This window comes from Caloenas nicobarica, chromosome 2, assembly GCF_036013445.1.
Source record: "Caloenas nicobarica isolate bCalNic1 chromosome 2, bCalNic1.hap1, whole genome shotgun sequence".
Lineage (NCBI taxonomy): Eukaryota > Metazoa > Chordata > Aves > Columbiformes > Columbidae > Caloenas > Caloenas nicobarica.
In genome coordinates this window covers 77,714,586-78,002,539 of record NC_088246.1, presented here as the reverse complement: position 1 = coordinate 78,002,539, position 287,954 = coordinate 77,714,586, and the positions used below count along the sequence as shown (strand labels likewise).

The 287,954-nt window shown below is 43.0% G+C and overlaps 7 protein-coding genes across 9 annotated transcripts; 3 read left to right on the top strand and 4 right to left on the bottom strand.

Moving 5' to 3' along the window:
- Positions 1 to 12,195: 12,195 nt before the first annotated feature.
- LOC135986003 (MARVEL domain-containing protein 3-like) lies at positions 12,196 to 32,113 on the bottom strand. 2 transcript variants are annotated; one of them, XM_065629738.1, is made up of 4 exons: positions 32,049 to 32,113; positions 30,763 to 30,923; positions 27,119 to 27,306; positions 12,196 to 13,274 (listed from the first exon to the last, which is right to left on the bottom strand). In XM_065629738.1, the coding sequence occupies exons 2-4, from the start codon at positions 30,876 to 30,878 to the stop codon at positions 12,568 to 12,570; spliced, it is 1,011 nt and encodes a 336-aa protein (XP_065485810.1). In that variant the 5' UTR covers positions 30,879 to 30,923; positions 32,049 to 32,113; the 3' UTR covers positions 12,196 to 12,567. The 2 variants fall into 2 exon arrangements, with proteins under 2 accessions (XP_065485810.1, XP_065485812.1); XM_065629740.1 differs by having other exon boundaries at positions 27,119 to 27,288.
- Positions 32,114 to 53,189: 21,076 nt separating this feature from the next.
- BCL2 (BCL2 apoptosis regulator) lies at positions 53,190 to 149,136 on the bottom strand. Its single transcript, XM_065629945.1, has 2 exons — positions 147,329 to 149,136; positions 53,190 to 57,931 (listed from the first exon to the last, which is right to left on the bottom strand). Exons 1-2 carry the CDS (start codon positions 147,908 to 147,910, stop codon positions 57,797 to 57,799), a joined length of 717 nt encoding a protein of 238 aa, XP_065486017.1. The 5' UTR covers positions 147,911 to 149,136; the 3' UTR covers positions 53,190 to 57,796.
- A 7,855-nt stretch (positions 149,137 to 156,991) lies between these two features.
- On the bottom strand, positions 156,992 to 183,291 carry KDSR (3-ketodihydrosphingosine reductase). Of its 2 annotated transcripts, XM_065628384.1 has the most exons (10): positions 182,999 to 183,291; positions 175,459 to 175,548; positions 174,296 to 174,352; positions 168,643 to 168,708; positions 168,390 to 168,485; positions 167,135 to 167,326; positions 165,288 to 165,371; positions 162,543 to 162,626; positions 160,713 to 160,814; positions 156,992 to 160,355 (listed from the first exon to the last, which is right to left on the bottom strand). In XM_065628384.1, exons 1-10 carry the CDS (start codon positions 183,104 to 183,106, stop codon positions 160,236 to 160,238), a joined length of 999 nt encoding a protein of 332 aa, XP_065484456.1. In that variant the 5' UTR covers positions 183,107 to 183,291; the 3' UTR covers positions 156,992 to 160,235. The 2 variants fall into 2 exon arrangements, with proteins under 2 accessions (XP_065484456.1, XP_065484457.1); XM_065628385.1 differs by lacking the exons at positions 174,296 to 174,352; positions 175,459 to 175,548.
- A 10,500-nt stretch (positions 183,292 to 193,791) lies between these two features.
- Positions 193,792 to 213,660, bottom strand: VPS4B (vacuolar protein sorting 4 homolog B). The gene is made up of 11 exons (XM_065628280.1): positions 213,448 to 213,660; positions 211,543 to 211,654; positions 210,100 to 210,250; positions 208,755 to 208,822; positions 205,702 to 205,821; positions 205,303 to 205,459; positions 203,941 to 204,089; positions 203,688 to 203,769; positions 201,438 to 201,657; positions 198,339 to 198,476; positions 193,792 to 196,627 (listed from the first exon to the last, which is right to left on the bottom strand). Exons 1-11 carry the CDS (start codon positions 213,472 to 213,474, stop codon positions 196,526 to 196,528), a joined length of 1,326 nt encoding a protein of 441 aa, XP_065484352.1. The 5' UTR covers positions 213,475 to 213,660; the 3' UTR covers positions 193,792 to 196,525.
- Positions 213,661 to 235,014: 21,354 nt separating this feature from the next.
- On the top strand, positions 235,015 to 250,904 carry SERPINB5 (serpin family B member 5). The gene is made up of 7 exons (XM_065629128.1): positions 235,015 to 235,109; positions 240,839 to 241,013; positions 243,575 to 243,712; positions 244,754 to 244,871; positions 246,249 to 246,391; positions 247,910 to 248,077; positions 249,411 to 250,904. The coding sequence occupies exons 2-7, from the start codon at positions 240,840 to 240,842 to the stop codon at positions 249,801 to 249,803; spliced, it is 1,134 nt and encodes a 377-aa protein (XP_065485200.1). The 5' UTR covers positions 235,015 to 235,109; position 240,839; the 3' UTR covers positions 249,804 to 250,904.
- A 4,747-nt stretch (positions 250,905 to 255,651) lies between these two features.
- Positions 255,652 to 269,090, top strand: LOC135985915 (serpin B12-like). Its single transcript, XM_065629615.1, has 8 exons — positions 255,652 to 255,672; positions 260,526 to 260,710; positions 262,334 to 262,447; positions 263,702 to 263,833; positions 264,681 to 264,798; positions 265,920 to 266,062; positions 267,768 to 267,938; positions 268,064 to 269,090. Exons 2-8 carry the CDS (start codon positions 260,540 to 260,542, stop codon positions 268,466 to 268,468), a joined length of 1,254 nt encoding a protein of 417 aa, XP_065485687.1. The 5' UTR covers positions 255,652 to 255,672; positions 260,526 to 260,539; the 3' UTR covers positions 268,469 to 269,090.
- Positions 269,091 to 276,662: 7,572 nt separating this feature from the next.
- Positions 276,663 to 281,962, top strand: LOC135985916 (leukocyte elastase inhibitor-like). The gene is made up of 8 exons (XM_065629616.1): positions 276,663 to 276,754; positions 277,566 to 277,750; positions 278,011 to 278,073; positions 278,505 to 278,633; positions 279,626 to 279,743; positions 280,039 to 280,181; positions 280,788 to 280,955; positions 281,498 to 281,962. Exons 2-8 carry the CDS (start codon positions 277,580 to 277,582, stop codon positions 281,903 to 281,905), a joined length of 1,200 nt encoding a protein of 399 aa, XP_065485688.1. The 5' UTR covers positions 276,663 to 276,754; positions 277,566 to 277,579; the 3' UTR covers positions 281,906 to 281,962.
- Positions 281,963 to 287,954: the final 5,992 nt, after the last annotated feature.

The window sequence follows — 287,954 nt, the reverse complement described above, 5'->3', positions numbered from 1 at the left end:
GTTTGCAGAATTTGACTACTGTATCAGGGGTAAAGGTTGGGGGATAAAAAGAAAGGAAGGCTGTTAGCTGGGGAAAATGTAGACCCGTATTACCTTTGTAATCAAACCTTCCGTGCCCTTTGAAACTCGCTGATGGCCACACCTGAGACAAGCAGTCATGTGTGAACAGGAGGAGATAGATGACTGTTGGCAGAAAAATGACCATATTCACATTACTTCCTGAAACACAACTTTAAATAGGAAGCTATGATGGTATTGAGAAGTAATTCAGTTGCTTATGTGCTTGTATATGCGAGCTTTTTTTGCTGCATAAAACATTTTTTCTTGCTTTCTCCCGTAGTGCTCTAACACACTGTGTCTTGTTGTGCACGAACAACCCACTGGCGTTCTGCTTGTGCATTCAGCACACGGCACCATCTTCCTTGGGGTAACCAGTGCTGTGGTGGTGGTGCCTTTCTCTGGCTGTACTGCTCTTGGAGTTGCCCAACTACGTCCATGTAGGTTGTCTCCCTCACTATTACAGAATATGCTGCTGCTGCAGCACCACGTATGTTCCCTTTTAATCAGTGTCTTTGTAACAAGCTCAGCCTGATCACTAGCCATCGTGCTTCCAATTCATGCGCATAATTTTCTAATAAATGGTATGTATTTGTTTTCTTAAGTGACTTCACTACTTCGGAAGCACATGCAGTTAATGAAGTGTCACACATACCTTTGGAGGTCGTTTCTAAGAATTCCCTGACAATCAGCTGTCCTATAGTGATTTTTAAGTAGCTGGGCTCTGTTTTGTGTTCAGAGGAATGGTCCTTCAATCACTTCAGCCAGCCCCACCAAAGCATGTGGGATAAGTGGAGTTTATACGGAAGACTGAGTCCTCCATTTCTTCTCCTGTTTTCTTGGTAAACAATTCTGTTTTCTTCTGCCAATGCAGGTAAAACCTCATTCATAGGAACAGTTGACTTCTCAGACTCATCATGCAGATGAAGATGCTTATTTACTCATATAGTGTAAATCCTAAACAGGTGAAAGTAACAGGGAAGTGTGTGGCCACATCTGACCATCATCTTTTCAGATGGAAGGCAACACTTGTTTAGCCCAGATGAAGTAAAATCTGGGTTCTGACATTAACAAAATGATGTGAGCGAACAGTGGCTGCCACCCATCTCTGTTCTGGCCAGCGTTTGCTTTGCCAGGTGACAGTTCAGTATGTAATGTCCCTTAGTGATCCAGCACCTCTCTACCACATCTCTGCACTCGTCATGGATGATGTCCTTCAAGTTCAGCCTTGCAGGTCTAGGCTTGCAAATACGCACTTGAGTGGGTTGGCTGGGATGACCTAGTGAGCAGGTTACTGGTCTGGGCTGCAAGAGGGCTGGAACCGATTCAAGCAGAGCAGTAGGATTCAGAGGAGGAAACAGAACAGTGACTTCAGCCTGGTCAGCCTGATTTCCCTGGGCGCTGCCTGCCATTGGTGGAAGATGAGCTTTTTGAGAGAAAGCACTTGAGTCTAAGGATCAGGTCCCTCAGAGCTTTGGCTGCAGGTGCAGCTGCGTGGTCAGAATTTGGTGAAAAGAAAAAATAAAAAAATCTTTCAAGCTCAGCTGGAACCAGGGCATCTTGGTGTCTGTTAAATGACTCTACACTTTATTTTTTTTTTTTTTCTGCTAACCTGCTTTATTGTCCTGCTTTGTTAATTCAATTGACTTGCTTCAGGGCCAACTTATCACGCTATTGTTGGATTAATGGATTTGTTTCTTACCGATTTAATTGTTGCCTGCATGCCTGCACTGCTTGTGGTGAGGATTTCATGGAGTGCTGCATGAACCAATGTGTTCCTCCGGGTTGCCTGCGTTCTGGTGAGGGGTACGCTGCGTCCTATGCTGACGATGTAAATGTTCAAATGCTCAATATAACAAGACTGCTGCTTCTATGGAAATATGAAAGATAAATTCATCTGCTGCCTGAGAACTTGTAAAACCCTTCACAACCTTTTCAATCAAAAGGTGGGGGTGGAAAAACCTTAAAAATTTCGCAGAATAAGAGCAGCCCCAGGTCAGAATCAGTGTACCATTTATCTAGGACATCAGTGGTGGAAAAAGTTCTTTGTTAGCTTCAAGTCCCTGGTTTAAATTATTGGTCTCTATTTCCCCCACACACACACTTTTTTATTTATATTTCCATTCCTGTTGAGTTTAACAGTTCATCCTTTAGATCATCCTTTTCTCAGACTGACAAGTTGGGATTCACCTGTGGTTGACTTGGATACCTTGTCTTAACTTTTATCTCCCGTGATGAGCTAAGCTTGCCCTCTAGGTTATGACTGAGGCAGGATCTGAACGGGGCAGACACTATCTCATCTTTTTCCATATTTTCTTAATATTGCAAGCTGAAGGGAGACGCTTAGTCCGCAAGAGCTCGTCAGGAGCATGACAGCGCTGCAGCGGTGAGGAAGCCATCATATAAACACTGTGGAGGTGTTTAAAAGATACATAGATGTGGTTCTTAGGGACATGGTTTAGTGACAGTGTTGGGTTAACCGTTGGACACGATGATCTTGAAGGTCTCTTCCAACCAAAATGATTCTGTGATTCTGTTCTATGGTTCTATGATAACAACTGCAACATGACCGAGACCTGGGACAGGCAGGGCTGGTCTGCTCCCCGGCAGGAACACCCGAGAGTAGATGAGCTCCTGAGGCTTCCTGCTGTAGGAGAACCAGAGAGCCTGGGTTCCTGCACCTTGGGCTGAGGAGAGAGGACGCAGTCAGCAGAACCAAGGCTGGGAGGTGGTGTCTGCCGGTGGGTGAGGTTTAGCTGGCTCTTGCTTCCCCATCCCCCATGAGGGTCTCAGTTCCAGTGTCCTGGTGCTTGTCACAGCCCCTGGCACCTGTTTCACGTTTTCATCTGAGCTTGTTCTTCTGTGTCACTTGTCAAAACTTAAGCAAACAACAAAAAACGGATCTTTTATTGGCAGTTCTGTGGAAGTGCTTTTAGAGGCCTGTGTTTAGGGTATGTGGGTGACTTAAGGGTGCCGGGGATGAGACTGTGGAGGCCTTTGGGAGCCCCTGGTGTCAGCCGGGCTGCAGCCCTGCCATGGGAGCCTGAATCCTAGAGACGATGCTCTGAGCACAGCAGTCTCCTCTCCTGTCAGATTAAGCACAGCTGCACCGAGAGAAATACGGGTATTTTAACAGTAACGTTGTCAGTATTGACTCACAGAACAGATGGAGTTGTTTTGCTAATTAAATGTATGCTGTTGAATGCTTTAAAGAAAACTAGGATGCAGAACTATGAAGGAAGGCTGGTATAGCTGAAGGATGTGAGTTGGTGACTTGTGAATAATATGCTTTTTCATTGTAATCCCTCCTAAGGAGAGAGACACCAGCACTCTGTAAAAATTAAAAAAAAAAAAAAAAGAAAGAGAAAATCTTGCAGTAGGTGCACTTGCAGTTAGTGCTTATCTTGGTCCTGAAAAACAGAGTATATAAGTAGAGTTATAGCATGCATATATATATATATATATATATAGTGAAGTACTCTGCTCAAATGTGTTTAAAATTGGGTGGCAATGGAGAGCAAAACCTGCTGTGGCTTTTTGAAGATGCAAACTGATTGATGAGTGTGCCCCAGTGGCCAGAGCTGTCCTCTTGAAAGCGGCAAAGCTCCCCAAAGAGCAAGCATGGTGAGCCCTGTTGACATGGCCCCTGTGGTAGGGTCATAGAAGATTATCTTGTTCTCTCGCTTCTCTTAGGCAAAATTTCACTGCAGGGCTATCCAGAGTCAACTCAGGTACCAGCAAAGCCTTTCCTCAGTATTCCTGGAGTGCCTTGAAATGACAAATTAGATGAGAACATGGGAAAATGAGTTCGCAGTCCATCCTGGCCCCGCTTCAGAAATGGGGACACATGGGGAGGGTATCTGTAGCAAGTGACCTTGCCCTCTCTTAGTGATCTGTGGCTTGTGCTTGTTTGGACCAGAAGCGCTCTCCTTGTGAAGAAGATATGAAATGGCATCCAGGCCTCGTGTTTTTCTTCTGATTAGGAACTGAGCCTTTGTATTTGGGGTAGAAAAAGGCATATGGCTGCTGCTGTCTCTGTTGGAAACTGCAAGGGCTCCCCCTCGTGTTGCCGCAGGACAGGACCAGAATTGCTGCATCTTCATCCTTGGATGGTGCCAGTGAAACCTGTGTTGGACATGAGGAAGAAATTTTCTACAATAAGGGTGGTAAAACACTGGCCCAGGTTGCCCAGAGAGGTGGTAGATGCCCCATCCTTGGAAACGTTCAAGGCCAGGCTGGACGGGGCTCTGAGCAACCTGATCTAGTTGCAGATGTCCCTGCTCATTGCAGGGGAGTTGGACTAGATGACCTTTGAAGGTCCCTTCCAACCCAAACCATTCTATCATTCTGTGAAACGAGTGTGTCTTACATCCTTGTGTACACCATCGTTTGCAATCATGCAGGAGCACCAGTGGCTCGGAGCCCACCTTCGGCTGGACCGACAGCAGCAACGCCGACAGCAGCCGGTAGCTGCTTCGCATAGACCCAGGACTCTCGTGCACGCTGAAGCCTCCCGAGTCTTAGAAGCAATTGCTGCAAATCTCAACAAGGATGCCAGGGCTGAGGGAGCCAGGGAAGCCAGACCTGCTACTGCTCAGTAGAGCAACTGCAATGCTGCCAGGTAAGAAGATGGTCTTAGAGAGCTCTCTGGTAGTCTTAGTGAACAGGCAATGAGATTTTGGTCAGAGCATTTGTTATTTATTTGGACCAATAAATTTCCTAATCTTAGCCATCAGCGCTGATCCATGACAGCATAAAAATCTGAATCTCATTTAGGTTGCCCAAGGACATAGAGCCGTCTTAGTGAGTTATTTCTGCAATCCAGTGGAAGGAAAACACCCTTTGAACTGTTTGTGCCCCCTGTGGTGACTAGGAATGCCTGCTAATCTCCACTTAAAAAGTCTTAAACTCACTAATTTTCTGTCCCCAGCTCTTTCAGTGACCCATTGCCTTCCTTCATTTTGTTCTGAGAATCCTGCCCTAAAATATTCAGTATTTGGAAGTCACTGTGGTGGGTCCTTCAGGCTTGCAGATTTGGGATGCTGTGGTGTGGGTGAGAAGTGGTGTGGGTGTGCAGATGATAGTACAAAGCTATGCTTAAAATCTATAAATCTGAGGTATGGTAGGAAGCCTGTGAGTAATGTATATGCAGTGCACACAGTGCCTTCACGGCTGATGAAATGACAGTTTTCACTAAACAGATGGGCAAGTTCAAGCTCTTAACTATTTCCTCCTGCACTTCAATTATCCATATTTATCTGGGAAGTCAGTACAGGATAGCAAAAATTCGAGGTTTTCATATAAATGCCTAAACACCTCTTTTATACAGTTTCTCTTGTAGTATTGGAAGTAACATACCCAAACCACAACTGAGTTTTCTTAAAGCCTGTTTAAAACATACGGTCCTTACCTGTGCATGTCTGTCTCATGAGCCTTAGAAAAACTAATTACCTGTAAAGCATGTGTGAGTGTTTCCCTCACTTGAGCTCTTCAACACATCCTGAGAGTTTTGGAAAGTCCAGTAGCAGGTGCGGGTCTGTGTGCAAATGGCATTGCTGGAAATCAATAGACCATTTGTACTAACGAAGGGCATCCTGTGACTTGCCCATTCTGCACTGTCACACGCCAAAACCAATTACATCAAATGCCCCGACAACCCGCAGACCTTGCAAGGAGTCTTATGTTTTATTGATGGTGGGTGATGGTGAGCAGCTGTGACAGCTTTTATGCTGTGCTGGCATCAAGCTGCTGCAGTAAACCGAGCGCCACCTTTTCTTGGAGGTGGATGTCATGAAAGAGATGAGTAACGGCGAATGTCACAGCTGTCATAAACAACGTGGTCATAGTCCCCTTCAATAACGTACCTGAGCTGTGAAAAAAGAAAAGGAGACACGCAAGTTCTGCAAATGTAATTGAGAGATCAGAGTTGCCAAAGGTCTGTTGTTATCTATAGCTTTACTTAACTTAGGGTAATTGTAAGCTGTGGTGGAAAATTACCAGAAGAGTAACTTTAATGAAGATAAATCTGCGCTGGGAGTAAAATACACGGACTACTAAAGAACAATTTCCATTCAGACTGTTCTTTGGTGCTCTAATCCCTGTACGTATTCTCACCACTTTAAAGCAGTTTCTCATGTAAAATGAGATCCCAGCTTTTCTTAACACTAAGCCTTAAATTCAGTTTCAGCTGTTGCACAAACGGTTTGTGTCACTAGTTGTTTCTCCACATTGGATATGCTCACACTGTTCCGAAGCACTAATGGGAAAAAGCTCGAATCACAATAAAATTCAATATATTCTGGGAATGTTGTCTTAAACACATGAAGAAATAAGAAAGCTTGTTGTTTATGCTTACTTGAACATTTCCTTCTTGCAGATGGGTACAAAGGTCCCTCCTCCTTACAGCTGGTCAGCAGCAGGAGAGCAGTGCCCCAACACATGCAGATCTTCCAGCAGTGCTGGATGTACAGTTCCAGATAACCTTTACCTCTACCAAATAATTCAGTTATGTTAAGCTTATTTGGAGGAATAAATATCCCCTCTCCTCTCTGGCCTAACCCTCCCAATTTTGCTTTTTACAAACAAGACACCTGTATCTTTGAATGCTGGTTTGCTCTGTTCTGGACAAGATTTCCCCCAGACCAAACGACTTTTATGAACTATTGTTTGAATAAAGGAGACATTCAGGACAAGGGGTGCTCAAAAGTACACAGTCCACCACAACGAAAATGTCATGGAAGTTTGCTCAGTGGTGGGATGTAGAATCAGTGTGTATGGGGATGTGTGTTGAGTTTGGGGGGGGGTTGTTTGTTTGTTTGGATTTTTTTGTTTGTTGGTTTTTCCTGTTTGTTTTTTTTTTTTTAATATAGTCATCCTAAGTACCTTCTGCCCTTTGTTTCCCTCTCAGAATTAGGGCACAAAGAGACACTTTGTCAAAGAGAGATTGTTTTTCTCCAAGGCTCTTCTGTGAGGAGGGGGATGGATCCCTTTGTGGACAGTTAATGGCTGGTGAGCTCAGCTGGAGGTTTTGCTCTCAGACTGGCTAAAGCTGTTTGCTCCTGTGTTGAAGGAGACAGGTGTAAATTGATGGTTTAAATCCAAAGGAGCTTGCTGAGAGTCTCGTGGGGTAACTCTGAGATAAAAGAGCTACTCAGTTCACCCCAGCACCTTGCACTGGTGACCCATCATCTGCGGTGGGGCTTTTCTCCAGTCAGGCAGCTCCAGTTCACCCTGCGACCTGCATCCATTCCTTCGCATCCCCGAGAAATGGGATGGCGGCCATTTTATTCCTCTTTTTGAAGGTTCCGAATAAGCCTGGCATGCCAAAAGGCTTCCTACTGCACTATTGGTGGGGCCCCCAAGGCTTTTAGGTGGAGAGAGGCCATGCTGTCTACCCACAAGACAATCTCGGGGAAGCACAGATTTGATGTTTGTTATTGCTGTTTTCCTCACAGCTGTTGATAAGCTGATGGTGGTCACAGCAGGCAAGCTGGATGCACCGTGCAGCTCCCTCTCACCAAAGAGAAGAATAGAATAGGATAGGATAGATTAGGATAGGACAGGATAGGATAGATTAGGATAGGACAGGATAGGATAGATTAGGATAGGACAGGATAGGATAGATTAGGATAGGACAGGATAGAATAGATTAGGACAGGACAGGACAGAATAGAATAGGACAGGACAGGACAGAATAGAATAGGACAGGACAGGACAGGATAGAATAGGACAGGACAGGATAGGATAGAATAGGACAGGATAGGATAGGATAGAATAGGATAGGATAGGATAGAATAGGATAGGATAGAAGGACAGGATAAGATAGAATAGAATAGAAGGACAGGATAGAATAGGATAGGATAGAATAGGATAGGATAGAATAGGATAGGATAGAATAGGATAGGATAGAATAGGATAGGATAGAATAGGATAGAATAGAATAGGATAGGATAGAATAGAATAGGATAGGATAGACTAGAATAGGATAGAATAGAATAGGATAGGATAGAATAGAATAGGATAGGATAGAATAGAATAGAAGGACAGGATAGAATAGAATAGGATAGGATAGAATAGAATAGAAGGATAGGATAGGATAGAATAGGATAGAATAGGATAGGATAGAATAGGATAGAATAGGATAGGATAGAATAGGATAGGATAGAATAGAATAGAAGGACAGGACAGGATAGAATAGGATAGAACAGGACAGGATAGAATAGGATAGAACAGGACAGGATAGAATAGGATAGAACAGGACAGGATAGGATAGAACAGGACAGGATAGGATAGGATAGAACAGGATAGGATAGAACAGGATAGGATAGGATAGAACAGGATAGGATAGGATAGAACAGGATAGGATAGAACAGAGCAGGGTAGGATAGAACAGAGCAGGACAGGACAGGATAGAACAGAGCAGGACAGGACAGGATAGAACAGGACAGGACAGGACAGGGTAAGATAGAACAGGACAGGACAGGGTAGGATAGAACAGGACAGGATAGGATAGGACAGGATAAAATAGAACAGGACAGGACAGGATAGGATAGAATAATTTTGGTTGGAAGAGACCCTTAAGATCATAAAGTCCAACCATAACCTCAATCTGGCACTAAACTATGTCCCTAATTGCCTCATCTCTCTGTCTTTTAAAGCCCTCCAGGGATCGTGACTACACTGCTTCCCTGGGTAGACTGTTCCAGTACTTTACAACTCTTTCTGAGAAGAATTGTTTCCTAATATCCAATCTGAACTTCCCCTGGTGCAACTTGAGGCCATTTCCTCTCATCCTATCACTTGCTTCTCAGGAGAAGAGGGACTGAGGGTGATGGCTGTGTGTAGTCCTTTGGTTGCAGGTGACACTGGGCTGCAAGGGGCTGCTTCAAAGCAGTGAAGAGAAACAAGTGAATTTACCTTCACTGCTGGCCCTGAAGGTTGCACGCAGGCAGGGCACACATGCATGCACAGTGCGGGCAGCAGGGAAAGGCTAAAAGAAATTATAGGGCTGACAGGAGCCATTTTCCCTCCCTTTGTTTACTGGTCTAAATGTGGATTATTGTCCTGTACTAACTGGCAGTCACTGCACAGAGGTGACAGTGGGGCACAGCCATCTGCAGCAGAAGGTGGGCAGGCTAATCTGCCCTGGAGGGTAGGACCACCTGCAGTGGCAGCTGGGGACGACAGCCTGTTGCAGCCTCAGTCATCTGTGCGTGCCAGAAAAATCTTTGTATTATACCTTGCCAGCTTGCACAGTAAAGGTTTTCAAGTCAGCTACAGGCTACCAAGCATGGTCTCGTTACAGGCAGGGGGTTGGTTGTTTGGATTGCTCTGATGAGATATGGCTCACCCATCGCCCCCAGGGAAAGGAAAGCTTCCTCTTCCCTCCCCTAGTCCTCTGAGAAGTATTTCTGGGATTCTCCCCTCTCCCAAGCTTCCCTCTGTGAAGGTGAGGTGAACAGCACTGATGTTTGCTTCCTCTTCACGATTATTTCCTAGTGATCTTTCTTTGTGGTGCCAGGGAAGGAGACAAATTTGAGGCACAAAGCATTCAGGAAGCTGGCAACCCCTGAGCCCTCAAAGGGCTTGGGCTTTCTTTGCGGTCCCTCTGCTTGCAGTGCTTCAGGACCTCAGCAAGTCTGTGGATGATGCCAAGCTGAGTGGTGCAGTTGGTATGCTTGAGGGATGCCATCCAGAGGGACCTGTGGGGGTCTCAGGGCTTGAGAAGTGGGCCCATGCAAACCTCATGAGGTTCAACAAGGCCAAGTGCAAGGTCCTGCACCCGGGATGGGGTAACCGCTGGTATCAGTACAGGGTGGGGGATGAAGGGATTGAGAGCAGCCCTGTAGAGAAGGACTTGTGGGTACTGATGGATGAAAAATTGGACATGGCCTGGCAATGTGCACTTGCAGCCCAGAAGGCCAGTTGTATCTTGGGCTGCATCACAAGGAGTGTGTCCAACAGGTGGAGGTGATTCTGGCCCTCTGCTCTGGTGAGACCCCATCTGGAGTCCTGTGTCCGGCTCTGGAGCCCTCAGTACAGGAAAGACATGGACCTGTTGGAGAGAAGACAGGAGGCCACAGAAATGATCAGAGGGCTGGAACAGCTCTGCTGTGAGGACAGGCTGAGAGAGTTGGGGTGGTTCAGCCTGGAGAAGAGAAGGCTCAGAGGAGACTTTATAGCAGCCTTAGGGTACCTAAAGGGGTCTTATACGAAAGATAAAGACTTTTTTACCAGAGCCTGTAGTGGTATGAAGAGGCCTAACAGTTTTAAACTAAAAGAAGGCAGATTTAGATTAGCTATAAGGAGCAAGCTGGAGGTTGCAGAGGTTGGAAATACGGGGGCCTGGTGTGTGCAGGGAGGCAGCCGGGTGAGGAGCTGGGAGAACGTGACTGGGACCGACTGGATGCTCGGGGCAGTGAGAGGGTCCCAGAAGTCTCCAACCGAGCACCTGTAACTGGCAGCTACTTTTTGACTCTTCCGGTGAAACACATAAAATTGCTCCTGTTAACAGGAAAGGGACCCAAAATGGATTGACTGTGGGGAACCCAAGTGTCCAAGGGAGGAACGCTACAGCAACAGTCCACAGCGAAACTCTGTGCACCTTTTTCTAAGGATTGAATTACCTTGCAAGAAATGAAGCCTTTACCACACACACGAGGGAGAAAGAGACAGAATCGATGCTCACAGAGGACTGTTGCTATTGCACAGTGACAGCAGGCAAGCACTCAGAAATGAATGGGGCAGAGTAAGAAGGCCTGTGAACAAAATTCGTATTGAACAAGTGTTTACATTTTTGTCTGCAGCCTTTTCTAATCTTTCAAATGTGTCACTTCAAGGTGCTGCTCTTTGTTGTTCAAGTTAATAACAGTGTGTCATCACGTAACCAGACGTGCATTCGAAATGAGCAAGACGTAGAGGCAGCGCAGGAACAGGCGTGCAGGCAGAAATGCCGAGCAAGTGGTTAACCGCGGATTTAGCCGCGTTACAGACTTTCCAGCCGGTCACAGCAGACCCATGAAGGTCTGGTTTGGGGCAAAGAGCTAGAAATCGAAGTCTTGGTTTCATGATTCTATCACTAGAGTAATGGCAAGTTTGAAGAAAACTCTTCACTCATGTCTCCTCATAAGCATAATAATGCTATGAAGACTGTTGATGCTCAAAGTGTTAGAGGGATGGTTAAGGTATTATATAAACAATACTTATTGTAAAGGCTTGTGTAATCACATCTAATCAGAACCATACCATTTTCTTGTCTGGCTTATATTACCTCAGACATAACCCTTTGATATCTATGTGTGTTTATGTGAAGTATATAGTAAATAAGCCCTACAATGGTTCAAAAGAGCCTCATCTGGGCAATGACTGTGAGCCAGACAAAACTGAAAAGAAAGAGCACAGCCAGAATCAAAATTGCCTCTTCCCTCCTCTCAAGCTGACAAATCTTATATACTTCAATAAGAGCCCTTTTTTCTCACTCTCTCATCTATGAAGACCAGTGATCTATTTCATCTGCCTCAAACAAAAGACTATTGAAAGATGTTCTCTTAAATTTATTTTCTCAGCCCTGGGGGCATACAATTACTGCTGTTCACTCATGCTTTGTGTGTTTAGATATTGGAAAGACACATGTAGTTTCTGTCATTGTTACAGCATTCCCATGGAAAACTCCAGGGCAGCCAGCATGTTCCCGGCTCAGGCTCTGCCCACCGCCGGCTGCGGAGTCAGCAAGCCAAAACTTGTTTAGGTGGTTACAGAAACAAGCGGTACCTTCACTAAGCTGATAGCTGACCAGTGTGCTGCCTCTCAGGTTCTGACCTGTGCTCAGCGAGATGGGGAGAATGCGGCAGGGAACTGCAGGAGGACCCAGACGCTGCCTTTGAAATTGCAGCTCATTCCTCCCAGCAGCATTCCTCGGGGAGCACATGATCGGCATGTGTCAGCCCCCGTGACTCAAAAAGATAAAACGCTCCACTAGCCCAAGCGAAAACGGGTCACAAGCGTAGCTTTGGTTGTGATTCAGAAAAACGCTCGAGCGCCTTTCGCTTTGTGAGCGGTGTGGCGAAAGGCAATGGGACGCACCCAGAGGCGCGGGGTCTGTGGAAGGCTGCTGGGCAGGGCTGGCTGCCCGTCCCAGCTGTGTGTTCAATTCCTTCTGCCGCGGGAGAGGAAAGCAACGGGTCATTCGGCAGCACTCTGGTTGCAACCTGTTAACGGCCCATGGATGTCTGGATTTGCTCTGTGCAGGACGAAAATATTACAATCAAACACGTTATAAATGCAGGAGTCCAGCTTAAGAGCCCGATGCAAAAAAAACCTTGTTAAATCTTCCTCTCCGTGTCAATTTTATTACTTCATGGTATAGCAGTATTGTTACATTTGGCGATTCCATACACACTTCAGCACCTTGTGGGACAACACATTGTGGACCGGTGGCTCGTTTAGCCTGTGAAGTCCAGTGTCTGTCCCTTGCTGAAGCTCCATCTCTCTGGCACAGCCCCAGAGCCGACTTCACACCAACGTGGCAAGAGCCTGGACATTGCGGGAGCTTTCAGAGGTCCCGTGGGCAGCGTGGTGGTTTCGCACGCTTTTGTCTCCAACGTTGCTTTGGGGGCTGTGCAGAGCCGTGGCCGCGTGGCTCTGGCGGGCCCGGACGGTTCGAATAGCGAGGATGCAGACCACAAAGCTGGCGAAGTACAGACAGGCGGCGGCCACGCCAAAAAGGCCGACGGCCGCGTCGCCGCCCTGGACCACGCAGTTCATGGAGGTGTAGCCGCGGCGCGCGTACAGCCTCTCCCGCCGCTTGCAGACGTCCGTGGAGTTCACCTGGCTGACCACGTGGAGGTACAGCCCCACCGCCGCGACGTACGCCGCGCCGGCCAGCAGGTTGAAGGCGCATTCGCCCGCCAGCAGCCCCGTCCTGAGCTGCTGGATGGGCTTTGCCCCCACCACGAGGAAGACGAGGGTGAGCGCCGCCGCCGTCAGGCTGAAGGCTACGCCGCCGTACACGCAAGGGGCTCTCATCTGGGTGAACTGCATGTCCAGCTCCCTCACCTCCTGCAGCTCCGTGCCCTCGAAGGGGCTGTAAGCCGAATTCAGGCTGAAGGACCCGGTGCCGAAGCCGCCGAGGGAGGTGAAGCCTGCGACAGAGGCTTGGGCGGCGCCCACGCAGATCAGCACCAGCAGGTTAACCGTGATCTCCACAAACTTCAAAATGCCTGTAAGGAGCGGAAAGACGGGAACAGGTGTCAAAAATCACGTCCTGTGCAAGCTGGGGGTGACAGAAGGGCACCGAAACCATAGGCAGAGAGCCCTGTTCTGAGGTAGGCCTCGTGGCTGCAGCTACAAAACAGCCCTGCTATTTTAAAAAAAAAAAAGTGAGCTGTCGTGGGTACACTTTGGAAGTTGGGCGAATAACTTTTTTTTTTTTTAAATTTGTCAGCGTGCTTGATAAATGGATCTTCATGCGGGGAAAGAAATCCATAAAAAATTTTACTGTGCTTGTGTTACTGCCAAGGCAAAGCGCACAGCGATTGTGTTCTGGCCTGTAACTACTTGGCATAAACACACTGAGCAAGAAATATCCAGTATGAACAGAATGCTGAGGTTAAAGCTGACAAAACCTAGAATCTTCTAATGGTTTAAAAAATGGTGCAAGTTATTTAGGTCCTTTAAAATGTGTTTACTGCTTTAACTTACATCTTTTTTTTGTCTTTTTAAATGTCTGTTAATTTAAATGTATTCTCTAACCAGATGCACCTTTCACTTCATCTCCTTCAGAGACAAAACCTCTTCACAAGTCTGAAGCAGCAGTTCCCAATTGCACAAAAAAAAGGAGGGAGAGAAGGAGGCAAAACCACCTTATATGTGGATTTGGTACCATTTAATGCATTCTCTTCCACACCTCCATCTTCAGAAGAAAGTCTTATGACTTCTGAGCTGACTTCTCTTCTTTTTCTTATGTCATGCCTGACAAAGGTAACCAAGGGTTTTTAAGGAGAAAAAAAAAAAGTGGATAAATTACTTCTTTTTGTAGTAGCTGCCTGTCAGGAAGGAGTAGCATCTGTTAGATAAATCTGATCATTCTGTGACAGCTCACTAGGGGTCAGACTAAGATTAGTAAACATGACGGATGTTGAAGCATAGCACAGCTAGAGTTGCCTATTCGGGAAATGAAAACCCCTTGAGTATCACGCGTGTTGCTCCTCAAGTTCTGAAGCTAATTACAGAACTGAGAATCTTATTATTCCATTGCAGTCTGACAGCCAAGAACGTAAGATGCTCGACACAGTGGTCCTATATTTGTCTTTAAAGTGGGGCAGGATCTGCGGTTTGCATACAGACTTCTATTTTATGCTCCTGACATTGATCAGCATGGCAGTTTCCTCTTGAGCGATGGCTCAGCTGCTGTCAAGACTGTACGGGCTTGAAAAGAAAAGGGCTGAAGCAGCACACAAGAGAATTAGACAAATTCCTCTCTTGTGCTGCCAGATGCTTCTAACCGAAGCAAGCCAGTGACAGCCACCATGAAGGATTATTGGATATTCCCATTCTCCACAGAGGGCAGAGGTAATGAGTACCTTCCTGCTGCTGCTGCTGCTCTTTGCTGGAAGGTGCTTGCGATGCTCTGACAAGGGCCTTTGGCCACTCCAGGAGTTCCTGCTTCCCCTGTACCCAGACTGGTCCCCTCACTTCTGGTAAGGCAGCTGTAGGTAGGTGCTGAGCCCATTCACATCATGGCCCTGCAAACCATCCCAGAAGCACAAAGGGGAGCAGTGATAAAGCTGGTAATACCTGGGAACAGAGTATCTAAGGTTCAGCGTGCTCCCGTGTGCGTGTGCATCGTGTGCGTGTGTATTTGCACGTGCGTGTGTGTGCCTATACACACATAGACAAGCACATATATAGATAAATTTCATATCCTAAAAAGAATTAGGTAGAGCAGCCTGAGAAGATGAAGTATTCTTGTTGAGAAGGAGCTAAGCATGCAGTTCTGTGTATGTTTTCTTCAGAGGTGATGCTGGTTTCTGCATGACAACTTGCCTTTTCCTTGACCATTTCTGTGAAACAGAGCAATAACCATGCTGGTTAGCAAATGTGTTCAGGAGGGTTTTCCATCAAAGGAAGTATTTCTGAAGCTAAATGTGAGGAGAAATTTAAATTTTGTTCTGTGAGACAGTATTTGGGACTGCTTGTACGAAATTCAAATAATGCAGCCAAAAGACTCAAATATTTTAATGGATGCAGAGTCATCACTTTACCAGGACTCTTCAAAATATTTTGAAAGATAATAGCTGTACAGGACATTCATTGGAACTGGATCAGATATTTTTTGTCTGCTCAGCTGAGCTGTACAATGTGCCTTCCAAATACAGAGAGTCAGCTTGGGTCCTCAGGGCCCTTGGACAGTGTTGGAAGCAGAAGGCCACTTCCCTTTTTATGGGCTGACTGCTGATTTCATAGATGTTCCATCAGGAAGCAGTTTTTACATGTCTACAGGGAGGAAAGACCATTTGATTAAGGGAAACATAAATTTTAGATATGTTTGGGGAACTTGGAAGATGGGAATACATGACCAGTCAGCTTTCTCCTACCGCTGTCTTCAGAATTTACCTTTTGCTTATGACTGGCAAGGTACTCTGACCCACTGAGCATCAACTTTTCCTGTACATCACCTCACTGAGCTTTAGAAAAGGCAGTTTTCTGTCGTCCAAGTAGTCAGCACCTGCTGCTAACCTCTCCACATTTATAACTGACACCAGTCCTCAATGATGCTGCTCCAAATCTTATGTATTCACACAAATTCTGTATGCAACCCCTTAACTTCACTGAGCTGGTTGTTGCTATCACAGTACTCTTTTGTTGATGGGATGGCAAATACAATCAGTGCACGTCAACTATATTTTTAACTGTGGCAGTAGACGCTTTAATGGCATCCTTGAAATATTTCCTTAGACATGGCATTCAGGTTGGACAGGTTTTGTATGGACCTGTACTGTTTTCACACACACCTGCTGTACAATTGATTAGAGTAACTAAACAATGGAGAGAGGTTCATTAGCAGTTACTCCACCAGTTATTGGCAACACGTGGATTAACTTTTTTTTAAAAAAAACCCTGCAATAATAAAGCCTCTCGTATTAAAAGAAAATCCTAAAATGATGAGCAGTATGTAGTATGGAGCTGTGAATTACAGGTCTACAATGAGAGCCAGCAGGGTTTGTGAAAGTAGCAGACAATTAGTGGAAATCCCCAAGGCCTTGTACAATCATCAGGGCTTTGGTGGAAATATGAAGCCCTACAGTATGTTCAGATCTTGAGCCAAGCGCCTCAAAAGCCTCATGCAACCTTCATCTGTGATAGTTACAAGCTGACACCAAATCTACTGTACTTGTACAAATAAGATAGACAGACTTGAGAAATAAGGAATAAAAGGATAGGTTTTTAATCTTAGCTCTGTCAGGGTATGCTAACACACACGCTAGCAGTAATCTATGTCAAGCAGTTTACTGCAGGCAGAAAGGGCTGAGCTCAAAGCCACGCTTCTGAGTCTGTGCTGCCATTCCTGCTTTCACAGGCTGGTTAGCTACCTCATCTTGGAGTTTTAGCTTTAGAAACTAGACTGCCAAAAGGTCTTCCTTAGGGGAAGTTACTTATCTCTTAAAACTATTCCTTAATCCCGTGCAACAACAAATGCATTGCAAGACCTGAGTGTAAAATGACAGGAGGTCTGACAATCTCATAACTGCACTGGTTTGGTTATTTTTTTCCTTTCTCAAGTTCAAAATCTTGGGATCTACCTAAAACACTACTGATTTGTATTAAAAATATCACAGTGAACAGCTGGCTTTGGGAACCAGCCCGCTCTGTACTGAGCAAGCAGTGAGAATCAAGCCTGGGCTCCTGGGTTTCCATTGCCTTTCCCACACTTCTTTCCTGCATGGTTTTTCAACACAGAAAGCGAGAAGAATGGCTGCAATCTAAAAGACAGTGGATGTTGCCAGAGCTTTCCAGAGAATTTTTTCATTCATTCCATAAAATTTAAATCTGCAATGGATAGTAACTTCAATGCATCGTACTTGTTAACTTTGTTTGAATCCAATCTTTTTTTGCTGTGAGTAAGCTCCTGCTGTGACAAACAGCAGCCTTACAATTTATACTATTAATCTACTATGCACTTTTTCTTGCCCTTCTACACCAGGTGCGCATTGAGCTATCGCCATGGTATTAACCCACTGATCAATGGTTTTCTCTGTCAAATAGCGGGTTCAAACGTGCAGCAAAGCAACCAGGCAGGTACAGATCCACAGGCAGCTGACTTTACCCATGACTGGGCAGTCATCGCTTTCCTCCCCTGCCCAGTAACAACTTCAGCCTAGTACTACGTCCTTCCAAGAGCTGTTTTAATGAATTTAAATAGCAGGAAACGATTCAACTCTTTTCTTGTGTGCTACTGTTTTTTCCTGCAACTTTAGCAACACAAAGTGACTCACAGAGTATCTGATGAGCAATCATGCTGGCATGAGTTTAGCAGGGGAAATAACGCAGCAGGACCGGAGAGGGCCCAGAAACTCTCCTTTTCAGGTGGGGTGAGCTGTTAAATCTGCATGCTCTGCCTCATAAAACTATACTGTGGCTGAGCGTGTGGTACCCAGTAACTCAACTGTGTGCTCAAGTCTCGTGCGTTGGAAGCTGCGAGGAGGCTTTTCCATCCATGCACCGTGGCAAGACGGCCTGAACATTCAGGTGTCAGAATCACAGCATGTGTATGTATGTGTCTACCCGAAGTAAAATGGTCAGTTAACGCGTGTTCCTATGTTTCTGCAGCTGACATAAATGAGTCTGCAGGACAGTCAGTTCTGTCTGAGTCTGTTGAGCTCCCCTGACCCCATGAGGGTCTGACTAAGAGACGAGGCCTTCAAAGCGTCTCCCTCCGCGGCGCCTTGGCACGGGAGTCACTTTTTTGCTCAGACTGCACATGGACTCTTTCTCCTGTCTCTTTGGGTATCATTCCCTCATCTTGAGTCAACTTCCCTGTGTGCTTTTAAGACACTTCGTGTTTGCCTTTCTCCGTTCTGGCTCGCTTTCTCCCTCTGCTTCATCGGCAAGCCATGTACCACTGAGACCCAGCCGGCAGCCCCGGAGGTGCCAGGCTGCCCCTTGGGGACACCCCGACACCGGCCACAGGGCAGCCACACAGGTCGGTGGTGCTGGTGTCACATCCCCTGAGGTATCGGTCCAGGAGAAGGGAAGAGAGGAGTTAGAGGCTACAACACACACATTAAAAATCATTCTCCCTGTCTTTCTCACTGAAAGTTGTCTTTTGGGTTGGTTGGTTGGTTTGTTTTCCCCAGTTTGGGTAGCTTTCCACTTTTCAGATGTAATTTTTTTTTCTTTTCCCCAAAGGAGCAGACAAGTATTTTGACCATATATAGTGACTTACAAAAGCAGCAGTCAGTCCTGAAAAGGATCTCAGATGCTGAACTTCTCTCGTCAGTGCAGGTTTGGCAATCCCCAGAGAGTAAAGGCACAGCTCAACGCGTGGCTTTGGTCACCTCTCTGCTAAACTGAGTCAGTGGTGGGAGGAATAGATAAGGGAGAAAGGGGAGAAAATGTCAAAGGAAAGAGGGGGTTTGTTCTGCTTTTGGAAGGGCATAAAAATGTGACAGAGATGGGGAGGAACCAAAACCATGGAGGAGAACTGAACAATGCAAATGAAATGGAGACACCAGTCACAACAGATTAAAAATATTAAATCTACATGCCAAGTATTAAAAAAGCTTGCTAATGGTATTATTCCCCTTATGTATGAAAGTACAAAGCAAGATCTCACTGAAACCATTGCAGCATCAGGTCAATACACAGCTTTGTCGCAAACAAACAAATCCCCCCCAAGCCCCCACCCCACCACTGTTTTTGTAGGTCTCTGTGTTATTCAGCCAGTGGTGGGATTTAGCTTTCACTGAGTAATGCTAAAATCTCCCTAAAAGAGTAATATCCAAAGACAGAAAAAACCCACAACCCAACCCTAAAACACAAGAGTTAGGCAATGTAACACCAAGAGTTATTCACTGAATCTTGGCTTTTCAAAGTACCCAAGGGACCTACATACTCGGAGACAACTGCATTTAAAGGGCACGTAAGTGCCCATCACACTTATGGTCATTTGAGATATCTGTCTTACTGGAAATCAATGGAAAAAATAGCTAAAAACTGGGAAAATTAAATGATTTATGTGTTCTGGGAAGAAGCGTTATTATTATCTTTTAATAACTTGTCCTTCTTTAGTCAAGATAATCACTCCATTAGGAAATCTCAAAGGATGACCAGCCTTGTTTTTAATGATTCAGAGAAGCCTTATGTTCACAATCAGAGTACGCAGATCCAAGTGCATTGTCCTGGGGCTTTTTTGTGTATTGTCTTCCCTTAAAGAACTACTGTCCCACCTGCTCTATTCCTTCTACTTAATACCCTCCCATCCTCTCGACAGTGCTGTCCAATTTTCACAGGAAAGGGTGGACTTAATTTGGAGAACTAGTGCGTCAGCCTCTATCCCCACACAGCTTCCCACCACTGTATGACACTGAGATTTACTTGCCATCAAGACACAGTTTCAGTACAACCCAGCCCCTGCGTGGGAACAACAGCTCTGGTTTACTTGGTCCCAGTAGTTCCTTAAAGTATCCCTTCTAGCAAGTGCTTGATTTCTCTCCTGTCAACCAAGCATGAGTCATCTTCCACAACTTTGGAGAGGGCGGGAAGCAAAAGGTCTTACATTAAACTGTAGCACTTGGCAATACTGATTTAAATACAATGGCTGTAAAAGGCTGTACATGTCGCTGTAGCACTGGCAGATCTCTGCATGGTCACCTCATGTTTCACACTTCAGAAAATGGCCTTTTTTCTTCTTGATGAACCCACAGTTCTTTCAAGTAGTAAACAAATATCCTGGTATCAAAGCAAACTTGCAGGAGTTGTTTGTTTTTTTTTTTTTTTAAAGAGTTCAGAAAACAATGAAATACTCCTGCTCCTTATGCCAACTTTCCATAGCCACTCCCTCCATTTGAAGTGAAACTGAGCCGCCCTTAGAAAGTTCAAAGACTGGGATGCCATTGCTCTTTAAATAATCACAGTCTGGCACAGAAGGTAGGGCAGCTTGGAGAAACCTGTGAACCTGAACTTCTCATTCACTTTACCAATCGTGGGTTGTCACACCTGGTGAGCAACATTCCGGACTGGGCGGATTTTTCTCCTTTAAGTGAGCTGAGATCACCTGCTCAAGAAATACAGCTACATTCAATATACAGTCAGTCTGCTGTATCGATTAGCTTTGAGAACCACCTTTTAAAGAGAAAAGTGGTTTTTTTTTTTTTTTCTTGGTTCCCAGAATTTGGGTCAAATGTGGGGAAAACAAACCCAGCGGTCTTATGAGAAAGATGATGCAACTCCTGTTCTATAGTGGTAGAGAGCAGACTTAACTAAGATTCCCCAGGAAGGAAGCAAGGACTAGAGTCCAACACACACCTAACAGCTACTATAACATCAACTTTGCCAGTATCTTCCCCTGTCCCCTTAAGTGACTCTTCCCAGTTGCAGTTCTCCCCTCTCTAAAAACAATAGTGTTCATGGTAGCATGATGCCAACAGATGGACAAAAAAAAATTTGACATAAAGAGGTGGGCAGAGTGAAGTCCCATATGTTGGCAGGGCAACAGTTTACTAAAGGTAACATTTGGCATCTGCAGCTCGTTTAGCTCCCCTCCATGTTTCTATAGGTAGGTAACTGCTCACGGCTGCTTGTATTTCACAGCAAACAGGACTTACCTCCAGGTGAATTCTGTGAAATACTCTAACTTCAGAATGGGAAGGTTACCTGCAGCTCTGCCATTGTATCTTGTTACTGTGCAATTTTAATTAAGCATTTTGAATAATTGGGATTATTTTAATCTGTACAGCTCTGCCCAATTCCCACTGCTGATATCCCTGTCTTCACAATTACAAGATTAAAAAACTTGATGGTAAATTCACTCTGTTAGTCACACTGTATTTAAAACACATTTTGTAACAGATAGAAGGAAGAAGCCATCTAATTATAAATGAGACTATAGGGGACACCTTAGTGCTCCCTTCTTACAGCAGAAATATGTTGAAATTAACTGCCACAGAAACAGTGTATGACAGCTTTGAGCACAAGTTAAAGCAGCCAAGTATGGCAGACTGTAGGGATAAACCCTGAAGATAGAGACTACAAAACACAGCAGTTCTAACCCTATTGGGTGAATTCACAGAAAGGTGGGTATCGTGCTGACCACACCGCTGAAAAGATCTGAAGTGCTGCTGAATGTGCTTGTCAAATGCTTGTTTTCATCCACAAAGTTACCTGCATTATGCAGATTTAACGACCCTTTTTGAACATACATAACTGACGTTATAGAAGGTCTTTTGCTTTAGTCCAATGCCTCCTGCAGACCACTGTCCTCCCCCACCATCTCCACAGCATTGGAAGTGATACAAACGCTCTGCAAAATACTTGGCCCTCCTACTCCTGTGTCTGACTCCAAGAAGAATGGTATCAGGACATCACAGCAGCAGCATATTGGTTGGGAACAATGGGGTAATTCAAACCGAGTGTCTATTATTGTGAACCCTGTGTTTAGGGTGACTTTTCATCTCAGTATTTTTTCCACTCTATGAGTGTCTGCCAGCATCCATAGCTACAGGAAAAAAAACATTGGACTCTGTTTTGTAAAAACAAAAGCTTATAGAAGTTTACGTTTGAATTAATGCTAGCTTGTTAATGCATGAAGGTATCCTGGAGAAAGTCATTGTTACTCCCTAATTCTATTTCCTCCTCCAGATAAATTCAGTTTGATACTTCCTCCTGACTGTCCTTGAAATCGGAAACTTTTCTTGTTGTTCCAAACCATAATGCTGTCTTTTTCTGAGAGGAAATTGGTCTGAAGGTTTTAACAAATGTGGATGTTAGAATGTAGGCTAAAGACATGATTGTTTGGAAGTGCCTACAATATGCTTAAGAAATCTGACACTATTCATTGCGCCTCTTTAAACTGTATTAATGGCAGCAAAGAACAGGGATTCAATTATACTTGCTCCCCCACAAACTGTTTTGTAATCTTTTTAGTGCTGTCTCCCTTAAATGCCAAGTGGGTTGAAGAATTTAAAAAAAAAAAAAAGTTATTTAGCTCAGAAATTATGACCAGCACAGTTCAATTCTATACAAGGCAAAAGTGCAGGCATTTCCCAAGTCGCATACTGACCAAAGATGGGAAAAACAGTCTACCTTCAGTGTTTAAGCAAAACTAAGGAAATTGTTACCCTGCAATTGCATTGCTCCACCTCTTTCACACCAATATATATGTGATAATAAGAAAATGAAAAGTTTTCAAGGTCAAGTGACCAAATATCTATGACCAGTTTAACATTAGCAATTCACTCAGGTTTGAGTCAGATTTTGCTCTCTAAGGTGAAGGAAGCAGCACGGCAGCCAGACTTTAACACTTCTCTCATTCCCTCCGCTAACCAAAAGCACTGAATCTAGTTATATTTTTAAAGGACTTGAGGGAGGTCCTTTGAAAAGCAAATATGATTACTAATTTAGTTTTTCTACACAGAAGAGAGAACTACAGAAATTTTACCTGTGCTGTGACAAGCAAGTTGAATGTTTTCATCTGAAAGAATTTCAGTTCTAAGTATCTCCAGGCCAAAACCTCTTGTCGTTTTCAATGTGTGCTGCTTTAAATGGCACACACCATTGTGAATGAGTTGTAAGAAATGGTTATTGCAAGCAGTAGTTCCTCAGCTGATGAAAAGTTCGTCTTTATCAGGAACAGTTTCTTTCCAATTCTCATTTAATTCTATAGAGCATCTAGACAGCTTGACACTGCTCTATTAGCTGTTCCTTAAGTCTCCTTCACTACTACAGAAACAGAAGGTGGCAGACTTCTCTATTTCTGTTGCTTTTTGAATCTGTAATCTGCAGATATGCAATGCGACATCCCTATGGAAAAAAAAACCAAACAACATACAGAAACTAGACATAAAGATAGCATAGTAGGGAAGCCAAAAGTTTGTTAGAGGGAAGTAATTTGAAAGAATCAGATAATCTATTTCTAAAAAGCTGATGACAAGGCCTCTAGCCAAAAGCTCTTAAATGACGCGAGCTCCTGTGAGGTAAAAGGAAAGACCTCTCACAGATTAGTAGTGGCTAAAAGAAAATAAAGACTAAGAGGAAACAACCGTTTTTTAAATAAGCAGAGATAAGAGAGAAACCTGTGCTGCCTGTCGCTAGTTATGCCCATGTTAGCAGTGCAATGTGAGTGGGTCTGCAGAGTGAAACAGTTGGAGCTGAAGACCCAGGGGATTTTCTGCAGAGAGAGAAGTACTTCATTTTAGCTCTAGTTTGGTCCAAAGGACAGAGTGACTGCTCGTAGTTACAGCTCTCCCTCTCATTCAGTTTTATCTGAAAGAAATATAGTTTGTGCATCTTGAGATTACTTTGCAACGTGACCCAAAGAGCTACAAGTGGGGGCTCCAAAGAGATTCCGCTCAAAAGTACACACCAAAAAATGTAGTAGATGCACAGTCTAATGATTTGAAAAAAAAAAAAAAAGTGAGATTGCGAAGTATGTTTTAATAATAATCACACAAAATTCTTCCATGGTTGCAACTGTAAAACTGGTAGGCTACTGAGAGTTCAAGCTCTTGAGTGAAAAATTAATGAAATCAGTGTCTAATAAGCAACTTTGTATTTCATGCATGTACACAAACACCCCCTCATGTGCAAAAATGCACAGATGGGCTCTAAACAAATGATTTCCACTCAGGAAAGACATCAGGTATCCTTCTCTGAAAACATCAGTTCAGTGTTCACTGACAGTCAAACATCAGACCAAAAGCCAGGAAACATCAGGCGACAACTACAGAACCAGGACCTTTATGCAGATGCCTGACTACTTTGGGAACTTATCTGGAATTCTGAGTGCAATTCTGGTCAGCCCAACTCAAAAGGGTATGACGGATCTGGAAAAGCCATAAGGCTGGCAAGCTAGCCAGAACTGGGAAGACTTCACCCTTGGTAAGAACAGAACTGACTATTCATCAGTCTATGAAGAAGCGATAGGAACACAGTGACAGGGAGAAAGGGAAGACTTCCCTCTAAAATAATACATCTCATGGAGAAGGTGAATATATGAGATTATCATTAGGTATTCTGGTTACCACCAGAAATCAGGCACCTTCTTTAAAACTTTTTAAGGAAGAAGATAGTACTTCTTTGAGTGGCACAGAGAGGTAAACTGTGGAACTCCTTGTCATACAGTAACATGGAGGCCGAACCTGTTCAAGAGGGGATTCAGAAAAGGATTAACCAAATTTGATAGGTCTTTAGAGAGGTATTCCATAACAGAAGTGAACACAATTTTCCAGTTCAGAGAATTCCACCAGTCTGAAGTTTGGAGAGTATTCCAGAGAACAGCTCACCCTCCGCTGGTCCAAACTCTGATGGTCCTCCTACATTTGCACTCCAGCACATTGTTTGAGAGGATGCATAATTAGGTGCCTCATACGTTCCAGTACTGCCAGACGCGTGATCTTACCTGAATAGCTTTGCATAAGTATTGCTCATACAGCATTTTAAGAGATTGGTTTTTTGTTCTGTTTTCAAGATGAAAGGATTAGAAAGGAGCAGAATGTTTGGAAGTTTCTTAGATGGTATCAAATGTTCCTACTGGCAGAAGAGGTCAGTATCAGTTGTTTCTTCCATTATATTTGGGTGGGTTTATTGTCTTAATGCAGTTGTAGGAAAAATATAAAAAAAAAAAGCGGGTGGGCATTAGGGAGGGAAAGTGGGAATAACAAAGACAGGAGAACTATGTCCTTTCTTCTGCTGCCGCTTACAGATAAGGTGTTAGAAGGATCTCTGCAAAAATAACTGCCTATTTCTGAAACTCAACTTTAGCTTTTTCGGGATATTGCTAGTGAAAAGCATGGATGAAGAGGGTGGTATATGGGTGAAGCAAATACTTTTCAGAACTCTGGTTGTTTAGAATTCCTCTTTAGTTTGCTAAACTGGTCAACATGCACAAAGAGCATGAGTATATTTGCAGGGCAAAAGGGAAAAAAAACCCCAAAACCAACAACATAGGGAAGGTAGAGAGATGCACTGTCAGACACTAAGGTCCACATTTCAGTTGTTGCTTGAGTATGTCACTTGATTTCCCAGCTTTGTTTGATACAAGTTTATTTTAGGATTACAGTGATTGGGAAGTGGGAATTTCACCAGTGTGCTGATAAATCACTGGCAAAGGAAAGAGATGGTTAAGAAGTATTTACAGGAATATTTCACACCGTAAGAAGTTGTAGTTCACATGTACTGACTCCTTAGTAAACAATTCATGTAGCTTTTCATTTATAACATTTACTAGGACCGCAGGGAGTATAGAATTCTGCAAAAATATCCTAGGAAATTCTGCTAAATCTTGGTGCTTTGAAAGACTAAATAGGGGAGTAACATTCTCATAATCTTATCCAATATATTTTCATTTTTTGAAGGAAAACTGCTAATAAAAGGGTTTGTTTTCTACGTGATCCCTTTTCCCTCCTCCACTGCAAGCTCAGACATTAAGTTTTTGGAAAATAATGAGCAATACCTGGGGGAGGGGTGGGAGTTAAATCATCATCAACTGATGCATCTAAAACTAGGACATTTTGAAAATGTTAATCCTGTTTAATGCACTGAAATAATGAGAAGCAAATGCAGGGAAGAAAAGCCCAGTAAGTCACATTAAGCTATCCCTAAGTCTAAACAAGCAGTGAAACTGAAAACTAAAAATAACTCACCACTTAATTTTTCTAAAGCTGTGATAAAATAAGGCATGGAGTTTTCTAGAGTTGCTCAGAGTAGTTAAAATAATTTAGTATTGTTGAAGAAGAAACTGCAGATACAGTTTTATTGGGGATAAAATATCAGTATGGCTCTATATCATTAAATATGGTCTACTACCTGTTGGAGTTAAATCTCCTCAAGATGAAAATAAAACTGCATACACAGAACGTGTTTATAAGAGAAAATAGTTCAGCTCACTCTTAAAGTTGTTCACATATTTACGTATAGAGAAATACTAAGAGCAAATTGAGTGTGTTACTTAAGTTTCCTTCATGGAGTGAAGAAATAATCAAACATTATGTATTTTAATTTACTTTCAACAACTAAACTCTTCCTTTGTCTTTCCACCGGAGAACACTGAAAGGCTGTTTGACCTTGGCCAAAGACTTTGCACCTACCTACAAGTTCCAACTCAGACTGCAGTGGGTCGTTCCTACAAACAAGGCGAGAAAGCTCATCGTCCCGGAGGAGGGAAAACTTTAAAGGAGTAATGGATATTTTAGCGCCATTTTTTTCAGTTTAGGGGAATGAGTTTACTAAGTGTTAAGGCTGATTTCCTCCCACATTAATGCTCATTTCTCTGCTTGTTGTAGTCACTGTATAGCTATGAAAAACACAAGATATTTCTCAAAAGCTGTTTTATTGGATTAATGTTGATAAAATAGTTTTGTCTCCAGCAATGTTGCTTTATAAAGATGTATCAGTGATGACTGGATTAAATTCAGACTTGATAAAAAGTCCGAGAAGAATATTTCAGAAATAAACTAGCATCAAAGCTTCAGCAGCCATCTTCAAATTGCTACACACATAAATATCTATTTTATTCCTAAATCCCAAAGGTTAACACTGCATAACCTGGGTGATTACATGTATGACCCACTCTGATGCTCTGGTATGCATATTCTGGAGGTGCCTTTTCAAGTATCTAAATATCTCCATAAATACTGCTTTTAGATGTCTAAAACATGCTAGTAACCCACGGTTATGCCATTCATTAACTTTAATTCTACCAGTTCTGGGTTGCTTTTTGTTTGTTGGTTGGTTTTGTTTGTTTTTTAATATTCCCTGGGCTTTACTTTGCTGTACTTCTAAACACAGAAACCAAGACAAGTCCTTGGAAGGAGAGGGGTGGGCAGCAGGCGGTAAGAATCTCACATACCTCTTGTTGTGCATACCTTTGAACACTTCATTGAGAAGGTTTCCTTGGGAGGATAACGTTCTGGTGGTGGGTCAAAATGTTCCCATGCTGTTCCTGAGGTTTTAGAATAAGGCTCTGAGCGAACAGTGGAAGTCCTGGAGTGCTGCCCACCTCGGATGTCTTCTGTTGGTCTACAATGGAGTAAACAACTAATATATATTAATCAGATCATGCTCTCCCCTGAATATTAGAATATGAAGAACTGGCAGGTGCTCCTGTTAGTGAAACTAACCAGCCTGCTTTGTAAGTATCTGATCTTTTTTGCTTGTGTGTTTTGAAAGCAAATATCCCAAATACGTGCATAAATCCATGTTCACAAGGATATTTGCACTTGGTTGTTTTTATTTTGGAAAACTGTGTACTCACTGAGTAGGCTGGCAGAATTGTTCAGGTTACCTGCAAAAGGTTGCAAGGAGGAGGGTGCAGGGTGAGCTTCTGTTCCCGTAAAAATGAGTAACAGCTTCTTCATGGAAAACAAACATTTTCAGCTAGTCCACAGCAGCCCAGAGAACAAAAATGAGAAATATTTTCACATAATAAATGTGTAAAGTAGCACAACTATTTCATGGGTAAGCGTTTTGTCACGTTTGTACTTCCAATTACCGTGTCTCACAACAATGACTTTTAAAAGAATGAAAGCTATTAAAAGAAACAGATAATGATTTTTAAATGGTGGGAAAAAAGCATATTTAAATATTTCTCTCTCTTTTTTTGAAGTCTTGGATGATATTTGAAGAGGAATCTAAAACTGACCCTCCAAAATCAATTTCCCATGTCTCCAATTAGACTCTTCATTTGTATGCTACAAAGTTGAATTGTCCACTTTGCTGCAATGACATACAGCTCCACGTCTGAAGCCTGATAATGGTTAAGGTTGGTGAGATTTAGATTATTCTATGGTAAAAGCAGAATTTGCCCTTTTTTTGACTCAGATTAAAAGAAACATTGTCCATACATTGTAACAGTAATAGTATCTGGTCTAACCTAAATGTCCTCCCTCATTTGAAGGAGAATCAGAACTTGCCTTTTTCAAGATAGAGCGGGTGATTTTGTTATTAAAGGGTATTTTAAGTCACATTCAGCACTATTATTTTTAGAAGTCTTCTTCCTATTCAGATTTATCTTGAATTTCTTATCCATAGATCAGCATTTTCAACTGTAGTTTTGTTTCCTAGTATCACTTCACTAAGGTTTATCTTCATCCGATTCCAGATTCAACTTACAAATATTATCTCATTCATCCACATTAAATCATGTCTTTGTAGTTTTTACATTTTAATTAAGACATTCAATAACAAGACCGATTCTAACATCTCTGCGTGTAGTTGCCAACAGCTCTATTTGGCCGAAACATTTCTGATTTTTCTGACCTTTGTCCTGTGTCTTGTGCAACCACCAAAGCATCCTGCGCAGCTGTGTCACATAAATTAAATAAGCTGCGTGATTTATAGGACTTCCAGTTAACTTGAAAGCAATCCCTTTGGTACTTCTGATGCAGCTGTGTCTCTCTATTGTATCCTGCTACTTGCCAGAAAACAAAACAAAATAAAACAAAACAAAACCCCAAAGCCTCATATTCACCAACAGAGTACAATTAGGAAAAAAAAAAATCTTTCTTTCAGATGCTTTTTTTCCTCACAATGGCCCATTTCTGGCCACCTTTGTTTTCCTTCAGGACTTTCCAGTTCTGGATAATGCCACTCTTTCTCCTCAGCAATGACAGGAAGCTTGCTATAGGAGTTTAAGACAAATGCTTTTGGACAGAGAAATACTCTGGCTAGAAAGTCTGGCTCACAAGGGATGAAAGCATTAGGTACCCAAATTACAGTTTCCATGAAACTCTTCTCATCTATTTCATTACAGTGTCTGGAGGTCTTTTGGTCCATCAGCCTGCCTTCGCCAAAATACTGAAACTTCCTTACAAAATAAGCTGGTTTTGTCATGAGAGAGCAGCAGAGGAAATGCTGTTACGCTAAGACAACCTCCATCAAAACAACTGATGGAAAAGTTTTTCAATTAGTTGTAGTGAGGGCTGGTGCCCCCCAGATTCTCAGCTTGACTCTAAGAATTATCTCCATGGCTATTACAGATCTGTAGCCGCAGCTCCCCTTCCTCTAATCCCTGATGGATACAGGGATGATCTGCTGGCCTTTAGGGTCCTTCCACCAATTTTCAGCCTACATGTCCAGTCATTTAAAACCAACAGCAAAAACAAGAAGTCCAGAGAAACGCTTTAATAAGAAGTGGTGGTTTAATTTATAGCTGTCCTTTCACAGGTTGCTTTTATTATGCTACAAAAAAACCCAAACAAACCTCCCCCCAAAACACAACAACACACCACAGAAACCAAAACCCAACCCTTTTTTTTTTTTCTCTTTACAGTGCAATTAATACACTCCTGGCATTTGGTGCTCTTACTTCTAACATGTTCAAGATAATTTAACTATATCCCCTCCTGGTCTCTGCTTTCCCTACACTCACTCAGCTTCTGAGGATTATTCTTATGCTGACCTTTGTTCCCATTTCTCCCCATTTTTTTGTTATTTAAGAGAGACAGAAGAAAAATTCATTTGCTATTTTCATAATACTATAGTATTACCACCATCCAAATGTTTCATACTTAGCCATAAGTAGCCCTTCTAGTCCAAACACTGCTCATAACTATTGCTTTTATTGTCATCCTGGTTTTCTTGCTAAAATGTATACTACCATGGAATACTTCAGTATCTCAGCTTTTCAATAATCTTAATTATATTTATTTCCTCTCCCTCATTGCTCTATTCTTAAATTGCCCTACAGTTGTGCCTCTAGAGACTAAATAGGAGTGATGAACACCTTACTGCCATGGCCAATTTGCCAGTGTTGCTTAGAGCTACAGACCTCTCTCTTACAATGCAGTCACTGGCATGCACTCAAAAAAACCATCCTAAGCTCACTTCAAATATTCTGTAAATTAGCCAAGCTGAAAACAGAAGCGTAATATCCCAAGAGTTTATTTCTCATTCCAAACCTTCTATTAGTTGATTTGCTTATTGTGTTGAAAGGGGCTGACCTGCTATCAAGTGCTACAAACAGCCTTAGACTCTTTGACTACTACTCCTTTATTGACTGCGACTCCTGACATTAATTTTGTTTCGGATTAATATGAACTTGTTCACCGCTGAACTAGAGCAACTTAAGAGTTGTGTAAGTCCCTGTGCTGGTCACAGTCATGTAACCACACTCATTTAAGCAATGCATATGTGGCAAGCCTGGGCTTGCTGTCACCTGCTGACCAGTCTCTTCAGGAATGGTACTAAGACACATGGCCATACTTCACTTAGTTATGACCCAGCTTGATCCAGATAACCCCAGGAAATTCACATCTTTGCCTGTGTCACACAGCCTATCTTTCTGTACCCTCTTGAGCCCAATACAACAAAAAAGGTTAAATTTTAAAGTGTAAAATAGTTCCCTGATTCCAAATGTGGTGTGCTCATGCTTCATGATTTCAAGGGTGAGTAAATGCTTTCTCTACTATTGTTATATGAAGGTATTTAAAAGCAAACAAACAAGATGACAGAGTTGTAGAGCTGATACATTTCTTTAAAGTGATAAAGACATACCTTGTCTTGTAGGGGTATGGTTTTCTCGCTCTTCTGTCTTCCACATATCTATCAGATCCATGATCCTCATGATGCCTGTATTGCTTATCTTGGTATCGTCTCCCAGCATGAGGCATCTTGTTTCTTACATGTATTCTTTCTTTCTAAAACAACTTCCTGAGCTAGAGAAATAAAACCGGTTCATTTTATAGCTCTACTTAAAGTTATTAATTGACCAGCACTCGCATCCACTTCATGCTGCTTCAAGACTTAGTACAGACTTCCTTAAGAAGTGAAGGAAGTAACACTCTTTAAACCACATGTAAAATAACTTCATTAAAGATGGAAGTTTTTATTTACATTTTCCTATCCATCGAGTAATCGTAATGTTTCTATATCCAACATTTATTGCGCTCAGCTTATTCACTAAGTCTGCTCTGACTCTCCTACCTTCGCTGCAAGGACAAGACATGGTGCTCACAACAGACACGAATCTTGGCTTCTCTGATGTTGTCTCGTACGTAAAGCATTACACGCAGCAAACAGCAGCGCAGTGCATGCGTGCAGCTGCCACCGAGGGCAGGGCCAACCTGAACGCGTGGGCTGTGACCTTTGTCCCGGACGTGTCTCAAAGGAGGGCACGCACCGCTGCGAACAGGTGCAATACCAAACCTTGCCTGTGATTTGGATTTCAGGCAGGGGCAAAAATAAGTTTGCAGGAAGATATATATCCTTGATAATTTGGTATTAAGTATTAAAGGGATGTTATTTCCAGAAAGTGCCTTTACCCTTTCCAGTGCAGTACACCTAAGCCCAAACCTGTACAATACAGAAACACAGTTTAAACATCCGGCCAACCTTTATTTTCTTTTGCCTTCATCACAGCCCTTCAGCATTAGCACAGAAGTGCCTGCATTAATTTTGACCGATCAAGCTGAACACTTGCTTAAGGACTTTCCTTCCCTGTCCTTAGGGTGTCACCAAAGAGATAAGTTACTTTTTGTTTACGGCCCACAAAGACACGCTGCCATCCTCCAGCTCAGCTCCAGTGCTCTGGGCAGAGGCCATTCAAGCAGCAGCCGCACACCTTTCCCCAGGGGCGGCTTCTGCTGCCGGTCCCGTCTCTCAGCGCCACGACCGCAAACCGAGACCCCCCTTCACCCCGCCCCGGCCCGAAGCCCGGCCGTGGGCAGCGCACACCGGGCATCTCCCCAGGCCCGCCCGGGAAAGGCGCTGTGCCCTTCGCTGCCCACCCGCGGCCCCGCACACCCCGTCCCGCAGCGGCCCCCGCCCCTGCCGCCCCTCACCTGAACGGAGCGCAGAGCTCCGGCCCGCCCCGCAGCAGCTGCCGGGAGCAGCCGCGCCCGCCCTCTCCTCCCCGGCCGCCTCCCTCCCGCGGCGGGCCGGCCCCCGGGCAGGTGCTGCCCTGCCCGTCCTTCCCGGGGACCATCGCCGAGGGGGGAAGGAGGGGCGCGGCCCCCGGCCCTGGGGGCAGCTGGAAAGAGAGGGAGAAATCTGGTGTCTGCGGGGTGTGGGGCAACCTGGGCTCTTGTTTAATAAAATGAGGTCCCTGCGCACCGCGGAAGAATGTGGTAAGGGGGGCCCTGGGAGGATATAAAAACTTGAAGGTTAATAAAGTTAAAATTCAAGTCCCCAGGACCAGTTGCTTTTTTTTATTAAAAGCCAACCTTTTCAACCGCAGTGCTCAAGGGCGGGAAGCCCTGCAGTATGGACGTATGGAGGGTAGAGGGTGAAAGAAAACGGCAGAAACTTGTCCCCAGGAGCGAGTGGGTGGGAACAGGTCGCGTTCACTAGGCAGTGGGTTCAAAAGGCAGGTGAGCAACTCAGCTTTCCCCTGGTGTAAAGCAACGTCTTGGATAACTGACCTCTGGAATGCACGCGGTCTCATTTCTCGGTGCTCTGCTGAACGCCTTCCCAGTGGTGGATCTCCAGGGGCTTTGTCTCCTCACTGCCGGCCTGTGATGTTTCCTTTGCACAGAAACCACGTGCTGGTTCCCTCAGGATGCTTTCTGTTGGGGACTGATCTGCTTTTGTAGAGGACCTGGGGCAGACCCATGAACGGGCACTGCAGTGAACAACTTGTTTGTTGGGCAGGTCTGTGCACAAAACCAATCCACGCTTGAGAAGCAGGATGGTGGTGGTAAGGTGGTGCCATGCCTGGCTAAACTTGAGCCTTAGAAAGCACACTTGGGGTACCAGTGCCTCTTGAATTTGGGCTTAAGATATGCAACTGTTAGTGCAGTCCCACGCAGGGCTAAATCTGAAATACCCTTTAAGTAACATGTGGGTATCAGAGGAACTGCTGTCCCTGGAATGAGGAGACATCTCCAGGAACTGAATACTTAAGACATGCGTTGTGTCAATTGCTGGGGCAGGGTAGGACTGTGATTCCCTGCTCCAGCTGAGCTATGTTAACAGCTTCTTTTGCTGCTTACCACTCTCACCTCGCCTAGACCTCATCTGCTCTTCTGCCTTCAGCTCCACAGTTTGTCTTCTCTCTGTCTTGCACCAAGCTTGCTGCTTGCTCGATCACATAGTAAGCCAATTCAGCTTGCTTTCCAGCCAAAACCGATTTACCTTCTGCTGGTTTAGTGGGTTGGATTGGCTTTGTGCTGCAATCAAATGTGCGCTGGAGCAAGGACTTGGCAGAAGCACGTGTCCCACAGAGAAGAAACTGGGGGAGAGATGGGGAGAGAGGGTTGCTACCTCTCTTGGCAGCAGCGAGTGGTGAATGTAACTGAAGCCTTGACGTGAAGTTGCGATTTGAGACTCTACTGCCCATCAGCAAGTCACTATGCCTTCTCAGTTTGGGGCTGTCATTCTGCTAGCAAAGGCAGTCTAACAGCAGGAGTGTTTTACTGCTTCGTAGTCATGTTTGTTTCTAATTTTAACTGTTTCTAATTAAAGGTCATTTAAGCTAGTTTGGCACATTTTACCCTGAAGAACATTAGGGTGCCTGCATGAATTCTGTTCTCCTGTCTAGATGATAAACATTTGGGAAATACGTTCTTGACTTGTATCCAGCAGAGGGTGTCTGCTCTGAATGCAGGGCATGCAGAAACACATCTCCCTTCAGGTAGGCAGGTTTCATACAAACAGTAGAAAAATGACGAGGAGACATGGATGGAAACAGACTGGGGAGGGGGAGCTGAAATATGAAAGTACCTTGATGGCTGCTTTCTGTGGTATAACTAGTAGTTTTGTTAAAGCATTTCTTTTTCTAGGCTGAAAGGGTCAATGTGTGACCATTTTGATTTGATGGAAGACAGGGTGGAACTGAAAGGATCCAATTATGGACTGGATAAAATTCAGTGAAGTTGATGGGCAAGGTAAATGTTTAAAAAGTGGTTAAAGCCATTATGGTATCTGAAATAACAGGGTCGCAGCCGACCCAGATAATGAGATCTACTTTAAAAACTTAACTATGTGACCGAAGGGATTTTCACTGGGAACTCATAAAGTGAACACAAGGCATTGAGGTAGTGATTGCTGGAGTTGCCTATATATGACATAAGAATCAGTGAAGCAAGACACAGAAAATGGTGCTGATTAGGGAGAAACAGCCAGAGGTAGCCGTAGGAATGTGTCTCTAAGGAGAAAAAAGCAGAAGGAGCTCATGGGGGGATTGGATATGGTACTGGCTGAATTTGGATGAGAACCATCAAGGGAAAAGATCTCATCATTTGTTCTTACCTTGTTGCAGGTAAAAGGATGCTGTGCTGTATGTAAGCAAAAGACTTTGTATCAAAGATAGACCTGATTCTGCTATTGATTTATCTTTTTAATAGGAATAACTTTTGGGACTGAATTTTGTCTGAAGTCCAGAGGGTCTGATTTGCAGAAAATGAAGTGTGAACCTTTTTTTCTTTTTTTCTGGTAATTTACATTAGTAGGTCACATCTGTGTCTTGGATCAACACAGTCCTGGATGCTTATTCCAAAAAAGCAAAACAAAAAGCCTCCTGAAAACCAATCTAGGTATAGGGCACAACGTGCCTTAGATAGACCTCCAGGGACATATTTCTCCAGCCAGGCAGGCAGGCAGGCAGGGCACCACTGGAGTCTGTTCAGGCTGACAGGAACACTGAACTCCTGAGATCAGCAGGACTAAAATTAGCTTTGGAACTTTTTTTTTTTTTAACTCTTTTCGTGTTGCTTTTACATGAAGTCTGTTACTTATTGTTATAACCAATAAGAAAAAAAATGTGTTGAAGGCTTCCTTTTATTTTTTTTCCTTAAAGAGATTTTGAAATCCCTTGTCTTTGGAATGGGAGGTAAATTGAGTTTGGGAACTACGTAATTGGTTATGTGTTGGTCAATTTTTTATGTACTAGTGGATAAAAAACATCACAACACCAAATACTGCTCCAGCAAAAGAAATGAAAACAATCATGAGTGATTTAATATCAGTATTGTATTCTTGGTGTGTGCTATTACAAATACTTATTTCGAAAAGTAATTCAAACCACCCTTAGAGTTCTTTTATTGTTGTCTTTGGTGACGTGTGACTTGTTTGGCTGGTAGCTGTTTCTTTTCCAAGGCCAAGTCCTTCCCAGCATCTTCTGAGCAACTGCCTAGTTTTGATTTGAAGACCTTACAACATGGTTTTCTGAAAAGTGGGATTTTGTCACACTGAGTCTCGACTCTGGCTGGGGAATAGCCGGCTTCTGGGGCACATCCCAAACAGGCTGAAGGCCGTAAGGATGTTTCTATTGAAGCCTGGAATCCCAAAAGACTGTTATCCGTGGGCCCCTTTGTATTTATATCAGCTTGAAGTACGGAGCTGTAACACCAGCCTCGGTAATGCTCTGCGTCACCACAGCTGCCACTTTTGTGCTGACTTCCCTCAAGTTCTGCTGTTGCTGGCCACCCAAGCTGTATCTGAAACCTTATCATTCATCTCCTTTTTCCCTGTTCTTAAGCGGAGTTGTAATAGGCTGAAGCCATTTTTCCCCTTCAAAACTGATGAGTAAAACCAAAACGGCTTTTGAAATCTGAGAAACTGTTAGCATTAAAATTTCTCCCTCAATTCTTAACAGTCTTTTCTCACAAATTCCATCTGTTTTGTGCTGAACTTGGGGGAACCTCTGTCTGAGTAGATTTTGGAGACCATCTGCAATCCCATACTTAGTTTTCTATTATAATTTACAACTTAAATTTAAAAGTATTTCAGGACTGAAATTTGCTTTGTGAGGACATTTAGACCCCATTCAGATCTTTACAGCCTTGACTGCTCTAAAATTCACGCTTGTGAAGGCACCTTTGTGAGGTGCCTATGTCTTGATTGACCTGAAGGTCTCGGCAGTGCTGGGCTTATCATTCTGGGTGCCAGCTTGCAAATTGCATGAAATTGTGGCACGAGGAACTCTGTGGGAGCTCATGGCACTTCCTTGTCTCCTGGCATGAATACGTTACATTCCATTTTATATTAGTAAAATATTCATGGAGTTTTATTAACATGGTAGGAGCTCTTGCCTCTTTTACAAGAGGTAGGAATTATGAGCAGTCTGTCTTATCTCTCATTTAATCTACTATCCCATCTAGTGGGGGGGTTTTTTGGTGTGTTGGTTTTTTGTTTTTTGTTTTTTGGTTTTTTTTCCTCATCTGGACATAGATAAAATCCAACAACAGGGAATATTTGTTTTGCGGTCAAAACTAGCGGAGTTGGAGTCAACACTCCTGGCAGTCATTGGAAAGATTTCTTGTACATAGAAAATTTATGAACGCACGGAGATGCTTGTTTCAGTAATCTAGCCTTAAAAGGTATCCAAACATTTTGCTCCTGATGAAAACACGCAAGCCTGTGCAGCTCTGAGCTATTTACATCTGGTCAGTCTGTCTGGGGCTGTAACGTTGGCACTCGTATGTGTTAAGAAGGGAAAAGAGGCATTAATTTTAGGTGTCCGGTTGTGCTGGTTTGACTGAAAATGAGTTAATTTTCTTCATGCAGTTAGAAACCTTTCTTTTCCATAGCTAGCATGCTCATTATTTGGACTTAGTTTAAGAACAAGAGATAACAGCCCAGCACAGAGTTAATGTTTTGAATTGCCCTGATCTGAGAGCCAAGGACATTTTGAGCGCTCTGCCCACAGGTGTGAGGCATCGAGGAAGGGGGGCATGGATGGGGCAGAGCTTGACTGACATCCAGACTGATCAATGAGAGTATTCCATCACATTAACATCATGCTAATTACTTAAGAAGAGTCAGGACCTTCCGGGTGGGTCTTCTCTCTTCCGCTCTCTCTCTCTGGGGCGCAGCCGAGGGAGTTTTGGTCAGGATGTTTAGTTCGGCCTTTTGCCATTTTGCAGAGGCCTCTGAGCCTTTCTGCCTTTTTCCTCTTTTTTCTTTCTCTGGGATCAGCTTTGAGACCAGGTGTTGTTTTCCTGGGACTCGCTGCTTAGCGTGTTTGTGAGGAATTGCCTTGAGTATCTTTTATTTATATTTTATATATATATTTACTAGTAGTGTATTAGTATTTTGTTATTTTATTAAACTGTGTTTTTCTCAATCCAATTTTCTCCCTTCTCTTTAGACTCTCTCCCCTGTAGTGGGGGGGCGGGTTAGGGGGAGGGAGGGAGTGAGCGGCTATCGTGGTTGTATTGCCAGCTCGGGTTAAAACCACACCACCAGTTCATACAAACGATCTGTGTCGCAGTTTCTTTTGACCTCCTGAAAAAGAAAGGCAACAGTGGCATCCTGTGGCCTGAGCAGCTCATGACAGGTGGGTCTGGTGTAGGGCAGAATCTGCCACGGAGGTCTCCCCACACAGAGCAGGAAACGGCTCATGTTATTTCTAAAAAGTTTGCAAAAGAAGCCCGTGGTACTTCAAGCTGGTGCACGTTTTCAACCTGAAGTACAAACCTGCTATTTTTCAACAAGGGCTTTCCGCCAACTTTCTTATATTCTGCTGCTTATTTTCCTAACAAAGAGTGTTTGGGACAAAGAGGATGACTTCAGTTACCGACCAAGGAGACAGGACTTCTGTGTTGCTGTCTCTGTCCTGCAGAACGTTTCCTCAGAGAAGAGGAATAGAGGAGAGACTGAGAGTGTCCCGTTTTCAACTAACCCCAGGTTTTGGGCAGCATACTTGGTCTAAAAATGAACGTTTTGGGAAAGTCCAGTGAAGAGAAGACTAATAAGAGTTGTTTTCCCTTGCACCTACATCACACCCGAGCGCTCGCTCCCACACGCCATGTGTGTGCATGTGTGTCTCTCTTCAGTTTTTCAAAGTCCTGGTCTTTGCTTGTGTAACTTGGACTGACTGTGATTTGCTTACCTCCTCACCAGCAGATATTGGCAGCCGTGACCACCAGGCTCTCAAAGCTTGCAGGTGTGCCAGAAGGCACGTTAACAAGGAACACAGAGGCTCGCCTGTGGGCAATTGTCAGGGAAGCTGCTGATGGCTTCTTTTTTCCTCTTTCTCCTGGTTTTACAGAGACTTCTCTTCCGTAAAAGAGATGTTAAGGTGGTGTCCCTTCCTACTTCTTACCTTTGTACTTCGAGGTGTAAATGGTATTGAAAACTCAGCATCAGGAAGGAGTGGGAGGGAAATGAAACAACTTTGTTCATTTTAATTCTGCATTTTCTTTTATCCAGAAGGCTCAAGCACTGTATGTTTCGGGTCGGCTACCTTCGAGAATTGGAAAAGCAGAGTATGGGTGAGGATGTCCCCCGCTGCCTGTGCATGGAAGAATTTGTGAGCATTAAGTTTTCTGTTGTGTGAGGAAGTCACCACGATCCCCTTCTTAGGAAGGCTGAAGTGGGAGGCAGGGGAACAAAACCAGCAATGGGCAGGGGCTTAATTGTTGCCTTTAATAACGAGTGAGTACTCTTAAGATTCTTATGAAATTGCTTAACTGAGCTTGTGCCGCGGTTTCTTGCCAGTATTAATCCCTGGGCTGCCTCTTGAAACATGCACATGCATGAAAACAACCAAATGTTAAGGCAGGCTGTGGCTCCAGTGATGTTAACCCCTGCTTCTTTTTGTCAGTTAAACTGACAACCAAGATAAGAAGAGCCGGTGTTGGTATCGTCTCTTGCATAACAAACCACTCTTGACAAAAGAAGCAGCCTCCTGTCAAACGAATTTCCTTTACAACTGCCAAGGGGACTATTTTTAGTTTCATCTGCCATTCTTTACTCCTTAATCATCTGGTTCACTTTTCTCAGTTTTTCTCTCTTTTCCCTCTTCCCCACCAGCTTGGATATCAGGTACTGCTGATAATTTGCAGAGGAAGAGGAGGGCAGCGGGCTCTCGGCTATTCCCTGTTAGCAAGTGTCTGCACTGGGATGCCACCGGCCTTGCCATCTCCAGCTCAGCTCCAGTGTGTGAAGGGAGGAAGCCTTCAGAGAAAGGCAAACGGACCACCTTGAATCTAGACAAGAGAAGTCAAAGACCAACAAGTAAATGAGATCAGTTCTTGTCAGGAAAGATTTTCTGCCAAGGCTGTGTTCAGAAAACATGCTTGAAGTTGCAGAAGAGGAGCTACAACTGTCCAGCGTTGAAGCAGTGTCACAGGCATCAGCCAGTCAGCTCTTCATACACCATTAGCAAAGCAAGGCTGAGCCTGACTTTTCCACTGGAGATAAAATTAAAGTGCCTTAGGAATAATGACAATGTTTATTCCATAGGTCTTGACTCTGTGGTGCTGGCTGCCTTCCCTTTTGGTCTGTTTGACCCACTGCATGTTTTTAGCCCATTGGGCAGCAGAATTATTCTTGTCTTCTGACTGAGATGTAAAACAGAAGTCCTGCCTGTCTGTAATCCATTAGAGATTTTGCGATGCTATTTGCAGGAGTAAGAGTGTCTTAAGGCCTTGGTTGTTCAGGAAATAACACTGCTTTGCTCAGTTACATGTCATAGTTCAGTCAAGTCTTTCATCCTCTGCAGCATCTTTCTAAAGCCTAATTCATGTGGATTATAATATGTTCTATACCTTCTTCCTCCACAGTATATGAGAGCTTCACAATAATGAGTGGTTTTATGCCCATGGTGCTTCTTGTAAGGTACACATTGCTATAACGCCCGTATTATAGCTGGCTTTGAGGAGCACAGAGGCAAAGTGAATAGCCCAAAGTCAAGAGGGAAGACTCTGGCACCAGAAGGAATTATGCCTTTGTCACCTGAGTGAACATAACAGGAAAGGAAGAAAACCTTGTGAGGAAAGCAAAAAGGAGACCTCAAATGGAGTTTCTCAAATGGAATGAGAATACAAATGTATTGTTGATGGAAAAATAAAAACTACATTACGTCTTCAGACTTTCCCCTCTCCAGTCTTAGTCTTCTCTTTTTGTCTTCTGAGTATAACTGACCAGTGCAAGAGTGACCAGTCTCCTTAACCCCCAAAAAATGTGAACCAGCACTTTGAGCAGCACTCCTTAGCCAAGGAAAGTTAGAGAGTTTAGAAGAGGTCTTGTGGCTCATGACCGTGGCTCCTTAGGTCTTTGGCTGCTTTACTGTCTGATAAGATTGGACAGGGGTCTCCTTCGCAGTTTTTGCTGGCTCACCTCCTTCCACTGCTTGGGTTTGGATTGCACAGTAGCCCCCAAATTCATGCACCCATGTGGGGAGTCACATGGTGTAATCCCAGTCTATGTGTAGCAGAATTATTTGTGTGCTTCTCAAGGGTTGGTTACCCCTGCTGTGGCATACACCGCTGGGCAGCCTAAGGTCTGACATTAAACTGTTCCTACTTTTCTTTTCCCATTTATTCCATTGCTTTTGACAGTGTAACTTATTAGTTCAGGCTTTCTTTATCAGGACATTGATGAGCTCTATTTCTGCTTCTGTTCTTTTCAAACTCCTGAATTATATTTTGTTTTAGGAGCTGGGAAGAAAGCCCTAGAAGCAAAGTTGGTTTTGTGTTTTTGAAGATGCTTGGGAGTCTGCCAGAGACATGTCAGGTTAGTGGCTCGTGACATATCAAAGCAGACGGGCAAGGGTTCACAGCAAATCAGGATCTGTTGAAAACCAGATTGAAACATAGCTAGCAGTGAGGGATTTTTAAAGAGAAAATTATTATCGTGGATGATCAGACTTGTATGTGTATTTCAGCCCTTGCTGTGGGAAGAACCTGTCATTTTCTAATAGCTCCACATGCTTCCTTTTTATTTTGCCTCTCCTACTCAAATTTTCAGTGTTTTCATCCCAGTTCATCTGTCACATCCCTTGCCAGGGTGCCTGGAGGGGACGCAGCCCTTATGTGCCTGCACACGTGGGCTTCTGGTTTCCCTGCCACCTGTGCACGTGGAGCCTTTCTTTCAGGCATCAGTAGTCCAGTTCCCTGTCTCTGTAGGCTTTTGTTGTTCTACAGAAAGGAGCAGTTGCATCTTCTCCCAGATCAGCACCATAAGAAGCAGCAAGAAACTTCTTGGCAGAGAGCCTAGAAAAGAAATCGTTTAGGTTCCACAGGCTGACCTTCAAAATTTTTCACAGTGTCTTAAGAGATTTTGGGCAAAGATGCCAGGAAGAAATGAGAACTCTACTTTCAAAATGGCTATGAAATGAGAAAGCCAAAGAAAAAAGCAAATTTTCCTCTTGCACTGTGTAAAGGGCCTCCATGCTGAAGACATCACCAGCCGAATGCGTATAAGTCTCCAGCAATCATTAAGCTCTATTAATCTTATTCTTGAGCCCATGGTAACATCTGTGGTGTATTTAAACAAAGCAGTGGTAAAGAGAAGAGTTTCTGCTGTGAACACTCGTACCACCATCACCCAAGTGACACTGTAATATAGAAACTGGGTCAGAGACACCCTTCCCCCTCCCTGCTGTCAAAGTTACTTGAGTGTCTATTGAAACCCTCACAATAAAAGAGTTTGGCTCAGGCATTCGCTAAGCAAAACTGATTTGTGTTTCTTGGTTCAGAAAAAGCTGGTGGGTAATTTTCCATGTGAGTACAATGTGGCAATTCAGCTGATCCTTGAAAGCTGATTTCTTGGTGATTTGCTTTTCATTTAATAAGGCACTACTGCTTTTATTTAGCATTTCTAAATTGCCACACTGAATCTGTGTTTAGAAGCCTTAAACCTCTCTCTTGCCTGTGTTAGGAGCTGCACTGGTAGTCTTCGTTCAAAGTTCAAAAGATTGCTGTAAGTCTCTTCAGATGTCGCTTGCTCTGTTGTCTTACTGATGATATAAATCTAAGCTAATTCGTTTATTTGCTTCTAGAATAATTGAATTAAAATATATTAGTTTGGAAGTATGACCTGGACAGATTAAAACACAGCTCTTCTGGACTCTTCCCACTGTCCTTTTTAACCCTATATTTGAGTCTTTCTTCCTTGTTTACAGCTGTCCTATTAGCAGTCTCATCCTTCTGCTGTGCTCTGTCTGCTTTGCGGTTTTCTGTCTTGTTTTTCCTGGCTTCTTCCAAGGAGTCCCAGTGGCTCCACCTTGTCCTGAAAAGACAATTTTATACTCATAATGACGGTCTGCACAGGTTGTCAGTGAGCACAGAACCTGGGAGTTAAGCCATCAGGAGCAACACTGGTTGGCAGGGGTTGCAAGTGCTTATTCCAAAGGAGACGCGGGTGAAGCGAAACAGCAGGGTCCGGAGTTTGAACCTGTTTTCTAATATTGCATTAATACATTCTCTAATTTCATTTCCCCTCCCCGCAGTTTCACAGCCCTCTCACACTTTTTTCTCCTTATAAAATGCCATTTGTCTCTTGAAAAATGCCTGTCTTGATGGGCAGTGTTGCCTGGAGGTGTCTGGGGGACCTACTTGGCCACAGAGCCAAGAAGGCTGTTTGGGCCATGGCTGCTGGGAGTTGCACACCCAAAGTACTTGTAGCATAGTGTGCTAAGGAGGCATGCTTGCGAGTGGTGAAGGAGGAGAAGGGACATCGTTCCCTTGCTTCCTCAGTTCTGATCCTTCTTGTTGTATGTTTAAAAAAAAAAAAAAAGGTAAACAAATACCCCAGTTTGTGTGTTAGTTTCAACACTGAACATCTCTTGAGCTACCTTGAACAGGCACGCAACTATCTATGTCAGCTTGTCATCTTTGCATCCTCGCTACCAAGAAGAAATAGAAATTCTTGCCATTCCACCCAGTTGCCCAAGAAGGGAAGCCATTTATACACTGAAGTTTGATGGCAGAATGACTTCTGTTATCAAGGCTAATCACTTTCCAGCCCCTGTCTCTGGCAAATACTCTATCTGTGATAATCAAGTCAGTGCATATGACATAGTTTTTTGACAGGACAATATTTCTCAATAATTTAGTAACATCGTGCACACACAAAAATAGAGTTACAATTAGCTCTCATCCCTAAAGTTGGAAGAGCTTTTCAGTTTGTTGGAGGCTGCTGGCCAATTCTCTTATCTAATCGGATAAAGTTCCTACTTTCTCCCATTTGTATGATGTCTGCTTTTACACAAACTCATTAAGTGCAGCTGTACTCAAAGTTTATAACAACAGCCCCAGTGAAGACTGGGCAGAAGTTTAATAGCCGTTCTGTTCTCCCTTTTTCATCTCAATCCATTTTGGTGGTTGATGTGTGCCCAAACATCTTTCCCTAGCACCTAATTCTCCCCCCTCCAGCTTTTTATTATGAATTATCTTAATATTAACCAGACAAATTGCATAAGATACATCTGTCTGTTTTGAAATTTGAGAGTTTACAGCTTGCTTTCAAGGAAGATGGATTTAGAACAATTACTTGTTTCTGTGAGGCATGCAGAAGTGTTTTTTCCCTTCATTTTAAAGCTGACATTCAGGTGGGAATGCATAATTCCTACACTATTCTTTACATCTTCAGAAGTATTAAGCTGATTATACAGGTAGAATAGCAGCACCATAGTTAACATTATATTAAGCTTTTGCAGCTAGATGGAATTTTCAGCAAAATCAATACATCTGGAAAAAACCCCACACTTTTTCTCAGAATGACTGCTTTTCTCTCATATTCTTCTGTGTAATTTTGAATTTCTACTTAGTACAGTATATAGAGTAATAGAAAGTCTTCATTTACCAGAACTTGAATTTGTCTTGCTGTATTGCCTGCATGTATTCAAATCACATTTATGAAGAAAGATTCACCACATACTTCCTGTGATACAGATATGCCAGTTTTAGAAGTGATTTTATAACTTCCATGGATGTTCTTCTTCCACCATAGAGCTATTCCAAGGTTTCCTGGGGAACTTCCAGCTGTACAATTTCCTTCCCTTACCATGTTCCATTTTCCCATCAAACAAGGTCAGGGAGGCTGGAGGAGAGAGGGAAACTCAAGGAAAAAGTTGTCTCACAACATCAATTGTTTCATGAGGGCACTTACCTGTGACACTAAATGCTCTCTATATAGCCCAGTGGACTATAGCGACAATTATGAGGACAGTTATCAGTGCTGGGGTCTTAATTACAGCTCTGTATGTGCACACATCTGCAGTACAAAAGAGGGGAGACAGCAAAGGAGCAGAGAGAGACACTAGCGGAGGGATTCAAAGGGACTCCCTCCTAAGCCAAATTCCAACATAGAGAGAAGTTTCCTTGTGCTGGTGCCTCACATCCTAGCATTGATATTCCCTTCAGGTTGTGGTCCTCTCCTGGCTCCGAAGGTCACCAAAGGCTTGACCCTTATGAGGTTCGCAACACCCTTAGCTCCATCTAGGATTTAAAGATGCAAATGTCTTGCAAAATCCAAAGCCTGATATGAGTAGGGAGGACTCATGAGTAGGAAGGACCTACTCAATTCTACTCGAACTTGCTCTTCCTTATAGTCCTCCCTCAGTTCAAGTAATCATAAAGAGGTACCAGAGTTGAACATTTTGTTTTTGTTCCCATAAAGATATGAAAACTGAGCAGTGTTGTAACTAAGTCCCTGATTATTGCTGTCAATAGACCTTTATGGCAAAGTTCACATGTGTAGGTTGATTATCAGTCTTCTCAATGATGACACAAACAGGTTGTTCAATTGGTTATTCTAATATAAAACTTCATCTCAGCATGACTCACAAGTAGTTTTGACTGATAAATGTCTTGAAAAGCAAAATCTGCTAACATCTCTTGTTTTCGGATAGTTGCCTCCACCTGTAGACATGTTTTATCGTGTGCTCAGCTCCTGTTCAGACAGGTAGGAAATATGGGCATTCTTCTTGTTTAGAGTCCCGTAGGTTTTTTTTTTTGTTTCCATTTGGGGCTGCCGCCCTGCGTGTGCATAAGATAAGCTTTCCTGATGTTTGTGAGCAAGAACATTTAGGTCTCTTCTACCCAGTAAAGATAATTTTTATAATTGACCTCTACCATGCTGTTGTCTTCTAAGTATGCAAGCTTATTTTTATAGAAAATATTTTACGTATTAAAAAGGCTCATATAACACTGGAGTATTTGTTTTCCCAGCGATAGCCATCATGGGCACATCATTAAAATGACAACGGTAGCTGCTCTGTGCTGTCTAATTTTGTAATGTTTTGACAGAATTTAAGACATGAATGTGTGTTTCTGCTACTAATCGTTGGTGAATCATACCACTTAATTGGATGGGTCAACAAGATAAATAGATGTGCTCTTTGGGAAATGAAAATGGCTTCTTTCATTTGTGACTCCGAGTTTGTTTGTACACTGCTTTTATTGGAAGTAGTGTTAGTTTATGGAGATTATGGAAAAAGCAGTGACCTATTTTCCTAACACTTGAGTGAGCAGTGATAGTTGTTGGGGGATGTGATGACAGAAGAAAAGCGGGTTTTAATTTTGGTTTTGAAGTGGGTGGGAGTGGGCAAATGGATACTCAAGACACATTAATGAAGTTATGTTGACAACAGTTAAGTGTGAAGTCTTGTCATGAATCTCATTGGAATGAATGCGTCTTTATAAGCATGCTGCCTTAGAGACAGCTGTACAACTGTCAGCTGTAATTAAAGAAAAAGATGATTCGGCAGTGGACATCCAGTTGAAAATGAATGACAGGGTTGTTTTTGTGTGTGTGTGTGTGGTTTTATTTTTTGCTTTGTGTTTTCGTGGGGGTTTTTTTGTTTGTTTTGTTTTTACATGGGTATGTACACTTCTGTTTGCCAAAAGTGATATATTTTTTGACTAGCTAATTCTTTCCAAGTAACTGCTACATCGAAAAAATGAATTGAACAGGGATCTTTTTTTTTTTTAACAAATTTTTTCCTGTAGGAGAGAATTTGAGCATTTCAAGGCAAGAGAATGGAGACTTTTTCATCATGACCTTGTTGGTGGCATTCTGGCGATGCATTAAAAAATTACTTCCAGAAAGACTTGGGAAAGCATGCAGTAAAATGTCCCTTGTCAACCACGCAAAATAAGCAAAGAAAACGATGCCACTTAGACGAGGGTACATCTGTGTTTGTGTGTGTTTTCCTCACTTGTGATACATGTCACTGCTGTGTCTCAAGTTCCATTTTCCTAATACCTTTCTGGCTATTTTGGTGTTGCTTTCAAAGGGGCTTGCAAGTATCGTAAAGGGACAGCTGGGGTTTTGTCCTCATAAGGGATGAGCAGTACTTTGGATGGCTCTCTGGTTTTTTTCCAGCCACAGAGCTTCCCACCATAATCAACTTGAACTTAAGGCAAGTAAAGATATTTGAAGAAAGATCCATGCTTTTCTCACGTAGTTGAATAGCCTTGTGTAAGCAGTTAAAGCTGTTCTGCAGCCGTCAATGGCTCCCCTTTCAGTGCAAGCAGTACAATCTCTTTTCCAGCTGATATTGATGAGAGTTTCGCAGTAGATGGTGATGGGAGTAGTTCTTGAGTTGGTAGCACACTTTGAAAAGCATGCGATGTGAGGAGGAGCCCAGACCCATCTGAAACGTGGATGCCGTCTCATCTCTTGTTGGAGGTAGCTGTACAGGGTTTTTTTTTTTCCCTTTTATACTTGTTGAATATCTTTTGTGACCTCTGGACTGGCCTTCTTTTCCCCCTCCATCTTGGCAGAAAACAAGGAAGCAGCCGCAATGTAACAGGGTTGACATCTAATTCCAGAACTGGAAGCTGTGACTTGGATGTAACTGGAAGTAGTGCTATTTGTCCTTGGTTAAAGATTGATTTTACGTCCCTAATGAAAACACTGGGACAATTCATCATGCTGATTTAGGTGGTCAGCGGCTAGAGTGAAGGGTTTATTAGATGCCCTGCCTGTGAGGCCGAGGAGTGAGGAGGAGCTGAAAGGGAGCACCTTTGTTTAAAATACATCTGTTTCTTTTCCATGGCCACATTTTTGAAGTGTAAAACGTACCAGCTTCTTTAGAGCTGTGTGCTGGAGGAATCTGTGCCTGTTGCTAGCAGCAAATGAGTTGCTTAATGGGAAGAATTTTTGCAAAGCCTGGAGAGAAATAACAGCTGCTTTCTTAGTGCAAGAAAACCCTATAACATTTCAAAACTGTAGCAAGATCAGGGATTTTTTTTTTTTTTTTAAAGGCCTGGATGAAAGGAAATTACTGATGTGGAGGGCGTGCTGAGTGGCCCAGGCACCTCACCTGTTTTATTCCGAGGTGCAGAGAGAATTCAAAGTTTCACGCCAGATGGAAAGCAAACCCAGAGCCACACGAACTACTCGCCGGTTTCCTTCAGCAACATTAATTTACAGTCTCATGAGAGAACACCTTGGTTTGCTGCCAGTTTTGGCTTCAAGCGAAAACGATCGGAGGGCAGGGCTGTGCAGACAGCGGTCCCTTCCAGGCCACGCCGTCTGGGCAGTGGACAAGGCGGCACAGGCCTCTGAAAAGAAAAGCAACGTTAACTGTACTGCAGCACTGTGGCTTCTCCTCCGCCTGCCGAGCGTATTGCAGGGGGCTGGCACCTTTACGCTACGCAAGTGGGCTTGCAAAAACTCGCTTTTGAGGTTGTCTAATGTGTTTTGCATTGCTGGGTCCTGCCAGTGGGGTCCTCCACTGTTCGGAGGGAGTATGGCCCAGGTCAGGAAGAGGGGCTGTTTAGCCAAAGTCACTTTGATTTGCCATTTGCAGTGCTGTGGGGTCACGTAGTAACAGGTACCGAGGCGTGATGCCTCTCAGCATTTTGCTGTGACACTTTCTTGAAGGAAGTGCATTTCCAAACTGCCTTGTCGCCTGTTGCAGCATCTCATGTGGCACTTGGGTTCATTTTCCAGTCTCCCGCTGTTTTCTTTCCAAACTATCCAGGAGTCACAGTGTCAATTTATCTATGTTTAATAGTTCTGATGTGCTGTTAAGATTTGAAATGTATAAGTTGTGACAGAACAAGGGGCAATGGTTCAAACTGAAGGAGGGTAGCTTTAGATTGGACGTAAGAATTTTTTTTACGGTGACAGTGCTAAAACACTGGAACAGGTTGCCCAGAGAAGCTGTGGATGCCCCATCCCTGAAAGTGTTCAAGGCCAGGCTGGATGGGGCTTTGTGCAGCCTGATGTAGTGGAAGATGTCTCTGCCCATGGCAGGGGGGTTGGACTAGGTGATCTTCGATGGTCCCTCCCAGCCCAAACCATTCTCTGAATCTATGAAGTGCTGCACAGTTTGAGTGTTGCTAAGCACACTCAGACAACCACGGGTACGTGCTGTCACACAAGTGAGTTGTTTTAATCTTTTTGTGCAAGCTTTCAGTAAATTATTTCCACTGCAGCAATAATGTACAGTGCAGATTTTTGTTTTGTTTTAGTGCTGAATGTACATTTTTTTTTTCTCCTTTCACAATTTCTGATGCAGTTGCCCCAACAAAGATTGAGGGTCTGTCAAAGCTGTTACCATGCCAGTGTGAATGAATACATTTGTGGCCTCAGTCAGTGGTCAGTAACAGACTGCATGCATTGACCTTTTATATGTTTGCATCAGATGTGCTCGTCAGTTCGTGTATATAAGACATGAAGAGATTTCTTATGGTATCTCAGTGGTACAATAAATCAAATTTTGGGGTCCATGATACTTGACAGAAAGAGCAGTTTTTGAAGGAATATGAAGTAGTTGCATGGCATGCATTTACATTAATGCATCACACAAAGTGCTGCTCCAGTGTAACCCCTGCTGGGTCGAATTGACCAAATTATTTTTTTTCCCCTCCTGTAAGTTAACTTTCCACCATAGGGCGTCATGGTGAATGGAATAAAGCCTGTTTGTGCCATTCTAGCCAGATGATGCTGGATTGGGTGTCATTCATTCCCCTACAGCCAGACTAAACACCTTATTGTGGGCTGTGGCTGCTTTGACAGAAATGGCATCAGGTGTCTCTTCTTCATCTGGATAAAACCAGCACACCTCAGTGGTCTAGCAATGCAGACATCACCATGGTGCTTATGATCACAGTAGCATAGCCTGCGATATGCACACTGGACATTATTGTTAATAATCCACTCATAGTATCATCCACATCTATTACACCTTATCTGCCAAAGGGTCTTTAGTGTTCCCAGACAGGTGAGGACAGTGATATTCTGGAAGGCACAGGCAGGAAAGGGAAAAATTTAGTTACTGGTTAGATTGAGGATCAGTAATCTTTTTAGAGTGGGAATGTACAGCTGGGGAGAGATTTAAACCTGCATGAAACTACAGGTGACCTCAAGAAAATGCCTAACTAGGGCACTGGACAGCATCTCTGACCATGTAGACAGGTGTCTGTAGCTTTTCAGGTGGACAAAGGGAAGGAGGTTCCTTTTCCATTTTATCTCCAAATAAATAGATTGGCTGGCCTTTATTTCTGTCACCTGTGGCTTTATAAAGCTTGGCGTCAATACTGTCTGCTCCAGATGCACATTTTTATCTGCATAACCAGGACCTTGTTTGAGTTAGTGCTGATTTCAGAGCTTCTCATTATAATCAAAGCATTGGATTCCCACTGTTGTGGCCATGCTTGTAATGGAAGTTCTGGAGGACACATGCAGAAGAGGGCACACTGATGCATTTATCTGGCATATCCAAGAGGCAACTTTATACATTTTAAATGAGTTGCACACGTCAGTACCAGAACAGATATCCCCGTTGGAAATGAAGAGGCATCTTCTAGCCAAACTCAGCCAGAAGAACTTTTGAGTTTATGGCAGGATAGCAAGGTGTGTGCCTGCACCTTGAGAAGTCTTGAAAAAAATTAGATGCTGACAGTTTTTACTGACTTGTGTTTTTATGCCTTTGAGGTTTTAGAGAACCATTCTGAATGTTTTCAGTACTCATGCTCAATGGTAGTGAGGTGCAGTAAACTATGCTGGGATGCTTCAAGAGCTGCTTTGTTGTTTGCTCGCCTGTACGAGTCAGTTCCTTGCAGTGTACAATTCTTGACTACTTGGTCTTTTGCCCTGAGTAAGACCTCCTCAGAAACAGTTCTTAATACTAAAGAAGTTAGTTATGAGCAGAAAGCTAACTTGTCTTAGGCGCTGGAGTTATGTGAAACTTAAATGGCATGCAGTTCTTATCCGGCCAGTCATACTGGAATAAATTTTGCTTTGTATCAATTTGCAGTCTCCCATTAAATATTTAATAAGCTAGGGGGACAAAAGCAGGAGCTATGGGTACTAGAGGACTGAGAGCCTGCTGCTGCAAGAGGGACTGCAGCACTCTGCCAGCAGTGAAACTTCTATGGAGACTTAAAGAGCTCGAAACCATTTGAGTATATTTTGAGAAGGAAGCTTTCTGGTTTTGGCCCAGCAAAACTTGTTTTAAAGGTGCTCCTACCTAATTTGCAGATAGCCAAATCCCACCTTATTTGTCAGGTCTAATGTTCATTTTGTCTTTACCAAGACCTCTTCTGTTTCCCCCATCTGTTCACTGTGCTTTGTCCCAGTGGTAAGGTAGGCATTTAATCACGGGTGCTAAGCTGTTAGCTTTTTAGAGAAACTGGAGTCATCTGACCAGACAGAAAGAGGCGAATCACTGAAGTAATTTTCCTGGTTTTGCTGAACTCAGTTTGCCTCCCTGGAGAAATTTAATCCCATCTTCTTTTGTTAGGTCTTAGCTAGAAAAAAAGACAGTGCTGAGGCTACTTCCCTCTAAATCCTTTTCTTCTTTTTTCAGTCTCACAGAATAATTGGGGGGCAGGGGGGATGGCAGTACTTGGAGAACTGCAGATCTGCTTACCTTCTGTCTTGCAAGGATTTAATAACCTTGTTCTCTGCTGGACTGTTCAATCCCAGCACAGGAGAGAGTTTGTTAGTCGTGTTCTGCTGCTGTTGTTGCGTCTTTCAGTTTCAGGCTGACTTTCCTCCACCTTGTGACTTCAGGAACACAGACATAGGGGTAGATGTTTTGTACATGTGTCTGAATTGTCCTTGAAAGGCATTAATCTACTAATTTGAGGCACTCACAACGAGTGCGTCCATGATAGTACACGGCACATGCCATCCTGCAAAACCCACTCAAGAAGTTGCATAAATTCTTGGGGCAGTTAAATACTCATTACCTGAGCTAATTTAGCTATGTTCTACATGAACTAAGAGCCGCAGAAAGTATGTGGCAACAACTGTAATTTGAGAGCCACTTTATATGAGTCTTTAAGAAGCAAAATACCTAAATACCTGCTGGAAACCAATCATAACCTTGAGCAGTAACAAAAATATTTTACTTGTTTTTCTCCTGTTGAAACTTGCTAATACGCTTTTCCAGCTCCTTTCTACTAGGACAAAAAGTAGTTTTAGCAAATAAATAGAAGAGCCTCACTGCACTTTCCACAAGACATCAGACGTATGGGACAGCAGAATTGGTGACACTGCCCCTAGGTCCTGAGGTGTACGGGACACCTGTGGCCTGGATTTCACACAGCAGCAGCTTATCAAACCTGGTTTTTTGCATCTCGATGCACAGAGACCTTTGAGGAACACTGGCTCTTTGATTGCAGCCTTTGCTGGAGGTTTCCGCTCTAGGGAATCAGTCCAGAACTTGGGGTTGTGTCCGTAGACATGGTTCTGGCTGCTCTTTTTGGAGGATCCAGAGAAAGAAGAAATGCAGTTAACAGAAAGTGTTTGAATGTAAGTTACATGCTGACCTCTGTCAACTGCCAGCAGCACAGGAACTTCTTATGCATGGCTTTAGTCTGTAATTGACATTGCATTTATAGGTATTTATAGGTCCTCTTCCAAGTACTGGATGTATTAAGTCCTGCTTAGAAGTGATTTTTTCCCATTTGGAGATCACACTACTCAGCGAACCTACCAGAAAAAGTGACATGTGAGTTGACAGACTTACTAAATCTGTGACCCCAGCCATTGAGAACTGTGATAAAAGAGATGCTTAGACTAAACCAAGGTCTTCAAACAACCTCACTTGGCGTGTTGTCCTGCAGACCTACAGCTCTGAATGTTGTAGTGAGCGTGATGGGATGCTGTGAAAGGTAGTTACACTACGAAATGTTAAGCACAGAATCACAGAATCACAGCATGTTAGGGATTGGAAGGGACCTCGAAAGATCATCTAGTCCAATCCCCCTGCCGGAGCAGGAACACCTACATGAGGTTACACAGGAAGGCGTCCAGGCGGGTTTTGAATGTCTCCAGAGAAGGAGACTCCACAACCTCCCTGGGCAGCCTGTTCCAGTGTTCCATCACCCTCACTGAGAAGAAGTTTCTTCTCAAATTTAAGTGGAACCTCTTGTGTTCCAGCTTGAACCCATTACCCCTTGTCTTACCGTTGGTTGTCACCGAGAAGAGCCTGGCTCCATCCTCGTGACACCCACCCTTTATATATTTATAAACATTAATGAGGTCACCCCTCAGTCTCCTCTTCTCCAAGCTAAAGAGACCCAGCTCCCTCAGCCTTTCCTCATAGCACCTGATTAACCAGTCTCCAAACAGTCAAAGCAAGGAGAGAGCTCCTCCATCTTCCGTCATGGTGGTCCAGACAGACCAAGAACCCACCTCAGCTACTCTGAGTATCACCTCTCCACTGACCTGATGGGCAGCCTGTGGAGTCTAGTCAGTTACACCCTCAAAGGTGAATTTTATAAATATGTTCTTGCACAGAGCCCCTTTGGTTTAATACAAAAGTGGTATGAGTGAAAGTCACCACCCACATCTTTTAAGCATGTTGATGTTAGCTTGAAAAATATCACAGCCTTAAAAAAAATCATACATTTAAAACTTTGTGTCTCTGTTGCATAAGCCTCAAAGATGCGAGCGTTATTTTAAAGCATCTCTGCTACCATGAAGTATATAAAAGTTTGGGTAGTTTGTTTTTGTTTTGTTTGGTTGGTTGGTTGGTTTTGGTTTTGGTTTTTGTTTGTTTTGTTTTGTTTTCAGGTAAGTTGCATTCCCATAGTTTCAGGGTCTATGCTTTACAAAAAACTTCAAAGATTTTGGATTCAGAGAAAAAAATCAATCATGTGGCTAAGTAACATTTCCACAGTGTCATTGGGGCTTGCAGGTATTAATATTGAGCAGAACATGTCAACAGAACTATCAGGAAGGAGACATTATGTTTCTTTTATGGAATTACACTCAAAATGTTTGAGTAGTTTTTTAATCAATAAATCCTAAAAAATGCAAATGCAAAACGAGTAACTCACAGTGTGCTTTATTATTTTTTTCACAATATTAACTAGACAGACATGGAAAGTTTAATGGCAGCATGTTCTTATAACATTTTAAAGACAAAGAACAACATAATCATATTAAATGATGATAAACTGACAAACTACATTACCATACATACATCATCCAAAGGTACTGGATAAACAATATCTGTTTATGTACATTTATGCTGGTGATAATTAAAATTCAAATATTCAGAAGAAAAAGAAAAAAATATGCTATTTAAATTATAAAAATATACAGGTTTTGTGTGGAATTCTTAATGCTGTATAACTTCTTGAAAAATGTTTCATTGTGTGATGAAGCTGCATTAACACAGTATAGGAGTGTGATTTACACCAAATACAGATTTAACCGAATCTTTTATCTTCCTTGTATTTAGCCTTGTTTGAAAGAGAGATAGGAATGAAAAACAAAGCTGGGCTTTTGTGGTGAGAATGAATTTTTACATGCATAAATCAAAAGAAGTTTAATTTTTCATATAGTAACGAGCGATTAACTCGTAATACAAATGAACCGTTTTGCTAGCTTGTTTAAAGACAGAGGAAAATAAAAAAAACAGGCTTTAAACATGCTGCTTCACTATACTTTTAATCAATAGGACTTGTAGGTTTTTGGAGCGCAGGTGCACAGCTAAGCACAGTGACATGCTTCAGGGTCAAAGCTGGGGGACCTGTGCACATGCAAGGATTGGGGGGACTGGTTTCCTATTTTTCCAACTGCATCACCTCGGTGTTTCCTTTGCACATCTGGTTTCAAAGAAACATCTTTTTTCACAGTTGTTCCTTATTAGTTCAACCCTGCTCAGGCTGTGTAATCCTCAGTCACAACAACAAACCTATCAACTTTCATACTGATTGGATAATTTTATAATAATTCACAAATAATTTTGTAATTGAGGATTTTTAGTAATTGTAGTCATGTAGTGCTCACATTTGTCGCTGGGTTTAGTTAAAAGTTATTTTCAGACCATCTTGGGTGAACTCCTGCATCATATGAAACTCAAGATTTTCTTGCATACCAATGTCATTCTGTGTATCTTCCAGCCCCCTTCCTTATCTGTTTATTCTCTGTTACCTCAACAGCCCCATTACTCCTTTGATGGATCCAGTGCTTGTTCTATTAAGAAATGTCTTCTGTGTCAGCTCTGATTTCAGAATACTCAACTTGCAGATTTTTTTTCCCTGTTTTTCCATCTATTCCTAAGTTACTGATCTATAACAGATCTTAGGTAACCTTACAGATTTTTTTTTTTTCAGAAGCAAAATATTTGCCTTTGTTATTCTCTTAATAAATGGAGTGAGAAAGAATTAATGACAAATAAACTGAATACAGCAAAATCAAGTATTTCTCTTAAATTCCTACAGATTTCCTGTTTGGCAAAAGACTGCCTTCAGAATTAACAAAGTTTTATAGTGAAGAATAATTGTGGGATCTCTGTAATCTGTTACTCTGCCCTTATATAATCATTATTCAAGGGAAAGGATGACAGACGAACAAACTCCATGTAACAGTCATCTTTAAACAGGGAGATATTTCAGTGGTCTCTGTTTCCCTCTACTTCTTGACCTCTTCCTTTGTTGTCCTCTGATCTTCCACACCTAACTAATTTCAAAAGTGTCTCTCTTTTATTTTCTTGCTTTTACAATTTGGTTATGCTGGGAGTGGTCAGCTGTGTGTGCATACATAGTGACAGAGGACAGATTTTCACTGAAGTGTAGTCTTGGAAGTCTATAAGTCATTTTTGTGGGAAAAAAATTCTTATGTGAAAGTGTAATGAGAAATAGGAAAGACAGGAATTATTGCAAAAGAAATGCAGGAGTGAGAGGATTTTATTAAAGAAGTTCAAGCTTTTATATACATTCAATGTTTCTAATATGTTTCTTAATAAATGTATTATCAACTATCATTATACCTAATGCAGCCACAATACTGTACTATTCTGCAGTCAGGATGGGAAAACTCCATTAGCTCTTTAATAAAATAAAATCATCAACAGTCATCACAACTCTTTGCTTGGCATTAACTAATACACTGGGAAGTCCAGTGAGTAGACACAACAGAACACAACATCCTCAGTATTTATTTAAATGTGTATCATGTGTCTTCTTCATATTATTTCTAAAGCAGCTTTAAAAAACTTTTGCCATTGGAAGGTATTAAAAAATAAAACCCATTCGAATTATCCTGGTAGTATAGCAGCACTGGAATTGATAGTTAACTTTTTACTACTTTTGTCAATGTAAACCTTTAATAAAATAAACAATATTGAAACAATTTGAGGTCTAATAGTTCATGAACTTTAATGGGCATATGGGCACAAATTGAAACGAAGACTAGATTGTGAAATGAAACATTAGCTCAATACCAGCCAATTCCAGTTTTGAAACTGGCTGCAGACAAAATTCAGCTTGGAAGCTGAAAAGAAAGCAAGCCCACACTCAATCCACAATATTCGGTTGCTCCCATTTTGAGTATTTTTCAGATGAATCTGCCCACTTCTGACAGAAGCACTCTAAAAACACTGCAGGTGCTTTTTGTTTGATGGTGAGATTTTTCATTTTTCTTTAATCAAGCATAGTTTAGATCACATTTTTGTGTTTTTAGAAACATTTCCTTTCTATGTTTCCATAAAATTAAAAGTAATTTCAAATTTGAAATGTAAGCTCGCCCCATCTTTGCTCATACAAAGTGTTGGTGCCACAACTAAATAGCAGTAAAAATGCTGAGATGTACAACTCTTAAAAACAAACAAACAAAAAAGCAGCTTTGAAGACACGACATCAACTACAGCCTTAACATTGAACATATTACATTCCCAAGTTTATGGAGATATTTTGCATATAATGCCACAAAGTTATTCAACTGAAATCTTGAGGTTGAATCTACAGTTTATTCACTGTATTTTTGTCACCCTTAGAGCACTTATGTATAGTACGGTATATTTCAACCAGAGCTTTGCAACCTTTTCTTTCTATGTCTGGACACCCAGATTTCAAAATCCCAGATTTCTAAAGTTTCATAGAAAAAATAGTTATGCTTCACTTAAACATTTGACGCTGGACATTTCCACGCCTCGGAGCAGCCTGTGGTTCACGCTTCAGGTTCTTCAGCTTCATTGGGGCTCCTGGCCCCCTCCGAGCGGACGGAAAGCCCAGCTTTAAAATGCATTGACACATCTGGTTTCAGAACACAGGTCCGTTTATAAAACTGTATACTGAGTATTCGGCATTGATTTTACTGGAGTTGCATTTTGTAACGTGAGCAGACGACTTCGCCCCCACCCCTTTTCCTCCACCCTGTTTTTGCTCGAAACGACAACAGGCACCCGCGCGATGGAGGTGTCAAAGAGTCTCTGTCCAGAGAGAGGATTTGGAGTTTCTTCATCATCTTTACTTCTGTAGACAGTCTTAGGAAATTATTAGCGTGAAACAACTTTGAGGGCAAGGGGCAGGAGGATAAAGCTCACTTTCTTTTCCTGTTATGAAAATGAACTTGATTTTGGTGTCCAGTTTGATAAACAAGGATAGTCAGAGCTAATCTGTAACTCAGCTGAGGTCTGCTTCTTGCCAAATAAAATTAAGATCTTTTTCAACTTCCAGGGATTTAGAGACCACATCTAATTGGCTTCAAACCCCTGGAGGAACTCAGTAAGTAAACAGGATTAGTTGCAGATATGAGCCCACTAAAGTGGGACACAGGTCAGGTCTTCAGACTCCAGCTCTGCTCTGTCGAAGCAGGCACTTAAGGTCTCCTGATGTTTCTGTGTCAGTAGCCGCAAAAAAACCAAAACCAAAACCACGACGTTTTACTGCTGAGAAAATCATTGTAACGGCAATTTCCTGCAAGCCCCAAAGATTTAACTTCACAATTCTGTTTTTTTTAAAAAAAAAAAAAGTATTTGAGTTGACATGTATTAGGATATTGTGACTATGACGTGATGGCACAACTGGTAACTTGAAAACGCATGTTTACAAGGCATAAGCAATCGTATTTCCAACTGCCCTCCTGTAGGGATAGACAGGTGTCCTTCAAGAAGTTGCCATCTTGACTCCACGTATGTACCATGTTGAATCGTTTACTCCGTCAGTTCTTGCTAGCAGGACAGGGTGAGAACTTTGTTCACGCTGACCTTGTCTTTCAGATCCCTTCCAGCCATCCAGAAAATACAAGGAAAATCAACACGATTACGCAGCCTTTAGCAGCTCAAGTAACTGCCCTCGGAAGTGTAAGCAGGTAGGTCTTTGTCAGTATGTTTGCTTTTCAGAGATAAAATAATCCAGCCAGCTGTATTAATTAAAAGAAGAACCTAAAATACTTTGGGGCTCATTAAAGTTAAGAATAACAACATGACGTGATGACAGATACAACTTGCAGAGTTTCTGAAACTAGCAGGTTAAAATGTAAATATCTTTTAATAAATAATTTTCCGGCAATGTAAAAATAAATGATATTTCCTTTGGCAGTAATAGCTGATTTAATCTTTAGCTGGGAAGTTGATTTGCTCATAAAATATCATTGTTCTACAGGAAAAAAAATATTATTTTGTTGTTTTGAAAGACTTCTGTAATCCGTGACAATCTGAGTGACTCTACTTATGTCCGAGATAAGCGCCAAGAGTGATGCAAGCTCCAACCAGAACCAGACTCAGGATAGTCTTCAGAGAGATCCAGGAAAAATCGAACAAAGGCCTCATACTGTTGCCATACAACTCCACGAAGGCATCCTAGAAAGGGAAATAATGGAATATCAGACTTGCAGTAACTTTTTCAGTGAGGGAGGGCAGCTTCTTCATGCTCAATGGTCATCCAGCAATCATGCCAGCACAAAAAAACCCTCCACACAAACCTATTAAAATAGTGATTTGGGAGCTATGTTTTTGTGCAGTGCTTAGCACAAAGTTCTCCTGCTTACTTCTTTACACATATTGCCGTAATTACTTACAGTCGTGACTTCTGCTTTAGGCCTGTGCAGCCTAACAGAAAATATAGGAGCAGCATTTTTAAATACGAGTACCACGATTTTGCCTCCTGAATGTTGTATATACAAACATACATGAAAGAGGTAAATGTACCTTCATTCTCCAAACCTTTCATTTCCACTGGACATGGGGGAACTATATTGCTGGTTGGCTTCACTGAAAATAAGACTGTATTTAATTTTGTTCTCTTGGGATGGGTGCAGAAGACCATGTGTAGTAGCCATGGATGTTTCTTACCTATGAACTAAAGCTCTTAGGGTTGTGCTACACCTTTGATGGTCTTTTGCAACTGTCACAGAACGGGTGACACCGTGGTCCTTTGCTCCTGCTAATCATGCCTTGGACGTGGCAGTGGTCTGGCTGTAGGGTTTGTCAGGCCAGCCAGCTGATCTGACAGAAGAGTAACCCAGCCCTGTCTAAAAAAGAGCTGGCTTTCCAGGGGATGGTCTTGTCAGTCTGACTTGCCCTCCAGCCTCCAGCCAAGACATTCGGCTCGAGGAAGAGAGGGGAAGCATAGAGTGATGCCACTTCTCCTGGCCACCCACAAGTCACCAGCGTCTCCCTCAGCCCAGCCCGAAACACCCTGGGTTTCTCCTTCAAGCTGCATTCCTCCATGTACCGAGAGCTGTATTGTAGAGCTGCTCTGGAAAAGTGTGTGTAGGCACCAAATGGAAAGGCTGTGTAAGCAGTAAAGTTTTTGTGACTAAAAATATGATGGGATTTGACTGGACTAGTGATCAGATTGGTGATACTCTCTGCATAACGCCTTTCTTTCAAGCTGCAGTTCCTAACAAACTTGAAGTTTCAGAGCATTCCTGAGAGATAAATCATACCCTATGGCATAAAGCAGTAAATAACAAAGCCGAATGACTTTAAAAATGTGATAAAACTGACAAAAATGTGACAAAACCGTTTAGGACAACTCTTTTACTGTGCAGCCAATGGAGGCCTGCTCCAAAACTACTGAGATAAGCCCACGAAATAGCTATCCAACCTGGGGGTTTCTATCTCTACAGCTCTTATTCTAGGCTTCCCATTTTTTGTAGAAGTAAACATTCTCTATTTATGTTATAGTGCCTTTAGCTGTTTTGTAATGTTACTATGCTAGGAGGTAACCTGCCTTCTAAAAATGCATGTATGTCACGGATTACAGAAGGAATTAAGGAGAGAAAGGTCTCCGCTATTATATAAATCTTCCAGCCAAGCTAATTTTCCATAAATTATGTATTTAAATGAGCCTCCATCATTAGTCATCTGTAGTTGTCAAAATAAGAGCGTTTGTGGTTTTACCACGAGAGGGCGTGTAAGGTTTTATAATATTTTGCCATTTTGACTCCCAATCACTAGACACTGAGTGAGACTCAAATAAATAATAGGTATTTACTTCCAAAATATGTCATTGCATTAAGTAATATTGGTGCATGCTGTAGGTAAGAGCAAATGTGTCAGTAACAGGATGGCTATAGGCTTGGGCCAACAGATTGACCTGAAAGTACATCTTCCTCCTGCTGTTTCTCAATGCTTGTTCCTCCAGGCAATCGTTTTCAAACCTGGGTTTCCAAAGGTTTATTCTTAAGTGAAAGCAGCTTAACCTTTGGGGGGAATGTCTTAATGCAAACTCTTCATTCCAGAGAAAATTTGGCAAGTTTTGCTTAGCTGCCTGGTTTCTGAAATTTGCAAACTCTGGCCTTAATATTCTGCTGTGCTGTTGCAGAGCTAAAAAAGCACACTCAGTTCGCTGTGCAGCAGTTTGGAAAGCTGCTTTTATTTCTCCTTAAGGCTATGAAGTAACACAATATCCTAAAATGTTACAGACTGGGCTAAATCCTGTTGTCGCCAGTGCAGGCTCGCTGACTTCCACAGGAGCTTTGTCTGTGTGCGGAGTTCAAGATCAGGCCTTATAAAAATACAACAAGGGTAAAGTTATTACGGGTGGAAAAGAGAGGAAATAAAAAAAAAACCCCACAAACCAAAACACACATGGAAATGCAGGTCATGTGAAAACATTTTAACATTAATATTTCCATGGTTTCGTTCTGTGGGGAAGGTCTCACTTCTGTATATTCATGACAGCTGATGCATACACAGTATCAATATAAAAATGGTCATATTTTGTGCCTTCCTTCTATCCCAGTTTAGGAACATGCCTCCCAGTTTGTCAGGGAGACTGTTTCTAATGATTCAGTAGAACTCCAGGTATTGGGTATGAAAACGGACGGAGGGTTACAGTAAAACTTGAAAACAAAGCAAAAATATGGCATAACCCATGGCTCAAAAGAGGAATGTTAACAAAAAATGTGCAGCATGCAGTACTTTTTTGTCTGAGATTATTACAACAATAACATGAACCCAACCTAATGGTGTCTGCACTATATATTACAAGTAGCTCTTTATGATCATTCCCCCTCCCCTTCTCAAACATCCTGATTAGGCCTATTTCCGAAGCTTGTTTGAACAGCCTGTCACTATTTGTTTAAGTTTCAAACCTGTTTTAAATAAACACATGTCCATTTTATGTACTAAAACAAGGAAGGGGGGAGGGAAGTATGACCCGTTGCTGAAAACTATTTTAGCACAAAGAGAACCCTAAACAGAATCTCAGCTGTTTCATAAGGTTTGTCTCCATCTGTAAACCCATGTATTTGTCACTGGATTTTTGTCACCTAAACCGGTCTGTTTAAAATAAGAGAATCTCTGTTAAAACAAATAAAATGAGGAAAATTGCTTGAAACACTTGATGTTCTCTGAAAAGCACTCTTTATAATGAAAGCAAGGGTCCTCTTGGCACACAGACTGAGGAAAATTCTGGCTTGGTCAACCTCTCTGGAAGTCCTACACAATTGGAAAGAAAATGGTCGCAGGCCTTGCTTTTAAGACCTACCTATTCAACATTTAATGGAAAGTTATATCCTGCATGTAAAATTATATTAGAGTTAAAAATTATATGCAGAAGAACTCTTCATGCAGCTCTGTACATTTTAAAAAAGTAATTCCTTAAGAAGCTTTTATTAAGTCGAATCGGTCCATTGCTGGTTTGCTATGCATCTTTATGTTCCCTGTTTCTGCGAAGCACGAAAGGTGGCAGTGAGGAAGGGAAAGATGCTCTGCCTAAGCTCCTTTTAGCACCAAAGCACCCGAAGTGCCTGCCTCACCGACCTGGGCTTGATTGGCAGGCCAGGAAAATTGCCCCAGGGGCACTCCTCGCTGCCCTCTTGCATGTTGAACTCTACGCAGGGAAGACACAGCGTGTTCCTGGCCGCAGTCCGTGGGATTTGCAGGGAGCCCAGGGCAAAAGTGGAGCTTGTCACCCTCGGAGGATTAGGAGGGGTAACAGCACAGTGAGTCAGGGCAGTTTCAAAACAAAGCATCCAGATCACACTACCCCGGCTCTTCCGCTGGCCCAAATTCGGCAGCTCTGATCCAAGAAGCAAATGTCATCTCTAATTACACAGGCGTTCTTTGCTTGCGCATTGAGCCGAGTTTGTTCCGTCTCGGTCCTTTTGCAGCTCAGCCTTCGCCCCTGCTTGAGAGGCACGGCGCAGCTTCTTGGCCGCAGAGAAGCACATACTTCCCATAGGCTGAGCCCAGCGAAGCGTTACGGATCTGATGGCTCCTAACTGAAAATACAGAGGGAAAAGGCAGTTTCAGCCTGGCATTTCTGACCGAGGGGGTGGTGGGGAGAGCAAACACGAGGAAGTAAAGACTTCCTTTTTCTACCTGAATCAAACAGCTGGTAAGGAAGTGACTTTATTTCCCTCGTTATCATTGGGTTGGCAGGATATCCTCTTGAGCCACATTGTATTGAATGAAGAGCTGGTGAGACTTCCATTTTACCGAAGGGGAATTGCCTTGCGGCTATTTTACGCTGCCCTCTCTGTGACTCCCAAAACAAACAAACGCACACCAGCTCCTGGCTTTTGAAGAAACTTGTACAGGTCTGGACAAGGCAGCTTTGCCACTCGGTGCAGGGCAAGAGAAGGAATGGCATAAGCTCTGATGCCAAGGTTTAGCAGCTGATTGACTTTTCCCTCACTCCTGCCTCCATACGAATGACATAAATTCTCATAAAAGCTTTCGTTCCCAAATGGTAACTCATTTCGGAAAGAGTTTGAGGAAGGAGGGAGGAGAAAGAGCTGGTTAAATCATCCCATGTTTTCTATGCAGTGAAACCTCATTAAAATGTCATCTTGAAGCTAACGAGAAAAGTCCTTGGAACACAAAAAACAGGCAAATCTGTAGCTGTTCTTTTCTCGAAGAGTTTATGGGTCCTTATGCAAGCCTAAGTCATGAGTACATGCAAATAAGAACAGCTCAGACCTTGACTGTGTTGTGCTGAGGTGTGGTGTTTCATGAGGTCGGTATCTTTAGAGAGGCCGCTATCTTTTTACTCCTGGGAGTGCCAACATGCTGGCAGTCCAGCCAGGTGCACGTTATCGAATTGTACTGGAAAGGAAAAGAAGGTGTCACTACACAAGCCCTGCTGACTATGGGCAGAGAACCTGCCTGGGGAGTGCCTATGGCGTGTGCACCCCTGACCAAATGCACAGCCAGATTTTTCTTCCCCCTCGCCTCACCTTTGCCTGTGATGGAAATGGGTCTGTTTTGAATTCCTTGTTTCCACAATGCTCAGTAGAGTCTTAGGTCTGCAGCTGACGTGGTAGTTGCTGCCTGTATACCCTTTTGTTTGTCCAGTGACGTCCCAGTTTTCCGACTTTGGACAAAACTGGTTGTCATCACAGTGGTCTTGACTAACTTCTTTGTTCCTCGTCCTTCCTATCTATCTGCATAAATTCTTGCATCAGTGAGCCTGTGATCTTGGGGGCATACCTTGCAGGTCCCAGTCTGGCCAGGCTCTCACTGAAGTCTGTGTGAATTGAAATCAGTGGAAATACTATTTGCATAAGGCTGACTAAACATGGCACTCAGATGGAGACATCTAAGGAGCAAGGACTAATCGTGGTTACGTTTGTTCACGAAAACTGATGCATGTGCTTAGAAATTCATAAATGTGCGTGGTTATAATATTGGGGATGACTCTTCCTCCTGTCCACACTTCCCGCGAGTGACCCTGCTGGCAGACAACTTTCCTCTGGACCCCTGCAAGATGAAGGACAAATCCAGGCTTTGGGGAATGGTGAAGCCATCTCTTTAAACACAGGATTTGTAACGCATTGATCGTTCAGCTTGCATGGAAACCCATGCCGTGTTCAGACTAGGCTGCATTCTTGTTAAACCAAGTCAGCATAAGAAATGTTTCAGTAATTTAGTCTTGGCGTCTCTACTTAATTCAGTTAGATGTGGCTCTGCAATATGCAAAAGCCCAGACCTAGTGGAGGCTGCCTTGTTTTCTTATTCCTGGAAAGGCCCACACTAAAATGAGGTATTTCTGGCAACAGCATAACAGCTGTAATGTCACTACAGCAGCTAGCTGGTGGTATTTAATGGGTGCCACTTTTGAGGGAACAATATTAGCAGTAATGAGAGAAAGAAGGCGAGAAGGCCTTCTAGACAAAATCCTCCATGTTCAAACAACATAGTCAAAGCGGCTCTACTCAATCCTTTGCAGTTTTCTTTTCAGATCTTTTGTGGGTTGATAATCCTATTCAATGAATTTGCTGTTTGTTTGCATCAATAGTTAGCAGTCTTAGTTTTATTTTCTGAAGGTACCCTCCTTGGGCAGAATGCAAGAAGCTGTGTAACTTGTACCTAGAAAACAAACGTGTCCTTGCACATATTTTCATGAATCTCAATTGCACTGAGAAATGTTCAGTTTGAGGCCACCTTCTTCTCCATCTACTCAAATTTATCAAACCCATTCTAAAGAGTTTACATTCATATACAACAGTAAACTTAGCAAACACCCATTTATGGAGGTATGGATTGCTTTGGAGGAGAGAATAAGTGTCACAGAGTTGTCAGGGGACTAATCCCGAAACATTGCTCTTACACCTGCACCCTCTGAAAAGAAGCTAGATGCATTAGGACCCCGTAAAATCTTCAGAATGACTTCAGAATGAAAATAATGACAAAATGCATCTGAATGACAACACAGACCTGTTTCTCTCAAAATCTTGTCTAAATTCTCCATCTTGCTCGTAACTTACTTTCAGTATGAGAGCCCTTACACTGGAAATAGCCTACCTAATTTAAAAGCCCCAGTTTGAAGATCTGGCTGCAGAGGGTATGTTGGTAGCAGAAGGAAACGTGAACACATCCCCCGTCATGTTCCCTGCCTGCTCCAGCTGCCCATGCCGCTCTCGGGCCACCACAAAAGAGTTAAATCACGTAACCGCCCGAGAAATGGGAACCGAAAGCAGCTGCTTCTAGAAACGCTCAAAGTGCTGTGGCACAGCGTTTGTCGTCAAGGCCACGGAGGGTTTTATTTAACAAACCCGTCCAGCCGTGCCAGGCTCAAGGCACAGGTATGAGCAGAGGTAGAGAGGGGAAAGCAAGAGAGCAAGGCTGTGAGCCTGGTGAGGGGGGCTTGTCTTGGGGCAGCCTTGGCCAGAAAAGGCAGAGCGTGCATGTGAATGTGAACGGGAAGGGTGAGACTGGACCAGCCTGAGCAGGTTATCCCATCAGCTGAACCACGAGGGACCAGTCATGCATTTTTCTGCTTCTTGTTTTAACATCCCTCAGGGAAACACTCCATCCTGTGTTTGTTGTCTCAACACCCAGTTCTGATCCAAGTCCCTCTGGCTTGACTGACTCGCGCTCGGCACTGAGCGAGAGTAACGCTGAGCTGGAGCGATGGCCTTGGCTCTCCTTGGCAACAGGTCATGCAGAGTCACCGGCACCTTCTGCAGAAGTGCCACCAGCTCCTCACGTGACTTGAAGCAAGCTCTCAGTTTTTCTAAATCTCGTGACAACCAACTGATTTACAAGGCCAATGAGACAACACGGCTAACATCATTATAAAGTAACCTCACGATACATCTGCAATTTAATGAGTAAGCGCAAAAAAAAGCTTATGCTGTAGACTTCAATGGACAGCTACACTTCTACCAGCAGCCACCTGGAAAATATGAATTTGCGCGTGTGTTTTCTTTGGCAGCCTGCACCTCATTAGCAGCCCAAACCATTTCTGCTCACCTGTGAAAGCCTTATTTGAGGCAGAGAAGAGGCGGCATTTTTTGGTCATTACTTTCTCTTGCCCGTTCCTAAGTTGGCCCTTGGGTGCTGTACTCCACTGGGTTCTGTGTGTCAGTATTAGCTGTAGGGGAGGCAGACGTGTCCTGGCAGTCAGGCAGCCCTGCAGAGCAAGTTGCAGGTCCTCCCTTCCAACACAGCGCACACAAAAGTGGAGGCCTCTCCACGGCTTGCTCCATGTTTTCCTCATTTCACAGCTAACTGATAATGGGAAATTAAATGAAGGGGAGGTTCCTGGCCTGCATCCGCTCAGAAGAGGTTGGTTTTGGTTTGGGTGCCTCCCCTTCACTCTTCCTTCTTGTCCCTTCTGTCCTGTTCACTGCTTGTGGAAAAGCACAAGACTTGGAAGACAAATGGAGGGTGAAGGTGCAGGGAAAGGAATGAAGAGAGTCTGCATAGACTGAAGCAAGTGGGAATTTAGATAAAATTAACTGTCTGAAGAGGACAGGTGAAAACTGCCTGTTGCCACAATGAGCTGAATCCTACTTTTAAGCCAAAATAGCTTTACGAGTTGCCTTACTTTATGAGGTGCTCATGGGTTAGGGTTTGGTGCTAAATCCTGAATGTTTGGGTTCATCCAGAAAATCCTTTGGCAAATGTTATCAGGTAAGAACTAACAGGGACCATAGGAAAAAAACGCAAACAAACAGGAAGTGTCAGAGTGTAAGAATACAATTCACAGACTAAAGGACTTTGTTTTGTTATTCAAAACAGCTCAAATTAATTTGCATACACAGTTGTAATCCATTAACTATGACCATTATATTTGCCACCAAGCAAACCCAAAATATGAAGACTTAAAGAAATGCAAACCACCTTTGCCCCTCCACCTCCAAAACCAATACCAAAACAGACAACGGGCATCCCACAGGACAAGTAGGATCTTCCATCAAGAAGCAAGTACCACTGGGATGTTTGAAAGCAACACATCTCCTACCCGTATGTATACCTTAATTCCTCCGAAAAACAAATAATGTCTTGCTGATACAAGAGAAGGCACAAATTCTGCGTGTTTCCTTTTAGCAGGAAGCTTTAAAAATGAAAAATGTTAGAGAGGGGTAACAGGAGAAAAAGGGTTATTCTGTACTTCAGCGGCTTCGCTGGTGTCACTGTTCTGGCCAAATCCCTCAGAGGAGACATGGCTTATACCAGCTGCAGGAGTTTGCCAGCATGGTTGAAGTACCTCCCAAACAATGTGAGTAGCACTGGTAAAAGAACTTCTCTGTTTGGTGTACGTCTATGTAAGTCTACATAGTGGGGAAAGGAATCATGCCAAAATAGTTATCTTTGTAGGCTAGGGATGTGATTTTTTCCCCATGAGATAGTTGTGCTGGCCAGACTTTGTCATGTAGATCCTAGGAACTTTTATTTGCAAAATAAGACTGTAATTTATTTTAACCAGATGTTCAGCACTGATCTGTGTCTGTGCATTCACAGTGCACTCCAAGTAATTTTTACTGTGAAAGACATATACCTTGGACGCCGGTAAGATTTTAAAAACATAACGCTGAAACTTTAAGGCTGCGATGGGCTTTTCTTTCCTTTTGGTGGTAATGGGTAGTTCCCAATGAAGTAAGCTGGTGTTCTGTGTATTGAGTTTTGCTTCTATCAATCAGATCCCCCACAGGTCCTGTAAGGCAGAGGTCCCAGCTCTCCTGGGTATCAGACATTCGCAGCAATTTCTGGAGCAAGGCATGCAGTTCCTTATAACCTAATGGTTGCTGGGAGCATAGGGTGGGAGCTGAAGGGACCTAGGCTCTCTATTTTCGGCAAAGAGCAGGAGGTACGAGTGTCAGTCCTCTGAAAAAACAGATCCCTCTTTGTTTTCTGTTATGCCTGGTGTTCTTGAGAGGAGACAGGGGCTGCTTCTGCTACAGGACAATGATCATCAGAGTGGTCACATAGCTGTCACTGGAGCCTGAAGTACCTACCACTATCAACAAGTTACACATACACATCCTTGGGAACAGCTGAAATACAGCTTAGCCTGCATTCCTATGGCCAGTCATTCAAAACAGAAACTAAAGGATTTGGTTAACTGCTGCCTTTTTTTTTTTTTTTAAAATAAGCTTGCATGTCCTTGCACATCATTCACAAAGGGCTGAGCATTTTTATTTCCTGTTGACATCCTTTGAAAGGGAGAATGCCAATAGAAATTGGATTGTTTAATGAACAATTTATGTGGACAGCAAGTCAGATGAAAACTCATGAAGGATTTAAATTTATCATTGTGACCTTGAACTAACAGCACGAGGAAGGAGAAGGCCATTAACTTAGGCAGGAAAGATTGGTAATTACTTCATGTGTTGGTGTTTCCAAGTGAGTAGAAATTTCATGTAAAATTTGGATACTCAAAGGAAAGAATAAAAAACAAAACCAGGAATATCAGCCAAGAAAAAAATAAATGCATTGCCTATGAAATCAGTGCTTGAAAGCTTTTGCACTTTCTGAAATAAATAAGACCCCACAGATCGGAAACTGCAGATCAAAACTGATATAAGGTCCTAAACTTTATAATTCACTTTCAAACATACTTCTAAGTGCAAGTGGGTCCACACGGCAGAGTGTAGATCGATGGAGAGGAAGAGAGATCTGACCTTGCACTGGACAAGCCAACTCGGCAGCAAGCACGGGGGTGCAAGTCCTATAGGCGTATCAGGGTAGTGCTCCAGGTGTGCCATCCCTGCTGTGAACCCAGTGCAACCGCCGTGCAGCGCCGTGCTGTGTCGTGTAGACGTGCCCTGAGGCACTACCGGAGAAAAAATGATGGATCCTGCTGCTCACAGAGAGTCTCACGGCAACGCCTTCCCTGTACAGCAACACGGCAGCAGCTGCTGCTGAAAGGCCAGTCTCTCTTGCCCAGCCACTTCAAAGTAGCCTCAAGAACTTGATTGAAGCATTAACCTGCAATTAAAGAGCTGTCCTTGCTTAAGAGCCAGAGGAAGTGATTACAGGGGCTGAGGGATTCACACGTGGTAGAAGGAGAGGGACTAGATCTGGAAGTCAGTACAGCAATCATCTAGAGGACGACCACAAATAATTTCTGTGTGCAACCACCTCCTGTGTCTGTCTCTCTTTAGGTGATGACCTGTGCCCATCTTGATGCTCTTTTCATTGGAGTTCTGCCATTACTGTCAAACTGCTTCTTCACCCCCTGATCTTCCATCACTAATGTCTGCTGCTCCTACCCCTGAGCTTTGCATCAATAGGGGCTTCCTGCCACAGGGGTAGCTCTCGGCTGGCAATTTATGGCTGAAATCTAATGTATAAGTGACATAACCCACCCAGGAGCTGCCTGCAGAACCTCCTATAATTAACTGTTGCTGCTATAAGTTTAGACAAACCCAGGAAGTCACATGCAAAATTCTGTCTGATTTGCTATCTAATCTTCTTCTATCTAGGTTCTTATACCACACACATTGCTATGGTATCTCAGCATCTCAGTGCCTCGATGCAAATCAGTTAAACCCTTTTCAAGCCAGCAGTCTAAACTGCAGTCCTGACACTTCTCCTACACACAGCCAACTGTTTTGCTATGAGAAAACTGTGAAGAAGCTTCTTCAAAGACTCCTTGCACATACCAGCTTCTCTTGTCATCTTTTCCCAGATAATGTAAGGTTGGGAACCTTGCCAAACATCACGCTAAACCAAAAGAGATGTTCAAACTGCAGTGAGTACAGGAGCCAAGGGTGCATAGCCTGCCAGAATGTTATTGTAGCGTTCTCAAGAAGCTCACAGCACTAAGACTTCATTTTGTTGTGTGCCTGTCTGTCTGTCTGTCTGTCTAAGAGATGCTCCACTGGAGGCCAGAAAGTCATTGCTTCCTCAGTATTAAACACAAGGGTCTCAGCCAACTACAAATCATTTGTTAGCTTCGAACTTTCAAGTCAGTTTTCTTTCTCTTTTAAGATTGGAGATGTTTGATCCTGTGGTTGCTGTTGGTTGAAACGGAACTTCTGCTTTCGAGAGGATTTTAGATATACTCTTTTCTGATGATCGAAGCAAGAACACAGAAAGGGACCAGCAGTCAAAAATGTGATGAAAAGAAGCTGTATTATTTCTGGATGAGAAATACTAGATATGGGTTTGATTTATTAAAGCCCCGGTAAGGGAAGAGAAAAGTTCAGAACTTATCTACACTTTAACAGTAAAGAAGCAATCCTCCCCCCAGGAGGAACCATTTGCACTGATATCAAAGTGTATTCTGACTCATTAACTGAAATACGTTGTACTGGTAGAAGACAGTTATATCAGCAAGATTTTGGCTACACAAGGGTTTACACCAGCATAATTTATAGCCATGAAAAAAGCCAGATGCGTAACTAACATGGGCATACAATAGAGTGCAAACCAGGTATGAAACATGGGGGGAAATTTGTAGGCCAATGTTTCGGGTTATGTGTTTGATTTTTACAAATTTGTGTTTAAAAGTTCCTGTAAGTCTATAATGAGAGCAGTTAAAATTAAAAAAAACCAAACCAAACCAAACCAAACCCCAAACCAAACCCAAACAATCTAGAGCAACACAAGCAACAAGAAACTGAAAGAAAACCAAAGCCCCAAAGCCTCTTCCTTTTTTTGTTGTTGTTTTTTTTTTTTTGGCTTTTTATTCCCATAGCTTTAGCCATAAGGCTGGGGAGGGGAGGGAAAGGAAGAAGATGAACTGAGCCTGAGATCGCGGCATTAAGTTGATTTTACTATTAGAAAATTTTAATTTAAATGTTCCCCATGGGGTTTCTGGTATTTATTTCCCTATTTACTTCTTGAGCCTATTTAATACTTTGACCTGAAGGAAGAAGACTTTGCACAAGCAAGATTAAAGGTCCAAATTAGTTAAAGATGAAACAAATCTATTGATTCATTAAAGCCCAGTGTTCTCAGTGTCGCCAGCAATACTATCACATATTAAACTGTTAATATGCTTGAAGTGCAGAAAAAGGAAATTTTCAGCATAGGTTACAGATGGCTTTTGGTTGGAAAAAATACACTGCTCCTTTTTATCCTTTTTGCCTAATGTTTTCTGTCCCACCCAAACAGTATCTATCTATGTATGTATGTATGTAACAACCATGGGAAGGTCAGTCAGTCTCTTCTCATGCCTGCCTGACCCTGTACATTGGTTTCAATCTAATTTTGTCATCTTTGTCCACTACCAAATTGTACCTCTTAACTTGCACCCCTTTCACTCCTTGGGCTTTTTTTGCATGCTTTGTTCACGTACTCGCTTTCCTTCTCCTGTGTGTGTTTCTTCAGCTATTCCTTGTGCAATTCCTTCTTTCTATGGCCGTGTAACCTTCCTTCATTCATCACCTCTTTTTTTACGACTCACTTTCATGCATCCAGTACTACCTTGCACACTTGCCGCAAAGCATTTGTACGTACACAAGTTATGCCTTTTCTTGCCAATATATTGCTAGTTCCTGTCTATAGAGTTGAAGTTAGCGGAGACAAGTACATGATTGTCATCATGCCAGCTAATCGTGCTCAAGCTGTGGTCCCGGCAGGTTTTAAAGACAGCTGGCTGCCACAATGCTGAGTGCAGCCTAGATGGATGTCATTGCCAAGTCACCGTGGGCGTCATGCCAAGGGGACTCTGCAAGGTTGTCTTGTGACATGGTGGTGGCTTGCAGTGGAGACCAGCCCTGCCTACTACTCGCTGAGACTCCAATACTCGCTTTGTGTCTCAAATTAAGCTGAGGTGGCGTTCCTCTAGAAGCAAGCAGGGTTGGGTAAGAATGTTTGAAACAAGGCTTGGTACAAAAACCCCTTGTGTCTGGATTGCTGTGAAGCCACCGTGCTTGGAAAGCAAGAGCACCTGGGCACTCTATAGCTGCAGTTCAGCCCCGCTCGGTGAGTCCTGATATGTGGAAGGCGCAGCACGTCTATGCATTTTATCAGGAAGCTGGTAGCCGCTGAGCCATGCGAGAAGCTCTCTGAAGGCTTTCACACTCCTGGGAGGAGGAGCAGCTCGTAAAGCTGTGTTTAGTACTTCTCCTCTGGCCAATTTTTAAGGGAAGATCTAGGAGGATAGAGATGAAGTTGCTCTTTGTTGGATTTCTCAGATACTAAAACATGTACTTATGTCACAGTTTTTAAAGAAAACAAAATAGCATCACCTCGAAGAGATGAAAGGTATGACCCATGAACACAGGAGCTGCTGTCCTGAATTAGCCTCGTAGTCCACTTGAATGTTAAGACTTACTGAGTCAACTACAATCAGTCTGTGATTAATACCCAAGTTAAAACTAGTTTCTCCCTTTTGTGTGTCAATTTTTCAAGATTTTTTTGCTTTGGGTGTCAAGAGATCTCTCTTCTAATCTGTGTGCCTCCTGATCTATTTGGCCAAGCATAGGGGAGTAGCCAAAGTCACTACTAGCACAATTTTCTTAGCAGTTCTTTTGAGTTCAACATTGGTCACTCCATTTCCTTTTCTTAAGCTGGATATTAGCAACAACGACCTGCTAATTTCCAAAAGTTGTTAAAATGCTTTGGAATTTCTAGTTTAGCATTTATTTATTTGTCTTCAGAGATTCAGTTGCATAGTCCTTCCCACTTAAAGTTCAGCTAAATAACATTCAAGTTATCCTTCTATACAGCGGTATCTCCTCTGCCTGAGTGGCCCAGTCTTTCTATCCTGAACAGTTTATAGGTAGATAATGATGTTGTTCCACGACATTTCCCTACCGCCCATTATTATTGAAATCATCCTCCACAGCAAAATACTCTGATTGTTCTTTTGCTTTTAAGCTTGTTAAGTTTGTCTAAATACTTAGGCTTATTAAACTTCTTCTTCTGATGCCTTCCCAGGTTTACTGGATTCCCTTTTATGCATTTACCAAAATTACGACTCTCCGATGGTCGTAATTGGCATCGTGTTCTCTGAATTCACAAGACGCTGCCATATATACAGATGTCTTTAATAGACATATCTGACTAATATGTTCCCCAGGTCCTCATAACTTCTGGCTTATTTGCAAGATCTACTTCTGTTCTGGTCCTCTCCATTTTCTAGGCTCTCTTTTCCCCAGAGGGCTTCCTCATTCTCAAGCAAATGCCTTCTTGCACAGTCTTTTCTGGCCACACTTAGAACTGGCACAGATCTCACTGCCTCATCAGGCTTGCGTATGAAACTGGGAACAACTGAGTCAAAGCCATTAGCCTTTTCTTGGACCCTGAGTTTTCTACCTAGCCAACTGGTGTTAGTTCCCAGACCATCTCTCTCACTTACTGGTAAGAAAAACTCATCCGGTGTCTCATGATATCCATTGTTTTGGCTGAAATTAAGAAGCTTGCCTAGTTAGTGTTCCTCGTGACCGCGCTTCCGGGGTGACCAGGGCCATTTGTCTCGCCAGTCTCATTCTGACCGGTGGCAAAAACCATCTTCAGTTGCAAAGACTCACATCTTCTGCCAGAGAAGGGTTATTTGACCCTCCGCTCTGTAGCCAAGCTTCTCTTCCATCAGGAGACTGGCTTCTTAGAACAAAGCATTAGCTAGCTTGTGCCTAACAGCCACCCTTCCCCTCTCAGATGACCTTTCAGCTTCCGAGGTTCCCCAATTTCTCACAGGCATTTGCGGGATTTCGGGACATTGGAAAGTAAAGAAGCAGAAACTTTGCAAGATCAAGAGTCCTTAAGAGAAGGTAAGATATTTTAACCAGTTCCCGAGTCAAAGAAAGAGTTACTATCTTCTTATCTACTTGCTTAAGTTTTAATGAAATGGTGGGCTTTTGGTTGGGCAAATAACTGCCAGTGCTGTGTTGCCCAAGGGAGTTCTTTCTCATCCTCACTATCATGTATCCCATTTCCCTGAATCTTAAAAAATCCCCCAAACTTTAAAGTTAGATTCCTAAACACGTGAGTAGGTGTGGAGACCTCCTGCCTTGGTTGTATGAAGTTAGGTAGACGCCAAGCATTGAGAGTCATGGGTCAAGTAATACATTACAAAGCTACAGTTTGGATGGGGACAGGGGAAGTTAAATTCCTGATCTAATTTCTAAAATTTTAATATTACGCATTAATAATAATTGCATGGATAATAATTTAATTAAAATTGTTGGGATTTAAAAAATATTTTCTGAAAATTATGTTTGAATTTTATGCACTATTTCTTTGACTGGGATCAGAGTGGAGCAATGAGGGTATAAGCATAGAAAAAACTTTTCAATAGGGAGGACACTGGATAACCATAATAGTAGGCAACCAACCAACTGAATGAGGAACCCATTGAAAAATGAGTGACAGGGAGAGAGAATGTAGGTACGGAGAGTGAGCGCTCCCGGTCCTCATCATGCAAGAAATAGAGAGCTTTCAATTATATGAGGAATGACAGGAAATTCACAGCTGGTAAGGGGATGTACTTTTGCATAGGATCCACAATTAGACCATTTTATTATTTAATTTTTTAAAATTAGATGATTGCTACAGGATGTTGAGAAGTCAGTTTAGCAAGCTTCAAAGAATAACTAAATATTTCTATAGTAAACAAAAGCTCTCAACAGTTATTCCAAACAATAGTAGTAGTAGTAGTAGTAGTAATAGTAATGGTGGTGGAGGTAATTAATAATAATAATAATAATGGAAGTCTTTTGCTTGAAGGATTAAATCAATCTCTGAATTCTTGGGATTAGCATGAGGTCTTCATGGGAACTACGCAGGACAGGGGAAAGGATGGGAGAGAAAAAAGATTATCCTAAATCTGTCTCTTGAGGCATTTCTTCACCTTCATCTGAAGCAAGTGGTGCTGAGCACAGGCACAGTCTGTGCTGCATGATGGTGATTTTAGTGAAGAAGAGCAATTTTTGACACTTGTGTACTAGCTGAGTAGGGGAGTTTTGTGTCCTTCGTTGTTTTACAAAGGTTTTTTCTAAGCTTTTTAGCGTTCATCTAACTAAAAAAGACTTTGATTGAGACAAACCCAAAATAATGAGACAATCCCCAAAATAAGTTTTGTATAGAATTTGTTAAAAAATGACCAACATAATATCTTTAACTTAAGAAAAAAATATAATATGTATTTTTATCTGGAAAATTAATGTGACTATTTAGTATTAAAAAAATGCTGGAGGTTAAATGCCAGTATTAATTAAAGGTTAAGAAAAGAAGTTCAAGATAGATTTTTAAAATGGGCAAGTTCTTTAATCTTATAAGGAACACTTTCATAAAATATATAATGAAAACTAAAAGTAAATGGAATAAAAATCTGGTTTTGCCCACCTGTTTTATTCAAATGGAAGGAATAGTAATTAAACATACAATGACAGCAACATAAAGGGAAGAGGCTGTATTTAAAAAAAAGATAGCCATGTTCCTTATTTAACCAAAAAAAAAAAAGCTGAACAACCTGCTAACGATACTGAATTTAAATCTGTGCTAGGCTATACAATGCTACTGTTCATGTACGGCTTCCTCTGCCCCTTTGTCCAGCTACAGATGACTGTGATGGTTAGTTGTGGTTTTTTAATTTAATTAATTGCAGTTGGGGAGCAGGCTCTCCCACGCTGCTCTGAGGACCATCCTTTGCCACCCAGAGAGGCGTCCCTGCACCACACGAGTCTGGGGTGGATGCTGGAAGAGTCCAAAGAGGTACGGCTGATGGTGCTGGGGCAGATAAAGGCTCCACTGAGCCTTCAGATGGGCAACTGGATCCTGTTGGCTGGACCCAGGGGCAGAGGGGCAGCCTGAGCACAGGTGTCCTCAGGGAGGACCACCTGCAGGAGCAGGGCCCCAGACCACCTCCCTGCACATACGATGGTGCTGCAGAAGACAACGAAGCTGCGTTGGAGTCTGCAAGGCTGTGTCGGTCTTTGCTTCTTCTCTACTCTCCCTAGAGGACTCCTCAGTTTATTTTTATTTTTCAACCTTCCTTGAATCTCTTTCATTTCCTCCTCTCCTTAATTATACATCTCTATATTATCTGTCTTTAGATAGAAGTACATGAATATTTTCAATGACATCAAATCTTTTAAAATTGCATTCACGGGAGAGAATACAGCATTTATGCCTGTAGTGTGCCACGGGTAACGTAGCGGTGTCTTTCTCACGGTCAGCCGTGCTTCCCAAACTCCCCTCCCCCTGACCTGAGTACTTTCACTCACCTCTTTTCAGACCACTAAGCAACCACTGCCAATCACCCTTCGCGCCCCATCCCACCACTTTCACTCTCAGTCATTTGCCCACTGCCATGACTCTGTCAGGATGCACCTCACCAAACCATCGCAGACGCCCACCCCTTCTTACTCACCTCCCGAACCCTTTCATGCGGGCAGAGATATTCAACAGTAGCTCAGCTAGAGCTGTCGGTACTGTGGTAAATGCCGAAAACTCAAAGCAGGAGAGAAAGAGATAGGAGGTAACTGAGTGATACGGGAACTAGGTGGGAAACTCCTTACTCAGAAGATTTAGGAGGTATGAGTGTCTCGGAGGGATCGGGGAGTGCAGGAAACTCATCTGCTTGAAGCACTTCTGCAATGCAACAACTACACCCAGAGGCGGGTGCCCTTAGGTTCAGTAAATACAACGATCAAGAGAGAGCGAGAAAATGTTCCAGAAGGTGATTCAGAGAAGCGGCAGCTACTTGGGCATAGTGACATGGCTATCCCCAAGTTGCCCTCTGGAGAAACTCCTCTTCCCCTCTGTTGAGTGTATAGGGAAAGTCCCTGCCTTCGTACCCGAGCGAGAATGCCTCACTTAATCTCTGTATCTCCGTGCATCATCTGTGGATGGTGGTAACGAAGAGCTTGACTGGGGCATGTGGAGGAGTGATCCTGGAAGGCGAGTGCTACAGCAGCTGTGGAGGATCGCCCGCAGTGGGAAATTATGAGTGGCTCTGCACATGCACAGGGCTGGAAAGTCCCACACAAAGAGGTCATCCATGCTTGCTCAGATCAAGGATAGATACTCTCTCTCGGTTACTCCTGCGGAAAGGGTTATGGTATTTCCCTTTGGGAACTGTGTATCGTGGGAAGTCAATTTTAGCTGTGTTTATCTCAAGTGGTTTTAGATTCCTGCATTAGTTTGCTGCTGTAAAAGAAAGACTGCCATTTGCATATCTCCTCAGGTTTTGAGTGGACAGTGATAACAAGAAGAAATTTCCCAACTGCTCTTCAACCTGAACATTGCTTATCTTTTCTTCCAGCCTTCTGTTGAATGAAATATCATTTCAAGCTAAGGGAGGCACTATTTGACAGAACAACAGGTATCTCTCCACACCTGTCAAGTTAAAGAGTAACTGGAAGGCACTATACTCGGATCTGTTATCTTACGTAAGTATTATGCACAATCCAAACATACTTTTCTCTGGAAATAAGTCTAAAGGCTAAGCATTGGTGACATATGTCTATGTATTAGTATATTATATACATGTATATATGTATAAATATGTATATGGTGAATAGATTGAACAACTAAGGAAGAAAACAAGACCCATCTAAAGAAATTAAATTTAGTATTTCGTTACTGTTTTCCTAGCTAACGACTGTCCTCTAAAATGGTCTCGTTCATTAGCGGTATCCTCCATCAAGTGGTTACAGATGCAATACACCCATTTTAGACATTGCAAAGGCTGAGTGCCAGAGCCTGCACTTCCCTTAAGCACCTGTTTCATCCACAGCTTCCAGGTCAGCAGGAAGTGTTGCCCTGTTTTCATTTGACTTTGGTCAGGTTCTCAACGCGCTAAACCCATTTTTTTTCCACAGTTCAGAGGAGAATCCCCCATCTGCAAAAAGGACCTCAGAGCTAAGCTTGTTGTGTTACCTGGGGTACGAGGGTAGTATCTGCACAGAGACCAGGCAGACCTGGCAAGAGAATGGTCTGGACCACGCTCTGGGGGTTTCAGTTACGAGGTTCACTTAACCTAAAAAGCCTGCTGCTGCAGAAGGCCACAGATGTTTCATTACTCTTCCGTGGTTCTTCCTGTCTCTACAGAGACACCGTGCATCATACGGGTTTATTTGAGCTTTCTGCTCAGGACTGTGACTGGACCCCAGACCACTGAAGAGCCGATCTCATCCCAGATAGCAGGTGCTTGTGTGAGATCTTATAGTTCTTGTCCTTCACAAATACTTCTTAGCCCCGTCAACTGCCAATTGAATCTCCCTGTTGTGATACAAAGAATGATAGAAGCGTTTTCTATGCCCAAACGTTCCCTAGACTGGTAACATGCTCAGTATATATTAAGAATATAAGTGCGCTCAGTCCATTCACAACACACAATAAGTGCACAATTCAATTAACTAATGCAATTCATATTTCATTAGGACAGAAGCTGTTTGTGACCTTAAACGGACAACAATTTCATGACAGCATTGCAGAATTTTAATTAGATAGGAAAATAACAAAGACAAATGAAACAGAGGGAAAATGCTCTGCCTGGCAGAATTGTTCCAAAGAACTTAAAACAAAAGATGCAGTTGTTCTGGCATGTCCTTCTCCTCCCTCCCCCTTCCTAATGATGCAGAGAACAAAACATTATTGCCTTTTTTGCCTCTGATTAACCATTTGTAGAGAAGGCTATGTCAGCATTTGTGGTATGCACCTGCTACGGTACCCAAAGGCACAGGAAAGAGAAACATACGGGCCCGGTTTACCTCTTGCTTATGGGTATCTAAGTGAAGAGCAGCTCCCCTATGAAGAATAATTTTTATATCAGTTTTTCAAATTTGTTTCAAAAGCCCAAATACTGGGCCCTATAATAATTTGTGAAGGAAAGTGGTAAACCAGCAGCAACAACAGATATGATTAATAAAGTTGTTAGTATGATTAGTACAAAATAACACACAAAATCGCAGTACTTAAAGGACTGATTAAAGTAGAGAGGGATTCCAAAGTTAAGCTGCGATTGCTGTAATATTTCTTTTTGTGATACTCTTAAGAAAATGAGAAGAGATTAATAAGGTTAGTTATTAAGGTCCTGTAGTAATTTCATCCTTAATCCGAAGTATTACCATGTATGCTGACCTCTATGTGAGAAAAATGGCTCCCTACGGTCTGTAATTCAGTTTCATTATTTTACTATATATTGCCAAAACTGTGTCTTCTATTACAGAAACATAAAAGGATGAGATCCTCTAGTTTTAAATAGTGCATTTAAAGAGACAACGGAAGGACGAAACTACCAGATCAGAGTTCACAGTCTGCCAAACACGTTCCCTTCCCCCTGCCCCTCTCCCAGACTATGACTTTTGTTTTGAAGATAAAATCAGTAAATACATTTCGTACAAAGCTGGCCAGATTTTGTATTAAAGGCAAGATACTGTATAGGAAGCAATTGGATGTGTAGCAAGATGTGTCTGTTTAATCAGGATATTTGTTGATCTGGGTCAGTAACAGGATGGTTATTTGTCCCTGGCCAGTGGGTGGCAATGGCAGCAAATGGCTTACAGTAGACAAGGATTGATTTTGATAAACATGTCCAGATGGGTATGATTTAAATCAGTAAATATATTGCTTTGTATAAAGAGATATTTTTACATTAATTTTAAACAAATGTTTACATCTACCAGTCACTAGATGCTACATATACACTTAAAATAATATTTGAACGAGTATGATCAGTAAAGAAAAAGGAAAATAGCTTTGCCTTCTTCGATCCTAACGCCTCTGATGTTTTTCCTCTTTATGAGGTATTAGGTCAAAGCCCTGTTGTCTGTGTATTAATATTACTTAGTAGTGCTTTTCTCAAACTTACTACGAACTGAAGTTAATTTTACTGGAACAGATGAAGTTACTTTATTGGCAGTATTGTCAAATAACTTTTTTAATGCAATGAAGGCATCAAAACAGTACAGCTGCTAAACAGAGAGATCATAAAAAGGGAGTTTCCAGAACTCACTGATATTAGCTGCTCACCCATACATTCCCTTCCTCTCAAGTTTCAAGATGAGATTATTATAAAAAAAGGCTGATATGTCAAAAAAAAAAAAAAGAAACTGTCTGAACAAATCTGCAAATAAACCAACTTCGGGGAATTCCCACGTCTGTATTTGACCTCCACGATCAAAATAAGGCATCCTCACCCCAATAAGAGATTCTGCTAATTTTTTAGCACTGAACTCTTCCCCCAATCGGGCATCTGGCTGTCGCAGCTCACACTTCAGGAAAGCTGTGCTTTAACTGTGGTCGGCCCAGCCTGTGCCAGCCCCCCGGCAGGTCAGAGGGGTGACTGCTGGGGGACGGGCAGTGCTGCGGGGACCAGGGTGGTGGCCACCGCTGGTCCCGGTGGCAGCGGCTTGCCTGGCCCCCAAGCACCGCGCTGAGTCCCCGCGCCACGGAGGAGCCGGGCCCAGGCTATTTATTTGTCATGAGGACCGCTGTGCAGCCAAATTGCTCTGTACGGCTTCCTTTTTATTTTTTTTTTTCCTGTTAAGTTTTTGGCTTGGTTGATGGAGGACGGGGAGGAAATGCATCCCAGCAAAACTGCCTCTCTTCGGACTTGCAGGGGCCTCATTCCAGTCTGCTCACTGGCCTTGGCCTTACCATGTTAGAGATAATGTGTTGTGATGTTTTTTTTCTACACTTAAATTTAAAAATTTGATGCCAGATATTTTTCTTTCTCTTACAGTACTGGAAAACTGGAGTCACTCCGCAGCTGTGCTGGGACCTGCTCTGCACGGCCAGTGATGCCACTGACGGCTTTTAGATAGAAGGAAACTGAGGCTAAAGAGCAAAGAATTTCTTGCTCCGCATTGTTCTTGGAGACTATTTCTGGCAGACAGGAAGGACTCGCAAAATCACCATCAAACTTATTTTAGCTAATTCCATACGTGAGTCGAAGTATTCCAGAGGTGTGCATCAAGCCTCAGAGAACTGATGGCAAATTTTGTTGCCTGATTAGATACAGAAATAAAAGTATGACACTCTAGAGGCTGCCTGGAAGTGCTTTCTTACAAACAGTGGGGAAAACAGCCTTCAGATGACACACAAGAATATTAATGGGAGTGGGTCCAAATATTGTATTCTAAAATGAATACTTTGATAATCATAACAATGTGCTTCGAAAAGTATCACTTTAAAAGGTCAGCTATACCACCCTCTGACTGCACATTGAAAGCATAGCGGATACATTGAGTCATACATATTGTTCATTGTCATTTGCATTTGGTAAAATCCCTGCATTTTACCCAATTTAGTAAGCCAGCACCGCCTTGGGCTCCCTTGGCAATACTCACCTCTAAATGCAGTTACTGTTTGTTGTGCTAAAACAGCATCTCATCCCATCCCACACCAGTAAATCACTCTTCGGGCTTTTGATCAATGTTTTCAAGCCTGTGAGTCATTTTGCATTAACGGAAAGAGAGGGAGCGGCACACTACAGCAATGCGGGTATTTTGAGATTCACCTCTGAGATACTTTTGTGCGTGTTGTTCTGAACAAAATGACCATCTGTATCGGTTTGCAGACAGCCACCAGTGCATCGCAAGACCTAACTTCATATTCGCGCGGATAAAGACCAGCTTAATTCAACAAACACCATGTAGCATCATCGTGCTACGTGTCATAAAAAGGCCTTACGAAAGTCAAATACACTTTTTGCATTCCAGCCTTTATTTTTAAAACCATCCTCGGAATTCGACCTCATGGCCTTTTCCTTATTTTTTGCACATCGCCAAGCTAGGGACTGTTCAACTTTCCAATAGTCATGTGAGTGATATTTCCAACCAGAATACGGTGGAAGCTGTCCTCACCCTTCCGGGGGCTACACCTGAAGAGTACGCAAATTTTGTGGGTGTTTAAACCTTCTTTTATTTTCTATGAGCAATGTAAAAATGACTCATTCGTGCTTCAGCTGGGATGTATAGTTTGTAAACACCAGCAGGGAGCAATCATATTTCTAGCTTTGTAAATAAAAACAGCCCGAACTGTGCTGAGCGTTTGCTCCTGTTAGTGATTTGAGTTTCTGGTGGGAAGGGCAGAGGTTCAGCCCACGCAGCCGGGCAGGTCTGGCAGCCACAGCCGCCAGCGGCTGGAAGGGGAACCCAGCGCTGTCCAGCAACTGGGAGATGGCAAGGAGGTGGAGGGAAGGAACAGATGCGCCTTCCCATCATAGTGCTGACAGAGGCCCTTCAAACCATTTTGAACGGGGAAAAAAAAAAAAATTAAAATCCCCCTCACAGAGATGCACAGATAAGGAATGCAATGTGGAGCCTGATTCAAAAACCACTGAAGGCAAAGGAAGACTCTCGTCGTGGATGTTTTGGATTGAGTTCTGCTTGGAGGACAGTCAAAACACGTGCCTCTGCCACACACACACAATTTTAAAACTAGTCGGTTTGCTGCCTGAATAATTTAGACTGAATTGTATAAAAGCACATACATACCTTGCAGAAACTGCTCAGAAGTCACTTCGAAGTGCATTTATAAAACCTAACACTTTATTGTGCTCTGGAAATCATAATTTGTTTGTAAGGATTCAATAAATACTCTCCTCCCCAAAAGGTAGGCACATCATGTGCCTTCTCCCTGATATGGACAGAAAGACCAGCGCTCAGAGGATTTACTGAAGACCCCTAACACAAGCTGCACAAGCGCTTCAGAAGGAAAATTTGGCATGGGAACCTGCTGACTTGCTCCCTCTCTTCATTGTCTACCAGAAGGAGCACATGAGAGTCCCACTAGGGCGAAACGCCGAGTGCCATCTGCAGATCCTCCCTGTTTTCCTACCTGGGCTTCCATGCCCAGCTCTCCTGTCCCCACAGCTGTTTGGCCCTTGATTCCCCAGTCCCCACTGAGGCTGCAGCTCTTGCAGCTCTGCTTTGCTCCCCTGCTGCTGGGCCACGCAAAGTTTCTTTGAGATTCAGCACATCCCTCCAGTGACGCCTGTTCGGAGTTACCCACTGATGAGTAATAGTGTGTAAAAGTCAATTACATTCATATTCATAGTTGCTTGCTACTTTAAATGTTAGCAATGGGGAAACTTGCCCTACGGGAATGAGGAGATGGGGGCAAACTTTTATTAGCCCCACATGAGCTTTTATCTTTTTTAAATGTTACATTGTCCCGGGGAAAGAAGTGCCATTGTTAACAGCATTGGAGGCAGTCAGCTGCACTCAATTTAAAATTAAAAGGGGAAGGAAAAATAAATGAAAAGCAAAAAAAAAAAAAAAAGGGTCTGCCTGATGCACTGCAGTATGGCAGGCTATGATAACTTGCCCCAGAACAGTTTTATTGAATCCAGCCCTTCACTACAAAAGAATTTGTTAACCGCTTCAGGATGTAAAGTCTGCTAAAAACATTACCCTCACTGGCCAGCATGAGGCTGCTCCACATGCTGTAAGCACTGGGTTCACTCATCAGCACTGAGTCCAGGGTTGCATCTACGAGTCAATCTTCTCAAGTCAAGTGCATAAATTGTGTGGCCCTGGTTCTGCCTCGGGCCCACGCTACATCCCTGCCCAAGGTAACGCCGCTGAAGTCGGGACTGGCAGAGCTCAGCAAAGGCACAGGCTGGGAATGTTAAGTGCAAAGCTGGTGTTTAAAACCAGCTGGTGTTGGGGCTCTTGTGGGCTGAGCTTCTCCTGCCTCTGCACAAGGATGACTGGCGGTACAAGAGACTCCTTCTCCTGCCTTGCCCGGCACATCGCCTGTGCCACACACGCGGTGCAGGGATGGCACAGAAACCACTCTGTGACTGACCGCACCAGCCTGATCCCGCACGGCTGGGGACACCTACCCTCGGAGTGGTGCAGGATCCACTCCAATGAAGTTATCCCAGTGTGAAAAATAGCAGAACCAGATGTCTTCTGCAGGAAAAATAAAACTACATGAATGTAATCTCTCTGTTACTGAGGGAACCTCACCCTTGAAAATGTTCTTTTATTAGGCTTAAAAAGGCTGGGGTCAAGAGAGGCCAGTGTGACTCTGGAAACTGCTAGTACGTTCACATCGATTTAAGATTTCCACTCAGTATCATACATTTTCCAGTTTGCGCTTCACTGACGCACACGGTCCCGAAAGAGATGCAGTAGTGCATGTTTATTATATTTATCGACCAGGTGGCCATAACTGCCCGAATTACACTCGCTGCCTTCCTTCATCACGCCGACTTAATGAACAGAGGAGCCGGCGGATGTCAAACAACCAGCCAGGAGAAATAAAAGAGAAGCCAGGCTCGGTGTCACCCAGCTTGAACCAGCCCACGGGTACCTCTCACGTGGCCGTATCCATTCAGCTCCCCTGCAATCCCGGCGCGAATGAACCAGAGTCATTGCCGAGCAAACAGATAAGAGTCTGGAGGAACTGATCAATATACTTAGATAAGGTGTAACAAGAATACGTAGCAACCCGCGCCTTTGTCCGTGCTTGGCAAAGAGGAGAGGAAAATAAAAATCCCTGTATTGGCTGCTTCCGGCTGAATTCTTCTCTTTGACACTATGGTTAATCGACACCACCGTAACCATGGAGTTAGCCTAAGTTCAGGATAACGCAGTGGCTTTATTAAGAAACTTGAGCATAGAAAGACAGTCAGGAAGTCCTAGGTCTCCTCAGCAAATTAATCTTTTGAACTCATTCAAGCCACCTGCACCTTCATGTACACTGCTGTTAGAGAGAAGATGCTGGAAGTTTAAAAATAATTCAAAATATGTTAGTCATGCTTGAAATGGCCAAATGAAGATTAGAAAAAAGCTGCAAAAAAAATCCCACAGCTTAACTGAACATGAGGTGACACTAAAGGGTATGTAAATATTTATATGTCATTTTATAGCAGTATGCTATATACTGTACTTTTTTTGCTCACACACTGATTCCAGTGCTCACTAATTGGAATTTCTTCAACTCTGAAAAGAACCTTTATGGGACTGAGAAAAGAAAAACTAGGACAGCATCGAATACGAACTAGCTTTTGAGACAAGAGCCATTTACGTGACCAAGGCTGTATTCAATTGCGTTTGCTGTTCTCTTGCAGAGAAGCAGCTGAGCAGTTTTAAATAATGGAAGAAAAGAGTCTGTTTATAGAACAAACTGGAAATGAGACTCTACCTGCAGAGGCTGAATACATAGCCAAAGTTTTCCTCTGGCTTCACTTGAGTTTATTACAAAGCTAAGGAAGGCATGTTTCATCTTTTTCTTCTCTAAACTATATATGTGTGTATGTGTATATATATATACATATATATATAAAAATACATATATAGATGCACACAGCACAGACAGAGCAAGTCGGTCTGTATAAAATCCCCTCTATCTTTAGCTGAAAATTTTTCTGCTGTGTCAAATTCAGACTACAGTGCAAAACCAAAGTCTAGAGAAGAGTATTTTGAGACCTGTTTAGTTTTCAGGGGATTTTTTTCCTTACAGATAAAATTAAGACTCTGAGCTTACCTGTGTCTTGTGTAAGAATCTCTTAACCTTCTTTCACTATATGGTTGTAAGACAATATGTTTAGCACAGAAAATTCACCAATGACACATTATGAGAAGGAAGTTGCTAATCGAATTTTACATAAAATCTTATAAAATTACTTATGAGGGAAAAAACCTCATCAGCTTTGTGTAGCATCCTTGTTTGTCCAAATGTATTCTTGTAAGCACACACTGTATTACCCGCCAGAAAAAAAGCTCAACCAAGCCATGTCCCAACACTGAGGTGCGTGTTGACAGGTCTCTCCATCTACTGGGTTCCTTTAAAAACATTTTATCCTCAGTTTACTTAGGTACTTTATTTATAGCCTGGCCCAAACTTTCAGCTGTGGTTTTAGCTTCACTTTTCATCCACCAAATCCAGTAGATTTCAAGTGTTGTTTTGGCCTGGGAGGTGTTGATCACCCAACCCTTAGGAAGGCTCACCACTTGGCAGCTGGCAATGCCAAACCCTTCAACAGTAACAGCAGACACCAGCTACATTTCTTTTCCACCAGTAATATTTTCCTAGGTCTCTAGATGTTGGCTGCCTACCTTGCTTTGCTCTGGCTTCAACTGCTATGTGCCTACACACATCAGGATCAGGCCTTACAAAAAGAGGAGTTGTATTATTCTCATGCTACTGCTCCTCTTTTTGGGAGAATCAAGGTTTGTTCCTTCCCTTGCTCACTGCAAGGACTACAAGATGACCTGCAAGACTGCTCTATAAGAGTGTCCCTTTTTAAGTAGGTCTCTCCCCCATTGAAGCTTTTCTGGTTTTAGTATTTAAAATTAGTCACTGGAAGATGATGAATCCCACATCTTATGCCTGGGCCAACTCTAACACAGTTATTGCAGGCAAAATGAAACAGCATTGAGAGAAGACGACATAGATGAGGGATTGCTAAATAACTCAGGGCCGTGGGAAGATTCCACAGGCATGACCACTGCAGCCCTCAGCAAGTTCTTTGTAAAGACCAACCCAATGCATGTTGAGATTATGCTTCCAGATTGCAGGATGCAATATTCACAGTAATTATAACCCTAGCATTTGGACTCTTATCAAAAACAAGAAGCTCATGGCCAAGCGCAATTGTAAACACCACTTACATTTTAGCAAAACCTAAGCCAACAGATAGATCCCTACAATCCAGAAAATGCTGAGCTACAACGTTCCTGATTTGCCTGCTAGAGCCAGGGATGCTGTAAGAACCACGATCTTAAACTGTGATCATGCATTTTTTCCCCCGAACATTTCCTTTAAAGAATCTTAAATTAACTGCAGATATAATAATGATACAAACTGTCTTGTGATCACCTAGGACAGGCACATTATCACCTATCCGAGCATAACAGTGTGCACTGTGTTTTGTTTTGTTGTTGTGGTGGGTTTTTTTTCCTTTTTTTTCCCCCCAGGTTAAAAAGAAAAAAACATTCTCTAGCAGAAAGTATGCACACTGACCAACAGCTGTGACAGGGCTGGTAGCAACCCAGTCCAGTTAGCAAAGAGCAATGCTCAGCTTTAGAAACACTGTTACCAGTGAGCTGGAGATTTCTGGGGCAATCCCCACACTGACTTGGAGATACTGGCTCCTTAGAAAGGAAAAAGCAGCATCACACTACTGAGATGTCGGAGGCATGCAAGAGCGAAGTTCCTGCAGAAAGGACAAAGTCATCCACCAGTCACCCTACCTCTGAGCCACCTGAAATCCTGATAAAATCCTCCAATACCTGTTTCGCAGGACAAATGCTTGAGAAAATAGAAGAGCAAGAGCCTGGGAGCATCCGTAGCTGCATCTTCAGAGGCAGAAGGGCATATCCTACTCAGAGACCCCGAGAGCAGCCTGCCTTATGCAGATGCAGCCCCTCTCTCCTGCCCACGCTGCAGAGCAATTTCCAGCGCAGCTGCCCGGGTGGTTATGTGTTACTGCCCACAGATAAAGAAACACCACGCTAAAGCGTATTTGAACTGCATATCCAAAATGTTCTACATCGGTTCAGCTTGGATGGGTTCAGTGGTTCAGTAAACCAGGCTAGTCTGAAGCTGTTAAGTGCTCAATTAGGCCCTGATCCACTGCACCTCTTGCTTTACTTTCTGCATAGCAGGATTCTGGTTTTTCCATGACAAAAGCATTTCTCTAGCCCTTTGGAAAAGGCATTTCACTGAAAGGCACGGAGTAGTAGGAAATTGTTTGCTCTCAGTGTGACGGAAATAAAGTCAACATGATAGATTAGTACTGAGTGGAAGTTATTTTTCCCAAGATGTCACACCTGTGCTTCAGAAATGAGTGATCTCAAGCATCAAATAAATTACCAGCAAAAACACCAAAATAAACATCATTTATAGCAAAATAAGTGCCATAAGGAAATGTGTTATAAGCAAGCTCATGCTGAGCCATACAAAGACTAACAAGCATTTGCTTGTCACAGTGCAGAGCAATGGTTACAGCATGCACAGGAAATTATGTCTATACCACAACAGTGTGTGTCTGGACTTAAAACTAGGTGAATGGATCAGATCTTCATCTGGTGTAAGGCAGAAAAGCTACAGAGATTTCAGTCAGGTTTTAGATGATTATTCCTAATGAGCTCTCGTTCCCTGAACTCTCCAGAGACGCTTGGTTTACAAGGCCAAGGCTTTGGAAATTCATAATCTTCCTTTTAGGCTTCTCCATCAGGAATTCCTTATACAGATTTGTTGCGTGATCCTCCACAGGAAGAAAAAAAACCTGAATAACTCTGGTCTCGTTTGGCTACCACCAACAAATTGACAGAGGCACCAAAATTAAAACTCTGCTCAATTCAATTTGGGAATGAAAGAAGAACCTGCTCGGGTGGCAGGGGGTCAAAAATGAAGCCCACACAGCAGATTGCATGCAGAAACTTTCAGAGGTCCTATGAGCTGCTATGACACAGACAAACTGCACCCCCTCAAGCAGGGACAATGGGGGTTTTCCCTCGAGGGCTGTAGCTGTAGTTTATGAATGTGCAACTTCATTAGCAGCCAGTGACCCCATTAGATAAGACTCTTCGTTTCTTGGCTTGGACAAAAGTCTCCAGGGACCATCACAGCTGTATGCCACACACACAGATCTCATTGCTGGGGTGACGGAGATGGCTTTGAAAGTCACCTTGAGGAAAGCATCGCTAATTCAAAGATCATTCTTTGGGCTTGAAGAAAACAAAGCATTTTGTTTCAGGTTTTGCCAAATTTGGCTGCTGTAATTTGTAGAGACACCTATTCTGCAGTACAGAAACCTGCTCATCCTCCCAGGTGAGGAGCTGACACTGAAAATCACATGTAGCCTAAAAAGGCTTCTCTTCTATAATTAGGGGAGAAGTACATGAGACTATTTATTTCTAACATGACTCCATACTGTGGGTTTTTTAAAAGAAAAAAACTGAAAAACAAAAAAAGGAAAACTCATAAGCAGCTGATGACCTGCTCCATGGAGATCAGTTACAGACAAGCAACTGTGCTCTTCACAAAGGACTTTTGATGTAGGCAGCAGGCAAACAGTGATTTAAGATGGGCTGGGCTTGTGGGGTGGTGATGGCAGGGGACATTTGTGGCAGGCCTGAACTCTTTTGCCGATTAGCTCAAACCACGACGGACCTCAGAGTCCTGTTCTCTGGGGACAAGGGTGTTTGGGAAGCCCGTGACAGTGTCTGGCGAGCTGGAGGATGCTGCCGAGACCCAGTGCAGTCTTCTCGTCCTTTTACAAAACAGAGGAGAGGAAATAAATGACCCTGCAACCAGTGGTCCTGGTGGGATGCATGCAGTGAACTAAGCGTAGCAGGCACTGAGACTAGGAAGGTGGTAGAGATTCAAACATCTACTGAGAAGAAAGGAGCTGTGAGAGCAGCGAGGACGGAAAGGTCATGCTGAATGTCACGTTTTTCACTATTCAAATCTGTCAGGTCGCAGACGCTTTTAAACAGCCCGTAATGCCTTAAATTGTTTTGTTCAATTAAGCATTGCTAAAGCTTTGACCTGAGTTTAAATTTTGCCCACAAACATAAGCAACAGCGTTCACCAAAAGTCTGCTGTAACAAAAAGATACGGCGAACACTATTATCTGTACCAGTAGAATTTCAACAGTGGGCTCTTGCTGCTCCTGTGAGGTTCTTATATGTATTTTGGAGAGAAAGGGGATATATGTGTTGTCATATGTAGACACCATATCAGCTGCTGTTCCTAATGCGTTCGTCTGGCATGATTTTCTGTTCCTTTCCTTAAAATTTCCTTTTATGGCTGCCATGCAGTAGAACTGTTATTTTTAAAATACCGCTTTTTTTTTTTCCTCTTAATACTCATCTGATTGTTCAAAGCCCGACCATGGATTCTCAAAATATACATCCGCATTTTTCCACAGCTCGATAGCGAGTTCATTCTAGATTTTTATCAGCATAAGGATTTCAGCCTGGGAAGTTTTCGTGACTTCAGCATCAGTGGCTACAGGTGGGAAGTGTTGATTCATCAGCAAGCAAGTTCGAAGACTGCAAAACAAACTTCTGCCATGTCACCAAGGCTGAGCAATAAGCTATCTTGTGTACCGGAGTTTCCAATGAAAGGCGTTTTTTCAAGAAGTACCAGCAGTTTTGAACTGCTGGTATGAGTGAAGGGTACTTTTTTTAAACTGTCCCGAACTCTCCCTCTTCCCACTTTTGCATTGCCGTTCTACTCTGGAAACTTCTTTTTGTTGTTGATTTCTTAACGCCGACGCTTTCATTTAAGAGAGCTGTTCTTCAAGGCAGGGCCGTGGCTGATGTGAAGCGGTTCGGCTCTGCTGACTTGTCACTGGAGTGGTGCCAGCTTGCACCACCTGAGACAGAGCCCTCCCTGCATTTTCAGAATCAGATCTGCTGTATTTAGAAGCAAAAATCAATTTCGACAGTTTCTTAATCTCGTTAGCTCCATAAAATCACGCAGCAGGGCAGGGAATGGCAGCTGGCAGGCATCTGTTACAGAACGAATTTTACCAGTGAATGGAATATCTCCTCAACCATCTGCTTGTAATGTGTAGAAAGAGGAATTACCATCACTGGTGACTTCAGCCTCGGGGATATTTGCTGGAGAACTCAGTTGGTTATTCAAAAAATACCTTAGACGGTCATGCACCCAGCACACTTGAGATGACCACTGACCTCACTCAAATACACAAAAAAAAAAGAGTTTACAGACTGAAGAATTAGCAGGTGGTTGTGCATAACGATGACCATATTAGGATCAAGTAGAATAAAGAATCAGCCAAGGAAATGTACGACAGAAATTTAAATATGTCAGTATCCCCAGACTTGACGTATTAGCATAACTGACTGGCTACAAAAATTAGCACTAGGAAGAACTGCCAAAAACATGGTTTCATAAAAAGATAACCAGAATTCAAGCCAAAAAAGCGCCTAAAACTATTAGTCTAGATAGAAGGGCATTTCTACTAAAGAAGGAGACACAGATGCAATGATAAAACATGCAGATACATAAATTCAGTTAGTAAAGGATTTAAAAATCAGAATACGAGCCTGGTGTGAAAAGCCTACTGCCTGTTTCCATGGTCCCAACCCAGTGAAAGGAGGGTGAGGCTTATCCAGAGGGGAAGCAGTAATGCTGGGAACCACGTGTGAGACTGTTGTGGGCAACACGGCATGATGCAACATCATGCTGGTGATGGTGCTGTTCTCCACCACCAGAAGCAGTGAAACTGTGGCTCAACTAGTTTGTCCTGATTTGCTCTCATGTTTCTGGACCCATAGCTAGCTGGAGCCTGCACATCATTGCCCCACACAGTAGTGGCACAGCATGGATTTGAAAGGTCCCACAGCTCATAGAGACACAGGAGAACTCAAGGGAAAATCACAAAAATGACCTGGGGTCGAGAGACAAGCCTACTACTGTGATGCATCTATGTGCTCCAGTCATCTGACCTGTTCTTCTGGGCCTACTTGGTGACGCTTCATCTTCTCTTCTCTTTGTGGCCCAAAACACTGCAATATGAAATCTTTCAGGCTTTGCAAATGAACATGTGGGCTAAACTTACGCATGGCACAGGGGCAAGTAGGCTAGACAAGTTAATAGCTGCTATGTCTCTAGCCTCTACAAACCTAAGGAGACTCTTTCCCACAGATTAGAAACGCATTTAACTACCCTCCAGCTGGCTCCGTCTCAGTCAGTTTGAGGTGGCAATACAAGATCTGCTCTTCACCTCAAGGCAAAAGGCACACAAAGGTGCACTGGGGTCCGTCTGGTGGCAGAGGAACTGAACCTAATAAATGAAGGCCAGAAAGTATTTAGACACATCTGTAGGTATCATTTAAGTTTTACTTGGCTGTTTTTCAAAAAGAAAGTCCAGTATTTACAAAGCTCTGTGTGCAGGTACATGAGCGCTCCAACGAGCGCTGCTGACTCACAGAGCCTTTGCAGTGAAAGGAGACCACAAGCTCTTAAGGAGAAGCATATGCGTGGCAGGGGAGCTCTTGGGAGTGCAGATGAGGATGCTTCAAAAATAAGAGCTTTTGTCATTAGACCTGAGCCCCTTTTCACCCACAGAGAAACAAATTCAGAGCAAGAGAGTTTGGCCATTGACTGGCAGGAGTCAGGAGGGAGAGCCTGGTGGATGCTGTAGGAGGAAGGGTACTGCTACTGCGTTGCCAAAATTTTGGGGCCGGGAGTGGTAAAGAGTTGTATATTTTAGAATCTGAAGGCTGAAAGGTTTTGCAATGAACTTGAAGGTTCATCAGCTGTAGAGATGGCATGCGTTCACTGGGCCTGCAGCTAGAAAAATTAAATCCTGTGGCATGGAGATCTTTAGAAAATTTTCTTATAACTAAGGACATCTTCACGTACCCAAGCAGAGGGTGCCAAAGCCACAGGCTTTCTAATCAGCCCCCAGCACTACACATGCCTACACACCTTTCCCTGGGAGAAGCTTGCCCATGACAGCCCCAAGCCTTGCAAGCACCTCACCATTAGGTTTGAGTTCAGCCAACCTCACATATGGTGCCGGGGCTTCCCTGCTCAGAGCAAAGGGAGTTTTAAACATTTAAGAAAGGCCTTAGTGGAAATCAGCTGGCTGAGCAAAGAGCTAGCCCAGAGAAAATGCAGGAGACAAACATGCCCTCACCCCAAGGCCAAAGTGTGGGGTTAACTCGGGATTGCAGAGCGATGCCTCTGTCCTCTGGGAGTTTAGATGCTTACATTTGGAACCACTTACTTTCCTTCAAAGAAAAAAAAAACCAAAAACCCAGAGGGCTGTACATTCCTCTTCCTTCCAAAATCACTTCTCTGGTCTAACCCAGGGGGTCTGGGCTCACCCTACTCTGCAGGGATGCGGGAAGACCTGGGATCATTCCTCTTCCAGCCCGAAGGGACTGCAGCCCACTATTTCACTTCATTTCAAACACAACATTGTGGGTTATCCCACAAGCAGCAATCCCCTCCTGCTGTAGCTTTTCCACAGCTCACAGCTAATTTATTGAGACAGATGGAAGAACAAGCCCTGTGATGGAGCAGCAGATGCCTTCACCCAAGAACAATCATGAGATCCAGCATGTATAGCACCAAAGGAGAATGCGTGCCCAAAAGTGCATCTATTTCCACCACCACCCACTAGACAAGGAACGTTATAAAGATATCACCTCTGCTTACAAACTCTGACTCCTCTAGCATTAGTGTTCACTGGGGTAGGCAGCAAACCACAGATCCCCGCACTCTGCATGTGCTACCGTAGGCTATAGAAATGCCGTATTATCACTGGAGCAGTTCCTTTAGAGGCATGCACACTGTGCTTACCTTCCTTTCTTTGAAAGCCAGCAGGAGTATTTAAAGGAAAATAACTCTGTTATCCTTTGCTTTTGCAAGTAGGATTTACCTTATGTATCTAAAATCTGATTCCTAAAGCTGGGAAGCAAGAGAAAAATGTAAAGGAACTAAGGGGTATGAAAACCTCTTGTAAAAATTAATAATTTTCATGTGTCTTTGAGAAAGATCATTCTATGTATTCGTTTCTTTATGCAACCACAAATATGTTACAAGTCAGTAGAAACAAGCAACAGGGTTTACTTTTTTTTTAACAATTGTTCTGGATTTGTTTGGTCTCGTGCTCTATACCTCCTATCGCTTCACTTGGCTTAAAGTTGGAACTATTGCTCTTTGACCTCGGACAGATTAGTTTTTCTAGACTCTTGCCCTAGATGTTTGTAACATAACAACCCGGATTATCCAATATCTAATTAAACACAGGTGGAGCTTGAATTTCTAATGGGAAGACAGCAGAATCCATTTTGAGCAGCCTTCATTGGCAGAGAAGTGAAGCTAAGATGGTGGGGAAAGCATATCGCCTTTCCATTAAAGTCAATAACAGTGGTTTTAGCCTCTTCCAGAGTGATATCTGGTAGAATAACTTTGTCTTCTACTAGCAAATACATTCCTAAATATTAAAACTGATCTGTATGTGAAATGTTTGGGTATTTTTGCTAGTATCTGTTGCATTGAGAATTTCTTTAGGGGTAAACAGTTTTTTCTATAACCTGGAAGCATCCCTACAGCCCTCACTTAGAAGACAGAGCTAGATAATTCCTACCCATACCTGTCCTTTCTGAACCTTGAATGTATTTTGTATTAGGTTACTGCTCCCTGTAAAAAAACATTACATTTCCCACCTTCTCCTGCCTTCAACTTCACCATCAACAAAGTAAATTTTTAGGCTTGTAGTGCAGAAAATACAGAAGCAATGAGTTGAGTTCCACTTAAATAAGCAGCTACTTCTAAATAAGCAGAGCTGTCTCAACAAGCCTGTTCCAAATGAACAGTTTCATACTCTGATTCCAAACGTGCCATCAACTCCTCCACTGTGACCTTTTCTCAGAAAGCTGTGCTCCAAAAAATATCTCCAACTCTGCTCCAGATTAATAACTCAGGCCTCAGTTCTGTCCCCAGCTCTTGCATTTACTAGGTATGTAATAGCCTTAAAGACAATTGATTAAAGATGTGATGCTTTCCTGCCACTGGAGCACGGAGCTGGACACCAAATGAGTGATTCCAGCACCATGTTGTGGGCCACCCTCCCTGCTTCCTCATCCAAAAGGTATGGATTTCTACAGAGATTACCATCGCGGGTAAGCAAGGCAAGGGAATGCCTATGTCTGTTGGCTGTCAGTGGGCAGTGGGTGCCTAAGGTGCCCCAAGTCCCTCGACAATGTTATCCCAATTACAGGCACACACTTGCCTATGCTACAAAACTGAAACCCCATTGCACCATCTTTACTTGGATTGCCTCCTCAGCACTCTCCTTTTGACACAAGGAAGCAGCAGAAGGACCTTGGAGACAGCTAGGTGAAGGCACTACTGGTGGCCTGTCTTTAGCTGGCTGATGACTGCGAAGGTGACACATGAGATGAGCCGAGGCACGGAGCTCATCACGTCACTGCCAAGTGTCTCCAGCACATCTGGTTTCAGGAGTCAACCCAGCCAATGCCCTTGAGAGAGGGGGAGGCCAGAGTGGCATCAGCCTTCTTACAGTAGCAGGATGCTGGTGTCTGAGCCTATGTACGATCATTGCAATTTGCTGTTGCACTGGGAACGTGGAAAACACTGGTGGTGTGAGGCTGTATTTCTATCAGGAGAGAGTTCAACACCCATGGGCGTGAGTCTGCGCATCCAGTATGGACACAAAGCTTGCCCACATGACCCTGCCAGTGGCCTCAAGCCACGAAGCTCCCATGAACACATGTCACCGCAGCTCCATCTGTCAGCCTTGTGGGACCTTCCCCGCTCTGCGGGCTGGCCAGGGCACAAGGGTGCCCGCCTGGGCCCAAGGGTGGCAGTGCTGCTGCTCGGGGTGCAGAGGCGAGGGTGAACCCCTTCTGCAGTCAGGGGCGAGGTCACCCTTGCTGCAGAGGTTTTTCCTTCCACACTCTCCTCCGTCCGCAGGAAGCCTCTCCGATGCGATGGGGTGATGCGGCACAGCGCCAGCCCGCACCTCCTCCGCTTCTGAGAACCCCGGCTCTCACCACTACCGGCCTTCTGCGAGGCCGGGCGCCGCAGCCAGCACAGCACGGCACCCGCCTGCCCTTTTCACTGGAATCCCCGGCTTTTGGCTATTTACATCCTTTTCTTAGAGAGAGACAGGAAGCCAAATGAATCAGAGCCATCTATGGTTACCTCCGCCACGGCCCTTACCAGGCTCCCAGCAGCACCCCATGCCTTGATGGAGATACCTACGGTTGGGCTCATGCTCTGCCCACCACCAAGATGAGGCAGGAGGGGGCCACAGGCACCCCAGCCTGCACCATCCCTCCTGGGGTGGCAGGCAGGGATCCCCCTGGCCTCATTAGCCACAATGCCATTGCTCGGTGTTTCCCAAAGGAGGCAAAAGCAGGGCTGTCCTCACAGAGGCATCTGCAGAAGGAAGAGAGGACAGGTTCTCGGGCAAGCCTGCAGCATCCCCGCCGCTGCAGCCAGAGCCCTGATCCCGGTTGTGCAGGGGTGTATGCCGGAGGGAGGGAGGATGCAGGTGAAGCATTTCAGAGTAAAGGGACCGGTTCCACAGAAAACTAAAACGCAAGTTGTTCCTCTGAACGAGCACATGGTGTACAAAAACACCCCACCAAAGGAAGTATATCCTTTGCTCTTCTCTCACAATACCTGGCTGACACACAGGGTTAAATTCTAGTGAGCTCTGCTGCGCATCTTCTCTGGAAAGGTTTTCTTCCCTCCGAAACGAAAAGCAAAGGCAAAAAGCAAGGCAGCAGCTTTAACTGATTCTTCTCCAGCAAGGAAGCAAACCCTCCAAGCAAGGATTGGGCTCTGCGTTTGCGTGAGTGAATCCGAGTTACAGTCTCTTCTGCCCATCAGCTGTAGGAGGCTGCCTCTGAACCCAAGTGATGCATCTGTGCGCTCACCACTGCCCTGTTTCGAAGGACACCTCTTGCTTCAGGGAATGATTTCGGCCGCCAGAAGACAACTGCAAGGAGAAAACTAATACAGTATTTGGGCTGCCTTTTTCCTGTCCTCCTCTCCTAGGCCTTGCTAGCTGAGGGTCAGTGCTGTGAGGGAGCTCACCCCCCGCTGCCCAGCTGAGCTCAGCTGCTGGGACTCCCCAGAGCTGCTGGGATTCCTGGCCTCGAGGCACGTTTCCCCCTGGCTCGTGGAGGTAGGTCTCTGCTGGACCAAACTCACTTGTGAAACATGTGTGGAGTATGGGCTACTAAATCAGAGCGAGGCATCTTCCCAACAGCTTTAGGGCCAGACCTTGGAAGCGCCGTGCCTAATGCTGCAGCACGTGAGCTGAATCGGACGGCTTGCCATGGGTACACAGGGTACCGCAGGGAAAGTCAGATCTCTGTGAATGGGTCTTGCAGAGCCTCAAATATTTCCTATAGATGTCTATCCAGTGCCTAACAGGCAGCAGCGTTCACCTCAGTGGGTAAGCGATGCTGGGAAGCTCCCCCACCACCCCGGGAAACGCTCTGTCCCCCAGGCTGCCGGCTCCTGCTTGCTCTGCCGGACACAGCTCCCAGACTGTGTGCTGGCTCACGCTGCAGGCCCCGGCCCTTGCACGGGAAATCAGAAGTGCTCAAGGCTCCTGAGGTCCAAGTCCCTTTCGCCAATATAAAAAATTTACCGGCATGCTGGGAGCGCCAGAACAACGCACCCTTTGTGTCGCAGCTGAATCTGCAAAACAAAGCGTATGTCTTCTTTTCATTAAGGGAAAAAAGTATCCATAACTTATAGAGACGGGACATCCAAAAAAACCCTCTCCAATCAAAAGAACCCTAAATTTGCAACGGCAAGCACTCAAAAGGTCAGAGATGCCAGAACTAAGACTGCCTGCTCAACACCAGAAGCAGCAGGCGACTGAAATAAAGGACAGACGTCCTGCCCCTCTCGCAGAGGGGTGACTGCATTCTCTGGCCACGTCGCACTGCCATAAAGTACCTGGAGAGAACAAATGGAAATATTTTCTTCAGCGGCAGGGGAGTGACAGGGAGAGGCAAAGCCGAGCAGCTCCGAGCCAGGGAGCTCTAGCCTGGCCGCAGTCCCTCCCGCACCCAACCTCTGTCCCAGCGGATAAAAAATGAAGCTTTGAGTTCCAGTTTTATACCAATTCAACTCCCATTATTTGAAAACAAGCAAGCCCTTAGCTATAAAAGTCAGATGTTTATTTTTCTTTTAAAGGAAGGGAAAGAAGAGGAGAGGAGAGGAGAGGAGAGGAGAGGAGAGGAGAGGAGAGGAGAGGAGAGGAGAGGAGAGGAGAGGAGAGGAGAGGAGAGGAGAGGAGAGGAGAGGAGAGGAGAGGAGGACTCTCTAGAATAATCCATTATATGGAGACGTTTCACTTGGAATTGCATTGCATAAAACCCAGCAACAAAGCAATGGTTTGGGTTTTTCCTGAACAGACACAGCAGAAGATGCTTTTTATCAGCATCACAAATATCAAGCTATATTTTTTGGAACTTGCCCTCAGATATATTTCTGCATTGTGAATGTTGTCATAGCAGCTTGGGTTGTCAACTACTCAGCCCCTATACTAATTCTGAAACTAAATATCCGTGCTTACAAACAAACCAAAGTGTTCTGGCAGCCCAAACTCACACAGCTATACAGAGTGCACACTCTTTATTTTCTTAATCTAGGCTGCCTCCCAATAATCAATTACTTCATTAATAAGGCACCTTGTTTGGAAATTCAGGCAAACTCTAGGATCCCTACGTGTGCCAAAGGAAAGGTTTTGTTTTGAAGTTTCAGTTGCTCCGTGGTTTCAGTCATTCGCTTTATCAGAGAATGTGATTTATTAGAAAAACACAAACAGCGAACAGAAATTAAAAATCCAGTGACCTTTCACTGCAAGGAACAGCAGTTTCACAATGCATTCCTGATTAGAAAAGAACATAAAATGACCCACATGCTGGTAGCTGAGCAACTGCAAAGTTGACTCTTTGCAATCTACAAAATCACTAGATTTTTAATTTTTTTTTAAAAAAAAACATAAACAGTCAGCGTTCATGTTCCCAAGTGGAAAAAGTGTCTGAGGACCTTATTCACAGACTTAGAAGGACAGGCTAATCCCTTGTCCTTGTAGCCAGTTTTAGGAACTTTCAGGTTTTTCTTGGCAAATACTCAAATGCAACATTGATGTCTTGCTCAGGGTAGCTTTAGTCAATACGATTTCTGTTAAACTCACCTGTGGTGTGAATTAGGCAATTGTTTGGCCTTATTACTACCAAACAGTTATTTTAAAGAGTAATCCTTACATTTAACGAAATGACAGCAGAGGCCTTGGCTTAGATATGCACCAGGAAGAGAGCATTTTCTTAGAAAAGCATAGTTCTCAGTAAATGATAAACCACAGAGCTACTGCTGTGCACATTAAACCACAAAGCTATATTTATACAGAATTAAGGGTCTTAAATCCCACCTCCACCCCCCGGCTTCTGACATCCAAAAGCAAGGATTTTCAGATACACGTCTTGCATTTTGACTCCCAACACAACCTCCTGACCCACCCTATGAGGTATCCGTGTTACAGCCATGGGGAATACAAACTCTTTTTCCATATGACTGTTTAATTTAAGGCATCTGAAACGTCTCCACCACTTATTATTATTGATCTTCTGGTTTACAGTGATGCCAAGAGGCCCTGCCTTGCCAGCTGCATAGCAAAGCGAGAGTCCTTCCCTCGCAGAGCTGCAGTCCAAAGAGACTACAGAGGCACCAGGAGCCAGAGGAAGCAAGTGCTCTGATCCCAAACACGTACAGGAGGAAATAAATCAGTCTCCAAAACAAGCAAGCATCCCGATTCAGAAACACACTTTAAAAATGCCCACACTTAACCCTTCGCAGAGACATGCGGGACCAGCAAATTCCACCAGCTCCTGCATGCCTGGGCTACGTGCTATGGCCCAGCCTCGGACAGCACTGCCACCAGTGCTGCCACAATGGCAGGACCACCTCAAGCCCTCTCAATTTTTCCAGTGGAGAAGCATGAACATCCTTTACAGCATGCTGGTATCTGAAGTTGGGTCCACATGAGGTGCACAGTTACAAAAAGTATTTGGCAAAGCAGCTTCTGCCCTGGGGTAGAGGAGGGCAAGGTTTGTGGAACGGGACAGCAAAACAACCGATGGAGATGTTTTCCTATTCCTAATGCAACAACTGCCAGTAATATTACTTTTGCAGGCTTTTCTTTCCCTGTTTCAGATAGGCAAGAAAAAAACGAGAATTAATAGCATTGCACCTGCACAGTGCAACCCAAATCTAAGTTTCAGCGACACAGACCATGCACAGGAGAAAGAGACTCATGGGGCACATCCTGCACTCCTCCGGGCTCATGCATGTCTGTCCCCTTCCCAAGGAAACCAGGAGAAGGAGGAAAACGGTGCACAGGTCTTGCTCCAGCACAGCCTTCAGCCATTGCTGAAGCATCCCCTTGAAGGTGGGGACAGAAGGTAGACAGACTCACCTGAGGCTCTGTTAGCATATCATAGCATTTTAAGAGCAACGCAGAGCTTTCTAGGTGACTTGAAAGCCTTCTATTCAGTCTAGGTTTAACCTGGCTGCCGTGTAGGTAAGGTAGCTGAAGGAAAGGAGCATCTTTCAATGAAGCGTTTATTAGCAGGGCTTCCCAGGAATCTAGGGACTGCATGTTAACAAGAACAAACTCCACTCTCAGTCCAAGTTTGCAAGGACTTTGCTCTCCAGCTGACAAGAGGAAGTCTAACAAGCCCTATCTGGCAGAATAGGCTCCAGGTGACCAAAGTCACAGAGTTTCTGGCCTTCACTGTCAGGTGAGTGTCAGGATTCAGCAATAAATCCAGCAGAATTCGAAGCTGTCTTAATACTTCGACTGTAAAAACCAAGATGCTCTTCATGGGGTGTGGTGGCCACTGGTTGTACCAAAGCCTCAGAGCAATTATTGATGTTCTCCCTGAATGTACTTACAATTTTGGGCAGTATTTGCTGTAAAATGACAACTACCTGCATCATATTGGTACAGAGTAATGCAGGACACCCAAATATCAGCGGAGGAGAGCCTGTGAAAAGCAGTGAGTAACAGAAAAATCAGTTTCCCAACTCCTTGAGCCATGATCAGAGAGGACAGAAATTAAAATGCAGTTACAGGCAGGACAGGGGCCATGTAAAAGTGGGATGTGCCAGCTCAGCCTGGCAGCGCCTACCTATGGCCCATGGGCAGAGCTGGCTCAAGGCACAGCCCTGACAATCTCTGCAGTAGTTTGTGCAACAATCTCAACAGGCTCTGGGCACTGTTGAACTGAGTAGTTACTAATTACTACCCTTGCTGGCTCGAGTTGGGCAAAGATTTCATCTACCCCTGCTCTGACCCCATAAGGCTGACAGCTCTGGGAGGAAAGTGGAAAGACTCCAGCGATTCCTAGGAAAAAACCCAAAACCATTGGGTGACTCACTTTTCCATATCAAATCTGATTATTTTGTATCTGTAAAGATATTTAAACCCACAGAGACTCCTACATCAAGTCCGCTCACTTCACAAAGCAAATAATTTCCCTCCTCTTAAGCCAGCTGATTTGGTGGGGCATGTGTTATCAAAGAGAGTCAAAACACGTGGGGCTGGGCCGAAGGTGCAATTGGTTGTTTGACCAAGGTTGACCAAACCAAAACACTATGTACTGCAATTTCTAGGCTACTGAGGAAAGAGGCAAGCGTGGGTTAAAAGTACTCAAATGACCAGTATGGAAATACAAATATAATTTTGGTACCAACAAACTCTGTATTAATAACGTATTCGCTGGCGGGAGGAGAGGAACATTTCCATCACATCTCGAAGGCAAGTGGGAAAGCAGCGTTATGATGGAAATATAAATACCGCTTCAATAACCCTTTCTATATCTAAAGGGGTTTCTGTTTGGGGATAATTAACCTTCTTTCCCTCTAGGCACTACCTTATGTAAGTGCTTTGAATAACAAAGAAAACAATGACTGAAATAGTCATTGTGCTCTGTGAACTCACCATGCCCCACAACCTCCTAACAGGAGACACTTTGCACAAGTTTTATTCTCTGATCCACACATGCAGCTCTCACCGAAGCCAGTGAGAGCCTCTTTTATGCTTCTCCAAGAAGAATTTCACCCATTATGTTTAACTACAACGAGCATGAAACAAATCCTTCTTATTAGATACTGAGTGACTGGAAAAATGCCCTAAGAACTTTTAGACGGCAACCTGGAGGACACTCCAGATCTCTGGGTTTACCATGGCTCAGCTCTAATTTATGAAGCAAGAGTCTGGTGAGAAGAACAAAAGCACGTGGACGCAGCTATTGCACATCTCATGATCAGTTCTTAAGTGGAAAAATGGATGAGATACCTGAGCTTGGAATAAAATTGTTGTAGTCAAGGGAATACACAAAAATGAGTGGGTCTTGAAATGTTTCAAGGCAGTAAGATAACACGAAGGTACCACTCTAACACTGCATCACTATATATTACATAATTGTTATTTTAAGGAGGAAAAAGCGCCTTTTTTTGGTGAGTTTACTGAGCAAGGGAATCCTTGTTTCATTTATTCTAAACAAATTAGAAGGGGGAAAAAAATTACCAAAGAGACCAGCAATTAAGAGGTGGGGAGAGGACGAACAAAATCTCCCACTCATGGACCCAACATTGCGTGTTGGATAGAGCATGGCACAGGAACAGACTCAGCTGAGGGACAAACTGGTTTGTGCTTGCCACTCAGACTATCCAGCACCTGACATGAAAAGTGTAATTGCTGCATAAAATTAAGGGAGGGCGCGAGGCGTGTTCTAGTTTATGTCTCTAGATTAGCTGATGATACACTCTTGGCACTTCTATCACCTCAGAAACTTGCAGATATAAATTTAAAAGAGTGGCTTAGATCTGTAGAAACTTCAAAATGTAAGTGTCTGGGGAGGTGAGGAATCCCTTTTTAAAAAGAAAGGGATTAGGCAGAAGAAACGTGAAGAACTGTAAAAGTGAGAATATCAATGGAAACATAGCAAAAGCTTTCCTGATGAGATCAATTTAGCTACAGGAGGAGTAAAAACACTATCACTGGCTGGACATAAAATTTTACTAGGCTGTTGTAGATATCTTGTATCCTTGCTCACAAACTTTTCTAGGTAGGGCCTTCTTTCAAACAGATGGGTAGGCATAAGGGAGCAAAGAACTGGTTCCCGAACACTTCTGCTACCAAAAAAGTTAAGGCATAAGACAGCAGGAAAACTTTTCACTCTGAAAGAGGTGAGTTGAACAAAATCCACAACACCGCACACCTTTTCAGCAAACCATACCAGTTTTGCACAGAGCAGAGGAGGTAATTTTACCTCTTTGTTCAGGTAATAACAGATGGGAAGGCCGAGAGGAAAAAAGCTACCCAGCCGTATCCAGAAATCTTACTGGCATCAACAAATGTTCAGTTTGATTCCTCCCAGTATCCCCATCCCTGAATAATCCTTCCTTAACCATGCCACTGGATGTTCGAAGAAAGCAACTGTGGCAATCGAAAGGACCTTATTTGGATTCCTCCCCCCGGCTCCAGTTCGCACTGAGAATACAAGGCTTCAAGAGCATTCACGAAGGGATTTTTTTCCTCCTCTGGCTTAAACAGTGAATGGCAGAGCTCCGAGTCTGAATAAACAGTGTGGGTGGTGACTGCTCTGTGAGGCCCATGTAAAGGATGCAATCATTTTCTGACTCTGTTCAGCATTAAATCATGTGAAACTAGCTTGACTACCACACATAACATTGACTCGGTTACAGACTATAACGTACCGTGTATCCTTTCCTAACTTTGCAGGGAAAAAAAAATAACAATTAATTTTCCTAGCTTCAAGTGTTTAATTGTGTATAAAGTTCATTGACCTCACTAGTTGCTGTCAGATGATCTTGCTAAGGCCTGTGAAAAACATCCCAGGAATGCAGTGATGTGGGCAGAAACAAAGTGAGTTCATGCCACAAAATGCTTTAAATGGAACAAAATCAGCAACCATCCAGAGAGCCTGCACTGAAAACAGGACTTCGGAATAATCGCTAGTTTAACCTCACCTAAGCATGGCTAGTCCTTGAAAGGGGGCTATTATAAATCATAGCCTTTAAAAAAATAAATCCTTTAGGGATCCTACATGTGACTACATGAAGTAACTTTGTTTACTGGGAAATCTCTGCAGCTGACTTGGAGTCAATGTTTTGGAATGACTGGAGAAACTGGGACACATAGCAGATAAGATGGGAACAGAGGAACCTGTTTTTGTGCCCTGTCCAGTTCTCATTAAAGGCGACCATAGATAAATCGCTTTGCCACTGTGTGACTCAATTTCTTCCTCTATAAAAATGGAAATAGGTCTGCTTATCTACATGCAGACAAGTGATGCTTTTTTCTAGGCAGGGAAGCCACGGTTAACAGGAGGAATTATCACGTATTTGACACATGCGTGAGTACTCATGCCACATCATTTTTAATGTCTCCTTGAAATGCAGCTTCTGAGCTGTGTTATAGGAAATCTTTCCCTGAACAACTCCAAAGAAGCATGCTGCATTGCCTGTTCCATACACCGCTACCAAATGAATAAAATCAGAGTGAATTCTGCTGGTAGTGCTCATTAAAATAGAAGATTCTCCTGTTAGGTACGTTTCACAATTGACCTATGCAATTTCAGAGGGATGTCACAGCCTAATTTTCTAGGGAAGCAGCGCACAAACCACTGATTAGATGGCAGCTTTCATTAAGCCTTAAATCTTAGCACAAGTTGAAAGCACATCTGCTGAATCTCTGGCAGACTGTGAAGCCTTTGGGACAGAGACCAAGACCACCTATGGCCGTGGACGGCATTTTGACCATCCCCACTGTGGCCTCGGGGCGATGCAGTCGGATGAGCCCCATATCTCACCAGGGCTGCTCTAGAGCTCGTGGGTGACCACATCCATGAGGTGTGACCAGGCAAGTATCACCGCAGGGCACTTCTTCATAAGCATTTATTTCCCATCCTCTCCCGTGCTGCTCTCACTGCTCCTTCCCTGCTCCTCTCCAAAGGCTGATGTACATGAGGAGGGAGCATGTGGCTCATAGACATTAACAAGGTGAAAACTGAAAAGCCGAAGTTATGACCTAGGAAATAGGCTTTCATTGCATCCAGTATGTTGCCTGACAGTTTGCTGGGGGGCACCCTTGTCCAAATTCTTTCCAATATACTTTTGATATTTTGCATTACTTATGGCAGCTACAGCAGATAAGCTCCTGAACAAATAATTCTGGTGAGACCATTTTCCATTTGGTTATTTGGTTCATTTTGGTGATCATAACAGGCTTGGATTATAACTTCTACCATCTGGAATTTAATCTTTTTCACAGACAGATAAAACCAGATAATAGCCATATTAAATTGTGGATTATGATCTCTCTTGGTATTAAGTTCTCAAGTCTTACTCCAGAAGGGTATGGGATTAAGACAACCTATACTATTAAGTGCACTAGAAAGGATGTAGTTCATAATTTCTCATATCTATTTTATCTACTCATTATCAATTATAATAGTGGCCTTAATCTTCAAAGAAAACACTCCAATCAAACTCTGTAACCAAAATAAAATGTTTGTGGGAGAAGGGGGTTTAATTAATTTTTGCTTTCCATTGCCCAGTTGCAAGTGTTTGGGTGGGAGGGGAGGGGGATGGAGGAGGGGGAAAGAACAGAAAATGTGATGCAACTTCATGTTTATGGGAAAAATATTCGCAGGACAAGATATCTATGAAATCAATGGGTTCCAGGCTGCAGCCAGCATTTCATGCTTTTCACAGATGGTGACATTCTGGAATGTTTTCCCAAACAGCAAGAAGCCAAAATGGGGTTTCTGCAGCTGCAAATAGGTAAGAAAACTCTAACCCAGTTCCTCAAAAAGCTACAAAATATGAAGTGATTTTAAGGTACTTTTGAAAGAAAACTGCAATACACAGTGACATACAATCCTTCTGGATTGTATTTTTGCCAATAATAGAGCAAAATACCTAAGCAGTAATAGAGCAAAATACTTAAGCAGTAATAAGAAGAAATAGGTTTCTGAGCAACACCCACACTTTTAAATGTACCATGAAGACCTGGGTTTAGTTCAATCATTTCCAAAGTTCAAGATAAATAACCTGTAACAAAGGACTTAACGTAAGTGCAACCCTGTTTTATTACCCAGAAAACTATGCTCCACCAGAATAAACCAAAACCGAATTCATGGGGTTTGCAGCTTGTGAAAAATGGAGAAGACATTAAACTTGCCTTAGGGGAAATACATGTATATATTATACACTATGCAATACCTGGGCATTAAGATTTCCTCTTACCTGAAAATGCCATTCTTTTTTGTTAGGACCTGAAAATACAACACTAGTAATCCAAGAACAGCTAGTGAAACCCAAATAAACCTAGGAAACTGTCTGCATATTGATTCAGAAATTATTGACCATCACTCCCTTTCTTCAATTTTACTTCAGGAAAACTAACCCATCCTGGAAGCAGGAGTTTTATCTGAAAAAATCATGTACTTCAGTCACGTTTGATACTAAATAGCACCTTGAAACCTATCCTCCCATCTCCTATCTGCTGCTTAACTCCAAAATGATTTTAGCAGCTCACTAGCTAAAATTTCCTCGGACTAGCACGCCCTGCTTTGTACCATCTGAATGCTGCATTTCTGGACTGGATGAAGAAGGAGGTGCTATGTCTAATAGTTCCTGACACAACGGACAGCAAAAGCATGTTGAAATTTGAATTAAGATGACAAGTATTATCTCTATATACATGAATTAAGACTTTTATTTATATAAGGTTAGTATCCTCAGATAGTACAGAGCTAGAACATTGTTTGGATACTGTTGCAACAGTATAATCCTGGCATTCCCGTGGGATACGGCATGTGTTTCTATCCCCCGTGATTTATGAGCTATTAGACCTTAAAACTCTCGCTGCTTCTCTCCTCTAGCAACGTTGTACTGGCACGGCTCCAGCTCTGAATACAGCCACTCGACAGCCCTTGGCTATTAAAAATATTCGGTGCCTGTTCATTTGGAGGTGAGGGTCCCCACAAGCCATGCCACGAGGTCAACTGCTTGGCTTGGGAGGTCTTGATAGAACCCTGCCAGGTTCAGCAGCGCTGTCCTGGTTTACACCCCTTCGGTATCCCATCCACAATCCCACATCGATACGTTAAAAGAAACACCAAAAACTGAAAAACAAACAAACAAATCGCCCCTGCATTCTCATTAAGATAAAAATGTGAAATGAACATAAAATGAAGGGAGATAGTGCTGTCACTTGAAGGAGTGAGGATTAAAGGACTCCAGCCTCATCAGATAAGGCTCTGGATTTTCTTGTCTAGCACTCTCGCTTTAATCCATTTTCCAGTTCTATATGAAATGAATTATAGCTAGATCTGCATAGCGTTTAAGGACATAAATCTATCCTACAGTGTATTTGAATTTAAAATATACACAGCCTAATATCTTTCATGCCTGAAAAAAATGGAAACGAACTCTCAGGGGGAACAGAGCAATTACCTATTTCAGTCAACGTGTGAAGATTAGTCAAATAAATGGGCTAACAGGCCCACCAGCTGGAAAAATTAAACTGAAAGCCTGCTTCTGAATATATGCATTATATCACCCTCAGCCAGAATGGCTTTAATTATTCTTAAATATAGCAGTGGATTGAGAAATAGGAAAATCTTACAGCCCACAATGGAGAAGGGATGAAAAATGCCATCATTATAATTTTTATTGCCTTTAGATAGATGGGCAGTCTTCCGGGTCATGGTAATCCTTCCTGGCTTTTTATATGATCTATTTAGCCTGAGGAGCTCAAGATTTTTTTTTTTTTTTTTTTTTTTTTTTTTTTTTTTACCAAGTGCTTGTGAATTCTGTCACTCATCTGTCATCTGCTGGGTATGGAAATAGCGTTGGGCCCATTTTGCAGGCGGGGATAAGCACGGCTGCGTCAGTGACAAAGCACGACTGCCGGCTGAGCCTTGCCATCAGCTCCCTGCCCGAACTGTCAGGCCACCCAGAGGAGTCAGGAAACATAGGGTGGGATGCTTTTTACCTAGCTTGAGCTGTCTTAAAACTGCAAGGCTAGACTATGCTAATCACATAGATTTCCTCCCTGGATGAATCATCTCACTTCACCCTACCTATTTTAGGATGAGATGAATCACCTTCTGAAAGCATCTGTCGGCTGGATGCTTAATTTTTAGATATCTCAAATGCATCCTATGCAGAAAAACACAATCATCTCTAAATACTAAATAGTTAATAAACTCAATAATTAATCTATCTAAGGCTAGTAACACAAGTGTTTTACCTAGTATTCTTTGATGGTAATTACAAAAATGCCAAATTCTTAACTTTCATAATCCAAACAATTTCTCCTGACAGAAAACAAACTAAAGAACCACTACATTTCAACAGAAAATGCTTGAAGAAACTATTACTTCATTAGGCACATTACACAATTGAAATAAAGTGTCTCAGTTGAGATGGTGAGGAAGAGAACACAAACACCTCATCAAACTTTGCAGTAAATTTGCCTTTTTCTGTAGTTCTAGCTTTTTATATATGTTTCAGGAAGGACTGAATTTACATTTGTGTTTTCTCTCTAGTCACCTGCTAGATGGGCTCCTTCTTGAATAAGTGCTGCTGTGAGACCAAATTTTGCCTAAAACAACAGACAGCTCCTGGGTCAACCCAATTCTGGTGCTACAGCTGGGCATAAATCTCTGCTGCCTGTATAAATCTGTGCCTGTTGCTCACTCTTCTATTGGCGTCCAATCCCAAAGAAGATGGTGGAGCTCAGTACAGCTCTAGACGTACAAATTAATTGCTTTAGGATGACAGAGAGTTTCCCCTCTCGGAAGAACTCCCCAGTGAATTCCCATGTGAGAGCCAAACCCCTTCCAAGCCATCAGCTTAAAAATAACACATTGGGTTTTGGAAAAAATGTAATTTTGGGGGGTTTGTGTAGCGTCCGTTTTTGACTCTTTAAGGCTGTACTGGTGTCGAGTTTTCAGAGGACTTCTTCTCAACCAAGAAACTTCCCTGCAACCAGCTCCAGAAATGGAGACCTTAAGAACATCAGTCAGGGTGAGACTTGGCCCTGTAAGACTTGGCAATGCTGCCAATGTACGTGGCAGCCCTAAAGGCCTCCAAAACTCAAGAGGCCAATCTAAGAAAAACTACAGACAGACAAAAGGCATCTCTGCTCCCACAGTGACAAGTGCCTTAGAGACACCAAAAGGCAGTTAGAACAGCAAGTCAACAGACTGACTGCCTCAAATTCAAACTGATGAGTCTCTAGTTCATGACTGATTTCACTCTTCTGGGTAATACCCAGGGTAAAAATTTCTCCCTGTTTCATGCCAAACTGCTACCAACAGGTTTTAGAGAGGTTCTGCACAGCTTGGGGACTTTTCTTCAAGTGTTTTAAAGCCTACATGATGAAGAACATCGTGACTAAAACTGAAAGCCTGGGCATTCTGCATCATATATTTCTGCTTTGCTATAGAAAACTTCAGGGTTTTAAGGTTAGTAACTGGGAAATGATGACCTCCTGCCCATGAAGTTGCAGGTATTTAGCACACTCCCACTACTGCCATTAGAACCATTAGTTCTTCGATTTCATAGGCAGAAGGAATAGAGGTGGTTTTTTTTCTTAAATCTGTTTCTCTGAACAACATCTTTTAAAACCTCTCAGCAGAAATGGACTTAGTGGAGGCACAGAGATCACAGAAGGACTTTTCCCTTAGTCCCGAAGTGCAGCTTCCCTGCTTTAAGCAGCCAGCTCTTACATTGCCCGGTTGCAAAGCAAAGCTTCTGAATGTGACCTGACATTATGTTAATATTCTCAAGCCTACCAGCATACTGGCAGAAAAAAGATCAAAGCTCTGGGAACTGCTGCCATAGAGCTACATGGACAGCTTAAATTATAATAGCATCAAATCATGCCATTGCTGATAATATTAATGGAGAAACTCCCTCCCCAGGTGTAAGGGCAGAGCCAGTGGTTATGGGTTTGCATGAATATACCTGTACTTCTTTCCACCAACCTCTAACCCAATAATATCTTCTCTATACGAATAGCTGAAAAAAACACAGAGGCTCTTGAATCTTCCTCTACTTAAGCACTGAAATCTAGGAAAGGGATTGTATTACATTTTACCTTACGATGAACTAACTCCTTCTCAGCCTGTCCATTCCAACACCAGGTTTGTGAACTACGCCACAACAGTTAGAAAAACTGGCAGTAAGCATAACTTACTGCTAAAGAAGTTATTTATCTAAAAACCAGGAAGACTCCAAAATATTATAACGCAAGTTCTACTAAAATATGTATGCAAGTAAAAAAGTGAATAAAGGGTGGTAAAACTGAAGGCACTTTCCCTATTCTGGGTGACAAGATTATTTGGGATTAACTTCTGTATTGGATGGATGACTCTGAGTACACTGTGGGTAAGAAGGAAATAATACACATTTTTGTGGCTACAAACACTAAACCAAAAAACTAAACTGTCTGTCTTTATATTGCTAAAACACATAGTTGTGGAAACACTGCTAAAGTTTTGTTGGTACAGACCATGGTACTAATCTTGTCTCTTTCTCAGTTTCTTTATCTCATGCTTTATCTTTCCTTTACTTTCAACTTTTTCCTCTTTTCCTTTTCTCCCCCTCTTTCTCTCCCACTCAGCATTCAATTTCCTTCTGTCAGGTAGAGCAAGGTTGGTTAGCAAGGAAATCCTGATGCTTTCCTGTCACCATTGCTCACTAAGGCCATAAAACCATAATGAATGATATCATTATTAGTAAATAATTTCTGCGCAGATTAGATTTCAATGGGCTAATCTTCCCCTTTTGTTTCATTAAAAAACAACAACAACAACAAAACCCGACAAAAACAAAAACCAAACCACTTCCTTTTTTTGGGTACAGCACATGGAGGGCACAAGAACATCTACAGCTGATCTCTGGACATCCTCTTTTTTTTTTTTTTTGCACTGCTCGGGCTGTGGTGGTAGCACCCTATGAGGCCACCTTGGCAGTGTAGGGTGCTCGTGGGGTACACCAGTGGGGCAGCCCGCCCTCTGATGCCCCATCAGTGCCATCCCCTCTGGTGGGACACTGGCCATTGAAATGGGCGGCTCCTTCCATGAAGGTCCTTGAGTTGATGGACCGTATCCCTCTGCCTCCCTGCACTCACAGAGGGCACGGGAACCACAGCTTTGCTGCCAGCAAAGTGCTGCTGCACCCAACGAGAGGGTGGTGATGTCCCCACCCCGGGATGTAGACAGAGGTAACCCCACCCCACCAGAGGTAACACCACGTTTCCCTGGGGTATTTGGCAAATAACTCAGACCTAAATAAGCCAGACCTTAGGGGGAGCTGTGGGAGGAGAGGATTTTGAAACTCCATCCTAGGCTTGAAAAAGCAAGTCCTAACATTCCCTCTCCATTTGCCCCCTGTTTAAAGCTGTAGCCACACTAAGGTCGGCAAGATAAAAGATGTACATACTGCACCTAATGCTTCACCCTTGGCACTCTCCTGTTCCCTCCATGCTCATTTCCGTCTGTTCAAAGTGCGTGTAAAACAACTTAAACCCTTGCCAGCCAGACACTGGACCGTGGGATTTCAGTTGTTCTTGGTTCCTGTGCCTTCTTAGGTACATAAAAGCCGCGTCCGCTGAATCGCAGCCTCGGTGTGCTGGGCGCAGGCGAAAGAGAGCCCGGCCATGGGCATGTGCCAGCCCCTGCCTGGTAAGAGCCAGCATTGTAAGCCCAACGAAGCGTCGACATTTCTGCCAAGCACACTTGAGTAAGTTTTCAATGGCATAATCAGGCGGTACGCAGTAAAATAAATAACTCCAAATTTCCTAAAAGCAGGAAAGCCTGCAATCAAAACACATGGCAGAAAGATCTGGATTTCCTAGCCTGGGCAAAGAGCAGAGAGGGAAAAACTTTCAGAGCATCCTCGAACACCGAGTTTTAGAGCATCCTCAGCCGCAGCACGCAGTGCCCATGGAGAAGGCACTGCAGCACGGGTGCAAAGGATGCTCAGTGCTGCAAGACATCACCCGGGGTGCTTGAGGGGGATGTGCCAGGCAAGTGGATGTTTTTGAACACAGCAGGTCTATGTAAAAAGGTCTTTGCTGTGTCTTGTTTCTACCAGGCATATGTATCCCCCTGTCACACAGTAGTGAGTAGCACTGATCATACATGACATAGCAAAACAGAAGCAGAGGAGCCTTACGACGCAGCAGTAATTCCATTATATATCTTTGAAAGAAAGGAAGAAAATATTTGCAGTCTGCTGTGTAAAAAGGTCTTTCAGCAAAGTTTTTCCAGCTACATTGAGATGCATATAGCTACATATTTACAGTTAGAACACCAGGGAGATAATCCATGTACATATACTTCCAAAGGACATTTGGACAAGAACTGGAATTTTCCTCTGCAAGTAACACAATGACTAAATATTTAAATGGTTACAAGGGCAAACAATTGCAAACAAGTCAGTAACAACCATATTTCTCTCAGTTCTTGGTATCGTCCACTAAAGGACAGCTGTAAAACAAGCCCTGAGTAAACCCAAAATTATTCCTTAAAACTGAACATAATAATTCATAAACAGCTATATGGAATGGAAGTATGTATAGTTCCCCCCAAAAATCTACAGAATGACAAGGCCAGTGTATTAGAGAGCTCACCATTTTTTCATGTACCAACCACCAAACACTTCTTTGACAAATTGTTACGCAAACTGATGCTTGATGGAATTCTGACTAATTCAACAGTATTATGTCAGAGACCGACTCGTAGAAGAGGCTTATATGGGTACCCAGTGTCCCAGTAAATGCACCAAGTTCTGCCTGCTCGACTGATGCTGTGCCCTGCAGACAATTCATCTTGCGCCTTAACGAGTCCACACTTCGCAAATAATGACTGAACGGGCTGATTAGAAACAGACAGCGATGTTTTGTGGTGAAAGCCTCCTGTCCCCCCCAGTGTGGGGGGTATGGGGAAGGACATGATGTGAAGGAAGAAGTGAAGCACTACAGATGTCCTGCCGGGACAACGCCGCAGTGTTCCCGCTGCATCTCTGCAGAGAGGAACACAAACACAACAGCAAAGAGGGTTTGTGTGCATTCAATGAAATTGTTTTTGTATACAAAGCGGATTCCAGCTGCTGTGAGGCAGACGGAAGGCGCTTTTGGCCACGCTGAAATGTCTGGTACTGCCTGCGTTCGGAAGCATGCGTGGGGCAAGAACAAAATACACTACTGTGCAATGTAAGTTGTCAGATAAAAAATTAATTCAGCACAGAGCTAGCTGAACTACATGAAAACAAGGAGGAGTGGATGGCTTACCCTGCCGCTCCACTCTTTCCTTTCTCCTAGAAGAAAGAGAGCTGCTCACGCTGTTGGTCATGAACCTGGGCAGCCCAAAGGAAGGTGAGGGGACAGCAAGTGTCAAGAGGGCAGCAACAACCACGAGAAACTTCTTTTTCAGAGCAGAGGATGGTGAACGGGGGAGCAGCTACAAGCAGGGAGCCTTCACCTTCAGCAGGGCACCGCTCACCTCCTCTAGTCGCCGTTCTCCAGGCCGGCTGGAGGCGTGAGCAGCTCCAGCCACAGCCCACCCTCCCTTGCTCCCCTCTCCCCCAGGACCTGCTTCTGCAGGGCTTTCAGGGTGGCACTGAAACAGCTGAGCCAAAAGGGAGTCCCACCTTCAGAAAGTTTGAGAAACCCTTTACTAGACCAGCCAGTTCATCCTACTAGGGTAACTGCATCACTTAAATATCTGGTTTGCTAAACTCTTAAAATGGGCAAATGTTTTTCTATTGAAATTTGCGGGTCTCTGTAGATCATTTACCTTCCAGTACTCCACGCCTGTTAAAAATCTTTCTCCCAGCCTGGTTTTGTATGGTGCTAATGTCAATCCACATCAAAGTCCACAGGAATTCTACACATGCGAATCCAAGTTTAAGCAAGAAAAAAAAAAAAGGGCTCAGATTTTTATTACGTGAATTTTATTGGAACATTCCCTTCATGTTCCTACATACAGAAGAGCGTCTGGATTCAGTTACAGCTGCATTTACTCCCACACATCTGCTCCCTTATTGTTATAGTTACCTTTTCTCAGGGGATTTAAGAAACTACCAAAAAAAAAAAATAAAAGCCCTTCACCTTTAAGTCCATGACAACAAAAATCAAAAAGCCTTTGGCATTCCTGCACTGTGATATGAATTATGCTTTGAAGCTGTTTAAAAATTGCTTTTCTAATTTGAATGCTGCCATTTGACCACTGGGTTTCTAACACCGGCGTGCAGCAGGGCCAGTGCTCTTCCTCTCCGTGTAGGTGTCCAGCTCTTGTGTATAACACACAACCTGTCTGTGAGTGGCATTTCACTGGGAGGGATGTAAGGCAAGAAATAGCAAATATCCCTAGCAACAAATGTAGAAACAGAAAAATAAAATTTGGATGCGTGGGGGTCAACTGGTGACACAAGACGCTGGGCTGGCTGCATGACGGAAAGCAGTAGGACAGCCTCAAATGGAGATGAGTTGGTCAATAGCGGATGTCACCAGGATTAAAGGTACACAGAACATTGAAACATAAGGTCCGAATTGTGTCAAAAGTCTTATTTTGATACATAATACAGTATGAGGTGAGATACTTCCCTACTTCCCAATTATGCCCGTGTGCAGAGCCTCCGTAAGGCTGTCAAGACCAGATCTTACCATGGTCTCGCTGCAAAGATGAATCCCGCTCCAGCTGAAGGCAGGAGCAAAGTTCTGGTTTCTTTCAGTGCTAACGAGGGTGGGCACTAAATGTGTATGTTGATGAACCTCAATGCGGGAAGGCAGACGAGGATGCCAGGGCCGTCAGGGATGAAGCACTGCAGCAGCACACCTAAACATACACCCTGGAAGGGGGGGACTTGGGAAAAGCGGGGGGAAAGGAGGAACCACTGAGCTCCTGCAGCGGCTACAACCGACACGGCTATTATTGACACGAACAAAAAAACCATGGCTCATTTTGGATTGTTCTCATTAGCTGGTTAAGGCCAGCTAGTGTGTATTTGGGCCTGGGGCTTGAGCTGATTCAAAGACAGGCACTGGCTGCATTTTCTATGCAGGCAAACATGAGCTAGGTCCCAGAAGCAGTCACTTTCCAGCGAGACAGTCTAAAACTATTTGGTTTAAGGTACGGATGGGCATGATTTAGAAGAACTAAACTGGCGTATCGAGAAACATGTGCATGGCAGGAATGAAGGTTAAGACAAGGGGAGGCATAACTCGAACTATCTGGCAGTAACCCCACTAGTGAGCTAACATTCCTGGGACCCGAAATGACAGGGGCAGACGGGGGTGCAGGCTGCAAGGCCGCCTTTGCCCCGGCCAATGTGCTGACTGCCCTGGGAAGATGCTCGTTAGTCTCGACAGCAACGTGAGCGTTACCCTCACGACCATACAGTAGCAGTCCTATCTGAGACCCGTAAGGAGAACCAGCGTATTCCTCAGCTTGTAAATTAATTTCATTCCTGGAGTGCACTTACGGAGCAATGCCTGAGGCTTACGAAGGCAAAATGGAGCTAGAGACAGCACATTAGTCTCTGGAGAGACACACCAGCTGTTTCACGTCCTGATGGGGGTAGGGTGGAAAACACTTGTATACGGTCTGCACCATCCACTTGAAATAATAATATTTTCCCCTTACTTTGCCATACTATTTAATAATCGAATACATGCATAAATGTAGGAAATACACAACTACACAGAGATGCATTAAGTCCAAATCCTGTGGCACACCCCTGAGGTGCAATGCCGAAATAGAAATGGCAGCCTTCTCCTCCTGCAGAGAATTACCTAGAAATAATGATTTTCTCTGATGAAGAAATAGATTAAAAGGGAAATTAAACTGCAGATTTAATTTCAATAGTAGTGCACCCAAGTCAGTCTGTAAATAAGCCAATCTCACCATCTAAATTAGGCATCAATATAGAACTAATGTTGACCTTAGGAAAATTTTAAGCCTTAAGATAAGAAAATGGTAGATGAGTGTTCGCCTTTCAAATATGGATCTATAATCAACCTTCTCTAAACCAAAGATGGCTAGAGGCTGATGGCAGGCAAATTTGTTTTAATAAGTATGTAAAGGGTTTTCATCTCACTGAGGGTGTAGGGTTGACCCCAAAGCTGTGATCCAATGGTCCTGAACTTTGTTGAGGTCTAAATTTATATCCACACATTGTGATCAGGCCATATCTTTTTAATAAGCTATATTGAAAGCCTGCATTCAGATACCTTACCATGTTGAGACACCTCAGATGCAAAGCTCTTCTCTAGATCTCAAGCTTTGGTTTCCAAAAGAAATCCCCTTCCAAAAGCTTATAGTAAGTGCTAGGGGTTTCTGTTTTGGCATCCTCATTTCTGCCTCCCAATGAGCGGTGGTTTGCACAGTACTGAGCCAGAATATCATGTCTCCAGCTCAGCTTGAATCAGTCAGGTAAGGCACAAAGCAGCTGAACGCTTCGAGCACGTAATTATAGCATCCCTGAGCTGCTCAGAAGATGCTGGCACTGACAAAGTGAGAAAGGCTAAAAGCATCATATTAAAATGTCATAAAACATTCATTTTGCCTGATTAGAGAAACCGGTAATTAGCATTTTTCTTTTAGTGCTTGACTTTTTATTCCAGCTGCTCTAATCCTGCTTCTTTCTACGGCAATTATTGCCAGGAAAGCTGAATTTGGCATTCTTTTCATGTCCACTTTAAACCTGCTCTGTAATCTGTCAGCTAGGCAAGTCTCATATGCAGTATTTGAAGATAAGTGAGAGGTTTTTTTCCCCATAGTCAAATTATGTTCATAGTAAGCTTCAACTGCTAAACACTGAACTGTAGGAATATGTCCATACTCTATTAAACAAATCATATAAATATATTTCTTCTCTGTTAGTCTAGATTTATCTTGCCAAGGCTGAAGCTTTGTGTAAAAGGACTGACCTCAGGAGTGCGTATGTCAAGCTGAATTAACGAAAAGAAAAAAAAAAATAGAGCTGTATCTGAACTTCCTAAGAATAATAGGATATTGATTAAATTGTTAGAAAGTTAAATAAACAAGTGATATTTTTTTAACTGTCCTTTGAACGCCTCAGACTTTCACTCACCCTAGCTGTCTCTGAGGTTAAGAAGGAGAAACAGCCCATTGCCAGAGGGCATGCAGATTTCAGGAGGCAGCGCTCTGCCAAAGCTTTTTGAGTGACATTGGGTAAGTCACTGAAGCCTAGGGCATTTTGACATCTCATTTCCATCAAACTAATTGAGTTGTTGTAGGAGTAAATAGAGAACAGAGCTTTGCAGCAGAAGGGCAAGCTAACGTCTGCTTCAATGGGTAAGGCCAGCAGTCGCATTGCTCTAGTAAAGAGTCGTGCACAGGCGGTGGGCTGACCTCTTGGAAGGCAAATGCCAGCACCATCCTTTTAGGAGCAAGGCTAGAAAACCTGGGTCGGGAAGCACCGAGAAACAAGCCATTGCAGGGCTCTGGCTGTGCACTGTTGATGCTGGCAGTACCAAGAGAAAAAGACAAAAGCTAGCAGGTACCCACAAATCTGGTGGCTGCTTCTGACCATGAGAGGGTCATACGCCACAGGTGGGGAACCACCAACCTGAGGGGTGGAGAGGGTGTTCTTTGGAGGCTAAAGCAGTCATCCATCCCACCCCTCCCCTGAAGGTTTTTCACCTGGTATCGCTTTTGTCTGGCTTTAGGAGAGCTATCCCGGCTCATGTTCTGTAAATGGTTTGCTGCCTCTCACTTCCCTCAGAAGACAAGTGCAAACCCTAAAACCTCTTAACCTACTGGAAAAAGATTCCCTTGGAACTTAATCTACATTTTTGCTTTTTCAGTGGCATTCTGCCCCCGCCAAGCTCTTGCCATCAGTCCTGATTACACCCGTCCTGCTTACCAAGAGTCACTCCCTCTGGCCACCCATGAGCTGAACTGCCTATACGCTGCTGGAAAGCCACACAGCCGCGTTAGCAAGGCACCTTACTCCATTCACCATCTCCATCTTCCCAGCAAGTGCATCACCTCCGGGACAGCCTCACGCTCCCCCACGTGCACAGACTTTGGACTGGAACTGGCTTAACCTTCAACCTGCCTCTGGTGGGCCAGCAAGAGGGGTGAGCGCAGGATTGTCTGCATCCCCCCACTGTGACCCACAGCCACTCAGAAAAACAACAGGCATCTTTCCTCATACAAGTCTTTTCAGCACTCCTCCACTAACATGCTTTTGTTCTTTCTGAAGCCTTGCAGTGCTATCAATCTCTTTCTGACAAAGAGTGTCAATTTTTCCAATTATAGCAAAACCGTACAGAAATGCAATAGCATGTCTTGGCTCATTAAGAATTTCAGAGAGGTAACCTCATTTTACCTCTGTTGTATGATTTACGAGTCTGTTTGTCATCTCTTATTAAATATAATAGGTAGATATTAACTAGCTGAACAGAGATACTCTTATTTCCCTAAAACGATGCTTTAGATATTTCACATTCCAATCTGCTTTCTGGTATCACATAAATTCCTAATTAAATAAGTAACTAATACATGCCCTTCTTCAATATGTTAATAAGAAACCTCAGTATGTCTGCACATTGCCATAGAGGTCTTTAATATCAGAGAAACTTAGAACGGTGCTTGCATTAGTTTTACTTACAAAAGGACCTCACCAGCACTGAGGAAGAAAAACATGGAAATCAATACCAAGACACACAAACACAAACAAGGAAGATATTAAATTAAGCCGCATTTGAAAAGTTCCTACTCCAATGAGTACATGGTGTGCAGCCAAAAACCTATTTTTATACTACAGAAAGTACTTAAGTGAGCACATCTGCAATATGCTTTTGTGGGAACATATACTGGGGATCTTGTTCATGCAACATGCACAGGTGGATTCACGCTTAGACAGTGGACTTTGGAGCATCGCGAGCCTCCTATGCCTTCTGCCCCCGTTCCCTGCTGCACATAGCTTTGGAAAATTGGTTCAGCCTGACTTGCGAGCGTTTTCAATATGTCTATACATATAGCTGTGGATCTTCCTATTGCCTCTCTGGTTTTGCTGAAAGGGACCGTGATTTCCAGCACATCGGCTTCCCTCTGCTATTTCCCTGCAGCACGCAGGGAAAAGCATTTCTCTTTGCCAAGCCGAATCTCGAGCCTGGGGAACATTATCTGAGGAAAGCGCCTGCCCTTCCCTCCTTTGCCACCCCCTCTCCTTTTCGGAGCCCCCGGCCCTCCCATACACGACCCAGCACGCCGGATCAATAGGAAGGGCCCTCACGTTGCAGACGGCTTCCCGGCAGCTGAAATTATTCCAGCAGAGCCGGTCGCAACGCAATACCCGGGGGAAATGGCAATTCCTGACAGATACCATCTCCTGTCTTCAGACAGGACGTCAGCAGTGCTCTTCATTCATCTTAGCAAGCGATAAGACGAAGTGGCAAGGTAATGTTGGACCTCACAGGAGAAACCTGAAGAGCAAAACTTTCACGCTTGAACAAAAGCAGTCCTTTTCAGTCGCCCTTCTCTTTAGCTCACAGAAATGGCAAGCTCTGTAAATGTTTTCAATGGGCTGCAATTCCTTTTTGTGCAATTATAAATATTTTAACATATGACATCAGTACAATATGTTTTCATTGTGTTTAGATCTCTTTAATTAGGATGGGGCCCGAGTTCTCCTTGCTGCCTTTGGTACTTGGACTTGGCAACCAAATTTGTTTTGTCTCAACTTACTGTTCTTTCTTCCAGTGCAGAAGGAGCAACGCGCACTTCTTTTTTATTTATTGTTCTTGATAATTGGCTTCATTTTCAGTTAGAACTGATCTGATCATCATGGAAAAAGAAATAAAACACATAAAAAACCCATTAAGGGATATTTATCTCCAAGTTAGAAGGGTAGTGAAAATAACCAGAAGGATGAGATAAGTGGTATTTCTAATCTAAAGGATAAAATCCCCACTTAAACATCTACAGACGATGATACAGCTTTCAAATGCAACTATTTATGCCCTTTTATTTCTGGACTTTGCACTTAATACAGTGGTTAATTTATAGCAAGCAAAGGCATAATTTACAGGATTGCAATAAGCCAGGAGCACAATCCCAATACGAAAGAAGTCAATGACACACCACCCGTTCCCCCTCGGTCAGACGGGCCATGGCTGCATGCTGGGTCACACCTGGGCAGCATCACCAGCAATAGCCCTGGGTACCGACCGGAATAGGGCCACCCCAGGTACCCACCACCCCCTTCTCCTCGGGTGAGGACCAGAAGAGGGTCCCGTCCCACCCAGCTACTCCAAAAAGCCCCCAGTGCCCTCCCAGTGCCAAGCCCCACCACCCTTCAGCCATGCTGGGAAACTTTGGGACTATTTGCCCCGTGGCTGCAGCCCTTGTGCACCACTTAGTAATGTGAGAAGTGGCAGCGAAGGGTACTTTCCATAGCTTGTTTAATGTTTTTTGGTAATCACTTAGGCGACAAGCGGGCCCAGAGGCTGGGCAGAGGGGGCTGCTTTGCTGGGGTTTAGGTGAACGTTGCGTGGCGGGTGGGAAATTTCTGTTTGGGTACGTCCGACTACCAGAATTAGTGGGCAACTTTTGCTTGCTTATTTGTGGTCATCAAAATTGCACTGCTACACCGCATTATTAGTCAAGGCAGATACTAAGATGACTGAATTGCTAGAAGATGGGAACAAGCTAGTTAGAGCGAAAGATTACAAATTAGCAAAGTACACAGAGTAAGAATGCAACTCCTTTTGTAAGCCAGTATGGCAAGAACAACTGTTTTTCTCCCCCTAAGCAAGCTAATAAGGAATGTTAAGCAGGGCTCTATTTGCTCTCTCTCTCTCTCTCAGCTTTTTAAGTAGATTTAAATGTATTAACTAACATACCAAGATACTTTATGAGAAATCCTGGCAATAGAATTACAGAGGCTGACAGCACATTTGAAGTGAAAAATTAAATCATAAGTGGTGTGCCCCATCTAATCCCATTGATTTTCATCAGTACAAGAGCAAAATTTGTCATAGAAAGAACAAGAACTAAATGAGCAAGATGCTTGGGGACTTTCTGGTTCTTTCCCTGATGTCTCTGAGAGGCATACAGAGGGAGTTTCATCCTGTAATTCAGCCAGCTGGCCAAAGATTGCATGTATGATTCTCCGCTCCCTGCCCAAGCCCAGGCACATCAAGTCATGGCCAGATCCAGAAAAGGCAATTGCAGGCGTTTAAGCAGGACACAGGCTCCAAAGTTTCAAGGCTTTCAAGGTTTCCACCACCATGGAAAGCAGCCTAACCATCTGAACAGGCGTGGGGAAAAGAGCCCAAGCATGGATAGAAGGAGACAGCACACTACAATGACAGATGAACAGCAAGAGCCAAATTCACTGCCCTGTCTGAAGTGCCTGCGAAATCAAAGTTTACAGTGTGTTCTCCTGAAGAAAGAACGACAGCACTGCGGATGTAACAAAAATACATGTTGTGGGTTATTTCATTAAATGCATTAAATGCAAGAATATGGCATGTCAAAGTACTGAAGCAGTAACATGGAAGAGACAGATATCTATGCTTAAAAATCTCCAGTTGTTATGGAACTTAGATTTTTTTCTTTAAGGATAAACATTTCCATACAAAAGAAATAAATGTTTGGGGGATAAAAATAAGGAGGAAGAGCAACGTGATCCTCCCTTCGGATCTTCCCCAAAGTTTTGAAAGAAACTGTGAAGGAAAGCAAAGTCAAAACTTCCACTGATACTGTAAGTTACTCAGTAAAAGTCTTCAGGAGCACATGTCTTTGAAGTACCACGGGGAAGGCTCAATCCTATTACAGCTCTCCTGAGGAAGTGTTAATCTTCTAGACGAAGAAACCAAGGCTCACTTTTTATGAACTCGCATGTATTTTTGATTGCTTCTGGCTTGGTTTATTTGTTTCTTTAAGGCTCATCAAACCTGATTTTTTTCTGAACCACTAAACCTACAGACCAAGTCAAAGGCAAGTGGAAGCTGATAGGAAAGATCAGGCTGCTTTCTTTTAGGAAGGGTGAATTTATGAGCCTGTATTTAACCATTATTGATGAAATGCTGACATTGTGGAAATCAGTAAAATAGCCCATTGCTAAAAATGGCACTAGGATTTTATTCTCGATTTAGAAATGGCTGGCTCTGGTCAAAGGAAAAAAAAAGGACAAAAAGCACGTTTTGCAGGCTCATAAAAACAAAAAAGGTAGAGTGCTAGGAGATAGGCTATATTGATAAAATGTAATCCTTTTATGCTGGAATTAAAAAGGATTCAAGGTTTATATTTCTGGGGCTTTAGACTACATTTACCATAAATAAGCCTGAATTGCTATAACATCGCGGCATTGTCTGTTGGGAAAAATTTACGAATCAGCCCCTTTATTAGGATTACTGTTATCACTTTAGGTAGGGCAATCAAATCGAAACTCTGGGATTTTTTTTTAATCTTCCAGAGACAGATGAACAGCTTTTTTGTGTTTGGTTTTGGTTTGGTTTGGTTTTTGGTTTTTGGTCTGTTTGTTTTGGGTTTGGTTTTTGTTTGGGTGGGGGGGGTGTTTGTTTGTTTTTTTAAAGTATAAAAACCAATTACTGGTCTTGACTGAACCTGAATTCCTTTTTTGATGTTCTGCAGTGCACTTCTGAGCAGCTTTTACAAGCTATGACTAGTGTACAGCATTTGCAGTCCCTTCAACAAAACAGAAAATGTATTTGTAAGCTCGTTACTACTAGAATAACAACATAGACACAACTCACACAATTTGTTCTTGCAGTGATGATGAAGAAAATTCACAGCATGAGCAAGGGGAAAATCACAGTGATCAGCTTCTGATTTATCTAACCATTTTAGGGTTTTTTTCTACGTTTAGGTGTGGATTCATCATATCAGATGTTTTTTGTCACCTCCACCTTCTTGCTGAAAGGTGGGCAGGTCCCAAAGGCGAGCTGTCCCAAAGGGCAGCATGCGTCCTGCACAAATCTGTACTCCTGCTCAGGAGGCCTTCAATCTGGGTTTAAAGGTTTTAAGGAAATTCTGCATTTCTTTTTCCTTCACAAGGACCAGTGATGCATTGTCTGCCATGTTCACCCTTCCTCTTGCTAACCAGGAGATGGGCTGCCTGTGGTTTGGCTGCTCTATCCCCTGGGCCCCAGCCTTGCTCCTGGGCTGTGCATCATCCTCCTGCCGTCAAACAAGAACTGCTGCATGCGGCCAACCCATGGAGGAAGATTTGCGACCTCCACGTGGGCTCCACCTGGTATCCGAGACCAGGATCAAGATTTAAAACGCAGCAAATGCATATGTTGCGGTGCTAAGGCTGTTGTGCTTGCACTCTGCGAGCTGCTCGAGTCAGTTATTAAGTGGGGGGAAATGCGCCATGGAATTTAGTTATTACATTAATTTGATTTTGTTAAACAGCAAAGGGGAGTAAAAAAGATATAAGAGAGCAGCTTCAGACGTAAACAAGGAGCGTATCCCATTTTGGACAGCGTCACGCGCTGTGTATGGCACAACACGTAGTTTTCTTCTTTTTGTTTGTTGTTTTCGGTTTAGGTTTTATCCAATTATATATCTATTGTGTGACAGGCCTGGCATGAGAGATCCCATTTACAGGAAATATTTCTGAGATCACAAGCCCTGCAGGCTAAATGCAAACACTGGAGCAGATGGTAACTGATCCAGTAGAGCCGTACCTAGGGGTGCTGGAAGGGGGAAAAGACTTGGAAAGTAAAGCCGCTAACAAAATAACCTCGCATTATTAAAAACTACAACAAAATCAGCCCAGCGAGCAGCTAGGGACCTCATTAGGGGTGCCTCTGACCACCGCTGTCGACCTGCTCATGGTGAGGGGCTGAGGGTGGGAGGGAGAACGGGCAAAAGAAGGTGTCTGGTCATAAAATGACTTGCTACCTGCCCAAGCGGAGGGCAAAGGGGGTGTTTCGCCCATCGAAGAATCACTGTAGGATAGCAGCAAAACTCTTAGAGGAGAAACATGAGAGCTAAATGTCAACCCACCCTTTAACACGGTCATTCCCAGGCTCTCCCTTTGGCATGGCCGGAGGATGTCGAGACTAGCCTTGCGAGACCAGCTCCCTCCCCGTCCTAATAATGCGGTGTCTGCGCCCAGCCCGCACCCGCTGATGCTCCTGTTCAAGGGGGTGCCCTCCAACCTGCCACACATCTTGTGTTTACAGCAGCCCAGGCTGAGCCCAGGTCGGCACTAGGAATAGCTGCCTGGCCTAACTGCGAGAGCTTAATCACACAGGCGAGCTCGGGAGGTGCAAACGCCGTTTATCCCAGGGGAGGGTGGGGATTAAAAGAAGGAAGCTTGCATCAATACGGTCTCTAGCACTTTCTTGCAGCAAAAAAACACCCTTTTGATGATAAAACTGCATCTATGCCAGGATTATAAAAGTGCCATGATGAGAAATCACAGCCCTAATGAACCGTACTGTAGCAGGAAAACAATTCAACCACAGACCTGCAAAAGCAGGTAACTCTGCCTCCCTGTATATTTAAGTAGCATCTACCACAGTTGATTGCCAACCTCGTTATTATGACAGTGTAATGATTGTAAAGCTGGTTTTAAACGCATGAGGGGAAGCTCAGGGAGACTGGATGATAAAAGTGAGATTCCAGACCAGTAAATGGGAACAGCTGACCAAAGCCCTTGAGAATCACTGACTCATTCATGACCAGTATTTTAAAGGTTGGTAAAAGTTACATCACTTCGTAGGGCAGAGTGCAAAATATCAGCTTACGTTACTTTACCTACTTTATTTGCTGGAGAGGGACTAATTATGTCCACTTACCTATGTCAATTGTACTGTCTCATCTTTACCAAGTGACTGCACAAATTTCATTAAGCTAGAGGTGGTCCCTGAACTATGCCTACCTCATTTTTGACACTTCTGCTCTTGTCCTACCCGCTTCAGGCTCTGTGGCTGCTTTTCCCTCATTTGAAGACTATTCCTGTCATCCCTTAGCCTCCTGCGCTCTTTCACAGACCGAACAAGCAGTGTTTGCTCTGACTTTGCTTGTGGGCAAGGCTCCTCAGGCCACAGGGGAGCCTTCTGGACTCCCTCTCAGCTTGGTCCACTGCTTTTTTATTTGAAGTGAGGCACAGCATCCAGCTCAGACTTTAACAGCGTGGAGCCTCTGTATAAAGGTTTCTTCACGTCTTGCATCGCACTCCCCTCATATGACTTTTTTGCCCTTTGGAGTGCAAAAATAAGCCTTGATTTACACAAGCAGTCCAGTTTACCAGGATCCTCTAACACAAACCCCTCTGCTGCTGTGGAGTCCTGTTTAAATCAAGAGGCCTCCACATGGGTGAAGATGTCTTAATGAAAGATCAGGATGTAACTCTGTCACAATTATTATGATTTGGTAACATTTAGCAGCTGTGGGTTTTTGCTGTAGACATCAGTTTTATAGCTGAAACTATTCCTTTAATTTTTTTTTGCAAGAATGTTTCGCTATTTTTTTTTGTCATTGTTGTTTCCTGGACTCCTAAATATAGCCAAGTGGAATAACGAGCACCTCTGTAAACTGTTGGTTAAATGCCATGCTGAGTTTCATTTCGCAGTCTGAAAGGCCATTTAAAACACATCAGACTTGTAGAGCTCAAAATTTAGGAAATTATTTACATTCTGGGAATAATTTCTAACCATTTCTTCAGGCTTTTCTGCCTTTAATACACATTAATGCTATTCTCACCAAAAAAACCCACCCGTGGCCTGAAAAATACCAGGTGTCAAAATAAATGGCACTTCAAAGTTTAAAAAGCACAATTGAGAAATGAAAAACTGGAAGGGTTGCTCTGCTGTCATGAGGTGTTTTGTCACTGGGATGTTAAACAGCAAGTGGACTGCTTTGGGTTTCACGGGAAATTTCAGCAAAAGCCAAAGAGGCAAATGCACTGGCAGCAAATGAAGCCATTGCTGCACTTAACCCTACAGAGCTGAGTTCATTAGTCTCATTATTTAGTATAAAGGCACACTATTTCAAAACTAAAAACATCATGAAATTGAGTGTCACATTTCTGCCTGAAGGGGAAGTAAGATGTCCACCCATCTAGTGTCTACGTGCCACCAGGTGTAAGATGGCGAATGGCATGGTCATTGGAGACAAGGCATGAGTCCCTCACTCCATTGTAAAACCACCAACAACAAAAAACCCACATATAACAGAAAGCTGAGGTATAGGTGTCAGTTTTGGAAAACACCATAAGTCCTCGGTGATCTAGCAGCCTGTGCTATATCCCTTGACTCCAAAGTAATTTGAAAGAATGGAAGCTCTGACGTCCCTTTGAAAATAAGACTGCCTGACCCACAGAGAGTAAAATTTGCTTATTTATTCAATTTTCTGTCAACATTTCAAAGGAATTATCATCTCCACTTTGAAGCAACTAAGCTGTTTGCCTAAGGTCAAAGAGTGAATTAACGTTAAACTAGATTACAGAGTATCATGGTTCCCATTCCTGTGGTCAACCAGCCAGCATCTGATTAGGTCACACCAGTACATTTAATTTAAAAGGAATGTTGAATCTAACACTCTGCCTAAGAAGTGCTCAGGCCTTCAACAAAAAGTCATGTGAAAGTGAGAGAGGGAAAAATAAACAAGAAGGCTTCCTAAATCTCAGTAACTTGCAAACCCAAATAAAAAAAGAGTAATGCAAAGTACTCTACTGAAATATTGGCATATGCTGGGGGGAAAAAAAGAAAAAATAAAAAAAGTCACATAAATATTCTTGACTTTTTGGGCACAAATGTAGCCTCCAAGGTCTGACCATTGCTGAGGCCCGGGGCTGGAGCGAGCAGCTTTGGGGAGGCTCAGCAGCTGCTCTCCAGTAGCCCCCGCAGTCCTCAGCATCTGCAAAGACATCACAGCCCAGCCAGAAGGAAGGTATAATGAAAATTAGGTAGAATGAATACCGACCGAAATGACTTCTTGTGTTTTTTCGGCTTTAAAACAGAAGATGGGCTACAGAACCTGTCCGAGGACAGAGATGAAGAGAGTCTCTTTCAGAAACACCAACTGGCCTGTGCCAGAAGGGAGACTGAAGAGGTTTTAAGCTTTAAGGCATTCCTCTTCCAGGTGCCGATGAAATCCGTAACACCAAAACAACTGAGATCTTTGCTAATTTTTTTGTATTTGCTGAAAGGGCTGGAGCTTCTCAGAAGAAGAGAAATACATGTTTTTGCAAGGCCCAGCTATTGCTTCTGTTACCACTGGCGAGCCAGCAAATAGCTGCCTGCCCAAACCAAACTGCAGCACCTCACTTGTACCCCTGTGCATTTAATACTTTCAAACCAACTCTGATGTCTGAATTTGTACTTTGAAGCAGTAGGAAACTTACAAAGATTTTGCTGAAAATATATATTCGACATCGTTTGTTGACAATTCCAAACATCAAATAGCCTCCTGTACCTGTTTGGTTCTTCAAACAAAGCTTGTTCAGTTTGCCTGCCAAGCTAAATGTTTCTGAAGTCACCATTCAGACAAACACTGAGTAACATAAACTGTGAAGACTGGTCTCCAGAAGCCCCAAACCAAGCCCTGCAGCACCTCCACACAGCCCACTGAAAGAATAGAGCTCGGCTTTATGTGGGATTACTGAAGAGCAGCTATTTCTGAATTCTTCCATGAGTTGCCAGTCTTGCTCTGCAGTAAGAGCACTTTGTTCCTCTTCAGCAAAAACCAACGCTGCAATACACTAAATACACTAAAGACTGCTCAGAAGCAATGTCGCCTCTTTCCGAAAAAAAAAAAAAAAAGACTACTGGTTCACGGTCTCATTCAGAAATAGCTGCTCCTCCATACCTGTTTCTGAATAACACGTGAGTACAGAAATCCTGGGAAATTTGAGTCATCAAAAATTTCAGGCTACGGACTAGTGAGATATGTTAGTCACCTACATGCAGGTCACTGGGTACCAAATATAAACAGTGGAAGTTAACTAACTGTCCTGGATGAGCTGTGTAAAAAGCTCTTAAGAAATCAGAAGAACGCTCACTACAAAACCTTACAGATCAAAGAGCAGAGTTTTTGCTGGCAGAACCACCATGGGTTTCCCAAAGAGTTTCTGTGGAGCTCTCCCTGTGATACCACCTTCCAGCTTGGATACAACCAAATCACTAGTGATTTCCATGGCCTATCCCTCTGTGTACACATGGCCGCTCATGAACATGCCTTTTCACACACAAAAATGGTATACTCACATGGAAAATAAGCAATTAATATTCCATATAAGTTCAGTCTTCATGTGCGAAAGTTAACATGCAAAAAAGTACATGAAAATTAGTTTTGTGTTTTCTAAATCTAATTCTAAATGTACGTTGCACAAAGAATACCAGGAAGACATACTGAACAGCTAAGTACAATTCATACATTTTAAGAAATACTTTTTTTACTCTTGCCTCCCTGAAGATCTTCCTTAATTCAGCAGAGTTAGCCACATACCCACTTGCCTTCGAAACATCTCACAAAGGTCTGTGAATGTGTAATAAATGCACAAGACATGCCTCCCATAGACGGCATTTGTAAGGGTAGGGTTACATTTCAATCAAAGGAATGATAATTATGTACTTAAAGAAACTTTTCTTAATGGGCAGGTAGCAGTGAAAAAGAACGTATTCATGCATCTGTGCAATGTGGTCTCTGTCCATGAAAATCCAGTGAGGCTTAGTATTAATAAATAGTTGCATGAGGAGGATGTAGGATGCCTTTCCTCCTGTCCACTTCCCCTGGCTCACGCACTTCTAAAGGTCCAACCACCGCAGCTCTACAGCTCTGTTGGTAATTTCACCAACCGGTTTTACCAAGCCTCTCCAAACTCCCACACAGAGGAAGTATCCAGCTTGCACCCACATCTTGTATCCTAGCATGGAAGAAATCTTGAGAGCTACTGCTACACCCACAGCTGTTTTCCACGAATCTGAAGAACACAATCGGCCTAATTGTTTCTTTGAAGATAGACCGTGCTTTTCCTGTGGCCTAATTTAGACTCAACATTAAAAGTATATAAAGCTAAAAATGGAAAATCACTCATAGTTGAACTTGTAAACTACAGAGTCTATTTTTCATGAAACAATCTCAAATTCTACTTTTTTTTTTTTTTTTCTCGTACAGACAGTTTCCTACCTCAAATGGAAAACACTATAGCAATGACCTACTCTGTTACATACTCCAGCACTTCTGACCTGTAGCAACTAGGACAACCTGAGGCGAAAAGAGACGGCTTCGGGTCTGACTCAAAGTGTACCAAGGTCAAGTGAGAGTCTGCTGGGAAGGAGATCATGCCTGCAAGGATTGCAGACCTTCTGAGACAAAAGTGGTGCATGATAGAAGAGCAGAGAGGCAATAGCAGGAAGCCAATAAACACTGGTCTTCCGCTGAAAATGAGCAGCTGTTGGGTGTTATGATAAGCCACTAAAATAATGCTGTTTACTGCCAGTGAGTAAGCAGTTTCAGAGCACGCTTATTTGAGGGAATGTTATACTAGCAACACGCACGATTTTGACTCATGAAACATCTCCAATTTAGCAGGAGAAACTGAAGTTGCGATATACTCAATAACTTGTTTGGCTCAGACCTCAGGGCCCAGGTTGCACCTAGTTGATGATACGACCTCCACACAAAGACCAGCATGCAAGCCAGTAAAATGCCCACAAGAAGAATTCTTAATGGGTCCTCACAAAACCTGGGAACTGTGCTATCCATTCTTCAGCACCATCTACTGGTACCGTACCTAACATCGAACTATTTATTTGCCTATAGGCCGCCGCCAGCTGTCATTTGCCCATTCCGCCAAGAAAGCCATGGAGCCCACAGGGTCCAGGGTCCCTCCATCACTAACGACAGCTTTTTCAACATGGCAGATACACCCTAATTACACTTCTGGGACTTATCAAACTCCTTCCCATGCTGAGATGTCTGGAACTTAGACTTGAACCAGCTCATACGATACCAGGGTCCTAGATTAAGGCTGTTGCAGCTTAAGAAATAAGATTTTATGTATTCCCATGGCCAAGGCATCCCTGACCATACCTGCAATATTGATCTATAAATACCCTTGAATCTGCTGACTACAGAGTGCTATCTGACAAGCGTTACCTTATTCCTCTTCGTGCCTCTATCAGCTTTTGGGCTTCAACCACCATCTAAGTGGCATCATCATACAAGTGACTTGGACGACAACACTCCACTCGTTCAAGAGTGGCTTCAGAAGGACAAAAGACAAAGTGAAAGTCACAGCAGCATCCCCAAGGATGGTCCAACACACTAACCACACACAAACAAACAGCTTTGCATGAGGCAAGTGCAGATGACCCCAGTTGAGCCTCTCCAAAATGGAAAGGTGTTTGTGTCTCACCACACAAGCTCTGAGCAGTGCTTGCAAAAACAGCCCCCAGCAAATACTGGAAACGTGGGTCGCAGCTCGTTAGGCTGCTTCTGGAAAGCAAAGCAGTTGAAGGAAATGTCCTCATTAATACAAAGAGGCCTTCTGAGGCCACGTGGACAGTTCTGGAGACCGGAGTCAGTACAATGCAAAGGCTCTCATCTCTGCTTCAGCATCTTCACGCCCTGTTGTTTCACAGCTTTAGCTGAATGTTGGGAAAGTGTTGACAGGGATTTCAAAGGGAAGTTTCGAGTCTAACATTGTTGAATCCAGGCCCTTGGTAGCTGTTTTGTTGCACAAGAGAAAGGAGGGAAAACATGAAATTAAAAAAAAAAACCACCACCACTGCAAGCACTTTCCCAGGGCGCAGGCACAATCACCCAAAGGGCTGAAGCCCAGCCGGTCCCGTGCCCTGCCCACCCACCGACTTGCTCGCACCATCCCTGCGCCAGCCTCCAAATGTCACACCGCCAAATCGGTCAGCACCGTTTCATTTGTTTGACTGGCGACTGCACAGCAGCTGATCGGCATTGCCGCTCTCCTGGAGCAAACGCCCCGCCGCACCTGGCGCTACTCCCCCGCTCCCCCTTCTTGGTAGAGCATGGCCTAAAGAGAAGATGAAAATCACCGCCAGCAAAAAAAAAAATTCCAAATGGGATTTTTCAGCCTGTTTTGGGAAGACATAGTATATGTAAAGACAAAAAAACCCCACAAACAAAACCACCACCAACAAAACCTATCTTATTGCATAAGAAAGCATCTTTGAAGATTCAGAATAATCAGAATAAACAAAATTTACCCAAATGGAGGAGAAAGGAGGACCCAAACAGAGATGATAATTCCTGACATTCCACTTTAAACCTAATTTTTAGGTCTGAATGTGGAATTTAAATACACACTATATTATGCAGGCAGAAGTGAATTTCACTCTCTGATACCCGTGGGTTTTTTTCCTGTTTGGCTCAGTCATTTAAAGGAACAACTTTCCCCTTGAACTCTAATCATTTCTGAATGAATTATTAAAAAACCTGACTTTACAAGCAGATTTCCTTTTATATAAAACAGCACACAAATACAAGAGGAAACCGATTAAACAGGGAACATGACAGTTTTCACTTGACAGAAAACTTTGTAAAAAACAAATTGGGCATGTGTGGTGCATGTGCACACGTCTGCAGGGAAGGAGGGGTGGTTTCTTTCTTCAGTCTTCATTCTCATTTAGAATAACCATATACTGTTCTGGCACTTTTGAATATTTCCAGATAATTACGATTTTTGTTTTAAGTTGGTAATATCTCTTTAAAGAGATAAAACATTTTAGTTTGTATTTCTTTGTATGCATTTATTTTGAAGTAAAGGAGCTTAAGTTACATTCTTGAAAGGCTTCCACTTCATCTCCAAAAACTCCTAATAACTCTGGAATATATAACTTATTCCTTCTTGTTGCAAAGAGAACCTTGATTGTATCCATAACAAAAATGGACGGATGCTGTCAGGTCTCTTTGGAAAAGTCATGGCAATAAGATGTCTACGTTTTGCAACTTCATGTACTTATTCAAGACCAATAAAAGACTTCTTTTGAAGTAAATTATAAGTGTGCAGTACCTTCAAGTGATTTTTTAAAAAGAGTAAAATAGCTAAATATGCCTATTTTTTGTGTGTGAAAACAACCAGGAAGTAGCATGAGTGGGTTTTTCTGTATCTCCACACGTTAAAGGAAAGCTTCTCTCAGGGCAGATGGGCACAAGGGACCAGCCATGGTTTTCACGTCCAGACATTGCACAGGCTGAGGTTTTTGTCAATGACAAGGGAGCCAGAGCCACCTGCCCCCCTGCACTCCTCATTGAGGCATTTCTCACCTGTGTTACCTTTGCACCAAAGACTTTGCTTCAAAGAACAACTTAATCCAAAGCGTAGCAGGCTCTGTGCTCTGTGCTTCTTCTGCAACACCTTTTTTTCAGAGCCTGTCTGTCCATTTCTGTGGAGGGCATACATGTTCAATAACTTACACCTTTGTCCACACTAAATACTATTAGCTTCCCATATGAATCTCATTAAAAAAAAGATAAATGAGGAACATGGACACACTAGCCAGTTTGCTTTCAGAAAATTACAAATCCATGCAAGAACATGATGACGAGATGATCTTGAATAAAAATAACACCAGTGCAATCCAAGCCTAGGAAATGATTCCTCTGATATTAAGGTCACAAAACACTAAGGCTGGTTTTCTGGGTACAAACTGGACTGTGAATCTCAGTCTACGCGGCTACCCAGAATGATTTATCAGTCGTCATCTCTGTAAAAGCCTCCTGGCTCTCCGCAGGACCAGTGCAAGGCTACACATCCCCAAATGCCAGCTGGGGCTCACTGGGAGAAGCACGGCGATGCCGACGCTTTGCCTGACCCTCGGCACTGGGGTGAGCTCTGCCCCCAGTGAGTAGCTGGAGGGGACACGCTGCCAAGCGATACACCCGATACCAACCAGCCAGATCACGTCCCCAGTCACTGGCGAACGGCACAGAGCAGACGGCACGTATCCGCTCCAGCGCGCGATCCTGCAACCTCGAGTGATGCTGACGTCCAAGGACTGTTTGCCAAGATACTGACTGTTGCACTGGGCCCTGGGGTCATACATCAAATGTTCACATGCACTGACAGATGTTTATGTTGGTCATCCTGATTTAACTCCCATTACATCATTTACCAAGCTACCGATGTTATCACAAACGATTAAACAAGCCGGCAAAGGAGACTCGAATACAAATTTGATTCCCTCGTGGTATGAGGGCATTACACTCCAGACTGTGTCTTGCTCTTAAATTAAATTAAAAACTGTACAGGTTCTTTAATTCATCTGAATTCTGTATGAAGAAGAGCTTTTTTTTTTTTTTTAAAGACTGATTTCATTCATCATTTGACCACCACGGATGAATGAAAGGCATTAAAAGGTAATAGGGGGGTCAGACTTTGAATAACAAACTCTTGGTATAAAACTAAAAACAGTTTTGTACTTTAATTAAGGAGCCATTCAAGCTGGGATTCATTTCAGCTACCTTAATCCCTGAACGCCTACTGCATTATTTAGTGCTTCCAGTCACTTCTGGTTTGTGTCTGGACTATTTTAACATACTGAAAATAACTGAAAGTTTTGAGAGAGCAAAATTAATAAGCAGAGGAAGTCCTCAGTTTAGTTGTGCACATAACATGCTTGCTGCCTGCAACTGAAATACAGTTGTCTTATCAAATATAAAGGGTTAAACTCCAACTCCATGACCGCCTCCCCGCTTGCTTGGTTGTCATTAAGTGTGGGGAGGGAATAGGAAACACTTCACAGATCTTGTTTTCCGCTTCTAATATATTGAGTTTTCTAGTGCAGGTTTTGCTTGGATGTGTAATCACTGTGGAATGGCTACTATACCCTTGCTACACTGCATAATACTTTCCCTTCCTCCTTCTGTAGGATTCCTCATGAAAATAGGCGCTTTGTGTTTTTGGCCCTAAGGACAGAACATAACGTACTGTCTCTAGGAAAAAATTTAAAAAAAATCAGAAAAACATTTTCCGCTACTTAAAAAAAACCCCAACACATTAAGTACTACTGTATTTCTTTTACACACATGACCTCATAGATAGATGTGTGCATCCACACAGACACAAATGCATTCAGTTTTCAATTTAGCTATTTATAGAGCTCCATAATTTTTCCTGGCTCAAGTTTTACTAAGCCTTCTCTGATGGAGTTCAGTTCACACGGTTCTGCAGCCCTTCATTTTACTTCGAGTTCATATCCATGGAACATCCCCTCCCTGGCCCCACCTCCTCATAGAATCCCATTTAATGTTTTGCCGATTAAATTGGCTGGTTGCTTTACTGAACTCATCATAAAAACCAGGGTTTTGTTTTGTTTTTCCAAGCAGCTGTGTGTGTTTTGTCAGTTTTTCTTGCAATCTCCTTGTGTCTGTCTACAACCACCTTTTTTTTTCTGATGTAACATAAAACGCACATCTAGGGGGTCTTCGCAGAGAGTCACATAAAGGTCTTCCAGCCATGCTGTTGCTCCCTTAAGTAGGAGCGATGCAGGTTTCCGGAACATTTGAGAGCCATGGAGCCTTCCAGCCAAGCTGGCAGCAGTTCTGCAAGATGGGCATCCACATGATGCTGTTTGCTTGCTCTGCTTCCAGTGAGATGAGCATCAAGATCGAAGGGCTCAGAGACCTCAAGGCGGGGAAAACTTTTTCTCACTCTGGATTCAGCCTACGCTTTGGTCCCCTCATATTTCAGCAAACTGGCTTGACCCAGGGTGAAGGACACCCTTGGCTGATCTAGGACAGCTGGGTCTCGTGGTACTTCGTGTCTTCGCATCCCCTTTCCAGCTCTCCAGGCTGGGAGACAAGGCTGAACTGCACTGCGACCCGGCAAGCTCCTGTTAGCATGCATGCCCACTGAGAGCTAAACGCCTGCATGTGTGACTTCCAGCTAAGCTCTGCTTTCTTCTGGTAAGAAATCACCCCCCTGCTGTGCCAAGGTGCAGTGCTGGAGCACACAGGCACACAACAACAACAAGAGAGAAATAACTAATTGCCCCCCTCTCTCCACTTTACAGAGCTCAGCCGACTTGGGCCGGAGGCGTACAGCCTGCATAAAGGACAGAGAGGTAGACCTCAGAAAGTAAAAGGCTATTAAAGTGAAAACCCATGAGGCAGATAACAGCTTGCTGCCAGACTTCTCAAAATTTAAGTGTTGATTGTTCAGAATTTATGTCTAGATTTTTCTTAAGAATGCAATTTCCTGGCACATGGTACAAGTCGCTCTAGACCTGCATGTCAGCACAGCAGGCATCCTGTTGCAAAGGTTATTATGGAACTATTGAATGTTTTCATGCCAAATTTGTCCAAATTAAACCAAGGGGAATGGAAATACTTTCCCTGGATACGTGGTGGTTGCATTAGGTGGGTTTGTTTATAAGGAGAATAAAAGTTAAAGCTAAATATAAAAGCAGATATATCATAATATTGTCTGAGAACTTGAATAACATGTCATTCAGCCTGCATGCTGTGGAAAGAACACGAAGGTCAAGTCTAAAATAAGATCAGTGACTGTTTGACAATAGAAACATGTAGGAGGTAGAACAGGAGAATTTTCCACATTTTTTTAAATGAAAGTATTTTTTAAAAAAATATTCTTGCCTACCTTGCTATGTGTCTGATGCAAAACCTTGTTTAACTTTGTGCAAAACATATTGCTGAATTTGGCATGTTTTTGATCAACCCCTTGGCAAACCCGCATTAGTCATTTGTGCCAACTGTTTACTTTTTGCATTGTGCTCAGTTGGGAAAAGGAAAGAAGGCTGCTCTGTTGCATTTTTGTTTTCAGAGTTTCACTTTCTGCTTCAGCCCTCTCATCCTGCTTCCCTTTAAGTCAGGGACTTCAGGGAGGCTATTGCTACCTCTTAAAGGTGAGCACACCTGGGTTCACAGCACTGGGGAGCTAGCGGAGTTCCTGGCAAGGTCAAAAAGAGGAGGAAAAACCAAGAAAAATACCCAAACCACTGCTTGAAATATTCTGTAAAATCCTAGGCATTCCTTTTTCATTTTGTTCATCCACCAAAACCTGGGGTGAAGATGTGACACCAGGGACTTGCCATTTCCAAAAGTGCAAGCAAGGCAGGGATTTCAGCCCCTGCCCTGCAGCAGAGGCAACCGCCCCTCAGCAAGTCTTGCAGGAGAAACAGGGAACTCACAACCCCACTCTTGACAGATTAATCAGCGTATGCAACTTTTACTTCAATCGGTAGTGTCGGAGGTACATTTCTTTTTCGTCTCTGTATTAACTTTTAAATATAGTTTCAGCCACCTCCCTGTAAAATGTGTTACAAAAGGAGCCTTGCAAACACCTTAATCCCCCTCTCCAACAGCACCATTGACAAAATCCCACGATTTTGAAGCAAAGGCAGAGACAGAAACTAGTCCAAGGCCAAGGTCTGAAGGCAACCCCCCCCGTTCCTTGAGCTGTGGCAGCCAGCCCGTGTAGTTTATTGAGCTAACACTAAAACGTTCATTGCCCTCATGTCACTCCGCGGGAGGACTCTCAAGGTTTCCAGGAGGAAGGGTCTGGGGCTGAGGAGGGAGACGTGGCGGGCAGAGCATCCTCTCCACAGCTCCCCCAACCTGTCCCTGTCCTCTGGAGACTCTGCACCAAAGCGCAGGATGGACGCGGGCTGCCAGCTGCCCTTTGGCAAGCCCAGCTCCACGGCCACCCTTTCGCTACCAGGCATCCCCATATTTCAAGGGGGAGCTCACATCGAAACGAGCCACGCGGTGCTTTCTTCTCTCTCAAGCGCAAAGGTGCCTCTCTGGAGCAGCAGGGGAAGGGAGGGAGGGAAGCAGTCTGCAAGGTCACCATCCAGGGGAGGACCCATCTCCTCTGAGGGACCTTTGATGAGGGCACAGGAGAAGTAGAGCAAGGAGCTGGTGCCTTGTAGCACACCAGCCTTGCTGGGGGGGGGTCAGAAGAGCCCCCAGGCACAGCACGGTCAGAGCCCGCTGCAGGGCAGGGGGGCCACAGAGAGAGGTCCTGCTTGGGTCCATGCTCCACAGCTCCCTTCTGTCTGACCTCCAAACCTTGGAGAAGACATGGCCCAAATTAGTACTACGGCAAGGGCTGGCACGCGATAGCTTTGACCCTAATGATCCCACTGGGAATGCAGTATTGTTCTGGCCCTGTTAACGATAATTTGCATGTTGTCTAATGGCCCTGGGAGGAAAAAAATAAAAATAAAAAGGGTGGCAGGCCCTGAGGGAGGAGAAGAGGAAATGGGAGTGCTGCCACATTCTTCTGAGAACTGGCAAAGTGAGAAGGCTGACTTTCTGATGGAGCCAGAGGTAAAACTAGTCATTGCAAAATTATTTAATATCTAACTTAATCATCCAGTCTTTATCACTTCAAGGCAGGGTTCTGAGAACCTGGGCCATTTAGCTATGTCAAAGAGCTGTTGTCAAACCAGCCTGGTAGGGACCTTGATCACGGGAAGCTTATTTTAGTGGGACCCTGAGTCTTTCCCAAGGCGCTGGTGACAGTGACCTTTCACGATGAGGAATTGCTTTCAGCAGAAGGGCTTGAACTACAAAGACCAGGGACATCTGCACACAGTGGTTCTCCATCATACTTTGAGCCTTACCTATAAAGAGCAGTCAGTAACACCAAGCTACCAGTTTCTGTCATTTTTTGTTGTTGTTGAGAGCTGTTTCTTTAGGGAGCAAAGTGTCCTCAAAAGCAAACAAGCTGGCTGTCCATCCCTTCCAAGAAAACAGGTAGTTTACTCCAGCTGTCAGCGACTGCAAACCAAACAGCTCCTCTCCCACTGTCAGTTTTAGCTCTAGGCCAGTTATTAAAATTAAACAGTTTCATCTGTGAGAATGATGTGTTTGTGTTTGCAGGGGGGGAGAGAAGGGAGCAGACAAGGGAAAAAGAGAGCAAGTTTTCTAAAACAAACCCTAAGTCCGTTTACACAGCCTAACAGCGGGTCAGTGCTGCCTCTTCCTTCAGCCCATTAAACTGCCACAGAAGTCCCAGCCTGCAGGATGTGCCACCATGCCCCAAGCATCCTTCTCACTGGGCTGGGGAAAAGAAAATAATAATTAAAAAAAAAAAAAAGGCAAAAAATTCCAATTGCTTGCAAAATAAATACACTATTCCTCTGTGAAATGATCAACTTCAACAGATAAGAAAAATGTATGAAGAGATGCGTTAACGGGTTCCCCTACCACTCGTGCCACCCAGGCTGGAGAGCAGATGGGGGAACCTCCCCTCTCATGGTCCTAAAGCACCAGGGAGACTCATCAGCTCATCCCTGGGGCTGAAACACAGCTTTACTGGCTGAAGCTGAACAGGACCAATTTCTAGGAAGCTGTTGTGGTCCTGATGGGACACCACTGCCCATGGCCCACGCAGGCACTGCCAGAGGGATGCTGGCAGCATCCCAGGCCAGGTTCCCCTTCGAGCGAGGATGCCCAGGGAAGCTGAGGAGCACCCTTGAGGCAAAACCCGTGGCAGCTTCGCTCCAGCTTTCCACCACTGCACAGACATGCCCAACCACCCACTACAACCAAGGCTTTGTACGATGCTTTCTAGATCCTTCTTTGGGTCTGCCCACATGCTCACTGCTGTGTGAGGCTGGATACCACCGGTTTTAGCATCCGTACTGGAAAAAAACAGCTACTGACTCCAACCTGGCAAGAATTTCACACATTCAGTCCAGAGCCAAATATGCGAATTTTCTGCTGCAGGAATTCTTTGCAGACAGCCATGAGCTACTGCAGAAGCCTGAACAGACTCCAGGCCAGCTCATTTGCTTGCAGCCTTGATTGCCACCTGTCATTTCCAGCGACTGGTTTTATCTCCTGCCCTGCTGGTACACCCGACTGCCACACTCCAGCCCCGCACAGAGGAAAGCCTTTCCCTCACCCAGGCTTCACGGCAGCGCTGCTATTTATTGTAGGTTTGGGCAACAGAGAAAGGAACAGGTCAAGCTGGAACCTGAAAATAATATCGGCATTAGGCCTCCTTCTCGGTTATATTCAGGACCTTTTGCATCCAGCAGCAGACTGGGGATTAGATATTTAGACAGCGTGATTTACTGTGATTTGCCAGATGACTTCAGGAGAGGCGCTTTGGATATGTGTAACTGCAACTAAAATTTGCAGATACTTGGAGCACGATGCAGGATTTGCTTCTATTATGAACAAGGGAGTTTTTACTTCAGGTTTTTTAATGTAATTTTTTACTTGAGCTGTGCGTACATTCTTGAGAAGTTCAACAGCTTTTACTAATCTGCAATACTGACCGTCTTGTTCTGCTAAAGGAAATTGCCAACTCATCTACTACTGTGTTTGAATTTGTCGTTGAATTATTGTTAATTTTTTCTTTAGAAAAAAGATCAGAAATAGGGTCCTCTACTACATTTTATAATACACGATCTGAACATGTGATTAATTTTCTTAAGAAAGTAGTTGTTTTCTTTAGAGACAAAGCTGGCAATTGTTATTCCATCGCAAAGACACGCTACCGGACTCTCCTGCACCGCAGAGGGAGGCATTTCACTGGCCTCCTGTCCACGGTCCTATCCTGACTTTCCAGTGACTCAGGCAAGCGTTCCAGAGCACACAACAGGAATTTTGCCTCCTAAGCCTCCGTTCTGAAATATAGTAAAAACTAACTTCAACCTTATGGTCAAATCCCAAGACTTGATTACTACCCTTTTTTTTTTTTTTCTAATGTTTTAAAACTGGAGAGGTTTTGCCTGTATCTCAACACTTAACGAAGCTTGTGAATGGAAGCAAAAGAATATATGTGCATGAATACACTTCTTATAGGTGCATGTAATGCAGCTTATCGCTCCTTCCCCTGAAGTGCCACAGCCAGCTTTTACACACAGTGGGAATAGCAAAGGAAAGACAACTTCCTTCATGAAATGCCCCATTAACTGTTCTGATACATAAAGAAAAACACTAACGTTGTCAGTTGGCATTTCTAACATTGCTCACCCTTTTCCTAAATAAAAACTAGAAATAAAGACCTACAACCAATCTCTTTAATCTGTTTCCATCACAAACATTGCTAAACCCATCCGAACAGTGGAGCTGAAAAAGTTTAAGTCTAATTTCCATTTAGCTTTTTCTTTCTTCTACCTCCCCTCTCCACTCAAATCTCACCCCCAGGTAGTTTCACAGTCTGACTCACTTTGCTCTTTCCCAGGCGAGAGCTCCAGCAATGACAAAATGTAGTGCTACAGATTTGAATTTTATTCTAAGCCCCAAATCACCACGACGGACATTTTGTTCAATATTGTACCTTGCATGACTTTTTTTCCAATTAAAAAACATCAGCCCAATTCACAATAGCATGGTGGGCAATAATACATTTCCCAGAGCTGGAGTGATGTATAGCTAGCAAGAATACCCTTTTCATAGCTGGGTTAACTGAAAAAGAGAGATATTAATGATTTGCCCCATATCCTATCGGGTACAGAGTACCAGAGCCAAGAAGAGGAAGTCAAGTTTTGACTCTCAGTTGCTTTCTCAAACAACTGCACAACAGCCTCCACTACGCGGGAAAAATAGGGCCTTTTCTTTTTAATTGTAGCTGGGCCACATATATAAATTACTCACTGAAGTACCCCAAAACCCACGGAGCTGCCTTCTCAGTGCACAAAATGGAATCATCCTTTTTATGCTCCAATAAAATAAAATAGCCATAAAATGATGTAAGCACTGAGAGATGCTGACTTTCTTTTAACTAGTTCTAAATGTGGCAATTCATAACAGATCTTCAGTCAGCATAGGAGTAAATTCCATGGTGTGGGTGCTCTTAATGACACAACGAGCATATTTACAATTATCTTCACTTTTACATAACAAATGCATAAGTAAGAAGTTTTCCCTGGCTGGATGAGTCCAGCAGAGCATCTATCCCAATATCCCCAGTTACTGACCAGCAGCAGGTGCTCTGGGGGAGAAGCAATGTAATAGATAATTTCAAAATAGCATTCCCCAGAGAAAGGTCTACCCTCAGCACCTGGCGATCTCAGCAGCTGATGTTAAATTTACCCCGTTTCACCAAGTGTATGCCTGCTCTTCCAAGCAATTTTATTCAAACGTAAGTATAGATGTTTTCCTTACCCTTATAAATACCTAAACCTTTCCTGAATGCAACTTACTACTTCCACTCACAGCTCTCCCACAAAAACAGCTCCCAAAGGTTAATCATGCATTGCAGAAAAGGCTGTTTTTCTCTATTAGCTGAAAACCTGCGCCTTTTTCATTTGATCTTATTTTTCTTGCCGCATATACAAAGTAAACAAAACTACAATTGTCCAATTAAGTGCCTCTTCCTGCTCCTATTGAAGTCAATGGCAACACCTTCTAAAATCAGATTTGTTTTCTTATTCATTAACTGTAAAATCCAGAAACCCGCAAGGAACTTGCCAGCGAGAGGGTTTAGCAAAGTCTATCAATATACAATAACTATGACAGCAAACTAACATTAAGATAAAAATAACAGAAAATAAATTCCAGACTTTTAGATGCATTTGGAAAAGTTATCTGGCTTCATAGTCTTTCAGGGGCCAAAAAAGGAGAAAAACTACAAAAGGCAAAAAAAATAAAATAAAAGCCATCAGATTGTTAATGAGACTGAAAGTAAAATAAAAATCTCTCAAATCTGTCATCAGCATTCCTGTTTGCCAAGAAGGCCTGGATGTTATCCTGCTGGGGAAGACAAGATTTATGGCACCGCACACCTTCATCCATCCTATTATTATATATGAAATGGAAAATAAAACAACCCGGTACTGCGCTCAGAAATAATCAGTGTTTTGCTGCCACCGAGTAACAAGTGTTGTTATTCCTAAATCAGCAGGTACGGGAGCAGCCACGAGGTGCTCACAAATAAATTCTTTTTTAAAAAGCCAACAAAGCAAACAGGGCTGGGCTCCATCCTCCCAAGGGCGTGAATGGAAATAAAAGAGGCCAGGGGGGAGGTGGGAAGGGCCCGACCCGGCACACGCGGTGGCCGATGGCCGGGCAGCAGCACCCAGGACCGCACCTGGCGCCGGGAAGGGACGGTCAGAAAGGCCTGCAGAAAGCCAGGGGCCGCCAGCCCTCCATGAAGTGGAAAGACGAAGCTGGTGAAGAACCAGGCGCCTGCCGAATATACAAGCGTGCGCCCCATGGGAGTGGGGAGCGTGCCTGGCCAGGTCACCCCTGCCCAGCCACACCCCTCACCATAACCTGTCACAATAGCCAAAAACAGCAAAAAAAACCCCCACTTTGTCACAGGAGGTTTGTTATTTAATCACACCTCTCCCACCACTTTTAGCTCCAGCTGTAGACTGCCAAGGCTGCTGACCCAGTTTACAGCTGCCCTGACCCCAGGCCAGGAGCAAACGCCACGGGTAGGACCGCGGTGCTAAAATGCCGTGGGCCAGCCTGGAGAGGCGGCTGCGGAGCGAGAGGGGAAACAAGGACACAGCAAGACTGCTGGCAGCTCGCGTTAGCAAGCAGAGCGGTGTAGGGAGAGCCGCCACTTCAGCCTGTCCTGCCCCCAGCCCCAGGCCCAGCATCCCTCCATGGCGATGGCGGAGCACAAGGCTGGCTCGTCACCGAGCCAGGGACAAACCATCACGTGAGACCAAAACCCCAGCGGAGGTTTCGAAGCAACACGCGAGCGTGCTCCTGTTTCCGCATCCACCTCCCTCTACTATCCCAGGTCAAGCTCACTGAAAGATGAGCCCCTCACCAAGGGTGCTTGTATGGGGCACAAGGGCTTAAGGTTTGCTGGTGATGCACTACGAAGTTCCCATGCTGCCTTAGGAAGCCCGGACCCTGGTATCTGGCCGCTGAGAAAACGTTTCTGCTCTACATGCAATTTCACACATCATTGCATAGGTCTTGTGATTCTCCGGCTAGAGCCGTGCTTTGCCATCGGAGAAATGCTTGTGCCTTGGCAGAAAAATTCAACTGGATTTTCTTCATGGATTACTGACTCCAAATTTCAAGCTACATACGTGAAAAACTAAGCTACTTACTGCCCAGCAGAGCTAATGCAGCAGCTTGAGAGAGGCCTATGTTAATGCAGGCACAGAACTAACTTATTTCTCAATATTGAAAGTAAAGTAAAACTTTCTAATAGGATTGCTGTTTGAACTTTATGGTTCTTTTCAAGATCAAGGCAAATGACATCAAGACCCCTGGTTCTGAAATTTTAAAGGTCATGGTCAATACATTTCTTAAAAAAAAAAAAAAGAGACTTCTGAGAAAATACGCATCCTAACACTGCAAGTTACAGAGAAAGCTATTATAAATGTAAGGGACTAGAGAACCACAATCATTTTCTCTTTCTGCCCTAGCTCCTCTGCTCCTTGCCTCAGCACAGATCCTCCGCAGAACTAATTACTCGCTCTTCAGCAACAGCAAAAAGAAAAATATTTTTATAATATTTTGAGAATTCGATTATAAACCCACAAAGCCACAAAAACTGGCAAAGGACCTAGAAGGTGTAACACTTGAAACTGCCAATTCATTTATTTAACTGAGTGGATTTCAGACAGTTTCCTTTCACCAGTCAAACAGTGACTTGGGGTTAGCCCCGCTGGGGATTGAGTCGTTACAAGGCCGCACGTCGCTGGCAAAAAAAACCTCAAAGTGCCTCTGCTCCAGCACGGGGCATCCGACTCTGAGAGAGGCACCGTCCCGCACCAGATGAGCGAGAGGCTTTTGCTCGGGACTTGCAAGAGAAGCAACGCGCCGCACAGCAGAGGCCTGGCTGAGCTGCTGGGAGAGCAGCTCCAGAGCCCGAAAGCGATGAGATTTCAGTCTGTCATCCCTCGCCTTCATGAGGGGGCCATGGACCATCGCGGGGCATAGCAAGTGGAGAGTTCCACATTTCCTTTCCAAGGCGTGCGACCAAGCAAAGAGAATTAATGATTTACTAGGGGAAAAAAAAAAAAAAAAAAAAAAAGAGGAAGCTCAGTGATTAGGGCAGTCAACCCAGGAGAAGGGAAACCTGGGGTTTAGTTGCTGGTCCAAGAAGCGTTTATGCTTTTGGCTGTAGACAGCCACCTGCGAAAACACACTGACAGTGAAATAGACACTCCAGCTCTTCCTCCTCTGCCAAACGAAGTCTCATCCCTGCAGAAGGAGGAGCCCTGTCGCCAAAGGGAAAGACACCTTGGCAAAACCAGCAGCCATCTGGTAGGCAAAGCCTCTTGAGATGTTGGAGATGCGAGCGTAAACCCCACTCTGGGCTAGAGAAGGTGTCGTAGGCAAATCTTCCTTTATCTTGGGAGAGCGCTTTAACCAAGGATCTACCAAGAAGAGCAGAGGCTTCTCCCTGCCTGTGTTTGCACATGAGGATGGCACATGAGTGACAACGGCCAGGCCAGAGGATGCCAGCTGGCTTCAGGACAGAGAATGTCTTGGGAAGGGTGTCCCCTGCCAAACAGGTCCCCTCTCTCGAGGCTGGAGCAGCTCCTGGCTGACTTGGGCGAGGAACAGCGGGAAGCTGGGGACTTCTGCCACCGTTCTGGCCAGGCAGGCACTCAGAGGATGCGAGTGCTTATACTCCACCTAAGGTCCACTTCAGACATCTAAATCCTTCCCCGGATCTGGCCTTAACTCTTGAACAGAAGAAAGAACTGCAATAAAAGAAGAGAACTGGACGAAAACACATGACTAATGCATTCCCGGTTCACATGTAAATATTGTCATTTAAAGTGATGCTTTCTTGGCTGAATTTTCAACATGACGCTACTTCTCTCACCTGGGTTTCTTTACATTCTTTACATCAAAAACGTACTTGTCTACATATATATGATGGTGCCTGTGTCTCCCTCTATAGTTCTCATGCTCTTGTTTTTTCTTGAAAAGCTCGGGGAGGAAGCTGTATGTTGGACTAAAAGCACCAAGAGCTGAGCACGGCTCCCACAGACATTAGGTTGTGTGCCCGAAAAGGGAACCCATCACTGCAAGACAAATACAGTTATTTTCCCCACACCAGCTGCACCACATTCAGTGTGCCCCGCGTCAAAGTCAAAAGTCACCAAGTGCAACGACCCACTGCCAAGCCAGTCCTTCTGCAGCTCAAACACCAGCCTCTAAAAAAATGAAATAAAGCCAGTAAGTTGTCAATCAGAAAGCACATATCATAATAAGTACCACAAAATTGCAGAGATGAGCTGGGTCTCCTCTTATTTCTTTTGTAATGCAATTAAGGTGTTATCAGGGCAAAGTACAATGTTGTGGTAACCTGGCCTGTGTGAAAATCTTTGAAAGCTGCATTTATTTGCCACCAGAACCACAAGCTAATAATACAGCCTCCGTGCAGGCAGGACTCATCTGTTGCTTTTTCCAAGTTTCGAACAAACCCTTGACACTGTGTATTGTAAGGGTATTAACAATCCCAGACACCATTAACAGCAATGTTCAGTGCCTAAAATTGATACTCCACCAGCTATATCCCCTTCAAACCTTCCTTCCTTCATTGTACTTGCAATACAAAGAATTCATGTCCTGAAAATACACTGTCAATTATAGAACTGATATAAACCAAAGAGATAAATAGGAAAAGACATGTCAACTCACTTCAGACCTGAGTGTAAGACCTAGGCCCATACAACTGACTCAAAGCACGTGCTGTCCAACTTACTCGCTGTGTAACATACTCTCGCGACTAAATCCAATGCTCTCTTCTCTACTACTACACAGCCTCTAACAAACTTATCACTCCACAACATACCGTGGAGCCACAACACAGAGGAGGAGAAGGCTACAGCAGCCAGCAATCCTGCTTGTTGCAGTAGCCTGCGTGATGGGGAGATCTTGCACGCAGCTGTGCTGAGGTCCTACAAAGAGTCACCACCCACAAGGTGACCAGCTACCTTAGAAGAACCATTTATGACACTTTAATAAGGTTTGTACATTGGGTATGGTGCAACTGCCAAGCTGAAGTTCAAGCGCATACATTAAAGCATACTCTGATGGATCCTGAAAGCTAGAAAAAGAAAAGAAGAAAAATCTACCACCCCATGCCATCCTTGATTTCTTCTGTCTGAAGAGAGGATCCGAACAGCTGTGTTTGTAACTTCATGTTAGCGTTTTGCTCTTTGTAACCAGCTAGAAGGTTTTGCCTGTGTTTAATAACCCCATGGCTCAAAGGTACCAGCCATCTACCAGACAGATAGGCAAAAGGTACCTTTGAGTAATATTTGGCACATCTTCTTCCATGTGTACATTACAAATAACATGCGGCAGTAAACGGCATCACATGCATCCAAACTCTGGAGCTTTTGTTTATAGGAAACCTCAATAAACAACTAAACGGCTATCGATAAGAAGCATCTTTTCCTTTCAAAGGTAGTCAGTGTTTATAGTCCGAGTTTCTTGTATTTCTAACCATTGAGAAACAGCTCCAGCACTCGCCTCATCTGGCCAGTCGCACCTGGTAACACCTATCTTTTCACACTCAAGGTTTTATTCATTATTTATGTTTCTCTTTACACAATACACCCGCAGGACAATACATCTCCAGCACGCTTACGGATTTGATCCAAAGCTCACTGGAGTCAACAGAATGACTTCACTGGCTCTGGAGCGAACCGAGGGCCCCAGCTCCGCAAACGGGCTTCCAGCCTGAGGAGAGACTTACGCACAAGTTAGGCATCCCAGCCCAGAAGTGCAATCGCAAAATCCCTAACTAACCCTTTAGCTGCTTGTCTTCTAACCAGCCAAGGTCTCCAAAAGCCTCAACTGTTTGCAGATGTTGTTTTGTTTTGTTTTTCCACAGTTATTTGTTTCATTAAAAACAACAACACCACACCGATAAACGCTCTGTAGTGATCCATGAGACAGGGGATAGGTCTCCCTCTCCCAGGGGTGGTCCCAGCCACTAAGCACTGGAGTCATTTTGTGTGTGTGTGTCTGTGTGTATACGTGTGTGTCTGTATATGTATGCATATTTGTATATACATATGTATATACATACATAAATACACAGACACATGCACACACACACATTTTTTGCTCCCCCTTCTGGCCCCACAAATCTTGAATTTTTTTTCTTCCTGGGGGAAGCAGGGGAAAGCAGGAGAACGATCCTGTCTGCAACAAGACTTGCAGCCAGGGATCTGCAGCAATCCTCTGGGAGGTGAACAATGCAGATTACTGCTGAGAAACAGACCCCAAAGCCTTACTCCCTCTTTTACGGCAGCGTGTAGATGTCCTCTGGACCACTGGACACGTATACCCTTTAGCCAGGTGGGTTCAGCAGCAGGAAGGCAACATCTTCATTTTTTAACAGAGATGGTCAATGTGGGTGGCACATTACTGAGCCTAACACTGACTTAGCAAGAGACCAAATGCTGAGAACTTAATGTGTTAATGCTTCACAAACATGGGGCTTGCAAAAGATGTTAACTGAGAAACATATATTGTACTTTACATTCGTTTACACACGGCTCTTAAAGGTGTGCTGCGTAACTGAGTCAGCTCTCTGACTGCATTTCACAGGGGACTGGACCCGAAATAGCCGGTCTCCTACCTAGCAGACCTCCATTTCCAGGTGACTTACGCCAGCTCTCAGCCCACATGTGAAGTTTCTTCTTCAGTGTAACTCTTACCGTTTCTTCCTCCAATGCATTAACATGATAAGCTTTACACGTACCGAGGGTTTGGTTTGCGGGCGAGCAGCTGGGAACACATTTTGTTACAGTATATCAATTAATACAGGAAAAAGGTGAAAGAGATACCCTTTCAATTTAAATGCGGTTATTTATTTTGGAAAGAGAGAGGGACAAAAAGTAAAAGGCTTTTGATTGACCACCAGTGTAAAAGCTGTCCATTTTCCACAAGTGGAAATCTTCCCTGTCTGGATGACGCTGAAGCCAGCCCCGACCAGAGATGATCGCTACCCCAGAAACACCCATTGGATCACAACAAATACTCATTTTCCAGAACACTCCCACAGGCACAGCTCCTGGCACCTTTGTTTCATCTTGAGACAAAGACAGATTTTTCACACTAGATACATCCTATACTGTAAAACCCCATTGCCAACGCAGCTGTAGACACTGGTACTGACGGACACCTGCCCGCCCGTAGCACCGGGATCCCATGTTTGTCATGTGCTCGCCTGGCACGTCACCCCTAAAGGGCAGGGATGCCTGCACATACACGCGTGCGCACACACGCACAGGTGCACACGGACACACACACGGTCCCTTCTGTGACCTGCCTACCTGGGCGCCTCTGCTGCCCCTTCCCACCCCGCTGCAGGACCGTGCCTTGGCCAGGGCTGGTGCTGCCAGCAGGAGAGGGTGGACCAGGGTAGGAGAGCAGAGATTGCTGCTGAAGAGGGTGCCTTGCTCATCCTTCTCACTCCTGAGCTGTACCTGCACCCCCCATCCCAAACCACTCCACTGTAATCCCACGACGAGGTGAAACTCAACAGCTGATGAAAGGCCCGTGTTGCTCTGACACATGCCAGTGCAGATGCCCTCCAGGCAAAACTTTTGCTCCCCAGAACGCGAGTGCAACCCCCCTGGGGAACTGCCAACGCCAGAGCCCCACTGGCCATGAGCCAGAGCCAGGAGAGGGAACGAGCAATCGGGGGACATACCCAGCCTCCGTTGTCCTGGATCCAGTTGTGCAGGTGCCGGTTCAGGTACTCGGTCATCCAGGCGGCGATGCTGTCCACTAGGGGAGACATCTCCCGGTTGACGCTCTCCACGCACATCACGCCACCGAACTCGAAGAAGGCCACGATCCTGCCCCAGTTAACCCCATCTCGGAAGAGCTCCTCCACCACCGCCACGAAGCGGCCCCTGGCCGTGAAGGGCGTCAGGTGCAGCTGGCCAGACATTTGGGCAAAGTCCCTCTGGTAGCGGCGGGAGAACTCGTCCCCTGCCTGGCGCAGGGTGAGGTGGACGACCTGGGGCACGGGGTGCAGCCCCTCGGCTGGGGGCGCGTGGCTAGCAGCAGCCGAGCCGGGGGGCTCGGGGTGCGGAGACACCAGCCCAGTGTGATCAGAAGAAGTCCCAGCAGCAGCAGCAGCAGCAGCAGCAGCAGGAGAGAGACTCGGACGCAGGGGTGCCCTGTCCTCGCCGGCAGCCCAGTCGTATCCCCTCTGCGAGAGTTTATAGTGGATGTACTTCAGCACTATCTCCCGGTTATCGTAGCCTCTTCTCCCCGGGTGAGCCATTATTCCCAAGAGGAAGCAGCAAGAGGAAGGGAGAGAGGAAGAAGAGGAGTAGGATGAACCCAAAAAAGTAAAGCAGCCAATAATAATAAAATTAATAACACAAAAAATTATAATCCAGTTACTGTATCGGGCACGGTTTCATTCATGGTGGTGTGGGGGAGTTCTCAGGGTCTCGGAGGTACTTTTGTCTTCTCAGTGTTTCCTCCTCAGTTTGAGATGCACGGTATAAATAGGGATTAAAATGCTGTAAATACTTTACTTCCAGGTGCACATTTATTACTTATTATAAATTTACTTTAGGACCATTTCCTCCTCGGTGTTGAAATATATCTTAAAAAACATTATACCGATTCAAAATCAGGTGCATTTTCCCTTAGGTGCTGAACTACCACGGACATGAAGGAGCGGACGAACACACACCATAAAAATTGCAATTCAATACGATTTGCTAAAAAGCCTTGGATGAAGGTTAATCCAACGCACTTTAAGCTAGAAACCTCAACACTGGGTTTGCTTTTTTTTTTTTTTGGTTAAGTTACACAAACTAAATTTCCTCTGTAAAGTACTTACTTGGACTATAAATATGTTCCTCTGTCAAGTTTCCTCTAAAAAAAAAATAGCAACAACAAAACCCAAACATCACAAGTCTTCAGAAACGTTAAGTTCTGGCTGCTTTGATGCTTCAAGTCACCAAGGGGATGGGAAAGGGACAAAAAAAAAATCTCTCTACGATGTCAAATGTTTTTTCCCAGACTCCTGTTTAACAGACATCTCCAAAGATGTGTCAAAGCTCACTCAGAAAATCCCGCCTCGCAGCCCGGTAAGGCGAACAACCCCAAAGAGACGGAAAATCCTGGAGACCAGATGAACCACATTTGAATCCAAGCTCTCGCAGAAGTGTTCCGTTTTGCCCTCCAGTGCAACGTACAGACATATGCATTTACGTAGTCTCATTCAGACACCGATCGCAGGAGCCCGGTGCTGCCACACACATGCACGCACACACCAAAAAAAAAAAAAAAAAAAAAAAAAAATTCTAGGTATTTAAAAAATTAATTCTTTTTCACAAGAAAGAGCGTAAAAAAATAATTAAAAAAATATACAGAAGGAAAATTGCTTTTGACTGTGGCTCCGGGGAGAAATGCCATTTCCCGAGCAGCTTTGTATCAGAGGAGGAAGAGCCCCTGGCGCTGCCGAGCAGGGGCGCGGACGGGACGCGTGTGCGGTGTGACCGGTGCCGATGGGGACCGCGGCCGCGGCGCCGCTGCCCGCCCGCCCGCCCGCGCAGCCCCGCGCACCCCGCCGGCTCCGGGCGGCTCCTCCGGGCGCTCCGCGCTGCTGCTGCCGGCGGTGGCGGCGGCGGCGGCGGCTCCGGGCGGCGGCGGCGGCTCCGAGCGGCGGCGGCGGGCGCGGGCGGGGAGCTCTCCCGGCGCTGGCGGTGGCGGTGGCGGGGGGAGCGGAGCGGCGGGGGCGGGGAGAGGCGGGGAGGAGCGGAGCCCGAGGGGGAGGCTCCAGCCTCGGCCCCGCGCGGCGCAGCCGGCCGCGGTGGTTTCCTAGAGCTCCGCCTCACGCTTCATTCAAGCAAAGGGGGAAATGGGGAGGGGGGGGGTGCTAAAAAAAAAAAGGCGGCGGGGGGAGGCGAGCAGCCCCGGGCAGCCCGGGCCCGCCCTCCATCGCGGCGCGGGCCTGGGGCCGGCGGCGGGGCGGCGGCGGCGGGGCGGAGCGGCGCGGCGCGGAGCGGAGCGGCGCGGCGCGGAGGGGCGGCACTCGGGGCCGCGGGTGGTGCTGGCGGCCGCCCGCCCTCCGCCCGCGCCGAGGAAGCGGGCGGCGGCGGCGGCGCGCAGGCAGGCGGGCATGGAGGCGGCGCGGCGGGTGGCTGCGGGCTGCCGGCGCTCCGCGGGGGAGCGCGCCCCGCTCCGCGCCTCGGCCGCCCCGCCGGGCCTGCGCCGGCCCGCGCGGCGGGGCGGGGGGGGTGGCTGCAGCTGCGCGGGTTTGTGTCCAAAAAAATTTTCTTGATGTAATTTTTTAAAATGGCCTTTTTATAAAGAAAAAACGTCCCGAGGTGGGCGGACAGGAGCTTCATGCGGGGTGGCCTCTGCGCGGCCGCGGAGCCCGTGCGGGGCCGGAGACCGGGCCCCGTGGGCCGCCTCTGCGAGTGGCGTCCCGGCGGTGCGGGCTCCCTCACACCTGTGCTGCCCCGTGGGTTTTCAGGCGTGCCCGTGGGGCAGGCGGGGAGTTAGGGTTTAGGACTTTTTGCGGAAATGGGACTCAGATTTGTCCCCGCGCTCGGCCGGGATAACTTTTTTTTTTAGATTGAACAGGGAGGAACCGAACTGGAGATTAGATTAATCTGGAGCTTGACCAAAGAAGCAGGCTTAACCTTCAAAGTAAGTTAAATCCACAGCGGTGGGAAATAGTGGTGGCTCAGCGGCCCTGCTAACCCGACAGGTGACATCAGGGCAGGGATGAGTGATGCTGGGACAGCCTCAGCTGAAATGGGGAGCCATCCCAGCCCAAGTGAAACGGCAGCAGGAGATACTCGGCACCTTTCTCTGCTTACTGTGAGAGAGGAAAAGAGACGTTTGATAAATTCTGCCAGTTTGTGTCGATATGGAGGTTACTGGGATGATCATCTCTTGCATAAACTACCTAGAACCTAAAAGGGATGCTATGCATAAAACCGTGAACCTGAGGGTTTTTTGACAAGGGACATAGGGAATGAACGCATGCTGCCCTCCAAGTCTCCATTTTCAGGGTCACTTTTCCTCGACACGTTGACCCATCACGCGTGGCTCACAGGCTGGCAGCTCCCCTGCTTGAGGAAAACGCACTGGTGTGGGAAGGGTGATCAGCTTTTGCTCCGTTCAGACGGGGAGGTCCCGGCGTTCAAACGGGAAGGATCCTCCTTGCGCTAACAGAGCTCGCTTGTGCCCTGGGTGATCCAGGGATTTGTTTGGAGGCCGCAGCAGGGAATTCGTCTCTAACGTGTGCAGAACAGCACCTTTCCAGGTACCTGAAGAGACGTTCACGGTGTTTAATCGTTCTGGCCTCTGTTATTTCAGGTGCGCACGGCAAGGCGCTCGGCACCATACCTAGTGCCAGCAGTTTCCACCTCCCTGCCGGCTCCTCCTCCCGCCTCCCCGCCGGGAGCCGAGCACATGCAGACCCCGAAAGGAGCGATGCTCCCGCTGGCTGGGGCTCCGCTGGCGGCAGGCGGTGCGGAGCGAGTGCCGCCGGCGCCGTTCTCCGCCGGCCGCGCCTCCCCGGCGGGCGGCTGTTGCCACCCAGCGGCCGCTGCTCGCCCCGGGCTCGGCCGCGGCAGCCGGGACCCCCCGACCCGTCCCTGCGGGCTGGAAGGAGCAAAGGGCTCACCCGCCTCATAACACGCCCGGGGAGCTGGGAGAGTAAACGCCGTCCCCCCTCCGCTCCGTCGCGTCTTCGCTCCCGCCTGCTGATGTTTGAGGGGCTGTTTGCGGTTCCAGGGACTGAGAGGGACAGAGGTTGCGGGATAGCAGGTGAAATGAGGTCAAAAGAAGATGGACGATGCCCTATGCAGACGCGGGCTAAAGGCTGTACCCCACCAGGGCACGCATTTAACTGGCGCCATGGTTATGGTGGAGTATAAATGCTGGAGTGCAAACACGCCCGATCTCTGTCTGTCTAAAAGCCTTCAAAAATTAAGGCGTTTGTGATGAGCTGAGGGATTGCTTCCGACGGCAGAAATGTAGACAGGAGATCTGTCAACAGAGCAAAATCTCTACGTTTATATTCTTGCACCAAAAGAAAAAGAAAGAAGTTTCCTCTGAATACGGAAAGTAATCTGACTTTTTCATGTAACATGCTATGGTTTAAATGGAACAAGTGATGCAGAAAATCAGAATAGCCACAACCAAGCAGGCTGTTGGTTCAGTCTGTCACTGTGCTAGTGACTAAAACTAATATAGTTGGACCTGCAAACGAACATACATCAGACACAGATGTTAAGTAACACAGAAAAACTGTCTGGGTAAGCTGCACAACAATGTCATAGCAGGATTGGTTTTAAAGCCCAGGAGATAAATCAGTGCAGGACTGATGCAGAAAACAAAGATATGTATAAAATGGATGGACTTTTGTAAGGAGAAATGGAGAATATCACTGAATTAGCTTAGGGTATTTACATGTATTTTGTATGTGGAAATGGAAGACGAACTCAACAAACAGAGTGTCCTGAGGGCATGTAATCAGTAAAATAAAATAGTTTCAGAATTCGTAATGCATTGCTGATAGAAACAGGTATGACAAAACTTTATGAGATATTCTCTTCAGAACAGATTTAGTAATGATGCTTTTTCCCCCACCAGCTCTCCATGCAGCATATAGGAATGATAGAACCTGGCCTTTTAAAAAGTTTAATATGAACATAGTGTTCACGGTTCACAAGAAAGCTTATTAATACCCAACACAGCTGAGACTGTACAAAAAAAAATTAAAAACACGAGAGAAAAATCCTAGGAACTGTTTGCTTTAAGCAAGGGTATTAGGGATGAGTCATGGGAAAGAAAAGCTGTGCGTTGAAGAATGACAGATTGGGACTCTGTAAAAAAAACAAAACAATTTAATGTGGATTTACACAGTCTTTATTGTTCTTAACTTAATGTGTCCAATGCATTGCATCTGACCTGCATTTATGTCTGTAATTGAAAGGAGTGGCATCTTAAAATCAATTATAATGCTACCTGAGTGGGTGATGAGCATCCATTAAAGTGTCACAAGTTTACATCACAGTGCTGCTTTTTACCTTGCTTGTTTGTGTGAGCTCAATGGGATAAAATGATAGTTAAAAAGACATCCAAAACAAAGGCAATATGCTTTTGGTGGCAGATAGAAAAAAAAACAGCAAGAAAGGCTCAGGATTTATCAAGGAACCTGGAATGAGCACATAAAGTCAGCTAAGAAATCATTATGGTGCTTTTAGGTAGCAGAATAACATGCTGACTACTCAAGATCTGATCCTGCAAATCCTTCTGCACACACATTTACCTTTATGTGAGCTGGCTCACCAAAGTTAATCAGACTAATAAGAAGAATTAGCTGTGTAAAGAATTGGAACTCAGGAATACAACTAGAAGCTCCCGTGAAAAAAGCTCCCTGGACAATTACAGAGGTAGGAGCATTGACAATAGGCATCACTCGGGTCTGGCAGCATAAAGGACAGATCATTTTTGTGAAATGGCTTTCTTATCCATGCTTGGGCAACTGACTGAACAGGCAGGATCCTGAAGTGCCTGCTGTTTCTTTGATAGCTTCCCAGATGCCTGATGTACAGTGGATGCATTATTAATGAATGTTCTAGAAAAGTTCTTTATGCCTGGCAATGCCTAACTTCCTGACAATCTGAAAGTGGACACCTTTTCCCTGTACCTTTGTATTAACATCAACAGGATTTCAACGGCAACCCTGGTTCCTGATGACCTTTTATTTCCTTGGCTCGTGAACAGGCAAGTTGGAGGGAAGCAAGTGATTGTTTAAAGCCCTGCCTGAGCAGGTATGAAACAAGTGGGGTGTATGTTTGCACTAGGTGACAGCACTCAAAGTGATCAAGGACATTGCCACATTTTTTGCTGTAAATCTGCAGAGATTTTCTATTGTACAACAAATCAAAATGAAAAAAACCCCTACAAACAACTAAATTTTAGTAATCCACAAGTAATTATTTACAGGGGTACAGGTAAATACAATTATGACAACCAACCAAAGTCCTTTGCCTTTCTAGCACAGTTTAAATACTGGGTTTATTAAGAGAGTCCCCTCAGATCGTGCCCGTGGATGGGGAATTTGCACATATGAAAATCAGCAGCCAGTGGCACTGTCAGTGCTTGTTGGTGCTGTGTCCAGCGAGGCACCTGCCTGTGCTGCCCACAGCTGTGCTTCATCCAGGTTCCTCATTAATGTTTATAAATATGTAAAGGGTGAGTGTCACGAGGATGAAGCCAGGCTCTTCTCAGTGACAACCAATGGTAAGACAAGGGGTAATGGGTTCAAGCTGGAACACAAGAGGTTCCACTTACATTTGAGAAGAAACTTCTTCTCAATGAGGGTGACAGAACACTGGAACAGGCTGCCCAGGGGGGTTGTGGAGTCTCCTTCTCTGGAGACATTCAAAACCCGCCTGGACGCCTTCCTGTGTAACCTCATCTGGGTGTTCCTGAATCTCTAACATTCTGTGATTCTGTGATCCTCTGTTCCAGGCATTCGGTGCTTCTCCTTTCCACGCCACCACATATTTGCCCTGCGCGCCTTTGTGCCTGCGAGAGCTTTCTAACTTGCCCTCACTAAACCTAACCACCAACTGCATGATCTTTCTGCCCATGAGACCATGATATCCACAGCCCCATGGTACCTCTGCCAAGCTGCATGAAACGTGTCAACAACAGTGCTCTTCTAGAGACTTCCATGTGTGCATATAACTCTCTGCTATCAAGTGCACACCACCATTTATTGCTAAGACTGCCTCATATATTTTCCTCAGCTTGTTGCCAAACATTGCTATCTAGGCAGAAGCTAGGATCTGTTGTAAAAAGCGCATTAAAAACCAGTTTTCTGCATGTAAAAAGTATAGGGAAAAGCAGCACCCGTGAAGCCTGGATGCATATTTTCCTCATTGTTAACTGGGATGGTGGCAGGTTGACCTGAACAAACTTCTTCACTTCTTCAGAGTGCATTCCTGAAATGGGAGATTGCCTTTCATCCTGCCGGTGTTGCAAATGCTACAGGTGTGGAGTGGATCCATCTGGCTGTAAGCACTTGCAGAGCAGAAGAATGCAACTGTAAAATGCTTAATGCATGGTCAGCCTGCAATTATGGCTTATTTCATGGGGCTTAATTGTGCTCATCAGGACAGGCAGCTGGATGAGATACTCAGATAATACCCTTAGGGTCCAATATAGCAAACAGCTCCTGACTTTCAGGCCTCTTTTACCGTACTCACCCCTCAACAATCTCCACTTCTTGTCACCATACAGAGGCCCCATGTTTTGGACTGGAAGGAGGCAGAACAACTGCATCCAGCTCTGGAAATCGTTGTCATCGCTGCTTTGCCATGTGGCAGCAGGGTCTCTTGGTTACAGTCTCAGAGCTGTCTCACCACCTCCCAGAAGCTCCCGAGCTGCTCCTGTGACCTGGGCGACGCTGCTGATGCCCTTCTGTCTGCCACAAAAAAAAGGAATCAGACACCAGCTTCCCAGTTGAAACAGCAGAAGAGCAAAGGAGGCAGCTTCAGCTTGGAGGAATAGGCTGCTGGACAAACAGGAACATCCATCTCTGAGCCATAAACTTTTATTACACCTGTTAAAATTTCTCAGAGTAAAAAGGGGGAAAGCATTTTTTGAGTAAATGCTTTGAAATAAAGACACATCTCCTTTTAACTACTTTATTTTAAACACCTTTAGCTTTGAAAAGCTGCATCAGCTGCAGGTTACCTAGAACATTTAAAATTTGGTTTCAGACTTATTTTTATATACATTATCTACAGCTGGCATCTTTGCAGATTTAACACCTTGTTTTGGCCAAGGGAGTTGATTCTCATTTTGCTTTCACCCTGTGTGTTTATTTACATTGCTCTAGCAGCACTGCTACAGAATGAACTTCATAGTTAGAACTGGAGAGGTTTAAAATTAACATGGGGATTCCCCTCCAAGCTGAAAACAAACTTGTTTTCAACTTAGAAAAATAAAACTTCAGACTGCTTTGGTGGCATTCTGCCACAGAGGCAGTTGGGTGTTATAATCCTTCATCGAGGATTCCCCAATCAGCTTTATGAAATGCTCTCTCCCACCCCCACCTCAATCAAATTAGGTATGCATCTTTGGGGTTAAAAAAAAAAAGTATTTGCACTTCCTGCTTTTTATTTTATTTTATTTTTTTTCAATGCAAGTTCCTGTCCAGAAGCTTAACAACAGTATTATTTCTCCCACTGCAGACCACCACCAGAAGATTAGCACAGTCTTCTTTTCCACCAATGTAGTGCATATAGGTTGAAAGAAAGGAAATAAGAGAGGATGGGAGGTGTGGCACGACAGACACCTCATTTAAAGGTCCCTGTCTCTCGTGAGAGTCTCCCCCCACTGACAGAAGGAAGGAAATGACTTCATGAGGTTTTACTACCAGCCTTGGCAGTCCAACATGCACCTATCCTTCAGTGTGCTCGGTACTGGCTGTGTATACAAAAAAAAAAAAAGAAAAAAAAGGAGCCATCAGATAATTTAGCCTTGCAGCTGGAATCCAATTATGAGAAGGAATGAAAAGCACTCTACTCTGGCCTGCTACTTTTACTGAAAAGAAAAAAAAAAAAAAAAATCAGCAGCTCCAGTTGCAACGTGGCTTTCTTCCATTTCAAAACTTTTAATTCTCCAACATTCCAAGATTAACATCTGCCCCTCAGCTTTGAAACACATTTTAGATAGCATATGCTTTCCTCAATCCATCTTTGGTTTTGGCTCTCTGATAATTGAATGTCTTTCTAAAAGATTGAACTTTTGCAATTTTGGATTGACTTTGAGAATAAGCATCTTAGGGCTCTTTCTCCCCTGCTATTATCTTGGCACTAGCCATCCACTCAAGCCCTCCTACCACAGAGCTGAAATATAATGCAGTAATTTTCTATACAATTGCATGCTCAGTGGTGGTGCAGAAAGACAGCCACTCTAACCATTATTTCTATTGTTTTCCACTAGCAAGAATGCGCATCACTGGTCTCACCAGGGTTCACAAGCACTAGTTACACTGGCACAGCACCTCCTGCAATAAGGGCAGATTGGGTCGGTTTAATCCCACTTTCATTTTGGTTTGATGACACTGGGGCTACTGACAACATTCAGTTGAATTCTTTACCTCTTTCATCTGCTGTACGCCTCTGCCGTAAGCTACCACAGAGGGATATATTGCCCCCCTCTGCTGTCCTACAAAATTCAGAGGATCCTGCTGAACGAACCCCAGATTTAAGAACAAAACAAACCACACACAACAACAACAAAAACCAACAAGCCCTGCAAATGAATTAATCCATTGCTCTTCATCCCCTCAGAGAACTTAGTTACAAGCTTTGTTGATTCTCCATTTATTTTGAGAAATATAAAATATGAAAACTAGTTTACAGTTCTGGCACAAAAATGATGAAGCAATAAGCACAAAGTTTTTTTTACAAATAACGCTATGTACTTTCAGCATTTAAAAGTGCCTAGAGTTTTTCACAGCAAATAAAGTTTATTTACCTGTATCTTTTTTCTTAGTAAAATATTAAGTCTTTTTAAATTGCACATGAACACCTTGGTGAAGTAAACTATATGTAAAGTTACAATAGATCTGTATTTAAAGCAGACAGTCATTAGGAAGTACATGGAATGGAGAAGACTATCAAAGCCTACATCAAATCTTAAGGATTGATCAAGAAAACAAGAGACAAGACATGGACTGATATGGCACAAGTGATTAAATTATTGACAATTTGACAAAAAGTAATCAAGCCTATTTGAAGTTCTTCACAGATCTAATACAATGCTAAAACATTTCAACACAGAGGTTTTGTAACATTTAAACTGGCAAAACATTTTTTGGCTGCTAAATGTTTTTCCATAAGTTTACAAGGCATCTCCTTCACTTAATATTGGACCTTAAAATGAGTACATTGGTAAATAATGTGCATTAAGAAAACAAAATTTACATCAAAGTCTGCTGTAGTTGACAACATACTATGATTCTACAATATATCTGTTAAAATTAACTGCATTAATTTGCAACAGCAGAAACTAGAACATTTTAAAATGTTATTCTTTACTTGTTCCTTCAAACAACTTGCCTCGTTCTAATTTCCAGAACTACTGAGGGGTTCAACCTATAGTTTCACCATCAATACAACCATTTAGACTACGCAAAAATCAGGTGTGAACTGAAGTCTCTACAAATCATGGCCATAATTTTTCACCCAATATTCTTATTCCTCCTTCATAGACACCTTAACTGAACTATATCAGTTATTATCTGGAGGACTCTCCAGTCAAAAAAGAGTAATTAGTGACCGAAGATGTCCAACCTGAAATATTTCAAAGAGGCCCAGCTGCCATAGCATCTCATGTGTGCTCTGACCTTCTGGATTATGCTTCTTAAATGCAAACCCTTTGACATTCTAAGTTGAAGATCCAAAAATCCAAGTATTTAAAATCTTACTGATTTTAAGTCCTGACCTTCAGGCTTGTGTTGATGTCAAGTCATTTACATAAGCATTTATTTCAAACTACAGCACAAGTGATTCACCCATTTTGGTATCTTTTGCAGGTGGTCAAACAAGTATTTGATTTGCATAAAGAATTAACAGGGATAATAGGGTCCAAATACCATTGTTATGTTGCTTTAAGAAACACAGCAATATTGACAGTGGATGTATGATAAAAGTTCCATTATGTCATCCACAGTAAGCAGCACAGGAAACACAGATGCACACTGGATTTCTTTGCACTGAAGCCCAGCTGCTTAAAAATGCAGGAATAAACTCTATTCTCAAAATTAATATTAGATTATAGGCATGCGCAACTTCACGTACCTAAACAAAATCAAGAGGCAGGCCCTAAAACACAGGCTTTGTGAAGAAGTCAACAATGCATTGACATTTGCAATCTAATCAAAGTCTAACCATTTAAAATGAGAGTGACAATGTGACCCTCCCCCCAAAAATGTTTGTAAACCAAGTATTTAAGCAAGTTTAGCCTACGTGAACAAAATTTGAAAAGTGATCTACCGAACTCAGAGATGGAAAATAAATAGCCTCAATAAATTACACTTGAAAGGTTTTCCAGTTAACCACCTATTATTTTTCATCTCACTTTAATTGAATAACTTCTTAAATAGATGTAGAGCATATTTTAACAAAAATAATCGATTTTGCCTATTTTGTTGTTAAACACTACTTTCAAGGAAGTGAAAGTGCCCAGGATTTACAAGTAGATTTAGATTCAGATTACGGACTGAAAAAATCGAAAATATTACATTGAAAACACAGCAGTGCTAACAAATACAAAATATGCAGCATTTGGAAAAAAAAGCAGCTCACAAGGCACTTACTATAGTGGTCCATTAAATAAACAGTATATATAGTGCACCCTTAAAACATTGTTATGCATCAAGCTTTTTCAGTGTTAAGATTTATTAGAAACAACCACTGGATTCTGTGTATTCTAAAGCAGCTATTGAGCAGCCTTGTTTCGTATAATGTAAATGAAGCAAATCAGAAGTGGGGCATAGAAGGAGAGTATTTTAAATCACTTCTTATCATGTGAAAGTTTTTGTGTGTTGTGATAAAATTAGGTGGAATGCCATTCTGACACACACTGCTCCTCCTCTAACCCCCTTGCCTAAAGAAGCTACATTCCTGCTACTGTAAGAGCCTGGCATTTTAATTACTATTGACTATAATCAACTACTGTTTTGGCTCAGCATTTGCAGCTTTGAAAAATAATGTGCATAACAGCAGCATTAAGCTACTTTCCTTTCCAGACCAAAAACTAGCAGAAAAAGTATTTGTAAAAATTGTACATTATTTCAATGGCTTAAAATGCTGAAAGTCATAGTCAACACACTTGATACTGGTTTGATTTTTTTTCTTTTGTTCACAACATACTTCGAAGGCCAGAAGAGCTACACACCCAGTCACATCTCCTAGCATTTCTCTGTGGGAATGGGTTCTTCGTCTCCCTTTAGAAAGTATGCATATATTAAACCATACTTTTTAATTACTCCCAGACTGAGAAAGCTTGGATGATACAAATGTATCTGCCATCTTAAGGTTTTCCACAGTTGCATGTTGGACAGAATAAGGAAAGCCGTCACTGACAGAAGGATCTGTAGACTGGCCAAAGTTAACATTCTAAATTAAATCTGTCCCAAAATGTTGGCAAAAAGTACCAGCTTGTTCAGGGGACTTCATTCTCTTTCAGCCCAGTCTGTCGTGGTACTTATTTTGTCCATAAGCACCAAAGTGAGAAAACTTAAGCATTTGTCCAGAATTACCACACCTAGTCCACTCTCAAACTCTATTCGGCAGATCACTTACAAGCTCCCTCAATTCTCTCCAACTCAAATAACCAAAAAAAAAATCTAATCCTCATTCACACTTTTGCATAGTTGGGCATCTTCTGGATTTGTACTTCTGTTTTCTTTCATAGCTTTTAAGAGGACTCATCTGTCACATATGCAAGTACTTCCAGTCTAAATCCTTCAGGAGAAAAAACAGTCCCACTTGAGCAGCAAGCTGTCCAGGACTGTTCGACATTCTTCTTTCAATTCAAAGTAAAGATTACTCAGTTTTATTTGCACCTTCAGATTTTTCCCTTTGCATCATGCAGCGACGAACTATGCTGTCAAAACTTCCCAGGTAAAACAGGCCAACGATGCGAAAAATGCCCATGCAAACAACCTGGAAAGAGAGAGAAAATTTTTCATTTCGTTTAAGATCCTGGATTGCAACATCTTATTTATTTGTGAAATAAAAAAAACTTCTAGGCAGGCATGTTGTAAATGTCAAGAAAACAAACTCACAAAAACCATCATAACTATGCAACAGTTCAGGACTGAGAAGCAGGTAGGAATCTCAGCTTTCCCACCAACTCGATGTTTCAGCTTGAAAATACTACTTCAGTTTCTTAAACCCAAGCCTCCCCAGTATTGACAGCCATTTGATGGAGGAAAACAAAACAAAGGTTTGCATAATGTTCTACATTTTAAAGAATTTTAAACTATAAAATTGCAACTACAGGGCCTTCCCAAATCTCACCTGCTGAAGCCCTTCAGTAATAGAAGTGACTGGTGACATTCCACTTGTCAATATTGATAGCATGTAACCATCTGATCCAACAGAGCTGTTAAAATTCCCTTGCTGCATGGAAGGAAAACAGCGATTAAGAAAAAGCAATTTACCCAGTTGTGGCAAGTCACGATGTGTCTTATTTCAACTGCTATTCTTGGTGAACATAGCTGATTGACGTCACTAACAACAAATATTTTTATGTAAAAAAAACCTAACACAATTAAGAATTTTAAAACTATTCAAAAATACTTTGTGCTACACAGCAGCATTTCAAAAGGCATTCACTTAAAAATGGACAAGGCAGCTAACTTCTCTTTAGAGAGAGGCATGCTAAATTACTGCAGATTTCTTTACAAGATAGAAAGGCTCTAAATTTCTTCTTGAAGCACATTTATGCTGGAGAAAATGCATGATGGTCTCCCCGTCTGTAAATATACTTCAGAGACAAAATTACACCCTAACTCTGTCAGATCACCAATCACTACTATAATTGTAGAATATAATACTGCTTTCCTTTTGTTAAAATTAGTTTGCTATCACATGAGATTTGGAAGGAGGATGTATTTCAAATGCTAGGTAACAGGTCTTCCTTCATCTGCAACCAAGGATTTTTAACTTGCCTCGTCAAAACCACAAGATGCAGCCTCTACACCAGTGTCGAACTCTACACAGTGTCGAACTCATTTTCAGTGTGGGCCACATCAGCTTCACGGTTGCCTTCAAAGGGCCCAATGTAATTTTAGGACTAACTACTGCTACAGTTACACATTGCCTTCAAAAGGGCCCAGTGTAATTTTAGGACAAACTACTGCTACAGTTACACATTCCTAAAATTACACTGGGCCCTTTGAAGGCAACCGTGAGGCTGATGTGGCTCACGGTGAAAATGGAGTTTGACACCCCTGCTCTACACAATTCAGCTGGCAGAAGAGGGCAGGACAGACATCAGGAGAAAGTTGTTTTCATTGGTTTGGTTGGCTGGTTTTTGACTACTCATCAGGAAAATTGCAGCTCTATAGCTCTGGCTTGGGCTTCTCCCATTTGTTTCCAGCGGACTTTATGCTGGAAAACACTTGCTGAAACACTGCAGGACTAAACCTACGGAATGCAGAAGTGAAAGGAGGTGGTGGTGTTCCTGAATGAAAAATAATTACAGATTTTAGGATTCAATCGCTGTGCTTTATCAACATGAAATTTCGTGTTTGCTTCCATTCTGAGGTACTTCATTAAGTATTCAAGCATTCCGAAGCACAAAACATCAAAAATAATTCCTCAGAACGACAATACATGTTTAACCACTAAGAGCAGCATTTTATGTACTTTAATCACTCAAATCACATACTTAGGGCATTAAAAGCCAAAAAGGCTAGACTGCCTTCACTTATTGTAAAGTTATTTTATATGAACTAATTTTCAAGAAAAATAAGATTAGTCCAACAAGCTTTTGAGGTTGACAAATGGTTATTTGATTCACAAAAATTCAATAGTTTACTGCTGTAAAGTCAGTTATAATCTGCCTTTGAGACATTGCATCATTCTGATTCATACGTTTGTTCTGTCTAACGTACAACTTCACATACCTTTTAGCTCCAAGAGATTGCATAAAAACATTTGTGGGCACGGTGGCAGAAAGAGAAGAAAGAAAATGCTTCCTGTTCAAACTAATCAGCAGAGTACTATTTCATGTAAACTGCTTTTCCATTTTACTTAGCCATTGTCTTACAGTCTTAAACAAGTATAACATGCGATCCCAGTATCTCTAACAAAGAACATACTTCAAAAAGATAATTTACTTACTATGGCATCTTTGACTATAACTCTGGCGACTTGTTCTGCTTGGCAAACAGATGAGGTTTCAGAAATCAGCTTTGTCTCTAAGGGCTTTAATAGAAAAACACCAATATAAGTTTAACTAACAACACACAGGAGAGAAAAATATGAAGGTCAAATTTTGGTTTTGGGTTTTTTGTCATGGATGACATCACTATTAGCAGGAGGTATCATATCATCACCTAAAACATCCACTTAAAGGTAAAAAGCACCTTCATAAATAATAGTCTAATTTATGAAAGGAAATGCCAACTTTTCCTGGAGTAGTTACTTTTTTTTAATAGTTTATTACTAATACAATATGCAGGGGTTTTTTTTAAATTTCTCAAACTCCACACACTGTTATCCACCTAAATCTATAACTGCATTTCATTTCTTCATGTTTTAGAGCTTTTATGCCACTTCACCTTACTAGAAGAAAGTAATGATGGCAGTTATTTTAGCAATCACAATGCCTTTCACAGAAAAGTCTGATCTGTTACAAAAACAAACAGCAAAAATATGCTTCCAAGTATGTAAAAGGACATGAATGACAAATGTGCTTCTAAGAAATAAAACAACGATGGAGTTAACTGCACAGCAAACTATTTAAATATGTTAAATATGTTAAGATAGACGGTTCTGTTGATGGAGAAAAAACAGCGCTACATTAGGGAGAAAAGAGCACTTGGTCGTAAGTCGACTACTTGTATTGGCCAATTCAGTTACATTTATTAACAAAATTTAATTAAAGCATTCAAACCTAGTCAAATATTTGGACTAGTTTAATTCTGAGATTAATATTTTTAAAAGTCACTTTTAGGGAAGAGCCGAGCAACTACAGGTTTCTCTCATTATCAATCCAAAGTACTACAGAAATTAAATTTCAGAGAAACAGGCCTATTTACAAATACCTGTAGAATTATGAATCCTGATTTCACTGACTGGGCTCACTGAAAACTTTTTTTTTTTTTCAAGTATGTGTATTTTAAGGGGGGGGTGGTGATGGAGAGGGATCAGTGTCTTTGCCAACAGAAATCCCACACAAACACCTTTAACCTATATCATTGTAGGAAGGCAGATAATGTTATCAGATCTCCATCTCATAACCCCTGCATACTTTTGAGTTTACAGGCCAGTATCAACCAAATCTGAAAGAGATATAAGGATGTCAACAGTAATAAAAATAGTATAAGATCAGGAAAAAAATTAACTGCTGTTCAGGAGCAACAGCTAAAGTTAATGATGTTGAGAAAAAGGCGGGCAGAAATCAGCCATTAAATACTTGATATCTGGCTAGTCAGCCAGCCAAGGCACAGTTGTCATTTGTAAAGCAGTTACTAAAAAAAAATAAAAAAAGAAAAAAAGAAAGTTTAATGATTAAACACAGGAAAGCTGTATCCTACTTCCTGACATTTTTTTTTACTATGTTAAATTATTACAGAGAAAAATAGCACAGTCCTAAAGAGATTCAAGCTATAGAGACAGATGTTCTAAACTGATATTAAATAAATGCAACAATAATGAATGAATATCTGATCTGTCAGAGCAATGCAATATTGCAGAGATTTAAGGTGCACTATCACAACAGGAGCAAGTCACCCAAAGACTTCATGTATGCTAAAACAAAGCATTAGTCTTCACTTAAAAGACCACACCTTTTTGACAAATAGGATAAATCTCACTGAATCTCTTTTAAAGAGAAATCTTAGATGAACAGTGCACTGTACTGGTGACTGTATTTCCCTGAAACAGGCTATTATGAAAAAAGGAAAAGTGTCCCACAGAATATGCAAGCTATACAAATATCTGCAGATGTCTAATTCTGGCACTTTATATGGAAGTGTGGGAGTATATATTTAATACAGAATATCTATATCAAGATGTGATTAAGTCAGAATTGTGTTATACAGTCCCTACTGACTCCTATGCAAAGGGTAATAGATAAAATGCAATTCAACCCCAATTTCCTATTATATATGATGGGGCATCTTGAAAAGGCTGATCTCCTCAGAGACCAGGTTTCCAGTTCGCAGTACGCAAATAAAAAGAGAGACACATTTTTCTATGGTTACCTGATACTTCAGTCTGAACAGGAAGCCTGAATGTGGTTTTTAGAATTATACTTCATATATAGGAACAAATGGCAAGCGGTGACTAAATGGCCCTTCTGAAAAGTGATACTGTCATTTGCACTACAAACACAATGCAAGAGTTTTCTTCCTACTTTAATACTAGACAACCGCCACTACTGAATCATGTCATTACATATATTCATGCAACATGGTTAGTTTGCAGACTTCACTGAAGGAACTGAGGTTTATCTTGATCTGTCACATCTATCAGAACAGCTGCAAATAATTCAAGATGCAAAATAGGAATATTGGGTTTGGCTCATTAAGCTTTAATATAAAAATAAATGGTGGTTTTACAGTTTACCATTCCACAACAATATTTTGATTGTGTACAGAAAGATTTTGCAGTGTTTCAGATATTAAAGGTAAGTAGTTTTCTCATTTAAAGCCAGAACAATAAAATACACAAAGTTATCCTACAGGCTATTTAACTCTGACTAGTTAAGATGATAAAATTGGAACGTTTAAAAGTACTTCTCAAAAAATTTAATACGCATCAATTTCAAAAGTACTATGTAAATGAAAGAAATCTGAAATGTACTGCATACTACAAAGTGAAGCTTTAAAAACATTACAGTATTACTGAAGAACAGTTTACCTTTGTTTTACTTTCTTCTGCAAAGCCAGGTGTGTCAGTATCTGGAGGATAGGCCACCGTTATGTAGATATTGTAAGGTTTTACCTGTATTTTAAAAAAATTAAGTGTTATCTTAATACTGACAACCTTCACACATCCCTCATAACTTCATTTCTCTTGTACTGAAGAAATAAAGCAAGCGTGAATTTAAATTGCTTCTAGCGTTTAGTCACCCTCATACTCAGTTCTTACAAGATGCAGAGCTTTGTCAAATGAGAAAGCAAAACAGCAAAGATCTTAAAGAGATAGCTGTGTTGTTTTAATAAAAATATCAAAGAACTTAGCGTTTGATGTAAATTATTTGATGAATCTTATTGCTTTTTAAACTATTTGGAGGAATATGAAAGTAATTTAGCTCTATAATTATACCAATTTCAATTAAGAAAAAAGTCTAAACCATTGCCAAACACCAGTACTCAGCATCCAGAAACAAGGCCAAAAAGGCTTTCACTAATGCTTATTAGCATGCTTTTTTGTTGTTATGTCAACATTCTTTCATTGCTGGACAAATATGAGAGAAAAATAACAAAAATGTAAAACTCAAATTTGATATCTTTAAGAGGTATACTCATGTCACAAGGCTTTTCAACCCATGGTATAAACTTGCAAGGGGTCAAAATCTAAGGAAACAAAAAAATAAGTAGAAAATGTGAGGAAAAATGGAAGGTCTTATGGCAAGAATTGCATTTAGTTACATTTGTATGCATGTGCCATAGAATTACTTCACTTACTGCGCTACTATTCACAAACTACTCCAATGCAAATAAAGAAGCTTTTAATGAAAATATTCAGAGGGCTAAGATGAAGTATTGTAAAGTGCTAAGCACTTTTATATTATGAAATATTCTGTATTGAAAGCACTTACTGAAATACCACATCTCGGGTCCATAAACATCCTATTTTTAGTTTTGAATAACTCAGTTCCCACAAAAATACCTGTCACCAGTCTGAAGAAAGACCCTGCAGTCACATTGTTCTATTTGGCAGGCCAGAAGTGACTAGAGGCAGTTTTACAACACATTGTTATCCTGATCAAGGCACACAACTACACTAAAGAGAACATGGTCACAACAGGGCCTATGCAAGGGTCTAGAACCAAACACAGACACTAAATAGGTATAACATTCTTAGCAGAATAATAGGGGAAGTAATTTTCTTATCATTTTTACCTGCCTTACTACAATGTACTTACCAACCTTGTTCCATTGAGTAATGAAAACAGTGTTTGTTTTTTTGTCTTGACTTAAGCATAAGCTTAGATCATTGCACTATAAAAAGCTCTTATATACCAAAATTTAGAAGGGGAACCACTGTCAATATTTTTTTTGTGGACAATCCTCAGATTATAGCTTGCAAGTTTTACTGTTTCATAGGGTTCATGAACCACTTTCCACAGCGTCACAAACAAGCTTGGAATCACTGGCCTGCCCCTCGTGCATCCATGGGATCTTCAATATCATTCTGCACTTAGAGGCTTGAAAAACACTTTTACTCAAAATACTTAGAATCCAAGTCCTTTTAGTAAAAATAAAAGAATAAAATTTAAAAAGTGTCTGCACATGTGGTCATCTTCAGTTCTAGGAACAGATTCAATCTATTCCCTCTTAGGCAACTGAAATCAGCTTAGTTTCTGCAATCCCATGCAGAGCAATACAATTGTACTGTTGCCAAAAAAAGGGCCAACATAGCATACAGGTATCAGCAGTGCTGCATAAGACAAAGAGAGAACTATTGAATTGAAAATATGCTGTTCTGCTAGTTAGAAAAAATGTTTACAATCAAAATTGCTTAAATTATTGCACACATACCTCCATTTGCAGGGCTTCAGCCAACCCTCGAAGAGCAAACTTTGTTGGAGAATAAGCTGTATAACCAAATAGGCCTAATTGCCCAGCCTGAGATGATACAAACACAATCCTCCCAATTCGTCGTTCCTTCATGGTAGCGATTACTGCTCGACTCGGGTAAACGCTACCCAGATAATTGACTGCCATTAATCTCTGTATAAATGATATTAATAAGGTATTTCAGCCACAGCATCCTTCAGCTGTTCAGTGTTATTTATCAAAATTACATATTTTAGTCTGCTTTATGAAGTTTAATGAAGTTCACTAGATTTGTAGTTCTATCAGCTGGCAAAAGAAACAACAATTGTTTTCTATTCCACAGCTTCATAAACTGCTTAATAGCTAAAAAGTTCATCTCAAGCCAAAAGAAATCCAGTCTATCTACAAGTCCTAACAGCATCCAGGATACTGATAATACTGTGAACCATATGGCCTTCAAGGAAAAAAAGAATATTTGCAAGAAAAATGTAACCTAAACAGTGTCCAGGAAGCAATCAATTTATGCGTTATGTATGAAAACATACTGAAATAAAAGTTTAAAGAACTTTCCAAAACAGGAAACAGGAAAAGTTCTATGCAGTTATGCATTTCAGAGCTTTTGATTTTTGGCAGGATAAGAGGAAGTCCTTAATTTCACTCTCTGGAAGACCTAAACCACAACTGAATGCCTTATACAAGCAATATAATGGATGACTCAAATTTATTACAAAATTATGCCTATTTAGTATTTTCATATTATTCAATGTTACCTGTAGATGACTGGGGGCCTGTGGACTGTGGGCATAAAGTTGCTTTTCTGCAAACAATTTGTGCACCTCAGGGCTGAACACTGATAACAGCTAATTTTTTCTTAAACAGGTTAATATATATATAAAAATCTTCACCAGAAAAAAAAAAGCAAGACTATGAAACTTAGTGCCTTTCACAGTGCATGAAACTATAAAAATATATGCCAAGCTATTTTGCCATCTTGAGGAGACTCTGTATCCCAGAGGGAGAACTCACTGTTCTGAGCATTCAAGGGACGGATAGTTAGATAAAGAATTAGAGGCAATCCTTGCAAACCTAAACATACATTCTAATTTTGACAGCTACCACAAATCAAGTGTATTGCTATTCATACAGAGTCTGCAAAGACACAGGAATGCAATCTAATTGTCAGAACAGTTGAATAAGAAATCATCATATAATAAAATACAGACGTACGCTCACTCACTTCAAAAGAATTCACTGCAATTTCCTCAAATTTTCCTGTAACTGATGTTCCTGCACAGTTTACAAGCATGTCAACTGGTCCCAGCTTCTCCTGAGCCTGGAAGAGGGGACAGAGGTTAAGATGTTCTTTAGCAGGAAAAAAACCCACCACCTTCCTACAGCACAGTGTCGTTATAAGTAACTACTTCCATTAGAAAGACATGACACACAGATAAGCTTCTTAGGATACATAGGTGAATCAGTTACTTCCTCACCTGTTTTAGAACATTCTCCACCTGTTCATAGTCTTTAGATACATCAACAGAAATACATAGTACAACCTAGAAAAGGAAAGTGAAAAAACATTTTTACAACACTGCAAGGCCAGTACCTCTTGACTCTGCACATTTCAAAAACAAAACAAAATCCAGTGGAATATCTTTTCCAGAAAAACAAGAAATCTGCTTCACAGGACAGTTTGCACTTCTCCCAAATGGAAGAAAGCACACCCTGTCCCCTCAAGCTCCTCCCCCTCACACACAAACATTCTAGTATAATAAAGATTACATTAAGAATGAATAAACACTTCAGGATCTTCAAAGCAGCTACTCATGCAAAGTATAATTTTCTAATTTACTGTATCAAGACATACTATGACTCCGGTTATTTACATAAAGTTTACTAAAAACTTTTCTCACTAAGGCGGTCAAAATTCCACAGTGCTACATTTAACTTTCATCACCACTAAACACAAGTTAAACCATTTGTGTGGCTTAGGCTCATCTCTAAGAAAAAAAATTATTTTTTCTACATCATAGAAAGGCACAGTTGCAGAGTGTTGCTCTGAAACTGTATCAGTACTGAAAAAGAACACTTCAAAAATTTATGAAGTGTTAAAAAACCTGATAACTTTAGTACTGGCAATGCACACCACCCACTTTTTCGATACTACTATTCAAAAAAAAAAAAAAAAAGAGGTAAACTTAGTTGGATACTCTTTAATGGAGACATGTCAAGGACAAAACTGAAATAAAACTTCTGAGAAACTGATTAGTTGCAGTGTCATAAATATTTAAAAACTAAAGTAACGTGTACATATTTGTCTCTGTCTACTCTGCCGGAGGCTGTCCTGAGGAGCCCCGTACCCTTGAGGCCCCAGAGAAAGGCAGGGCAATGGAGGAGTTTGCCTCAGTTGAGGAGGACTGGGTTAGGAACCAGTTAAGCAATCTGGACATCCATAAATCCATGGGTCCAGATGGGATGCACCCGCGGGTGCTGAGGGAGCTGGCTGAAGTCATTGCTGGACCGCTCTCCATCATCTTTGCCAAGTCTTGGGAAACGGGAGAGGTGCCTGAGGACTGGAAGAAAGCAAATGTCACTCCGGTCTTCAAAAAGGGCAAGAAGGAGGACCCGGGCAACTACAGACCGGTCAGCCTCACCTCCAACCCTGGGAAAATGATGGAACACCTTATCCTTGGTGCCATCTTAAGACATATCAAGGATAAGAGGGTCATCAGGGGCAGTCAACATGGCTTCACCAAGGGGAAGTCATGTTTGACCAACCTCATAGCCTTTTATGAAGACGTAACAAGGTGGATTGACGATGGCAGAGCAGTGGATGTGGTCTACCTTGACTTCAGCAAAGCATTTGACACCGTCTCCCACAGCATCCTCACGGCTAAACTGAGGAAGTGTGGACTGGATGATCGGGTAGTGAGGTGGACTGCAAACTGGCTGAAGGAGAGAAGCCAGAGAGTCGTGGTCAATGGGGCAGAGTCTGGTTGGAGGCCTGTATCTAGTGGAGTGCCTCAAGGGTCAGTTCTGGGACCAATACTATTCAATATATTCATCAATGACTTGGATGAGGGAATTGAGTGTACTATCAGCAAGTTTGCTGATGACACCAAGCTGGGAGGAGTGGCTGACACACCAGAGGGCTGTGCTGCCATCCAGCGAGATCTGGACAGGCTAGAGAGTTGGGCGGGGAAAAATTTAATGAAATATAACAAGGGAAAATGTAGAGTCTTGCATCTGGGCAGGAACAACCCCAGGTTCCAGTACAGGTTGGGGAATGACCTGTAGGAGAGCAGTGTAGGGGAAAGGGACCTGGGGGTCCTGGTGGACAGCAGGATGACCATGAGCCAGCACTGTGCCCTTGTGGCCAGGAAGGCCAATGGCATCCTGGGGTGTATTAGAAGGGGGATGGTTAGTAGGTCGAGAGAGGTTCTCCTTCCCCTCTACTCTGCCCTGGTGAGACCTCATCTGGAATATTGTGTCCAGTTCTGGGCCCCTCAGTTCAAGAAGGACAGGGAACTGCTGGAGACAGTCCAGCGCAGGGCCACAAAGATGATTAAAGGAGTGGAGCATCTCCCTTATGAGGAAAGGCTGAGGGAGCTGGGTCTCTTTAGCTTGGAGAAGAGGAGACTGAGGGGTGACCTCATTAATGTTTATAAATATATAAAGGGTGGGTGTCACGAGGATGGAGCCAGGCTCTTCTCGGTGACAACCAACAGTAAGACAAGGGGTAATGGGTTCAAGCTGGAACACAAGAGGTTCCACTTAAATTTGAGAAGAAACTTCTTCTCAGTGAGGGTGACAGAGCACTGGAACAGGCTGCCCAGGGAGGTTGTGGAGTCTCCTTCTCTGGAGACATTCAAAACCCGCCTGGACGCCTTCCTGTGTAACCTCACCTAGGTGTTCCTGCTCCGGCAGGGGGATTGGACCAGATGATCTTTTGAGGTCCCTTCCAATCCCTAACATTCTGTGATTCTGTGATATTTACTCCTTGTTTGGAAACCAGAGATTATGGGGTTTAATTTGAAGGACGCAGAAAAGTGGCATTAGCCTGGGGGGGGCAGCAGGCAGGACAGGTGGCAAAAAGAAGATTACAGCAATACCTAAGTTTTGTCACAGTTAAAAGATAGGCCCTGGGTTTTGGCTTTTTTTGAAAGTTCCTGATTACCTTCAGCAAGATGACTTCAGAATCTATGTTTTGAAGCACCTTCAGATTAACTTCTGGCCAAAGGAAAGACTGCCTTAGGGTTGCTGCTTACAGATTCTAAGATTGCTACAAACTCCAGATTGGCCAGGTATTTCCAGAGCTCTGAGGCAATTCATCATCTTGAAAGGAGAAGCAATTTCATATCACAATAAAAGGAGAGACTCTTGTATTCCTGTTCCAATTTCTGTCCTTTCTGTTACTTTGGTCGATTCATTTAAATTTGGTTCAAGGTGAAATAAAAGTAATCACCAGTTTGTAACAAGTACCATCATGACCACTTCTCATCCTAATGAGGACACACACGCACATGTGGACACACACGCAAAAAACCCAACTTACCACAGCGTAACTAACTGCTTTGGCAGCCAGTCATTTGTCAGTTCTGCCACTGGTCAGACTGCAACACTTCTTAGCTGCATAAACAGAACCTGCTTGCCATTCCTGTACAGCAGGTTGGCTATTCCTGCCTCCCAGCATTGTGTGTAGTTGGACATCAGTGTAAACTTGTGGCACAAGTTACTATTGGTGGGTCTGCATGTATCTCCCCTTAGGGTATTTATTACATTTTGGAAATATTTATCTTTTACATAAGTTTGAGAACAAAATAGCAGTTGAATGAAAACAACATTGATTTGTTACCTGGATATCTCTGCAAGATCAGTGAGGAGATTAAAAAAAAAAAAAAATCACAGTTCTGTATTAAAATCGTAGCAGTTGCTTAATATATAAGATTGCATAGATTAGTCATTCATACTGTCGACAACTACCATAGCTTTTACTGATAACTCTCACATTATAAACTCACCCCTTTGCCTCTATTATTATACCTTCTTTCTTCCACTACAATATACTGGTCACCTTCACTCCAGAGCACACGCTATAGATCCATGCCTAGGACACAGAATATGCTGCCAGAAGTCTAATATCCCCAGCCCTGTTCCTTGCCTTTGTTCTAAATATTGCATGGTGTTGGGTCATTAATAAAGCTTTCACAACAACAACAACAACAACAGCATCAATTCAACTCCCAGTGAAGTAACTGGGTATATTCTGTATAATGAAAGGGATTTTAAAAAGTATTGAAAAAAAAAAATTTAAGGGCAAGGCTTTTGTTCCATTGCACACCTATACCATAAAGGCTGCACTGTCAGCACTCTAAATAAAATGCATGCAAACATCTTTAAAAAAATGTTAACCAAGCTGGACACTAAGATGTACGTAGATGCCAGACCCTGGTTGTCCATGCAACCTGGTTTCATGTCTATATCCAAGAGCTGAATGGTGACAGCACAGGCTCACATAATAAGTAACTTTTCCTGAGGATCTTTTTCTCTTAGCTAAACATCTAGTAAACATAACAGTCTCTGTGTAAGTGATCTATATCAGACATCATCTTTCTCTACAGTCTCTCAGCAATCCTTTTGTGCAGCTTCTCTTGGTTCAGCTACCTTCACTTCCCAGCTTCTGATCTGCTGTTCCAGTGTGAGCTCTGCCCCAGACTCCTTGCTTTTTCCAGTATATTCCTTGCATTTAGACCAGGCAGTGATATTGCCTACAAGCCAACAATAGCTACAGGAGAGCTAGCCTGCCTATCACTCCCACTGCCTAAACCTAACCTGGCTGCAAGTCTAAAGCTGCTTCTGCAAAAGCAGGTCTGTTCAGCCCACACTGGAGCTTGCTCAACCTCAAAAGTAAGTTCTGAGATTTCAACTGAAACTCTTTATGAGCATGAATCAAGTAATATTAGTTTAAGAAGTCTACATTTATTCAAGCTTGGACAGATTTTAACAACATCCTGATACAGTGTTTAAGAAGGGATTAACTGGAATGCTAATCTTGGGAAACTACTAGAGCAGCTAAAAGAAAATAGTTATTGGGATTTTTATTTTTAATGGGCAGAATGCAGTTTCTCCTCACCTCAAATGGCTTAGTTTTTCAAATAAAGTTGATCTGAGTAAGGTAGCAAGCAGAGAAAAAAAAAAAATCAGTTTGAGCCATTTGACAAAAATATAAGGAAAACGGAATCTTACCTGATAAATAGAGGTATTAAGAAAATTTTCTGTCAGCTAGTACTAACACTATTGCCTCCAAATAGCTTTTTCCATTGCTTCTTTTCAACATAATATCAAATTTATCAATTAAAATCCCTTTGCATAGAAATAAAAATTGCTTGTAATTTGTAATCAAGGAATTAACAAAAAAATTCTGGTACACAAGAAAGGAGAAGTCAAAGATGTTAACAGTCTCAATACTGTTTCCCTTCTCCGTTTCATTGTTAGTACTGCAAAAAAATAATTTTAGTATTTCATCTTGAAGTTGCATATTTTGAACATAGCAAGCTTACCTATTTTAAGTTAGTACCTCTGCAAGCTCTAAAACTGTGTCTTTATGCATGACTGCACTATCTCTTCACCGAAGCAGCTTCAGTGATTATAAGTCTCAAAACTCCACAAACTTGTGTATCTGTTACAGTACTTTGCCAGGAAGAGGAACGCAAGTACGCTGTAGTGAACAAAACCTGGAAACAAGTATCTAAACTTATTTCCAAGGAAATTACTGTATTTATGAATTGCAAAAAGCAAGAAATCAGAAAAAAAAAGTTGTTCTTCCACTTGATCTTGAAAAATACAAATGCGTATTGAGTGACAGTAAATTGCAGCTATCCAAAAAAAGCATACTATACCTACAGTGGAAGACATCAATCTTTTTCTCTAAGAAAAGCAGCCTAATGCAATAGCTGGGCAACATCCAACGTAGCAGAGCTCAGAACATAGCATGTAAGCAGATTGGTATATTTTAATTCAAATTCCGAGTCCTCACTCATTTTTGTCAAACGGCTTTGTTTTAAACACAGGGCTACTGAACTATGTTGCAAAGTGACTATCTTAAACAAAACACACAACAGCCACTGTGAGCAGTAATCTTACCTGCTTGTCATTAACAGAATACTTTTCTATTTCCTTCTTTGTCTGCAACAGCTTGTTCTGAAATGGATACAAGAACAGCTAAAGCATTGCAGTTCTGAGAGCAATATTTGTCTTCAGTGTTTCAATAAGGCTTAAATACATTCCCTAAACCCCGCCCCCCCCAAAAATCCTCAACTATTCGTAACACTTTACTATTGTCATTTTACAGACTTATAACTATATGATGAAAACATGAACTCCATAAAGCTATCAGAAGGTGCTTATCTGTTTTTCACTTCATTTTCTAAAGCCAGTAACAACTTCTAGAATAGATTTTAAGGCTTTGATTTCATACAACTACACAGAGCACCTAAGACTGTAGGTATTCATTTTTCTGCTGTATTTTGGTTCTATTTTATATTTCTGTAACATTACACTATTCTGAAGAACAACCAGTGTCACAGAATTATCATAAAAATAAAACTAAAATTTGGTAAATTCAAATTGCCATACTCCTTTCAATAAAAAAATGTGTTAATTCTGGCTGCATTCAAAGTTATGCAAAACAAGTTCTCAAGTGTAAGTAAATTATCAAAGACAGCTGGGACTGAGGCCCCCCCAAAAAGTGCCTTTATTTCCTGAACAATAACAAGCCATTATGAAAACAGAGTCTTTTCAACTAAATTCTGAATACATTAGTTAAAAAAAAAAAACAACGACGCTTTTTCCTCCAAAGTGGTCTTGATGAACAGTTTCACTAGTAAAAGTATGATGAAACGCTGATTAGACACTAAAGTATTCTATGAATTTTAAGAATTGTCTTTAATCTCCCAGTTGTCACTTACTGTAGTTCAGACTACAACTACCACAGTTTTAAAGAATACAGGGGTTTTCCTGCTTTTGTTCTCTAGCAAAGATCTAGATAGTGAAATAACGAGTGCCATTAACAGAAGTGATAACACTGGCAGAGTTTTAAGGCAAACTAATCATAAAGTGCATGTTGGGCTACACTCCTTAAAAAGGCAGCCGCCTCTCCTATTCAAATCTGAGTAATTTGAAATGCTTAGGATCCTCTTAAGATATATATGGAAGGAAGTATGAATAATTATCAATTTCAAAATTATCCCCCACCCATACAGATTTTGTGAACAGAGTTTAGCCAGTAAAAATACATGTACACTTACCTCATCCCTTGCAATCAGTGTTATGAAAGCACCTTGCTTGTAACACTCAATAGCAATACATTTTCCAATTCCACTGGACCCTCCAGTTACCTAAAAGTTATTTGAAAATGGCAGAATAAGTCCACTATTCTCATCTCTTCTCCCATACGGTAAGACAAATCAAATCAAAAATTTAAAAATATACCGAGATTAAAATATCACCCAATCAGGTATGAATATAGGAGATAAACTAAAGTTAGTTTACTTATTGATTATGAATGAAAAATAAGATCTGAATAGATCGATGAGCATTTGTTTCTACCTCAAAACCAGTTTTACCTCAGTTGTATTTTTTTCTCATTTCTTACATTGGGCACACTTAGACCCACTCCCACACTGGCTCTCTCACATGCTTTTGACTAAGTTCTGTATGTTATTTCTAAGAGCAGAAGTAGTTAAAAGTTTGAAATCACTATTAATCTTAGCCATAATAATACAATTATATACTGCCTCTCCATACCAAGTTGCAACAGAAATTATTTATAAAAATAACAATTGTAGATTGCCTGCTGAAGGTATCATCACATAAACAGAAAATGTTATTATTAAAAAAAAATTAATTCAACAGTTGGCCCACTGTAGAGAATTTCTTAGTCTCCCAGTCTGGATCTCGAACAGTCTGTGCAAGTCCAGTTTTGTGGGGATGCCAGTACCCGAACTACCATTCTTCCTCTAAACTGTAACACTGAGTAGTCTTACAGGCAAACAGGAAATTAATAGTTGGTCTATAGACAAATGCAGGGTGGTGTCTACAGCCCTGCATCATATGTTGTAGGAGGATACACTGCCAAATACTACTAACATGCAGGTTAAAGTTGCCTCAACACCGCTCTCACTACCCTCCATAAACCTACTTATGAACTCCACGTTGAACAAGATGTGGATGGCAATTCTGACATCTCTCTTTGACTGAAATAAAAGTGTCTGCCTGTCTGACACTGTCTTTAGACAACTTGTTCATTTAAGCCCAGTCTCAGGCTGCATGAGCTTCAGTCCTTAAACACCGGTATCTTCCTTACATACCCAAGTTACATTAATTCTCTTTTAACAGCATATTAAAGGGCTATAACTGAGAAAATACAGGAACAAAATGCCTAGAAGCATTTATTGTAAAAAAAAAAAAAAAAAGAAAACTGTTGATGAAAATACTAGTTCTGAAATACAAATTTCATCATAATTGGAAAATCTGATCCAGATTCCTCTGCAAATCAACAATTTTTGTTCTTTATCAAAACCTTTCAAAAGACTTCAGAGAGAATAAGGTATCACCTCCATTTTTGGTATGAGAAAAATGGAGGTGTTGAGCTAATTAGTGGAACATCAAAGATCCCCAATCTAACTACACACCCTATCAAAAGCCTTGTGTTTTCTCCTCATCTGCCAACGCCTCAGAGTTGCATTTGCAGAGATGCATTATCCTTAAAATTCTTTCCACTCCTGGAGGCAGTAAAGTCAGAAGAACATTCTCATGAGTCACTAAACTCTTATTTCATATGAGTATTTTATCACTCACTTTCAAAAATAGCTTAGTGTGAGCCAAATAATCCCAGCAAACAACGGTTTACAACATGGTCCATGGTTTCTGACTGGTTCATCTGCAGTCACAAATGGGTGAAGAATGAGTATAACATTCACAAAGACTAATTTCAGTTATTTAGGCTTCCTCTATTACTAGAGGTGGCTGCTTCAGATTACCTTCTAATAGACTCTCTCTGCAAGATTCGCTTCACACTACACTAACCTTTGAGGATAACTCCAAGATGCATGTCCTGTTCTGGAAATGTGAAACCTGGTCTGTAGTGTTCTGAACCAAGGATGACTGCTTTCAAAGTAGATGAAGACCATGAGAGTGTGAGTGCTAGTTCATGAGTTGGGACTTCAGCAGAACCCCAGAATTAATTTAGTGCTTCATGATGGAAAGAAGTTAAGAATTTTATTGTACTCCCAAAATAGCTTGCAAGATTTCAACACATCTCTGAAAAGGATTCAGTTTGATACATTTAGGCAGATCTCAGCTCCATAGCACTCATAAGTTGCTTCTACAGATGTTCCACAGCAGCAGGTACACCAGCACATGAACGAATCTGTGCATGGAAGACTGCTTCAATTCCAATTTTTGGCATAACACTGGGACAGACATTTACTACCTGCACAAACTGCTGAGTATCATGAAAAGGTCAACTACACCAGTGCTTGAGGAATTCTTTGAAGGTGAAGGTACTGGGACCAAGCCTCAGGCTTGTCAGACAACACTAACAATTTTAGAAAGACAAGGTCTGAAGTCATGCAAGAAACAGAAAAAGTAAAAATTTTATTCACGGTCACACCTGAGAGCACTGTATAGGGATCATGTAATGCCAGAGACAAAAAGCAATATCAATTACCCGGGAACTTTAGCATTTAGGTGGGAGGTTTTTACTAGAATGTGGGAGGTTGCTACCAATATGCACATATTTTGGGAATGTTCACCACGAATGCAACCACGAATGTAACAAAAAAAGAAATCCTTAACACCAGTGAAAACTTTGTGCTACAATGAAATTAGCCTAAGAAAATCAATGAAGTCTGTTAGGTAAGTAAGTAACATCGATGTTCAGAATTAAAGGAAGAGCGCACATCTACTTCACTAAACAAGACATTATTACAGTTACTTACTGTTGTGGCCAATAGTTTTACAGTGCTACTGCATTTCATTAGTTTGAGACATATGAATTACCACTGATCCCATTTTAAATTTCACTGTAACCCAGCCTCAGAGGAGGTAGTAAAACTTGAAGTCTGGTCACAGTAACTCAAAACAGACTAATTTCTTGACGAAAGGGACAATTGAATCCTAGCAGTAATTCAGATGTTCAGAATGCAATACCACCAGCCCTTGAGCAGTGTTATTTAGCTGTTTCTGTGTTTGAGAAGAAGAGGCACCAAACCAGCTACTCCAAAAAAGGTCTGGCTCCAACTTCTCAAACTATGATCCTTGATAAGAGAGTTCAGCTTCTATATATCATAGGGTTTATTTCCCCATTGATAAATGCAAATGTTGGGGCAAGGTACAGAGAATTGCTGTGTTTCACTTTCAAAATTGAGATACTGGAAACTCACTTCAGTTGATGAGACAGTCCAACTCCAAATCAACAGAACTGTCACCAGGGAATGATGAAAACCAAGACTGGATTCATACAGTATGTCTAGAGCTTACTAACTTTCACTCAGCACTGGATACAAGCTGGCTTCACGCTTTTAGACAGTGCTCTGACAGAAGGTATTTAGTTACAGTGAAACAGAACATCCCTGTAACCTACTCTTAAGTGATTAGCATGCCTGACAAGACTCAAAACAACCTCTTGCTGAACCACTCAAATGCATCCAAACCACAGATCATATCACTCCCAACACAAGAGCTACAATGCTGAGACAAAGATCGGCTGTCCTTAAAGTTGACTGCAGTTATCAAGTTGAGCTCTGCACAGATGTGGTGGAACTACTTCTAGACCAGAGACTACTCTTACACATGTGGATTTGGCATGACCATCTTGAACTATGTCCAAGCAAAAGGCCTTTTCAATCTGAATGTGAGATAGTCCCAAGCAGGGAACACATTTACATTTCCTGCCATCGTTAGTCCACAAACTGCATTCATATCACTGAGATATCAGGGGTTTTTTTTGCACAAATTTCAACTTGGTACTAGCGAGGTTAAGGCTGAAACAAGGAGGGGAAGGTTAGCATTGACATTTCCCCAAGGACAGTTCCTAAACATCACTCATGAAATGCACAGAAGTTGCTTTTGCCCTAACAAGTTTTTGTTGCATTCTGCTCCATCAAGCAAAGCACCTTTGTAGAAAAATGCAAAGAAAGAGCAGAGAGGATGTGTGTAGGGCAAGTGCAACATCCCTGAAGAAGGGATGCAAATGAGCATGATGCACATGAAGCAGTGATGACTGCCTTATCCTATTATATTTTCCTGCCAACCAGTTACCAAAATAATAGCTTATTTTCACAGAACATGTGACATGTGCTAGCGCATAGCTTGAGATCCAAGGAGAAAGTTAAAGCCAATGGCAATATAAAAGATGCACAAAATAGTCTTCCAGATTTCAATACATGGAGAAGTTTACCACAAGAACTAGCAGCTTTACAGAACAAAAAGAACTTTTATACCCTTTGAGAACACTTTCCTAGTTGTGCTAGAAACAAAGCAAGTAGTATCAAACACCTAAAACCATTTTGTTTTAAATAAGCTAAACTTGATGCTTGAGCCATTTGATAGCAGAGAAGTCCTTTTTATTTAATGGTGCTCACTGAGGTCACCAAAATACATAGCAGATAAGAGCACAGAAAAAACACCCACAAGCTTAGACCATTAGTAATTTGGAGTTCTGTAGACTTTCACTTTGAATAACAGTTCTATTCTTTCCTAAGAGACTCCTCTGATCATGATTCCTCCAGAAAGCATGCCTCGCCAAACACAGCAAGCACTTTCATCATGCAAATGCCTCTGGGAGAGGACAGAGAGGGAAAAAAAACCCACAAATTTTCTGCTTCAAACTTCTGTCCCAAAAGGCAGCCAGAGTCAGTCAGTTAGCCATAACTCAAACATCTATTAACCATAACCATTAAGAGTGAAGAGAAATATTTTTTAGGAAGGATTAAGAGTGAAAAGAATACTGATCTGAGTTGAAAATTCAGTGACTGGCATGTGAAGTTGCCCAATGGCCTTCCTTCAGAAATGTAACAGGTATGTATTTCAGATATGTATTTCATGATACTTTCAACAGGCCCCCAGAAATAAGAATTTCTGGATAAGACTGACTTTTTCTGCTTCAGACAAACAATTTCTTCAAGTATATCTTGAATAATTATATTTACAGTGCAATGGTAATTACTTGTCCTCTTGAAAGGGCTTAACCAGCTACATATGAAATTCCTGGTTCCTTAGTCCTTTATTCTTTTATTCTTCATTTCAAGATTGAGTTTAACTGAGGCCTGGCAAAGATTAGCAAGTGTTAATCTACAGTCTTATCTGAATTATCATAACCTAAAAAGAATTTAAAAATGCAAATGACTTCGATGATGATTTTGATAGGTTTTTTGGATATTTTTCAGTGAGAAGACTTCAAAGAAGTCCTTCGATAATGTCATGGTCCTTAAATATTTTCATGAAGTGTCTCGGTCATTTTAGTAGCAGATAATACTTAGTCCCAGTATACGATGTAGGAATTCACTTTACACACACAATGTGGAAAGCCTCCCTGAGCAAGTTTTTTTAATTTACAGTACCATCATCCAACATTTTTCCTTATGCGTTACATTGGAAAATTTCGTATCCAAACGTACACGCGTCCAGAGTTGACAGCATCTACAAACTGAAGAGCTAGTGAACTCTGAAACAATCTCTCATTAGTTTGCATGAATACTTTAAAAGCATAACTAAAGTCAAAATAAAACAAGTAGTTCTGCCAGTGGTGACACCAATAAAACTGTTTACCTGCATATTTTGATTTGTATCATCAAGTTAAATATATCTACAACATTTTCCTCCATCAGTATATTAATATAGCTACTTCTGTAGCTAGACTCGTAGTTTTATAAGACCTGCAGGAATATGGTTTTTGAGACTTCCACTTGTATCAAATTGAGCTTAAACTGCTAATATAATTAGCTGCATTGGTTTTATGGAAGTTTATCTAACAAGAATATTCTCATAATTTTCAGTGTGAACGTTTAAAAATTAACCATTCTGATTAGAAGAACCAGCACAGCAACTTTTAAAGAGTTTAATCACAGAGGGAGGAAAAAACCAAAAAAGAAAAAAGACAACACTCGGGATAATCAAGATACATATAAAAAACAAACCAGCAAAACTTTGGAATAAAAATCCATTAAACTTTTTATTGTTTGCTATTCTATTTCTGCTTAAAAGTTGCAGAAAGTCTGCTTCAACTTTGCTTTTACACAGTATTGAAGGCTTCTTCCATAACAAGCATTACTTCTCTGGGTAGAGCCACAACCAAAGAACCTTAATGCAAGCTAGAACACACCTAGCACAGTATATGATGCTGTAAAGCCAGTTACAGCATCCAAGTAACACCTATTGCATAAAGTGACCTGGGAATACTGTTGCAACTTGAACAGATCTAAATTATTCTGGGGACAGCTCCATCCTCCAAAGAGGAGCTCCAAAAATAACAATTAATCCCCCCCAAAAGATTTTTAAAAAGGCATCATACAGAGCTAAAAACCAAAACAACACAAACTTAAGAGTAGCTGTAAATTCACTTGCACCTAAAAGGTCTAACTTCTAGATTACCCTAATAAACGGCACCTGAAAGTGCTACTCACCCGTTAAAAGCAAATTAAACCAAAGAGTAAACTACAGCTTCTCTACATAGAACATTTGTTAGGGATTTAAAGCTAAGTTAAGAGAACTGATTATTGGACTCCAATTCTTTCAACTGCTTAACTGATTTGCTCTCATGCATCCAAATTCACGGCTTTGCGATCCACCTGAAAGCAGCCGGGTATTGTTTCCCTTCCCCTCGCCAAGCCACGCACCCATGTAACTTCTAGTGGTGTATTCATAAACTGTTTCAACCCTATGTTCTTCTGAAGATTTCCTTCTAAAGACTTCCTTCTACGATCTCGACTACAGACAGAACACTGCTTGTGGACATTGATATCTGTGTGCTTTAAAAGGTGCAAGAGCATCACTTGACAACTTCCTTTGTACAAGTATGCCCATTTCCCCACCTCTTGGTTTTTAGACCAAGGAAACCATAGATTTTGCCTTTTTTTTTTTTTTGTGAGCACACACAACACTGAAATACATTGGGAGGTGCTGAAAGAAAACGAAACTCAAGGTAACCGGTAACTTCGAGAATACAAAAGGGATGTCTCAAAAAGTCAACATTAACACCCAAGATGGTTTGAGTTTCTGGTGACTCAGAAGATCGCCTTAAGCCAAACAAAATAGAGAGCCGTTGTCACAGTCATCAGTACAGGTCATTTCCTTATCGCTCGGACTTGCGGCTCCCGCGTTTTGGTATCCTGGGGTGCCGCAGCCAGCTGCCAACACTCCTTGCAAACCAGCGGGCACCCCTGACGCTGAACCTTCCCAGCGCGGGCCTTTGCCAGCAGCCCCGCTCCGGGTGCCGCCGAACACCAGCCCGCGGGCATCCACCGCCAGAGCCTCCCCGCCGCTCTCGTCATCGAGAGGCTTCCTCCGCTCGCCCCCCCGCCCCCGCCCCGGAGCGGGGCCTTCCCCGCGGGGGCCCCCACGGCCGCCGTACCCCCGGGTGCAGCCTGGCTGGCAGCGGGACGCTCCTTCTTCCCACCGCGGCGGGAGCGGCCTCCCTGCCCCCCAACGGACAGAACGGCCGAGGGCGGCCCGCGCGGCAGACCCCGCCGCCCCCGCGGGGAAGGCCGCTCCCTCGGCGCGGCGGCGGCTCCTCCTCGCTCGGCGTGTACCCCCCCACACTCCTCCTCCTCGGGGCACCTCACTCACCACGACGTGAGCGCCGGGCAACTTGAGGGGCTTGGGGCTGATGAGCGGCGACACCATGTAGAGGAGGAGAACGAAGAGCACGATGAAGGCGACCACCAGGAGCAGCATGGCTCGGGCCGCGCTCGCGGAAGGGTGGCGGCGAGCAAGGGGAGCGGGGGGGAGGCGAAGCCCGCCAGGCGGCAGCTGCTGCGGGGATGGGGAACGCCGAGCGCAGCCCCGGCGCAGGAGCCGCCCGCCTGCGCCGCGCCAGCCGGCGGGAGGGAGGGAAGGAAGGCGGGAGGGAAGGGCGACGCTGGTACGGGGCGAGCGAGGGGAAGGAGGAGAGGCCGGCCGCCGCTCCGCGACCTGATTGGCTGCCGAAGCGAGCTCGGGCCTGCGCGTTCGGATTGGCCGGCGAGGGAGAGAGGGTGCCCGCGGATTGGCAGAGGGGCGGGACGGAGCTCGGAGATTGGAGCCCGAGGGTGTTTTTAGGGTCGTCGTTGGAGGCAAAGGGCGGGCGGGGAATAGAAAATGTCTGTGGAGGAGGCGGGGATCGGGCGAGCGCCCCCTACGGGCGCCGCGCCTGCCGCCCCGTGGGGTCTTTGCGTGGGGTGGGGTGGGTGGGGACGGGAAACAGCGGGTGCCGGTGAAGTGGAAAACACAACGTTTTATGGGAGATAATAACTGACTTTTATCACAGGCGGGCTTCAAAGCCTATTTTGCGCCATTGCCTCCAGTAATAACAGATGTGAATTCTGCAAGACTCTTTGTTTTCCGAGCTGTGGAGCTCCACTGGTTTCTGCTAGCTGCAGTTATAGCTAATGCTGCTCCCTTGTTCAAAAATCTAAATCCGATTTTTTTTTTTTTTTTTTCAGCATGCTGTTCCCTGCTGGGTGAAACCACAGGTTTTTCATGTTATTTGTATGACAAAAAGATAAAATAGTGGTTTTCAGCTTCGAAGCATAGTAGTAGAACAAAGATTAAAACAAAGAAACAACCCTTCCAGAGCAGTCCAAATAAAGTGATTCCATACACAGGACTTAGATATTTAGATATCTATTTAGCATAAACGTCTGCATTTGGTATTTTTCTAATTTAAGGTGTAACTATTTGTAACTGAAAAAAACCCTCAAATTACTTTTTCTCACTAGTTATTACGCAGTCGTTGTCTTGTACAAAATAGTTAAAGAAACCCAAACAAACAAAAGAACAAAAAAACGTAAAAAAAACCCACCACAAACAAAAAACCCTTAGGCAAGAGGGTGTGAAAATAACATTGGAGAGGAGATTAGAAGTAGTGAGTAGGCGGAAATGGGAACAGAGATGTGGGCAGGGATTATGCAGTTTTTAAGGTGAGAACAAAGAATCTGAATTTGATGCAGTAAAAGGATGAGAAACAAAGAATTAGTCCTGAAATGGAATTGAACTGGAATGTGTGTTTGGTGACATTTTGAGTTCAGTGCTGCAGAGGTATGAGGAAGTGAGAGGAAGAAATCGTGCATAATAAGGTAAGAGCTGCTGCAGTGACAACAATGGAAGTTGATAAGTGATCCACCCAAGAAAAGAGAGTATATTAGTTATGTCGTTGGCAGAAGTCAAAATAAGATGTGGACTGGAAAAAGCAGCAATCAAATACGTTCATTTCCTCTTTTACATATAGGACAGTCTATATGCGTTATCTTTCCAACACTATTAAATGAACACAAAAGAGATTAATCAGATAATAACTATAGACTTCCACCGCAGAAGACTGTGAGACTTCCAAAGCTCAAATGTCAGCAGTATGGAGATAAAGGAAAGCGGACGGAGATAAATCATCTTTCACAACATCTTTTCTCAACATCAAGGTGAGGTGAGGACATGGGTGCAAGAAATCATCCGCAGTAAATTCCTGGTAAAATTAAGGTTAAACATGTTGGTAGGGGGCCTTTAAAATCCTTGAACGCATGATCAGTCACAGTTATGATCACATCTTACTAACCACATTTTAAGGGCCCTTCTAGACTAACATGGGAGTTCCCTTATAGTAGATCTTACCAAGAAATCCATACTGCCTTTTTTTTTTTTCTAGCTAAGAGGCCACCTTATTACCTTGGGGTTCACAAAGCAGGTTGGATAATGTCTGCTCTTGTTTTGTGCTCTAGATTGTAAAATACCATGTATTTCTGTGTGAAAAATATATTCGAAGGTGAAGACCTTATGAACTGTGTATAATTCACCCATTAATTCCCCAGCAGATTCTTTTGATTCTTTTAAAGTATGCCAGTGGAAACTGAAGTTTACTCTCCCCAAGTTACCTGGTTTGTATTCCTCTCATATGACCTCATTCATGGAGGAAATGCATTCCTGGCACAAGGGAATTGTTTACTGTAAAACTGTTTTCTCAATGACTGTGGAACTGGAAATTGAATGCTAACATAAACATAATTGCTCTCCAGTCCAAACTGCTGTTTGTACACAAAGCAATACTTACTTAATCTGACCTTCAAAAACAACATCCAAAATGTATAATTTTAGAGAGCAAGTTGACCAATGTCTTTATATACCCTGAGGATGAGGAGGGAAAAAGAATACGTAAAACATGCTCATTGCTTTCTAATTAATCTTTCGAAGAAGCTTCAATACAACAGTGATGTGTTTAGAGAGTGAGAAGGAATACAACACAAGTAGATCAAAGCAGCCAGGCTGCAAGAGCTGTTGCAGCTGTGGTCTTCTGCTTCCTCAGTTTTGTTAATTTAAATCTTTTAACAGACTTTTGCAATAACAATATTGTGGGTTGCGATATTCAGCATGAACCAAAGTGTGGCAACTGAAGAACCATCAGGCATTTAAACATGGAAACAAATTTGTGAACTGGTAATACTGCAGCACAAATGGCTGATGTTACAAGTGTCCTTCTGATCTTCTTCTAAAAATATAAGTGCTCCCCAAACATACTAGGTACATGTAAAAGAAGTACATCTTGCTTTTAGATGCCTGCAGGAAAAGGAATGAGATTTTAGAAGTGCAGGTAGCAAGGTTGCAGCCTCCAGCCTCTGGAGTCACTTGTATTGTGCCCGACTGTTCATCTGCTGGATTTTCTGGTTGTGTTGTCTGCATATTGGGAAGGGCGAGGGGAGACCACAATCTATAGGCTACTCTGTGATAACGCTGGCGACATCTTGATGTGATTTCCATCCAGCCTGTCACATTTAGAAAAAGAAATAGCATTGAAAATGTAACTTTCACAGCCATAAAACCCAACTTTTTCCTTCTATCCTTCCAGATTAACTTGCTTTCTTTTCCAGCCTTCTCCTTTTTTTCTGTAGCAAGCGTAGGTCTGACATCCAACAGCCCTCTTAAGAAGTGAGCATGAATGGTTACAAGAGGTTAGAGCCATGTTAGTAACGCTGGGATTCTGTGAAGCTCCAAGCTTCAGAATAACGGCAACCTAGATGGATGGTTCCTGTCATCCAGCTTTCTTAATCTCTTATCTTCTGGGGAAGAATAGCTAACAGGAACATCAGAGCTGCTGTACTTGATCAGAAAAGGATCTATCTAACATACTATCTGTCCCTGGCGGTTGTCTTATAAATTGTGAAACATTATCTGTTAATAATGAGTTCATTTTTAATTATTTTTTATTTTATGCTGAGGAAATAACTTTACTGATATTTTGCATATTGAGCAATAGATCTGTTGAAATAAAATTAATACAATTAATGACAACCCAGTAGTAAAAGCAAATCTCCAGCGTCTAATTTCAAAAGACGTAAATTAAACTTGGGACCAAGATGACCTTGAATTTCATTTAGTATCTGTGCTTTTTTTTTTTTCATTTGGTACGCCTACTTATACCGGACTTCACACTGGAACAATTTTCTATTCACACTTGAACATAAGGGACTCCTTTAGTTTGCTAAATATTCCTAGGGCTGCTGCGGACTGGAGGAGAAGGCTGAGCAGCTTCCCTCTTGGGGTGGCACGGAAATCACAGTGAGGCAAAGGCTGCTGGAAGCAGCAGGCGGGAACGGGCACAGGAGGGGACAGGCCATGGACGTCCTTTGCATTGGAAGGCCGAGTGCTGAAACTTGTTTAAAGTGTCTGTAAGAAGCGAACGCAGGCTTTTCTCACAGGGACATCCGCTCCGTCTCGTGACGTAAGAGCACCCATTCTCAATTGTTCTTATCACCTCAAAAATTATATTTGAGCAGGTGATTACAATGGGAGTTCATGTTACAATTCAGCATGTGACGTTATCGATAACAACAGTTGTCTGACCAGACGAAGCAACAGAGACACGAAGCAACAGAGACACAAAGCGTGTGTTTGCCTGGCCCAGAAGCCATGACAGGCTGCACGATACCCACGTTGCCTCGCCACCTGTCCAACCGTATCCAGCCCCTGGGAACCCACTGCCAGGCCACCATAATTTGAACGTGTACAGGAAAATGCATTATACAAGTGGAAGCAACACACTTGTGAGGTTGAAAAATGCAGTCCCACCAAAATCTCATTCCTCTCAGGTGTGGGAAGTATGGTGTTCTCCACTACTTACTCTACCTTGGATGCTGAGTAAGAGGATGTTTTGATTCATAATAAAAAGTGGTTGTTTTTGTAATAGCAGAGATGCTCTAGTCTTTATTGAAGAAAGTTTAGTCCTTGCATTTTGGAGGTCTTCATCCTAAAATGGGTGTGTAGAGCCCCTCTTTCAATAAGAGTATTTCAAGATGTGACGCACGTCAGTTTTCTCTGGAGTCGCTTTGGCTTTCCGTGCCTTCCCCCTGCAACCTTCCACTTCTCAGCACCGCGGTAGAGCCTTTCCTCCTCTGCCAGTGAATGTGGATCGGATCACATAACTCCTTTCGCCATCCTGGTGGCAGCTGCCCGCTTTCTCCAGTGTCCTAGGGAAGGGCTGAACTCCTGAGTGCATAAAGCAAGGATCTGCTGCCCGGAGGGAGGGAAGAAGTTGTGCTTCGACGGGGGATCTGTGCTTCAGGGGATGCAAGAAGAGGAGATGGCAGTGCTGTGCTTACTGTGGGGTGGCAGCTACCTCCCGCTTTAAAACTGGATAGTGAGAGAAAGGGAAGAGTCTTGCAGATGAAGAAGCACAAATGACCCCTTGTTTAACAAACCTGAAGTGCATGTGAGTATTGTAATTTTTTTTTTTTTTTCCTTAGAATAGTAAGGTAAGGACTGCCATGGTTTCACCTGCCCTTGCTCCCTACCTGTCTAGGAAATCCACAGCTGCTGTGGCTTGCAGTTACCGTGTGGCAGTTGCACTTTCCCCCCCCCAAAACGCCCTGAGAACTGGTGTGGCAGTTGCACATCCCCTTCTCAGAACTGGGGCCTTCAGTGGGGCAGTTAACGGCTCTCTTTGTGGGGACCCCGGAGTCGGTTGACCAGGGTCGTTAGCAGAGGAAGGGCCCAGAGTGCCCACAGCCCAGAGGAGAGGCCCGGAGAAGCCGAGAAGCTTCTGGAATGCCCACAGCCAGATCTGAGCAGACTATAAAACGGGGTTCCTGCCGAAGACCCCCTTTGTGTGGGTCTCCTCGGAGCTGCGCGTCTGCAGCGCCCTCCGGAGCCCTCCCCTTAGACAGAGAAGCCGTCTAAGGTAACTTCCTGCGATGGGGAGCGCCTCACCTTCTCATTTGGGTGAGTGATAAATTACTCAATATATCCTTGAATAAGTCCTTGCCGAAACAGGGGAGCGTTTATCTCTTGTGGGCAAAAAGGGGCAGAGGGCTCTGGTTTTGTTTCTTGCGAGTGCATGTATGCACGCTGTGGATCCTCATTATTCTTATTTTACTGCACCCCACTAATCTCCTCAACTTGATATCCGAACCTGGATCTTATGTTATCGGAGTGCTAACTAATTGTATAAACCCTGTTTCTAGTCAGTTTATTGGCTGTACTTTTCCGGCCAGAATAAAGTTTGTTTTGGACCTTGTTGTCCGCCTAAACTGATTTTGGAGTGCCTCCATGACATATAATCTCTGATGTTTGATAGAGCAACAAAGAGCTTTCATACAGAATTTAATCTGTGGAGAAATTTCCTCTTTGGTCACTATGTGTTTTAGATTTTCAGATAGTAATTCTAGGTCATCAGCAAGGGAGGAAGCCTTTCCCGGCTGTTTTCAGTTAAGTAATTTAGGAATTACCACTGAAGCTATCACATTGCTTGAGCAACCTTTGTATCACATTTTACTTTCTCTCAGGTGCAGTCTTTCACCTATTACTGTCATTATTACTTTCCTGGATATGTATTTTCATGCATGATTTCACTTTTTAGCCAGATAGGGAACATCTTTGTAATTATACTTCCAGTAACTTCTGGCCTATTTCTTTCACTTTACCCGATTTCTGCTCAGCAATTAGGTGGTGAAGTTGCTCCCACCCAAGCCACTATTGTTGTTTTTCCAAAACAGGCATAATTTTGTGGTTTATATTGTGCCTTTAGAAACACAAACCTCAAGGTACTCCTTAAAGACTGGCAGGTCCTAGTCTTTGGTGAGTTTGCTCTCTTTTGGAACTAAGCTGCCGGTTGTACCACCCCCAGTCAATCATTCAAGCCATGGATGTAACGCGCACACATTCATCTGACTCAGTCTTACTAGAAAAGGTCGAGTTAATGATTTGCAGTCTTGGAAGGCCTCCGGTTTCTTACAAACTTACCTTTGGTAGGTGATCATCTTCGGTAGCTTCTGTGCTTGCAAAGCTACTGCTTTGCTCTCGAGATGTTCGTGCCTCTCGTTGACAAGGTTTCATGCTTGTAGAGCTGCTTGCCCTTCCCCACGTTGCTGTATGGGAGAGCCTCGTGCTCTGCTATTGCTCTTTGCTTTGTTGCCACACTCTTAAAAATACTGGAAGAACTGAAATTACCTCCTCCAGGTTCGTGCCAGGTTCTCTTTCAAGGCAACTCAGAGAACTTCGTTTGCTCAATCTTTTAACACAAATTAAGTCTGTTTCCAGTTCCAGGTAACACATGGGATATACACAGCGCTGGCAAGAGGCTGGTGTTTATTTCTTGGATGCAATTACACAACATCTGCCCTTCTTATCAGCCCCAGATAAATTACCTTTGGCATGCATTGAAGAGAAGCTACTGTTACACTCTGGAAATTTAAAAGACCTCTTGTACATAGCTCAGTTCTCCTCCTCTAACCCAAGAAATGAGCGCAAAATAGCTTGCTGAGAACAAGAAAACTTCCACTTTCAGCCATTTCTCCCCCTTGCATTGCTATCAAATAAATCCGAGTTGCTTGCACTCTTCTGACTTTGTCTCCATCCTCTGACAGCGCAGCCCATTGCCATCCTGCTGTCAGCCAGGGAAAGGGTAGCACATCCAGGTGTGCCCTGTCGCTTTGAAGGGATAAAGGAAAATCAGAGAGACTCTGTCAACTTCTGCTTTGTTGCCTATAAGTTTGCTTTGGTATAAACACGGGAGAAATAGGAACATAAAGAGCTTTGAAATAGGATTTGAAAAGGAATCCGTGCCTTGTCTTCCATTTGAGGAAAAAAAAAAAAGGTGTGAAGGACAGAGGGTAATTTAGACAAAACAAGAAAGAAACCGAAATTAGAGAGAACAGGGAAAAAAAAAAAAATAACACTACTGAGAAGCAACAGGAAAGAGACAGGCATAGATTGCCAATTAACATTCCACATCAAAAGAAAATTCTAATCAAAACCTTTTTGTTCTTCTAAGAAGCATTTCTGGTATCTGCTATGGTGAAGCAAGAACGCTTTACACAAAAGAAGGCCCGAGAGAATAAGCCTGGTGGCTGCAAAGCTTGTGGAAACCCTTTTATACAGCTGACAACTAGGACAAAACCCCATAGGAATCCGGAGCATCGGCATCACTGCTCCTGTTCACCAGTCGATTTCTACCCTGTGCCAGCGGCAGGAGATCGGAGGCACAGACCGGTGTCTCTCACCCCGCCTATGCCTCTGTAGATGCATTTACCCTGTGCATTTACCCTGAGACTGCCCAGGAAGAACATCACCACTATGCCCACCCAGAAACCAAAACAAAACCAACCACGAATGCTCCAACAAGCTCGTTCCCGGCTGGACTGAGCCCATCTAAACCCGGAGTGAGCAGGCACCTCTCAGTGCTACAGGTGCTGGATGAAGTAAGTACCTGTTGTGCATTTGATGGGTCGTCACACAGGTGCACGCACCTTTTTGTTTGTTACCAGCGTTCGCGTATATGACTATGCACGTGCATCACAGCCCTCTGTGTACGTATAGGCAATGACACTATCTGTATATACAGGCATCCCTTCTCTGTCCTGAAGCTGGTGAAGGGACAGTGAAGATGGAGGGCAGAGAGATTTTAGGCTGTCAGCAGGCTCGCTGGGAACTATTGTTGTGCTGCAACTGCACAAGGTTTGCCATCAGGCAGGCAAACCACCTGCTTGTTTTCACGCTGTGGACATAGGCATCATGGGCATGAGGTTTTGGGGCAGGTAAAAACAAACCAGAAGAACATTTTTAAGTTATAGAGACCAGAGCAAGGCTGGATGTGAACACACAGGTCCACACCAAAACAAGAGCAGATGTTAAGATTAAAAAAACCCCAGTAACTGCTTTGCTGTTCAGTTGTGTAGAGGGAAAATCATGGCTGTGATTAATTAATTAAAACATTGTTAAAACTGAGTGAGCTCAGGCTTAGCCAGGAAAGAGCATGAGCATTTCAACTGGCATTTTAAATAGCACATTTGTAAACAGATTTTCTAAAATCTTCCTCCCCACAAAAAAAAGAAAAAAAAGCCTTGGCAGGTCAGAGCCTCCCAGCTATAGCCTATGCTCCAGCCTTCAAGGGAGGGAGGTTGGAAAAATGATCTTTTTAATTCATATAGTTTGAATTTTCATTTTCCCCTAGCTTTCCACTGAGTGAACAATTCACTTGAGTCTTCCAGAGCCCAAGTGACAGCTATAAGTAACAGTCCTCATTTGCCACTATATTTCCTCTATCAGATAGTGATATTTATAGTGACTTTCTCAGTCCCTCACCTAGTTGACTCGTTGCTGCTGAGACACTGACAGAGCAGCAGCAGAATGCAAGTGCTCCAGATGAGATTTTTGTAACAAACCACTTGTGGATGGTCATCGGCCGACAGAGTGAGTCAGAGGAAATTATTGTTTATGGTTTACAGAACACATGTGACACAGAGCATGTTTGAAAGCAAAGTCCCTGCCTTGAATAGTTTAGATTTAAATTAGCTGAGGCAGCAGAGGAGGAGGGAGGGCAAGGAAGTCTTGCCAATTGATGGCATGGTGCCTGGTAATAGGTCACCAAGCAGCAACAAAAACCCCGGCTCCATTATTAACACCAGGCCCGTGCTCAGGTGTTGGTGACTTATTTCCTGGAGATGTCTTAAAACATGACCAAAGCCTGTTTAGGAGATAACTTTTCTCCCACTGTGATGCAGACAGGACATCGTATTTTGTTTTCATGACTAATGGTTGAGAACTTTCAATAAATGAGCCCTAAAGTGTCAAGTATTTCTGCAAAAGGCCAGCAGATTGTAGACACAGCAGGTACTGCTCATAGATGGTACGGACAGATGGACTCTGGTGTCCCCAAACACTGAGTTGATGTGACAAAGGGAAGAAGTATCCTTGAGCGTTGATTCATCGAGTTGGAGCCTCTTAGGCAGGATAAAGGGTGAAAAAGTGAGTAAACAGAAAATGGCACAAACCAGTGACCTAGACAAAAAGGTACCATCAGAAGGGCATGTGGGTGTACGCAGAGGTGGGGAGGGAGAGGAAGAATCGTAATTAGGTCACAGGCACCAAAAGACAAAAGAAGAAAAGAAGCTTATTTAATACCTGGGCTGTCAGTACAGAGGATAAACAAACAATTAAGGATTTTTACACAGCTTATTATGATGACAGAGGATTTGTGGAATCAAATCACTAGATTGAAGTATTGTTAATAAAAAGCTAAAAGAAAAAAAATCAAAGGGGAAAGCGCTGGAGCTATGCCATAAGAGTCTACAACAAAACCTACCTGCTCGAGAATAAAAGGAACAATGTTTTGCTATGAATTAAGTATCTGTTGGAAAAGCAGCACAGCATGAAACAGTTTACCAAGTTCTTGCCACAGTTTACGTAAGTTATGAGAATGCTTTAAGTCAGCCATGATTACTAGGATGAAGCTGGTTAAGACCAAAACCATGTATGGAAGCCAGTCATGAAACAAGCTTGTTGTTCTGGAGAAAGGAAAGAGTAAACAGCAAAATAACAATATTCCTGCATATTTCAACAAATTCAGAACTATTAAAAAGCTTCCTGTCAAGATAATCCTCAGCAATAATATGAAAATATATCAGACCATATTATTAGGAAGACAACTAAATAAACGCAGAAAGTAGATCATAATGTTTGACCCGAGAACATTCAGCAGCTTTTTTGCTTCAGTTGACAAAAAGGGCAAACTATGACCAGACACCCCTGACAGACAGGAGCGTGAACAAAAGCTGATTCAGGAGTATCTGCCTCAGCTACCTGTGTTCTGCTCCACGAATTAAAACAAAAGCATGTTCAAAGACCAGCAGATAATTTGAAAAACAAATCCACTCAAAAAAACCCCCTCAAATGAGGTTTGTACATTCTGTTTTTGTTATGCTAGAAAATCACAATGCAAAGCTGACAGACAAATCAGGGAAAAAACTACTCTGGAATTTGAGGTCAGTCAGGCAGCATGGGAAAAAAAAATAAGTTAATTTACTGAGCTTTTCTAACTCTATGGGTATATGTATTGAGAAGTATACCACAAGTGACAGGAAATCCAAAGTTTAATGTCGGTGTGAAGAAACCATCTGTGAAAAACATAACAAGCATATATACAACTAATTTAATCGAAAAAACTACCCACAGGAAGGAAAGAAAATGACATTTTTTCATATTGCAGTCGGAGTACAAGCAATAACACCAGAAGTCAGGAAAAAAAATCGTAAGCTAATTAGCCAAAGATGAGTCATACACCAGACCTTATGAAAAATGCATAATTTATCCGGTATTTACAGAGTTTTTGATTATGTAAAGCAAATATGACCCTTAATTTAGAGTATTCTCAATTAACACTGAAAACAAAGAGGTGATTTCACAGCTCCCTCGCCTCCCATTTGCCTGTCATCTGTTCTGGGATAACTTAGCTAGGAAGCTCTCTGATATATATTAATTGATTCCCATTTTACAAAGACAGCAAACCAAAAAGTTGCCCTTGTAGCTGCAATCCTAAGCAGCAATGTTTATTTGGAATATATTTCTAAAACCAACTTTAAACATCAAACATTAATGCTTCTGTTACAGATGTCATCCCACAACTGAGCAAGCAGCAACATGTAAATTTAAAACATACAGTATACTTTTCTTCTACATTAAAGGATTACAGTTAAGCTTATGGAAACCCCTATGATTAAAAAAAAAAAAAGTTCCTGAGAATTTTAAGATTGCAGTAAGGACTCTCACTCTAAAGAGGTCAAGAGACAAGTATTTCAGACAGTAGCTTCAAACCTCTGAAAGAAAGCCCTGCCAGTTATGTGGCTCACTTCTAAACATTAACAAGAGACAACTAAGAAAAAGCAATCCTGCTGCAATGAGGATTAAGTTTACTAACTACAGTTGTCTGCACCTAAACTGGAATTTCTATGCTCCCCTGACCCCCGCAAAGGTCCACAAAAAGAGTTGCAGTCCACTGATTCACATTTACATGTTCCAATGTAGGACAAAGGTAAAGCTGTGTGTAACTGAATGATTTTGGAAAGAATGTTTCATCATGTTAGTAAACAAAAGCTCAGCACCTTGCAGATCAAAGAATCTCTAACTAAATATTTTGTTTAGCTGTTAAACTAGAAACCAAAGTCTAAAAAAAAAAATTTTTAAAAAATCAAGCAGTAAATTCTTGAACATAACATGGCAGAAATACTCAAAGAACATAGCTGATGTTGTACTGTAACATTTTACTTCATTTAAGTACAGCAAATTTTACCCATCCTATGATTTATAGAGTACACAAAATATGTACATAAAGGAAACCAAACCCCATTAAAGGATGATTATATATGTGCATATGTACATATAACATACACACACAGAATGTGCAAATTTCTTTTAATGCAAGTTAAACAAAGCATATGCAGGATAGAGTTGTACAATGATAATGGAACACGAAGTATTCTAGGTTTCCTAATGATGTTTTCTATCTACAGCCAGTGCAAACTTACAAGGCACGAACTCGACGCTGACACTGTAGTGTTGCAAGTTACATTCAGGCACATCTCAATCTGTTGTTCTTCAGAAGAAGATCAATGGAAGTGCTACCCTGTTTCCCCAAAAATAAGACCTACCCTGAAAATAAGCCCTAGCATGATTTTTCAGGATTTTTGAAGATGCTTGAAATATAAGCCCTACTCCAAAAATAAGCCCTAGTTACAGTTAATTTAAAAAGTCAATTTAAATAGTGTCCAGGCAGCTATACATGTAAAAAAGTATGCATCTTTTGGAGCAAAAATTAATATAAGACCCTGTCTTATTTTCGTGGAAACAGGGTACTTCTGTGCTAAAGTGCCAGCCTTCTCCCCAAGTTTAAGCACTAAATTGATGTAACCTATATGCAGTCGTTATCAGTGGGGTTCTGAGTTAATTAATCACTGGAAAGTCTGTGGCTAAAACATGTTATACTCTCCTCACATGCGAAAGTTCATTTCTCAAAACACCTCCCATACATTTTCCATAGACTACCTTGCCAGCCTTGACATGTGGAATCTAACAGAACATTACTAATGTTTTTTTTTAAAATTTAGTTAAACTCCTGCAGAAAGTAAATGCAAATTTAAAAGAAACAAGAACTAGCAAAAAACCTTCAGAGATACTTGCATTTAACAAACCTTTGCTCAATTGCATAGTGACATGTGTGTATCAGCTAGTAAAGAGTTAAAAGCTTGCTGTTTAAGGCAAAATTTTAACACAGCGTAGCAGAAAAAGCCAAATACCAGTTCCATCAGTATTTAAACAAAGTACTGGCCCATATAGTCTTACCCTCAGAGTTTTCTTTCTTACTTTAATAGCAAACCCACACTTGTAGTATGCTTGATTAGCAAATTTTGTTGCATTTTTTCTGAATAAAATGAGAGCAATTAATATGGAGGCTGACTGACACTGAAAACACCTGACAAATATATTCTTTTCCACCCCTCAAAAAAGTGTTTTTTGAGGCTACTGGGAGTTTAAAACTCACTTGTACCCAGCTCTAATATAACACCTAAAACTGAACTAGTAATTTGAAGTTTTCTAGTATTTAACAGACATTACCACATCACTTTGCCGTCTCACCCTAAAATTGTATTTTCCTATTATTTTTCAATAGAAGACATTTAATAGACATCTGAGGAAAACAATACAATACAAAAGCTTAAGGGTCTTTGCAAAGGTATCTTCTATTCCTTCTGCAAAGTAAGAAAGGACTGATTTTATTGGCATTTATTTGAAGTGCCATCAATAAAGAGACAAGAATACTTAAGAAAGCAAAAAAAGTTCTAATGCGCCACATATATCTTTGGTTTAGCCTTCCTGACCAAAATCTTCTGTAAACTTCTTTAACTTCTCCAGGTCCTGTTCATTAACTGTTGGTTTTGTGCTAGATAGTGACCTTAGCATATCGGCCTGTTGGGAAAAAAGAAAAAAAGAAGAAAACAAGTGTTTTCAGAAACAAGTATAATACTACTGCTAACAATCTTGTTGCCAAGACAAATATGCATTAAAACCCCTATTAAAACAACATGACCATAGGAACTCCTATTTACACAAAACATTAAGTAAGCTTAAATGTCCTTCTTTTTTTTCCTTGTCAGTTACTATTTTCCATCCCATCTTTAACAACAGCAGTTTAAAGTGGAACATAATCAGATGTTCCCATGTACTCTTCATAGTCCAACAATATAGAACAGTAGTTTGTGATTCATCTCTAGCAAAGTTTTACTATTCATGACTGGTAATTTCTGTCTCTTCAATTCAGTCAATTTCCTAGATAAATATTTGGACACCAGAAAATGGAGTTCAGAAAAATCACAGGTCTATGGAGTTGAAAGCAGCAGTTAAAACACCCCATGAATAAAAAGGAGCAAGAAAACTAACCAAGTCCTAGCCAAAAGCAACTGAAAAAAGTAGATGCCTAACACCTCGTATTACTATAATATTACAGATAAACCCAAATGTTAACATCATTATTTTCTAGACTTGAGATGTGTCTCATCAGACTAGAGATACCCTGCTTCGAAAGAATTAAAGCCTGCTCTTTTTAAGGACAAGAACTGACTTTGGACAGTGAAACAACTGCCTGTGCAACTACATTGCATCAGTGCCCAGGTACCATTAGTAGCACACAAGGAATTGTTATGTTTTATTCCAGGAAAGACTGATTAAGAATCTACTTAGACCATGTGGATGGAAGTTTTAGGGCAGGCTTACACCTGCATGCATCCTTTTGTCCTTCCTCAGTATGTAATATGCACAGAAAATTATTTTCTGAAATACAATGACATTTATATTTACAAAGCAGTGCCTACTGTTTTAAAGGTTTGTGAGCCCCATGAAATACACTGACATCTTGCATTCATTACAGGACTGTTTGCACACAAAAAGTGACAGCAGCACAGCCTTCCCTCAAGCATTGTACTTAAATTCAGAATCTTTTGTTGCTCTTGGGGAAAAATACAGAATGAGTGTGCAGCATTTTTTTTAACAGTAAATTAAAATTTTAATTAGTCTTAAAATGACATTTTTTATTCTCTAGACCAAAGCAAATATTTTAACACGGACAAAAAAACCAGATAAAGAGCTGTATCACCTGTCATTAAATTTAACCAAGACTACTGTTACATCCACCATCTTTTTACACTTTATTGTTTATGCCTGTATTGATTTCATGGACAATATTTGCCTACAGCAGACCACTTCCCAATTTACACTGAATATTATTTTCCATTTCCCAGTATCAATATTAACGCTACAGAGTGGTGGTGGGGAAATATATCTTGGGGCAAGGATTCCAAAGGTTTTAAAAGAATAAAAGACAAGTGAAAGAACAGTGGAAGAGCCAGATGCTGTCTATGGATGAAAAGACAGCAGCTGCATGCCAGGAGACAAGAACAATAAGAAAGAAATGATTATCAGGGATAGAGCGCTGGCTTTTTCAGAAGCATGCTGTACTGTAGCACTTTATGTTGTGAATTCAAGTGTCATCTGTTATGTCCAGCATTTCTGAAAACAACCAACTCATCCAATTCCCTTGCATTACCATTCGAAAGAGTCTTTACCTAAAAGTCTTTTCAGAGTTCTGCAAAGCAAGAAAGAAATGCTACAGAAGAATACCTACCATGGAAACCTGAGGCTCCAGTAATTTATCACCTGGAACCTCCATCCATGTCATTTCTATGGCTTCAGGATCACCTGGAGAGCAAGGCGTGAACAAATCTACCATCATATTTGGATTAGACAGTGATGGTCCTTTTACCTAAAAATAAGAAAATACTCAGTTTATAGGAGTTATAATTTTAAGGACAAAAACCAGAAGCGGAACAGCATCTTTGGAGCAAAAACATTCTTTCATTTTCAGCAGATGTCCCACCCACTGGGAAGACATGTCCTGTGAAGAGAAATTGTATAAATGCACTGGCATCATTCACTTTGAAAACATGCAGCTGTAGCCAGATACTGAAATTCACATAGGGTCAAATCCCAGGAGCTACTTCTTCCTGAAACTGAGTATTTCTGTGGAAAATTAACATGCCAGGAAATCTAGTTGGAGAAGACCACCCTTCCTAGTCCCTGGTCACTTTGTGAGTTCATTCATCACTGGTTAACAGCCTCCTAAAAACTTTTTAGTAATTATCCTTGAGCCCCTCGAGTAAGGAAGCCAGAGTTGGCTTTTCAGTCTTTGACACGCTGCACTACAAAGTTCTGAGCAGCTTTCCTGATGCCACCTCAGCAGCACTCGGTAGAAAACAGGGCCATCTAGTGGGAGAACAGAAACCACTCTTTTTTTTTTTTTTTTTCCCAGACACACAACGGCAGACCCAAAAAAGCTGCACTAGGTATCTCTTCCCTTTCTGCAACACATTATCTGGGACGCACAGTTTTATTTTCTTTCATCATTACCTGAAGCATCACACGTCCACAGGAACTCAAAACACATGCAAAGATTGAAAGACAACACACTAACTGGCTATTTTTAACAGCAGAGAACTGGATTTGCTATTCTAAACTGCATTTAAAGCACAATGCTGAAAAGCACAGATTGTTATGTTCAAAATGCACTCTGACAAACCTGTGTTATGATAGAGAGCAAGGAATAGTTTACAATTAATTAGTAATAAATTGAGGAAAGCACTATTTAGCTGGGACAAGTTGTCTGTTATGATTAAAATAATTAATAGAGCTAAGATTTTGCTTATATAAACAGGAAATCGCATCCAATGAAAGTGCTAAAAACACAAGTGGAATCAACTTGACTTATGTCAGAGCCCTCAAAGTACTGTAGTTGTGGGTTTTTTCCCCATCCTTTTTTTGGGACAAAAGGAGATAAGAGGTAAGAATCGCTTCTGGGTTGCTCTGCAAACTGTGAAAACTGAGGTCATTTCATTGCTCCACAGCAGTGAGACACTCCTCAGATTCTTCCAAATTTGAACGAAAGTCTAAAAGGTAACAGCCTTTAGCCAGAAATGTCATTGTTATTTAAAGTCAACAGTGGATAAATACTTCAGGCAATCACTGCTTAAGGGAAGCAAGCATCTATAAAGTCCTTGATATATCAAAACAGCTGCTTATTTTTAAACAAATACAGTCTACATCACAGTGTTACTGCTGAGTTGCCCCCAGAAGAAACTTAATGAAGTGTTTTAAAATACTTATTTTGGTTTTTAACTGGGAAAAGCTCCTCAAAAACCCTTTAAAATGCTGTTGGTTTTTTTGTTTGTTTGTTTCTGTCCTGGTGGCGGTGTGGATTTCCCCCTCAAATGGCTGCAGGTTTATTTTAATAACTACAAAGTTGGTAAAGGTTTCCTCAATGCAGAATCTGAAAACTTACATAGTCCTACCACATTCTGGACCATAATGGATTTAAGTGTTCCCTTCCCTTTGAATCTTAAACTGAATGTGTTCCTTGGAAGAAAGTACATGGAGAAAAGAAGCCAATCTTCAATTCAAAATAACTGTAGCTGTTCGGTTTAGGGCCCTTAACCCTGTTATATCAGGCTGAGCTACTGGTGAAAAAATTGTAAGTGAGCTGACCAAGGACTGCTGTCAACATGAGTTACATGGTATGTATCTCTTGACAGCTCAGGACCTGATTTTTTCCCACCTTTCCCAGCCCCACACCCACTCTTTTAAGCAGCAACAAAATTAAAACTTCTCTTTACAGCAGCAAAAACCTCTGCAGAATACCTTGACTCACCTTCACCCAAGGTGCATGAGTTTCTGTGAAGTCAAAGTTTGCAGGAAAAATGTAAACAAAAATTACTTTTACTCTGGGTCTGCTCTAAAAAAAACTACTACACAGGAAAAATACCATTTTATTTAACTGATACATATTGTATGTATTTGGAGCTCTGTTTGTAACACTGATGACATTATCACACTTTTTTTTTTTTCAATTTAAGAGCTTAAGGGTTTATAGACAACAATTAATTTGATTGAACACGACTCATATGTGCAAATTCTCCAGGGGAAAACAAGTCTTCCCAGATTTAATGGATATAGATTGGCGCTAAAGGACTCTAGTTGGTTCTTTGTCAGATAAAGTTTTTGAGATCCAAACACTCAGAATAAATGTTTAAGTCAGCACATAGTACGTAGAGGTAACTGGAAGATAAGCCAAACAATATAGTTTCAAAAGTCTCTTTAGAGTGCATCTAAGTAACTGTAAACTAGTATTCACATTGCAGCAGAATTCATAGGATGATGCATGCTGCCCAAAAAATAACACTCAGTTGCCTTGCTTCTTTACTACTGTTGCAAGTAACATTGATTCAATGTTTTTACCAGAACTTTACAAGAACCTGATTTTTTCAGTTTGAAAAATATGCCAAGTAAGCAGAATGTGCTTAATTAAAATCCATATGGACGAACAATAAATTTAAACATGCTAGAAAAACATGAAGCACCAAGTAACTATTACAGAGGTTCTCTTTTTCTGTATCAATTCCCATTTAAGTCAAACTTTGGACTGAATGCTTTTAATTCCACCTAGAGTCATGAAGAGTCATTGAATCTTGGATTACACAGCATGGATACCCAGAAACTAGCCCCACCACAAAAAGAAGAGGGGGAATTGCCAAGTTGTCCCCCGGTAGATAAAAACAACATTCATAACACGCAGTATTACCTAAAACCAAATTCAGTTTACTTGCAAAGAATTTTCAAATAAAGATAGTTCTCAGAGATGAAGTAACTTGAAAAATTGCTAATTTCTACTTACTTTTTTAAAGTGAGTAGCTGATTGCACTTTTCTAACAGGCTGCATCAGCGCATCACGTACAATGATACTTATATCTGCACCAGAATAGCCATCAGTTCTCTTTCCAAGCTCTCGATAATCTGATTCTGTTAGGAGATTTGGAGTTGAACCAAGGTGAAGTTTGAACATTGCAGCCCTGGCATGGTCTTCAGGTAAAGGAATATAAATACGCTTCTCAAACCTGGTTCAAAAAAAGAGAAAGCAAAACATTACACAGATGCTAGCTCATGCAGGTGCACAGTGGAAAGAAGCTTATGCAAATAAGTATATAGTTCTTTCCTAACAATATTAGAAAGGAACAGTTTCAGTATTATAAACCTTTAAAAAAAAAAAATCTAAGGCAAATATTCAACAACCCGTTCTCATAAATAATATTGTAGCTAGCATAAGCTAACATCCAGAATATAACATTTACTACTTCTTCATAACAAATATCTTCTCTTCAGACTGGAGTTTTTCCAGATTCTCTTCCGCAGAGTTTGTATTTCAAAAGAAAAAAATGAGGGGAAAAAATCTTGAAAGTATATCTGAACAACGCTCACACTCAATTGCCCGATTACAAGCGAACATAACCACCTTCTACAGTCTTCAACTAAATTAAACTTCACAGTTGGAAGCAAATTTGAAGTCATTCTCAATACAGTTGTCAGAAGAAAATGCTGGTAAGTACAGTTCCTCCTTTGGAGCAGCATCTATTCTCACAGTGGGGATTACCTCCCACCAACAAAATAAGAGCAACTCCAAATTCTGTAGAACACAATTAACTTGGCACACATGACAACGTGGGCCAAACCCATGAAAAATTAATTTGATTACTGGCATTGTTGTACAAGTTCCTTTATGTCTTACGGAGTTAAAGAACTACTCTTTCACACTGCAGAGAATCATAGAATAGTTTGGGTTGGAAGGGACCTTCAAAGGTCATCTAGTCCAAGCCCCCTGCTGTGGGCAGGGACATCTTCAACTAGATCAGGATGCTCAAAACCCCATCCAGCCTGGCCTTGAACACTTTCAGTGATGGGACATCCACAGCTTTGCTGGGTAACCTGTTCCACTGTCTCAGCACCTTCATCGTAAAATATTTCTTCCTTATGGCCAACCTAAACCTACCCTCTTTCAGTTTAAAACTGTTGCCTCTTGTCCTGTCACTACTGGCCTTGGTAAAAACCAAACAAAACAAAAACATCTATCCATCTTTCTTATAAACCCCCTTTATATATTGACAGGCTGCAATAAGGTCTCCATGGAGCTCTCTCTTCTCCAGGCTAAACAACCCCAGCTTTCTCAGCCTTTCTTCACAGGAGAGGTGTTCCAGCCCTCTGATCCATTTTCATGGTCTCCTTCTGGACCTACTCTATCAGGTTCATGTCTGTTTTGTACTGTGGACCCCAGAACTGGAATTTCAAGAATGACTTCAAATTTTAAGCAACACGTTCACCTCTAAATCTGTCTCACACAAAACTATAGTCATGCAGGTTGGAAGCAGCCTCTGGAGATGACCTGGTCCAACCCCCAATCAAAGTACGGCCAGCTTGAATTAAGTATATAAAAGTCAGTGACAGTCACACAAAAGAGGTGTTTCTTTAGCCTACAAAAATGACCATTATGCAAGCTGCGTCCTCATCACAACATAATTATACATGTCACATAGCTGTATTTGTCCTCTGTTGCTCTGCAGCTCAAAGAACAATCTGGCTAATCAGATACATGTATTGAAGCCTTTTTATCTACAGAAAAGCATGAAAACATGCACTGAAAGTTGACAAATTATGCCTGACTATTAGAAAAACATAGTGTTTCCCTGTAACATAAGGCTAATCCCTGAAATATCTCAAGGTATTCAACAGTTTGATAACAGCTGAAAAGGAAAGCTCTACCACCTCTTACCCTTCTGAGGTGCATATTTTGTAACTTGTCAACCAAGACCACCAGAACACCAACCAACAAGGAAACAGGATAGTTTTCTGCTTGCTCAAGCACAAATTGGCTAGCCAACAGATCAAATAAAATACAGGGCCAGTATAAGAGTGAAGAACCTACCTCTTTGAAGGGGAAAGGGGTCATTAGTTTGGCTCAGTCCATCTCATGGAACTGAGTTGCAGAACATTAGCCATGTCTGAAAACTTGAGCTAGATTACTGCTTCAGGTAGTCTCAGACCAAACCCTCACAACAGTTGCGAATTTCATACCATGAAAGAAATGCCATCATACCTTCTCCTGATAGCTGAATCCAAAACCCAGGGTATGTTTGTTGCGCCTAACACCAAGATTCCTTCATTGTCAACACCAACCCCTATATCAGGGAATAAATAATTCCATTGTTTAGATGATAAACAGGACGCTGTTCTAAAATGTCAAAATTTAACACAGTGGAACTCCAGATCGTTTTAGTGTTCTCATGCAAGCTACGTTAAAATACTTACCTTAATTCCTTTGACTGACTCTGAAAACCAAACAAACTTACCTTGCATCTGGACCAGAAATTCTGTTTTTATCCGTCTGGCAGCCTCACTTTCATTTTCACTTCTTGACCCACAGAGGGAATCTATCTCATCAATGAAGATAATAGAAGGCTTGTTTTCTCTGGCAAGCTGGAACAAGTTTTTCACTAATCTTAAAAAAGGAAACAGATTCAGTTATCTTAATGATTAGACCACTATAAACACATAGTTTAAGATTATGATACAGTCACTTCCTTTTAACCTAATCAGATTAACTCTAGGGACTTTGTAAGAAACAACACATACATTTACTTTATACAACCTTACTAAATACTTTTTATATGATAAGAAAAGTTGATTTGAAAAAACAAAACAAACCCAAAACTTAGCTGTATCTTATTAACACATTTTACTAAGCTAAAAAGGAAAATAAACAGGAACGTGCTGGGAAATTCTTCACGTTACCAGCACTAAATCTCAGGCAGCAGTCTCAAATGAAGTCAAACAGAAAAAAAGCCAAGCTGGACTCTAGTTCTTTATTCCTTTTGCAACAGAAGAAAAGCAGCTTAAGGTTTCCAGCTTTTGGGAAAAAAGCCCCAGTTCAAACACTTTCTCTAAGGGCCTTTCTTTTTCATCCTATCAACTTTAAATAGTGTTGCTCAGTTGTCCCACACTTCGAACTATTAAAGCATGGTTTTGACAAGTATTCTCATAATCATATCAAAGTCCTTTCTGTACAACAAACCCAGAGCTTTTTCTTAATTCAGGAAATCTTCATTGGAAGCCTAGATGGGCAGATGCCCGCACTTCTAGACTACAGCCAACATGTCACTTCAGGCTTCTTGGTCTTCTTCACATATCACATAGTAACAAACAAAGAGTTAGCATGGGGAACCATGAAATTTTCTCTCCTTCCACCTATTTCTGGAATTCTCTTATGTCTCCCAGATTTTGTTTGAAATCAGGATAAAGAAAAAACACCTCTGTATGGACAAAGAAATGCCACATGGTAACAGCAGAGCTGCTGGGAGAGATGAGTGAGGAGATACCAAGAGGCAAAGTACCCCAACACTTCAGACCAATGCAGTGTGCAATCACAGCTGAATTTAGAATGGGCATGAGGCTCCATAGTGCCCCCAAGCCTTTCTGAGCTATTTTCTTTTTAAACTATCTTGAGCACTGGAGAGAGGTCCATCTGCATCAGCACAAAAGGCAGCACATAATGATATCTTTAGATGGCACTGCAGCATGAAGTATAGAAATACCTGAGGTTTGTTTTTAAAAAGACATGACCCTCCCATAAAATTCAATTTCTTTACAGCAACTTATCTATATTAATTTCTTCTTGCCAATGTTTTGCTGGACCTCTGACAACTCCAACTTACTTTTCACTTTCACCCAACCACTTTGAGACAAGGTCAGAGGAAGATACTGAGAAGAAGGTAGAGTTGTTTGCTTCTGTTGCCACAGCTTTTGCTAAATAAGACTTTCCCGTTCCTGGTGGTCCAAACAGGAGAATCCCTCTCCAGGGTGTTCTCTTTCCTGTAAGAGAGAAACCAGCGGTCTTCAAAATATTGTAGAAAGACTGAACCTATTCTTCTGATAAAGCCCCTCTAATTTACTCAGAGGTTTTCCACATCTACCCATGAAACTTCTGTCAGATGGATCACAATCTTTTTGTTAAAGAGCTCAGCTTCAGTCTCTGACACACTGGCATAACACTTTCCTCAGACCCCAGCGCTGGTCCTGATGGGCCAAAAGTAAATAAATGCTGTAATTCTGACCTGTAAACAGGTGTGGAAACTTAATGGGCAAGATGACTGCTTCTTTAAGTGCTTCTTTGGCACCTTCGAGACCAGCAACATCACTCCATTTGACATTTGGTCGCTCCATAACAATTGCTCCTTTAAGAAAAGATTGTATAAATTAGAGGTGCACATACCTTTTCACAACTTCAATAAATTCCATTTAGGAAAAAAAGAAAAAGTTAAGAGATCTATGTGCATGTCCATACTGAATAAAACCAAGGCATTTCTAAGTAGATACAAACACCAAATACTGTTAGTCAAATGGATGTTATTGCTACAGAAATCTGTCACATTGTTTTACCACAAGAAACCATAGATAACCAGAATACTTAACAGTTACACTCCTGCAGCTGTCAAAGCTAGTCCATAACTGACCAGCAAATGTGCATTTAGTAGTCACAGATGAGTACCTTTGCTAATAGGTACCCAGGCACCATGTCCTCACTAAACCACCATTGTACTTCTTGAAGAATTCAAATGTAGCTGCACTAGCCCAGGATTTATAAGATTCTCCAGCAGATGAAGTAATTTGTTTGGTATCTCTAGACAGGTAGCAAACAATGAGACCATTTAATGGCAAAGAGCTTTGAGAGCTAGGGCTGAAACTATCAGAAAAGTTATATGGAGCCTGCTTAGCTGCATAAGTGTGTTCTTAGCTAAGCCATGTTCCCTCAAAGTTTATCACACCAAGTCTCGTTTTGCTCAATCAACAAGTTCAGCTTGATTTTAGCCAACCAAGCTGTAATTTAGCCTTCTCTTCAGACTTCGGATTGGTTAGTCTGACATGCTAAAAATTATTTTGTTGACTACTTTTAGATGGAATAACTTGGATCTGAGCTGGTGACTGAATATTAGATCTCATAATCCTAGCCAAGGCAAATCCAAAGGGTAAGAGAAATTTTCTCAGATGAACAAATGCCAACCAACCCAATGCTTACCTAAGTACTCAAACAGACTGCAAGTTTCAGTTGCCCTATTTCTCTACAAGGGGCTTTCCATAATTTCACAATTGGCTCTCACCAGCTATTTTCTTGACACTTTCACCTTATGCCTTCAGAGCTCTGACATAATTTAAGGCTTTTTTCCTTTTACAGGATTGAAAATTTACTGTTACTCACTGGCTAATGAATAAAGCAAATAATGCTTCCTTTTTAAATATTTCCTTTGAGATTTTTTTCTTTTGCTGCATTCATTTTCCATCAGATTGAAACAAACAATTTCTGTTTACAATTGCAATTGTTAACAAATTGGAATTTAGAGTCCAAAACCAACATCATATTGTTAAAGATGTTGAAAATGTTATAGAGGAGGTTGATTGCCAACTCTCTTAGCTTGCAATCTATAACTGGAATTAATTCAACCACCCGCTTCCAATGCATTTAATTCCTTTGGCAGGTTGATTACATCTCAGTTTTTCTTAAAGTAAACAGAACTATGTGCTTCATCACTAAAATAATTAGCAGAAGAGGTAACAGTTCACATAGGAACAGGAGATTATTTCAAAGTTGAAATACCAGAGTTAACCGCACCAGACATAGCATGGTAACTGAAATTACTGCAGTGTAAGAGATCACCTGTACCAGGACACAAATGGAACCAGAATCGTAAGGTTCCTAATTTTGTAGGTGTACGTTAATAGCTGGAAGGTTAAGCAATAAAGTGCCAAAGGCCTTTAAAATTCTAAACAAGAGTACATGGCAATAGACCCACAACTACTATTCAGTCACTTCTCCCACAATACGCCAAATTGCCATTATAACTAAAATCTTGATAAATACCCACGGATTTGGGAAAGTTCCATAAGGCAAAGTCAGCTAAGAGTAATAAGGCAGCAAAATCAAACATGAAAAAATTTCTGTGGTTGTTGTGGGAAGCAAAATGAAGATGAGTAATTTGAAGACTGCCCAGAGCTTGTATTATCTGAATAACAGATTCCTGTGTTAAGTTTAAAGGTACCAAAGATCTCACACCTCAGACTTCCAAGCAATCAAATATATAAGCAAGAATGCTGTAATTTTATAGAAAGTATCAGAGGAGTGGTGGGTGCAAGAAACTGTTTCTTGAAGTAAGAACTGAAGGTCAGATACACGTGGGAAGAAATGAAGCCTTTAGATTGAAAGACAGGATAAGAGTTCAATGCTCATCATTTTTCCGTTATTTTAAAATACAGAAAATTGTTCCACAGAACTGTACATAGGATTAAATAAATGTGTAGAGCAGTAGAAAAAGGATGGCAGAGTTTCCAAATACGGTACAATAGCTCCTGAAATTACACAGTCAGAAATCTGGTAAATACATTTGGTCTTCGTTACGCTGAAAAACAGGGGGAGAACAAGGAAGTTCCTTCAGATACATAAACACCTTCTTGCAGGGAAGCTCTTAACAATCCTTCACCATTACAGGGTAATAAATATCAAACAAAACCTCTTTTTTTACTGTGCACAAAACTTACTAGTAGCTGCTATACATTGCATCACTGACTATATTCAGCATTTGAGTTAAAAAACCCAAACTATTATCTTACTCAACTGGGAGAGCATCATCACTGCATATGAAAAAATGGTGCCCATTACTATATAAACAAGTAAGAATCCATATTCGCAATTCCTACACTTGATCACAAGATTTCTGGTGAAAGTAATCCTGCTTACACTAAGCGTTTGTATGATGTCTGGTACCTTAGGCAACACTCTAATGCACTTAAGAGTAAAAAACTACTGATTCAGTCTAGCCAATAGCTACCTGGGATCTTGCAACTTCTGCCTTTGGAAAATGCTATCCTGATAAATGGTACAATTTTAACATGAAGCATAGGGTACAGGAGATAAATTTCAACAGTCGTTGTATAACTTCACGGCACACAAACCCATACTTACATAAAGACTATGCTTTTGTATGTGAAGAGTACATACTAGTAGTTGAGTAACTTACAGACAGCAAGTGAATCCATAACATTTCAGTTGCAAAAATACAGGAATTTGCTTGACTGAAGCCACACCTATTTAAAGAAAAGGATGCTTCAAAATTACCTTGAAGTTGATTCTGTAGCTTCTTTTTTTCAGGATCTTCTGACTCTTCGTCACCATCACTGTCATTCCTAATTTGGAAACAAGAAAAAAATGTTGGAATCCAATTAAAGAGACTGCTGTCTTAGGATAAAAATCAGAAAGCAAAAAGCAGAAACACACACCAGTCTGAGGAATGAAAGAAACCTTGAGATGCTTTCAGATCTCTACAAGTTTACAACATAGTACGCCTGCTTTTCTACATGACATTCTTTCTAATTCAGTCTCCTCAGCATTTCAACTTCCTCTTATGGGTCTGAGCTCTATTAACACACTTCTACATGCTTTGAGCCAGCTGTAGGAAACTAAAGTCCTTGTATTGAGCAACATGGAAACACTAAAACGGTTTATTTGTAGACATTGGCACTTATTCCCTATCTGGAGTTGCAAGAGGACATGGTCAATGCCATTTACTACTGTGAAACTCTATACCCTCCTCTTGTCAGAGCACAGGAACGTGGAAGTTAAAGAAGGAAAAAAAAAAAAAAAAAGAGTTAGTGAACAACTGGAGTGGAGGTCATGAAAATACAGGTTGCCCCTGTGATATTACCAACTCCTTCTGTCATACGCGAGCAGAGCACAGTACAGCTCCAAAAACAAAACTGATGAGACAAGTAGACAACAAAGGAGACCAAAAAATCATGTGAAGTTTCAAGAGACAACTGAGCAACTCTAGCTATTCAGGACTGCTAAAAAAGAGCAATCCCACCAGAAGGTATCATCCTGAACCCTTACTCTCTCCTATCCCAACAAAGGTAGTAGCAAATGCAAAAGAGGCACTGCTTGTTCAGCTCTCCAAAATGCAACCCAAATCTAATAAAAAGAAAGCAGTGGAGAGACTAGGCAGCAGCAAGGCATCAGAGCAATTCAGTCCATCTTACAGAACTTCGTCCTGCATACAGCTTTGCACCTCTTACCAAGTGCGAGACAGATCAACCCTAGGCCACAGTAATCATCAATCTGAATTTATTTTCTAGTTAGTAAGCGTTCACATGTAGAAAAACTTTAAGGGTCATCGGGCTCATTTCCATTAAATCCAATAAGCATGTGTTAGTCTGAAGCAGCTTTAATTCTTCAGTGAATTTCCTATGCAACTGTTCACACATTTTAGTAAATAAGCACAGAAATGCCCATGATGTAATTCATGTTTGTTTGTTTGCTTATTTGTTTTATTACCCCACTGTATTTCAGGATTAGTAAGTCATGTAAAGCATTTCAAAAACACTAGTTAAAATGATCTTTGAAGAGTTGAATTTTTGAATAAGCTTAGTTCAGGAAGTATTTTGCTTTACCTTATCCAAAAACATACCCTTTTCCATCAGTAGGACCAGACTCTTTAACTGGTTTTTGTGCAGTTTTTTGTCTCTTCTTCAGATATTCTTTCAGCTTCTCTGCTCTGTCCAAGTATTCTGTACATTTCACTCTAATGCTCTGTTTTGCTTTATCACCCTGTGCTTCATCTAAGAGTTTGAAGAGAAACAATAATTTGTTAACAGCAAAACATATGTGCATCAATCAGAAAACATGACTAAATCCCTGTCTCCTTTATAACTTATCAATATATCTCTCTCAGGGCTCACCACATAACCAAACACCTCAATTACTTATTTTCCACTATACTATGTAAAGAAGTGACAGGAAGGATGCCATCACCTACCAGAAATCCAATACATGCTTGAACATTGCTTTGGCTTAAAATTTGACTGTAAAGGATTAAGGACAATGGCACTGGAAGCTTTTCTGTCAGCCTTTCAAGCTGCTATAGCTCATCGAGAAGCTCTGTGTGTTGGGGAACATTTATTTAGAAACATACTTTATTTTTCCATAGCCTGCTAATTTTAAAAGATGTTCACATCATAAAGAAAAAAATTATATAAAATATCTGAAAGAGTTAGGTGTGGTTCAACAGCCTCACTGTTCTCTTAGTCACTATTACAGTATTTCAAATCAGCAATCAAAATTTAACATGTTAGGTTTACGTGTTAAGTTTCCAGAAGTACATCAGTATTGCTAAAAACAATGAAAGCTATATTCTGATAAGGTCCATAAGATGTAAATGGATAGGAAGTGACAAACACAGATCATCCTAAGTGTCTATAAAGAAAATAGTGGGGGTTTTTTTCAAATTATGGAGATCTGTAAGTCACTTACGTCAGGCAAGCAATCCTAGTCCACCTAGATTATGGCTGTATCTACATAAAGCAAGCCCACTCCTTGCATACAAACACTGGAGGTGATGCAAAAGGTACACAGAAGTGGGAAAAGAAAGGCATAAAATAATAATTATGAGAATATGGGAACTGAAGAAGAATTACAACATACAAATCCATCTCATACATTTTTTTGGCCAAGATGAACAGCAAGACTAAGAGTTTAAGCAAAAAATGCCAGCAGAGAGGTTGTAGAAAGGCAAGCGGCATGAGTTGAAGAGAAAAAAAAATGCTCCGTAGATACAACAAGAGCTTCTTGCGTAACATGTGGTTTTCAGCACAACAGAAATATAGGGATCCCCATACTTATTGTTGTATTTCTTCATGCGCAGTGGCCAGACTGAAACATTGCTACAAAGTTCAGAGGAGAGAGAGCAAACCCCTGCCTCCCTGTCTTAAATATATGACTTCAATCAAACTACAATAAGCAAGTATCAACTGATGATGAAAGTAAAAATTTAAATACTGACGTCAACATAAGAGATTACTCTGGGCAATTTGACCACTAAAGTCTACTTAAGCATCCAATACATTACACTTACATTTAACAACATGGAGAAAATACTGCACAGCGTGTTGGTACAAGCGGAAGGCTTCCTCATAATTTCCTGCTGTATCTTCTTGTGCTGCCTTGTTAGCAAGGTCTATTGCTTTCTGTAACACAAGCAAATAATTACGTGCTTCGCGAAAGCATTTTGCATGATTAAAGAGACATTTTAAGCTGTTTTTTGATGGCCAGTTTTTCTGCTCTTCAACATCTACTCCAAAAAGTTGAAGGCAACTGATTGTAAGTCTTACATGGTGCATTGTGCATGACACAATATTTCTATCCTTTTATGAACAATGATTAACAAAATGATGAAACTAGCACACACAAAAGTCTAAGTGAGAAGAATAAGTTTCTGTGTATGAAGTTGGAACTACTACTGGTTTGTCTATGCAGTTTTTCTTACCAATCTCTTGCATTTATTATGGAAAGAGTTGGAAATCCATTTTAAGGTTTTTTTCATTGCAGACACAAACACTTTGAACTATGAGTTATAACACCAGTAAACTCTGTCGACAGCAGAGTCAATGCAGGAAGTACATGATTACAATGCACTGAAACTACTACTATCACTTTTCCAACCCTATGCTGGGAGACATATTCAAAGACTGACTATTTGTTTGGCTTCTCCAGAAAGATTTAGGTTCTCGATATTCAAGTGAGAAATTCTAGTTACCACTCCAGTAGGAAGGGAGAAAAAACCCCACTAGACAGAAAACATACCCAAAATGAGCATCAAGAAAAGTTCTAGAAGTTATAGATGGATTTTTAATTTGTTTGCTGAGCTAGCTTCAAATAAAACTGACTGTGATTTAAGACATCATATTGCATACACTGGCCTGTGGATTTGTTGCTATCACCGTTACTCCTTTGCTCTTAAGTGCTTATTACTTTTTATTACACTTTGCTCCTTGGAATGCCTATACCACTTCAGGGCAATTAAAACTGTCAGTTTGAACAACGAGTTCATGTAAGCTTAAAAAAGGCAATTGATTAGCCAGAGTTAACCAACAGTAAATAAATCTTCTATAGCCCCACACCTACTTTTCCACTTTCTGTCAATTTATCAGGCTATGGCTTGATAGTTTGATGAACATCACCTTCAGAAAGAACAGTTGCGCCAGGGGAGGTTTAGATTGGATACCAGGAAAAAATTCTTCATGGAGGGGGTTGTCAGGCATTGGAACAGGCTGCCCAGGGAAGTGGTGGAGTCACCATCCCTGGAGGTGTTTAAAAGGCGTTTAGACGAGGTTCTTAGGGACATAGTTTAGTGCTAGAGTTAGGTTATGGTTGGACTAGATGATCCTGAGGGTCTCTTTTGACCAAAATGATTCTATGATCAGCTTAAACAGGTTTAATTCTCCTTCTTATTCTAGACCCTGTGATATCTCCCCCAGCTTTGCCAGTACAAGCGTTACATGGCCATAATAAGTTTACAGATATGATCATGGTTTAAAATAACCAAAGAGAAAAATGTGTATTTTTAACTCAGGTAGTTTCCAGACCTGTTTCACCAACCACCCACAGAACCAATTATGCTGCCCCAACTGAGGGTTAATGCAAATAGAAAAACGGAACAGGCGAGGAGACTTAGAAAAAACCTACAGCAAACTACGTCTCCAGACCACAAGAGGTAACAGTGCTGCCCAGGCAGATACCGGGCCCCGCCGCTCTTGCGTCCCGAGGGGCTGGTGCGACCGCCTGCCCGGCAGCTCCCCTTCCCGTCCCCTCCCCGGGGACTCAGGGCCTCCGCCAGAAGAGCCCAGTGCGGATGCAGGGATTCACCTCCCGAGCCCCAAGCCAAGTCCCCTCCCCGCCCCCAGGCCCGGCCCAGGACACCTCCCGACCGCCGCCGCCTGCCGGCTCCGCCCGGCCCCGGGCAGGGCCGGCGCCACTCTACCTGCAGGTTGCTGGAGACGCTCGCCATAGCGGAGCGGTGGAGTGGGGGGAGAGCAGACCGCAGGAGAGAGCGTGGGCCCGCGGCTGCCGGCGGTGGAGCTCAGCTCCTATCCCTTCCCCCCGCCGTCCCCCTCAGCACCGACACCGCGGCCTCCGCCAGGCGCTTCCGCAACCCAAACGCCGACCGACTCGCTTCCGCTTCCGGGCACCGCCCCGCGCGCCTCGCCTGACGTCACGCCATGCGCCTTGCCTGACGTCACGCCACGCGCCTCGACCCGCCCCGCCCCGCCCCGCCGCCGGAGGGTGCTTTGCGCATGCGCACTGTGTTCACAGCCAAGCTTAACTGCAGAATCCTGGGTTGGTTTTACATTTACATACACGAAGTTCGCTGCTGGGCTTTGGGGTAGAATTATTTTTTCCCGTCTCACACTCAGTGCGAGAAATTTTCTTACATTGCTTACACCCCCTCCCAGCGTCCGGTTGCTGTCAGGGCGCTATCTTTGCGTGACCTGGCGCGGGTGCGCTGTGTTTTATCCACAGAACCAGCTCTTAGTGGGTTCGGACACAGTCATGGGCAGCCAAGCGTTGCTCACCTGCGGGTTAGTAATAAAACACGGGTGATGCGTGTGGAGGAGGAAGTGACTCAGAAGACAGCAAATTATAAACCTGTTTTGTAAAGTTAACTTGCTCTGTGGATTCATGAACGTCTGCTAAATGAGTGCCGTATCCTTCCCCGTGCTACTGTAACTCCCTTAGGGCCGAAATGAATACGTGGGAAACTTCACTAGATTCATAAACCTTCTTCCAACTACCACCAAGTAACCACAGTGCAAGATTGACTTAATTTCAGTGCCACTTTTCGGTTTTATTTTGTAATAAAATGATTCAACGAACCTTTTCAAAACTGTCAGTAGACTGCCCGTTCTGGGCAGAGGGTAAAAAGTGCACCCGTGGTCACCCCTATACCTGAGGAGGTGGTGGTAATCTCTTAGTCAAGTCATCTAGTTGGCAGTTTATTTTCATAAGTGTCATCATATATCCACATGCTGGAGGGCACTTTGGTTGATATTTAGGGATGCCAGTAACAGCTGCTCTCCTTGGATCAACTGCAAACATGTAAAGACACGATGTACCACAGATTAAGTCATGTAATCAGGCTTTGGGAAATGAGGTGGTAAAGAGAGATGGTGGAGAAAGTGCGGTTTGTTGAGTTTGTCACAAAAGACAACTGGAATTGACCAAGTAATGGGAGAGCTAATGATTTCTAAAGGAACCTTACAGCTGTGTTGTCATTAGGATTCAAACATAGCATCGATGGTGCAAAATGCTCAAGAAAACTCTATGTGTTAATCACATATCCATTTCTTTCTTGTTCTGTCTTCAAAGCATGAGGCAAAACCATCCTTTTTACCTTTTCACCATTGATTATACCATCCTGAAGCCTTTGGCCTACTTCTAACCTCCATTTTATTTAAAACACACTACTTAGTTTGGGATAAAATTTCCCTTCTCTCTTTACCTTCTCATTCTGATTAATGTAACAGAGTAAGTTCCTGTCACTAATATTTCTGGCTGTGTCACCTGCACTTGTGATTTTCAAATCTATAAGGTTATATTTAGCTTTTAGACCTAGGTCTAAAACAACAAGTATGTCACAGCTGTGTAAGTAGTAAATGCCTCTCCAGTCACACTGAACTGGCTTCTGGAACTCCCGAAAAAACAACTGTTTTCTGCAAACATGCATGAGAATAGAAAAAAAAATCTGAAAAGGCACCCATGTCTTTACAGATAACAGGCTAAATCTTGCATTCCTTACTTAAGTCTTACTCATACAGGATTCCTACTATAATTTGACCTTGCAGCTTGTTTTGCCTGAGGAATGACAGGCTGAATGCTGAGTAATGATATCAAGATTAATTCCTGAGAAGCTAATGAAGAGTCACATCAAGGTTATTACTTCCATTTGATGGACAAGTACAATCACATTGTCTAATACTTCCCAGTGCTCAAGTTCCTGTGTAACCATATTCCAAGAATCCACATCACAATGATTGTGTACAACTAAGTGTAGTGAAAATAAAACATAATAAAGATATTAGTATAGGTACCTGTTGGCCTCAGATAAGCCCGTCTTCTAGTTGCCTGGGGCATTGTTATTCACATTGCTACTACTTAGGTGGCACAGGCACACATGATCTCCTGTGTTCCTTAAGGCTGAGTAAGCTATTGTGGAGAATACTTCCTGCTACTGTCTCAGTGTGGAAGGAACGCGTCCACACTGCATGCTGTGTGAATACCTTGGGCCAAGAACAGATCGGCACACCAATAAAACAATTCATGTCTACAGCACAGCCGTGACTCATATCTGTGATTTTCCTCCACCGTGGCAGCTGAGAGGTAGCTAGACATGATTAATGTCAGTATCAGAGTGATCACAGTGCAGATAGACAAGGCAGAGAAGAAAGGTAGGAAAAGATAACTTACATTTTTCTATATTTTTCTACCTGATGAAATCATGCAGAAAGATCAATCTGACCTAGATAACAAAGGCTGTGAGTAACAAAACTAGCAAGTAAAATTCAGGTTGTCCAAATCCCATTGCGTTGCTTTGATCCAGTTTGGTGTACACACAATGAGCTCATACACCTGAGACTGGACCTTCAATGGCTGGACAAGCAGCATGGCGAGCCGTGGGCAATCCCCTAATTCCTTTGCAGTATTTCACTGGTGTTTCCCTGTTGGCCTCTGGTACCTCAGGGGCCTCTGGTACCTCAGGAGCCCCTGGTGCATCCCTGTTAGACTCCAGGAGTGCTCCAGTGAGGCCAACATGTCCCAGGGCCACCAGCTGAGCTTCCTCGCCAGCACCTCACCCCTCTAACCTTGGTGTCTAATCCCACAGTTTGTCACGGGCTTGTGGGAGGCCACACCAACTTCCTCACGGTCCCCGTGTCCCTGATGGGACAGAATTAATTCTTCATTCTTTACACTTCCTAGCCATCAACAGTAACCACAAGTAGTGGTTGTATTCAGTTGATCTGTAATTTCTCCCTGTTTAGGAAAACGGTTCCTTAATTCAAACTCTTGTGTGTCTGCAGGGCGTTGAGGCTGTTCTGTGTGGGCACTGTGCATGTGAATGGCAGGTTTTCTGCAGGCTTGTGGCTCTCTTTGAATGAGGAAAATCTTGGTGTGTCCTGCCCAGGAACTAAAGAAATGCAAAGAACTGATGGAGAAAGAGGTGACAATCAAGGAGGGAATGTAGGTTAGCTTTAACTTTACATTTTCTCGGCTGTTGTTGTAGCCAAAAGCCTTAATAACGAATGCTGCATAACTAAAGTTGCTTTGCCAGGTTGGACTGTGCTCGGTGATGGGTGGTGTGAGTGTTGGTGATTAGTGAAGTCATCTTGTGCCTGAAGGACTGAAGGTCATCAGAACCCCCTGTAAAGCCCCATTTGGGATGTGTCAGCTGGGCTGGGGCACAGCCTGCATGTGGAGAAGTGTTTGCCCTTGTAATTCTCTACTTTGTGGTCTGGCCTCTCTCCTCAGTTGGCACGGGACGGGTGTGAATGTTCCATGGCAGTAGCTCGCAGCCTGTGACGCTGGAGCTGGGTCAGTGATGGTGACGCTGGAGCTGGTGCAGTGATGCTGGTGCTGGGGCAGTGATGGAGGCCTCCGTTATCCAAGCACTGATGCCATCACCGTGGTTTCTCCCCCGGGTGACCATCCGCTGGAGCGATGCCCTTTGTCCCCGTCCACTCTTTGTGTCCATTCCCAGCCCAGCTCAGCCACCCTCAGGGTGGGCAGGGGCTGTGTTCACCCCCTCCCACCGCACAAATGACCACAGGCAGAGACGCTGCAAAGCCAACACCCAACTGGTTTAATGAATGAAGCAAGAAAGTGGGATCTAGGAGGGGCTGGGGCTGGAGAGGGTGGGTGGGTGCAGGTCTCTGCCTCCGCATCTCCTCTGGGTGTGGGTGCCACGGGGACGGTGCTGGAGCAGTGGGTTACGGGTGACTGTACAGGTCGCTATTTCCATGTCCACCTCCCTGTGCACAAAAACCTGCAGCTGCCCAGTGACATCTACAGGGCCACCTGCTCCCGATCCTCCTGGGCCAGCTTCTTCAGGCACTGCCGCTGTGGCCGCTGCTGGGTTGTGATGGGCACCGAGTCCTGCTCCTCAGCGCGGTGGGCACAGCCACAAGGTCCCAGTGCCCAAGAGATGGCAGGGAGTCAGCGGGAGGTGCGGCAGCCGTGGGGCCTAGGCAGCTGCTGCCACAGCCCCTGCAGTGGGTTTGGCCCTCTGGGCACAGGCACAGCCAGCTCGGCTGCTGGGGTTTGGAGCCCCTGGTGTTCAGTCAGTGTGTCCCCTGGTGGATGCGTCCTCAGCCCCGCATGGGGATGCTGCTTCTGGGGATGCCGGTTCCAGTGGGTGGTGGGGATGCCAGTGGTGGGGCTGTCGGCAGCAGGATGAGGTAGAGGTGGTGGTCCCAGCGCTATTGGTACCAGGCTGGGGGACCTCTGGGTAACAACGAGGTGCTGGGCAGGGCCATAGCCTCTTCTCCAGGGTTGGGCCAGCAGGGTCGCCAGGTGAAGGTGGCAGAATTGGTGCTCGGCAAGCCTGAGGCCAGTGCTGTCATGGTGAGCAGAGTGGGCTCCCATGTTGGCTGCGCCACTGGCGCCCCATCATCTTCTTCTCTGCTTTGGTGGGATGGTGTAAATCAGAGAGGTCTCCTGCCTCTCGGGGGCTCTGGCTGGTGCGGGGCGCTTCGTGTGGGTGGCCCCTGTGGCTCCCGGTCCTGGCAGCACCCGGCAGGAGACAGTGCCTGGTGGCAGGGGCAAGAAAGTGAGCAGCACCCGGGGATGCCTGCGCTGGAGATCCTCCATCAGTTGGGCCATGGAGGGTGGGTGAGGCTGGCAGGCAGGCAGGGGGCTGGCCAGGGGACTCAGCAGGGGGACCCGCAGGGGGCTGAGCAGAGGCCTCTTCAGAGGGTCCTTCAGGGAGTCCCTGCATGGACTGGCCAGGGGACTGTCCTCTGAAGGTTCCTCAGAACTCTCTGGAGAGCTCTGCTCAGGGGTCTCCAGGGGACTTATCTGCAACCAGGGGGACAGGTCTGTCGCCCCAGTGCCCTGCGTCCCCTGAGGAGCTGGCAAGGGGGAGGCTGCCACCCCCGAGAAGGGGTCAGTGTCCCCCAGCATGGCTGCTGCCAGGCAGTCCTGGGGCTGTCACCCTCTGCCCTGTACTCCCAGAAGTCTTCAATGCAGGAGGTGCTGCTGGCCGGGCTGTTGGGGCCATTGGGGAAAGTGTTGTCCCCATCCAGGAGTATCTCTGCTGCCACTGGCTCCTCCTTGCAGCCACCCTCTGCCCTGCGCTCCAAGAGCTGTGGGAGCTTGTTGAGGGAGATGGCCATGTGGGGGATGTCCTCACCATCCCTCAGCGCCCCCCCGCACTGACTCCTTGGGACAGCTGCCCTCTGCCACGTACTTGGGGCGGTTGGAGAGCTCATCAAGGACCTCAGTGTTCATGCTGGGGCGATTTTGGTGGTAAAGCCAGTGTTGCCGCTGTCCCCAAGTGGTGCCAGTGCCACTTGGCCCTGGGGGTGAGTGCTCTCTGTCATGTACTGCCAGAAACCCTTGAGGTCCCTGAGGCTGTTGGGGAAATGAAGGCCATAAGGGACGGTGTCCTTGCTGTCCCCCAGCCACCACTCAGTCCTCGGGGCAGCCGCCCTCTGCTGTGTACTTGGAGAGGTTGTGCAGCTCACTGAAAAGGTGGGAGAGCTGGGGACATGGCTGGTGACCTTGCTGTCTTCCAGCCCTGCCACTGCCACTCGCTCTCTGGGGCTGGTGTCCTCTGCCCTGTGCTCGGAGAGATCGGGAAGCTTGTTGAGGCAGGTGGTGTGTTTGGGGTGTAAGGGACATGGGAGCTGGTGTCCTTGCTGTCCCCCAGCCCCAGTGCCACCGCTTGCTGCTTTGGGCAGCTGCCCTCTGCCACATACTCAGAGAGGTCAGGGAGCTCGCTGAAGAAGGCAGCCAAGCTGGGGCTGTCGGGGACATCGGGGACAGCGTCCCCGCAATCCGTGGCATTGAGCCAGGTAGACGCGTTGTTGGCCGCAGTGTCCTGGACTGGCTCAGAAATGGCCTTGGCACAGGTGGCTGGTCCCTGCTGGGGCAGATCTCCCGGGCTCCCCAGAGCTGCCTGGGTGGTCACCGCTGCTGACAAAGCAAATAAAGCCACCCCAAGCTGGGCGATGCCAGCTGTCCTCAGCCTGGCCACCCACCCACAGGCTCTGCCACCCCCAGCATTCACCTGTGGGCTTCCCAGTGGTTGTGCCGGTGGGGGCAGCCAGGGAGGGCTGGTGGGGGCTGGCAGCAGGGACGCCAAGCTCCATGGCCACCCCGTCCTTGCTGGAGGCCTCCACTGGCTCCTGGGCACTGCTGGGCAGAGTGTGGAGCACAGGGCGGCCCTGCACCTGCTGAGCTGCAGGGCCACGGGGTCTTGGGGGACTGGGGCAGGCAGGGACAGACAGCTGGCAGGAGCCCGTGGGGTATAGGGGCTGCCCCTGGAGCATGGCCCATGGCCCCAGGCCCATGGGCTGCTGTGGTATCAGCATCCCCATCACCACCTGCTGTCCCCAGTGGTAGGATGGGGCAAAAGCAGCAGGGACAGGGGGTCCCTTGGGGGACCTGCACTAGCCGCACCCCTTGGGGGAGCTGGACTGGCTGCACAACTTGGGGGAGCTGGAGCCTGTGCAGCAGCTGCACCTCTTCTGGGAGCTGGGCTGGCTGTAGCCCTTGGGACAGCTGCACCCCGTGCGGGAGCTGCACCAGCTGCCCCAGGGCCCCTGGCATCCCCTGCCAGACACTGTCCTGTGCCAGCTGATAGGTCACAGGGTGGCCCTGGGCAAGCTGGGGGGACACCAGAAGCCGTGGGACAGAGGGCAGCATGTGGGCAGGGACTGGTGTTGCCATGGCCAGGATGGTGAAACTCATGGTCCGTCCCTGTGATGCCATTGGCAGCTGGAGAGCGATCCTCTCAGTTGGGGGAAGCATAGAGGGGTGAGGAGTTGAGTTTTCACACCACAACTTCGCATCTCGGTGATTTCCCATCCTGCTGGTGATTGTCTGGCCTGGCCTGGCCTGGCCTGCCCTAAATGATGGTTTCCCATCCTGATGATGATTTCCCAGTAATGATTTCTCATCCTCACAATGGTTTCCCATCCTGACATTTTCCTGTCCTCATGATTTCCCATCCTAAGCATGAGGTTCTTGCTCCTCATAAACAGCACCCTGACAGAATTTCTCCTGCTGTCCAAAGTACTTCCAGCCTGGTGATGAATCTCCCATCACAGCCAATGGAGCCCATCATTGGTGCTAAACTGCGGCAGGGAAGCTCTGAAACCTCCCCCAGGTTTCAGGTCCTGTTCTGTTACCTGTCTCAGCTGCAGTGGTCAAACGGGAGGAGGATGAGGGTGAACGAGGATGAGGGTGGAGGAGGATGAGGGTGGACGAGGATGGAGGAGGATGAGGAATGACGAGGATGAAGAATGATGAGGACAGATGAGGAGGAGGACGGGTGAGAATGAGGTTTGATGAGGATGAGGCTGAATGAGGTTGGCTTCGTCTGCTGTTTCTCGCAGTGACAGAAACTGGAGAGCGCTGGGAAATCCGGCCAGACAGGTGGGCTGTCAGCGGCCAGATGGCCTTGGGGACAGTGTGGGGTCATCCTGGCAATGCACAGTAACATCATGGAGGCCTTGGGACCCTGGGTGATGTCACCTGTGCTGTGGTGTCACCGCTGGTCTGGAGCTGGGGACATCCAGTGGGGCTGTAGGGATATTGTCCCCTGAAGAGAGGAGGTGGGAGAGTGAAGATAACACCTCTAACTTACAGAATTTTCCAGAATGTTTTCACAGAATCACAGAATGTTAGGGATTGGAAGGGACCTCAAAAGATCATCTAGTCCAATCCCCCTGCCGGAGCAGGAACACCCAGATGAGGTTACACAGGAAGGTGTCCAGGCGGGTTTTGAATGTCTCCAGAGAAGGAGACTCCACAGCCCCCCTGAGCAGCCTGTTCCAGTGTTCTGTCACCCTCACTGAGAAGAAGTTTCTTCTCATATTTAAGTGGAACCTCCTGTGTGCCAGTTTGTATCCATTGCCCCTTGTCCTATCATTGGTTGTCACCAAGAAGAGCCTGGCTTCACCCTTGTGACACTCACCCTTTACATATTTATAGACATTAATGAGGTCACCCCTCAGTCTCCTCTTCTCCAAGCTAAAGACACCCAGCTCCCTCAGCCTTTCCTCATAAGGGAGATGCTCCACTCCCTTAATCATCTTTGTTGCCCTACGCTGGACTCTCTCCAGCAGTTCCCTGTCCTTCCTGAACTGAGGGGCCCAGAACTGGACACAATATTCCAGATGAGGTCTCACCAGGGCAGAGTAGAGGGGAAGGAGAACCTCTCTCGATGTACTAACCACCCCCCTTCTAATACACCCCAGGATGCCATTGGCCTTCTTGGCCGCAAGGGCACAGTGCTGGCTCATGGTCATCCTGCTGTCCACCAGGACCCCCAGGTCCCTTTCCCCTACACTGCTCTCCTACAGGTCATTCCCCAACCTATACTGGAACCTGGGCTTGTTCCTGCCCAGATGCAAGACTCTACACTTGCCCTTGTTATATTTCATTAAATATTTCCCTGCCCAACTCTCCAGCCTGTCCAGGTCTCGCTGGATGGCAGCACAGCCCTCTGGTGTGTCAGCCACTCCTCCCAGCTTGGTGTCATCAACAAACTTGCTGATAGTACACTCAGTTGCCTCATCCAAGTCGTTGATGAATATATTGAATAGTACTGGTCCCAGTATGGACCGTTGAGGCACTCCACTAGATACAGGCCCCCCACTAGACTCTGCCTCATTGACCGTGACTCTCTGGCTTCTTTTGTTCAGCCACTTCCCAGTCCACCTCACTACCCAATCGTCCAGTCCACACTTCCTCAGTTTAGCTGTGAGGATGCTGTGGGAGATGGTGTCAAGTGCTTTACTGAAGTCAAGGTAGGCCACATCCACCGCTTTGCCATCATCTATCCACCGAGTTATGCCCTCATAAAAGGCTATGAGGTTGGTCAAACACGACTTCCAGTTGGTGAAGCCATGTTGACTGCCCCTAATGACCCTCTTATCCTTGATATGCCTTGAGATGGCACCAAGGATAAGTTGTTCCATCACTTTCCGGGGATGGAGGTGAGGCTGACCGGTCTATAGTTAGCTGGGTCCTCCTTCTTGCCCAATGACTTGAATGAGAGCCTTGCTTCCTCCTGTTCCTTCACACCATCATGAAGCAGATTTGTTTATTTGTTTGTTTTTTCCCCTTTTTTGTCCTTTCCGTAGAACTAATACACTTGAATCATCCAGAACTTGGAAAACTGTCCCTTTGTTTCTAAGCTCATGGCAGGGGGTTGGACTAGATGAGCTTTGATGGTCCCTTCCAGCCTCAACCATTCTGTGATTCTTTGACAGAATAAAAATACCGGAGATGAGAAGGTACTTGGGAAGTGCAGGGTCAGGATTTGCAGGAGGTGGGAGGCAGCGTTTACTTGTCTGGGGCCGTGACTGGTGCAGGTGGAAGGGAACTTGTTTTGGGTACAGAGAAAGCTGGATTCCTCAGGTGTCTTCCTCCTTACTATCTTATCTGCTTTTCTTTTTTCTTTTTTCTTTTTTTTTTTTAAGTTGTTTGTGGCCCTAACACTAGAAGACATAAGCAAGAAAGCCAGTAACCGTGAAATAAAAAGAAAAAAAATCTGTAAACTCTCTAAGTTTATGAGCATCCTTTCCCAGTCCTTACTACATATATTACATCCATGTTTGCTCAACTCACATAAAGGCACTTTCCGCTCTAACCCCCTGTTCTTCCTTTTAGCAGTAGCAGGATTCATGTCAGTGTCTCCTCGCGGAATTTTCTAGTTTTGCTTCCTTTCCATGCCTCTGTCAATTGCTTTCAATGAGTATATTTGCTGTGAAGATTTATTTTATTTTTAATAAACCAGTCTGCAAAATCCACATCAATCCGTCATATGCATAACACTGTCACAGGTGCCATGATGTTACCTTGGGGTTTATTGACATAGAGAAAATTATTTTAATGTGCTATACCTTTACAGTGATGTTAACATGTCAATAAATGTTCCCATAGAGCCACTATTTTCATGGAATCGGGCCTTCCCCTTTTCTAGGCCAGTTTACCGAGAAATGGAATTAAGTAGAATCAGAAAATAAATGTTAGAGGTACTTCTGATGGGAAACTTTAGCAGCAAAGCTGATATTGGGGACTTCAACAGGGCTCCCTGTGTCTCTCGGTACCTGTCATGGGGCTCAGGTGAGGCTGAGGATGAGCCCCTGACCTTAACAACAGGTTGGAGAGGATGTTTTCCATAACGGTTTTCTTAGAAACACATCAAAATTTATCCTGATGACTTCAGTGGCAAGTGAAGCATTCCAAGTCTTCGGTCTTTCCGTGACAACAGAACAAATGTGATGGGATGTTGTCCTGGTTTTGTTAAAAACAAGTTTCTCTTTTAGTGAATTCCCCTGTCAGCTAAAGCCTTCTTATTAACTGCCTTTTCTGAAAAGTTAGATACATGTTTTGGTAGACATAGCAATGGTATGCAAGGTCATTGATAATGATGCATCTCGTGAGACGTGCAAGCAGGAGGTGAACTGAAACTGACCAACTAAGTATTCCATCCCATTCACATGATACTTTATATAAAACTGGGAGATCACAAGGATCTCGTCCCTTTTTCCTTATGGCCGACGTTGGGAGAGGACCTTGCGAGTTGTCCCTGTGAACTGAGGCCTAGTGACAGACTGAATCCAGCTCTGGTTGGCTGTAGAGTCCAGTCCAGGACTTCAGGTGCCGGCCCCACATCTGCCGGAGCAGTTGCTGGGACTTTTAAGATTGGTTTTGTATATTTTGTATTATTTTCTCTATTTTTATTGGTAACATTAGTAAAACATTTTTAATTTTTCCAACTCTCTTCTCCCTGTCCTTCTTTCCCTCCCAATCGCCTGTCTGTAGTGGGAAGGAGGAGAGGGGGTTAACAATACATCTGCCACGGTTTATTGTCACCCCGCAATCAAACCATGACAGATGTGTATTTCTCCGTGTGGCAAATATGAACAAACCCCCATGGAAATATATTTTCTCTTTGAGTGTTTTCCCATCATATCTCCATCCTCCAAGTGCCTCTTGTTTTTTCTTTTTCTTATCTCCTGGCTGCAGTTGAATGTGCTTCACCCGAGTTTGTTAACTGGAGGGCTGAGGTTGTAGGTGAGCTCATACTGGGAAGCAGCATCAAGGAGGGAAAAGGCGAGAAGTGAGTGATAGGACAAGAGGAAATGGAGGAGGTTGAGGTTGGATCTTGGGAACAATTTCTTCCCGGAAAGGGATGTCAGACATTGGAACAGGCTGCCCAGAGCAGTGGTGGAGTCACCATCCCTGGAGGGGTTGAACAGTCATGGAGATGAGGTACTTAGGGCCATGGGTTAGTGCCACGGTTGGTTTATGGTTGGACTTGATGATCTTGAGGGTCTCTTCCAAGCAAAATGATTCTATGATTCTATGCATGTGCAGTGTAGTGCAGCTGTGCTGAGCATGGACAGTCAGTCTGGCCACGTGGCATGCAAGCCTTCTTCTCTGCACTGGGAAACACGATGGGCCAAAAAGCAGGAGTACTGCTGCTCTAAGAGATCCAAGCCACCAGCTGTCCTTGGGAACGTGTCCTCCTGTAACATAGTGCCTGGGGGAGTACTGCTGCTATTCGCAGGTCGATGGCTGCCATCCATGACCACTTTTAATAGCACTAACACCACGCGAGCATTGTGGAGGAGGTCTGTGTCCTAAGGGCCCTTATTTCTGGCTGCAGAGAGGGTGTTGTGTAGCTATGGAGCCCAGGAGTAAAAGAGTTAAAGCTGTACTCAGTACCAGAAAGACTGAAGCCAAAATAAAGCCATGTTACATCTATGGCACTAGAAGCAAGGGTGAGCTTCGGTGCAAGACTTGAACCACTGGATTTTGAGGAGTAAGTGGTCCTCAGACTCTGTATTCTATCCCATGGCCTGAGGTATCAGTGCAAGCATCTCTACTTTAGGTCATGGATCCTTTCCTCAGAGCCCTTAGTCTTTGCCTCCTTTTCTTCAGCAGCAGCAACTGAAGGAAAGTAGAGCCCTGCTTTAAAAGCCAGAACCTTCCCGCTTTGATGTATCCCCTTCCCACCTTCCTTTTCCCCTGTGTCTGTGCAGGTAAAAGCAGTGGATGGGGGAGGAAGAGGCTTCCCTGGACAAACCCAGCCCTTCTAGGAGAGCCTTCAGGCTTGGCACAGGTGCAGGGAAGGGAGAAGTGGCCTTTGGAGGCCACATGCCACCTGTCCCTTCCCACACACCAGACCTGGTGGTTCACAGCTGGGAGTGCCACCAGCCACCAGTTTTTAGATTTTGCTCAATGGGAATGATCAGTTCTTGAGCAAATCTGAGCTGAGGTGGCTCGTCGGGTGGGTCAGGGCATGGTCATGGCCCATCCCACCACACCAGCCAGGAGCAGGGCAGCTGGGGTCAGCAGGGTAGCCCCAAACCCAGGCATCAGACACCTCCCTGGTGACAATCCGAGGCTGGGCTGGGATGTGGACCCATCGCTGGTGGTCAGGGTCAGGCTCCATGAGGGGAAGCAGGGTCAGACACAGCCATGGAATGGCTGGGCAGGGCCGTGGGGTCACAAGTTGTTGAGAAGAATCCAATTTAAACCAAGTTTGGAGGATGAATCATCTACCTCTGCAAAACCAGTATTCAAAAACTAACATTTCCTCTTCCATCTCCTACTTTTACAGTCTGGCTTGAGAGAACATGAAGCCTGCTGTCAGACCTTGGTCATGCTCATCCATTTCACTGGGAAAACATTCAAAGTCTGTGGTGGATGGTGGCAGTATATTTTCTAGCATAGTACAGTAATGGGTCTGGTTGTGCCTCCCTGATAAATTAAACTTAAATTTGTACCTTTTGAGCTAAACTCTTAATATTTCTTAGTTTTGTTAATTTTCACTCAACTTTCAATTTAGTTTTAAACTTGGAAATTCAAAATGCTTGAAGATGCACTACGATTTTGATTTGGGTGTGTGTATGGATGAAATGTGTTATCTTCTGGACTAAGTTACTTTATTTTAGGCAATGTAATGACTCCAGATGTATATGCATGTACTTCATAGTCAGGATAATCCAGCACATCAGTAAATAGCCTGAGAAGATGATTGTATATATAAGTGAGGGCACATTTTGAAACTGTTCACTTGATCTTTTGACAAAGCACAGAAATAAAAATGTAGCTTATTTTCTTAAATGGTGAAATATACAGTCCACTTCTTCTATGTTTTTTGAACAACATTTAGCTTAGTGAATTTCAGAACATTTTTTGTACAGTTACATGAGTACCAGCAGAAATTTTCAGGAACAGAAGTGAAATCTGAAAAAGTATTTTTCTTAGCTTTGCCTGTGTTGTCTTCAAGGGTAATATTTGCCCTATACAACATAAGTCTGGGGCTTTCTGAGGCTTTCCTCCTCGTGAACTCAGCAGAAGGGACAATCCTTTGGCATTCTGTATACAGGCCAAGGACAAACATTTCACCTAAGTCTTATCTGCATAGCATTTAATATGTTAGGTCTTGCTAACTCAGTGAGATTGAATGAAATAAAATCCCTTCGATGATGACTTCATGTGTGATGGAGCAGATGTGGCTTCAGGGCTGTATTGGTTGACTTATGTTCATTTAAAATATCCACTGCCAAGTCTTCTACCCATATATGAGTTCAGGGAGGGGTTTTGTGCCATGCATTGTTGAGTTTGGTGTAGCAGCATTAGTTTTTGAAATGTCTTCACAGTCACAGCATTTAACAGGCTTACTGCCTCACTCACTTCAGAGATTTTATTGTTAAAAAAAAAAAAAAAGTTCCCCAGCCAATGTTTCTTTAGGATTAGAAAGGTTCAAATTTGGGCTGTGCACTTTGGATTGCTTCATGTTGCCTTCATTTAAGGTTTTGATGACCCGTAGAATGTTTGGAACAACTCCTAAGGATATTGTAGATGCTCTCATCACCTGGGGCCTTTTTTGATCACTGCCAGATTTTTCAAAAATGTGTGCTGTAATCCAAAGAGAAACCATGTGTCTTATAAAATTGGTAGATGCAGTTCTATGACCTACGTTATGCAAGGGTTCAAGCCAACTGGTTGTCACAGTTTGTGTCTCACTGTCTTAAAAAGACAGAAATCTGTAGAGTTGACCCAGATTTTCTTTCCGGGAATCTGCTGTCCTGTGCAATAGAAAGCCTGCAGTATTTACTGTTGCCAGAGTACCAGAAATCTAAACTGTGTTAGGAAATGAGAAGCAGAAAAGCAGTTCTGCTCCAGTAGGTACCTTTAAAAGTATTACCAGACTCCTCTACACAGGAATAACATTTCCCATTCTAATATACAGCAGAATAACTGACTTTAGCTCTTGCAAAACAAGAGTCCCACTGCATGAGTAAGTGTCAAAACTGATGTGCTACCTCTGATGCTTCCAGCAGACTTTATTCTCATGCTAAATTCAAAGTGTGTTTTGCCTGTGAGACTGTAGAGTGCAGTGTTTACAACATTACTGAATGACTTGCAGCCTGCATGAATAAGGAGATAAAGGGGAAGAGAACTGCTCTGGGAATAAACCATACTGCAGTTCCTTCAGATCATTTGTCTTCTGAATGCTGGTTTGTTTTGTCATTTTCTTCAAAGTGGTATTTCAAGAAGTAAGGGTCTAAACATGCCCTCTGCTTCAGAACTGCAGAGGACTTTATAGAAAGAACTCTCACAGTTCTTTATTTCATGGGAGGGTAGGAAGAAATAGGACCATCCAAGGTGTCTTCCAACCACTGTGTTCCCTCTTCCCACAGTCTGCAAGATGCAATGGTGATGTACTGGGGGATGAGCACCGCAGTGGTGACACCCTTGCTGTTGCACCTCTCACTTAGGCAGGCTCAGGGGACCACAAGGAAATTTCACAACCACCAAAGGCCAGTAGCTGTACTGGGAGTAGCAGGCTGTGCAGCTACTGCAATCTAGTCTGCACTAGATTTCTGGGCTAGAATTTCCCTCCTAGATCCCTCTTCATTAATCCCTAAGCCTTTTAATTAGATTTTGTGTGGAAAGGAGCAGAAGCTGGACAGCGAAGTCATTTAGCTTTGTCTTCATCCAAGCCACTCTTAGCAGAATAATTTTCAGCAGGAAGCTCTTAGAACCAGAACATTATTCTACCCTAAGCTGTCTATAATCCTTCCACATGTACAACACTTTCTCCACAACTTTCAATACAATTATAACTAGTATCTCTGTTGCCCTGTTTTACCCCAAATCCACTGAAGTCAGTAGCCACCTTTGCAGTGGTGGCTTGACCTTGAATCTTGACCTTAGCTAGACAAATGGATAGGTATTTCCATTACCAGAAGTTCCTATAGACCTAGTTATGTCTTTGTCTCCTACTCCTGTTATATAAATGATAATGTTATTGTGCTAATAAGTTTATTAGCCTACTGGAATATGCCTGCATGCATGCAGTGTCCTGAAGTTTCCCCATAGAGCTTAATGGGACCATTAGGTCTCAGAAGGACTGAAGAAAGCTACTTCTCAGTAGGCTACCTATCACCTGGGTAAATGAAAATGGGAAAATAAAAAGTAAGCATTCTATTATCAAGCCCTAACACTGTCTTTTGTAAAATATAGAAGCATTTTTCACAATTTACGACTTTTTTATACTTTTCCTATTATAGCCTAATATAATATTCTTTTCTATGTGTTTTGTGATGCAAGTCTAGCAGTCCTGGGTTAGTGGTGGTATGTGCTGAATCAACTGCTGAGTATGGGAATAGCTCCCTTGCTTTCGTGGGCACTAATTGGCTTACACTGGCTGGGATTTTGAACCATTATTTGTAAATTTTACATCTGGAAGTCAAGATAGGTTTGGAGGTATAACTTCTATAATTTGCTGATCATACAGACAGTGTGCAGGGTGTGTTCCTTCAAGTAGTGCATAAGGATGCACACTGTGTTTTTGTTGCCTTTAACAGGTCTGCCAAACACCAACTGGAGAAGCAAGAATTGACATGTTCACACCTCATCTTAGCTGCATTCAGAGATAAACAAAGGCCTTCATTCCATACGCCACTGAAAGCACACAACAGGAGAAAATTCAGCCTGTGAAGGCACGCCCATTTCCAGTGAAATCTTCAGCAAATATTGATTCTAAGCTTTCATTTTCCTCTAATACACATATATTCAGGCTGTGAAACTGCACTAAGCAGCTCTAGGAAACTGTGTGCCTTCACCCACATTAATCACATAGACACGTAACTACTTGGATTACAGAAGATGACTCATCTACTGATGACAATGGTTAAGATGGGGAAAAAATCCCCTTTCTCTGTACATTATAAAGAGACATGTAAGGGAGTAGAGCTGGAGGGGAAGCTGTGTAGCAGAGCCCAGGTCTGCTATGGTGGGCAACGAAGGTCATGCAATCCCTTCCAGAAACGGCTGAAGCTCAGAGTTAAAACTAGTTTGGCGCCTGAGGTAGAGGGCTACTTGGTCCCTTTACTCCTCTAAGGAAAGGTACTTCTGCTAATTTACCTTATGTCAATGTGATCTCCACTCTCTTTAGAGTTTCCACATTGATATAGTCACAGGAGCAATCCTATCTGCATACAGATTTTATTTTGCTAGGTGAAAGAGGATAATTCTCAAATTGCTCCTATGCTCAGTTAGGAGTTTACTGATGGATTATTGTGCTGCAAATAATTCACTAGTTGAGGTCCTCCACAGGTCTATAGTCAAGCACAATAAAGTGTGGATATGTAGAGAAAACATCCGCAGCAACAGTACTCCCATGGTAAGGTGGTTTTAACAAGATGAATCCATTCACCTAAACAATACTAGGGAGTGGCACTTCAAAGATTGCAAGATATCACTAAATGGAAAAAAATGACTGATGATACTTGACAAGTGTGTTTGCATTTCTTCTGGGACAAACGTAAGGCCGGTGATTTTGAGTCATAGTTCCAGCCCAGCAAAGAAAGCTGGTGCAGTAACTGTGGGCAGCAGTGACAAAGGAAAAAGAGTATTATCTGTGTCCCCATGAGATGGCACCCTGAACCAGCAGTGCACACAGGGATGGGTTCAAATCTTTTTCCTCCTGGAAGGAGTGGATCACAGATGCTTTAGTGAGAAGCAATTAATCCAATGTATTGTGTCTCTGCTTTCATTTCACAGAAGTTTATCTTAGTCTTTGTACAGTGGGAAAAGGTAGTTTCAGAATAATGTGTGAGTTTTTTTGTCTTATTTACATATATGGATTTCTCCTTATATTTTGACGTCCTAGTTGTATTGCAAGGCTATTTTCACAGGCTTTTCCAAGGAGCCTGTCAAATCTATCCTCTCATTAAGCTGATTTAGTTGTATTACACCACACATTATGCTGGGTGCTAAGTGTTGGGAGTAATACCTTTAGGGAAAATAGTCAGATCCTCAACAACCTGATTCCAGCACATGGGATTATTAGTTTCCCATTTGCCAGATTAAAGGCTTTGTTCTCACTGAAAGCTGTCAGCTGTCTGGTAGCCTATTTCATTTTTTTCCCAATGAAACACACACCTCAGTGCAGAACAGCCTCACTAAAACAAAACCAAACCAAACAGAAGTGGGCACATATGAGAAATTAATTTTCTGTCTGTTATTAGAAATAATCACCGGTGAGTAATATTTCTACGTCAGCAGACGTGTCTGAAGAAAGCTGTATTGCTACCACACATGTTGAATCAGTGTGTTGCTATGTGACACCATCCTTTATGCATATCAGTGCAGACGCCTTGAGAAGAAAAAGAGAGACAGCTCGTTACTGTTCAGTTGTGTTTTTCTCAATGGAACCACAGAATAACACTTTATTATTATAAGTGTTATTTTAATTTCAAATTAACTTGTGGTTTATAACTGTTAATCTGATCTGTGATAGCATTTCTTATGAAAATGAAAAAATATTTTGTCTATAGCTAATTACTGTTGCTAAATAGTAATCTAGGCCCATGTTATGTGAGGAATTTGAACAGTTCTGCTGTGTATACCTGTTTACAGACACTGTAGTCTTATCCTTCGAATTTTTCTAGTTGTGCTAAAATTGTAGGTCACTGAATCAAAATAAAAATGTACAAATGACCTCCTATCATTGGCTTCCTTGCAAGACCCAAAGCTTACTGTGGTGAGCTGTAACTTCATTAGAAGATCTTTCATGACTGGTAGCGTAGAAAGAATGCACCAGTTTGTTCTATTCATTAGTCAGTCCCACTTGTAGATGTTTCCCCCTGTGGTCTCCAAAGCATGAGAGCATTAATTGCAAACAGACATGAACTAAGCATTAGTGAGTTTGCGGGGGGAGGGGAAAAAGAGACTACAGAGGATGCTTTGAATCTCTGAAATAGTTGAAATAGTTCTCCATGCCGTGTTTTGCGGCAGGAGTATTCCCTCCCCCCGAATGAGCTTGTTCAAAGAGCAGAGAGAAGGAGGCTGTTTTCCTTTCCAGCAGCGTGTAGGAACAGGGTTCCTAGGGATGGTTCAGAGAGACCGGTGAAGAGACCCGGGAAATGAGGATGGAAAGCAGGCTGAGTAACAGGAGAGTTGCCTGCTTGGTTGCATCCCTTCTGCAACGAAGTGTGTCCAGCTTGCTGGTTCATAGGTGAAGACACACATACGTAACTGCTGCATCCTAGTGTCCAGCAAGGCCTTAGTTTGTGTTATTCCTTGAGCTACTGAAGACCTGAAAGAGTGAGGACAAAAGCCCCGTTATTACTTTGTCAGGAGGCTGTAACTTGTTTGAGTTACAAGTATTCAGATTTAAGTAATCAGAGTGTTCCACGTCACAAACCCATTGTTTCTACCTTATTTATTTACCTTATTTTCTGAGATAGTATCACAGTAGAAGGTGGCCACCACACAGAGGCCTTAAAAATAGTTTTGATTTTTTGGTAAGGAAAAAACCCGTTATTTGTTCTATTATTATTTTTTTTTAACTTGGTGACAGAAATACAGGTCATAACAGGTGCGTGTTGAAAATACGTTGAGATTAAACTAAACAGAACTAATTGAGTGAAAGGTAAATGCAGGAGGCGGGGAAGCTGATGCAACTAGTTGTCATTCTGTCAGACTGAGAAAGAGTGTTCCTGGACTGGGGCAGAACTGCTTCACTTCTTGTCCCTTGCAAAGCTCAGCTACCTGAGGTTAAGAATCTTCTGCTTTTGTACAGCTTCCAGGTCGGGCTATAAGTAAGGTTCAGTCATATGTCAGGAATTCCCATGAATATGAAGAAGAAGCTACCAGTAAGTCACAGTTAGTTTAACATTACCTCCAACAGCAAATTAACGCAAAATATCCATTCTCAGGGGAATCTGAACTACCCTCTGAGCTGCTCAGTTACCAGGGCCAGTGTGAACTCCTTCATCTGAAGCACCAAAATTCCCATAGTGTTTATTAGTTTTGTGGCACCATGGCCAGAAATAATTAATTGCTCACCAATAACTAGGTCATGCTGAAAGATTCTGTACAGCTACATAGTGCCAGACCTCAGCTAATCAAGGAGTAGTTATCCGGTGGAGGATGAGTGATCTTTACACACTTCCAGCTTGGCAATATAGAGTCCTTTGCCTTTTGCACTGCCCAGCCTTTAAAAGAAATGGATGCATCTACTTACATCTGTATTTCCCACCTCTCACTAGCAGGGTGATGGATTGGGTGAGTTGTGTTGTCTCCAGTAAGGCAGTCTGGCTGTTCTCCCTCTCCCTGCAACTTATTCAGAAGCTCCCAAGTCACTTCACAGTGGCCGTACTTGGTAGAGCTGGATCTGAAGGGAAGTTTGGTCCTGCAGAGACAGCAATATTTGGCTTTAGATTACCTGCAGACATCTGAGAAGAATCTGGCAGCCAACATTATTGTGGATTTTCATAAAAATTTCTCTTACAAAAGACATAATTAGATACATAACAATGATGGCTGGGATGGCACAGTTTATACAGCTGGCTTGTATCTTATTTTAATTGCCTAAACAAATCCACACCCTGTCTTTGTTATGAATTCATTTATGGCAAAACATACAAATTTTAAATTTGCTGTCTGGTAACGATGGAAGTTGAACCCCATGTGCACCACAGCTGAAAGTAAAATACCATTTCCTTTTGGTAATAAGATCTTAGGAGCCTTTTGGAAGGAAACATGGGTAGGATCTGATCAGGATGCCGCAGCATGGAGTGATTTATGCTCAAAGTGACACAGGAACGTGTTGTTCCAGAAGGAGATAACAGCTCCCCAATTCCCACTGTCACCAAGGAGGCAGCATATCAGTGAAAACACATTCTTTGGTTTCCTAGTCTTTTCATTTGGGCAGCCGGGCATGCCAGCACCGCAAACCTGAAAGCAAACTCAATTAACTTGCATTTACCTTTTGCAGCCTAAAAGGTATGCAGGGCCATCTGAGGTTGCTGAGGTGTGAACTTGAGCTGTGCCTGTGGTGTGGCACGCCGTTCTTTTCTAGAGAAGGAAGTGGAGCCATGGCCTCCCAGGGAGCACTTGCTGGTGTCTCCACTGCAGGCGGCTCAGCTGCCGGACCAGGGAATGGTGTGGCGTACAGGCAGGCCACCTCTTCCTTGCTAAGACCTGTGTGCATCTTTCAGTCAAAAAAAGGCTTGGTGGGCTGCACCATCACCTGTCCCCCTCACTTGCTTCTCTCATCCTCATCACGTTTATCAGTAGTAACATGGACTGTATGACATGAACCCAGCAGTCCCCCATCCTGAAGATGAAGGGATGGGACAGCTGGCAGGAGGAAGGCTGCCCCCCTGCAGAGGACCTGGCTGCCTGTGGGAGGAACCTCTTGCTTTACAGTGACAAGAAAAGCAGATATTTTCCCTTGGGCATTAACTCCAGTCTGGCCTTGGGCTTTTAAGGCAACCAAATGCATGCATACGCCCCTTACAAGAGCAGAGTTAAGACACTATCTTAATATATACACAGATGCAAAGTGCCCAGCCACGCACTCCTACATGTTTTGGTTGTCTTCCTGGGCATCTTTTTCACAATTACAATTTTTTTTTCTGCAAACAGTGGCAATTCCGATGTAACCTGGAATATTGGTTTTGCTCAGAGGGTTCTTTCAATTGCTCATCCGCTCCTGTGTTCTCTCCTTGGGAGTGTTTGTTCATTCTTGTCTGGTGCCTTTTGTACTGCGCTTGCTGAAGGCAACACACAAAGGTTGCTCTTTCCTGCTAGAGCTTGTTGTTGTCTCCGGCAGCTGGGCAGGCAAAGACAACTCTGGTGTGAATCATTTTGCTCCTCCAGTGTAGGAGTTGCCGTAAAGAATGATTAAACGGGGAGTGGAAGAAAAAAAGCGAGAGTGAGAGGGAGTGTGTGTGCTCACGAATTAAAGTTGGGAAAGTGGGAGTGGTGTCAATGAGCAGGCAAACTAACAGACTCTTCTGCTCGGAAAGGTTTCACCACGGGTAGCTAGTTCTTCGTGCTGTACCCATTTCATTGATTCGTTTACCAGGATTATAGCCTTGCAAAGTAAGTACAGCTTTTTTTCTTCATCTGATACTCTAATTAATGCCTAACTAATAGTTAAGAAATCTCCACTGTGATAAATAATCGCATAGAAGGAGTGGGATAAGGAAATTTTTACAAAAAGATATCATGTGGAAAAAAAGGAGCACAAAAGCCCTCCTACTACAATGCTTTGGTTTCATCCCAAAACTGCTGCATGTGCCATGCTGTATTCTTTACCCCTGAAAAGATTCATTGGAAGTGTTGAGTAGGATCTGGCAGGTGAGATGGCAAGGGTGTTAGGAATTATTAAAGTATGGTGGTTTATTGCAAATGGCTTTCCCCAGATCAGAAAAAGCAGGTTGTGTATGATGCTGTGAAAATGCTCCACGTGTCAAAGTAGGATTTAGACTGTTTTGTAAGTCTCGATTACAGAGGAATATTCCTCTCATTTTCTGCAGAGGTGTGTACGCTCTGCTCTGTTTGCTTTGAGTTATTAATGAAGTGACTAATCTGCATTTGTTTAAAGTGAAGTGCAGGATCTTAGGTCCAGTAATTACCAATTTATTTTCAGCGTGACCATTTAGTTTGAAGAATTCACTGACTGTTGAGGTACAACAAAGCATATTGTGGTGGCTCGTTTCTCTCTCTGCTTCTTGGAGTGGCTTTCCTTTTGCTGACAGGGCTTTTTCCCCAACCATACGAAACACCCTGGTCCCACATCAGTCTGATATCTTGCATCGCTCAAAGAAACGTTTGTTCAGACTAAATTGTGTCCTTGTTGTGTAGCCAGGTAGTCTCCCAGGTGGAGAGTTGTCATTTGTGTAGAAGTAAGAAGAAAAGGACCACAGGAGTCTTGTATTTACTTTATATTTTGTGTTTGCTGATTAAGAGCTGAAGTGGGGTCACGTTAAAGGCTCCAGCTAGTTTCAGAGATTAATGCCTCACTCGTGAAACATGCATGGGGGTCGTTTCATATAATTTATCCTCTCGATGGAAGTTTGTTTGAACTGGAGAGACTACCATGCTGGCACTCACAGCTCCTGAGCTGTAAACCCAGTACACCCCCCAGCACGGTCCATGCTTTGTCTGACACAGGTGTGTTCTCCTGGAAGGACAGCTTAACTGAGACAAGAATAAATACTTGTTCTGCTTTATCAGATAGTCCCTACCTTATAGCTAACCTGACTTGTCAGACATTTTCACACAGACATTGTTATTCTCCTGATTATATTTTTAAAAGATAAGCTATATTTAGCTTTTATCTTAGTAAGCAGATAGTAAACAAAGCCTCTCTGGTGGTGTTTTTTGTTTGTTTGGTTGGGTTTTTTTTGGTTCTTGTTTTGTTGTTGTTGACTAAGAAAAAATGGTGTCTTATACCAGTAAACAAGTTTACATCAGGCTTTTCTAAACTGGTTCTATAGCCTTTCAGCTCCCTTCTGTATCTGACACCATTCCTATAACACTGCGGCAGGGTCACAGTTTTAAGCAAAGCTGGGTGGATCACAAGCTACTTGTGCTTAGAAGATGCTCCAGTGCCCCGGGCCTCTCTGGAAATGCTGACATCCCACTTTCCCGGGAAAGGAGGGACTCAGCAAGAATCCATGCAGCAGGCCTTTTAAAAATTTCATTGTCAATTTTTTGACTCCTCCCTGTTTGAGGGTTCCCTGTTATTACTGACTCAGGAGCTGTGTCTGGTTTCTAAGACTGCTAATGGGCAACTAATGGGCTTTCCTCTTAATGCAAGCCTCAACTCCTCTCACTTGACTGGAACTGGCTTTCATAGACTCACAAGGCTTGGGATGCTCAAGGCTTTGAAGAGATTCAAGGTTTTGTGATATATAATACAGCAAATTCCTCTCAAGAATATGAATGTCATGAGCTCCTCAATATCATAACAACATTAATAAATGCAGCATAAAAGAACTAACTGACTAAGTGCAGTTGAAAAAGATGATGGAATAGAGATTATTCTTGGCTTTCAAGCCCATCATTCATTGTTAAGGGTGAAGCAATTTTTTTTTTTTCCAACAAAATGCCCTGAATGAGCATTATGTCAATAGTAGCATTAAAAGAAAGAAATTATAAGAATGGAGACCTTTACCACTACCAGACATAGTTTCACTCAGCACAAAAGAAGCTTTGAGAGCATCAGCAGTTACTGGATGAACAAAAGGTAAATAAAAGGTTCACCACAAAATAAATCCCATTTTCCTCACTGAAAAGGAACATAGAAACTTTGTAGAAAATTACTCAACATGAACAGTATGAGAGCTACCAACAAGGACAGAAGAGTTTCTAAGTCATGCTACAGCTTTTCACTGGCATAAAGAAAAAGAGGTTCATTTAATTTGGCAAAATTTCCTATTTGATTTCCTTACTCTGAATGTCTTGCAACCCAAGGAAGTGAAACACAGGCAGCACATACACATCTTAAAATCACCCTAGGTTTGCCAATGTAGCTGAAAATACTAATGTTAGGATGAAAGCATAGCATTTGCAATATTAAGCCAGAAAGGAATAAGAAATATTTTTAAGCAGTTGTGATTGCATATTGATTTTTAGACTGTAAGGAAGATCCAGAGGCCTAAGTAGAATAATACCAGGCCAGCCAGCACTAAAGAATGATATGCTACCCTACTAGCAAATCAGATTTTTTGGGGGTGAATTACATGCCTCATTCCGCATTGTGAGTTTCTCTGTATTATTTGTTTTCTTCAGGGTGGTAGATGTCAAATGACACATTCTTGGTCTCTGGGTAACTTTCCACCAGCTCCTCAGTAAGAAATACCTGGGAAGTTGGCCCTTGCCCCAGATTTTCAAATTTGAGCTGGGAGAGGGACAGAGGGAGAGAGGGAGAGAAGGAGACAAAGTATACGTATGTATTGTATGTTCATGTATGAATGGTTGAGTTAATGGGAAAGATAGGTAGCCTGTGCAAGGGAGTTTGTTTAAGACATGCACAGGCACAAAGGTGCATGTCTGGGATGAGCAACTGCAGAGGCATTTTAAAGGATGATTTTACATTTGCTGCTTTGCTTCTGTTGTTCCAAGTGACTCCCTCAGCAGCAGCCTCAGTCCTTCGAATTTGTTTTAACTGTCTTTTGCCACTTCTGCACAAAGCTGTCCTCCTTTAAGGTGTGTGCTGAGTTCATAGTTTCTGGCAAGCTTGACTTTTCTGGTAATTAGTTGCTTTCATACGTGAGAAATTGTGACTATGTAATCGAGACCGATGGTTGCAGTGCTGGGCCAGCGCTCAGTTTCTCCCTTTACACCCGTAAGATATCTGAGACATGTTTCCTGAGCCTCACTCTGACATCAACATGATGCCTGCTGACACTGTAAAATGGGATCTCACATGGATAATCGCTCTTTACCGAGCAGCTGCTGGAAGAAGGACAAGTCCGGCCAGAATTCATTCTGAATTCAGAGTCCTGGCAAAGCCTCTAGATGTCGCAAAGTATACTCATCTATATTTTTATGTGGGGATAACTTTCTTCAGTGATATATATTTATTGTTTCCCCTCCTCGAGACAAATTCCCTTTTTTTTTTTTCCCAGTGGGAGGGGATTTGTTAGCAAACAGTTTGTTGCTAATACCAACCGTCAGAACATTTTGCAAGAGTGCAGTGAAGGTTAGGTGTGCTTTTCAAACATGGATTTAAAGCGCATTGGTTTTATGCCAGGTTTTTTTTTTTAAACTTAATTGGATTGTGCAGTGCACTTCAGTAACCTTTTACATATCATCTTTTAGCCCAAAACAAACGAGTTGTCAAATAAAGCAGTTACCAAATAGAACCAAGAACATGAATAAGTTAATCAAAATTTTAAAAAAGACATTTATTTTGTAAAAGGCCATCTCTAATCAAACAGGCTTTATGAGTAAATCAAAGTGTTTTCTCTACCGTGTCACAGGCAAATTATGCACCCATTCTGTTACTCCCATAAAAACGTATAAATACCACAGGTTATTTGGAAGTCATTCACTACTGTCAAGTACCACAACTACTCCACAGCATCTCTGTACAACGGTGTCAGAGGCTCAGCTAAGTTTGGGCAGTATGACATGTGCTCAAATAGGAGATTGCTCTCATTCGAAGTGCCTTTCCAAACTGGGCTGAGAGTGATGAAAGGTACCTTGCTGGAGACAGTTCCCTGCCCATATGTTCCCGCTTCCCCTTTCTGTCTTCTCATACCTCTCGGCTCTCACCCAGTGAGATCTTTCCCTGCTAGGATGCAAATGATTTGAACTAGGTAAGGAAAAGTTTGAGACTGCGTTATTAAGTAGTCAGTTATTGGAGAGAAATCTATGTCCTTAACATGTTTGTCAAAAGATCAGCAAACCTCTTCCCAACGTAAGAAATAACTGACTTTCCTTTTCACAATATGATAAAATAGGATGCCTAGATCTTCAGTGTCAGAGCTTGAAAGGCAAATGCAGATAGGTATGTGTCTGGATAAGAACACACCTTCTAAAATCACCCCTCCACACCATATTTATTCCATTATTTTGCCATTTTTCCTGGAGAGAGCAAGTGCTGGAGGCACCTTTTATGTTCTTTGTGAAATCCTATGCCTTTTTAAGTCTCTCCCAAAATTCATATTTTCCATTTCCTTTCTGTCTCCGTGAATAGCTTTGATGGAGCTGTTTAACACCAATTTTAACATATTACCCTTATTTTTAGGGATACGTGGACACTGAGGGTGGAGTAGTCTCAAATTTGCTATGCCAAAAGGGTCATCTTCTGTGTGCTTGCTGGTCTAAAGCCAGACTTGTGCTATTGACTGAAATTCTGAGGTTCACCCTTGTTAGCTTGAATCTACACAAACGTGCTTACACCAAAGTGCAATTTCAGGTGTGTGAAAACGGTCTGGAAGATGGGAATACTCCCTGGCTTTCCCAGAGCGTGGACTACAGCAATTGTCCCATGAGCACCACTCATCCCATTCCTGACTGCACAGATCATCTAACAGCTCCTTGGCAACTGCAGTTATTAAGAACAGCTAGGAAATTATTTGCAGTTAAAACAGTGTGAGTGATGAATGGGCACAAGGCAGTATTTATTTAGGAAGCCTCCTTTAAGTTTCTAGGACAATCTCAACCTACAGGACCAGACAGCTTTCTGGAGACATCCAGCAAGGCTAGGGAGAATGGGGAATCACCTCTTAGAGGACATATACCAAAGCGAAAGCTTTAATGAACAATTAGCCATGAAGCAAGAAACAGGAAACATTGTGAGACTATTAAAGGGCTGTCTGAGAGCCAGGAGAGCCCAGGGCATAGGCAGAGTACCTTATAAGCCGGCACATTTTAAGAGTATCAATTAAAAACAGATTAAATTCACATATGATCCAATTTGACTCAATATGCGTGGGTTACCCCGACCTACCCAGATTTACCCAAGTACTTCTGCTAGTCCTGCCTCCATGTCACACTAGCATTGCCAGCTGTCACTTGAAGATAATGGCTTTTACTGAACCACTCGCATTTCCTTGGTTGGACATGGATGAGACCTTCCTGGCTCCTCAGGACCTGCTGGTGTGCTCTGAAGCTGAGCGGGCTCAGTCAGCCTCTCCTCTGCCTCTCCTCTTCCTCTCCTCTTCCTCTCCTCTTCCTCTCCTCTTCCTCTCCTCATTCAAGGTACCCAGTCCCCATACTGGTATCTAGACTCCTTCGTGCTCTGACCCAGCCCCATCACAGCAGGAGCTAGAATTACACTCTGAGTCATCTCTCTTTTTCCTTTTCTGTTTCAGGATGACAATGGATGCTCTGCAACTAGCAAACACTGCCTTTGCAGTTGATATGTTCAAAAAACTGTGTGAGAACGACAAAACAGCCAATATTATTTTTGCACCACTGTGTACCTCAACGTCTCTGGCTCTGGCATATAAAGCTACGAAAGGTGACACTGCAGACCAGATGAAACAGGTAAGCTGTCAGTGTCCTGTTCTTTGGCTGCAAAATTATATGGCTGTCAGAGGTAGCTTTCTTTTTTATTCTTGTTAATATTCTGCTGGATGTCTGGTTCCCTTGTAAGCCAGGCTGCAAACCATCCATCTGAAATTCCTAAATGGTTCCACAATCCATGGCTGCACACAGCAAGAGGTTGAAAATCTGGCATAAAGAAAAAGCATTCTCAAATGTTTACATGGTGGAAGGGGACAGGCAGAGTCCTCAACAGTTGCATTAAAGCCTTGTCTCCTTTTAGTGTAGTGTTAATTGTGGCTGCAAGTCATAGCCAAGATCACTGCATTTGCTGGATTATTTTTTTCTCATTATTCAAGAATGCTTTATAGAACTGGAAATAACTTTGCCATTATCTGTCAGCAGCAAGTATGCTTAGCAGCTGTGTCACTGACATTTCCCCTTTCTCCTGCAATGTAGCTGAGAGGAGGCTGATGCAGCAGAAGAGGGCACAATGTGAATGTTTCTCCCTACAAGCAGCTCACGGTGTTCAAGGGGTTTCCAACACTGTGATGCAGCATGGCAGTCATGATGCAATCAGTCTATCAAGCTCAGTCTGCGGTGCAGGGAGGCCCCTTGCAGCCTCTCCTGCTGCCCTCATGTGAGGAGAGATTTGCATCGTTCCTTTGTATCCCAGCAAGGGTGCCCACGATTTCTGCAGTTACCTAGAGGTGAACGAGAAGCAAATTCAGTATGTATTGATATGCTGATTATCACCTTGCTCTGAGGGACATTCTATGTATTTGAAAACATTTTCCCTCTGTTGGGAATTCCTCCTGTAATTCCTCATTCACTGAAGGTACTCCTGAGTGCAGCCTCCTGTGCCCCTACTTGTGCCACAGGTTATGAGTCTTGTGCTATTCACAGAACTGCACAGCAATATATCCATGAAAATCTTCTAGGCATTCCAGATTTTTCCAAACAGGATTAAAAAAAAAATTACAAATTAACTCTAGATTTTTTTTTTTTTTTTTAAATTTAAATGGCATCCTGCAGCTTCCTCAGCATTTCAAAATTCAGGTGCTATCTTTCTACTGGGAGAGTTCAAAATATTAACCTGTGCTTAATTTCATTTTCACTCGTGTCTGCAATTTGCTTTGAACCATCCCATAATAAATTAGTGTACACATCCACAAATGCAGTTCTGTTACATAAACATGTTTATGTTTCATATTTCTCAAGTGGTATATAAAATGTGCTGACTACAGATACTAAGGAGAACTTGCTTTGTTTCTAAATATAATATCCCCTATTTTCTGTGTCTGTTCTAGCTTCTGCCTGCCGAGTTCATGCTTGGGTTTTACCAGCCAGACTAGTAGTCTTACTTTGGAGTATCAGTTAACAAACTCATGCCAAAAGCTCTCCCGGGTAGAGAAGCTGCAGTAGCATAGCTTTCTCCTCAAACATAGTTTCCAGGCACAAAAGTGTCTTCTGCAGTTAACATACTAAGAAATAGAAGTGTTGGAGGAAAAGGAAATACTTTGAGAAAGTTGTTTCTGAGGAAATGACCATGGAGTTTGGCTATGAGGGACATGCTGCTGCGATGTCCTTGGGTGTTTGTTTCCTTCTGCTCCAGCTGAGCAAGGAGAGCAGAGGACGTGGAGGGGTGGCTAAGGCAGAGCAGCAATTTGTCATGTCTGTGCAGATACGATGTGTTCAGGGAAAAAGAGCAGAAGTGAGAGACAAAGGGAAAGGAAGGTCCCTTATGCCTGCTGTGCCTCAGGCAGGAATTTGAGACAGGTGAGGAGGGTTGGGCAGGCTGCCTGTAATGAAACCACCGCCACCCTGTAATAAGCAGGCATAGGAGTTCAATCTGTGTTTACAACGTTGTTTTCAAACAAAACCAGCAGGAACCTCTCACCTTTGGTGCCTAAAAGTGGTGAGTTTTAGGTCACCCCAGAACTTCCTCGAGCTGGACTTGTCATTCCCAAGAGCTGGAAGGTGGCCACGTGTGGGTCAGCAGCCCTACCTCCAGCTCATACTTTGTCTACCAAACCAGACACAGTTATCTGATTATTTTTTTTTTTTTTTGGCTGAAATATCATGTGATGTCATGTACTAATCATAGCAATCAGAAAACTTGATGATCTGTTAAGCATTTTTAAAGGTATAGTCCACTTCTAGAAAGATTAACTGGGACCCTCATTTGCCTGGCTTAAAATCTCCATTTTTTTGGACAGGAATGTAAATTTGGTGAAAACATTGTGATACCATAGTGCAGAGTTTTAATCAACTAAGTAACATCACTGCACAAACAGGTCTATTGATTTCTTTGGACTGCTCACAGGAAAGAAACACATTTGGTTAAAGTTCTGGGAGAATCAGGTTTTTAGATTTATGTGAGGATGTCAAATACATAAATTATTTTTGAGTTACAACAGCAAGAGGCTGTGTTGTTAGCTTAAATACAAAAAGCCACAGTTCCAGTCACAAACTAGCATTCTTTTTTGCTAAACTGTTAGGAATGTTTAGATAATAAATAATAAATAAAATATTCTTAGTATTTTATTATGTTCATTTAACAGGTACTCCATTTACAAGATGTCAAAGACGTTTCTTTTGGGTTTCAAACAGTAACTTCAGATGTTTCCAAACTCAGCTCTTTCTTTGCACTGAAAATGGTCAAACGGCTCTTTGTAGACAAGTCTCTTAATCCTACCACAGTAAGTACTTCAGAAAAGCCCTGGTCCTATGAATTGCTTGGCCAGCATGTTGACTGGTTATGGTGTCAGACCTCAATGTTATTTAAAATAAATTATCTTACTTTTGGCTGTTACTGGTCTAGATTCAGATAATGAATGACATAATATTCTTTGCTGCTTTAAAAGTTTGTGGGAGGATGAATCTGCTGCTTGACCCCAAGCTATGTGACTATTACAACATTCGTAATTCTCTCATTAATATGCTTTAGGTCAGTAGGCTCAGTAAGTTTTGAATGCAATATAACTTGTATGCCACATCAAGATCTTTACATTGTAAGTATGAGCAAAAAGGAGTTTTAAAACAAGTTGATGGCGCAAGTATGTGTCCAGTTCACACACCCAAGTAATTACTGCATAACCTGTAGTTTTCTTAATCTATCTGAGGAGGCAGAAGCCTGGCTACTGAAACAACACAAGGGAGGAAGGTGTTCTTTGGCCTTATAGACCTTCAAATAACTGATTTTTTTTTTTTCCCAAAAGTTGCCTTTGAATAGGGCCCCAAACAAGGGCAGCATTGTCCTAAAAGTGATCATGCAGAAAGCTCATGGTATCCTAAATGATGCTATAATAAGATTTCCTGCTGCTCAGCCTCTGCTACAGCAAAGGCCAATACCCATCCACAGCAATAAACATCTCACCTGGCGAGTACAGACATGATGTGAGCAGCCCATGGCCTTTATCTCAGTCCTTTCTCTTACCCAGGCCTGGACTGGGGGTTGTTTTATCCTTTCAGACTCTGGCAACATTCTCACTCCTGCAGTACCAAAGTTACGTTAGCTGCTGATGTAACACCACCAGACTGAAGACACGCTTGGGAGCGATGTGCCAAAAGCAGCTGTGTATCCTGATTGTCACCCCCTGTTATTTAATAGCTATCCATCATAATAAGCTCCCCAGCTACCCCGTGGTGAAGCTAGGGATGCCGATGTTGCAGGCTGTGTAAAGAGTCATTGAGCGGATGGCGTTTAACCAAGGATGACTTTGGTACCTTTTGTCTTTCAGGACTTTGTCAACTCCACAAAGAGGCCTTTTCCATCTGAACTAGAATTAGTGGAGTTCAAAGAAAAAACTGAGGAAACCCGACAGAAGATTAACAAATCTCTTTCAGAGCTGACTGATGGTGAGTCCAGCTTAACCTTGGGGATGCTGTTTACCCTTTTGAAGAAAGAAATCATTGTTCTTGTGACACCTCTTTACTAATGCTTTTAGGAATAAATATGTAGTGAAAGCACTGGAATTAGACCTGTTATTTGGATTCATGAGGATTAGCAACATCAGCCTGTTTTGCAATCACTAATTATAATACTGCAGCATTTCTGAAGGTGGAAATGTGAGACTGACCTTGCATTAGCCTTGGGGAAGGCTGCTGATGTTTCACTGCAGCCGGACAGTTCGGGAGAACAACAGCTCTTGGCTATGGAGCTTCACAAACATCTGACGTCAATACATCAAACCCAGGCCCTGGTTTCCTTTATAAGTTTCATTCTAATGGGAAGTATTTGCTGGCCTCTGACTTTCAGGCAGTTAATTAGTAGCTCAGCTCAGCTCCGGGGCTTTGCTGCTGTAGCCAGCAAAGGTGCCACAATCGAACGCGTGTCTCTCATTTGGAGGTGCCTTCTTGCAGACATGGGCCTGCGGACACCTTTCCCGTGGTGCCGCAGAGCCACCAGCCGCTGGGCCACGTCGCAGGAGCTGCCCATCAGTGACCGCGAGCGTCCTTGTGGGGCAGAGGTCCGGCTCTGGCCTGTGCGAGCACCCAGCACCCATAACAGAGCCCGTTTGCAGCCTGTGCACAGGCAGCTGCTGCCCGTTGCCCTCGTGTGGGACAAATATGACAACATGGCTGCATGAGTGGTGTCTGGGCCTTCCCAGGCTGGCAGAGGGGGAAGCACCTTGCCCTACCCATGCAATTCGTGCGTGAAGGCAGGACCCGCCTCCCCGGTGGATTCAGCCTCTTTTACCACAGTGCTTGAATGGATCTGAAAGAGAGCAAGAGGAACACACAACATTTTCATATGCTTTTTGAAGTCTGTAGCAGCATTTGGTTATGATTTGCAATCAGAGCTGCACTTCTGTTATTCTGGTTATTTTATCCTCACGTATCATTCTAGAAATTAGTCACTAATCTCAAACTTCCCTTCAAGACTGTCTCTCCAAATGACAAATCATTTTTTACTTACACCCGTTGACTTTCACTGAAAATTCAGTACCTTCTGTAAAGTACTGAACAAAAGTAGTAGACATATTTTTGATTCCATGCTATATAAGCCAAGGAAACAGAAGATCTGCCTTGATCCCAAATCCCATCTCAAACATTAAGCTGCAATTTTAAGTAAGTGCTTCTTTTTGGAATTTTCCATTAGAATTATAATATTTTATCTGTGAGGTGCAGGATGCAAGCTTTTTAATTCATTGGAATGTTTCCATCTTCATTTGATGCAATTGATATACTGATAATGCGTTGTTGTATTAACAACCATCTTAAACCTGTTCACAGGCAAAATGGAGAATATTTTAAACGAGGATAGTGTAAGTGACCAGACTCAGATCCTCCTAGTTAATGCAGCTTATTTTGTCACAAACTGGATGAAGAAGTTCCCAGAGGCAGAGATCAAAGAATGTCCTTTTAAAGTCAACAAGGTATGTTCTGAAAAAAAAGAGAGCACTGTTTCTACTCAAGAAAATGCAAACTTTGAGCTAAGGAAATCCCAGCCAGAAAAAATGAGAAATGTTTATTATTACTACGGCATTCTTAGACTCCATCTAAACCTATATGCTCTTGCAAGGGTCCCTAAACCAGTTTGGTTGTTGTGTTGTTTTAAAACTGTGCTGGTGCTTTCACATCCATCTTTCAAAGGCCCAATGTGAAAACAGACTGTCCTGCTGGTATATTTAGACAGCAGGAGCTGAGTACAAGTGATCAAAAGCAGCCATTGCCTACAAGGACATGCACATTCTCATAGGTAGCTTCTTACAAGAGATTGCAACCTGTACCAGAGGCTACATCCCCAAACCAGAAGGGTGAAGTAGAAAACATTGCATTTCACGTGGTCACAGAGCTAGTGAAACATCTACACCCACGGGGTCTCTTTGACCCTGTGCTTTCCTCTTCAGGGATGGCGCCCATCGACCTCCCTCTTTGCAGTCAGGCTCAGGACTGCAGCCCTTTGCACATCAGCCCTGCTTAGCCATGAGGTCCAAGCAGGTACAGCACTTGTGGCTGTTGCCTTCAGGAGTCTGTGACCAGGCAGACAGCTTTAAACCAAGATATAAAGCTGGGCAACATTTGTGAGTTAGAGAGATTATACTCCAAATATATACATACATCTATGTGCATGAGAAAAGTTGGAGTTTCAGGTTCACTGAAAATTCTCATAAACTACCAAATCAGCCAACAGCTTCAGCTAAAAAAGTTTTAACAGTTTTACAATTAACATTAAAAATTTTAAGTGAAACACCTCGAGTTATTTTTTTTTCCTAAAGTAACATTTTTCTACTGAATTTGAATTTTAAATGAGTTTCCAGGTGAGCAGAACAGTTTGTAAATCTTCCCTGTGAAATAAATACTCGGGTTTTTTTGTTGTTGGTTGGTCGGTTGGTTGGTTTTTTTGGTTGTTGTTGGGGTTTTTTTGTTTGGTGGTTGTTTTTTTGGTTTGTTTTTGTTTTTTTTTTTTCTCCTCATTCATGAAAAGCAAAGACATAGGGCTTCAGGTAAGCCTGATATTTCTTCATATTCTTTTTCAGCTCCTGAACCAAAATATCGATTATTCATGTGAACAGCTTGACCTTTACTGTTGAGATGTGCTTAGTGCTTGACACTTACTGGCATTACAATGCCTTGTAGACAGCATAGTTTGTAGCATTCAGTGAAACAGGCACTAAAGGCCACCGGTATTAGGTAAATTTCTCTTCTAAGGCACATCCCCAGTATATTGCTATTATATTAAGTAGAGTTCTGTTCCACTTTTCTTTGCAAAGCTGCCCACTGTAAAAAGCCATCAGTGTCCTGTACAGCTGGTTTCATTACCTATGAAAGCCAACAAATTGTGTGATGGTAACTCAATATACCGCTTCCATGCAAGCTTACAAACTTTCCTCTCTTGCCATCTTGTCTGTGAATTAAAAAGAATGCTAGATTGTTTCCTCCGTGTTTTGCAGACTGAAACTAAACCAGTGCAAATGATGAATCTGGAAGCTACTTTTTGCCTGGGCTATGTAAAAGAATTAAACGTTGCCATCCTTGAGCTTCCATGCCTTAATAAACATATAAGCATGCTCATTCTGCTGCCCAAAGAGATCGATGATGAGACCACTGGCTTGGAGAAGGTGAGAGAAAAAAATAGAACTGTTATGATTCTTCCCTTGGAAACAGCCCGCTTATAATGCCATATGCCTATGGAACATTTTTGTTATTTAGATGCTATAGAGAAGGAAATAAAAAGTAAGTTTCCTGTAAATTTACCTTCTCGCTCTGCTTCTCTATTCCTGACCTCATAATTGTCACATTATTACTTCCACTGTGGCCAAGTATGAGGTTGTGAACAAGACTTTTGTTTCACACAGAGTGTGCACAGAAGACAGTGTAAAGGGCAGAAGGTGCTCATGATGCACTTTAGGAATCTGCAACAATTTGAAAATCTGGATTTTCATCTTAAGATTTTTGTTCTTGCTATAATAAAGTGCTTAATGTCATACTTACTGGGTACTCAGTAGTGCTGACATAATTTACTTCTGTGTCCTCATTATTTTCAGTTGACATGTATCTGTGATTTATTTTAATAAGGTCTTACAGTTCTCCAAGTTTTGAGTTTGAACAGAGGTGCCTGAAAATGACCAATTTTTTATTACAATTGCACATAAATTTGAAAATGAACAGAGCATTTCCTAAAGAACAACTACTTCTTATGTCATATATCTATGAAAATTTTAGAACATATTTTCACATCTTCAAATTTTAAGGATTAAGAAGGAGATGGTCACTCAAGTCACCTTTGTAATTTGCTGCAACTGCCCACAAATTTTAAAGGCAGGAGGAACCTGCCTTTGCAGCTGTAAGGTACTTTTATCTGTTGGAGTAAATTACAGAACACACAAATCTTAAAATGCAAGTGAGACCTTTCCTGACACCAGTTTATTGTGGCCTCAAAATCTGCCTCCTCACTTCCCAGTTTTTAAAAAAACTGCTCAAGCAGTTGCATGTTTGATTGAGATCAGGCTCTGGATTTGGAATATTTTTCTGTCCCAAATACCAGCAATTTAATTACTCTGTAGGGTCAGGAACCAAGGCTTTTGGATCTGCCAGTTGGCCAGGTGTAACCTGGGTAGGGACTGCCTTTCTCAGGTTCCTTCATATGGTCGTTGAGGTGATTGCCTGTCAAAAGCTTTTAAGGGGCAAATAGTCAGAGCGTGCACATACAATGGAGTTGCTCCAGAGGCCTGTCCTCTGGATTGAATCATACTTGCATCAATATAACTGAAAGTATGTTAATCTGTTAAGCCTGAATGCTACAGGTGTGAATTCAAATCCAAGGTTGCCTTTTGGACTTCATTTTTTGGGACTTGGTACAAGTGGGAAGTTCAAGAATGGTCTTTTTTTTTTTTTTCTTTCCCTCTTTCCTTGGACTGCTCATTAATTTCCTTTGTTCCTTCATGTTTTCAGCTGGAAAAGGCACTTACCCCTGAGACATTATTACAGTGGACCAATCCCAGCATGATGGCCAACACCAAAGTGAATGTATCTCTTCCAAAGTTTAGCGTGGAAGGTGATTATGACTTGAAGCCACTTCTGGAAAGCCTGGGAATGATAAATGTCTTCAACGAGAGTGCATCAGATTTCTCTGAGATGTGTGAGACGAAAGGTGTGGTTTTGTCAAAGATCATCCATAAAGTCTCTTTGGAAGTAAATGAGCAAGGTGGCGAGTCCCGAGAAGTACCAGGATATAGGATTCTGCAACACAAGGATGAATTTAAAGCTGACCATCCATTTATCTTTTTATTTAGACACAACAAAACTCGCAATGTGATTCTTTCAGGCCGATTCTGTTCCCCTTAAGCAGGGCATATTCATTATGAAAAAGCACAGTTACATTTATCGTGGTACATCGCCCTGTAAAGCTTGTCATCCTGACTATCACCTTTGAAAGGAAATAGAAGAGGTTTGTTCATCAGCTGGGTAATACAATGTACTCCACATATGCAGCAGAACTAGTTTATCCCCTTATGTTTCATCCCCTTAAGCTGAAGGACTCCCACTGTGAATAACACATCATATTTTACTGAGAAGTATCCCAGCCTCAGCAACAAGTGTATTTTCTTCCTCTGTGACATCTTTTTTCCCAAAACAAAGTGAACTGAGAGCCTGTTGTAAATATACCAGGAAGTGGAAAGGGCTCTGTGAGGAAGAGCTACTTTTCTACTCCCTAGCCAAACCACTCACCCTCGTGACCCATGCTCTGTGGATTCCTACTGCCTAGAAGGGGAAAATGTGGATATGTGGTGTGACAACCCTTGTACTTGGCTACTCTCTGGTGCCCTATCAGACCCTGCCAATGCCTGGTGAAACAGCACCTGAGTTCTGCAGCATAGTGAGACAATTCAGGCTGGCATCAGAGTTTGCATCTGGGCAACAGCAGCCACAACACTGAGACCTATGGATGCAAGAGGCAATAATCATAGTGACAAAATGTATACCCAGGAGACTCTTCAGTGTGAGCTACATCAGTTCATAGACTGGGGAAGCTGGACTCCCTCTGTGTGGGATTTTTTGACTCATTGCCCTTCAGACACGGAAGAAGAGACCAGTTCACTGCAGCTATGAGGAGCCCCGTTGTATATATCCTGAGAAAAATAACATTATGCAATTCTAGGACAGAAAAGAATTTGATTAATACGGGAAGTGCCACACTTTACACGCACAGATTATCTGCCATTTCTAGTTCTGGATTCAGAATTGAGGAGACTCCATACAATTACTTAATGTCTGAGGCATGAGAAAGAAACAAGGATTTCTACTTGAGTGAGATTAACATTGTAATTACCAGTCTCCACATCCCATATGAAATAATGGTAATCAGATTTCATTTCTATTTGAAGACTGCCTGCTGCATATGTTCAGTACTGGTTTACCTAATTACTGTTCAGAATAAAGCACTATAAAACCCATGTCAAATGTCTGCAATACCTCCAGTGTCAGTGTGTGTGTGTTCACTCTTGTGTGTTCACTGACAGTGTCAGCGTTCGTTCTTGCCCTCCAATAAATGATAGGAATGGAAACGAACAGATTCACTTAGGCCACAATGTCAAAACAAAAAACTAGATCGATGTCTGGATTGCTTTTCTGGACCACATGATGATAGCTCCCAGTAAAGACTATGTTACTACCTGGTCATAACTTACGGAGAATTCAATTATATGTCTTCAAAAAATGGGAGCATTTTACTTGAGAATTCCTTTTGGTGCTTCAGGTCTGAAAGAAACAGGAAAGAGGTTTCTAAATGGGAACATGAAACCCCTAATCTGCATACTTCTCTTCTAGCACTAGAGAACAGCATGATGGTTATTGTGAATTTGGAGACAGGAGTTCTGATCCTTGGCCTTGCCAACCCATGAGAAGCCTTTAGTCTCAATGGTTCAGCGGTTTTACCAGTTTCCTTCCTTCTCTGGACCTTTAATGGGCTCTAACACATTTTAATATCAGAGGGTTAACAGAGTCATTGACCCATATCTTTGAAGTTAGTGAGGTGACTAACTTCCACCAAGAACAATAGGAGGTGAGTCCTTGCAGACCTCTGGGGGTTTTTGCTGATATGCATCGAATGTTGTGTTACATGAATAGAAGTCAGGAGAAGAATACAGAATATAACAATTACTTTGCAGCCTACCCTATCTGAGAAAGAGCTGCCTGTGAGGATCTTTACCAGCTCAATAACTTCAGTGGTAGCTGAATGGCTGGGAGATAATTTTATACACCCCATCATTGCCTGATCTGTTTTGGAGGCTGGGGTCAGTTATCCAGGGCTGTCGTCCCTGTGGTTCTCCTGCAGGAGGTGGGCCAGAGCATTGCACATGGGGTTGATGACTGACTAAACAGCTACACAGGCAGTATGTACATAGGCAAGATGGACTAGTTGCTGATAGTCTGTACAGTTTGTGTTTGGGCACTGATTCTCGGTCAGGTAGTTCCAGGTGTCCAGCAGGCCATATCACTCTTATTGCTACATCTGTCCTGGTCTGCTAGACTGATGAAAACCTCTGGCAGATTGCCTCATTCCTTTTTTTTTTTCTTACTAGATGAGACTTCCTGAAGGAGAAAAACTCAGGCATCATTTTCTCAGCTTTTTCAGGTTCTGAAAACATTCCAGTCCCGGAGCCAGTCTTCATTCAGTGCAACTCATACTCTGCGTAAATGCTGATCAGAACACTTAGCACATCCACACGAATTTACACAAGCACATCTTCTCAGAAAGTTCCTTGTGCTAACAGGAAGGGTTATCCCATGAAAGCAGAGAGACACACTGCCTCAGGGTGGGGCCCGTCTTTCTCCACGTTCTGACTAATGCCAAGGTGTCCCAGCCTATGCAAGGTAAGCAGATGTTAGAGATACAAAGATGTCTGAATCTACAGAAGGCAACCCCATTTATTGGTCATTTATAAATGAAGTAGCTTGCCCACAAAAAGCTCATGTTTATTTTTCACTTCTGCCACTTCTCTCTGCCAGTCTCAGTATGAAACGTGTCCATCTTGCAGCATGTGAGGGAGAAGCATCAGCAGGGCTCCTGCTGGTGTGAGAAACGCTGTTATGGTCTATTGTTTGGTTCCATCCGGGCTGGCCTTTGGGTCTCGGGCAAGGAATTGCATGGGAGGACATGGGAAAAAGTGTGTGGGAGCTTCTGTATAGAAACACTTATGTGCTGAAAGGTGTTGGTTACAATGGAGAAAGTGAACATAGCTGAGGACTTGCTCAGATTGCCAAGCTGCTCCACCTCACCTTTCAACAGAGCATTAAGATCCAGTGATGGGTGGTGGCCCTGATGGAAAAAAACAAGCTGCAGCTGGCTTTTGCAGGCAGTTGCAAACTGCACTATTATGTGCCTAGTCATCTCGTCACTTGCTCACCTGCACAGTCATTGCCCACTTCCTGCTCCCAGCATTTTGTAGGAGAGAAGGGATACATCTTAACGTCTCGCGGTGATGAATGCTGTTTGTGGGGAAGAGCAGTTCGGTTTTGAAGCTTGAACAGTGCTACGTAGAGCCAATTGGCCCCACTGGAAAAGCAGTACAGTTTTGAATCCCGAGTATACTATCCTAAGGGCCTTGAAAAGACAAAATTTGCACATACATTGACGTTTCCTGAGGCAAAGAAATCAAACTGATGTCAAAGGAGTTCTGAGGGAACATATGTGCACAGCAAGGGAAATAAATCAGTGGAGGAACAACGTTAATATATGAGGGAGGGAGGCAGAAAGCACAGAGATTGGAAGAAGGAAAGTCTTGAAAGATGCTAAAAATACTTAGATTGTCACTGAAAAGAAGCTAGGACTCATAAAGGCAGAAGAAGAAAATATATATGGTAAGGCAGTGTGAAGAAGTATATAAATTGAAAAAAACCCCACCCAAACATAAATATACAAAAAGGACTGAGGAAGAAGACTAAGGAGCACTACAGAAACATACAGGAAGGCAAAAGAGAAGCATAGAAATGAGTGGCAAATGGAAGAAAAAAAGTGAGGAAAAAATAGGTGTAAGAAGAACACTCATTTTATCATTGTATCTTGTATTGTTTACAAATCCCTCTTTTTGGGTGGGCACTGGAGCAGTGGAACCTGGGCAACTGGGCTGAAACCTTAGCAGAGGAGCAAGGAACAGCAAAGCTGGTGGGACTGCACCTGAGGAAGAGGGCGGCCCACCTTCAGCACTAGAAGGGAAGTGTGAGAAAGGCAAGATGGTACTGAGAGACCTTCTTCCTCTTTCCTTCTTTCTCCCCTCACCGTGTCTGACCTCTCAAATATCCTGTGAATCCAAAGCCAGTTTTATGCTTTGTAGGAAGAAGGAAGAGGTGAGAAAGGGAAGACAGAAAATTTTCAGGGTTGTTGTGGTGGGCTGACCCTGGCTGGACACAAGGTGCCCATCAAGGCTGCTCTCTCACTCCCCTTCCTCAGCTGGACAAGGGAGAGAAAATATAGAAACCTAGACTAGTTTGGGTTGGAAGGGACCTTCAAAGGCCATCTAGTCCAACCCCCCTGCAATAAGCAGGGACATCTCCAACTAGATCAGGTTGCTCAGAGCCCCGTCCAGCCTGGCCTTGATATATACAAAAGGCTCATGGGTTGAGATAAGGACAATGAGATCACTCACCAGTTACCATCATGTGCAAAACAGACTTGACTTGGGGAAATTAGTTTAATTTATTACCAATTAAATCAGAGTCAGGTAATAAGAAATAAAAACTAAATCTCAAAACACCTTCCCTCCGCTCCTCCCTTCTTCCCAGGCTGAACTTCACTCCTGATTTTCTCTACCTCCTTCCTCCCCACTCCCTGACTGCCACAGGGTGTGGAGAATGGAAGTTGTGGTCTGTTCATCACGCACTGTCTCTGCTGCTCCCTCCTCCTCAGGGGAAGGACTCCTCACACTCTTCCCCTGCTCCAGCATGGGGTCCCTCCCACAGGAGACAGTTCTCCATGAACTTCTCCAATGTGAGTCCTTCCCACAGACTGCAGTTCTTATGAACCTCTCCAGTGTGGGTTCCTTCCACGGGGTGCAGTCCTTCAGGAACAGACTGCTCTGGCACCTGGAGCACCTCCTGCCCCTCCTTCTTCACCGACCTTGGTGTCTGTAGAATTGTTTCTCTCATATATTCTCACTCCTCTCTCTGCCTGCAGCGGTTGCTGCACAGCAACTTTTTCCCCCTTTTTAAATACGTTATCATGGAGGCACTACTGCCTTCACTACTTGGCTTGGCCTTGGCCAGCAGCAGGCCCGTCTTGGAGCTGGTTGGCGTTGGCTCTATCAGACATGGGGGAAGCTTCTAGCAGCTTCTCACAGGAGACACCCCCGCTACCAAAACCTTGCTGTGCAAACCCATTACAGTTGCAAGACCACTTGCAACCCTAAAGGACTTAATTTTGACCCCTGAGTCCAGCTGCCATAACCCAACGTTACACCTAAGCTCAGTGGTGATGATTAGGGTTTATCAAACACTGGGTTGGCGCAGCTCTGCGCTTTCCATCTTTTCCATCTCGCTTTATGCTGGAGATGTAACCTATGTGAACAGCCACTCCTGGCCTTTTATTCTTAAGTCCAATGATTTAAAAGAATACCCCCTGGCTGGGGATTCCTGTTAAGTTCAAGGAGATACTTCTTCCTCTCTCTAATTAAGCTCCTTCCATACACATAAAGCTGACTTCTTACCTGAGGGAGATGGCTGTAGGCAACATAAAGCTTATGCGTTTCCCATTCACTTGCTCTATCTCTGCAAGCAAGTTCAGCTTCAAACAAGGCTTCTCTGAAACCTGGCATGAACCCTGCACACCCCTGTGTCCAGCCCAGCCCCATCAAATTTGAATGGGACAGTGCACAGAAGTACAGCCATGGATCCCCAGGGTTAATGCCCAGTTTTCCAGCTGAGGGTGACTTGTCATTTCAATCAGATGTCACCAGCTGATACTGCCTGCCTAACTTGTTGGGCAGCTTTGAGAAAAAAGCTATTAGCATATAGCTAGATATAAGTTTCCCAGTCTTCTACAGGAAACTTCACGTTGACGGCATTTGCATTCAATTGCAACATGTTGCTATCATCAGCAATTGGTTAGAGGCTGAACTTTCCCACAAGAGAGTGGAAGGTTTTTGTAATACAGTATTCACAAGAACATGCTCCAGAGCTCAGCTGTTGTGCTTTTCATTTAACCTCTTCAGGCAAGAAGGTAAAAAATTATTATTTTTTTTTCTTCCCCAAAATAACTTGTGGGTTTTTTTTGGCAGATCTAAAGTAGTCTACAGGTTGTTAAAGTAAACATCATGTTTACAGATGGGACAAAAGGGGGAGATATCTTTAGAAGCTACGGGCAGCAAACCTGCTAAAATTCAGGTAGCTCAAGAACTCACACAAAAGGAGCTGGTCTTCAGTGTGATGTAGATGGGGAATTTAGGAACACATGTCCAAAGCTATGAATCTAAAGATTCTTGCCTAAATTTCACAGACTTCTGAATATGGAATTTCCCCAGGACCTCTCAGCCATCCAGAAAGGTCTAATTGCCACAGGACTGATCAGCTCAGTAGCTTGTAACAGAAAGCAGATGTTTTTTTGCCTATGTCTCCATGAGGGCTGAAGGGCAGTCTCTTTCAGAGCACCTCTACCTGCTCTGATAGAAATGGGATTCACATGGAGCAATGGTGCTGATGACCTGAGCAAACTCACCCACAAAGTGAGAGATATGGGTTAATTTCCCTTCTTTACTCAGTTTTCCATGGCACAAGAAAAAGCCTTGAAATATTGACTAGACAAGAGAGAGGGCATGCAGTTGTCTGACTGGGTGCTTAGGCTTTTCTCCTGTACCCTGATCCCTGCTGCCAGGCGTTCGTTTGTGTTCTTAAACAATGACTCTACAAAATAGGAAGGGTGGAGTGGTAATCAGATTTAGTTTTCTTAGTGGAGATGTTAGTCTTCATCATCAAGGTATTACCTCTTGGGTTTGGCAATGATGTTTAATAGCTTGCTGAGAAGCCTACACAGGCATAGCAAATAACTTGCCACTGTAGAGCCCATAAGAGGCAAATGTACATTCATGTCCATTTGTGCAGGAGTAATTGGTCTAGAAAGAGGTAGAAAAGATACATCCTGAAGGTATGGATGCAAAATAGTAAAAGCAGTCAGAAAAAGCCCTTTCTGGCATAAAAGTAGGAGCCTGAGAGGAAGAATTTTTTAGAAAATGAACTTGGTAACATTTCCCTTGAAAAGTTGTTTTGTTCTGAAATGTATTGGTTTTAAATTTAAAGCATCTTACTTTGGAAATATTTTGTGTCTTATAGGGATGATTAGAATTTCTGTGTTGTATGAAATTTCATTCTTCTTATGTGCTGTTTTTCTCTTTCACTCCAAATCAGCACAGAAACACTTGGAAACCTCCTTTTGTATGAATGGTCATGAAAAACAAGAAAGTCTCTTCTACCAATCATAGATTTTTCATGTGAGGAGAAAGTATTATCTGGCATGTGCTCCTTTTTTAGGATAGGCACATGTCTTTTCTGCCAATTGTCTCCTTTGTATATGAGAAAAGAATGTGCATTGAAGCACCTTGATGGGAGGCAGACTGAATAAGTAAAACATGCAATGAGCATTATCACGTGGCGTCAGGGAAAACAGGTTCCTTCTTGCTTTACCTTGTAGTAAATATAGAGTTACCTTAAAAACAAGGCTGTAGCTCTCTTAGCCTCCCCACTTCATTTACTGCGGCTCCTGTTGACTGCGTAATATAATCTAATACACCTACTAATTAGGATAGCTTTGAGCACAGCTTTTTATTCTTTGGGAGTTTTTCCTCTTGATTTTATCTACCCTTAGCCAAAAACAAACTGTAAAGAGAGAACAGATCATGAATGGTTATAGAAAAGGTGTGTTCTTCCTTTCACACAGGCATGGAAGGAGATTGTTATCTTCTCAGCCTCTTTGGTACACAGTGGTTTTCTCTGAAGGAAGCTCTTTTCCTGGGTAGCTTCTTGCTCACGTAGGAAAACGCCAGTGATTTCCATCTGCCGGACTGTGTTGAAAGCTGCTGAACCATCACGCAAAGCACCTCCCTTCATCAGCTGTAAAGCCCCAACCCTGCTTGCTGTCTCTGCACTACTGCTAACGTTCAGTGCAGACGCTTTGGTTAGAGCAGAACAGCAGGTATGATCTTCCTGATCTTCTTCGCTTCTTTCCATATTATATCTTCTCTCCTTACCACTGCAAAATCTTTTAAAAATAATGTTACCATTTCTTGTCCACCACGTAGGTGTTATCCAAACTCCACTGTCTCCCAGTAAATCCAAAACTTCCTTGATTTCACAGACTATACACAAGGCTTTATGGTGTGGAATCATTCATACGCTTGTGCCTATCCCAATTTAGATTAAGGAAATTCACTAAATGCTTTCATTCAGCAGTAAGAAAGTTCTTCCACCAGCTCACACCTCCCCCCCTTTGCTTTGGGTTTCCAGGGCAGCTCTCTAAGTAGTTCCCACTCACAAAACCATGGAGGTGGCCACAGTGTTTGCACCTGGACATCACCATGAGGACAGCTTGCTGCTTTTTCTAAAGGAGTAGCCGCCTTGATAGGACAGACACTTGCTTTTAAAACCTGTTCCCAGGTCTAGGGTTTTCTCTCCATGCTTGGCAGTCAGTCCTGTCCCTGCAGGGTGGGGCGGAGGTGCCTCTTTCCTTCTGAGGATGTTTATTAACTCTATTTTTCTCCTTGACTCATTCTGAGGTTTGGGCACACCTACAATGTGCCTCACGACCTACATTCACCATGAACCATTTCACAGCTCCATTTCAGATCTTTCAAGAGGTGTGAAAGTGGAGCAATACAAACTTCAGCACTAAAGAAGCACTGTCTTGTTTTAGAATGTTCCAGATAGTAGGTAACGAAGGTGGAAGAAAAAGACATTGCACTAAATAATAATCTCTCTTGTGGAAAGATGACTGTGTTATCAAAAGGAAAACGAAAGACATGAACAGAGGCACAAACAGAGGCACAAACAGCAGAGCTAGAACAGCTGTTTTCAGAATTAATGAGATATAACTCATCATCTGCATTTGCCACACATGGCACCTTCAGCAACTTCAGCAACTTCACTTTTCAGCTCTTCCAAGCCACCGCAGCAATCTGTCTTGAGCTAAGTCTGTTTTTTCTGTGGGCTGAGTTCATACCCATTGCCTGGCACTTGCTGTGTGCTAAGGTGGTCTGCACAGACAAATGCTGCATCTCAGCTGATCCACATCAGCTCTCTAAGTCCTGGTAACTTCTGGCACCCGAGCCCCAGCTTCTCATGCAAAGTTTGTGTCCGGCTTGTGGCTGAGCAAGAGGCAGCATGCGCTCTTCGCCCTTGAGGACAATGCAAGAAATTTTCAGTAGTTCTTGGAGTAAAGGGCAGGGCAGGATCTGTGTGTGTGGTAGAAGAGCTGGGGCCTCTGTGGATGAAAGGAGTGTCAGGGATCATTGGCTGGGAGGGGGTGGGGTCCCCAACACCAGGCAGCCCCTTCCCAAGAAGGCTCTAGACCCCTCTCAAAGTGGCTGCTGGGCACCAACAGCCCAGGACAGGCCGTACAACAGCTCTGCTGATGAAAAGTCCTGAAGCTGAGCTTTGCACCAGCCTTTTGTTGCCCTTAGCCTTCTGGTGACGCAGGCTGGAGCTCCTCACATAACTTGGGCTTGCGGGCTGCAGCAGAGGGGGGGCACAGGGCTGAGAAGGAGCACCTGCTGCGCCATGGCTTTCTGTAGACAGTGGAAATAACCAACTGGCTGTGCACTCATCCATCTTCTCAATGGAGAGGAGCTCTAGCAGCTTGCTACGGACCCAACCCATGCTTGTCCCAGTGCAGGCTGAAAGCTAGAGCCAGCCACTTCTGTACTGTGGGAGACATGAGGGCCTTCTCTCCATACTGTGGCTCTGTATTTTCCCCTAAATAAAGTATCTTTCTGGAACACAGGCCACAGCTACTCACCTCTATATCTGCAAGCAGGCAGGAGTGTATGCTTTGCTTTTCACAAGTTTTTCTGGTGTGCTGTCCACAATATCATTTGTTTAACACTCCAAGTGATGCAGGGATTTTCGGACATAATGATTCCAGAAAAGCTCATGTGATCCCACTGGCATCCACACAACAGCTTTACAATTCTCCTCCTAGAGGACAGAAAAGGAGTTTCTAACTTCCTCTTTTTTCAGATGGCCTCCTCCTTGCAAGGACCAAGCTTGAACTTGTTGCCAACTTCTTCACAGAGCAGATTTAATGTAAATGCCCCACAAGAAAGATACCAGACTGTTATCTTTCTAGTGCAAAAGAAAAGAGTGACACAGATCTTGTCATATCATTGAGCAGGAAATTACAGACTTCTTTTCAGGGCAGTTGAGCTATTTCTTTGTTTGGAAATTGTAGTTGTTAATCATACTTGAATCTGTGGCTCCTGGAAAACTCACGAGGAGGGAAAAAGTATTTCAAACTGTTCATGTTTCCATATGTAGTTCAGTCTCCATGGCTGTTAATGACCCCTTTTCATATATGATAACATTAATAAATAGTGATTTTATTTTTATAAACCTGTTGTTTGAAACCTTCATACCACAGCTCTGGTTACCAGACATGGTTATATGCAGGCATAGCTTCTGTCACCAAATTTCTGTCACTAATTGAATATTGTTACAAGATGAAAGAGCTGATATAACTGTATACCTCAAACCAGTCTGGAGAAGGAAAATGTTAATCCACAGGCCACTGATTTCAATGCCATGATCTGAAATAAGACACTCCATAGGATAAGATAGAAAAATGGTCCTTTCTGAGGAATTCACATATGTTGTGAACGTGGGTCTGTTTTCCAGACATGCTGTGTCCTTGCTGTGGAGCATGGACTGATAGATGTGTGCAAGGTTGGCTGTTTCAAACTCTCAGAGTTTGGCAAACTTATATTATTTAGCAAGGAGCTATGGGACAGTCTCAGAGCAGACAGATGCTTCGCCGTGTGATCTAGCTAGGCAACAAGCTGCATTAAATTTCTTCTTTGTTTTGTGCTCCAGTTAGCAGCTGCTTCATGATGGTCCCCATTTCTAGATCAATTACTGAGTTTTGCCTTGATCTCTACAATAAGCTCAACAGAAATGCAAAGGACACAAACATCGCCTTCTCTCCAATGAGCATCTCTGTTGCCCTGGCCCTGGTCCATCTAGGTGCAAGAAACAACACTGCTGCTCAGATAGAGAAAGTAAGTATTAATGAAACATGCCGAGATGCTTCCACATTGTTTGCTGTTCCCTTAATGGAAATGTCAGGCATCCTAGCATGACATATGTGTGAGAGTCTCATAGGAAACAAGCAAGAGTTCAAGCACAGGTGCTGCCTTCCCAGTTGTGCTTCGTGCACCATGATTCTTGACATCTGCTTGTGTGAGTCACACCATGCTCCCCTGCAGACTCCAGAGCATGGAGCAACAGCTGAATGAGAGGAGGTGATACACCACAGCGGGGTACTCAGTCTTTCCCCTAACCTGCTGCCAGAATGTGGTTCAAAATTACAGACAGACACTTCCTCTCATGGTTGCTGTAAGAATCCTGGAAGTGTGAGTCTGGGTGGGTAGTGGGGAGAGTTGCAGAAACCTGAAGTGATTGCACCTGGGTGGCTGGAAACATTAGCTTGCTGATCACTTATGACATTCAAGAGTCAAAATGTCTCACCTGCAGAGTTCACAGGGACCCAGGTGTGCAGGGAGGAGGTGAAGGCCACCCCTTAGATTGCTGAAGCTTTGCTTCCCACAGTGCAAGTTCTGCTATCTACAATCTTTCTTTTCTTGTTTGTACCCATGAGCAGTAGAAGACCAATAATCCTAAGGCAGAGGTTCTTATTAGTAGCTGGCTCTGTACTGGCAGATCTTCATCCGTCATATCCTAACATGTGCACAGTCTGACTGCTGGGTCACCCACAGCCAAGGTAGACATGCCCTCCTCACAAGGTTCTCAGGGTGTGGTGGCTTCACCTTGGCTGGTGGCTGCCAGCTGCCCACCCAGCTGCCCTCTCACTCCCCCTCTTCCACAAGGACAGGGAGAGAAAATTAGATGAAAAATCTTGTGAGTAGCGGTAAGGACAGAGTCATCACTCACAAATTACTGTCACGGCAAAACATACATAAGTTATTTTGGAGCAGTCTGGAACCAGCTCCATTTGACATGGGGGCAGCCCCCAATCTCCTTGCACAGAGGCCATCACTGCAGCCCTCTGGCTACCATAACCTTCCCACATAAATCCAATACACAGGGACTTTTGCTTATTTTAGGAAAGCAATGAAGATCCAGCATCCTCAATAAAAAAGAATAAGCCTATGTATAATGCAATATTATTATAATGGAGAAACTTCTGGAAAATTTGCAGCAAGAAATTTGCACATTAGAAACAAAGACTGGTTTCCATCAAGAGCACTATGGTTTTGATGTATTTCCTAAGCTGATGCAAAGATTAAGAATGGTTACAAAAAGCCAGTTTTGGTGTTTTCAAATAAAACTATTTTTGTCTTTTTGCCTGAGGTAACATTTTGTTTTGAAATATAAGGTAACTGTAGCAATAAAAATACAAATCAATTGTAAACATTTTGAGGTAGTGGAGAGCAACATTTTGAGGGATTAAGTGCAAACTCTTATTGGTTTGCTAATATAGAAAAGTGAATTTGAACATGAATATATGAACAATGTCAAGTCTTTCATTTCAGCCTGACTGAAGCTGATTTATCTTTCATAAACCTACAGCATTTATCCAGGACAGCATAGCAAACCTTTTAAACAAGGAAAATGCTTTTATCCCAGTTACAGTTGCCATAATTTGGCATCTTCAACTGCAGGTTCTACACATCAGGAAAGATGCGGAAAGAATGAGCCCTGGATCTGATCTCGAGAGTGCAGCCCTAGAAACGGAGCCAGAGCGAAGCCAGCAAAGACAGTCATCCCTCTCACAGGTACGTCCTTGGGTGGGGAGCACGGGAGCCTTTTCTTCACCGCACGGTGGGTTACTAGTTGTGAAGCAGTAGAGTCTGCCACTGGAGGGAGTCAAGATCACATGAACAAAGTCTGCCTAATGCACTAGGAAATGCCTGATAAAAGCTGTTGCCTTATTAAGGGCCAAGACTTCCATGAAGTTGATGTCAAAGCCTTCAGTGATCTCATCTGAAGGAGGATCAGGCTACAAAGCTTGAACTAGCTAGATTTAAAAATCAGTACAACAGGATTAGCCCTACCCTTAGTAAGTTTGCAGATGACACCAAATTGGGTAGGACTGTTGATCTGCTGAAGGGCAGAAGGCCATACAGAGTGATCTGGATGGGATGGTTGGGCTGAGGACAGTTGTATGAGGTTCAACAAGGGCAAGTGCCTGGTCCTGCACTTGGGTCACAACAACCCCAGGCAGTGCTACAGGCTCAGGGAAGAAGGGCTGGAAAGCTGCCTGGCAGAGAGGGATCTGGGGGTGTTGATTGACAGTCAGCTGAAAATGAGCCAGCAGTGTGCCCAGGTGGCCAAAAAGACCAACAGCATCCTGGCTTGTATTAGGAATAGTGTGGCCAGCGGGACTAGAGAAGTGATCGTGCCACTGTACTCGGCACTGGTGAGGCCCCACCTTGAATCCTGTGTTCAGTTTTGGGGCCCCTCATCATAAGAAGGGCATTGAAGTACTAGAGAGAGTGCAGATAAGGGCAACAAAGCTGGTGAGGGGCCTGAAGCACAAGTCTGATGAGGAGCAGCTGAGGGAACTGGGGCTGTTTATCCTGGAGAAAAGGAGGCTGAGGGGAGACCTGATCGCTGTCTGCAACTACCTGAAAGGAGGTTGTAGCATGGAGGGTGTTGGTCTCTTCTCCCAAGTAGCAAGTAAGAGGACAAGAGAAAATGGCCTCAAGTTGTGCCAGGGGAGGTTTAGATTGGATATTAGGAAAAAATTATTCACGGGATGGGTTGTCGGGCATCGGAACAGGCTGCCCAGGGAAGTGGTGGAGTCACCATCCCTGGAGATGTTTAAAAGGTGTTTAGACGAGGTTCTTAGGGAAACGGTTTAGTGCTAGAGTTAGGTTATGGTTGGACTCAATGATCCTGAAAGTCTCCTCCAACTGAAATGATTCTATGATTCTATGATTCTATAGTGTAATCTAATTAGGATGCAAATTAATAATGAAAGCTATATAGAGGAATCATTATAGTTGTTGTGTTTGTAATATTCCTAGTGTAACAAGGATGGGAACCTTAACCATAAAGTGTTCCAGGCACTGCTTCTACAACTACAAAACCTCGGTGAAGGCTATGTTTTATCCCTGGCCAACAGTTTCTTTATACAACAAGAATTTGAACTCCGGCAGGTAAGTTACCTGTGCCAGCTGACTGCTGTGGCCCTGACCTCAAGCTTCCGTGTAACTGTGAGCCTCCCTGTTGCCCCCCTCGTGTATTCTGGAGCACTTGATGTGCTTCTTGGAGCTGTATCTCCTGGGACTGGTGGGAAAGAGAAAAGATTGTCAGCTTTCAATTCTTTTGTTTAAAAAATCCCCACTCTGTGGCTATCAATGGCTATAGAGCAAAAAAAAAAAAGCGGGAGTCTGTTTGCTTTTGGCATATGTCTACGCTCAGCCAGAGGTGTGACTACAGCCAAATATGGCCTGTTCAAGCTGTCTGTAAGCTACTTACTCCTGGGCTTGCAAGTGGTACGACTAGATTGGAGAGGGCTTATTAACTGAGAAGTTATATAGTTTAATGCATACAGCTGCTGTACTAAACTTCTTACTCCTTTCTTACTCACAGAGTGGTCGCTAGATTATGTAGGATGGATGTCTTGTTAGTCACATCTTTGTGGTCAATTATTGCTATTGAATGATTTGGATACCTAAGTGTTAAACAAAACATCTTGCATCTTCTCCATTTTAAAATTTTTGTCTGGACCTCAGGTATGCAGTTTTCCATGGGAAGACTCTTTTGTGTAGATTTCCTTTTACTTATTTACTTTTTTTACCTGTGCAATAGAATAATTGTCTCTTCTTCAAAGATTCTCTCAATAAACTTCAGACAGTTGATGTTTCCAAAATGAAATTTTGCCTTATGGAGTCAACGGGTTGCTCACAATTTCTAAACCAGTTCTGAACTGTTGATTTCTTTTGAAAGGGAATAAGTTCTTAACAGATTTGACCAATTCATAATCTTTATTTTGCTTTGCAGCAATTTCTAACGTGCGCTAAGGAACTGTATGCAGCAATGCTGCAAACAGTGGACTTTCACGGTGCTGTTGAAGCTGCCAGAATAAAAATTAACAGTTGGGTTGAAAGTGAGACACAAGGTAAACCAAAGCAAAATCATAGCCGTACTATCACTGCCTTTTTCCACTGCTTCAACAAAAGAAATTCCAGGGTATGAAAAGCAAAGACTTGTTCACATTTCTGGGTGTTCAACCTTATGCTGTTTAAAGATGGTTTGTCTTCCCATCTACTCTTGAAATATTACAGTAAGTTATCAGCTAAATTATTTCTGAATTAAAGGTATGTTTGTGGTAAAATACTTTTGCATTCCCACCCTTATGCCTGGCATGACAATTGCAATAATACCTGTAAGGGTTGACCAGACAAATTGCTTCTGCAAACAGCCACAAATGCAGATATAGGACAGCAAGGGATGGAAGTTGTGACCTTCATGGTGAGATTGAGAACAACCTGGGGGAGGAGGGAGGACAACCAAGGATCTGGTAGAGCAATGCCCACAAAGACAACAGATGTGACCACCAGCGAGACTGTGCAGTAGCAGTGGGATGATAATTTTTTAAATCTTCTGGCTGAACATAAACTAGAAATTACTGTGGGACAGGGAAATAAATTTGAAGGCTTCTGTAATTTCTTGGTTGCCCATCTCCTGACCAAACCTGTCCTACTGGCAGACTGGCCTGTGACTGGTGTGGGAATGAGCTATCAATCCCAGCTGGCTCCCAGTAAGAAGGCTGAAGGGTCAAGAGCCACCTTGCACAGTATTGGGAGCCATCGTTGCTCTGGGTGCTCACATGAAGCCTGTGGACTTGCTAACTCTTACTTCAGCCTCTGTGTAGGAAGTCAAAAGCTCCACAGCTGGTTAACTGCTGCTCTTGGTGCAAAGGGAAAGATGCCCTCATGTAAACTGAAATATATGATTAATGGTGCTGCCTCCTTCCCCATGGTTTATGTCACCTGGCACATATGTATGGTTTCTGGCACTGAGAGTTGGCTAATTTGGTGACCCCAATCGCTCCTGTCCTCCCTGGCTGGTAGCAGTGCCAAGGAATCTACCATTTGTTTGTCTATATTGTCCCCGTCATTTGAATAAGCCAAGAACTGGATTTCTAAGTTTCTTCAAAGCTAAGTTCACAGGCAAGTGATTGAGTCCAGAGTCATAATGACAGCTAGAAAATACCTGTTTATTCAAAAATTTCCTTAGGTAAAATCAAGGAACTCTTTGCTCCTGGTGTGATTGACAGACGTGCAGTGCTGGTTCTGGTGAATGTCATCTACTTCAAAGCATCCTGGGAATACAAGTTTGAGGAACAAAAAACAGTACAGAAAGATTTTAAACTGAATCAGGTACATCTGCATTCTGTAAATCTTAACAGTATTTACCCTAGATACTGTGAGCAATGAAGCAAGCATAACACAGAAGCACAATGTCCAGGGCTCAGCTGCCCTGTGAGCAAGGTGTGGATGTGCTGGGAACTTAACCTGCTTCTCCTGTTGGGAAGAGGTAGCAGGAGGGTTTTTGACAGAAAAGCATAATCTTTACTGCAAAAATGTGCAAGACTCAGAAGTTGCAACAGCTCAGAGTTTTGCTTTGGTGACTGAAAAAAACCAAGTGTTAGCCTTGATTAGCACTTTTGAACATAGTACTCATTACAGATAGTTGTCATGGATGGAAGCAAATCTGAGCATCCCATTTCAGACAGCCACCAGGGGTCATCCTGGCGTTTACATGTTCGATGTCTTTTAACATTTGAGAAACTAAACAGACCAAACAAACTAGGCTACTACGAGCTATTGCTAGTTTGTAGTAACAAACTACAAATACACAGTTACAATTCGAAAAAGTAAAAATTATTACAGGGTATTTTGGTTTATTTGTAGTATATGCAACATTTGAAGGTTGATTTTAAATGTATTTTAATTTTAGCCTTTTTTTTCCTACCATAGGGATATCACTAAAGCCTTCGTTGTTTAACTAAGTTATTGACAATATGGTTGCAAAGTTAGTTCTTTAACAAGCACATTCCTCCAAGTGCTGTCTGTGGCATTTAAGCCTGACAGATGTTATCAGAAAAGACTCAGATTTGGTTCAGTTTTGTCTTCTTTCTATATCTTGTGCAAATATTCTATTTGTTCTCACCTGTAACAAAATTTTACAAACCCAACACATTTAGGTCTTATCTTAACTTGCAGAGTTTTGTATGGGAAAAAGTCTCTTTTGAGTGTTACTCATAGATCCAAGGAAAAAGTCAGAAAACCATGTATTTCTAGTTATCATGTTGCATTCCATTGTTAAGACACCGTAAGAAACTGTCATATTGAGTACTTATATGTATGAATTTAAATATATCTTTGAATGCGGATATAGACAATGATTCATAGATGAGAACTTTTGGTGCACTGCTGCAGTAGGAGAAACTATGAAGCAGGGAGAAGCTGCATAGATTTTTCTTTGTATGCTAATCCATATTAGCAGGATTATTTTTCTGAAAATATGTCATCTACCAAAGTTCTTCTTTCACTGCTTTAGAAGTTAGCTAAGAAGTTAGCTAACTGTAAAAGGAAACTTTGAGTCTATACACAGCTTTCAAACAACCTCATCACAAAAAAGGCAAGATAACAAGATCTAGAAGAGCATGTCTGAGAAAGGCTATGATTTTGCTCTTGACCTATTTATTACTTCCTGTCTAAACAATCAGTCTGATAAATGACAGCCTGATTCTTGCAGTGCTGTTTCTTCTTTATCCCAGTCCAAGTTAGGACCTTCAAATCCAGCCAGCATCAGCCTGTTTGGAAATGTAACAGTCTTAAGCAGCTTCACCATCTGATGAGTTGCAGGGATTTTTTTTTTTCCAGAGAATTAGCCCCTTTACTTATGCATGTCAAAGCTGATGTCTTGTGTGTCACTGTATATGTAACAAAATAAAGAAAAATATTTAGCCTAACCACAATTACTGCTGAAACCCTGACTACTGATGTTGCACCTATGATAAGTTTAAATGTTAAGAGCTATATTGCTTAAGTGACTACTGTATAATTTTCTTTTAAATAGAATGAGAAAAAACCTGTGCCGATGATGTATCAGAAAGGCATGTTTAAATTGGGCTTCATTGAGGAGATAGGTGTTCAGGTCCTTGAACTCCCTTATGCTCAGAAGTCACTGAGCATGATCATCCTGCTGCCAGGTGACGCAGCTGATGGATCTACCAGTGGGCTGGAGCAGGTAAGGCAGTATGTATCATGGACTATGGCTGAAAGCTGGTTGTCTGAATAGAGGTTGGATAAAGATCTAAACTTTTCAAATCTGCCCACATATTTTAAGCTCTTTTTTTTTTCTCCATCGTCTAGATTGAAAGCACAATGACCTATGAAAATTTAGTGCTGTGGACCTCTTCAGAGCACATGTTTGAGACAAGAGTAGAGGTGTACCTCCCCCGATTCAAACTTGAAGGCACCTTTAGCCTCAATGAGGTATTAAAAGAGATGGGAATGACTGACATCTTCACTGAATCAAAAGCTGATCTTTCTGCAATGTCGTTTGCCAATACTCTGATGCTGTCAAATGTTGTCCATAAGACATACGTGGAAGTCAATGAGGAAGGCACCGTGGCAGCAGCTGCTACAGGAGCTGTTGCTGTGACGAGGTCTCTTCCTCTCACAGAGGTGTTTATGGCTGACCACCCTTTCTTATTTTTTATTAGATACAATCCTACCAACACCATTCTTTTCTTTTGCAAATTCTGCTCACCGTAAAATCAGAGCCATTTTTTAACATTGTGAGAAACACATGGATGAACATCAGAAATACTGGTTTTTTTCTCAATGCATTCTTAACCCTTTGACAGCTAGTTTGCTTTTCAAAGTAATCACTGGAAGCAGTTTAGCTCAGAACCAATTGACTGGATGCTCTGCCGCTAGGATTATTGAATTGCAAATACCGATCTGAATCCAGAACAGGAGTAAATTTTGCCTTAACTTTGGTGGATGAGAATAACACTTTGTTTCCTTGATGCCCACGTATGATCCTGTATTCCTTACAGTTCCCCAGCCCAGCCATGTAGTATAGTACAGCACCTTTCCTGGGCTTGCAAAGGTGGAATTGGTATGCTACTGTCTGAGGAAAATTGTCTGCAAAAATTTTCAGTAAATGCCAGTAAAAAAAGAGTAGCCCTTGCTCTGTGTTTTTCGATTCCTGGTCAGCTGGATCCTGGTCAGCAGAGAGGTGATGTAGGGATACTTTTTCTTCATTTGCATTCTGTAGCTGTGGCAAATCCCTTGCATGGTGGAGACCTGGCCGTGATAATTCCCTTTTCCTGTAGTAACTGGCAACTTATTTACAGCAAATAGACTTGTTTTCTGATTATTGTACCACTTCATCCCCGGTGATGTGTAATGGTTCTGCCTTTATGCTACTCTGCATTATATAAAAAGCTTATGCTAGAAGCAGCTTTGGCTTCATTTATTTATTTAGATATGCGCCTATATCTAAAGTGATACCTTACCAATTTTAAGAATGATGTGACATGTACTCCCTCCATGAGGCCTGGAGTTTTTTGTGTGCGTTTTTATTAGTACCATTGCTTTTAATGATAATAACAGTAGGAATATTCAGTCAGGAAAAAGGACAGGATTCTGCCCTCATGGACACCTCTAGAAAGGGAGTTGATTACAACAGTAATTATGCACACAGGAGGGCAGGATTTGGGTCCTCTTTAGTGGTCTTTTTCTGCATTCATTCTTGAAATGAAAGCTTACAGAATGGTTGAGGTCAGAAGGAACCTCTGGAGGTCGTCTGCTCCACCTCCCTTGCTCAAGCAGGGCCACCTACAGCTGGTTGCCCAGGATCATATCCAGACAGCTTTTGGATATCTCCAAGGATGGAGACTCCACCACCTCTCTGGACAACCTCTCTTAAGCCCTCCTAAGTTCTCAAATTACTCCAAAGAAAATTTTGTATACGGTGTCTGAAGGAACAGGATACAAACCCACGCGTTTCTAAAGAGGCTTCATTATTCATACAGTAAAGAAGGGTGCCTTTTATATGGGGATAAAGCAAATTATTTCAGTCTCAAAGAACAGGACGAAAACGGTCTAAAGCACCTCATTGAAGTTACTGACATGGAAAACTGTAGCCACGAACTTCCAAGAAATGTGTTTTCTTCCTCGCATACTGGTGTCTGGTGAATTTTAATGACCTGAGATGCAGATCTGAAAGACAGGACTCTCTCCATGCTCTGAGGAATGAAGAATGTTTTGTAAAACGTGGTTTAAATTGCGGAAATCACAGTTAAACATAACCTGGGAAAGTTTTTAGTCTGTGGGAGAAAAATAAAACTTGCACTGATTGATAGGGAGACATTACTGCTAATTTGCTGGTTTAACATAAACAACATCTTCCTCAGAGGGATTCTGCATGAGGTTTAACAAATTAACATTTGCAACGTGCTTTATGACCCATGAAAAGTAAAACATACATCAGCCACCTGCCATATAATTGGGTGTAAAGCACCTTCATGTTCTGCCTTCACGATTACCATAGCTTACGCACCATAAGTTTCCTGGGGCGCTTTGGACAAGAAAGTCTAGGAAGTAAAAGTGAATGATAACTGAGCAAGAACAGACAGGAGCAGCACAATAAAAGAGTCAAACTGGCAAACTCTTGACTGTCTAATCCGGAGGTGCAGCACAGCTGCAGCAGCAGTTCTCCAGGCTGTGTCTGTGTTTCCCTTCTGGAGGTTGGCAGCCCAGTTTGTGTGCTAGAAAATGTTTTTGTTATCTAAAAATGTCATCGTACAGTGTTCGCATTTCCTCGGAAAGTTCTGAGAACTGCAACCTCAAAAATCGAAAATGTTTCTGAAAATGCAGGGACAGGGATTCTTGTGATGAAGTGGCAAATGCCACAGGGAAAAAGAAAAACAACACTTCCCTTTATTCTTGACATTTCTCAGAAATGTGGACACAGTCCCCAGCTCCCAACATATCCTTTTATGGCACTCCTGAGTTACAGCAGGCGTTTCAGATGGCACTGTGGGTTAGCAGGGGGATGGATCTGCACTTGCTATCAGTAAAGAATGCAGGAGTTTATTCCTGAAAGTGAAAGAAATAGAGGAGGAGGTTTGCAGTGAAAGTCTCTGTTTAGCACCAGCTAAACAGGGCCATTCCTGTGCTGCCGGGGCGTGTGAGCCGTGACGATGTGTGGTGAGTCCTGTGGGACGAAGAGATGCAGCTGGGTGATTTCTGGTACATTTTGGGTAATGTGAAGGAAAAACCCAAATGTCTATGCAACATAGTTTTTTTTAATATTTTTTTTCCCCCTCAGTGCAAACCCTGCTGAAGGGAGAGCCTCTCTGCACAAATCCCCATGTGTGCCAACAAGGTCCAACGCCTCTTCCCTCCCCACAGCTCGCCAGGGGAGCAGCCACCCCCTTTGCAAATGGCAAGGTTCAGATGCGTTTGCTGCCCTGCCCTGAGCCCCTGGAGTTGGTGATCCTCAAAGGCTCCCCTCAACACAAATCCCGTTCTATGGTTCTGTGTCTTGCACACCGCTTAGCTGAATTTAGCTAATCCCACTCGTCTCTGGTGGGTATACTGATTTACAGCTGGTCAAACTAGTTTATAATAACCTCATTGTATCACAAAATAGCTGAGTCGGTAAAAACCAGAAGAGTTATCAGGTATTGTGTCTTAAACCCAAAACTTACATGTACATTTTAAAATCTCAAATTCTGCTGACTTTAATATCCCATATTATACTAACCGAAATGTGTAGGATTTGCTGTGTTTTCCAACTCCTGTCTAGAACTGGAAGCAGGAGGAACTCAGCTGTGATTAGAATAATGGTTACTGGCCAAATACATAGCTTGTAAACGACAAGATGAAGAAATACTTCTTTTCGGTGCTCATGGCCTGAGACTTCATTTAGAAACATGATCAGTGTTGAAAGTTCTGCTTTCACAGCCTCACTTTTAATGTCCATGTTCAGTCTGAGCTAACTTTGCACGCAGTTTCCCCTGGGTGCAAGGCAAGCGCTGGCAGCAGGAATTTGCACAGCGAGTCTCTGCTGATCCTGTTGAAACTCGACACGGTGTGTCCGGGTTGCACAGTGTTTCAGCTTTCTTCTCCAAGTCGTGTGGCCACAGCCTTTCTTAGAGGACTCATTAGCAGCTGTGGATGCCCTTTCACATGGTACTCATCGTCTCACTGAATTAGGTACTCAGTTCCCCCCTGGTATCAACTGAGGGAAGGGCCATAATCTGGCCCTTAAACTCACAAAATCAGTCAGTACCTTATGAGCAGTGAAGTGAAATGCCTACCCTGTACACAACTTTTGTATTAGTCACTTGTCTTCAAAGAGGATTAAACTTTACTTTAGAAACCAATTCGACATGTATTTCAAATCTAATGAAGATGCCATACTTCCACTTCCAGGGGAGTCAAGAGCCCCAGAGGTACTGCTGTGGAAAACTTCAACACTAATTTGACTCTTGGGTAAAACTTTACCACAAAGGCTGAAAAATAGACCAGAAAAGGTTCAACTGGTACACTTCAAGAGAGGCTACTTTGCAGGATTTATTTGACCTGTTATTTCCTAAATTGTTCTGTGAACTTCTCAGAATTTGGTGCTCAATCATATTTGCTTTTGGCCTTGGTGTTACGGCCTGCTAGAAACTAGCAAACCCAAAATTTTAGACAGAAGTCCAGATAAAGACAGTAATTCCTTTTGATCTTAAGACTGAATACAGCAGTATCATTACTAAAAATACTAACGGTAAACAAATGATGTTTAGAAACAATCCTGTCACTGATATCTTACAAATACTCTTATTTCCTCCACCCCACAAAAAATTGTATTCCTTTTCTGTCTGATGCATTGTAAAACTTCTAGTTTCCAGTCTCTCTTCTGGTATTCATCAACTTTCCATCACATTTCTCATGGACCATCTATCCCACACTTCTAACACATGTATGGAAATGCCAACTCACTTTCTTGGATGGTTTCAGAAAATCACCCAGAAATAATACTTTGAACTCACTTCTTTTTTTTTTGCTTCCATGTTATACCATATTTTATTCCATTAGCCCAGTAGAGTCAGCTTGGCAAGGTAGATATATAGTAGCGTTTATATTCAGATAATACCAGCACTTGTTTCTCTTGAATAGAGCAGCAAGGGAGGAAATATGCAATCTGACTGAAGGGCAGCTGGATGACAGAGCTACTAGTTAGCACCTTCTGGCTAAGACCTGCGTGACGTATTATAAACAGAATAACAGGACTAAAATTCAAAGTGCAGCCATGGTATGATATATTATACAATATAAATGGTACATAATTTATTACATTGATTTTTGTCAATATAAATAGGTTAACTTTTATTCAGTTATATTTTACTAATTATAATAATGTGATATTTGATACAATATAAAATTACCATACATCAAAGGCTGGCTTTGACTGATTGTAATGTAAGTCGTTTCACGCCTTCTGTAATATCCAAGGTGCTATTGTATGCCAGCTGTACGGTCAGTCACACTGTAAGAGCAGTGGGATAATCTAGACTTTTAATTTCCATATTTATTAAAAATTGTCTTTTAGTAAGTCCTTGATTTTATTTTCTTGGTAAGGTATGCTCCTTTTCAATAGGGAATCATAATCACTTTTACTGGCTACTACATCAAAGGATTCATCGGCTTTATGAAAACCAGATTCAGAAGACACGCTTCCTCATTGTATTTTTCTGTGTATATATAATGGAGAATCTGTGAATAATGTATTTAATGCACAGAAATATAGATGGCTTCAGAAAGAACAGGCAACCCTATAATAATGCTGTGTTTCTCCTAAACAGAATGTAGGTTGTCTTTAAACATGTACATGCAAAAAGTCATCTGAAAGAGAAATGTACTTTTCCTATGCTTATGGAAGTATCCAAAATTTGTAGGCATTTTATTTTCACCTTTTGTAAATTCTGTAGAAGCTAGCATTTTTCTTTGTTTGCCCTGAACCGTCTTGATGTGAGCAATGATGTGCTTTGCCCATGCTGAAAACCAGGAATAAGGTGGGATGCAAGTCCCTGGGGAACATCTACTGAATGTATTCAGAGCAGACCTTGCACAAGCTATTTAAATAGGGTTCCCTGAAAATACAATACAATACTTCACTTTTTAAAGTGAAAATGATACATCATTTCTGTAGTGGAGAAACTCACATGGCTCAGGAAGTGAATGGCCTGTCTTCAGCGTATTCCACACCGTCACAAGAATTAAAGCCTGCATGTCCCACGAGAATGCACCAAGCACTATCAGGCACTAGGTTTTAGCATGTTCTGTGTCGAAAACTATCCACCTTCCTTTCAAAATTCTGTTCTTACTCAAATTACTGCAACTTGATGACACAAGAGGAGAACCTGGGGACCTGATAGCTTTGCAGTTCAATAACTAGAACACCTTGTAGATGAGTTCTGGTTTGCAGTTCGTCCTGCCAGGACTGTTCTTGTTTTAATCCAGTAGCACTCTAACAGAAAACGAGTATCTATATGTGGGTTATTATTATCATCCTAACAATATGTCTTTCTGATAGCATGAATCTTACTTCACTTTCTTAATGTCTGCCTAGAAAATAAAATAGTAAATAAAGTACTTAAGTTCTGAGCTTTCTTTCAGCTCTTCAGAGAGTGCTGCCATGCAGCTTTATCATCTGGATCCTCAGGCATGAAAGTATGTGTTCTTATTTATTGGATGGTGTGTCACAGCTTTTGTATGAGAGCACCTCCATCTACACAGGTCCGAGATTGTTTTGCGTTACTCCCTCACTTGACCGGTACAGTTTGGAAGCAGTGTCCAGCTTTTCCATGCACTCACTGACAGTTTTAAACAGGCTGGAAAAGCACTGCTGAAGGACCTCTGTTGCATACCCTGATGGATGTCTTCTTGTCTTCTGCAGCACCCTGCAAGGCAGCCGGCGTTTGGCGTGGTGCTCGTTGCTGCCTGCAGCCTCGCAGCGCCGGTCACAGCTCTGCCTCTGCTCACACCCCTGACAGCTCCTTTTCTAAGTGCCCCCCACCGCAGCCTGCTCTGCTGCCTGTCACTTCTGTCCCCTGTAATCTGTCAGCACGAAGCAGTCCCAAACACGGGCCAGCAATGACCAGTCCTGCCTTTTCCACAGCCCTCCGCCCGCTGAGTGAGAAATTATCTTGCTAAACGGTAGAGGGGCGACCACTGAGAGGAACGGCTGTCTCAATCCAGAGTTTAATAATAGGGGAAAGTTCCCCAAATCATATTTTCAGGTGGTATTAGTGCAACCATCGTGTGATATCTATACGGAGGCTTAGCTGCATTTTGCTCAATGGAGTCAGCTGCTGGTCTTCTGTGAGAAACACCTGGAACTGTGCCCAGCAGAGTGCCCGTTGGCCTAAAATAAATGCAGTGCTCAGCCCACAACCAGCCTTGAGACACCATGGGCAAACGCTGTGAAAAAGCTGACTGCTGCTTTTGAAGCGGAACAATCTCCACAGTCAAAAGACGAGTAAGTGCTTGGGCAGCATGGTGCAAATTTTCGTGTTCACAAGTGATGATGAATATGAAGGATCCTGGAAGACATACCCAGGTGGTTTTGGTGTATCTCTTGTGTCGCTAGACATGAGCAACTCCACTTTGCTGTCTTTTTTGCTTGTTGTTTTCTGCAAGCCACCCAGAGATACAAACTGGCAATGACCGCAGAGCCCAACAAAAGCTGCATGAGCCCCACAAGCACATCAAGCCTAAAGGCAAAACCATTGAAACCTTGAGCTCCCCACAGAGTTTTGCTGAAAGATGTGGGCTAGACCTAGGGGTTAGGAAACCATGTCTGTAGGTGAAGTACAGCAGCAAATATTCGGAACTGAGCACCACAGCTGAAAGTCCTCTGATTGCCACGTCTAACTGTTTTTAGCGTTGTGGGGAAAATCTACCTCCAGCCTCGGAGAAGCAAGGAGCACCAGGATGAATGAAGAAGCTGCGCCAGCTCAGCGCTTTTCCCTGCAAATGACCAGCAGTGCTGGCCACACTGAGCTCTCCTAAGTGGGGCTGGTGGTACCCTCACTTCACCTTCTCTTGCCCTTTTCCTGCGTTAGATTGTTGGAAAATCCTATTACCTAAAATTGTCGCTATATGGGAGCATTCTGGTTCCAGGATCAGTTTCCAAAGCTGTGCAACTGGGGCTTATTCTGCCCTCTGGACCAGGTCCTGTAGCACCCGGTTAGGTTTGCCACCTCCTGACCTGCAGTCCAGGAGATGCTTAAAGCTCAGGTTGGGATGTGCTGCTTGAGGGCCACTATGTGCTATCTCTGCTCTTTGGCTCTTGCTGACACAGGAAGAAAAACATGCTGAGATCCCTGAGACAGATAAAGCAGCCAAGATGAGGCAGCCTCAGCTCAGCATGGCCCTCAGGCAGAGAAGCTGCTGGGGCAGAGTTGGGATCATTGCACCTCTCTGGGAAGGCCTGGGTTAAAGAAGAAATCACATGTTGTTGATATAGGCCCAGGTCTATCATCTGCTGCAGGACTCTCAGGGGTCCTAACAAGACAGGGTTTATCAGACACACCTAAGTACTTCAGGGAGAGGTGCTTCTCTGAACACTGCCTATCAGACTCTTGTTTTTTGATTTCTTTCTGTTTCCCTCTTGCAGTTACTGTATGGTTTCTGCAGATGCTTGTCATATCTTTCAGATGATTCATCAGAGCATACTAATGAGGCGCAGCAGCATCAACAGGGTGCCTCCTCTCTGGGAGAGGAAAAAAAGATATTTCCTTCTTTCACTACTTGTTTTAGAAAGTGAAAGCCAGAAGAGACTGTATCGTGTCTCTTGCTTTGCTGCAGGACGTGAAAAGCTATTATCCTGTCGATCTGTCTGTTGGCTCTTGATTTCCTTGAGCACGCTCCTTCTTCAGAAATAAAGTGAGCAGAGAGCCAGACTACACAGCGGCCTGTTTTAATTTAAGAGAGGGCAGGACACCACCCTCCATCAGCGAAGAAGCTACCAGAGTCAGCTCTTCTCAAGAAAAGGTAACTTTCTCAGCCTTATTTTTCCTCAGGGTAGTGATTGGACTGGAAACAGAAGCTGGATGGCAGCAAAATGTGTTGCAGCCATGCACAAAGGCAGGCTGCAGTGTTTCTGCCTACAAGGCTGACCTCCGCCTTTCGTGGGTATGACAATAATCCCAGGAAACATGTAGCCAAACTCTTTGCTTGAGTGAACAAGCTTGTGCAACAGCAGGAGGGAATTGGGTAATTCCCTTAAAATGCAAAAGGAGATAAATGGCAAGGCAGTTGTCTTAGAAGTGCTGGGACATGTATGAACTCGCTACCTCAAATTCAGGAGGTAGAGGAAGGAAGGCCTTTCCAAACTGTTATTTGGATATGACTTGGCAATCCGATTTGCTCGTCTCTCTGTTGTTGTTGTGTGTAGTTTTTGTTGTCGTTGTTTTTTCCATAGAATGTACTTCACGTTTTATACAGTATACAATATACTTCAGGGAAGCATGGTGTCTGGAGGTTGACCAATGCTCCTAAACCATGCAGCAGTTCTTGCAAGAAAAGAGCATGAATGTGAGCAAGGAATTAGTGGGAGCAGATGGGGGAAGAGCAAGGTCATGCCCAAAGGGGTCATTTGCTCAGAGGTGGTTGTTCATGTCAGAGCGTGGGGTGTACTTTTCTATGAAGTGCTAAGTGTGGTCTGAAACCCACTCCATGGAGGAGTGGGTGCTTGGGGTGCTGAGTTTCATGAGAAAGGCTCTGCATTTCCAGCTTTCTCCACACTTCGTCCTCTGACCATGTCAATGTTTGTGAGATAGATTACACAGCTGTCCTGTTGTAGGACTTGGCCACCCCATGATGGGCTCCCTCAGTGCAGCAAATGCCATGTTCTGCCTGGACTTCTTCAAAGAGCTGAGCAAAGTAAAAAGAAATGAAAATATTGTCTTCTCTCCACTGAGCATCTCAGTTTCCCTGAGCATGGTCCAGCTGGGTGCCAGAGGCAACACAGCTGAAGAGATGGAAAAGGTGAGTTTCTTCTCCTTCTCCTATGAACTGCTATTAGAGGCTTACATTTGGAAACGGAAAAGAGGCAGGAGCCTTCTGGCAGTCTGGGCCACATTCTTCAGAGTCATCGGAAAGAGGTGACAGGTACTGGTCTCAAAGCTCTCCTTTCCAAACACGCTCATCTGACTTGCAGTGCCCATGAGGCTGCACTGCAACCTCAATGTGTTCTTCATGTCTTCGTTAATCTATTTACATAGATTTATATTGCATTTATATCGCAGGTGCTTCATATTCATGAGGTGCTGAGCATAGCAAGTCCAGGAACCAAGGGCACCACTGGAAAGGTGAGATAGTGTCTGAACTGTGTGGTAGCATTGAACTATAGCATGAAGCAAAGCATGGCAAGGCACGCTTACCTGCTAAATGGCATCACTTCATCCAAAAGCACAGTAAGAGCAGAGTTCAGCCCTATTCTCATCAAACTGTGGAACCCGTGTGCATGGGCAGAGGGCATCCCATTGCTTTGCTGCATAAAGTGTTGCCAGAGTTAAACGGGATAATCATTTTTCAAGGTGGAAATTACAGGAAGGGAGGGAGACAAGTGAGTGACTTCGGAGAGTCAGGAAGCCCAGGCATGTGTTTGTGGGTCTCTGCCTGCCCCTTGTCCCTACAAGTCCATTTGGGGAGAATGACTATGTTTTCAGTCTGAGGGCACACAGGTGGAGCTCCAGGGGAAAGCATCTTGCTAAAGAAAGCTTTCCTCTGCTGCTTGCAGCGTGAAGAAGCCAGAGGAGCCCATTCTCAGTTCCAGGAGCTTCTGTCTGCCCTCAGCAAAGCTGGTTCCGCATGTTCCCTCAGCATTGCCAATAGGCTCTTTGGAGAAGTAACTTTTCAGTTCCTTCAGGTAAGTGACTACTGTTTATGGGGTTTGTGGTGTTGAAAAACTTCTGTACTACACTTTGGACTTCTGCTAGGGACATCAAATTGCATGTGTCTGTATTGCTGATGTTGTGACAGAAAAGCAAGCTCTCACAGATGGGTGAAACACAGAGTGAGCAGAGCATAAAGAGTGGCATGAGATTAAACAAGTGTTTGTAAAAAGTCAAGGAGAAATGCCTACATTTCCTGTGGAGCAGACAAAAATACTTTTGAAAGAACTGGATAGCGATTTTTGCCAAAATTATGTTTCTTCATGCTTTGATATTGGTGGAATCATCACCCTTTGTCTACATTTTTTAAAATGCTATGGCAGGTTTGCATCTCTGAGATGTGGTGTAGTGCAGAACATTTCCACAGAAATCATTGTTCCGGACAAAGGAAAAAGTCCAGTTTGCCCAGGCTGCAAACTGGGATTGTGGGGAAAGAGTCCACCCCATTTTTTTCTCTCTCTCTGCACACTGTACTGAGACCTGACTTTCACGGCCTGATTCCGAAGTGCCCTTTCTGCGTGTTTGTGCTGTGCACATTGGGGAAAATGAAGTCCTTGGACATTATTTTTCATGGGTTTTATTTTTCATTATTTTTCAGGGGCCATGGGTTATGGCCAGGCTGGCAGGGTTGTGCTCTACCCTCCCCAACAGCTATCTTGCTAAAATTGTTGTCATGGTGAAAAAGCAAAACACCCTCTCATCAAGAAAAGCAGGAGTGAAAGACAGTGGATCTGGGACTCTCTGGCATGAAAGGTGTCCCAGGGACCAGTTGTTTGGCTCCTCCCTGTGCCCAGGAAGTCTGTCCTGAAGAGTCACAAAGCACATGAAGGACATTGTGGAACAAATATCCCCACACAGACCTCTGACCTACAGGCTGACATCCATTTCTTGGCCTCCTATTTTGCCCTGTGGTCAACTAGCTCTTCAATTGCCATCATGAGAGCAACCTCTCTTCCCTGTTTTGCAGCAATACTTGGACTCCACAAGGGCCCTGTACCAAGCGGAGCTGGAAGCAGTGAACTTCTTTAATGCTGCTGAAGAGTCCAGAAGGAAGATGAATTCCTGGGTGGAAAAACAAACTGGTGGTAAGGACGAGGCCAGCACTTAGCTGCCTGGGGAGTGGGTATCATGATCATGTGAGATGTCAACAGCTGGTGTCCGAGTTTCTTCCTGAGCGTAGCAGCATTCAGAAATACTATTATGAAGTGATTCGTGTTGCTTATGGCTACTGCAAAAGCAGCTCGAGGCATAAGATGGCCCTGAGCTCCCGGGAGCTTTGAGTCCGCAGATCAATTTTTGCTATGAATGGACCTCAGTCCATGTCATCCTCAGTCAATGGTCAAAGTGAAAGCATAATTCACCTTTGTTTGCTTTTTAAAGGGAAAATTAAAGACATGTTCCCTCCTGGCTCTATCGATTGCACAACGACGCTAGCTCTGGTCAATGCTATACACTTCAAAGGACAATGGGCTATGAAATTTAAGGAGGAAAACACCAGGAAAATGCCTTTCAGGCTGAACAAGGTACAGTTGGAACAAGAACTGTTGGGAGCAGGAGAAAGCAGGGAAAGTCCTGGTAACCTGTGCTCTGCTGTCTGCAGGGCAAGTCTCTGCTCAGCTCAGGTGTGGGGCCAAGTTTGTCCAAGTCAAGAGCCTTCACCCCGTGAAGTGGGAAAACAGCATCCTCTTCCCAAGTTCCTCTGCAACAGAGGTCATGTGAAGGCAAACTTTGTTACCTCCTTGGAGCAGCTAAGTTGTAGGGGAGACTTTGCTGAGGACACATCAGCCTTTCCTGGGGACACATCAGCCTTTCCTGGGGATTATAGTGTAAACTGGCAGCATCCCTTAGGAAAGAGTTAGAGAAGCAGCAGAAACTACAGTGCAGAGCACAAGAAGCTCTTAGAGCGACTGTTATGGCTTGCATGGAGCTTGAGCCTCTGCCAATGCCCTCAGCAAAAATATGTAGTGTCTTGAAGAGCATTCATGGAAAAGGAGAAAGTAATTTCAAGCAGGTTGATCCTGTGGCATTTATGATCTGCTTTATTTTGCCAGGTTTTTGTTGTTGTTATTTTGTTTTGGTTTGGTTTTTTTGTTTTTCCCCTGACTTTTTATTGACTTGCTGTATTTTAGAGAGAGCACAGGAATGTACTGATGATGTGTCAGACAGGAGAATATAAATTAGCTATGAGACAAGAAGAGCAAATGGCAGTGCTGGAGCTCCCGTACACTGGAGAAGAGTTCAGCATGTTCATTCTTCTGCCAGAAAACATCTGTGATGAGTCAACTGGCCTTGAACAGGTAACACTCCTGTCTCTGCTACTGGGAGGAGAAACTACCTGTTCATCCAGTACTTGAAGAAGATTCTTCCCAGTCATGCAGGCCAAGCTTGTATCTTTTGTTGTTATGGGTTTTATCTTGCTTTCCATAGGTGAAATACTGTTGCCTGTGTAAAGATTAGAGAAATTCATGGTCATATATATTGCTTCAGAAGAGCAGAGAAAGACAGAAAACCTGCTCAAAAGCAACACCTCATAGCCTTTCCAAGGGAGTTAATGACTATTTCGGTGGACAAAATGTAGCACTAGAGAAGGGAACTTATTTTTCCCTTGCAAAAGTATGAAGACAAAATGCTTTATTGGTGTTTGGTGAAAATCTGAACAAAGGAAAAGGATCCCTCTGAGAAGAGAAGGCTGGCTCTGAATTTGCCTCATTTCATACTCAGTAGCTGTAGGGCACAGGTTCTTTGTCATGAAAACCAGGCTTTTCCTTAATGGCAAGCGTTTCTGTCAGCATTTTGATCTAGTTTCTCATGACCATCGTACCGTGTTTTCTACTTGCAGCTAGAGAGTGCCGTCACCTATGAGAAATTAGCAGAATGGACCAACATGGAGAACACGTATCTGCAAGAAATCACAATATACTTGCCCCAGTTCAGACTGGAGGGGAGCTATGAGCTCAGACCAGTACTGCAGGCTCTGGGGATGAGGGATGCCTTCGATGATGAACATGCTGATTTCTCTGGGCTGTCAAGAAATCCTGAGCTGTTCCTCTCTAAGGCCATTCACAAGTCCTTTCTGGAAGTTAATGAAGAAGGCACTGAGGCAGCTGCTGCTACAGGGTGGTTGTTTGTACCTTTCTCATGCAGCAGCTTTCCTTATGAGTTCAGAGCTGACCACCCATTCCTCTTCTTGATCAAACACAATCCAAGCAAGAACTTTCTCTTCTTTGGCCGATGTTGTTCCCCCTAAGGGCAGAATATGTTCTACTTCTTTCTTCCCAAAGGGAGAACAATACTGTGGTAAAAAGGAGTAGGGCATAAACGACATGTTGCTATTTAATGTCACCAGCATTTCCTGATATCCATAATCTCGACCCCAAGAAAAAACACCAAGCTACTCCGGCAAGACTACTGGAAAAAATATAGTGGGCCTTTCCTGTTTAGAGCTCTTCTCAAATAAGAGAACAATACTAATTTATCTTATTTCAATCTTATTTCATTTTTTAGCCATGAAAACTCTCATTGGCATAGGGTTGTCTAAACAGCTGGTTAAGTGCTGTGTAAATAAGAAGTCTAAATGATGCCTTCCCTTTTCAGCTATATGGCAAGGCTGGTCATGGGGCCAGCCTCCAGAAGGTGTTGCAGACCTTCTTCCTCAGCCAACAGGTCCCAAGCCAGAAACGGCTCAGTGCTGAACTCCCTGCTTTTGTATTACATGTCTCCAGCAACCCCACCTCCAGTGCTTTCAAACCACCATAAGGGGAGGCTCTCGGCTGCCGTGATGGCAGTGAAACCCACAGGTCATGCTAATGTCCTGAATGCAGCTCCACACAGAAGTTGGGCATGGAGATACGTAACTGCCTTTTCCCTTACTCTTCTCCTCAGGTACCCTCTCCAGAGGTCCCCTTTGGGAAGGACCTCTGAAGTGACAAGAGCCCTTCCTACTGGGGTAGAGACAAAAAAGACATACAAGCTATCCCTGGGCAGAGGTAGCTGGTCTTCCCATTCAGCATAGGTGAGAGAAGTCCTCCTTCTCTCTGGTGGGCCCTGGGGTGTTATGGTCTTTGCCTGGCTGTGATTTGGAAGCGAGCCTTTGCAGGATGATGCTGCACCTCCCAAGGGAGTGCAGGCTCATCAGTGTTGTATCATAAGGAGTGCCTAAGAGCACCAGAGCAGTCCCATTTCCCTGCTGTGCAAGTCCAAGCCATGGACACCTTCACAATGATGCCACCTGTCTGTCTGACAAAGCCTGGGCAGGTTTCAGGGGGAGCCCAAAAGCCCTGCAGTGCTGTGTTTTCTGACCACAAAAAGTTGGCTGCAGCTCCTTTGTCCTCAGCTGTGCCATGCTTGTGTGTTGTTTCTGGGGAAAGCTGAGTATTGCTTTCTTTTTTCTCTACTGCTGCAAGTGTCATGTGTAGACACGTGGTCTGACACATCGTGTGCCATGAGTGTGTGCGGTTTTCCAAATCTTGACAAATTTACAACAATGAACTATAGCTTAGAAGTAATTTTTGCTATAATAGTCCTGTTAAACTGTAGTAGTTTCCTGAACCATATAGTGTGGTAGCAATAAAGGTATTCAAAGCATTTAACTGGTCTGGCGTGTTGAATCCTGATTTGAAGGATGCCTTAGATACTCAATACTTTTGAATATCTTGCCACCTGTCTTGTCTCTTGCCTGTTGCATTTCATACATTAACTAAAAGCACCGTGAGGTATAATTTATCACCACCAAGAACTTAAATCTCACCTACATACATTTGTCTGACTTGCCATTCTAAAAATAATAACAGATGTAAAAGGTGGGATGTATTTTTTTAGTATCACTGGGAAAACTTTCAAAGAAAACTCTTCCCCAAAGCTCTGGTGTTTGACATGTACCTGAAAAAACACACTCCTTCAAGACCATAAGATGTTTGGCTTTGGAGGAAAACTGTTCCAAGTCTACAATCTCTCATCCTTCCAGTTCTACAGCCCTTGGCCTGACGAGTGGGAAATTATCTTACTAAACAATAGAGGGGTGACCACTGAGGCGAAAGGCTTTCTCAATCCAGAATTTCATAATGAATGAAAGTGCCTCTAAAATACCACGTCCTCCAAATAATATTTTCAGAATATATTGATGCAATCATCTCTTATCTGTACTGGGGTGCACTGAGTGTGACTGGGATAGAGTTACTTTCTTCATGGCAGCCTGTATGGTGGTATTTTGGATTTCTGGCTAACCCAGTATTGATAACACTAATATTTTGGAACAATAACACTAATGTTGCGGAACAGTGCCTGCACAGCATTGAGGCTCTCTCTTTTTCCCACTCTGTACCTGTCCCCAGTAAGTAAGTTGAGGGTGGACAAGAAGCTGGGAGGGGACACAGCCAGGACAGCTCACCTGAATTGGCCGAAGGGGTAGTCTATACTATATCTCAGCTGGAATGATTCTATGATTCTATAACATCATGTCAACAATAAAAACTGAGGTAGAGGAAAAAGGGTGATTTTTTTTTTTTTTCTGCTTCAGAGGTGTCTATTGGTCAGAGACTGGCTGGGCATTGGCCTGCTTGTGTGAGTTGCTGAGTGACTGGTCTTGCACTGCTTGTTTTTTCCCTCTTTCTTTTGCCTATGAAACTGCCTTTATCTCGACTCACTTTTTTTCCACTTTTGCTCTTCCTATTCTCTCCCCCATCCCTTCAAGGGTGGAGGGGAGTAAGCAAGTGTCTGTGTGGGCACTTGGCTGCTGGCTGGGTTCAACCCACAACAAAGGATTTAGCTGCTGTTTTCCAGATGTGGTAATACAAAGGGAAGTATTTTAAAACAAAAACATGTGGCAGTCTTTTTTGTTTTACTTTTCTTGTGTGGTATTCATATTCACGGGTTTCAATATTCATTGTATTATATAGCATGAAATAGTGAGCTGAGTGTTTTTCATGCCAAAACCTACTTCAAGTAAAGCCTTGAATAATTAAATTTGTCTTTACTGATTTTCAGTGATAAGAATTGTTATCTAAGTGTATTTGTGCAGTTTACTCCACTTGCTTCTGCATAGCAAAACTCATTTTCTGTCTGTACAAGAGCGAGTGAAGTACTGCAATACATGTAGGTTTTAGTGAACGTTAGGAACTCCAAAGGTTGGAAACCTGCAGTCCTGATTGTTGAGATCTGCAACTGGGACAGAGAGAATGGAGCTGTACAGCAAAATAAAAGTGGGTCTAATTTTGGTCTCTGCTGCCTATACAATTTTCTGCACTTACACAGTATACATTTATAAACCACTAAGATGCCAGTGAACTGATATCAGGAGAGTTATGGTGGATTGGGTGTGCCTGAGAGTAGAATTTGGCCCCCAGTCTCCAGCTGAGTTGCTTAGGCACCTGTGCATACCAAGAAGAAAAAAGGGCCATCACGAAGTCTCAATTTAGACATGAACTGACACTGTTGTGTCTCTCAATGTAGCACAAAGAGAGAATGTATTTATGAGCACATCCTGTAGCTGGTTTCCATATACAGCGGGAAAAAATGAACCATGTCTTAAATATATAGAAAACCGCAGCTCTGCAAATGAAGACGTGGTTTCACGATTTCCCCGCTCTCAAATGAGAAGGCTTGCTGGCAGGATCAGAGCTTTGAAGTCACCCCACAAGCATTTGATGGTGTTCCAGCTCCTGTTTACCTCCTGTGGCTTACTGGTAAAGTTTACTTAGTACAAGATGGAGGTTTAGGAAAAAGGTGAAATGGTACTTTCCACCACCAGCAGCAGTGGTTGCGTGTGCTGCTGTACCATGGAGACACTGTTCTACTGGTCCATGAATAGAAATTTGTGTGGGAAGCACCGTGACATGATTTCCGTGAAACCCTCAATGTCCCTTCATCAGCATTTTGTAATTAGATACCTGCCTTCACCTCGAAAAGTGTAAGACACTTCTGAGTGTGAACAGATTTCACCTGGGTAACTCAGGTCAACTACCAAAGCTACCAGACATCACATTCTGTCAAGTCATTCCTGTTCACATTCAACAAGTATGCAAGACCAAAATAGCAGGGACTACTTTGCATATTCTGCATGAAATATTGGTTCATGGAAGCATATTGCTTTAAAGTCATCTTTTCTCTAGTATCTTATTCTGGGTAGTAAAAGTATCTTTTTTTTAATGAAGGTTGTTGGTAAGTGACGTTGGTCACAGGTTCTACATTAGATTATAAATAAATGTTTACAACCAGCTGGGGCACAAGTAGCTGGTATTCACAAGGTGATGTGTCTGGGTTACAGGTAGGACAGAAACGAAGAGGCTGTCAAATTTTGTCCAGAACAACATGAGAGCAACGACCTTATCAATGTCAAAAATCAGTGCAACAGAGAGAAAGCAGAAATGGGGAGAAATGTAGAGAGCTTTATTTTTAGGACAGTTCAGTAGTCCTTGGTTACCCGAGGCATGTAGATAGAGAATTTGAATTGCAGAATGATGAAATTATATATTATACAAACTCCGTGGCAGGATGGGCAAAACATAACATTTGCACATCCACTTTATTCCGTGGCCTGAAGAACAGCCTTTTTCCATGGAAACAAATTATCTTTTCACACCTCCTCTGGAGCTGAATCAGTTTACAACAGCAGAAAATGTGACCCTGTGTTTTCAAATTATACACCTGTCAGTTCCTCAGAGGGCTTGGCAGCTTGGGAAGGGTATTTCTAAATTTTATTTTGTTTTCAGAAACTTGGTCACTAACAACATATGCATAATATTTGCTATCACACTCCACTTCTGGACCACAATACACGTGATTTGACTAGCTATAAGGACTGGCAAGAACATCCCCACACTAACTTTTCTGTTAATAACATATTAGCCCACTAAGCAACTGTGTAATTTGACTAGCTATGGAAATCATACCACGAGGATGGTCATGGGAATGAGGAAGAACAATTACTTTAGACATCCAGTCTGATGGCCAAAAGAAATACCATTCTCCTCAGAACTGTGAAATTACACAATGCTCTACAGGGCTGTGTAGCCCTGCAGGAGCTCTCTGGTTTGCAAGTCCATCATTTGTAGAAGTAGCTCAGTAGCTAACAATACCTACAGTGTTTGGGGTAGTGTGATTTGTGTAATGATAAGTTCTTGGTCATGACTACATCCACAACAACTACATTTTATGACCAGGGAGACGGTCCCAAACACCATGTCTTGTGCAATGGATAAATTGACTAAGAAGTATTTGCATGATGTGGCCAGTAGCATATGTCAAAGATGCCTGGATGTAACTGTTCTAATTTACAGTCAGGATGATTTAGGGTCAGACATGAGTTAAAACTCTGGGGATAAGGAAGCGCTGAAGTATTACAAAGGTTTGGAAAGTCTTTATCTAGAAGCTTCTAAAAACAGGTTAAACAAACACCTATAAGCCATAATGTAGACATTTTTGTTTATATTACGCTGCCTTAGAGCAGCAGATGCACTAGATGCACTAGACAATGTCAAGACTCCTTCCAGTCAGACATTTCTGTCATTTCCAATCAAAGCTAATTAATGATTTGTGCTGGATTTGGCTGCAATAGAGTTAATTTTTTCACAGTAGCTAGTATGGGACTATGTTTTGGAAACAGCTAGTATGAGGCTATGTGCTGGAAACAGTGTTGATAACACAGTTGATGTTTTAGTTACTGCTGAGCAGTGGTTACACAGAGTCAAGGCCTTTTCTGCTTCTCACACCACCCCACCAGTGAGTAGACTGAGGGTGCACAAGAAACTGGAAGAGGACACGGCTGGGACAGCTGACCCCAACTGACCAAAGGGATATTCCAGGCCATATGACATCATACTCAGCATATAAAGCTGGGGCAAGAAGAAGGAAGGGGAGTACATTCAGAATTATAGCATTTTTTCTTCCCAAGTAACCATTGCATGTGATGGAGCCTGGCTTTCCTGGAGATGGCTTAACACGTGCCTGACTATGGGAAGTGGTGAATGTTTTGTTCTGCTTGTGTGTGCAGCTTTTGCTTTATCTATTAAACTGTCTTTATCTCAACCCATGAGTTCTCTCACTTTTGCTCTTCTGATTCTCTGCCACATTCCACTGGGCAGAAATGAGTGAGTGAGTCTGTGGGGCTTAGTTGCCAGCTGAGGTTAAACCATGACAGGGCTACATGGAGTTGCAAAGGAACAACAGGTTTGCTCAATGTATCTGTTCAGAGCTATAACAAGATTTGTTGGTGGGAATAGATTTTTCATTCCTTTTTGATACATGTTACTCTTGGAAACTTCATTTGTCATACGGACAACAGATTTTATTATCGGCTTCTT

Excerpts from the sequence above, each read along its gene's own strand:
- LOC135985916 (XM_065629616.1), top strand. The coding sequence starts at position 277,580 with ATGATGGGCTCCCTCAGTGCAGCAAATGCCATGTTCTGCCTGGACTTC. Across the intron at positions 277,751-278,010 it reads CAGCTGAAGAGATGGAAAAG|GTGCTTCATATTCATGAGGT; the intron begins GTGAGTTTCTTC and ends TTTATATCGCAG. Across the intron at positions 278,074-278,504 it reads CCAAGGGCACCACTGGAAAG|CGTGAAGAAGCCAGAGGAGC; the intron begins GTGAGATAGTGT and ends TGCTGCTTGCAG.
- SERPINB5 (XM_065629128.1), top strand. The coding sequence starts at position 240,840 with ATGACAATGGATGCTCTGCAACTAGCAAACACTGCCTTTGCAGTTGAT. Across the intron at positions 241,014-243,574 it reads CTGCAGACCAGATGAAACAG|GTACTCCATTTACAAGATGT; the intron begins GTAAGCTGTCAG and ends TTCATTTAACAG. Across the intron at positions 246,392-247,909 it reads GTCCTTTTAAAGTCAACAAG|ACTGAAACTAAACCAGTGCA; the intron begins GTATGTTCTGAA and ends CGTGTTTTGCAG.
- VPS4B (XM_065628280.1), bottom strand. The coding sequence starts at position 213,474 with ATGGCGAGCGTCTCCAGCAACCTGCAG. Across the intron at positions 211,655-213,447 it reads GCGTCTCCAGCAACCTGCAG|AAAGCAATAGACCTTGCTAA; the intron begins GTAGAGTGGCGC and ends CTTGTGTTACAG. Across the intron at positions 205,460-205,701 it reads GTTTCCACACCTGTTTACAG|GAAAGAGAACACCCTGGAGA; the intron begins GTCAGAATTACA and ends TCTCTCTTACAG.
- KDSR (XM_065628384.1), bottom strand. The coding sequence starts at position 183,106 with ATGCTGCTCCTGGTGGTCGCCTTCATCGTGCTCTTCGTTCTCCTCCTC. Across the intron at positions 175,549-182,998 it reads TGCCCGGCGCTCACGTCGTG|GTAACTGGAGGGTCCAGTGG; the intron begins GTGAGTGAGGTG and ends AATAACTTTTAG. Across the intron at positions 174,353-175,458 it reads CACTGATTGCAAGGGATGAG|AACAAGCTGTTGCAGACAAA; the intron begins GTAAGTGTACAT and ends TATCCATTTCAG.
- BCL2 (XM_065629945.1), bottom strand. The coding sequence starts at position 147,910 with ATGGCTCACCCGGGGAGAAGAGGCTACGATAACCGGGAGATAGTGCTG. Across the intron at positions 57,932-147,328 it reads TCCAGGACAACGGAGGCTGG|GATGCCTTCGTGGAGTTGTA; the intron begins GTATGTCCCCCG and ends TTCCCTTTCTAG.
- LOC135986003 (XM_065629738.1), bottom strand. The coding sequence starts at position 30,878 with ATGCCTCATGCTGGGAGACGATACCAAGATAAGCAATACAGGCATCAT. Across the intron at positions 27,307-30,762 it reads CCATACCCCTACAAGACAAG|TTGTTTACTCCATTGTAGAC; the intron begins GTATGTCTTTAT and ends AATATATATTAG. Across the intron at positions 13,275-27,118 it reads AAAGGTATGCACAACAAGAG|GCATTTTGAAGTTTGTGGAG; the intron begins GTATGTGAGATT and ends CGCTCCTTACAG.
- LOC135985915 (XM_065629615.1), top strand. The coding sequence starts at position 260,540 with ATGATGGTCCCCATTTCTAGATCAATTACTGAGTTTTGCCTTGATCTC. Across the intron at positions 263,834-264,680 it reads AAGAATTTGAACTCCGGCAG|CAATTTCTAACGTGCGCTAA; the intron begins GTAAGTTACCTG and ends TTTGCTTTGCAG. Across the intron at positions 264,799-265,919 it reads GGTTGAAAGTGAGACACAAG|GTAAAATCAAGGAACTCTTT; the intron begins GTAAACCAAAGC and ends AAATTTCCTTAG.